The sequence below is a fragment of the Polypterus senegalus genome, chromosome 2 (assembly GCF_016835505.1).
Source record: "Polypterus senegalus isolate Bchr_013 chromosome 2, ASM1683550v1, whole genome shotgun sequence".
Taxonomy (NCBI): domain Eukaryota; kingdom Metazoa; phylum Chordata; class Cladistia; order Polypteriformes; family Polypteridae; genus Polypterus; species Polypterus senegalus.
The window spans coordinates 73,767,723-74,056,080 of record NC_053155.1 but is presented as its reverse complement, the minus strand read 5'-3'; the positions used below and the strand labels follow the sequence as shown (position 1 = coordinate 74,056,080).

At 39.2% G+C, this 288,358-nt stretch overlaps 3 protein-coding genes across 4 annotated transcripts in view; 2 read left to right on the top strand and 1 right to left on the bottom strand.

The window, feature by feature from the left end:
* Positions 1-86,256: 86,256 nt before the first annotated feature.
* Positions 86,257-255,874, top strand: LOC120523042 (neuronal PAS domain-containing protein 2-like). Of its 2 annotated transcripts, none has more exons than XM_039743983.1 (20): positions 86,257-86,306; positions 95,155-95,303; positions 98,065-98,156; positions 121,326-121,415; positions 127,442-127,562; positions 142,098-142,211; positions 164,841-164,959; positions 168,401-168,483; positions 174,504-174,610; positions 188,398-188,545; positions 191,043-191,124; positions 214,778-214,916; positions 218,040-218,146; positions 221,905-221,994; positions 231,530-231,664; positions 236,412-236,624; positions 237,311-237,480; positions 242,078-242,173; positions 249,998-250,181; positions 253,043-255,874. In XM_039743983.1, the coding sequence occupies exons 1-20, from the start codon at positions 86,275-86,277 to the stop codon at positions 253,214-253,216; spliced, it is 2,445 nt and encodes an 814-aa protein (XP_039599917.1). In that variant the 5' UTR covers positions 86,257-86,274; the 3' UTR covers positions 253,217-255,874. The 2 variants fall into 2 exon arrangements, with proteins under 2 accessions (XP_039599917.1, XP_039599915.1); XM_039743981.1 differs by having other exon boundaries at positions 214,775-214,916.
* An 11,264-nt stretch (positions 255,875-267,138) lies between these two features.
* Positions 267,139-279,173, top strand: rpl31 (ribosomal protein L31). The gene is made up of 5 exons (XM_039743980.1): positions 267,139-267,230; positions 267,713-267,819; positions 268,152-268,277; positions 278,080-278,192; positions 279,107-279,173. The coding sequence occupies exons 2-5, from the start codon at positions 267,713-267,715 to the stop codon at positions 279,136-279,138; spliced, it is 378 nt and encodes a 125-aa protein (XP_039599914.1). The 5' UTR covers positions 267,139-267,230; the 3' UTR covers positions 279,139-279,173.
* Positions 279,174-279,942: 769 nt separating this feature from the next.
* Positions 279,943-288,358, bottom strand: part of LOC120523040 (TBC1 domain family member 8) — a 156,041-nt gene continuing 147,625 nt past the window's right edge. Inside the window, exons 17-20 of the mRNA XM_039743979.1 lie at positions 286,674-286,739; positions 283,224-283,313; positions 282,495-282,592; positions 279,943-280,697 (exon numbers count right to left, since the gene is read on the bottom strand). Of these exons, the coding sequence (XP_039599913.1) occupies positions 280,257-280,697; positions 282,495-282,592; positions 283,224-283,313; positions 286,674-286,739 (695 nt within the window). The 3' untranslated portion in view covers positions 279,943-280,256. The remainder of the gene's footprint in view (positions 280,698-282,494; positions 282,593-283,223; positions 283,314-286,673; positions 286,740-288,358) is intronic.

The following is a 288,358-nucleotide window of genomic DNA, read 5'->3' as shown; positions in this document are numbered from 1 at the left end:
TTCAATGACAGTATCTAATCATAAATAGCGCACTAATCCGCTAGATGCATGTGTATGTGTGTCAGGAAAGATGCCACACATGCACATCCTGCTTTAGCTACTCCATTTAGTAAAGTTATGAATAACTGTGTTTTGAGGCAAAGACACGTTTCAAACTTTCACTGGCAACTGACGGTGCTCATACATTAGTTTTAAGTGACTAATCACTAAGCCGAAGTACTTTCGTCCTTTAAGTTTATCTAAGGTTTATGTAATCTGACTCTTTTTCATCTAAGGTAACTAGATGAAAGCATTAGTTGCAGGATGTTTCCTCTGAGTTGTCTTTATCATAGTCGAAGTTGTTTTAACTGAGATTGAGTTCACATTGGAGATGGGGAGTCTGTATCGTTCCCCCCCTCTTTGAATTAGACCCTGACTTGCTTGCTCGCAGCTCCACTGTGCAATGGACACACAGGCTGAAAAAGAACAACAGCACTGCTTCTGTGTCCAGAGGTGGTGTCATGGCAGTACAGCACAGAGCTGTGTATGCTTTACAGAGTGCTGTGGTATTACACAACAGTTGAGAAGGTGAAGAGTGGAAGCAAAGCTTAACAGGATCACTTCGGTAGCATTGAACAGGATTACAAATGAGCAGACCCCTACATTATTAGATTTTACATTCTCTTATTGAATTTCCAGCTGCTTTCTGTTTAACTTTGGTTTTATTTATACTTGTTTTATTGAGCTTTGTTTATTAGATGCTTGGTATTTTTATTGTTCTTAAGTCTTTAGACACATTGTTTACTATGGAAACTGCAATAAAAAGCATAAACCGAAAGAATCATGTTAGAAATGTCTGGAAAATATGTATTTTGTCTCTTATGCAAAACTAGTAAATAAGTTACTGTGGATTCAGCTTCCACCTCTGTGGCCTTTTTGTCAGCGGGGTTTCTTTTCCCAGTTTATGAACTGAGAAGAATGAAGGAATTCAGAAACATGAAAACACATCCATTAACAGTAATTTTATTAACAACAGCAGTCTTCCCGAGCTCAGTAGAAGCTGTGTCCCAAGGCTTACTCATCTGATCTTGATCCTGTTTTATTTATTACTCTTCTAATTTCATTTTCCTAGGATGTGAGGAATTTAGTGTGGTTACTCGAGGGTGGGCACTTTCATTAACCAGCGTCCTTCTGCATTTAGCATTTGTTTAGTTTACTTTGATGGTGAGTTGCTCATAACTGTAGGAAATACCTTTCATTGTGACACTCCATAATAGGAAGATCATGAAGAACGTAAAACACCTACAAAGACTGCCTGTTTATTGACACACAAACAAAGGAAGGATATACAGGAGGAAGAACACAAAGTAAAATTTAAAACAGAAGAAAACAAAATCCATGTTGTCGTCCTGCTCCTGCATCAGTGAGTATTAAACCTATGTCTACTCAGTGAAGTGGCTAACCTACTTGCCCTTCTCAAATGTACCATTATAAAAAAGGTTCTTCCTCAGCTACTCATTTTCGACCCTTGTCTCGCCCTCCTGCTGGTTATGCTTTCACCCCCAAACTCTCCTCTTTATTCCAGGCTTTGCCTCTGGATGTGAGGCAGCTTGAAACCTCATTTTGGGGTTGACCCTGCACTGTTAAGAGGAGGAAAATAGCAGCTAAGAGTGTGAGGGTAAACAAAGAGGAGAGGTTAGGAGCACGCACTGATACAGTACATGAGAAACCAACTCAGGATCCCAGAGTAGGTCCCGAGTGCAGCCATGTCATTCTCCTCTTGTGAACTTCCTTCTTGCCCAGTTCCTCTGCATATCTAATTCCAACTCCTTTTTTGCCCTGGTTATAATATATATGGAGATGTATAAACGTTTCAGGTTTCAATATCTAATTGAGAAGTCATGTTTTTGAAAAGGGTTTCTTTAAGAACAATGTTACCAGTTTATCAGTTTAACAATTATTAAATAATATGTGGAAAACTAATGTGCATTGGCACAACTGTTCATCTAACGCAGCACATTTATTTCGTATTGCCAGTGAGTTTTGCTTACAGTTGTATGTGACAGACATTTCTGGAAATAATCATGCAAATCAGTTGTGTTGCCAAGCAAGGCTGCACTTTGCTTTTTCTGGGCTGTAATTTAGAAAATCACGTTCCGTGCACCAGGGGATCTTTTACCAGGTGGAAAAACAATTTATAGCCAAACAACGCCGACTCTGGTATAGTCCCAGCCTGTATAACTTGAAAAAGGGTGCATATGCCTGCAGATAGAGGCTTTTGTGAAATTAAGTGAGGGAGACATTTTAGGTATGAATGATATGTTTGGTGATATAAGAGAAAGATTAAGCCATTGGGAAGTCAAAAAAAGTGATACCCTCTTTTTGATTATTGTTTAGTACATATGTAGAGTATGGAACACATCAGAGCTGTGACAGAAGTCGTACCGTATGTAGCTCTCAGGAAACAAAGTGAGAATGCGCTGGCACTAAGCAAGGAAACAGTTATAAAATAAGAATGCAGAAGTGAACTAAAAGCATGTTTGCTCTTTAAAAGTAATTATAATTTGTTGTGGCAAGGGATCTTACAGCTATTCTAGTAATATGATAGCTTGAAAAGGAAGGACTTCAGCTTCGATGCATTTACTTCTTTCTCTTTTACATTTTTCTGTAAACCTGTAGATGGCAGTAATCATGTATTTGTTAAACCGAGTGACCTATTTTTTAAGCCCCCTGAAAACTCTTAATGACTCTGAGTTAATATTCTGTGTCAGCACATCTAATGGAAAATAAAATGCCCCAGTTTTTAATTCTGAGAATCGCAAACAGTATTTAATGTTTTTCATGACTTCTTTTTTTAGAAGGAAACAGAATGAAACTTGGTGTCAATCAGAGTGGTAGAAGTTTTATTCTTTCCCAAGAGATTAAGAGGCCATTATTTCTTCCTGCATTAATAGAAAGAGAGGAATGGATTGCAGATGTCTTTTATACGGCAGATGTGCTTGTATATCTATATTGAAAGTGAAGTTGATCTGTATTTTCTTATGCCATGGGCTGTAATCATTCACTTCAGGGTTGAAAACAGTATTACCCTTTTTTCATTAAAAAATAATTGCAGCAGAATCATTACCAAGTAGCAAGATTAAGTTGATAGAGAGGGGGGAGTAATAAATGCATCATGGTATGTGATACAAAAATGGAGTGAGAGAACACAAGTCACTAGATTTGGTTGATTTATTGTCTAAGCCACTTAACTAGGTCAGGGTCACAGGGTGACAGTGACTAATAATCAATTGATGTAGGGGATCCAATCCATCCAAGGGCCAATTTAGACTCACCAGTTAGCCTAACAAGCACATGTTTGGGATGTGCAGGGAAAACCGGCATTCAGAACCCTCCATGTATACATACAAAGAATGAGCAGGCTGCACAGAGCCAGTGACCCCACTACTGTGAGACTGTGCCATCCAAGTGACTGGATTGGGTAATCAAAAAGAAAAATTGAATAAATAATTAAATGGGAGGGCGGGTCTATGGAGGAAATACTGTGGCGTTACAGTGCAAAACATGGTTAGTTGTGCTAATTCCCAGCTCCAGAAGACTGCCCCTGAATCCCAGTGTTGTCCCTGCCTGCATGAAGCTTTCATGTTCTCCCCATCGCCGTTTGAGCTTTGATCTTTGTACTCTTGGCTGTATGTCTGTAAGTACGCCTTTTTAAGGACAGGCACCCTAGAGAGGTGGATCAACAAAATGGTACTTAAATGTTAGTCGACTGATGATTACAGAATTTTCATCTAGTTTGGCTGTAACTAGTGATATTTGTACTAGAAAAGGGATTACACAGTAAGTAGGGTGGGGGAACAAAGGTTTCATGGAGGAACATTAATGAGAAAATACGTAATATACACAGCTGCAGATAAAGAAAAAATGGCAATGTAAAGCCAGTAAAAAGAACAAAGTAGTATGGCTGTAGCAAAGGGCAGAATATCAAAGCAGTAGCAATAACTGCATTCTGGGTAAGCTGTAGAGGTCAGATAGCAGTTGAAGAGAACTCTACCTGTAAAATTAAAGTTACTTTAGAGCCCGAAGATGTTGAGTGCTAATGTTGCTAATAAATGTTCAGTTTATGTAAATTTTGTGGAAATGGAAGCAACAGGACTGGAGACGTGAAGAGGTATGTTGAGTTAAGTAAACAGAGAGACCTCAATGGCTGCTAAACATTTTCAAATAGTAGGCAAAGACAAGAGGGTGATTTTGTAAAGAGCCTGTACTGAAAACCCTTCATATGAGGGTAAGCAGAAGGCACATGTAAGATATCAAAATTTGAGACAATGAATTTAGTTGCTGTTTGTTTATCTATATGCAGATGGCTGAGAAAAGAATGGAAATTTAGGCTAAATATGATGATTTAAAGAGGTAAATGAGAGATATGGACTTGAGTGTCAGATACGAGAGTACTTGAGGAATGAATGTAAATGGAGAAGCGATACCACACCAGTAACTGAGGCATGTCTGCAGAGGTCAAAAAATGTAAACCTTATTTTACGTTAAAAACGTAAACCTTACAGTACAGATTACAGTAAGTTATATTCATGTCTACCTAATGATCTAAGACATAAAAACTGTTTATTCTGATAAGAAGGAACAAAGGAGGGAGTAGTACTTATCACCTTTCAATGACAGGCCAACTAGAGAGTAGAGGCTAGCCTAGGAAGAGAGAGGCTTAAAGAGAGTCCGTGTAAAAATAAAGAGAAGGCAGGTCACAAAATTCACAGAGAAACCGATAAAGGAGGTAGAAGATGGAAAGGCAGAAAGAACAGAAGTAGTAAAGGCTCTGGGGCACAGATGAAGAATGATTATGACAGGACATCGGAGAGAAGGAAAGGCAATCAACTAAACAATGGAGGAATGCAGTTGGACAAGTAGAGAATCGATGAACAAAGAGCAAGAAAAAGTTAACTGACATATAAAATGTAATCTGCTTGATTTCCTATGCTTAGGTTCCAGTTGAATGAAAAGAGATGAGATTGGTGATTCACTTGGAATGAATTTGTATAATATAATTAATGTGAAGAAACAAAGTAGGAAGAGTGAGTGGAGTAGTAAACATTATCTTTAAGTCTCAGAGTTTCACCGGTATAGTATCAATGTAGTAGTGGTCTGTTAAGATTAAATAGTCAGGTTCCAATATATGCATAAACCGGAGGTTAAAGTAATGTCAGCATCATTAATGAGCTTTTAGTGTAGTTAACAGAGACTCCCACCCACCCATTTTCTAAGCCCAACTTTCAAAGCTAACGGCTTCTTTCTCTTTTTCCAATTACTGCAGTTTTCTTTGAACTTACATTCAAAATTATAATTTGTGACAAAGCAAGTTTTGCTATTGTAACCAATGTTTACACTCATATTTGTGGAATCAATGGGTAACATAATAATTATTTGGTCAGTTTGGTGCTGCAGCGGACTCTTCAACACATACTTATTACAGTGTCAGCCATTGACGCTGAATTAGAAAAAGCCAAATGATCCATACAAACCAAGACAATAAAATTCTCATATTGTATGTCTTTTTTAGACGAGGAAGAACACAGTACAACACACAGGAGCCCTCAGAATCACGTAAACCTGTGTTTACATTACATGGGATCAGTACAAACACACTACTGGAACCATGAGTCAGTTGCAGAACATCAAGAGTGCAAACTTTAGGAGACTACTGAGCTTCTACATGTAAAAATGTTGTCACTGATCCCAATACAAAGACACTATACAAATGAAACTATAGAGTTTGAGGTGCTATTCTGTCGATACTGATGAACATTTCAGGGGTTTAAAATGAAGTGAAATTAAACTAAATCTAACGAGATTTGATCAACTGTAAGGAGATTTTGTTCAAAGTCAGCACCATAAGAATGTCTTAACTTTAAAAATGCAGTAAAGCCACAGATTTCAAACTTTACAACATTATAAAGACACAAAGCCCAGTTTACAAGATGCTTCTCCATAAACAAAAGCCACACAGATGTGACATGTTAGACCTACAAATCTCATGAGATGGATCCACCATTGATTTTGAGGATCTGAAATGCACTGGTTTACCTGACACACCATGCATCAAAAGGTCAATGAATCCTTAAATAACTACCACAAGTGTTAATTATGATGTGGTGATCTGCCAGTGCTGATTTGAGAATATTTAAGTTGGTTTAATTATTATTTTTTTTTTTGCAGAATAATCCAATGTTTAGGCCAAATGTGTACATCAGAGTCTCAGTTTAGTTCTTGTCTTACCTGAAATGTATAATGAAGACCTTTAAGCTCATTCAAATCAAAAGGTTCTTCAGTTAGCCCTCCGTGGTTCAAAGGCTGCATTTGAAGATGTTTGTAAAAAAGTTTTACTAACTAGTATTATTTATGTCATTGAATTTAAGGGAAATCATAAAATACTTGATGCACCCAAGCTTGAAATCTCTTCACATCAGTCCTGCAGAATGTCCGGAATAAGACCATCCTACAAAATCAGGTTACCATTTCATATGCAAGTGTTGTGTGTGTTTACACAAAATTGGAGCGATTTTAGTTTTATTCACATCTGATACATTGTACATTGTGCACAAATGCAAAAAACAGCTTAAAGCACATAATCATTCAGATAAAGTTTGGCCTGAATGGCCTCTGCTGGTTTGTGAAATGTCACTTAACACAGTTTGCATGAAAGTGTGCATAGGTCTATAATATGCAAATTATCTGTGCTTATAAAACACTGAAAAAGAGTAAAAAAATGGAGAAAATCAATGTTTCTATGATAAATGTCAGTTATCAAGCTGGTTTAGGGCAATACACTGGCACCATTCAATTTAGTTTTCAAAGTATAGGAGCATCGGGAATTTCCTCTGCAAAATCAGTGCGAGCAACATTATTATTATTATTATAATTATTATTAATCTGTTCTTTACATGCATGCTTTACTCCTTGGATCAAATGTTTGATCTTAGAAATCGTTTTTTATTATATGGAAGCAAAGTTAGTGCCAATCAAACATGTTTGATGCATACATGTTTATTTTACATTTCATATGTGAACAATTGCCTGAAGTTCATTTTAACCCAATAATCAAAGAATCACTTTAAAAAAATGAATAAATGGTCAGTAGCCAGGGCTTTTGTTCATAGATAATACCATTTTAACAACTCTTTTATAGTATAAATTTATCTATCTGCTTTCAGAACCTTTTTTATTATATAAATGTTAAACTGTGGGAAATCACAAATTACCTCATAAACAAAGGGAGAGCCAAGCCTGGATGGTTTGCAATTCCATCCCAAGATACTCCACACAGACATCCCAACTTATTTGTTCAAAGCCAATTTTGGGCTGTTGACCAAACACTGTGCAAGGAACTAGCATGTCCAAAACTCTGGCGTGAATGAGTCAAAGTCAATTGTAAGTGAGTGTATTAGTGCTATGTTGAAATACACACATTTGGTTGGATTGGCTGAAACATAATGTTCCAGAGGTGTTCTATTGGATTTAGGTTAGCTGAGCGTGGGGGACAGTCAATGGTATCAATTCCTTCTTCCTCCAGGAACTGCCTGCATACTCTCGCCACATGAGGCCAGGCATTATCGTGTACCAGGAGGAACCCAGGACCTACTACACCAGCATAGGGTCTGACAATGGGTGCAAGAATTTCATCCTGACACCTAATGGGCAGTCAAGGTGCCGTTGTCTAGCCTGTAGAGGTCTATGCGTCCCTCAATGAATATGCCTCCCCAGACCATCACTGACCCACCACCAAACCGGTCATGCTGAATGATGTTACAGGCAGCATAACGTTTTCCACGGCTTCTCCAGACCCTTTCACGTCTGTCACATGTACTCAGGGTGAACCTGCTCTCAGGGTGAAAAGCACAGGGCGCCAGTGGTGGAGCTGCCAATTCTGGTATTCTATGGCAAATGCCAATCGACCTCCATGGTTCTGGGCAGTGATCACAGGGTCCACTGAAGGATGTCAGGCCATCAGGACACCCTCATGAAGTCTGTTTTTTCGTTGTTTGGGCTCTGGCAGTGCTCATCCTGTTCCTCCTTAGCCCAAAGGAGCAGGTACTGGTCCTGCTGATGGGTTAAGGACCTTCTACGGCCCTGTCCAGCTCTCCTAGAGTAACTGCCTGTCTCCTGGAATCTCCTCCATACCCTTGAGACTGTGCTGGGAGACACAGCAAAGCTTCTGGCAATGGCAGTATATTGATGTTCCTTCCTGGAGAAGTTGGACTACCTGTGCAACCTCTGTAGGGTCCAGGTATTGCCTCATGCTACCAGTAGTGACACTGACTGTAGCCAAATGCAAAACTAGAGAAAAAAACAGTCAGAGAAGATGAGGAGGGAAAAATGTCAGTGGCCTCCACCTGTTAAACCATTCCTGTTTTGGGGGTTGTCTCATTTTTTGCCCCTCTAGTGCATCTGTTGTTAATTTCATTAACACCACAGCAGCTGAAACTGATTAACAACCCCCTCTGCTACTTAACTGACCAGATCAATAGCCCAGATGTTTCATTGACTTGAAGCTATACTCTGATTCAAAAAAGGTTCCTTTAATTTTTTGAGCAGTTTAATAAATAAAATTTTATTTAATTTAATTAAATAATAACACAAACAACTGAAAAAGTAAGTACTAAAATAGTTAAGTATGTAAACCAAATAGAACAAAATAACAAAACAACTTAGATTACTACCAGTCTTTATGACATAAACAGCAAAACAAAAAAATGAAGAGTCTGAAAAAATACAGAGAACAAAAAGCATCTATAGCTAAGAACATTGGGAAAGAATGAAGTCTCCAAGCTGACATACAACAATGCATACAGGGCATCTGGAGTAAAGCAAGTCAAATAAAATGCACAGGATGGGTCCACTGACTTCGAGTTTTGTTTAAAACAGTTGAGAAGAAATCTTTTATTAGAGATGACATACTTCAAAAGTTCAAAACCAAGCCAACAAGTTTCAAGAGCACAAGGCACTCTTCAAGGCAATAAACATATTTTTCTAACAGAATAAAACTGGAAAAAATAAGTATATGTATATCATATGATGGGGGAAAGAAGAATGAAAAAAGAGAATGGAATTTGGGAGCAAAATACCTAAGTATAAGGGGTTAACATCACAACTAGAGTTATTTTGTATATATGATGATTATTGTAAAGGTGAAAAATCCACCTTAATAAAAGAATGAATGCCTGTGAGTCTGTCCATTTGCTGCACCTCTAACATTCCAAAACAGAGTGCATTGTAAACATTTTTACTAATAAAATTCATTGTATGTGTCATTCCAACAGATGGTGCATCATAAACATTAACATTGCTTTTATAAATTCCATACCAAGTAGCATATAGCAGAGACAAATGCAGTGCATGGTGCCCTGCAAATGTTAATGCTGGGGTCTGCGTTGATTACTTGTACTTTATCTCATCTCAGAAGAGTAGCACTGCTAGTACTAATTGAAATAAAAAGAGGGTGAAAATGGAAGGAGCTAGAGGGGCTAATTTTATTGTTTAAAGTCAAACTATAGTTGAGCAGGTGGAAATACTGTAATATAAAGTCATGCTACTGGACTAATAAAGTGAGAAATGCTAAATTAGTTAAAACAATATGAACTGGAAAAAAATGTGGATAACACAGAAACAAGGATAAACCTGAATGAATATGATTATAGAGGGCTCAGCTTTTTATTGACAATAGTATTATAGTCTGAAGACTGGGGTGAATGAAGAATAGAGAATATACTAAAAAAACAGATAAAAGTATTACTAATTTAAGCATCTGCACACATACAGTAATTGTTTTGATATGTACTGTAGGTAAACCGATCACTGCAATCTACTGTATGTTACCTTTGCTTTTGATACGTATTTTTCCAAAGGTTCCTGGAACTGCTTGTGAAATGTTTATGGCTTGTGTGATACCTGCTCTGTGTGGAACCTGTGCCACCCCTTCAGATGAAAAGACAGTAATAAGTGCTTATTTCTTACAGCGCCTCTTTTAAACACTCGCTTTAGTTGTATGTTTTGTTTTGTGGAATGCTTGTTCTTTATGCTCGAAATGCAATAATAAACACGCTAGACCATAGACAAAGAGCAAGCAGTATCAATAATATTCAAAATGAATTCAAAACTTTGACCTGCAATGAAGTGATGAATATCAAAGAAGCTGAAGGATACAAGCATCCTCTATAGCATAAAACACTGTCTAGAAAACTCCAGTAAAAGTATCAAAAGCAGCAACAGGAAAGTAGCACTGGAGTAATTACCTGCTGTACTGGCAGATTGCTTAGGTTTGATGTGACTAACGTAACCTCTTCTTCAGAGTTCTTGAAATACAAAAACACAAGGCACCAGATGGTTGCCATTATTACACTTCTTAGTGGTTTCTGATATTAGAGGGAAAGTAAACTTGTGTAGTCAGTCAGTCAACATCAGAAATGAAAGATCCTATAAGTTAGTGGTGGTCTAGTTTATTGGCTGGACCATCACCTAGTAATCAGGGGCCTCATGTATAAACAAAAATTGTGCGTACAAAAGTTTCCACGTTCAAATCACGATGTATAAAACCTAAACTTGACATAAAGCCATGCACATTTTCAGGGTAGCTCCAACTCTGGCGTATGTAAGTTCTCCTTTCGGTTTTGCAGGCTGGCAGCGCCCAAAAGCGTGAAAGCAGTGCTACTGTTCCAGTGTGGTTTCCCTTTCTTTTTTAGATCCATATCCCTGATGCGGCTTTATAAATACACTGAAATTAACTGCTGTGAACATTGCCCCGGACACAGGCAGGCAGACACACTCATGTCACCAAACACACATTTATTTTACATCTCTTTACAAAGTCAATGCTCACCAGCCCCAATACCCCTCAGTCCAGACCAACACAATGCCTTCTCTCTCTTTGTTTCTTCAGGCCGCCTCCTGCCTACTCCAGACCTTGTCCTATCTTCCACCCAACTCTTGTCCCTTCTGCAGGGAGGCGGCCCCTTTAAATAAGCACCCAGATGTGCTCCAGGTGTGTTCCCGGCAATCTCCCACCGACACGCCCCAGTGTGGCGGAAGTGCCGGCTGTCTCCCCGGAAGCACTCCGGGTGTCCCCATTTTCTCTTCCCCCCAGCACTTCCTGGTGTGGCGGAAGTGCTGAGGTTTAGGGTCTTCCTGGTATTGGGGTCCCCCGGGCGGTAACCCCGGGTCCCTACAGGGTCGAGCTTCCCAGCTCTTTACCCGAGACCTCCAGGGCGGTCGCCCCCTCAAGGTCTGGAGGAGGCACAAGCCCTCCTCCTTTCTTCTCAGGTGTCCCGGCTGGGTACCACCTCCATCCGGGTATGACACTGCATACTGGTTATTAGTTTAATGCATCTGATTGTAATTAACCTGTAACAATATAATGGTCCACAGAATGGTCAGACTATTCTAAATACCATAGATGCTTTAACGTTACTACTCTCACTGCACCTTTTTCTTCTTTCAGCTGCTCCCGTTAGGGGTTGCCACAGCGGATCATCTTTTTCCATATCACTCTCACTGCACCACTCGGAGTATTTATATCCCTGTATCTGAGTGTGAATCACAGCTGTACAGCAGCTGATCGGAAAGAGAATTATTGGGATACAGCATCAAGCACACGCTGCCTCAGCCATGCTGTCTATTGAACTTCTCTCATACGGCAAACACTTTAGAGCCTTTTCTCGCGGTTCAGAAACTTTTTCATCCCAAGAACTCTAAACGCACTCAATTAGTCCATCAAGTGCTCCTTGTAGAACTGTTTGTACTTATTATTACAATTACCTCACTGTAAACTTGCAATACAGTTATAATATTGCACAACCTGAGCCACTTTATAAAGCGCATATTTACATATGATGACGATATCATCTTTAAGATGAAATGCAGCAATGTTTATTATATTATACAGATAAAACTTTAACTTCATTTAAATAATCTATATTGTTAATAATTAAACATATGAGGACATGGTGCCGCAGCGCTAGCGAGGAGATGGCGCTCTGTTCACGGATTGTTCCTGCGTCACGCTGTATTCTTGCTGGGACTGGCGCGACACTGGAAGGATAGATGGATAGAATAATTAAACATGTACTATAAAGTATTTCAATGTTCCTTAAAAGTTTTGAAGAATCAGCCTTCTAAGCTTACAGTTGGCTTAACGTCTATTACAGAGCTGATTGTGTGGCGATTGGTTACTTGGAGAAAGAAAAGGAAGGACAGGAATTGTGGGTTAGTACGTATGAAAGAGACAGTACTGCTGCAATAAATTATTTTATCGAAGGTCGCGAATGGTGCAGCAGGCATCTTGCGTGAGACATGAACAATCACTGCGCCACTGTGTTTCCATGTTTAATAACATGCTTTAACTCATATCATCATGAAAATGATATCACGTATACATCTCAGTATTTTAATTATTCAGAGAGCTGTAATATCACGAATGTAATGGATTCTGTGTCCTGTCGGAGGAAGAGAAAGCGTGTTTAAGAAGCACGTAGTGATTCACACACATAGAGCACAAAGAAGAACACATACAAAACAAAACATTTAACGTACTATTTTAGTTCCGATGGGATTTGAGAAACTAGTAAATTAAACATTTTTATGATGAAGTTTATGATGTTCTACTTTAATGACAAAATAAACTACGTGATTAAAGTGGAAATTTAGAGATCAAGGTTGACATTTCGTGCTTTTTCCCACCGTGTGCCTATGTTTTTCTCTGTACCCTAATAAGCTTTCATTTGACGCTCAGATGGTGGATCTTTTCATGTCGACTTTCAGGCACTGTGTGACTTTGTGAACTTGAGCTTTCGAGTTTCTCCGAAACTCTATGTCACTCGATCAGCTTCCTTTTGTTGTTTATACCACTGTTTAAACCAACAAATACTGTGTTTTTCCTTGTCTCCACTTGGTATTTGCTGAAATTCTTCTATTTCCCCCCGTGCTTTTGCCATTCCCTTTTCACAGAACGCTGAGCTTAAGGGATATTTATATTGATTTGCATATACAAAGAGGCATAATTCTGGAAGGAGCTGGGGTGGGGCAGCAGATGCGTGCACGTGCGTTACTTTTCACGCTGAACGTGGAAGTTGGCATTCGCGCAGATTTATGTATCTGGATTTTTTTGTGCGTAAGCACATTTCCGCTTTTGTTCATACGCCATGTTATAGTGTGAATTCTACGCACGCCGTTATGCATGAGGCCCCAGGTGATTTTCAACAATTTATTAGAAAGATTTGATTAATACTTTAGTATTTATTTTTTCACTTTCTCAAACAATTTCAAACACACAACCAATGGCACCATCACAAATAAATACACATAAAGAGACTAGGACCTGATAGGCCTCTGAAAGTATTGTGTACTGCTGAAGGGAGCCCCAGCTCAAAACACGAATTCTTTAGATCATTGTTCAAAGGATGAAACTACAGCAGTCGTGTCAAACTCAAATGCTTGGATCCTCCCAGTGGTTTCAGGTTTTTGTTCCAGCCACTTTCTTAATTACTGCTGCTAATGGAGCAGACTTCTTTTCCCTTTTAAATAACTTCTTTAGTTATGATTCAGAACCTTCAATTATTTCTTTTTTTCCTTAAGCAGTAACCTTACAATAATGACAAGCAAGACAAGCCAACGGATGACCAGCTAACTCAGGAGCCCGGAACTCATTATGTTGAGGGCCAACATTTTTGCTCACCCAGTTTCTTAAAGAGAGATCAAGGCTTTCTTTTAATGAAGCATGTCATTTAATTCTGTGGCTTCTTAGTGTTCTCATTGTACCTCAGCAAATGCTGAAATCTGTTGGTTTTCCTTTTTTTCCCTCAGATTATCATCAAAACAGGTATTGTATGATAGACACATAGGTGTACATGGAATCAAGATAGCTGGAAAGTGTCAAGGAGACCTGATAGCCACTGTGGTCCATACCTGAGCTAGCAAATATTAAAAAAAATATAAATAAAACTAATGTCTGTGAAACAAAATGGTAATCTGAGGAATGTCAAAACAGAGCTGTATGGCTCAGCACCCATCTGCCTCTACCATGATTTCCTAAGTATTGCTGACAATCCTTAATGGAAGACAGGCTTAGCAACCGAGTACATGTAAGCTCTAAACAAGACACAGAGGCACAAAGCCAAACTGGAGCTCCTAGGCATCAGGACAATGATTAAATTATTGTTTTTGTGGACAGCTCAATAGCACACTAGTTAGTTCTGCTACTTCATGGATCTAAAGTGATTTTTTTGTGAGTGTGTTTGTGAGCCTTATGATGGCCTAGCCTGGCCTGCCTGTCTTGTGCTTAGTGCTACCATATAGCAAGGTCACCCTCGCAACTCTGAATTGGATTAACTCTTTCTGAGAATGTTCCATTTTTATGTGTGACATTCTCCTTGTTTGCTTGACTGCCAATTAACTTTTGTTCTTTAGAATTTCAGTGACCTTTTAAGTTTTGTATATTCAGTATTCACATGAGATACAAAACCAATTGCTCATTGCTACAAATTCCAGCAGATCTTGAACTGGTCTTTAAAAATAAACCGACGAAATCTAATAAAATAAAAATTACAAGCAGTATAAAAAAATCAATAAAAAAGTCTCTTGTGACTCCTAGCTACTGTATCTTCTGAAGCAATTTGGCATAAACCAACCTCTAGCTTTGTGTTATCATATGTATTGTACATGTCAGCCTTCTAAGGCAAACATGATGAAAAAATATATTTTTACTATAAAGTATGCGATAAATTAAGGGAAAAAAGTAAAAAAACATGTGCATTGAGCGTCTCTGAAGATTTGTGCTATTATCCTGAGCTGTATTGTTTTGCTGCTTTCAACCATATTCTTTTTTGCCTTTGCAAAGAAACTCTGTGCCATGATCTGTAAAAATATTTACAGATTGATTAGTTTATAGCGGTCAACACTGTGTCTTAGATTTTGAGCTTTGGTGCAACAATCGATACTGCATATAGACCAGCACTCCTTATCATCTTTACTTCACTTTGAGATATAAATGGCTGCAGGGAGGGAAGTGTGAGCAGGATTTCAGTATCTGTTGTACTTCTCTGTACCACCCTTGTTCATCTCCTGCTCAAGCTTTATAATGCACTGGTGAGGCCTCATCTGGAGTACTGTGTGCAGTTTTGGTCTTCAGGCTACGAAAAGGACATAGCAGTGCTAGAAAAGGTCCAGAGAAGAGCGACTAGGCTGATTCATGAGCTACAGGGAATCATTTATGAAGAAAGACTAAAAGAGCTGAGACTTCTCAGGTTAAGCAAAAGAAGATTAAAAGGGGGCATGATTGAAGTGTTTAAAATTATGAAGGGAATTAGTATAGTGGATTGAGAATGTTATTTTAAAATAAGTTCAACAAGAACATGGAGACACAGTTGGAAACTTGGTAAGGATACATTTCACACAAACTTCATGGTTCTCTGTGTAAAGGAAAACTTCCTAGACACTTGGAATAAGCTCCTGAGTAGTGTGGCAGACAGTAGGACTTTAGGGACTTTCAAAACTAGAATGTTATGTTATTTTAGAAACATTTAGTGGATAGGACTGGTGAGCTTTGTTTGGTTGCATGGCCTGTTCTCATCTAGATTGCTGTAATGTTCTAATCTGTATTGATTTTTGCTAACTTTTTTACATGCAGGCAATTTTTTAATCTTTTTCGATACTGATAATACATTCATCTGTCAGGTCAGTCTTCATTTCACGTAATGACACATGCTCTATCACAAGAAGCTTGGCTGGAATGGTGCTTCCGTGGACCTTTGGTTATCTGAAAGGTGAACCGCCGGCGCAGAGTGTGTGTGTGCCTTGGGAACGTGCGTGCTTCACGCTGTTGTGTGTGTGTGTGTGTGCCTCGCGTTGCTGTGCTGGGTTGTCACAGAAACATTTTCCCAGCTCTCTGCCTTGCAATATGGGATCCTGCCGACTATCCTGGTTGACATTCTTTGATCAGGGTCTTCCTTCTCCATTGGGCAAGTGGGAATATATTTCCATGGTGGTGGAATTGGAAACATATTGTAGCAACCCGGCAGTCCGCGCTGGCGGAGTGACGCCTTGTGGGTAAATTATGTAAAATAGTTGTGGGGAATTTATGGGAAATTTATGTGAAAGTTATTGTGTGTGTAAAGATTAACTAAGTTCGTAATTGTCTTTCCTGTTGTAAATGTTATATGTGTTTGTGCGCAGCCCGGTGGGTTGGGATATCGCCGTCCGGGGTTGTAAAAATGTAAATAGATACCGCCGTTAAGAAATGTCGTTTTGTTGTTGACCTTGACAGTGGTTAAGCGGATGAATTTGAGCTTTGCTTTCTGGCTATCTGTGAATAAAGAGATACAACAGGACAGAGCTGTTATTCATTGCTAAGATTTCATCTAAGCAATTAATGCCGAGACACTCGGAGTCGTGCGGTGTATGGGACACGAGTGCTCGCTACTCAAGAAGCTGGGTACAGCTGCGTGCTGCCGAGACGCTCGTGAGTCGTGCGGTGTATGGGACACGGCTCGTGCTTAAAGAGCTGGGTACAGCTGCGTGCCTAATGCTGGCAATCCGCTAGCCGACAGCTTGGAAGAGGTGCACGGCGAAATCGGCTTGAAAATCTTCAAGACTCGACCACGGGTCGCTACATTGGTGTCAGAAGTGGGAGACCAGGCTGTTTAGAAGACGCCGTCATGGAACAGAGTCTTGAAGAAGTAGAGCGTGCCATCTTAGAGAACAGCGTTACGTTAAAGCGCCTGATCAGCGGAGCTGTGCGGAGAAAAGAGGCAGACCGACCTGATGGTGCCAGTGTTCCCCGGACAGTGTTGCGATCGTCCAAGCACGGCCAGAGTGGGTCGTCGGCAGCCACCGCGATACCCCAGGTTACCAGTCGGCCGGTCCTCTTCTCTCGGTCACCTGCTAAGCTGCGGCGATACAACGGATTGACGCCCTTAGAGCCCTACCTTGCACAAGTGGACCTGGCGCGATACACAATGAGTGGAACCGAAGAAGCTGCGACACACTTGGCCCTTGCCTTGGAGGGTCCCACTACAGGTACTCATTGATCTGACATCAGAAGAGTGTCGTGATCTTCAGGCTCTCACAGCTGCTCTCACCAGTCGCTTTGGACAAAGAACTTCAGCAGAATGCAACAGAGACAAGCTGACTAGCCGACGTCGGCATGAGGGTGAGAGTATAGGAGCCTTTGCCGCTGGCGTCAGGGTATTGACACGAAAAGGTTATCCTACCTTCGACAACAGTGAGGGAAGAACTCGGACTTCATGCTTTCCTGCGGGGCCTCACACCAGAACGTCTTCGCCAGCATGTCTGTCTATCATCACCTTGAGATTTGAGCGAGGCAATGAGAGAGGCTGAGCGGTCGAAGACATACTACAGGCGGAGTCACCGGCAAAGCGAACACCACGACCGAGTCGATTAACCAGAGCCGTTGAGCGAAGGGTGGAAGGGGACCTGTCTGAGGTAATGGAGGTCACCCGCGCCCAATCAACATCCACCCCCCGACAGAGACAACGAGTGGACTGCTGTTTTCGATGTGGAGAGCCAGGACACTTTGCCAGGGATTGCCCCGCCCCAAGTCCGTTACCTCGTACAGCATCACCGCAGGGAAGCGACATCGGGTGAGGCCGTGAGGGGCCCTCGCTCCGTTTTCAGCACCCCTCAACAAAGACTGCTTCAAAGTTGGGCTGTGGATTTTCCACTGGACTATACCTGGACTGCACTATTGATGGATGGCCATGCAGTGCCTTAGTGGACACGGGGTCCACTATTTGTTTGCTGAGAAAAGGAGTGTTACCGAAACAGCTGGTCTTCTTCCGAGGGCTGGACCCCACAAATAGCGAACTACGCGGTTACGGGTGAGCGGACAGTAATGCCGGAAAGAAACTGTTATCTGTGATGGTAGGGACGAGCCAGACCAACCACGAATTCTGGCTTGCAGATATAAAAGATCCGTGCATTATCGGGTTGGACTTGTTGGCCCACTGGGGAGCATGTGTTGATGTCTCTAGGGCCGTCCTTTGCTTAAGTAATGAGACTGTGCCGCTCCAAGCGGGCGGAACCGTCCTGGAAGGGCTGCTGGCTTGGATTTGCCTGAATCCTGCGGCTCACCGCTCCCGATCGTTGCTCAGGAGATGCAGAGGCTCAAGGGGATCCTCAGGAGAATGTTGCAGCTCAGACCAGTGCTTCCCAGCGGTCTTCCTCACGCGACCACCCATCAGCTGAGACCGTCGCGCTGTAGAGGAATTGGGCCGTCGAAGTGGGGAACATCTGAAGCGACACAGCAGGAGCAACTTCAGCAACTTTTGAGAGACTATGTGGACGTTTTGCGGCTCGAGAGGAGGACTGTACTAGAACGAATTTAGTGAAACATCACATAGACACTGGCAATGCCGCTCCCATTCGTTTGCGCCCCCACCGATTGCCTCTTGCGAAGCGTCAAGCTGCCGAGGAAATGATTTGTGAGATGGCAGCCAACGGCGTCATTGAGCCTTCGGACAGCCCCTGGGCTGCACCAATGGTCATGGTACGGAAGAAAACGGGGGTTGGCCCTGTGTGGACTTCGAAGGTTAAGCGAAGTCACTCGAAAAGACTCGTACCCACTGCCACGCATCGATGATGCACTGGATTATGTGACTGGATCCTGCTGGTTCAGCACCTTGGACTTGCGCAGTGGGTATTGGCAAGTGGAACTAGCACCAGAGGACCGACACAAAACCGCATTCACCATAGGGCAAGGGTTGTGGCAATTCAAAGTGATGCCGTTTGGGCTGTGTAACGCACCGGCCACTTTTGAAAGACTGATGGAGAGGGTGCTGAAAGACATTCCCCGAACCCGGTGTGTGGTCTATCTGGACGATTTGTTAATCCATGCCAGAGACTTTGATCAGGCTATCCACAACTTACGGGAAGTCTTGACGCCATTCAGTAGCGCCGGGTTGCGGTTGAACCCGCAAAATGTAACCTCCTCTCCCAACAGACTCAGTTTCTGGGACATGTGGTTAGCGAGTGGAGTGGCTACCGACCCAACAAAGGTGACTGCCGTGAGCAACTGGCCCCACCAGCCAACGTCACCGAGCTGCGGAGCTTTCTGGGCTTAGCCTCATACTACGAAGATTCGTGAAAAACTTTGCAACTATTGCTAACCCCTTGCACCAGCTAACGAGTAAGGGCCAACAGTTCGAGTGGACGGAGGACTGCGCCGATGCCTTCCAACAACTCAAAGCTGCTCTTACCAGTGCACCTGTCCTGGCATACCCTGACCCCAACCAACCCTTTATTTTGGACACGGACGCCAGTAATGTGGGGTCGGCGCAGTACTCTCCCAAAGGGGAGACCGGAGAAAGAGTGGTGGCCTACTATAGTTGCAGCCTCAGTCGGCGGAGAAAAACTACTGTGTTACCCGGCGGGAACTATTGGCAGTGATCTTGGCAGTGCGACACTTCAAGCCTTACCTTTTGGGCACTAAGTTCACGATTCAACTGACCATGCTAGCCTTACATGGCTGTTAAACTTCCGGCAACCTGAGGGCCAGGTGGCAAGGTGGATAGAAATACTTCAGGAGTATGATTTCGAGGTGCAACACCGACCAGGGCGGCAGCATGCAAATGCTGATGCCCTCTCCAGGCGACCATGCGTCCTCGACGACTGTCGGTATTGCCGGGCAAGAGGAAAGGGGTATGGGACCATCATCATCAGCAGCGGACTAGAAGAACGGATGGAGCAGAGGAACCATTCACCATCGACCAGTTAAGGCAACTACAAGCAGACGACCAAGTGCTGAAGGAGGTAAGGGGCTGGCTGGAGACCCAGGAATGCCCGATTGGCAAACCGTATCTTCCCAAGGGCGGAACTCAAGTTGTTACATTCTCAGTGGGGCAGCCTGGAGTTGCACGATGGTGTGATCTACCGAAGATGGCAGGCACCAAGAGGGGGTACTGACCATTTGCAACTTCTGGTTCCCATGGCTTTACGCTGCGGTCCTCCGTTGGGTTCATGGAGCAGCTGGATCTGGGCACTTTGGAAATGCAAAGACAGTGCGTCGGCTGCGGCAGCGATTCTATTGGCCCGGATGTCGACAAGATGCGGAGATGCACGTCCACTGCTGTGACACGTTTGCACGGCGCAGAAAGGACCTGGTCAACGCTCTCACGCGCCACTACAACAGTATCTCGTCGGGGCTCCCATGGAGAGGATTGGGGTAGATGTGCTGGGTCCTTTCCCTACCACAGAGGCCGGAAATCGTTTTGTTTTAGTGGCGATGGACTATTTTACCAAATGGCGGAGGCATACGCCATTCAGATCAAAGTGCCTCCACAGCCGCTCAAAACTGCTGGACGAAATGTTCACTCGATTGGGTGCGAATGAACTGCACAGCGACCAGGGGCGGAACTTTGAGAGCCGGTTGTTTAAAGAGGTGTGTCAGCGGATGGGGTGAAGAAGACCGGACCACCCCTTCACCCAAAGCGATGGACTGGTAGAACGGTTTAACCGCACCTTGGCCGCCCAACTTGCGATCCTCACTAGTCAACACCAGAGAGACTGGGATCAACATTTGCCTCTGGTCTTGTGGGCGTATAGGACGGCTGTTCAGGAATCGAGTCAGTGCACACCGGCGGGGCTGATGTTCGGAAGGGAGATGCGCACGCCGGTGGACTTGGTGTTTGGCTCACCCCCTGAGCCTGAGCTTGCTGGCGGTCCGAAACGGACTATCTCCGGCGATTGAAAGAGCGACTGGACACTGTACACCAACTGGCCAGAGAGGCCCTAGAGGGAGCTGGAGCCCGCCAGAAGCGGGCATATGACACTCGGGCGCATGGTCCAACCCTGAAGCAAGGGGACAAAGTGTGGGTGTTTTGCCCCAGAGGAAGCGGGGTTGTCCCCAAAACTGACGCACCATTGGCAGGGACCTGGAGAAATTTTGGATGCAATTTGGACGTGGTTTTCCGAGTCCGAATGCCTGGACGGGGCAGACGGGTGGTGCTGCATAAAGACCGTTTGGCACCATACCACCCATTGGCCCCAGCACCAGAAAGACTTGAGAACCAAAGCAACTCTCCAACATCCACCCTCGGTGCGAGACAGAACCTTGACAGTCTCAGGACTGAGCCTGGCACGGGTGATGAAGAGTCAGGCAGGCCCAAGCGTGTCCGCCGGCCAGGACATTTATCAGACTTTGTTTGTGAAAATTAGGGTTGTGGGGACACTAACCCTCTTGGGGGGGGGCTGTGTAGCAACCCGGCAGTCCGCGCTGGCGGAGTGACGCCTTGTGGGTAAATTATGTAAAATAGTTGTGGGGAATTTATGGGAAATTTATGTGAAAGTTATTGTGTGTAAAGATTAACTAAGTTCGTAATTGTCTTTCCTGTTGTAAATGTTATATGTGTTTGTGCGCAGCCCGGTGGGGTGGGTTGGGATATCGCTTGTAAAAATGTAAATAGATACCGCCGTTAAGAAATGTCGTTTTGTTGTTGACCTTGACAGTGGTTAAGCGGATGAATTTGAGCTTTGCTTTCTGGCTATCTGTGAATAAAGAGATACAACAGGACAGAGCTGTTATTCATTGCTAAGATTTCATCTAAGCAATTAATGCCGAGACACTCGGAGTCGTGCGGTGTATGGGACACGAGTGCTCGCTACTCAAGAAGCTGGGTACAGCTGCGTGCTGCCGAGACGCTCGTAGTCGTGCGGTGTATGGGACACGAGCGCTCGTACTTAAAGAGCTGGGTACAGCTGCGTGCCTAATGCTGGCAATCCGCTAGCCGACAGCTTGGAAGAGGTGCACGGCGAAATCGGCTTGAAAATCTTCAAGACTCGACCACGGGTCGCTACAATATGAAGAATGTGAGATTGTAATTTACATATATTTATTAGTAGACAATTTCATAAAAAGTAACTTGTACTGTTAAAGTGTATAAAGACAAAACACCAAGGCATCACAGTATTACTTTTTAATGGACATTGGCATGTGGGGCATATATTTTTACATGTAATCTTTATGTTTAATAGGGCATCACCCTTCCAGTCTAAAGACATGAGCTCAGGTGGATCAGTCTTGAGTGAGTGAGTGTGAGAGCATTCATTGAAATCAAGTCAAGAGCTGAATCCTACCCTCATTCCTGGAGGGAAATACTTTGGCTTCCTTTGTCCTTTCTTAGGGAAGGTCTTTTAAGTAGATGCAAGGTAAGATACAAGTTATAGCAACTTTTAAAGAAATGAAGTTCACTTCACAAGTGAAGCAACTAGTGCAAAACAACAAATAAATTAAAAAGGAATGATCAAACAGTTAACATGTAGAATTTTGAGGAGTCTAGAGCTAAACTTACCACTTGGTTAGGAAGTCATAAAATGGGGCAATAGATAAGGCGAGAAGAATGTACTTTCAGAGTAAAAGTGACTTTTACCCGGCTTCAATCCTATCATCTATACTCATGATTCAGTTGTGTTATTTTCGTGAATTGTCATCTAATTTAAGATTTATCTATTTAATATCTATTTAATCATTTAATTCTAAGATTTATCTGATTTCTATAGAATGTACAATGTGCATACAGGGATCGACTTTGCAGTCTCACAAGGATCTGGGTTGCACGTTGTTCCAAAGGCTTACATTTATTGGGCATTCACTAGGGTGCTTGGATTTCTAGCACATTCAAATAAAATGCTTAATAGTTTAATGACAAATGTAACTCAGCTCATCGTGAGTGGATGTCGTTTTATGCTCTCAAATACACTGTTTTCCTTACCTTGGTGCCTGCCTAATGCCCAGATGATGGTGGAACAGACTCTAGCTAATTGCAGCAGTGTTTTCTGAAAGAAAATTCAGAAAATTCAAGAGATGGAGGAATATGAAATATACTGTATGCTTCCTACTTCAGTGTCAACTTGGGAGTATTCACCTTTAGTATAACCTTTTTATCTTATTTACTCCTCTGGTATCTATCTATCTATCTATCTATCTATCTATCTATCTATCTGTCTGTCTGTCTGTCTGTCTGTCTGTCTGTCTGTCTATTTATCTAGATCACTGTTACTTGATTAAATGTCATATATTTTTGCACAATGGGGAAGGTGGGAATATTCAGTAGGAACCCAACCTGTTTTCTAGTGAAAGTTTATAGTGTCTTGTAGTTTCTATTCATTGACACATTTTAACATGTAGCTTGGAAGACTGTCTTAGACTTTTCCAGAAAGTATTACTTCAAATTATGATGGATGTTAGCTAGTAATTACAACTCACCTTAATCTGAGCATTCATTTATTCAATATCATGTCACTAATTAATAGTTAGAATTACACTGCTGTAAAGGCTGGGGCTCTTCAGAAAATAAACTAAATACGGAACACCTTCAGATGTGTTTCCGTGCCTCACTGGAAGCCAGTGTGAAGCTGAGGCCGCTCTCCATGGTATTGAGCTATAGGTAACAAACAGAACCCGTGTCTTAATGAGCGCTCTCTTATTGGCCCATTGTGAATTGGGCCCGTTGCATATTGTATAAATTAAACAACTCACTTTGCTAGGGATGATGTTGACATTAAAAAAAAGTTCTTTTGACCCTCTGTTTTTCAGTCTTGCTCTCTCCAGAGAAAGGCCCTTAATCCTTTTAGTCCAAAAGTGCTTTGATCTCGCGCAGACTGATGCACATTAATTGGTTTTATTTTACCGGGGATGTTGAAATACTGTGATTATGCTGGCTTTTGTCTGCAGTTTATAATCTAACCTGGCTGCAGCTTTCATGTCAACAAAATGCATATTACTGGTAATTTTATTGACTTAGGCTTTGTGATGGTTTAGTATTATATGTTAAAAACAAATAAATCAGTTTCACAATATTAGCAGAAAATACAAAGAAGATGTACAATCTAGTACAATAGATCAAACTAAAATATTCTGCTGTTTTGCTGTCAAAATTGTAATTACCTCCAGAATGTGGCTATATTAATGTGTGAAATTGGGAAAGGAAAATGCATTACTCTGGACAACAATATGAGTATTAGCTACTGAAATGTTTTCACTTCCAGTTTTTCATGAGCTCTGTATTAATGCACAGGCAGTGCATCCAAGCGTTTCTTTCATATTACCACGGGCATCTAAGTAGGTCAGATGCTTTTTTTCACCAAAGGGGACGGTACTTCAGCATCCAGATTTCCTTCCTGCGCCCATCAGGTCTGGCATAGAGAGCCAGTTAAAAGCAGCAGCAGCATGAGGATAAGTAGGCGGCTTCGCTCAATTAAAGCAACAGGAGTAAAAGGCAGCAAGAAGAAGCCACATAGTCTGATGCTGTTAGTTTTTTTTCATATTAGAATATATTTTCACCTTCCTCCTCACAGGATATGGAAGTGTGATGTCTGATGTAAAAAGTGCAGTGTTTTATATAGACATTTTGCTGGTCTTCACATAACACAAATATTTGTTCTTGTTACAACGCACTACTATAGGTCATCATTCAAAAAGATTATTCAGATTTGTGCTTCAGATTGAAAACAGTCTTAGATCGGCTCTGACTAAGTGGAGTGCAACATGCTTACCTCAGTGTCAGCGCAGAGCTGAATTAAGAGTAAAGCAAAACTAATACATGCAGAGTGTACATTAATTGGTTTTCCTCTTTGAGAAACTGTGCTCAACAATGCAGGGTCACATGAACAACATCATCAGACACTAGGCAGGAACCCCTCCTAAATGGGATGGCAGACCATTGCAAGATATGCTCACACCTAAAGTCCCTGTCACTAACACTTTAAGTTCCTTGGTATTGTGTTCACAAAATTAGAACAGAAGTGCTGACAATATGGGGGACGAGCAACAAGGTTGAGTAGAAGTTCAAGTTTAAACAAGCCATTTGCCCCGATTTGTAAATCCACTTTAGAATCTTAAGGAGCCTCATCTTTTCCTTATTAAAAAATAACAAGGATTATGTATGCATCCTGGCATTTTCTTATTTGAATCTTTTTAGGAAAAATAAATTGTTTTTCATTTAAATTTGGCACATTAGGAGATCATATTAAAATTGTAAAAAGGTCTAATAAGATTTTTATTGATGTCAGTTGAAAAGGAAATACAGGTATGGCCACTAGCAGCACTATCAGATAGACAGATAGATAGATAGAACCTTATTTGTCCTGAGGCTTTTTTTACAGAAGCTCTATAAATATATAAATAAATACATAAATAGATAGATAAACAAATATATATATATATTGTGGAGGTTAGAGGGCGCTGTTGCCCTGTGAAACCCAACAGACAGATGCTCTGGACCCAAGTTTAAAAGCACTAAGAAGAATTTTAATTATTTTCTTATCAATAGTGCCTCCAAAGCACCACATCCACCAAATACACAATAAATCAATAATAAATCAATACAATTCTCTCCTTCTCTCCTCCCAGCAGCTCTGTTACACTCCCTCCCAACTTTAGCTCTCTTGCTGGGTCTCTTCCAGTCCTTTTTATAGTTCATGACCTGGAAGTGCTTCTGTCCTTCCGTCCATGTGATTCATCAGCACTTCCGGGTCAGATGGAGAATTGTATTTTCTTCAGCCCGGAAGTACTTCTGTCCTTCCGTCCCCATGACTTGGGAGTACGTCCGGGCTATATGGGAAGCAGAAACCCCTGTGTCTCCCTGCAGCATCACCTGGCGGCACCCACGGTACCCAGCAAGGCTGAGAAGCCGAACTCCATCTCCCATAGTGCCCTGCAAGAATCCGAGGCACCACTATGCTGCAGAGATGTCACCATCTAGTGTCCTGGGTATATTTTATATATATATTTTATATATATGTTTTATATATATACACAGTACGGTCTGAACCCACACTAGAAATACTTAAAAGGAATAAAACAGAAAACTTCTGACTTGGTTGTCACAGTCAGTGAGGCATTATGCAGAAGTATTGCTATTGGCATAAAGGAGCCCCAGTCGAGTTTGTTAACACACTTCTGCTGAATGATTTATTGGCTGAAAGTCCTCAGTGTTGGCATGTCAGAGAGTGCATGTGCAGCATTGTTCATAATGACGCTCAGTTCTGTTTTAATTCTCCCCAGAGTGCTTCCTATAACTGAGTTTGCTTGTTAATTCACAGAATTGTAGCAGATCCAAAGGATGTTGCTTCCCACATTAAAGAAACGCAGTCTCCTTAGGAAGAAAAGCCTGTGATGTCCTTTATTTCATAACTCCTCTGTGTTGCGAGACCAGTTCAACCCATCACCGATGAACACAGGGCTTTACAAAGGCCTAGATCAGGGGGCTCCCAAAGTCAGTCCTGGGGTGCCACTTTGGCTGCAAGTGTTAATTTCAGCCATTCACAAATCACTCACTCTTATGTCTACTTGATCAAATTGTGTGAGAAGCTGGCCTTTCTTCTTCTCTTATGTCACATTTAAAAAAGTGCTCTAGTATGATATTTACATTTAAAATTAGTTCAAAAACCTATATTTTCTTATAGCTTTAAATGTTTAACTTTCTTTACCGTTTTATTTTTAAGTCATGTTTGTTTCTGAGGAATTTACTTTCTTAGTTGTATCCAGTACACTGTACTGACCATTAGTGATGAGCTGTACATACAACAGGTACAAATGATGTTGAATGGTGCAAGGTAGGTGCTATTTTGGTGTCATGTTTTAGAGTTATAGAAGAAAAGTAAAAAATGAGGAGAAGGATATCCAGTATAGTAAATAGCCTTGTTGTGGATATTCAGGGTTCATCTTTGTTTGCCAGCTGTTTTCGTATTTTAGGTGACAACTAGAGCTAGTTAACAGAATGACACAACATGCTTAGAAGCTTTTCAGGGGGCTACGGCAGCAAGAAACCCTCCATGCATCACAGTTGTAGGGCTAGTTTCTGAATCAAAGATTTCAAGGGCCAAGGTGATCTAACCAGTATGTGAACTGATTGTGATGACAGCGCGCAAAGAGACATTCACAGGGAAAGCTCAGAGGAGAGTTCACCCTGAATCCAGAATTACTCAGACCAAGTATATCTGTGTGTAAAAATTAATTTCCTTATGTATGTGTATTGGCATATAATGTATATTTGTGCGGGTGTGTATATATTTTTAAATATATGTATGTGTGTGTGTGTGTGTGTGTGAGTACGTAAGTAAAACGTGTCCACCATCACTTTGGTAGAGAGGATTATAATGGTAATAAGCAGATAAGTGACAACTGCAGTACTGTTACTTTCTCCAACATCAGGTTCCAGCCCATCAGTTTTCCAAACCCACTTATCCAGAGCAGCAGGGAAGCTGGAGCCTATCCCATCAAGCTTCATGGACAAGGCAGTTACAAGGAATGGTGCCAGTCCATCACTGGGTGCATACACACTTCAGGGACCAATTTAGCATCGCTGATACTGTATACCTAACCTACAGTAAATGTTTTTTGACTCACATTTCATGCAGGGAGCACTTGGGACTTGAGCCCTGGTCTCCTTTCTGTGAGGCAGCAGAGCTACCAAATCACCAATGCGTCACCCAGGATCACTCAATCCTTAACTCACTTAGATGCCATCAAGCTGTGCTTCACTGTGACACAGTGTTGTCCATCCTCCTGTTATACAGTATTTATGTTCACACCACTAACTTCTTAGTATTTCATTTTCCTAATCTACACGTCTGAACAGCTTATGATTTACAAAGCAGTTTTTCTCATTTACTCTGTCGTTTTATTTTTAGCCATACATAATGTTCTTTTAGAAACATGGCCAATGCATTATGGCTAATTGTCTGTTTTTTTTTCAAATAGCTCTTTATTCTTATGGGTACATTACTACTTAACTGATTAAAGAACACCAGGCCATGACTTGAGTACAGCAAAATGAACAAAATGTCACTGCAAAGCAAAGAAAAAAAAAGATTTAGTGTGCTGCTGTTCATCTGGGAGAGCAGGTCTGACTACAGATAGATTCACTCATCTGCATACAGTAAGGCGCTTCTTTTGTTTAAATTCTAGGTTTTGTTCTATAAATAGGAGAAGAAAACAGGGCTCTTCAGGTTTGTTATGTTACCCTGAGCTACCAAATAAAATTGGCCATTTAAACTGGCTCTTAAAAAAAAGAGAAGTGAGAATATCAGCCTTGCTGGAAATGGAGTATATATATTTGTAGTGTTCATTCATTCTGAAGGTGAGTGTGTGACATAACCGAGGCCCTAAGAGTGATGGCATAAGAAATGTCTCCTTTGATAGTTTGAGAAAAGTCAGAAAAAGCTCACATATAACATGGATTACGTGCACATTATAAAGAGTAAAGAAAACACTATTATTTGGTAATATTATGCTACTTACTGTATCTGAAATTGGCACAAGTTCTACATTATGTTCATGCTGTTTTGTTGTGTACAGTGTATAGTGTCTGTAATGGGCAAGACGATGGGGAGCCAGAGTGTCTTCTAGTAGCAGTGAGAGCCAGACATGAGCCAGCACTTGATGGAATGATAATCTGTCATTCAGAGAGTTAAATCATTCACTTTCACTTAAAATATGCCACTTTACACTAATGGTGTGGCTTGGGGATAGTAAGAGGAAACTGGAGCCCTTGTATAAAGTACTCGTAAACAGCAGGGAGAACATGCAGACTCAATGCAGAACAGTTTTCTAATTTTACTGAATCACATATCATACACTTAAATTTGGCTCTGTGTGTGTGTTATCAATGTGTGAGTGGAGTTAGTAATGTGAGGAGTTCCTCTGAAGACAATCTCAAAGTGAGGATTCTGAAGTAGCTGAGGAACAGGCCCTCAAATTTGAATCAGGTCAGTGTATTATTAAGTTCTAAAAACTGTTTCAAAACCCCCGACAAGTGGAAGGGTCACTGTAAACAATTGGCTTATAGTCACAAAAACACAAATCCAAAGAGAGTGGTCAAAAAAAGAACACAGAGGTCAAAAATCCAGTAATACAATCTAAAACACATCAGTAATCAAAGAGAACTCACCAACACCCAGTGCATACGGTGTACTGCAAGAAACGGTGTGCTCCTTCAGCCTTAATGGGGCTAATGGCAGTCCCTCGACAGGCATGTACAAATAACAAACATCAATAACAATATTAACTTAAACAAAATAAGCAAACTTGAGCAATAAAGACCAAAAGATGAATTTTGAACAAAAGCCATCGGAGGAACCTTGGCTAAAACATTACAGTGGGACTCACTAAGTTCTTTATGGATTGGCCTACTCTCACACACCCTAAATGTAACACACTTATTCAGAAAGATAAACACACACATACATACATTATATTGACTTAAAACACTAATTATGAGAGATGTCCGTGTTACCAACCTCAGGGCTAGGGGAACCTGGGCCAGGTACAAGCCACTGTTGCTACAGGGTGTAGCCACAGCAATATGGTGTAAAGCATAAAAGAAACAGACGGCAGTCCCGAGTCTCAGACCATACTTCTGTTTTTTTTTTATTCTCCTTTTCCCAGAAATATATATATACTTCAATTTCTGCATAGATCAGCATGGCAATCAGTGAAAACAATGGTGCAAGCCAATTTCCTCTGCATAACAAATAGTGTAAACACATTTACTTTGAGTCCTTGATTAGAAACCAATTTTTCAAGGAAGCAGACAGTTCTGTATTCCCACATTGTATGTAGATGAGATACTAAATCAAAGCAGTCTGACTATTCGAAGCAGGTGACTCTTTAGCAAGACAGGTAAATATTTATGTCCTGTAGATAGCCATCAGGAATAACCTGTAGCAGAATTTTCCAGAAATTCTGCCTTTTCTTTAAAACACTGGTTTATAGCCCATTACACTTGCTCAGCCTAGCAATCCTCATTACTCCACATACTGTATGGACTCAGTGGTTTTGGCTTTAATGATCTATCCAGATGTTACCAATATGACCTAGACATTAAAGACTGATAAACCTCAGTTAATGCTACTTACCCAAACAGTGCACTCCTCTTTTTCACACTGCTCACTATTGGTGGCATCCCTCTTCAGCCGCTAGCCCTATTGAAAACACGTAGTGTGAACGCTGGCCCCGGCACAGACAGACGGACATCATATTTTTACCACACACCATTTATTTACAATACTATTTACAAAGTTTGTGCTCACGTGCACCCCCAGTGCCTTCTCGCACCGATTTCCCCAAAGTCCAGGCCCACAGTCCTTTGTGCCTTCCTGGCCGCCTCCAGTCCTTCCTTCCGTTCAGTCCACTTCCTCCCGACTTCCACCAATGACTGGAGGGAGGCGGCCCCTTATATAACGCCCCCGGATGAGCCCCAGGTGTTTCCGGCATCTGCTCTCTAGCCACGCCCCAGCGTGGCGGAAGTGTCGGCTGCCTTCCTGGCAGCTCTCCGGGCGCCACACAAAGTCTTCCCCCCGGCACTTCCTGGTGTGGCGGAAGTGCCGGGCTCCCGGGATAATTAGGCACAGGGGTGCCGCCTGGCGGTGGCCACGGGTCCCTACAGGGCTGGGCTTCCATGCTCTGTACCTGAGGCCCCCTGCCTAACCAGGACGGACGCCCCCACTCTGTCTGGAGGAGGCACTCGCCCTCCTCTGGCCCTCCAAGGCGTCCCGGCCGGGCTCCAGCCCCAGCCGAGGACCGCACGGGATAAACCGGCATCTGGGCGCCGCCTGGCGGTGACCACGGGCCCCTACAGGGTAGGGCTTCCATGCCCTCGACCCGTGGCTCCCAACAGAACCAGGACGGACGACTCCTCGCGGTGTGGAGGAGGCACGAGCCCTCCTCTTGTCCTCCTGGGCGTCCCGGCCGGGGACCACAGTAGTAATAAACCCACACTGGGTGACCTGTATTTACTTTATTAATTAATGTCCCTCAAGATGTGTGGACAAAGTATACAAATTTAAAAGTATAGCAATATTTATTAAAATATACATGAAATAAATGATAGAAATATAAATGAATAGCAATGTCTGGATATAAAGCCGCAATAAAAATACACCCTTATTTCAAAGTCAAAAGGCTTGAACACTAATTTTCATAAGGATATACAAGCTAAAGAGTAGCACTAGGGAGAAGGCTTGCCTTTCTCGCAGCTTACCTTGATTCAGAAGTCAGGCTGATGCATGGATGGTGTCTATATGTCCAACTGAGATACACTGAGATAAAATGATAAAATCAGCCGCTCCACCTCATCCCTGTAGGCAGACTCATCCCCCCAGAGATGAGCCCTTCTACTGTGGTATTGTCAGCGAACTTAAAAATGGTGTTACTGTGGTGGGCAGGAATGCAATCGTGGGTGTAGAGGGTATAGAGCAGGGGGCTCAGCACACAGCCCTGTGGGGAGCCAGTGCTGAGGCTGATGGGTGTGGAGAAGTAAGGGCCCACTCTAACCCTCTGAGTGCGATCACTCAGGAAGTCCTTGATCCAAAGGCAGGTGTAGTGTGTAAGTCCTAAGTCTGACAGTTTGGTCACCAGTCTGTGGGTTAAGATGGTATTAAAGACAGAGCTGAAGTCTATGAAGAGCAGCTCCCCTGCTGCTCCAGATGGGACAGAACAGCATGGAGAACAGTGGCCACAGGATCCTCTGTAGACCTGCTTGCTCTGTAGGAAAACTGGTGTGGATCAAGCATGAGAGGAATGAATGACATGAATGACATGCTTCTCGAAGCACTTCATAACCACAGGGGTCAGTGCAATTGGCCTGTAGTCATTAAGACTGGTGATGGTCTGTTTCTTGGCCAGTGGCACTATGACAGAGGATTTCAGGCAGGATGGCACAGTGGACTGAGACAGAGACTGGTTGAATATCCTGGTGAAGACCCCAGCCAGTTGGTCTGCACATTCTTTCAGCACGCATCCTGAGATGCTGTCAGGTCCAGCCCGCAGCATGCGTCTCACCTTGTGCTCCCCCACTGTGAAGATGGGGCTGTTGTTGGTTTCTGGATGGGATCTGGCTGTCTCTGGTGGATCCACTTCAAACTGGGCAAAGTAGTGGTTCAGTTCCTCAGCCAGCGATAAATCACCTCCCAGAGCACTAGGACTGGTCCTGTAGTTGGTCATATGCTGGACACCCATCCACACTTGCCTGCCATTGTTGCTGTCCAGGTGTTCCTCTATCTTTCTTTTATAGTCTGACTTGGCCTTTCAGATGCCCCTCTTTAGGCTGGCATGGGCTGTGCTGTAGAGGACCTTGTCACCAGACCTGAAGGCAGTGTTCCTCTCTTTCAGCAGCTTCTCTGGTCATCCAGGGCTTCTGATTGGGGTAGACCTGGATACGTTTATCCACTGTGACAATGGCTGTGCAGTTCTTAATATAACACAATACGCTGTAACTAAATACTTCAAGGTCTGGGTGTTCAAACGTGTCCCAGTTGGTCCTACTGAAACAGCTGCTGAGAGGCTCCATCTGGCCAAGTTTTAACTGAGTGGGATGTATGCCAGGATTAAAAACAGAGACGTGTGGTCAGAGTGGCCCAGGTGTGGTAGCTGTGTAGCTCTGTAGCCCTGTTTAATGTTTGTGTAGACTTTGTCCAATGTGTTAGCTCCTCTGGTGGCACACTTGATGTGCTGATTGAATTTAGGGAGCACAGGTTTGGAATCCACATGGTTAAAGTCCCCAGCAATGATATACACAACATCAGGGTGCTTGGTGAGCTGACTGCTAATACTGCGGTGTAAAAGTTTGATAACCGAGTTTACATTAGCGTCCAGTGCTGTGTAAACAGCAGTAATCATGACCACAGTAAACTGTCTAGGGAGATATATGGGTCTGCATCTAACAGTCACATACTCCAGGTTCGGGGAGCAGTGACTGTCTACAGACACTGTATTTGTACACCAGTTGTTATTTACATACACACACAGCCCCCCTCCTCTGCTCTGGTCCTATCATGGCGCTGTGCAGTGTAGCCTGTTGGCTGGATAGCAGAGTCCGAGATCCATGAGTGAAGCCAGGATTCCGGAATCAATAAAACGCAACTGTTCTTTATGATGTTATTTGTTGCCACCTGTAGCCTCAGTTCATCAATTTTGTTGATGAAAGATCTGGCATTGGTGAGGAAAACAGTAATAAGGAAGGTATTCAAATTTGGTCATGGTTTCACCCTTGATTTTGTAACAGATTTGCTGGCTGTAGGTGTCTCTGAACAGTTTGATAACTTTTAGAATAATGTCTGCCTCTGAATAATAATGTGGATAGAATGATTCAAAAATAAATAATTCAACCTGAATTACCCTGGCACAGTTCAGAGCAATGACAGTTCCAGAAGTCCGATGATTTTGAGCAAAATTGGTCCAGCAAATTCTGCACTGTAAAGGCAATGATTTAGCATTTTTCCACACATCTGTGCTCTAATTGCAGCATGACTGGAAAGGAAAAAAATACGTTTACAACAGGATAGTAATCTTCTTTCAATCCCCATAATAAAATATTGGCCTGAATTATTTTACTGATAAAACACAGATTTATATAGGTGAAGTCCTATATTGGACAGATTATTCTTTTAACTTAGTAAGACAACAAAGCTACACAATGATTAAATAACCACTGCTCATATTAGAGAGAATGTAGATTTATTGAGCATACAGTTGAGTGATTGAGGATGGTGAAATCAACAGAGCCAGTCCTCACTGCAACCTCAAGATATGAAATCCTGTAAATTCCACTTTGTGGAATTGTGAAGAATGAGCACATATCTCACCGTGCTGCCTGTTAACTGAATAGCTCTGCTTGCACTTCTAAATGAGAAAAGAAACAATTATTTTGTTGCCAAGAATGAGTGAAGCACCAAGCATCGGTACAATGGCCTCTAGTTTATTTTGTGTAACCTGATTTCAGTTTTACTCATTCATACCTTGCACATTCCCTGAGCACAGGCCTAATTGGCAACAGAAGAAAATAAACACGGCCAAGAGTGAACAACCATGCGGAACATTTGCTGATTCGTACCTCACTTAATGGCAAATTGCAGAAATCAAACCAGTGTGCTCTGTCATTTTTAAGTGAAGACTTACACAACTCCTGATGTTTGGACTCACACTATAATCTAGTCATTAATTTTCTTGAGTTGATAAAGAATTACTCCAGGAACTCCAGTATCCTACCATATTTCAGTTATGTTCAAGAGCACACTTAAAGAAAATAAAATATGTACAGAATATTATATACAACTAGTTATGTTACCTGCCGAAGACAGGTAATAGAATAAATGTTCAAATATTTGATATCTGTTGCCTTACGTCTACCTACAGCGTTCCTCCTATGCTTTTCTTCAGTATCCTCGTGTGTCTGCATTTCCTTAAAGCCTTCTTCACAGAGCAAGGCTATAAGCTCACTTCCATTTTGCTTTCTGACTATCACCAATGGTAGACAGGACCCCATTACCCACAGTGAAAACATCATTTATGTTGTTTCAAATACTTCTTGTCTTTGAAGCTGACTGTCAGCGTTCCTCCTACACCATTCTTTGGTATCATTGTTTGTCTCAATCTCTCTTGCCTGGTGTTTACTGTCTCAGTCGTGTTCATGTAAAGCCCGCTACTCAGACTTTGTCATTCTGAGGTGCCTTGCTTGCCACCTATCCACTTTTTGACTACCACCAGTGGTAGACAGGCCCTCATTACCCTCTGATAATATTATTTGTATTGTTGTGGATATGTCCTATCTTTATAGGAGTATCTCAACGTTTCTTCTGTATTTTCTGTGTGTCTCAACCTCTCTTGCTTGATGATTACTATCTTGATTGTGTTCCAATAAAGCCTGTTTTTCAGGCTCTGTCATTTTGAGGCTTCTGTCTGCCTTCTGTTCACTTTTTTACTAACACCAGTGTTAGATGGGTCCCCATTTCCTTATGTGAAAACATTATCAATATTGATCAACTAAGTCCCATTTTTGAAGCTGACTATCAGTGTTCCTACTACAACTTTATTTGGTATCCTTATGTATCTCAGTCTTTCTTTGGTGGTGTGTAATGTCTCGATCATGTTCCCACAAAGCATATTTCTCAGACACTAACATTTCAAGACACCTCTCTCATCTCATGTCCACTTTTTGACTATCACCAATGTTAGACAGGCCCGAATTACCTGCTGGGAAAAGAACAATCCATATTTTTGATAATACGTCCCATCTTTGAACGTGACTTAGGTTATGCCTTTAGTATTTATGGACCCATCATCACTCTATTCATTATTTGCTTTGTTGTTGATGAACTGCTTTATTTTAACTCACTGTTTTAAATTTTCACAATCAGGAATTGAACTTCACACCCCTAATGTATCATGGCATCATCTTTACCACTAAATCCGAACTGACTAATCAAACCAAAGTCAAACTGACCAGTCAGATTGCTTTGATTGACTGGACCTACACACACAGACCCATACGAAGAGCAGAATTGTATTATATAATAGATAATATAATCTGTGAAAGAACAAGTCTCAGTACTCTTAAAGAAGGTTTGGGGCAGCGACCTGTATATTGTTCCTAGCTGCAAAGGATTAAATTTGACACAGTGATGTTGCTTGTTTGAGTTCCCACACTGAACTAAACTAGTTAGCCAAGCTGGAGGATTTACATTCTGTAACCCGGAAGTGATGTCAGTCTGGGTGCCGGAACAGGAAGTGACATTGGTCTGGGTGCCGGAACAGGAAGTGATGTCAGTCTGGGTGCCGGAACAGGAAGTGACGTCAGGTCAGGCAGGTTTTCCCGTATTTGATCTGCAGAAATAACAGACAAAGGTTTAGAGCACCCTGACTTCCCCTGGCCTGGCGGGTAATCACCTCCACTTGGTCCGTTCAGCTCGCTCCTAGTCGCACGTGTGTGACGCGGCCCCCCTCTCAGCCCAGACCCATCGGGTCGTGAGGTCGTGGCACCAGGAAAGGGCATCAGCATTGGCCTGCAACAGACCTCGACGATAAACGACCAAAAAGGTTGTAGGTCCAAAAACTACCTTGTGACTCGTGGATTCAAATCCCTGTGTAACGCCATCCATTGTAATGGTGCATGGTCAGTCACCAGGGTGAATTTCCGACCCAGGAGGTAGTACCTCAGCTGTGTAATCGCCCATTTAATCGCCAAAGCCTCCTGCTCCACTGCTGCATTCCTGGTCTCTCGGTCCAACAGTTTCCGACTCCGGTACATAACGGGGTGTTCCACTCCATCGATACTTTGGCTCAGCACGGCACCAAGACCTGTGTCCGAAGCATCCGTCTGGAGAATGAAAGGCAAAGTAAAATTAGGTGCCTTCAAAATAGGAGCTGACGTAAGGGCCTGCTTAAGGTCACTAAATGCAGCGTCAGTATTATCATCCCAGACCACGTGGTTAGGTTTCCCCTTCTTTGTCAGATTTGTCAAGGGCTTTGCTCTCTCGGAAAACCGGGGTACAAACCGGCAATAGTAACCCACTAAAGCGCATCACTTTTTCCACATTTTGTTATGTTACAGCCTTATTCCAAAATGGATTAAATTCATTTTTTTCCTCAGAATTCTACACACAACACCCCATAATGACAACATGAGAAATGTTTACTTGAGATTTATTAAAAATAAAAAAATTGAGAAAGCACATGTACATAAGTATTCACAGCCTTTGCCATGAAGCTCAAAATTGAGCTCAGGTGCATCTTGTTTCCTCTGATCATCCTTGAGATGTTTCTGCAGCTTAATTGGAGTCCACCTGTGGTAAATTCAGTTGATTGAACATGATTTGGAAAGGAACACACCTGTCTCTATAAGGTCCCACAGTTGACAGTTCATGTCAGAGCACAAACCAAGCATTAAGTCAAAGGAATTGTCTGTAGACCTCCGAGACATGATTGTCTCGAGGCACAAATCTGGGGAAGGTTACAGAAAAATTTCTGCTGCTTTAAAGGTTCCAATGAGCACAGTGGTCTCCATCATTCGTAAGTGGAAGAAGTTTGAAACCACCAGGACTCTTCCTAGAGTTGGCCGGCCATCTAAACTGAGCGATCGGTGGAGAAGGGCCTTAGTCAGAGAGGTGACCAAGAGCCCGATGGTCACTCTGTCAGAGCTCCAGAGATGCTCTGTGGAGAGAGAAGAACCTTCTAGAAGGACAACCATCTCTGCAGCAATCCACCAATCAGGCCCGTATGGTAGAGTGGCCAGAAGGAAGCCACTCCTTAGTAAAAGGCACATGGCAGCCCGCCTGGAGTTTGCCAAAAGGCACCTGAAGGACTCTCAGACCATGAGAAACAAAAGTCTCTGTCTGATGAGACAAAGATTGAACTCTTTGGTGTGAATGCCAGGCGTCACATTTGGAGGAAACCAGGCACCGCTCATCACCAGGCCAATACCATGCCTACAGTGAAGCATGGTGGTGGCAGCATCATGCTGTGGGGATGTTTTTCAGCGGCAGGAACTGGGAGACTAGTCAGGATAAAGGGAAAGACGTCTGCAGCAATGTACAGAGACATCCTGGATGAAAACCTACTCCAGAGCACTCTTTTCCTCAGACTGGGGCGACGGTTCATCTTTCAGCAGGACAATGACCCTAAGCACACAGCCAAGATATCAAAGGAGTGGCTTCAGGACAACTCTGTGAATGTCCTTGAGTGGCCCAGCCACAGCCCAGACTTGAATCCGATTGAACATCTCTGGAGAGATCTTAAAATGGCTGTGCACCGACGCTTCCCATCCAACCTGATGGAGCTTGAGAGGTGCTGCAAAGAGGAATGGGCGAAACTGGCCAAGGATAGGTGTGCCAAGCTTGTGGCATCATATTCAAAAAGACTTGAGGCTGTAATTGCTGCCAAAGGTGCATCGACAAAGTATTGAGCAAAGGCTGTGAATACTTATGTACATGTGATTTCTCTGTTTTTTTATTTTTAATAAATTTGCAAAAACCTCAAGTAAACTTTTTTCACGTTGTCATTATGGGGTGTTGTGTGTAGAATTCTGAGGAAAAAAATTAATTTAATCCATTTTGTAATAAGGCTGTAACATAACAAAATGTGGAAAAAGTGATGTGCTGTGAATACTTTCCGGATGCACTGTAGATAGATGCTACATTCACTGTGTTGCCCAGTCGACATGATACAGTCCATCCGCCAAATTGCTAATGGCAAAAGTGCCATTTAAACTAATACAGGTAGACGTGGAAACCAGGTTTTCTGATGAAACAACAATAACGTTTAAAACAGTATCGTTTACATACAACAAATTTTGTCGAATCGTTTAAATGCAATTATTTATATCCATTTACACACTAATAATGGCACTTATTAAACAATAATAATATTAATTATTATTATTGTTAAATAATTCCTCCCATATAAGTAACATTTCTCGGACTGGCTTCTTCCATCTCCGCAACATTTCTAGACTTCGTCCTGTTCTTACGCAACACAGTCCTGAAGTATTGGTTAATGCCCTAGTCACCTCATGTATAGATTACTGTAATGCTATTCTGTCTGGCACAAAAACTTATCCATCGCTACAAACTTCTTCAAAATTCTGCTGTCAGGATAATAACCTGCTGTTCTAAATCCATGAACATATTACACCTATTCTCTCTCAACTTCACTGGTTCCCTGTTCACTACTGAATACAATACAAAATACCGCTGTCATCAGTCTTGCTCCCCTCTACCTCACTGATCTCCTACAGACTTACACTGCCTCTCGCTCACTCAGATCATGTAATTTGAGAGTATTCAGTCTGGCAATATGGTGCAGCCTTAGTTTGTGGAAGACAGACACAACTAAAGACATGAGCATAAAATGATGGTTGTCAATTTCAAACTGTGTTTCCTCAATGTACTCCTTGAGAAAAAACACATCATCTGAACCAATCAAAGCCCGAACAAACTGATTGATCAAAGATACACTGACAGCTTGCACTAATGTCGACTGTGGATAACAAGCTCATCTACTTTGACCACCTTGAATGTACCCTCAGAAGGAATCATCAAACCTCCTTTGTTTTTTAATGTGAGCAAGAGGTAGCTTTGATCATATGATGCCAGAACAGCATCTGTTACCAAACTAGCATGGCACACATCACAGAACAGCTTTCTCAAAATCCCATCTAAGGGCTACGTCCTACTGCTTCCTGAGGTGGATTTCTTTGGGAAACCTTCAAAATTTGAGAAATGTTAACAGCTAATAACAATCTACATAGTTAGTGACTAAATATGTTTAGCCAAAACGTTGTTTCGAGGCTAACTTGAGCACATAAATGCATAGCTTTGCTAACTTAGCCTGGCGTAGCTAAAGTTAAGATTATAAAATGGGATTTTCTAATGGCCAAATATAACCAAAACAATTGTTCAGCCTTACCTATGAAATGTAATCCCCCGGGATCTGGTTTAGAGCGTACAGCGGTTTGTACAATCCCAAGCAGCACATGCGTGAGACATCTTTATCCATTACTTCACTCCACAGTAGTGCCACTCGCAATATCGCGGCGACATTGACGTACGATGCTGCTGGTCATGTGCTGTCTAGTAATTCTATGTCTATGGTCTTCCAAACCTAAGATGAGGAAATAAGGGGTGATGAAAAATAATAAAAAAAGTCACACCATAATGACTATGACATCTGAATGGTGAGGGTGTCTCCAGATCCTGCCTCCATCACACTGAAACCAAAGTTTTACTAAGAAGTATTCTGCCATAAAAAAAATGTTGGGCCAGATTTTTAATAAGGGAAAATCAAGAAATGAAACGTAGTCTAAATGATCTATCATCAAGCCGAATTAAAGAAATACAGACAATAAAGTCAAAAGAAATCACTAATTTGTAAGCAAAATATCAAGAAACAAAATGCACAAAGCACTAGAGGTTTTTATCCTGAACTTGGATAACCAGGAAGTCTTTGAGCTGACCTCTAACATGCCTAGAAATGGTACACACACTAAACACAAAATGGTGGCACCAACAAAAAACAAAATGGCATCACTGAAAGATGTTAAAATATTTTAAATGTAATTGAATTAAATGGTTTACAACAAAATGTTATCAAAATAAGTTTCAGCAATCTTCAAAACTCTTACATGAACTACATTGTTCAAGAAAAAATGAAAAACAAAGCTGGATGGTTGCAATCATGAAATAAACTGCAGAGGATATGTCAAAAACTAAATCTATTAGCAGGCAGGTGTCAGAAATTAAATTTAAAAACATGAACCAGATGAACAAAACTAAGGAGGTAAACAAGAATTTCTAAGTCATAGAAAATTTCTAGATGTTCTAACACTACCTTGTTTTATATCTTCCTGCGTAGCTCTGACAAAGATGTTGATTATTTTAAAGTTAATTCAAAAAAATAAATGCCAGAAGCTGTGTGCCACCATCTTATATAGGTGGGTTCAGATGACAAAATATGTCACATGATCTGAAATGAGAAAAGAAAGCCATATATAGACTGTCTCATAATGGTAACCATCCAAAATATTATGCACAAAATGGCATTACCATAGTGATACAAATATAAATGACAGCAAAAACAAAATAAACTGAAAACTGGATGACAAAAATCCATATACTTCACAATTGTCATCTAGCTGTAAGTCTGTAAGTAATTGAAAAAGGACCTGGAGACAAAAGGCTTGAGCAAAAGAATTGTCAAAAGGTCAGGGAAAAGGTTGTTAATGGGAATTGAAAAATCAATCAATCAATCAATCAATCAACATTTATTTATATAGCACATATTCATACAAAAAAATGTAGCTCAAAGTTCTTTACAAAATGAAGAGAAAAATAGAAGACACAATAAAAAATAAACATAAGTCAACATTACTTAACATAGAATAAGAGTAAGGTCCGATGGCCAGGGTGGACAGAAAAAACAAAAAAAAACTCCAAAAGCTGGAGAAATAAAATAAAATGTAGGGGTTTCAGACCACAAGAACGCCCAGTCCCCTCTGGGCAATCTACCTAACATAAATGAAACAGTCCTCTTTGTATTTAGGGTTCTCATGGAAGGACCTGATGATGATGGTCACGTAGACTTCTGGCTTTCAGTCCATTAATGTTGGAGCATCATGATGCTTTGAGTAGGTGGTGGTGGCGCAGGCCGCCACCACAAAGAAACCGCAAAAAGAAACGGAAGAGAGAGTTGGGGTCAGTACGGATTTTAGAGCCACTATGAATAGTTATTATGATGAATTGAACATACAGAGTATCAGGATTAAATTAAAGTGAAGTTATGAGAAGGCCATGTTAAAGTAATGTGTTTTCAGCAGTGTTTTAAAGTGCTCTACTGTATTTGCCTGGCGAATTCCTATTGGCAGGCTATTCCAGATTTTAGGTGCATAACAGCAGAAGGCCGCCTCACCGCTTCTTTTAAGTTTAGCTTTTGGAATTATAAGGAGACACTCATTTGAAGATCTAATAGTTACGATTTGGAATATAATGTGTCAGGCATTCTGATATATAAGATGGAGCGAGATTATTTAAGGCTTTATAAACCATAAGCAGTATTTTAAAGTCAATCCTGAATGACACAGGCAACCAGTGTAGTGACAATAGTGAAAATAGTGCATCAAGCCTAATTTAAAAGAAATAAAGTGAAAACCAAAATAACATTCAAAAGACTCAGAAGGCAAAAAGTCAAAAAAAGTATGGTCAGATGTTTGTTTGTTTAGAAATCCATGAAGCTATATGCTAAAGCCAACTTATACAGGAAAAAGGAAATGATGCCTTGATGATGAGGTCACTGTGTCACCTGAGGTGCAATAGCACTAGCAACAAAATGTCAGTGTCCATGGAAAAAAAATTACAAATTGCTGGTTCTCATGGATTTAAAAAAGGTGTACAGAAAATAGTAAATATTAATCAAAATGAACATAATGGTATTAACAAAGAATAAAAATAATCTGGAAAAATCCCCTGGCTTCCTGGCTGGGGTTCATATTCTTGGGTTATGTCCTTTGTGTTCACTTTTGAGTCTTTGATTTTTTTTTAATAGTTCATTTTATTATTTTCTGTATTTTCTATGCCTGTGGTGGTCCCCCAAATCACTGCAAGGAACTGGCCTGTAGTTCCTTGCGGTTCATTCAAATGTGCTTGGGAGTGGCGACTACTTGTGCCTTGTTCTTTACTTGTGCTTTATGTCTTTCTAGATTTTTGACCTCTTTGCCCTGTTTTTTGACTTGGATGGATTATTATGTTAGGACTTGTGTGCCTTGGAGTACCTTTGCCTTTTCAGGCATTTCTTTTTGCCTTTTGGGCTCCACAGAGTTTCTTGTTGTTTCAAAAGAGTTTCGGCAAGCAATTGGGAGCATTGACACTTGCTGGTGGTGAATTCATTGTAAAAAAATAGTTCCCAGATTCTACAAAGGTTTCATTGTAAAATGTCAGAAACAGACCAATTGCTCATCAGCTCTTTATGAATTTCTTTATATAAGAGTAATCTGTATGATCAGTTACAGAACCTTTTCAAAGGTAACTGCCAGGATTTACCAAAGTTGTCTGAAAAAGATGGGCAGCTGATGGGCACACTGAGTTAAGGGTATTCAATAGCAGAAAACAGATATACAGTGGAACCTCGGGTCACGACCGTAATTCATTCTAAAACTCTGGTCGCAACCCGATTTGGTCATGAACCAAAGTAATTTCCCCCATTCCCCCATATGTAAATACAATTAATCTGTTCCGGACCGTATGAGCTGTATGTAAATATATATTTTTTTAAAGATTTTAAGCACAAAAATAGTTAATTATACCATAGAATGCACCGTGTAATAGTAAACTAAATGTAAAAATATTGAATAACACTGAGAAAACCTTGGACAGAGAAAACTAACATTGCAAGAGTTCATGCTACAGCCTTACGCACCGCTCGCTGTAAACACTTTTGTTTAATGAATTTTAAGCACAGGGAAAAAAATGAACATTCGAAAAATCTGTAATTTATACAAAAACTAACCATAAACATCCAAGAAAACTAACCTTGCATGAGTCGAGTTCTGGCATAAAGGAAGTGAGGAGGAACTGAGTGGAGAGGAGATGACAGTTTTGAGGTAGAGTCCCTCTGCGCAATGCACGTCTGACCGAGAACAATGTACTATGGAGAGACTGAACACGTGCGTAAATCACCGGTGCGTACGAACCGGAAGTGAAACGAAGTAGAGCACAAAGAGTTCACAGCGAATGCACAGGGATAAACTGAACACGTGCGGAAATCATCGGTGCATACAAACCGGAAGAGAAACTGGCTTGTTCGTCACCCGAGTGTGTAGTCGTGAACAGATGCAAAAGTTTGGCAAACTTTTTGGTCGTAACCCGATTTGTACGTGTTGTGAGACGTTTGTGACCCGAAGTTCCACTGTAGTTGGAAAAAGTCAGGGGAACGGTTCAAGAGCAGGCCAGTGAATGAAAAAAAGCATGGCAATACAGAAAAGGGCAATGTTATGATTGTTGTTTTTTATCATTTTTTTGCGCCTTTTGTAGTTTGTTTTTTGGAATTCTACACTAAAAATGTAAGTTTTTGACCTCAAGGAATTTGATTCTGTGAGTTTTGCATTGTCTGTTGAATTAGTAATTTTCCTAGGATTCCCCAGGAATGCACGACATGTGATGTCAACAGTACAACCACATAAAGGGTCATCACAGGCATTTCTTCCTTATGCGAGTTTGGATCGTATTAACCTTTGGTGTACAATTTCCTTTAAGGACTCTTTTAATGATTTTCGATTTTTAACATTTTCTCGTTAGTTGAAAGAATAGTTTGTCTCACTGGTTATGACCCCCAAACATTTTTTTGACCTTGCTTAATATCCAGACCCCTTCAATTAAAAATTTTCACTGACTACTGTGTAATCAGAATCGACAAGGGCAAAGCTAAAGGAAGCATGCAAACGTCAAGGACATATTAAGAAAGGGCCAGAAAAGTCATGGATTTCAGAACAAGAAAATATTAGGTTATGGACATGAAATATTGTCTCAACATGTAACTGAAAATAGACGAGTCCTCCATGCTGAATCTCATTGCTTCACAGCTCAGCAGTTTGCCTGTAAAAATATTTTAAACAGAGCAAAAAAGAAGGATCACATTGAAGTGGCTCTCTACGTCTGATGTAAAAGAAAACCTGAAAGAAAGAATTGGGATCTTGGACATAGGTAACTACTACCTAAAATGATTTACTTTAGGCCCAGTCAAACTAAATTTCTCATTCTAGTGTTTAGGTGTCTAATGTTTTTGTAATGGGTGGCACGGTGGTGCAGTGGGTAGCGCTGCTGCCTCGCAGTTAGGATACCCGGGTTCGCTTCCTGGGTCATCCCTGCATGGAGTTTGCATGTTCTCCCCGTGTCTGTGTGGGTTTCCTCCGGGTGCTCCGGTTTCCTCCAACAGTCCAAAGACATGCAGATTAGGTGCATTGGTGATCCTAAATTGTCCTTGGTGTGTGTGTGCGTGCCCTGCGGTGGGCTGGCGCCCTGCCCGGGTTTTGTTTCCTGCCTTGCAACCTGTGTTGGCTGGGATTGGCTCCAGCAGACCCCTGTGACCCTGTAGTTAGGATATAGCAGGTTGGACAATAGATGGATGAATGTTTTTGTAATGTAAATGTACTGCCAAAAGTAATTTTCTTGCTTTTTTGAATTGCGATTACCCAGTTGAAGGGATTTGGGCAAGTAGTGAGGATGCCTCTTGGGAGCCTCCCTGGGAATGTGTATCAGTGACTAGGAGGTGACCCAGTAAATGCTAGTATAATTACAGTTCTCTATTGGACTAGAAGTGCCTAAGAATTCCCCAGAAGGAGATGGGAGACTGTTGCCGGGGTTATAAATTCAGTCAGTTATCACAGTCAGGGAAAGTGGGCAGAAAGTGAAATGAGATTGACCGCCTGTTCAACAGCACATAAAACAGGGAATGGTTCCAAACAAGAAAACCTAATTTGCCAAGCAATTGTCATCCCAAGATGATTGTGAATAGTACCTGTTTTAGTAGCAGATGCCCCCTGTTCCCTATCATTATTGCTTGACTCTAAGAAAAAGTGTGATTTATGGAGCATTTATGAAAAACCTCTTTGAACCAAATTTAAGTAAAATGTGTATAAATGTGACAGATAGGCATTTGCTCAAAATATAGTCTCCGAACGTGGAAGATCTGTATCATATGAGAGAGGGTGCTTAAATAAAAAAAACAAAAAACTACAATTTAAAAAAATGCTCAGAAGTAATTTTTATGTGCACAAGAAATAGGTGAAAGGTATTTGACAAAGAAAGACAATTTAGAGCAGTAGAGTGTTGTGTAAAACCGCCGGTCCCTCGATGGACTAACTACACTGTTTTTTAATATTTTGATTGATCTGTTCTGGTAGATTTTGTTTCCCCAGTGAAGTTTATCCTGTAGTTCACATCACTTGAGTTATGGTTACACTGTGTTTCTATTAACTGTAGCCACAGCACAGAACCCAAGTGCTATGGAACAAAATTGATTTGCAGTGGGATTCAGTAGCCACAAAGCCTTCCAACCTGCCTTGATCCACTGTTAAAGAAAAATGAAAAAAATGGGAGCAGTTCATGCATCAAAATGATATTTTAGGTAGTTTGGATTTTCCCTGGATTACATACTAGTGTTTATACTCTGAACCAACAAAACACAAGTTGGAGGACAAGATCAGCAAATTCTCATTACTCCTTAAATACCAACTTCAGGAGCTCTTTATTGTTTCTTCCACAACTCCACAATATTCAGTGCTGAGGTGATAACAGCTGCTGTGAAGTATGAAATATGAATAAGCTTTTTAATATGTTGTCTGGGAAGCTATGTACCTGTTTCCCCTCATCTAAAACAATCTATCCATCTCTTTCTCAACCCAAAACTATAGAATGGAGCATGTACAAGCCTTGGGAATAGTGATCAATGTAGAAATTTACTGTATTAAATTAAGTTTGTTAGTATACTTTTTTCCAAAACTTTTGTATTTTACATATAGTATTTTGCATATTGAATTTAATAGTAACTGATGCTGCAAAACTATTTGTTTTTCTGCTGGGCTGGTTTCCGTACGAGGTTTGTTTGGTCTCCCTGTGTGTATATGGTTTTCTACTAGTCAATGTCAATTTGTCGGTCCCATATCATTGTGGTTGAGGCCACGACTGGTTCCTGCCTTTGGCCTCATACTATGGAGAAGTGTTCCAGATCTCTAAGACATTGACAGTGTACTTGGAAATTACTTGTAATAGTTGGATGAATTTTGTTGTAGTACAGTGCATGAACCTGCAGTCTATTACACTACAGCTAAAAAGATTTCATTCGTAGACAATGGTGCTCAACTTTGTCTTACTCCTGCATTCCCTGGCTGTCCCTGGCATGTTGTCTCTTCCAGTTCAAACTAGTTTTCTTGCTTGCTTTGTTTTTCATGCCTAGAATTCTTAACAAAGTTATCTTCAATCCATTTTCCCAAGTGAATATAGTGGTGGTAATTTTTCAAACTGGATTGACCAGGCCATTCATCCCAAAGCAGCAGTAAGTTCCTGTGGGATTCTCAGACAGTCCCAGTTACACTGAGAGACATAATCTCTCAACTGTCTTGGTTCTGCCTCTGGGTATTCTACCAGTGGCCTGGGGGTGGTACTTCCTCTATAGGAAATACCCAGGGGCATCTACAGTACATGTCCAAACCACTTTAACAGGCTCCTCTTGATAGATAGATAGATAGATAGATAGATAGATAGATCCAGATAAGCAGTGGCTCTTCTAAGAGGTTGAGGTCCTCACAGATACTACACTATGAATACACAACCCCAAGAAGAATCTCACTCAAATCGTAAATGACAATAGAAGTTTAGACTGACTGATAAATCTGAGGCTTTGTCTGAAGACTTCGCTCCCTCATTACCACCCAGTGGCCCAGTCCTAACATTTGCAGAGCTACCACAACTGCACTGATTCATTGGACATCCAGTGATCTTCCCTACCCTCCTTTACAAACAAGATCCAAAAGTTTTTGTGTTCATTAGTGATTGGTGGCTCATGATGTCATCATTAAAGCGGCAGAAGTTACTACACCTAAAACTAATGTTATAGTTGTAGAAATAAGAAACTTACGGCTTTCTTCTTTGATGTTACAAAAGAACATGTGGCAGTTTGAGAGAAGTCTAGGTTCCTTATGCTTTTTTCTTTCAAGTCCTTCAGCATGAAGAAACCTGTGAATAAAATTTCTTTATTTGGAGCCTTCATGTCATTGCGGAGATTAACCACTTAATTTGGAAACACCTCTGTACGTGCCAAAAGACTGCTTAGTCCTCATTGGGCAGTCTACTTAATAAAAAGTTTTTACGTTGCTCTTTGTCAATTGTTTTTAGAGGATCCAACACAGTGAGTCTCATGAGAGGTTGGGGTATCCGCTTTCATTCAAACATCACAGGCGGCTGCAGAGGAGTTTAATCAGGCAGTGGTGGCGCAGAATTTTACCACAAAAGAACCAGGAAAGAAAACAGAGATTAAAGATTAATAAAGATTGCAGATTTATTGAAGAGTATGATAATTCTTCACATGTTTAATTTATTAAGAAGTAGAACGGAAATGTAGCTTTGAAAAGACAAATTTAAAAGTTGGTTTTTAGGAGGTTTTTTTTTAAATGATCAGTGGTATTATACTGGCATACCTTTATTGGGAAAGTACTGGAAGAGACTGATGAAACCATAGGAAAACGTTATTGCCACAAAAAGTGGTTCTACAAGGTACTAAATAAATAAAGAAGCACATTTAATTTTGACACATAAAGTAGCTGCTGTGTGTTGCTTTATTTTTTCATATAAATCATCACACAATAAAATATGTTTTGTTAGTTGCACTGATTTAGATTTGTCTGATTTTAGGACTTGAATTGGGATAGATGTTTGGAGTTGATATATTAAAACCATTCAATTATTATTCCACATGTCTGTATGCTCAGCAAATTAAATTCCACAATTTCATAAAAGGTGGAATATACCCGAGCGACAGAAATGCTGTGATCCCTTACATCCTCAAAAACCTTTACGCCTGTAAATCTTTACACTCTGGGGTCCTTGGTGGTTTTCTGTTTAACAGCTTGCACAATTATTTCTTCTTAAAAATGTTTGAAGCACATTTCTTGCAGTCAACATCTAATTCATTTGACAGTTTTATTTGGAAATGTTAGTGATCCATAAAATGGATATTATAAGCACAGCACCAACATTCTTTATCAGTTTTTTTTTTAATCTATTTCCAGTCGAAATCCAATAAAGGTGTCTCAGTAGAATACAGGCTGATCCAAGCAGCATTAGATGAAAATCAATCTTTTCCTGAATGAGACATTTAAAAAAGAAAAGAAGGTATATTGTTTCCACAGGCCTCTATCTCACCGGATTAAGATTTCTGTCTAGTCCACTGAAGGTACTTACTTTTTATAGCTTCAGTACCACTGAGTTTTTCCTGTCACCTTAATAGTAGTCTTGTAAATTCATAATGCAACTTTCTTCAGGAAACTCCTTTGCAAGGCACTTTACACAGGCAAACATGGTGGATTACAGGGTAGTTAGAGTACGAATGAAATGCCAGGATTGATATGAACGGGAGGTAGGGAAAACATGCGGCCATCAACTAAGAACTTCTTTTGCAGATCACATGTCCTCTTCCATCCATCCATTTTCCAACCCACTGAATCCGAATACAGGGTCACGGAGCCAATCCCAGCCAACACAGGGCACAAGGCAGGAACCAATCCTGGGCAGGGTGCCAACCCACCGCAGGACACACACAAACACCAAGCACACGCTAGGGCCAATGTAGAATCGCCAATCCACCTAACCTGCATGTCTTTGGATTGTGGGAGGAAACCCACACAGACACGGGGAGAACATGAACAGGAAGCGAACCCGGGTCTCCTAACTGCGAGGCAGCAGCGCTACCACTGCGCCACCGTGCCGCCCTACATGTCCTCTTGCCAGTGAATTTTGTGTTCAAAAGTGGATGCTCAGTTCTTTAGGATAAAAATGTCAGCAGCAACAATTGAGCTGCCCTCAGCCAACAGTTCACCACACCGCTTCTCCATGCAGTATAAGAATATCCAACCTGGCAGGAAAGTGAAAAACATCTAAATATAAGGTGACCAGATTGCCTTGGAATCATTATGGCGTGGGAAGGGAAGATTAGTGCTTATTTGGGTTTCCGGTGGGGTGGCAATGCTCGAATGTTTTGGCTTGTAATGATTTATGTATATAATTACATTTTATACATTCAAAATCTATGCTATGTTGCTGGCATTAGAGAGTACACCTATAGTGTTCACCTACATTAGCACAGCTCACTAATATATCAAAGCCACAGAGTCATTATGAGATTCACTTAAAGCCACTTAAGTCACATAGGCAAAGGAATATGCACATTAAATTTGCTGATGACACCACCATCATAGGCCTACAATGACAACACAGCTTACAGAGAAAAGGTACACCTGCTGACTTAGTGGTGCCAGACTACCAATCTCACCCTTCATGTCAGCAAAACCAAAGAGCTGATCAAAGATTTCAGAAAGCAGAAGGCAGACACATCTACTGTCACGCTTGGGTCACAGATTTGTACAGAAACACAGGAGGTTGTAGAGACAGGAACTTTACTCAAACACTGCAAACAAACATGTCTCTTTTTCAAAAGTTTTAAGTGCTCTTTGACAAGACGGAGATGACAGTTCCGTCTCACAATTAAAAGACTGCAAACATATCCTTCTCTTCAAAGGAGTGTGCGACAGGAGCAATGAAGGTCAGAGAGAGAGAAAGGCAAACTTTCAATCGAAAATTGACAGGAGCCGTTCGGACTTTTAAGTCTGCGAAGTACCGCGTGGATCGCGAGATAGATCAGCCACAAGTAATCCCAGCAAGCAAGGCAGTAATGTGAAGGAAGTCTTTCAGCGTCTTTTTTAACCTGTAGGGGTGCGATCAGCCCCCCAGCTCACACTACATTGAAGAGGAGGGTTAGTAGTGTTAAAGAAATGTGCTTCAATCAATCAATCAACATTTATTTATATCGCACATATTCATAAAAAAAAATGTAGCTCAAAGTGCTTTACAGCTTGGACCCAGAACATGCAATTAGTATTCAGATTTATTTATTGAAGGTTCATTGTCTAGATTTCTGGACTCTGCTTTGTAAGTCAATGCCAAAGTTGGTGCCTCTTGATATGGGGAAGGATTACTTCAGCGTTTCTTAGATGTGAAAAAACGACATCTATGTATCTTCTTTTCTAAAAACAATTCAGTAAAGCAGAGCAACATTATTGGATAGAGATAATTAGCTATTAAGTATGCCTTGGAAGAGTGATAATATTGGCTTGAAGGGTTTTATATATTTAAAAACTGCTGAGACATTAAATACTCAATAGGCTAGATGAGCTCTAGTTTTCAACAAATTCAATTCTTAGTTGTCATGTACAATAAAATATTAATGCTAATGTTTTATTGTGACAATATACAGTATTGACAAAATAGTTACTGAAAATCCAGAACTAATTATGCCACAGTAAGTTTTGTTGTAAATCTAGAAAGTATCCATCCATCCATTATCCAACCTGCTATATCCTAACTACAGGGTCACGGGGGTCTGCTGGAGCCAATCCCAGCGAGCACAGGGCGCAAGGCAGGAAACAAACCCTGGGCAGGGCGCCAGCCCACCGCAATGTACTGTATGTTCAGGACACAGTTCATGACATTGTATTATTGTAGGGTCAAATATTGCAGGTCATCCTTGAGACCAAGAAAGTGCTTTGTAGGGCATTTCAGTGTCCATTAATGGAACAAGATATTAATAGTTCCAGTTTGTTTATTTGTTGTTTTTATTGGTTTTGTTTATGTTTTGTCTTAACTGTTGTATTTGTTCTGTATTTGCTGTTCAGCGCTCTGTGACCTTTTGTCTGTGAAGGGTGCTATATAAATAAACTACTACTACTACTATTAATTATATAAAAGGCATTGAAAAAATGTAATGTTTCTCAGTCTGGTCTGCTAAAACCTACAGCATTAGCTAATAGGTCTTGGGAAAATAATATATCTGTTATAATCTGGCATTTGTTTTTATTTTTTTTTAACTAATCCTTGGTCACAAAAACTTTTTTAAATAAAGTTTTAGGAGTTTTGGTGATCAAAGAATATATATGTTTTGTTTATTTCTTGATATGATGTATTTTTAACATTGTTAAAATTAAACCACATTCTCCTGTAAGGCTGTGTTGTTTTCCTTGTGAGCACCACCACTTACAGTAAAACAGTTGTGTTGATGGTTGCTGGGCCATTGCTAGGCAGGATGGTTTGGAACGTGTGACATGTGACATCATTACCATGCCAGTATAAAGGTCAGTGTTGTACACTTCCTTGTTGACCAAGTTTCTGGATACAACCCAATAACCCAGCATTAGTTTTCTGTGCATTACAAGTGATCTCTGGTTATGAGCTCTTTTCTGTCCTTATTGACTTCATCCTTTCGCTTGTGTTCATTGGCTCAGTTTGCATGCATTTCCTTGTTTTTTTACTTTCTTCCTATGTCTCCTGTGACAGATTAAGGCTGTATCGCTCCCTTGAACCCCTGTCCAAGACTCCAGGCACCAGGTAAAAGTCCAAATGATGACTTTATATAAATGCCACAGTGCACAAAACACCCTCTCCTCCACTATAATCATAAACCAAACAATAATAAATACAATAAATCAATCCTCGAACTCCCAGACGCGTTGCCACCCTTCCACCCAGCTCAGCTCGCCATCTGGGAGCTCCCACAGCCCTTTTATTTTTCCTGACCCGGGTCAGGTACGAGTCCTTCTTCTCACCCCGGAAGCACATCGCTCTTCCTTTGACGCACTTCCGGGTTATAGGGCACAAATGAGTCTTCGGTCCTCCCTGCAGCTCCCTCTTGCGGCCTCTGTGGTATCCAGCAGGGTCGTGTATAAAAACTACATAGTCCATGATGGCCCCTTGGTCTTCGGGGCACCTCCATACTGCAGGGAGGGCTCCATCTGGCGGCCTGGGGGTATTGTTCGGGATAACAAGCCGGCCAAATACCACACTTCTAAATACAATGTTTAGTTTCACATGCTCAATTTCTCCAAGTTTCGACCCTGATTGCTTTACACATCTTCCCTTCTCCTGATTCCATTCTTTAGACTGCTTCCATTTACTGTAGCCAGTAATGGTTTTTATCACATAACTTCCATCTTCACATGTATATACAGTTAATCTAGTACAGTAGTTGAGCATGGCATTCGAATGCAGCACATTTCATTCCATTGAAGTAATCATCCACTGCTAGCAAGTTGGCTAATACCTTCATTAAGGAAATATTTAGACAATTTATTTGCTGTTTCTGTTATGCAAATCAAGGAGGTGTATTTCTTTCCCAATTCTTGTGGAAGTTTTGTTTCAAATTTAGTATATAGGTTAACCTTTCTTCTAGATATTACCCAGAAGCTAATGGACAAGCTGAGCAAGTAACCAAGATTTAGAGAAGCATGTGTTTCAGACTACTGAAAATCAACTACCTGTTGAAGACCATGTCTTCTGTTGATATACAGATAATGCACATCATCATTGTAAGAAATACATGGATTATTGAGTTGCTCAAATGGTGCTTGCCGTTAGGTTAGTTGGTCCATTTAAGATTATAAAACATATTGATCTTATAAACTTATCAGACTTATAAACTGATTTTGCCATCCCACAATAAGATTTACCCAAAGGTGCATGTCTCTCATTTAAAACCAGTTTTCACTTTTGTTTATTCCTTTCCACCTTCACATCTTCTCCTGTTTTAATTGACAAGGAACAAGAATATGGAATCCAAAAGATCTTGCATTCTTATAGACCAGGTCAGAGAATCCACTATCTGGTCCATTGGCAAAGGTATCTTGCAAAAGATGTTCATCCAAACTCCCGATTTTGGTTGTTTTGTTGACCTTGGATGACCTTGATCAGGGCCCTGTTGATTAATGACAGGAAGTCCCCACCCCAACCACCGGTTGTTTGTTGACCTTTAGCCCAGCCATCTGTTTTCCCCAGGAAACTGTCAAGGGCAATTTGATGGATGCCCCCACCCTCCTTGAACATGCCTTATGGAATCTCGGGCTGTGGTCTTTGGGGAATCGGTGGCACTTCCGCATCATAAACGGCCTGAGCCGCTGATGACCTTTAACCTCGGAGCAAAACAGAATGCGTCTGTTTAATCAAATCTACCAGTTACAACGGAATCTATTAATCAAATTCGGATAACCCTTAACTTTGTGACCGGATCAAAATCAAAGGTGAAAAGGTCTTGCGGAGATACGTACAGATGTTTAAACAAATCTATTAACCAAATTCCTGACTTTTTAGCGCCCGAAAGTGGTGCCTATTATACGGATGTCCGATTAAAATGATTGGGGCACATTCCAAAACACCCAGCTTTTGGGTCTATAAAAGTGTTCATTAATAGTGAAAGAGGACACCGAATCTCGCCGGAAACATCAAGGATCACGGTATGGCATATTTTTGATTATTATATGTGCCAAACAAAGTATGTTTTAGAAAACGGATGGATGAACCCTTATATTTTATTCTTACTATGAATAATTTCCAAGTTTATTCTCAAGTGCGTGCTGCGCGCGCGAGGTGTAGACGCATGAGCGCGATAATATAAGATGTAGCAGAGACGATTAATGTACAAATTCATAGGACTGAAGCAAACAATATTAGCTTTTTCATACCGAAAAGGGCTTTACAATCAAGTAGTTTTGTCTCGGCGTCTGAAAATTCAAACAGAGCCTCTTCTCTGAGAATACTCAGGCATGGTTTAAAAGCGCAGGCCGGTTGTGTATCAGCGCTGGCGTAGTATCTATTCTGAACTACGTACAGAAGGGTCCCGTTTGTGAAATGCGTACTCTTTCGAATCGGGCTTACTGTAGCAGGGGAATGTCTGCACCAGGGTCCGCATGTTTTAAAAGTCTGGGATATCGGCAACCGGTTGGAGACAGCCTCCAATGATGAACGGGATCCAGGAGCATATATCGAAGTCGAATGCTTAATAGACATAAGGCAGCTGTGTTTTCATTCATTTCGCTAAATGAAAAGTAATTATTTTAATACGGAATAGTAGCCCCACAAAGGCCGGGTGATTTTAGACGTGCGAGTAATATAATTAAGTTATTTTAAAAGTAATCCCACACTGCACAAGAGACAGATTCCACGTGTTTTTAGGATTTGCTGCGGTCAGTGATGATTTTAATTTTTCCTTAGCTCATTTCTATAACATAGGAGCCTTTTGACAAAGGAAAACTCTGTAAATACACTTGTGCATTAAAACGGAGATTTAAGAAAGCAGGTTTCTACCTTAAGACAGATTACTCACCTTAACCCAGTTTTGTACGTGCATGTAAAAGCACTCACTGTTGTTACACTAGCACAAAATTGATATTTTCTGTCTACTCAAAAACTAAAATTATTTCTATTAACACAGGTGATAACTGGAAAGCATTTTCACTATTTTTAATTAAAAGTTAAACAGAAAAGCTCAATTATGATTTTTGTTTTGTCATGCTAGGGTCCTAGGGTGACACTTGTGCCCTTTATACTCTCTTATGTAGACCTTAACACATATTCTTACCAAAATAGTTCATCACTTCCCAATTCCTGTAACTTCAGGTAATTAGACAGAGTGAGCTCCATAACAGGCAAGAGAAAAGTATTATAGGTCAGATACACAGAGCCATAAAACAAAAGCACTGAACGCCACACAACCTGGTATTGCTAGATGTATTTTGTTACCTGGATTTTTAGTAGTCATAAAATGACCAGTTGCTTTAACATGAAAATAAAACATCTTTAGAAAATAAAGCATCTAAAAGCATCTTTGTAAAGGACCGATTTTAAAACATAAGAAAAATCCTTGTTTCCAAAAGAGTTCTGCCCATTTTTCCAGCAGTTTTCTTGACTGATCTCATTTTAAATGATAATAGCCAGTATAAAGTCCGAAAGGAACTGGGTAGGAACTGGAGACATCTGATATCTTCTAGCATATCTTTTTTTGAACAGAGTTTTCATAACAGTTTTAATCGAGCCCTTAACGCTTTTTTTGAAAGTAGACCACTATTACCAATATGTCCTTTTTATTAATGATATACCATAGATGCATATTTTATTATAATTACTTAACTTTTATCAACTTTTATCTAACTCAATATTTATTTTTCTAGTATCAGAATGTAGTTCAAGTTATTTTGTTTTCGGTTCAATAGATGTATTTTTCATATTTGATTCTTTGTTTTTCACATCTTTGCCCCTTTTGTTACATTGTTAACTTGCGTTGCTATGGATTCAGTACACATGCAAGTAAATGTCTGTGAATGCTTATTTAGTCATGGTCCATCTCTAAAAGCATTTTAGTTAGCATCTGCACTTTCATTTTCAAAGGCAAGATTCCTCAGCAGAAGACGACAAGCTTCTGAAGCCATTTTGATTAGATTTGTAGATCTTTTTTTTTGGCTTTGATCTTTTTGATCTTTGATCTTTGCTCATAAAAGACTTTGCCTAATGCTCATCTCTTTGGTTTTGTGTGTTTCCTTAAATGACCTGGTCTGTATGAATTCTCCTTCAGTACCCACATGTATATCATTAATTCTATTTTCTTTTTTCAGTCGCACACAATCACAGACGTCCTGCACTGACGTGAGGCTAGTTCTTTGTGAAGGAACATGCACAGTTCAATTGGCCTAATGAGAGATTTGTCAGTTGTAAAATACAGGACAAATACAGATTTCTTTTATATAAATCAAGATGCCTACATTGTGGCTGATATAAAAGACTATCCTGGAAATTAGGGGACATCTTGCCACTTTGAAGCTAAACTCCCAGCCTCTCTTCTTGTTTTCCTAGCTGGTAATGAAAGAGCTGTCTTCAATATCAGGAATAGCAAGTGAGGCTCTACAGTTGCCCTCACTCACATTACACCTAATCCCTTTTGGGACCACCATAGCTAACAGGTAAAAGAAAAAATAGGAGCCGATATTCACCCGTTCTTTAGCTTATAGATTCTTCTCAGTGTTGCATCCATTTTGAAAGCTACATTTGTAAAATGTATTCTTTTCCACAGTATTTAATTGTCTTTGTTTACCTTGGAAATGTTACTTTTATGCAGGCAGCTTTGAGTAAGGTGAAATAACTGCTAACCTGCAAACAGAAGAGCAGTACAGCAGAAAGGCAGATACATAAAGTGCACTCCAAGCTCGCTGATCGCACGCATGTGAGACTCTGAGCTTTTAATAGACCTGCTTACTATGACATCTCCTCCTGCCTCTGGTTTGTACACCCAAGATCGTGGCATCTGCTGATTCAAAGCAGGTTACTTATGAACTCCCACATGAGATGATTATATAAGCCCAAGCACAAGAGTCACATCACTGCTATGGAAAAATGTTGTTCAACTGACCTACTTTTCTGTTTGCCAGCAGCAGGCTAATCCTGTCTAACATTGTGCCGTGGGATGGAATGACTGAGATCTTCATGTTGCGCGGGCGGATGACAGCTTTTCTGCTGGGTGTAGGACCCACCTTTAAGAGATTAGCTGAACGAACGAATGAATGAAAGAAAGGTCGCTATGTGATCCTTCTCTTTGTTTAAGAGATGAAAAGCTGAGGCATTTGACAAAAGTTCAGTCCCTTTATAATTCATTCAGTACACTGTGTAGCTTTATTTTTTTTGAAAGAAGTTACACCATTATTAATGGTTCTCAGGGTGGGGGGATTGCTAACCCTATATATGGAACTTTTTTCACTATATGCTTACAGGCCAGACATGAAATTAGAGATTTGAGGAAAATCTAAAGAATTTTACACTTTTGTAGAAGTATAGCGTGGTAAAACATAATTCCACAGTCGCTGGCTGACATCTGCAGGTGACAATTTGGCAGTCGTTCCCTGAATCTCTTTCCACTTGCGTGATTTGGGTGATCTCCTGTTGCACGCATGCAGAGATGTTGTTATGATGTATTTCGGCAATAAGCTTCTGACTTTTCTCTCAAGACTTGCTACTTTTTATTTTTGTACAGAACTTTGATTCGGCATTGGGAATTATGTGTAGTAGTATCCTTTTGTTTTTTCCTATTATTTAATTTAATTTTTCATGATAAGTAAAATATTTTGCCTCAGTGCAATATGACCTTGTCCTGGAGTGTAAAATTGTCTTATTTTGAGATTACAGACTGCTTATATCAAGTTTTAATTTTGCTCAAATTTATAGGACTCTTAAAGCAGTTTGGCTATGGTGGCAATTAACATTAAAAGCATCCTTTCTTGTACATTCCTCCTGTACTGTATAAGTAATTTATAACTTGAATGCATCAGTTTATAACTTAATGATAGAGGGAACAGAAAACAGTATGAATACCTCTTTGTCTGCCTAAGATCTATATGTGTGTGCATCTGTGTGTATGTTAACCTTAAACTATGGGAGTGGACCAACCTAGTAAATGGACTTGATAAGTCTCACAAATCCCACGATAATACAGACATGATATACACTTAATACAGGTATCAGTGAACGTGATATTTACTGATTTAATTATACAACAATTATACATTGTGAAAACCAGGGGTGCTCCAACTGCCCCAGCCTCAACACAGACAGGCAGTGACACAAGTTCAGCACAGCACACGTTTATTTCCATATGGGAACCACATCTCCCTCTTTTCTCTCAACAGCATAGTACACCAAGCACCAAATATATAGTCTTGTCATCTTCCTTTCTTCTCCATATGTCGTTCCACCTCCACCCCTCCTCTGGCAAGCTTCGTCCTCTTCCACCCGACTCTGGCTCCCTGAATGGAGTGAGGTGGCTCTTTTTAAGCAGGTCCCTGTAGTGTTCCAGGTGGCTCATTAATCAGACCTGGAATCGCCTCCAGGTGTGGTGAAAGCCAAAGTAGGGCTCTGCACCTCCCCCTGGCGGCCCCCACGGAACCCAACAGGGCTGTGCCAAACTCCAATTCCCACCACACCCTGTGAGAATCCATGGTGTCACAGCTGCCCAGGGGGGCTGCCCTATAGCATCTCTAGGAAGGTAGTGCCTTGCAGATGCTCTCTCCCCAGGTCCTTTCATTCAGCTGGCGTCCCAGCCGAGTAATGGCCGTGGCCACCCTACCACAACTTGCAGAGGTTGAAGGTCAAATTCACTTTTATTATTACATGTATATGGCCCAGTAGTGAGTCCTGCTGCCTCACAGCTAACAGGACTCACGTTTATCTCATGGCCCAGTGGCTGCATGTGTGGAGCTTTCACACCGGCAGTGTGGCGAACTGGCTAATAAACTGGACTTCAAACTACAAGGTTTCTGCCAATGACCCTGAGCAAATTGTTTAACCATCCATTGTGACTACTGCTTCTACCATGTGTCTAGGTATAGTGTTTAATGTGAATATACAATATAAGATTAAGAGGTCAATTAACGCTTACAGTACTGAACTAACATGTTAAACTGTACATATGGAAAAATTCTCTGCATCTGTTAATTTTGCAGTGATGATTTTGTTGTGTTGTTTGTTGGTTTGTTTTCATGTCCATGTGGGCTTTCTTCCAGTTTAATTCAGTCCCTGTGAGCTGAATGGTGACTATAAATTGGCACAGAACAGTATAGGGACTGGTATGCTGTCAAGGGTTTGTTCCTATATTCTACCCAGTGCTACCAGTGTAAGCTCTGGCCAGGCCCACACCTAGGAAATTCTGGGCCCCAGGCAGCTGACAGAATTCGGGCCCCTTTCGTGTTTCAAATATGTGCGTATATTTAAAAAAAAAAAAAACTCGAAAAAGGGCGGGCCCCTATCTAGCTCGGGCCCCTGACAAGTGCCATGGTTGTCCCCCCCAGGTGTGGGCCTGCTCTGGCACCCTCTAATGGACAAGGTAGCTTTAGAAAATTAATGGATGGATTACACATGCATTGCTGTTTATTATGACAGCTCAGTAATGAGAATGACAATGCAACAGAAGCTTGGTTATGTAACCCGTCATCAATGGGCATACTGGCATGCCAGTGTAACGGTAGGAAAGGTATCAAGCATGGCGACTGGTTAACTTGGTGGCACTCAAATTGACCCTCAACTAGTGGCCTTCAGTTTGTGTATTTATTTGCCCTATTAGAGGGTGATATTACCTTGGTGCGGCAAAACATTCCAAAGTAGGAAATTAGCTGTGTGGTCAACTGTGTAAGACTTTAGACTTAAAATCACAGGATTTCAGACTCAGTCCCCAACAATGTCTCGATGTTCATCTTCAGATGTTCTTCACTTTTGAAGGTTGCAGTTTAAAATGAAACATGTTGATTAGATTTCATCAGAAGACGTATTTTTCCTGAAGAAGATTCATGTGTAGTGAGCAATGTGCAAAAAAATCCAAAAAGAACTAGCACTGAAACAATGAGGAAAGTGTGAAGTATTGCATAAAATGACATATTTTATATTTTATTATTTATGCCTGTCCTAGCAAACACACTGTTACATAGTTCTATATATTTTAAACTCTAACTGATGGGCGGATACATACCAAGATAAGATTTTAAAGAATGATCTGATATAAAAATGATGGAAGTTACTAATAACACAGTAATGTTTAATAACAAATGGAGAGAGCTATAAGTCTTAAACACTCACTATTTTAAAACATCACATTTAGGTTACATAATTTAAGAACTAATTTGTATGTGGTACCTTATTCCCCACTGGAGGTCTACATAATCTTATTTGTCAGAACTTTAAAGACCTTTCCAAATTCTTTAACTATTCATGTCTTCCTCCAATTTTCTTTTTTCACTCCTCAGTGTAGGCAGATATAGCTGCACAAAACAATCATGTTTTGTGTCAGTGTTATAAAAGGTGTCCAGAAAAGGTTATAAATACAAGGATAATAGGAATAAAAATAGAACTATTCAGGAGCACACCCCCATTTGACCCCTTGATATAAGAAATTGAGACAATTAAGTTAACCAATTGTGAAGAACACTTCTACCATTTGCTGTTGTCTGATAGATTATTCATTGAAGGTCTTTTGGATAATAAAGATGACTGATTTCCTTAAACTTGCAGCCAACTGCAAGCTAAATGTATTCATGTAGTAAGAGTGCCAAATACATAAATGATTTTAATATGCTGATTGCACAAGCTACTAAAATAATCCATCCATTCATCCATTTTCTAACCTGCTTATCTACTTCAAAGCTACCTGAAGCCTATTCTAAGTGTATTAGGTGCAATGTCAGCAACATCTCCAGATAAGGTGTTAGATCGCCTCAGGGTGTTCAAACCAAGAATCAATGATACAGTTTTAAATCTTCATGATGTAAAATCATTTAGGCAAGATATTTGCCTTTTGGGACCTCACAGTGGTGCAATGGTACCATTCAAGTCCATGGTTCCCATGTTTCCATCCCTCCAGATGCTATGGTTTAAACCCAGAGTCACACAGGGAATGCACAGGAAGAGACTGAACATGTGCCGTGTGGCCCGCGCATGCACACTTCACCAGAAGACACACACGGACACCTGGACGCACACAGGTGTTTTATTAAAGAGGATAAGTCGTGCTCAGCTAAAAATGTCACTTTTCATCATTTTCTTCCTAATTGTTATGACTTCCCAAATCAACAGAAAAGAAGATTTTTTTTGGATTGAATTTGTAAAATTATCCAATGGATTGGCAATGAATTCTGAAAGTGGACTTGGAAGAGGATAACAATGAGAGGTGTTATAAACACAAAAGCAAACAGCAGAGTTATTTGTTCCAGTATTTTGGCTGTCGATTGCATGCAGGGTGACTTTGTCAGCAAGAGAAGGAAGAGGATTCAGCACGTTAGAATGGATGGATACACCATGAGAAACAAAGATCAGGCACACTCTACTTTGGAATACCATCACATCTGTCCTGAGACAACTGCCACTCTCCATACAATAATGTCTAGAAAATGCCTCTAAATATCTTTAGTAAGTGGCCTTGAATAATGATGGTAATTTTAGAGGACTCAATAAAACCCAGACTTGGTGAGTACCTGGCTCTTTAAATTTGTGTTGGACTACAGAGATGTTGTGACACCAGGTATGCCAGATAGCAGAATGGACAGACAGCTGCCCAGATGTGTGCTTTCGTTATATAAAGGGCTGCAATGGCAGTGTCCTTTGAGTTAAGAATTGGGAAATAGAGGATAATATTCCAATACGAGGGCTAAATTATAGCGAGAAGTAAGAGAGAGTTTTGAAAACAATATGTGCAAGGGAAGAAGATTGAGGAAAGATTGGGAAAAGCAAAGCAGCTACTCTATCTTTTAGAAGGAAATTAAAGAGAAAGTGAAAGGTGTTCTCAATACTGTGGAGTCGGCACACAAAACCTTTTACTCTGACTCCTCAATTTATCATACCTCCTAATCGTACTTGTCTATTTGTAATTAGACTCATGTATTTAAAATGTTGATCAAAAGCACACAACATACAAGATATAAGGCATTTTATCACTGCCAGTGGAATCATCAGGCTATCTTTTTCCATCCTGCACTGTTAATGTTTGGGTTTAAAGGCTATAGCGATGCAATTGTGGCTTTTAGTGAGATCAGCTATGTTATATGGGTTGGAGACGGTGGCACACTGACCAGAAAGCAGGAGGTGGCAGAGTTAAAGATGCTAAGATTTGCATTGGGTGTGACGAGGATGGATAGGATTAGAAATGAGTACATTAGGGGGTCAGCTCAAGTTGGACGGTTGGGAGACAAAGTCAGAGAGGCGAGATTGCGTTGGTTTGGACATGTGCAGAGGAGAGATGCTGGGTATATTGGGAGAAGGACGCTAAGCTTCCAGGGAAGAAGAAAAGAGGAAGGCCTAAGTGAAGGTTTATGGATGTGGTGAGGGAGGACATGCAGGTGATGGGTGTAACAGAACAAGATGCCGAGGACAGAAAGATATGGAAGAAGATGATCTGCTCTGGCAACCCCTAACGGGAGCAGCCGAAAGAAAAAGAAGAAGATTAAAGAAGCTAGATTTGAGTAACAAACATAAGACTAAAAAGGGTTATGTTTTTATTAAAAGGCTGGAAGAAAAAAAAGTTTAATTGATTAATAGTATATGTGAAATTGGAAATTTGAACACATTATATTACAATTTATATGTAGTTGGACTTTACTCACTCCGAGTCTGACTCCAGTAACCCAATAATTGCTTCTAACTCTGACTCCAGGGCCTTAGGTGATGTGTTATGGTGTATTATGTATTCTTTTTTATGCTGCCTTAATATGATAAAAATATAAAAGTGTATGCAGTTACTGAAAATACTGATGTCTTAGATAATTTCAGGGCTAAGTCCCCCAGAGCTGAGGGTATTAGATTTACAGGGCCGTTATTGTCACATGTACACAGTACTGTGGAATTCTTATTTGTATGTTCAAATCAGCATGTAGCATGTTGCCTTTTCTGGTGACATGATTAATGAGTATAACTACCTTACTTGAAAGGTCTGCATTATCTCAATAACTAAAAACATATTTACCATCATGTGCAGCAATGTGGTACAAAGTAACAACTCACTGCAGTCTAATTACATGTCTCAGTAACAAAGCAGTGTGACATCATCAGGACCAGGTAATTGGCCTGCAGGAGAAAAAGAGAACGGGTTAGTGCACTCTGCCACCCCCTGGTCCAGAAAGGAATTACCCTCATTTGAGCCCTCTGACTGCCTCCCATGAGCATGTGTGTGACAGCAGGTATCTGCGTATAAGTTAGTTAACTGAATCTTTACCTGTTAGTGAATGTGAGTTAGTCAGTGTCACAATGCAAATGCCACACGGTGTATTGTCACATACTGTACCTTTTTGCTAGAGTAAAGAGCATAGAGATTGGCGAGACAGGCATATTGATTGTTCTACCCTACTTAATCAGTAGCTGCATTGTTTACTGACTGCTTCACCAGCAGTAATTTTACCATTTACCGACTCCATTTTTACAAGAGTTCAAGTGGTTAAATCTATTTTATTTTAAACCATTAAGATTCTGTTATAGTTAAGAATGCTTTTTATGAACTAGCGGTCTCTGCTATTTGGGGCACATGTTTGAAATAGCTCAGAGCCTATCTAAGTTTTGTTGTTTACTTGTTTATGTTAACGTTTATTTGTTATTTCCTCCTTATTAAAATGCTGAAAGGACAGTTTGGTGTCATCCTTGAATTACTATTAATACGTATTTGTATGGGTTTACAGAGTGACATAAAAGATAAGTATTATCTTTATTAATAATGAGTAAAGTAATCCCTTTACAATTTGTGAGAAGTGGATTTCTTTCTTTGAGTAACTACCCCAACACTGAAGGCCATATACTGTATATCACCTTATTTCTGCATTGGCAGCATGATGGCTGTCTTGATTCTCTGTGTTATTTTTTAATCAGCTCTTTATATTATTATGTCACATTCACTTATTTTTCTTGTCATTTTTTTGACATGTGATGCCATTTTGAAATTTTATGGTCAGTGCCATTTTGTCCCTCTTTCATTCCAGGTGACACCATGTTGTTGTCCTACCATTGCTACTGCAGCTGCCAATCTCATGACTTCCATAATTCATTTGCAATCTCTATGAATGTTTGCATAACAAATTTTTACATAATCTTTACTGATGCTCTTTCTGCGAAGAGTGCACTTTAAGGACCCCCACAATAACAAATGTAATGCACACGCATTCACTTTGTCAGGGCAATTTAACACTTCAGTGGATTCCTGCACAACGTGGAGTCTGTGGAAATGAGAAGCCTGACAGACTGGCAAAGAAGGGGATGGTCAGCTGGACTAGGCAAGTACAGGGATATCATATGATAAGGAAAAGGTCATCATCAAGAAACCTGGTGCAAAAGAAATGGTGACAGCAGCCCCCAAATTTTGACCGGAATGACACCTAGAACTGTCTGAACAGAGCCAATCAGGTGATCCTGTTCAGACTCAGAATTGGAAACAATGGAATGTGTGCCCACATACACAGTAAATTGAGAGATGGCCAGACAGTCCTTATGACACTGAACATTGCACAGTAAACACCTCCACTAATACTTTTCAAACCAGGATTCTCTCAGATCAGTCACCTGATCTGACCAGACAACCCTCAGGACATAATTCTTTGGTGACCCAGGAGAGCTATGGAGAACAGCTGCATTTGTGTGGGCAACTGACATGGACATCTATTAATCAATGAAAAAAAAGAAGAATCCATCCTTTAGGCTTAGCCATATATATCTTTATACAGGATGGGGTTCTTAGCTCCATATCCAGCTCCAACCCCTCAACCTGGGGGATCAGGTTACCCATTTTAATTTGGAGCATCACCAAAGACATTTCCAGCAAGTGTGGCCCTAGTGATAGCTATGTACAGCTCCTTGGGTCAGCTGCCAACACAAGCCCACCACTCCGTCAAAGTACAAGTACCTTTGGTGGGGTTAGAGAAGAAAGAGAGAGAAGAATAGGCATGTATCCTGCTGGAAGCCAAGGCCCTCTGTGGGCTGTAGCGTCATGGAATAAGCAAGTGAGCACAGGATGCACCAGCTTTTAGATATAAACCAAAAAATTTGTAGAACAGATGTGTGTTCTTTTGTTTAGTGCAAGGATTGATTAGGCCTTTTTTGCTCCTGTTTTGATGATGACTTAGTCTTGTGCTTTGGCTTTATTTATTGGTGTATTTGTACTTTTGTTATGAGCAACGCCTGCCTTTTTGAGGCTCTTTTTGATTCAACCCCAATTTGTGGCATTATCTCCAAGTTTCTTTACTATTCTTTTGGCTTTTCCTTTATCCTGTTTTCTGGTCCATTTTTCTAAGTGTTCTTTTTAGAACAATCCTCCTTTTTTAATAGTGGCAATATAATGGCACAGTGGGCAGGCTTGGTGCCTCACAGTGCATGTTATTGTAGGCTTCCATTGAGGACTTGAGTTAATTGCAGAAGATCAATGAGTGAGGATGAGTCTGTGCACACATTGGGTTCCACACTATCTGAAGCTGCTTCCAGCCCCGGGCCCATTTGCTTATTAGGCTGACTTTCCACAGGTCTCTTTTGGCTAAAGCAGGTTCAGAAAATGGATTGGTACATTACACTGAAGTCAAACAAGTTTTCAAAATTAAATAGTAGTACTTACTGAAAATGGCATTCTGGTTTCTTCCCACATCCCAATCTGAGTAAACCTATTGTTTTCATTCTAACTCACTAGCCACTAGGCCACACTTTCTTGCAGTAGATATTATGGATGAGAATGCTGCCCTCATTGCTAATTTGACTCTGAACATAGGGGACAAGAAAACCTCTGGCATAAATGTAATATTTGGTATTTATCTATTATTTAAAAGCAATATAACTAGGTTTTAGGTCGCCTGTCCTCCAAGCAGTACCTTGAGGCATTTCAAAAGCAGTACATCTGTGCCTCAATGTCCACCACTACTGTATAGACATCTCATTGCAGCTTTCCATATTATTCCAAGAAGATGAAAATGTTATCTATTACTATGTTGTGTTTTCAGTACTGAAGAACTTTCATTTTCCTCTTGAATAATCTTAACAATACATTTTTTTCAGAATGGAAACAATCCTATAGTTCGAAGTATAAAGGATATTTGTTTTCATTTTATTACTACTGTATATGTAGAAACCTTTCTGAGGGAGCTGATGTGTGTGTAATCCAGACCCTGGATGTACAGAAGCTAATGTATTTTATTTATTTAAAATTTGAAGATGGAGTGGCAATGGGCAAATAGATAGATCTTGGTGTGTATATCTGACAAATCCCTGTGCTGTTGTTTGATTTTATTCCATTTTCTTGCATGTCATGGTCCATTTTTGTAACAAACCGTATAGTTTTACTGGCTTGTAGTTGTAAATGAATCAGCTAACATCTTCAGAGCTCCTGGGTTTATCCCCATATATTGATAGTATGTGGAGTGTACACTATATCCACAATCTTTGTAGTGTGACCAGGCGCAGGAATGACAGTTCCACAAACGGGAAAGTTTGGGGTACCAACAGTGTTGCCCCATTTAACGTCCAATAATATAACCAAAATAAACGCTTTTTGGCGTACGTGTCCCACAAGTAATAGGGCTGAAAAAATAAATCTCAGCAATCATCTGGTTAGCTACAATTTGTTGAGATGTTCCATCCAGTGGGTAGCTCTTGTAAAAATGATGCTTCCTTCTGGGAAGCTTGGGCTTTTATGGTGAGTGAACCGGAAGGGACGGACTCAGTTGCCCTCATGGGGCTGTTTCTCAGTGCTGTGGTGAGAGAAAGAGATGACAATGTTAGTGGTAGCAGCACCTCTTGTCCCACCAGGTTATTACATATTTCAACATAGCCTGTAAGGAGACCCTCTAACGCGCATGCATAATAGTAGCATATTCCAAGAGTTTTTATCATCCATTCAAGGTGCTGTATCATGTTAATTTCTTTCCTCTTGGCTAGGCTTTAATTTCTTTTATGTGTTTTACTCTAGTGTTCAGTTTACTCCTCCCAACTTGTTATTGTTTCATTTTCATATTTGCCTTCTCTCATATCTGCCCTATATATTTTAGAAATATATTGTATGTGTGTAAATGTTTAAGTGGGTTTCTTGAGGAAACTCAGTTGTCCAAAACCACTTTAATGACACATTATTAGGCAAAATGGAAGCTCTATATTGATGTCATGTGAGTGTGTGTCCTTCCAAGGATAACCCAGGCTACCGATTCATCTTAGTCACAAATTATGTTTCTCCTCACTGTAGCATGGATTTATTTATCCTACTAATGAGGACTATTTTGAATAAGCTCACATTTTATCAAATACCTGGGATACATTAGGTGGTGCAGTGGACCACCAATGACTCCCTGCTCCAGTCCTGGGTTTTAAAACTCTGCTCAGTCACTGTTTGTGTGGAGTTTGCACAGTCTCCTCATGTCTGTGTTAGCTTTCCTTACATTCTCCAAAGATGTGAGGTTGGTGTAGAAAAAGTGAGAATTTATCATGGTTATTTCATTATGAGTTTTGTCTTTAGCGGTGCTGGTAATTAACTAAATAATTTGGCAAGGCACCTACTATGATTTCCGTACCTTTCTCTGTTGTAGGAGGCTGGTCTTTGGCCATTAAACTTATGTCATGGTAACTGAAGCTCACTTGTTTTAAGAAACATAAAGATTATAGAAATATGATAACTGCATATATATCGACATATGAGACTGGATGCCAGACTAATGAGACAGACAAACACATACACAGAATAAGCTGGCTGTTTACTTCTGTTCTGCTAATCAGTTTTACAATACCAAGTTTTTAAAGATGGTGCCTGATGTTGGGTGGAGTTGTTGCTGTTGTTAATCCAGGAACAAGTGGAGGATTCTTCAGGAGTTGGAGTGCACTCTTTCTCAGTGTGCTTTTCTCTTTGCTGTGTCGTCATAAGTAAAAGCATTGCTGTATCTGACAAAAGAGTTTAGATGCTGAGGTTGCCTACTTGATATAATGGCTGCTTCTCAGTCTTCTTAGACTGGTCTCAGTCACTAGCACAGTGCTTTGTTTGGCAGAGCTGATCTCAGCCTTCAGGCCTATAAAGAGAAGAGATCGTCAACTTTCAGATTCCTAATGGGGGAGCAGCTTATGAGCTTTTAAGTTTAAGAGAGAAAGTGTTAAAGAGTGTAAGAGGTCATTTTAGGGAGTGTCCAAGAGAGCTCCCCAGAAAGAAGAGTTCAGCTGGCTTTTGAAGAATAGCATAATCATCTCTCATGATTGGATTAAAGTCACTTCCATTTACAAAATCAGTGTCTGCTCACTGACATGTTACTTTGCCCATCACAGTTATCACTCCTTGAATTTGAGCTCTTTGTTTGGACTTCATGTCCATTTGGCACCTTCTGTTCTGAATGGGACTGCAGAGACTTCAGTTCTACTCTGATTTACACCATTGTTATCTAAGTACAGGGCAGAGACTGATATGAACTGCAGTTTAGCCACATGCAAGTAGGGGTTTTATACGACTGAAAGTCTGTATCCCTTTTAAATATGCTATCTTAACAAGCCTTATGTTCCACTAAAGCTTAGCAGAATAGGCAGTGCCCACTTTGTCCTGTATTGGGTGGATTGCTGCCTTTAAATCAGTCCAACGTGGCTGAGTGCACTGGACTGGTAACCTGAGATAGCGTCTGTCACACTGACTTAAGAACATTACAGAACTAATGGAAAGGATGCTTTATAGGCACAGTGTAGGATGCTGCTCAATTTACCATTCATATACTGTAGATGGGCAAAAGGGCCAAGTAAACTCACAAAACATATCTAATTTCCTAATCCTTGAGCATAAAGAGAAAGTCATTATTAAGTAAATTCTGAAAAATGCCAATGTAATGAGATTTATATAACATAAAGATTGATTATTGTATATGGAGTGACTAGTTATGGGGTATCCTGATTGTTACACACTAAGCATTGCTCAATTTGTACCCTTGTGCATGAGTACAGTTGCCCCATGTGTCTTCTTCCATTTGAAATTTGTAAATCTAGTTTGATTAAAACACCTTCTAAAAATATTATCTAAATGCAAATATATTCACAAATCATAAATGAAATACAGAACCATTCTGGGACAACATTCCATGATCAGTAATTTATTAACACACTTACTAACATCCATTATCAAGTGTGAGAGTATGCAGAACTTGTTCAGAGTGGTTGCTAAATGTTTAAAAAAAAAAAAGAAGGCATTGATGCCTGGGATTAATTAGCCAGTGAACACCACCCCACACAAAGCCCCACACTCAATACTTGCCTTCAGATGAAATGAAAAGCTAGAAATCAGTGCCCATCCTACTGGATCCTTTTTCTATTTCATTGGAGATGCCACCATCAGCTTTCCTCTTCCTCAGTACACGGAGAATGCAACACCAACAACGGTACTAGTTAACTAAAACATGGGGGCATTTTATGGAAAAATAACTCAGGGAAAGTAAAGTGCCACAATCACCAGTCCCCTTACCCCTATAATGCTACCTGTCAAGGCCACCTCGAATTTCATTCGCCTCCTGTTGAGCATTCGCATGCTTCTAGTCTTGGCTACAACTCCCAGCACTTGAGGAAAGCAGACTTTATGGGGATGAGAGGTATCTAGAAAACATCAAATAGGAAAGCAAAAACTCAGCAACTGTAAATGACAGTTTGTGTCACTTCCAAAAAAGAATAAAACAAAAAGACTATATAATCGACCAAAATAGAAATATAGGAATATTATTGAAAAATTTAAACTGAAAAGATCATGGTACAAGAAAATAAAAAAAAGCCAAATAATCTAGATGTAGAAGAATACCAGAAGTCACCAGAAGAGATCAAAAAAAGCATTCAAAATGTCAAAAGAGTAACCAAATAAAGACTGTCAGAGAAGCCATAATGAAGAGCAAGCAATTTGTTCAGTACTGCTCCAGTAAAAAGGCAATAAAAGAGAAATTAAAAAATCTAAAGGACATGAATGGAAAAATCATTGAAAATGAGAAGGAAATAGCAGATGAACTGAACAATTACTTGACCCAATATATATAAAGGAAGAAACAAGTACAATACCTCATGCAGAAGTGAAAACAAACTCTGAGTTTATAGATTTTAAAATAAAAGACTTAAAAATGCTTCAAGCCCTCAATACAATAAAAACCTTGGACCTGATGGGATCTTACCAACTGTATTGAGACAAATAAAAGATGTCATCTATAAACCTTATTAGGCATATTTCAGATGTCACTTCAGAAAGGAGAAGTACCTGAGGGCTGGAAAGTTGCAAATGTGACTCCAGTCTTTAAGAAGGGGAGACACAATGGATACTAGTAATTTCAGACAAATTAGTCTTATGTCTGTGCCATTCAAAATTATGGAAACTATAATAAGAAATAAATTAGAAAATTACCTAACTGAAAATAATATTCTAAATAACAGACAATATGAATTTATAAGAGTAAGGTCCTGCCAAGCCAATCTTTTAGATGTTTTTGAAAAAGCAACCAGAATAGTTGACAAAACAAAGCATACAACATAATTTTCCTAGACGTTCAAAAAGCATTTGATACAGTTGCACCCCAACTGGAACTAGAAGCCGTAGGCATCAGAGGTATCCAAAAAAACTGGATCTCTAGTTGGTTAACTGGCTCTCAACAAAGAATAAAGATCAGGGGAGAATGCTTCACATGAAGCAAGGTCATCAGTGGAGTCCCTAAGGGACCGTTACTTTTCCTGATTTATATTAACGACATTAACTCTGGTATAATTATTAAACTTGTCAAATTCACTGATGACACTAAAATTGGAGGGATGACAGACACTGAGGAGGCAGCAAAAATAGTGTAAAAAAACCTGGGGCATCATGCATAACGCCGTATGTAGAATTCGCACTATAACATGATGTAAGCACAAAAGATGAAATGTGCTTATGCACTGAAAAATCCAGATGCAGGAATCTGTGCATACTCAAACTTCCGCGTTCTTCCGCTCCATAAATCCCAGTCAGCGTGAAAAGTAATGCTCGTGCATGCGCGTGCTGTCCCGCCCAAACTCCTCCCAGATTTATGCCTCTTTGAATATGCAAATCAATATAAATAGCCCTTAAGCTCAGTGTTCTGTGAAAAGAAAATGGGAAAAGCACGGGGGAAAATAGAAGAATTTCAGCGAATACCAAGTGGAGGCAAATGAAAAACATATTATTTGTTGATTTAAACAGTGGAATAAACAACAAAAGGAAGTTGATCGAGTGAGAGAGTGTCGGAGAAACTCAAAAGCTCAAGTTCACAAAGTCACACAGTACCAAAATAAAAAAGAAGTCACATATCAAAGTCGCCGTGAAAAGGCGAGTTGTAGCCCACCGTCTGAGCTTATTAGGGTACAGACAAAAAAATAGGCACACAGTGGGAAAAAAGCACGAAATGTCAACTTTAATCTCGAAATTTCCACTTTAATCACGTAGTTAATTTTGTCATTAAAGTAGAACATCATAAACTTCATCTTAAATTCATTTAATTTACTAGTTTCTCAAATCCCTTCGTAACTAAAGTAGCATGTTAAATGCTTTGTTTTGTATTTGATCTTCAATGTGCTCTACGTGCTTTCGTTCTTTCTCTTTCTTCGACAGGACACAGAATCCATTACATTCGTGATATTACAGCTCTCTGAATAATTACAATACTGAGATGTATACGTGATATCTTTTTCTTGATGATTGGAATGAAACCATGTTATTAAACATGAGAACACGATGGCACAGTGATTGTTCATGTCTCACACAAGGTGCTGTTGCGCCATGCGCGACCTTCGATGAAATAATTTATTGTAGCAGTACTGTCTCTTTCAAACATACTAACCTCCAATTCCTGTCCTTACTTTTCTTTCCCCAGATACCCAATCGCCACACAATCAGCTCTGTAATAGATGTTAAGCCATCTGTAAGCTTACAACGACGATTCTTCAAAACTTTTAAGGAACATTGAAATATCTTCGTAGTACGTGTTTAATTATTCTATCCATCTATCCTTCCAGTGTCGCGCCAGCCTCAGCAAATATACAGCACGAGGCAGGAACAACACATGAACCTGCTAGAGCTGCGGCACCGTGTCCTCACATGTTTAATTATTAACAATACAGATTTTTTAAATGAAGTTAAAGTTTTATAATTTAACCAACATATTTTGCTGCATTTTATCTTAAAAATGATATCGTCATCATATGTAAATACGCGCTTTATAAAGTGGCGCAGGTTGTGTAATATTATAACTGTAGTGCAAGTTTACAGTGGGGTAATTGTACTTATCAGTACAAAGAGTTCTACAAGGAGCAATTGATTGAGTGCGTTTATAAATCTTGGGATGAAACTGTTTCTGAACTGCAAGGTCCATACAGGAAAGGCTTTGAAACGTTTTGCCGTAGCTTTGGCAGCATGTGCTTGATGCTGTTTACCGATAATTCTATTTCCGATCAGCTGCTGCTGTGATTCACCACTCAGATACAGTGATATAAATACTCTGAGTGGTGCAGTGAGGGTAATATGGAAAAAGATGATCCGCTATGGCAACCTTTAAAGTGAGCAGCTGAAAGAAGAAAAAGAAGAAGAAGAAGATGGTGCAGTGAGAGTAACAACGCCAAAGCAGTTATGGTATTTCGAATAATATGGCTATTCCCTGGACCATTACATTGTTACAGGTAATCTACAATCAGATGCATTACACTAATAAACAATATGCGGTTAGTTTCAGTGCATTTATAAAGCCGCGTCAGAAATGTGGTTCTAAGAAATAAAGGGCAACCACACAGGAACAGTAGCACTGCTTTGACGCTGGGTGCCGCCAGTCTGCAAAACCGAGTGGAGAACTTGCGTACGACAAGGTATGAGGTACCTGATTTGAACGTGGAAACATTCTTATGCAAAATTTCTGTGCTTACGCACCATTTATGCATGAGGTCCGTGGACACCTTCAGAACTAGGCAAACACCTGGAAAATACAGATTAATGTAGAAAAGTGCTACACATGGCCAAAAAGAACATCAATTATAAATACAACATGAGAGACACTATCATACAGGAAGAAACCTCTGAAAAGAATTTAGGGGTATATGTTTATACAACATTTTCATTGACTAAGCAATGCACAGAAGCAATTAAAAAGGCAAATAAAATGTTAGGTTATATCTGAAGAACAGTTGAATTTAAGTCAAGGGACATTATGCTTAAACTATGTAATGTGCTAGTAAGGCCTGATCTGGAGTTTTGTATGCAGTTCTGGTCACCACGATACAAGAAAGACAAAGCAGCACTTGAATCAGTGCAGAGAAGAGCAACCAAATGTATTCCAGGACTTAAGGACATGTCCTACTCTGACAAACTCAGAAAATTAAACCTGTTTAGTGTCGAGCAGAGAAGACTACATTAGGGCCTAATTCAGGTTTTAAAATACTCAAAGGCATTGATAAAGTAGATCCAGCAATGTTCTTTCAGTTTAAGGGTGAATCATGTACTTAAGGACATCAGTAGAAATTAAGGGGAAGTGCATTTAAAGCTGAAGCCAGGAAACATTTCTTTATGCAAAGAGTTGTGGGACTCTGGAACAAACTACTGAGACATGTAGTTGAAGCAGAAAACGACAACTTTTAAGAAAAATCTGTATGAGATACTGGGACAGTTTAGCTAAACAAACAGGCTTGATGGGCTTAATGGTCTCCTATCATTTGTCAAATTTCTTACGTTCTTATGCATTTTTCAAAATATCATCATTGACCCATGGACTAACATCCCAAACAGGGTTGTTCCCTACCTTGTGGCTAATGCTGCTGAGACCATATAATCCTCAATTGGATTAAGCAGGTTTGATGATTATTGTAAGGATGGACCACTGTCTCACATAATTTGAAAATAAAATTAAATTAAATTTCTCAGTTCCTTTTTCATTAGATATAACAAAAATAAAAAAATGCAACTTGTGCCCATCATACTTCTGGGGAGTGGGATATGTATTTTGGAAATCAAAGTTACACTTGTGGCCTCATTTTTCTATCTAGTAGCTGTTTTAATCTTACCAGATTCAGTTGGTGACCCATAAAACAAATTTAACCCCTGAGAGAGTGAGGCCAGATTCAAAGATTTCAATCTTAGAGCCAGAATTGATTTTGTAACAAGGCTTTTAGTCTTAGGAAGCAGTAACAAGATTGAAGACTCACAGAAGATGCAATACTCCCTTGCAGCTACCCTTGGTGGCACCCAGGATGTCCCACAAGATTGCAATTCCCACTGTGCCCTGTAGATATCAGTATGGGAGGTCCCCCAGTGGGATGCCACCATGTGAACCTGGGGAACACATAATCCTGGTCAGCAGTCACCTTCTGTCCTACTCTGGTTGTCACTGAGGAACCATCCTCTATCCAGGTTTGAGATGCCAGTCCGTTTTTATCCTTCCCTCCTGACCTCCTCGCTGGTAGGTAACCATTCTCCATCTGGACTGGAATGCCAGTTTAACCTGTATGTCACTCACAATATTTATTATAATAGTAATAATAATATATTATTATACAAATATTACTATTATAATAAACAAACAACAACCCCTCCAAACACAATTAAGAACTTCTGATTTGGATGATGAAGAGCTGCTGCTCTAAATAACTGACAGTGAGATGGTGAGACCTGACCAGATGTGCCACAGGTTTGCATATAAAGGCATTAAAATTGGAGTACAGCAGGTAATATTTACATTTTTTTTTACATCTATATTTGCCTGGTTGAAAATACCTGTGTTCAGAATGACTCATCTTTAGGCCGGGTTTATACTTCACGCAACGTGACGCATGCTCCAGCGGACGCTCCTGCTACACAAGAGTTTTACTGTTTATACTTGCGTGCGTACTTTATGGAAATTGGGAGGAATCCACCAGGTGGCAGTGTGAGATATTATCACGGTGAGAACAGGTTTGGCTTCACTGTGTTGTGAATTGCCTGGAATGGCCATTAAATTCTGATGACACCTTACCGCAATATCTCTGAAAAGAATTTTTAATGATTAAATCCATCAGTCCAGGGATGTGTCCATTTCCGCAAGCATTTGGCACAGGGCTGAAGCAATCCCTGGATAGGCATCAGCTCATCGCAAGGTGAATACAAGCACTCACATACATTAGCATCATTTTAGTGTCACCAAATCTGCATATCTTTGGAAGGGAACCCAGAAGGAAAACATGCAAATTCCAGGCAGAGAATACCAGCGATGTGACTCCCGACGAGACAGCAGTGCCACCTCTCTGCCACCTTGTCACCCCCATGTGTGTAATTATTAACAGTGTTCATTATTTAAATGAAATTAACGATTTATCTGTAAAATGTAACATACTTTACATACATACATACTTTAATGCATTTCATCATTAAAGTGATATCTATACTAATAAAAGGCAAAGCCCTGACTGACTGACTCACTCACTCACTCACTCATCACTAATTCTCCAACTTCCCATGTAGGTAGAAGGCTGAAATTTGGCAGGCTCATTCCTTACAGGTTACTTACAAAAGTTAAGCAGGTTTCATTTCGAAATTCTACGCATAAGGGTCATAATGGTCGACAATGTCCGCCATGTTAAACTTTCTTATTTATGGCCCCATCTTCACGAAATTTGGTAGGCGGCTTCCCTGCGCTAACCGAAACCGATGTACGTACTTATTTTGGTGGTATGACACCACTGTCGGCCGCCATATTGAACTTTCCAACGGTCTTTGTTACCTATGGGCCCATCTTCAAGAAATTTGGTATGCGGGTTCCCAACGTTAACTGAATCCTACTTATGTACTGTGATAAAGGCACTATATAGCGCCCGACCCGGCACAGACTACGCAGAGGCACGTGTTCACACTCAAAGGGCTTTTTATTTTCTTCAGCCGTGGGCACACGCCTTCCCCGTGTCCCACAGGCCCAACACAGTCTAAAGCACAAAATAACCTACACAACCAAACGCTTCCTGGCACCACCACTCCTCCCAGGCAACCTCATCCTCTTCCTCCCAATTCTGGCCTTGATTGCTGGGAGGCAGGCCCTTTTATACCCCACCCGGAAGTGTTCCAGGTGCCTGACCAGCTGGTCTTAATTGCAGCTCCGGGTGGGGCTGATAAACCGTCCAGCGTGGTGGCTGGTTTTCCGCAGCACCCCCTAGCGGCCACCCCATCTCCCAACCGGGCTGCTGTGGTGGACTCCATGTCCCATTGAGCCACGGGGAAGATTGAGGAGGGATCCACGGCCACGGAGGCTGCCCCCAAGTGCCCCGGGGAAGGTACTGCAATGTCCATGATGGCTCCCCCGGGACGTATGCAGCAGAGGCGTCCCGGCCGGGCATGGGACCCGGCTGTCTGTCACAGTACATATATACATCCATAGCCTGCAGCTCGGTCGCCGTGTGAGGCGGCGTTGGGTCCCCCATCCCCACGCCTCCCACGTTGTTGGCTGCCTGCCTATATAAGGCCGTCTGTCGCTCCCGTCTCTTCATTCCCTTCCTTGCTTCGCCATGGTATTCACGTCTCCCTGCTCATAACTGCAGCCTTTTTATTTAATCCACGGCTTCTCCGCTGTTTTATTGTTCATTTATTACGATTATAGTTATTGTATAGGTATTTTAGACTTACTTTACATTGTTCAGGTACCCATTTCCTTTATCGTTCCAACTGTACTACCATTAACATGTCTATCAAGGTGATCACCATCGATCAAAGAACTGTCACTTACCGAGTGGTTTCCATGCCTGGAGATGGCGCCTGCCTTTTCCATTCTTTGTTACATATTGCACGGCCATATCAGGCTCACTCTTGATATCTGGAGAAACTTTGTGTCTTATGTATTGAATGACTGGGACAGGTTCAAGGTGTGGACTGATGATGGTACAGGAGATAATTATACCATACAGGAGCACTAGAAGAGTGAAATGCTTAAGCCCTTCACCTATTGTTCTGCATGTAAGTTGATGGCTGCTATTGAATTGTTCGGTTGTTGCTTTCAAGTGTACTGAAATGGCCAAATATTTTACACCTTTGGACAACCGCCAATGCCTCTTAAACATCTTAGATTCACAGGTGACGATTTCAGTAGTGGACACTATGATGTTTTTTTGAATGTTTCAACTCTCAAAAGCTGGATGTGAAGTTATCGATGAAACTGGTTGTGTGCTTACAACGCTTGACAGATGCCGAATGTCACTTCAGCACAACAAGTCCTGCAAATACTAACATAATTGAAACAAACCATGAAACTCGAACCGATTATGACAGCAGCAATCCAAGCTGTGAGATTTAAGGCAAGATTGCTTTTTCACATGGCCAACTGTACGTTGCATGCTCAATAGTAAGCTCAGCGCACAGCTTGGTCATGTTACAACCGGAGGGCCGAACTGACAACGTGGCATACAAAGAGATCCTTAAATAATTATTGGTATATTTTCCCTCAGTTTAAAAAGGTTTACTTGTGTTCTTAATAAAAATTTTAAGGCAGTACTTCACCGCTGCGAAGCGCGGGTATTTTGCTAGTCAAGTATAAATCTAAGGATTCTAAATGTGCAGAGAGTTGGAATATCATACATTTAATGTGCTCAGTGTGGCGATCTATTGCTATTTGCTGCTGCTGTCAGGTGAGGAGGAAGCCCCAGAAAAAAAGACGGCACAAAAGATGGTATGTGAGACTTTTAAAATGTATCTCAGTACGATCAGGAATATGCAACGCTTGAATATAAAAGCACCATGAATGTATTTGTATGTCGGCATTTTACTTCACCACATCGAACCATTCATCAAACATTAAAGCGTGCACATCAATCTCGTAGGATCCGCAAAAACCGGCTTTATGTCACATGTAGATAGTAACCAGAGACTCTGACATCACATTCCAACTTTTAGCACACATGATTGTCTAGGAACATCAGTTCGTTATGCAAGTGTTAACAAAGGGAGTTGTTGGGTTGGGTTGGGTTGAATACATAGCAAGACAACCTTTCTAGGGAATGCTGGGTGTTGTTACCAGCAACAAATGAAGAAAAATGACAAATACTGTATGACAAGTCATTCACATTAAGTAAAGAATTGATAACTTTAGAAATTTGAAGTTAATTATGTGCATTACAATAACAGAGGCATCCTCAATAAAATGCAAACACTAGCTTGGTCCCTTAGGAAGAGTCATTCCTATTTGCTACCAGAAGGTCCAAAAACAAAGAGGACACTACCCTGTGACAGAGCTTGTTGTGTGATAGTCCCTTTCAGAAGTGTTGGAAAAGCAAGCCATCTTCAGGGAATACAGTGCCTGACTAAAGGACAAAGACACATACGTGAGAAGTACGGAGGTATGGGAAGTTGAACTTTGTGGGTATACAGTACATGGCTATTCAGGCTGACTGCTCCATTTCTCTTATTAGGTACACTATTTACTGCTGTGTAGTGATACCAGATTTTATCTGTCTTTGAGTGGTTCATGTGTTTCTCTGCACCTCATGTGTAAGTGAATATAATAAAAATGACGGAATAATACTGTATATCTGTCCAATTTTATTTTTGTTGCATAATTCAGGGGTTCCTTAGTGGTGGTCAGTGAACAGTATTGGTTAGCCATTTTTGCGATTCATTTTGATAAATTAGTAAATACTTTATTTTTTACATTTAAGATAAACAGCTGGTGGTCCCAAGTACAATTTGACCCCTTCATGCTTATCACACCAGCTTTAAGGTTGTCTGGATGTAAACCTAAATTTCTGCTTTAGGACATTTTTAAGTGCTGTGATGGCATCTCACTAGGATTCTGATTAATGTATGCAGAATTGCTGGTTTTCATTTTTATCTTTAATTTTCTGTTTAATCTTTTAATCAGGTATTTACTCACCCAGGCTGAAGAGTAATACAATTGAAGATAACACCAAACAAATACACAAAAATAAGTCATCTTCTCACAAATGTGGTCCTGTTTAGATGTAAGGTATCTCTGTTTACCATGTGAGACATCTTTATTCACCACACAATACCGGAAGCGATAGGTGAAGTCGGGGTAACTAACGATTTCAATATTTTCTAGGACCCCAAGCTTTTTACAGCACGGGAGTACACAGTTAATATAAAATATAAATAAACAATTAGAAAAAAATCAGCACACAATGGCCATAGAGCTCTTGACCTGGCTATAACCTTGTATTCTTCTAGGAGGGAACCTGATTATAGCCCATCAGGAGGGTACTTCTAAGGTAAACCTGAAATAATATGCAGTCAGGTTTCAGAACCCTGGCTGCCAATCTATACTGCCTCTAGGTGATCGCATTTTAACTAATATTCCCAACATTCTCAATAAAGGCACCAGATGTCCAGTAGTATTACCTTTTAGGCCCACAATGAACCTTGTACTGTCATCACTTTGATAGGAATAATTTAGACCTGTACCCTTTGCTCATCCTCCTTGCCTGTGGAAATACATTTCTCTATGTCATTGTATTTTAAAACAACATGCTCTAACTAAAAATTTGCTAATTTTATCTATTTTAGACTATCTATGTTAGGGGAAAATATCACTTAGCTTGACTTGTAATGCTGATTTAACTTCTTGAACCAAACAGATGAGAAGGCTGCATATTGACATCATTGAACAAATGTCTGTCATACAACAGGAACATGGACAGGATTCTTGTCTGCGGGTTAGATTTTCTCTCTGACTTGCCTTTGAGTGAATAGGTTCAAAGATTGGATGGTCCTGTGACTTCCAAAGAAAACATCACTCCAGTGTTAAACCATGGAGATAGATGAACACTTCAGTAATGAGCAAGCTGGTTATGTTAGATGGCGTTATTCCATTATTTTATTCAAATATTGTTTAAACAATTAGTCCATCGAAAGAATCAATTTCATATGTATCTCTTCTTTCTTCCTTTTATTCTCTTTAACCAGAATATTCTAGCAAGTTCTTGGTTTTATGAAAGACCTTGCATCTGGCCTGTAGCTTGAGTGTTGTTTGCCTTTGTGGCCAGCGGCTGGGGGTGGTACCAAGCTGGGACGCCCAGGAGGACCGGAGGAGGGCTTGTGCCTCCTCCAGACCACGAGGGGGCGACCACCCTGGTTGTGTTGGGGGCCACGGGTAGAGGGCTTGGAAGCCCAACCCTGTAGGGGCCCGTGGTCACCGCCAGGGGTCGCCCCAATGCCTTGGGAGCCCTGGACCTCAGCACTTCCACCACACCAGGAAGTGCTGGGGAAGAGAAGCAGGGACACCCGGAGTGCTTCCGGGAGTACAGCCGGCACTTCCGCCACACTGGGGCGTGTCGGCGGGAGATTGCCGGGAAGCACCTGGAGCACATCCGGGTGTGGCTAAAGGGGGCCGCCTCCCTTCATTCGAAGCTGGAGTCGGGTAAGGAGAGGACGAAGCAGGAGAAGCTAGAGTGGAGGCGACCAGAAGAAAGGCAGAGTGTGTGAGAGGCCTGGACTTTGGGGAACTTGTGGTGGTTTGTGTGCACTCGAACTTGTATATACTGTGTAAATAAATGTGTGGTGGTATTTTACAACATGTCTGCCTGTCTGTGTCCAGGGCTCGTTCACACCTTTTAATTATCCATTTCAAAATGGCCTTAATTAAAAGTTTACATATTGTATTACAAGAAAGAAACTTTTAATTAATGTGGAAAAATGCAAGCTAAAGCTGTATGTAAATATGTGGAGTAAATATAGTAAAAAAAAAAAAAAGATCACATTTGTATGACCATTGTAGCGTGTGGCCGGGGCCCTACTCTAGGAGGACTGGGGGAGCAAATGGGGCCAGAGAGTTACCTCCCTCAGGACGCTAGATGGCAAACCCCCTGGGTTGCAGCAGTGCTTCGGACTCCCTCAGGGCTTCATGGGAGTTTGGTGCAGCCCTGTTAGGATCTGCAGGCACCACCAGGGGCTGCTGTAGCAGGTGCTGCCGGAAAGGAGTCATCAAGCACCTGGAGCACTTCCAGGTGCCTTATAAAAGGAGCCAGGAGCCACTAAGAGTCAGGAGGAGGAGCGATGAAGCTTGACCCGAGGAGTGGAGGAGAAAGGAGATCAAGAGAAGAAAGAGAACTGTTTGGGTGTTGTGCTTGTGCTGGACTGTGTTGAGCATATGTGAATGGGGAAGGTGTTGCCCACAAGATATAAAAGAAAATAAAAAAAACAGTGTGTGCCTTGAACTTGTGTCTCACACTTGTCTGTGTTGGGTTCAGGTGGCAGTGCCAGGCTGGGTGGTCCACACCATTTAAAGCATAAATCACAATGGCATACTGGTTATATTTAATTTATATTTGCCTTGTGTACACAGGCTTCTCTTGTCAAAGTGAATTGGGCTGACATGTGAAGAGAGGTTGTGGCAGCTTATGACTGTAACAGTTAGGAGTTGAACAAGATCCCAGAAGGTCCCACCAACAGGGCTCCATTTAGATTACAGCCTCTCTTGGCCCTTCTCCAGCACCTTTTCTCTGAGGTCTTCATCCTTTATGAGCTCCTGTACTTATGCCATTTCAGAGGTTCTCAAGCTCAGTCCTGGGGGCACCAGGTCATTGTGGGTATTTGTTCCATTCAGTTTCATAATCAGGGAGTAATTTTCTCTCCAAATCACCCCATTTAATTAAATAGTCCCCCCCACAAGCCCCCGTTCTCATCTTTTACGCTTAAGTTTGCAGGGCTGCCTCAAGGGTACATTGCTGCTCTAGGCAGTGTTGGTGGCAATCACCCAAAAAGAGACACCCAAAAAAAAAGTCTCCCTTTTAGATCTGAAAAGTTGGATCCATAACTAAAATCAACAAAGGAGGAGGGGAGGTATGGTGCACTAGGGTTGTCCATATGCATCTCCACAATCAGTGGGGCTCAAGAATGAGCCATAGCACCCCAAGGTGCCTAAATGGTCTATGCCTAGAGTGAACAGAAATGTCATTCTTACATCTGTAAGACACAGAGAAATATATAGTTTTGCTAAAGCTTTAAATGCTTACCACCTTTTTGTTGTTTTCCTATAAATTTGACTTTTTTCCTGTATACCAGTAATGACAATTAACAACAAGCAGAATTTACAACCAGTTAAGCAACACTGAATGCTAAAAGACTGCAACTACTCCAGCATCAGACCCCCAATATGCTCATTAGTAATTAATGGATTTAATAAACAGAACACCAGGAGAAGAAAAATGAAAGTCATGATGGGGATGAAAATCTTAAAAGCCATGTTAAAAAATTCTAACTAATCCCCATATAAAATACATGAATTTTTGGGACATTCTAAAAGAAATTGACCAAAATGTTTTGAAATGTTGACATTGACACCAAAACATAAAAACTTGGAAATAGCAGCACAACTACGTTTGAACAGCACTGGGCTAGTTAATCAATGCTATTAGAGGATGTCCAACTGCCATACTTAATGTTTAATTTTAAAAGTCACTATTTCTCGTGAAGAAATATTTGCTTTCTTCGTCATGGTACTTTCAAATGCCTTGACCTCATACTACCTAATCTTTTTTATAATGCCGTGTGATAATGGAATGTGCAAAATCTAATAACATTTTATCCGAAACTTTATGGTTTAAGCATAAGAAATGTTACAGGCTCTACAAATGCATATTCAATAATATGATATGCGAAGGATGGTCCCTATCACCATTGCTTTTTGCAGTGGTCATTGGACATCACTTTTGAAATGTGTCAGACATATTGGGGATTACCAGAGAAGAGCTTGAACAGAAAATATCACTATATGCAGAAGATATGGTACTGTATATATCAGGCCCATAAAATACTGTACCAGCAGTTCAGAATTTCAAAAAATATCTGGACTCTAAATACATTTTAATGAAAGTGTGCTTTTTCCATTGAAGTCTCTAGCGTGCAGTATTAGATTGGACACCTTCCCATTTATTTTAGCAGATCAGCTTAAATACCTAGGGGTAAACAACATAAGTTAATATGAAGATCTTCTTCAACAGAATTTTGCTATCTGCAAGGAAAACATTAAACAAGATGTGAACAGATGGTCTATCCTCCATCTCATATTAGTAGGGAGAATCAAAACTGTCAAGATGAACATCCTTCCCAGGCTTCTTTTTCTATTTCAGAGCATCCCCATATACATTAACAAATATTTTTGTCAGAAATTAGATTCAATTATAACCTAATTTATTTGGAATTTGAAACATCCATGCATACAAAGGGTAACTTTACAATGACCTAAAGCAGAACGTGGGATGGCACTACCTAACTTTCATTTTTATTATGGGTGGCAAATATATAAGCTATAAAGACCTGGACATTGACACAAATCGATGAATATACACAAGCCTGGTCTGCAATAGAAGTAAAATCTTGCTGTACTTCTTTATATATTCTGCTTTGTGCCCAGTAAATACAACTTATTGTCAATACACTAATAATTCAATTGTCCATCAATCACTCACAATATGGAACCAATGCAGGAATCACTTTAAGACAGAGAAGCTTTTATCTGTTGCATCTTTACATGACAACCACCTCTTTCTACCCTCTCAAACATACACATTATTTAATGTTAGGAAAATGTCTTGGATTAAAACACTTAGAGATCTAATTAGTCAAATCTTTGAATAAGCATTTATATTGGGCAAAAGGACATTCTCCATTCTTTGTTGTTTTTAAAGATTTACTCCTGCTGTTGGTTCGCCTCGGACGGAGGTTGAATTCTAGTTTGTTAAATTTAACATGAATTTATGGAATATTGTTTTCTTCAAATAAAATCATTGAAATAATAATTAAAAATATAAAGTGATATGTTGTATTACTCAGAGTAATGCTTTGTGATGAGATGTATAGATATGTTTTAAGCCATGAAAGACATGCAGATATTCAGCTACAACAAAGAAAATAGTGGCCATGTTTAAATGATCAGTCTGTACTTATGTATCGATTTTGTTGAAGTGCTGCAACAACAACGGAACAACGAAGGCCATTTTTTATAGAGGGAAACAGGAAAGCCCTCTGTGACTGAACTGCTGTTGATGGCTGATCCTCCAGTAATGCGTCTTTTAGACTAGTACACCATTATATCTTGCTTTTACCATCCATCTCCAAAAGAAATGATACAAGTCTCTGGGTCCAAAACTTTAAAAAAATGCTAAGCAGCCTTCCCCATTTAACCCCCTAAGATGTCTGCATATTTTCAGCTTTTGGTGAATCTTTTTCTTTTAAAGTCATAGCGAAAACAGCTAACATAGTCCTGCGCCTGCTGTGTCTAGACAGCACCATGTGAAGCCTTGAGATAAAAGAAGACATTTATCCCTCCAAAGCTCGACCCCATCATACTGACAGTCAATGCTCGGCACAGATTCCTATTAGTTTCCCAAGCTCACGCTGTCTCCTAATGCCAAGCCAATTTGGCTTCTTTGTGGGGGAGAAAACAGAACAATTGTCGCACTTTATCTTAAAACTGACTTTTACTATGGCTTAATTTGAAAATGTGTTTATTTTCTAAAGTACCTCCTCCTGTCAAAGCACAAAAATAACATAAATTCATTGAGTGAATGTGGAAAATATGATGAATTTGTGCTTAAAGCAGCCTGCTGTATGAGTCAGCCAGTCGCTTCCTGGTGCCACACCCAATGCCAGACATCTGTGTATAAAGGGGATCCATTTTTCTCTTGAATTTCAGAGTCTGCATTCAGTAGGACATCTTTTTAACGCTGGTGACCTCAAAGTGAAGCTCATGTGCATATCTCCTGGCATAGATCCTTCTTGGCATGTGCTCTGCGACAGCTTTGATGATTTAGCAAAAACTCATTAAGGCAGCCATGGCTTGCCTGGAGCTCTGATGGCTTGACCAAACACTGTTTCAAATTCTAAAGCTGACCTACTGTGGGATCGACTCTTCATTCATTTGTTGAGCCTTAAGGAATAATTACATATGCTGGAAAATGTGTTATAGGTGCATGGCAACCGATTTTGTATAAATGTACATGTTATGAATTGATGTGGATCATCTGGCATTAATTGTTAACATGTTTTTTTCAATGAATTCTCAGTAATATGATTTACATTTACAATTCTGTGCATTTCTAAATGCTCAGGAGAGTGAAGCCTGCAAAATCTGTAAGGTTCTAGATGATATTAAAGTATACTTATAGGACCAGGGTTGCTATATTTCCAAAATTATAGACCAGGACTGCCACCATTTTGAGCAACCAAAAAGAAGATGTTAAGGAACTAAGAAAAGCAAAAAAACAGATAGTTTTAATTAAATTCTAATTATACGTAGATATTTAAACATGTATAATCTACAAGAAACATACAATGACACGAGAACACAACATACACAAACATGTACGATTCAAACACTCGGATTCAGCTGACATTTACAAATTTTATCCATAAAAGGTGGTACGCCAGTCTGTCTACAAAAATTTACCAAGCCTCTTTAACTAGACATTCATTTTCAAAATTGAATTAAGATTTTTTTCTACATGCTATACAATGTTTGTTTTCACAAACATTCGGGATTTGTCTGTTGAACTCGGGACAGTCCTACTGAAATCAGGACGTCTGGTAACCCTGCCTTAGACAATGAACAGCAAGAAAAATAGCAGATAGAATTTTCAAAAACGACACCTAGCGTGCCCACTTAAGTAATATGCTGGTACGCAGAATACTTCTGGTGTGCAAGTCATCTGTCACCCACTTACAGTTAAGTAATTTCATGGGCCTCACACACTTCTTACAGTGGGTCTCTTCCATATACCATAATAAAAAGTACAAAAGAAGACTTATTACCAATGTGTTTCTTAACAATTGCTCCCACCTCTGTTTTTCAAAGTATGTGGTCAAATGTCAAGAAAATATTTTTTTTTCACCATGTGGACAGGTGATATACCGGTTCACCGGTTCTTTCTACACATGGTTAGCTGAAAGTGATTCCTTCTAAAAATATTTAAGAAGGTCTGATCAAATGATAATCTAATGGAGGAAGCCTGCAGCTGTATGGTGGATATTCCAAGGTCTCAGAGCTTAGCAGAAGTTTGTAGGAAGAGCCTGGGTAACAGTATGGTGATGAGCATTGAGTCTATGATGGTATCCAATTTACTGAGAAGAGAATGCTCAGATGTTCTTCTTGTGAATGAAAACCTTCCTCATGGTGGGTGTTGTTTTTTTAGTAGCACCAGATATTGGACATCTAAAAATAAAAGACAAAATTGGCTGCAGAGAAAGGAAGATTTTGTGGTTATAGGTGGTTGTTAATTCGGCAAGAGTGCAATATGTAAAACTTAAATAAAATTTTAAAAACATGGTGTATACAGTACTTTGCACTGGAAAAATAAGACGATGACAAAATTAGAGGCCTCAGTGGTTAATGCTGCCCAGTCCCTGCTCTGTCCCGGAGTGCCAATAGTCACTCACTCATTCTACCTGGTGTGCTCAGAGGTGCTATTGACGCTCTTTTTTGCCATTAGCCATTGGTTTGAATAATGCTTCCTCTCATCATGCCTGTTTTCACCCTTGCCGGTTATGACAGACCCACTGGCATGCATTACATGTGTGCTTGGCATATTGTGTGTCTAGTCCTGGTTCTTTAAGTGATGTAATCGTGGAAACTGTTCTTCTCTGTGAGTGGATGATGTGTTTCTCTGCTGGAGCAACTGAATGTCCTGTCAGGGATCCATAAAGTATCTATCTATCTATCTATCTATCTATCTATCTATCTATCTATCTATCTATCTATCTATCTATCTATCTGTCTGTCTGTCTGTCTGTCTGTCTGTCTGTCTGTCTGTCTGTCTGTCTGTCCGTCTGTTTGTATGTCCGTCCGTCTGTTGGACATATCCATCCACCTGTCTGTCTGCTTGTAAAAGATTTTACATGATATTTATATTCTTTTTTTTTTAAGAAGCAGCAGCACTGAAGATCTGATGGATGAAGATGAGAAGGACAAGGCAAAGAGGTGGGATTATTTTTAATTGGAATAACTCAAAATGAAAGCAAAAGTACAGAGAGTCAGGCATGAGTATAATATTTCTATCGAAAATAAAGCATATATTAAAATTTACAAATGTCAGTCAAGATCTACTGTATATTACACAGAGCTAGCTATATTTCATAACTTTTTGTGTGGTAATTTACTTACTTTTTGAAGTATTCCATCCACTCAAACTCCATCACAGCATGCTCTCAGTCTCAATCTTAGTTGGTCAGTTCTGGAGTCACCAATCAAACCAATAAGTTCTTCTATGAGAACAAACTGGCATACCCCAAAAATCCAGACAGGACAGAAGGAGAAGAAGCAAAAGGACACAGAAATTGTCCAGTTTAGGAGCTGAGCATAGGAGCTGTGACTTAGTAGTGCTAAGCACTGTGGCAACCATCTGTGTGTATAATGTGGCCTATAACAGTCCATGAACCCAGAATAAGGCCTAAAGGAGCAAAATATATTTGTTGCAATTAAATGGTAGATACACGTACAGCATAACTACATGCTTGAAATGTCCCTCCTCTATGCTTTTTTATCACCTGGCCAGATGACTTAAAAGTGATTGTTGGAAACGGTATAGCAACTCAAATTCAATTTGGCTGGGAATTTTTTAAAAAGCAGTCTGGGTGTCTATTTCAACTGTGTGGCTCTGTGAATGCCTCAATTTTGGATGCTCCAGTGTCTTCAATTGTATAACTCAGCATTTAACTGAAGTGACCCTGCTGTTATTGTCACTTAACATGTTATCTTTCATATTTCTTATGTAAAAAGCAAAATATACAAAGTCTTTATTACAACATTTATGATGTTAAAACAGGCCCCAGCACAAAAGAGTGCAACTTCAATAACACTAAGGGCATCATGTAACAACTAATCAGCATGTTGGAGTTGTGTGCTTACTGTATATAAACAGAAGGTGCAGAAAAAGTTTGCCCGTCCTGTACTGCTGACCTTTCTGGGTTAAACCAGCACTGTTAGCTGCATATGAAAATGTAATTATTTGTGAGTACATGTTATAATTTTTATTATTATTTTTAGTAAGTAGACAGCTTCATTCATTAAGTGGCTTTAATAAAGGATCAAAATGAGTACAGTATGTTTGAATGCTTTGTAAAGCAGCGGCAGGTTATCAGCTTATGAGAAGCATTTAGGAGTCATAGTGGACTCCAAGCTATCAACTTCCAAACAGTGTTCAGAAGCCATTAAGAAGGCTAACAGAATGTTAGGTTATATAGCACGATCTGTGGAGTACAAGTCCAAGGAGGTTTTGCTCAACCTTTATAATGCACTGGTGAGGCCTCATCTTGAGTACTGTGTGCAGTTTTGGTCTCCAGGCTACAAAAAGGACATAGCAGCACTAGAAAAGGTCCAGAGAAGAGCGACTAGGCTGATTCCAGGGCTACAGGGATTGAATGATGAGGAAAGATTAAAAGAGCTGAGCCTTTACAGTTTAACCAAAAGAAGATTAAGAGGTGACATGATTGAAGTGTTTAAAATTATGAAGGGAATTAGTACAGTGGATCGAGACTTGTATTTTAAAATGAGTTCAGAAGAACACAAGAACACAGTTGGATACTTGTTAAGTGTAGATTTCACAAAAACATTAGGAAGTTTTTCTTTACTCAAAGAACCATAGACACTTGGAATAAGCTACCAAGTAGTGTGGTAGACAGTAAGACGTTAGGGACTTTCAAAATGAGACTTGATGTTATTTTAGAAGAATTAATTGAATAGGAACAGATACAGTATGTTGGGCTGAATGGCCTGTTCTTATCTAGATTGTTTTAATGTTCTAAAATATTCTAATCAGGCAGCTGAGAAATACAACAGGCTTAGCACTGCTGGTGACAAACTAACAAAAGCCCAGTTAGACAAGGTTAGATATGGTGGAAAGGTAACGCAACTCCTTGGCTCTTTGTAAAGAGATGGGTCTTCAAGAACCAGCAGGAAACCAGCGATTTGGAAGCAGCTGAATGTTTTTGACTGTTCAGTCTTGTTCTATTTTAGAGAAAAATGGCAAAATGAAAAGGGACCAGTAGATAAAACGTGGTCAAAACACTGTACAAAAGCCAGGAAATCAGTACATCAAGCCAAAAACACTAAACAAAGTTGTAGTTTAAGAAGAAAAATAAGCAAGTTGTAAGCCTTTGCCAATCTAGAAAGTACACTATGGATTTGAACTGAGTTGTATTCAACATCTTAAACAACCAAAGTGCTTAACTCTGACATTTTACTGTTGTGACAGTGATATTATGCATTGTGCACTTCCAGTTATTCTCAGATGTCAATGCATGGCAAAGCTGAATAAACCACATAATGGGTGACACTCATAAAATTCAAAATGGTGCAGTGACAGCATGTAAAAATAACTTAACATGTTTAAATGATTTTGGACATTTACACAAGTAACAAAAATGGATTATACCTTCTCCAAAACCACAAGTGGATCAAAAATACATAAAATGAAATCACAATAAACCTAGATACAGTAAATTAAAAGAAAATCAGATCCTTACAGATTATAATCGTATTTCAAAGCTAAACATTTAGCTTGCATATGCAGTGGCTGATTTATATATGAGTGACATGGGTAGCCCCCAAGGGTAGCATCTTGCCACTAATGAGCAAGTCAATCCATTGAGGCTGCCGTTTATGAAAGTTAAGGGACATGCGCTCTGGATACCAAGGGACAGGTGGTCTATAAAGTCTGCAGTATGTACACAAAGGAGTGCCATTTATGTTTGCAATAGAAGGACACTGAGGCAGTAGGTTGTTGAAGCTTAGTACTTACTACCCGCCTTGGATACCATGGGGCACCGATCACATAAGGCTCCAAATGGGCTTTGACTGGCACAGTGCACAAGTAACCTTTTTTATTCACCAAATGTAAGATTTTCACCACAGGCTACATGTCAGTTGTAAATTTTCTATAAGTGCATATTGTGATTGTTTAAAATAATATACTGAAGGCTTTTACTGTTATGGATAGTTGCAATTAAAATTGCGTATTCTACATCTAATAGATCTGTGCTGGGGTCGCTGTTCCTTTATTTATACTAATAAAAGGTAAAGCCCTCACTGACTGACTGACTGACTCACTCACTCACTCATCACTAATTCTCCATCTTCCTGTGTAGGTAGAAGGCTGAAATTTGGCAGGCTCATTCCTTACAGCTTACTTACAAAAGTTAGGCAGGTTTCATTTCGAAATTCTACACGTAACGGTCATAACTGGAACCTACTTACATACATATATGCGGCCATAGCATGCAGCTCAGTCGCCATGTGAGGTGGAGTTGCATCCCTCATCGTCACGCCTCCCACGTAATTGAGTGTCTGCCCATATAAGGCTGCCCGTCAGCAGCTATCCAATAGACACTCTGCCGCTAAATATTTGCGGGTGAAGGACTGTGCTTATGCAAACGAAGATGAGATGGTCAGGGATAGACTAGTGTTTGGCACAAACTCAGTGAAAGTGCGAGAGAAACTTTAAAGTGCCGGGTCTTAGCTAAAATTAAATAAAGCCGTGGACATCACAAGATCACACGAGATACCACAAGCACAGCTGAGAACCTTCGATGCATGTACTCCGAGCGGCTCACGTGAACTGACTTTGCAGGACTGGGAAAGGTAAACCCGTGCATGCAGTGTGTGATGTCTCAGATAAAGAGGAAGACAAGCTGCTTATTGATGCAGTAGGACAGGAACAACCCTCTGAATCTGAACAAGCCTTTGTACACATATCAATAGGAAAGCAAGGTGTAAAGCTTAAGTTTAAATTACATTCATAGACACGTTGCCGCTAAATATTCGCAGGCAAATCCACAACCTAATACTGGGAATGCCTGTTAAACATCTTAGATTCACGAGTACCGATTTGGGTGTTGATCACTTCGATGAATGAAACCTGTTATCTTTACAACGGTTGACAATGAAGATGAGATGGTCAGGGATAGACTAGACAAACACGGAATGTAACTTGAACACAACACATCCTCCAAATACGAACCTGATTGGAACAAATAATGATAATCAAATCCTTGATGACAGCAACACTCATAACAGTCTCGAAACAATTACATTGACAATCATGTTACGTTATTTTTAAAATGTTTCCTTTTCTTTTTCATAACTTCTTTAACACACTACTTCTCCGTTGCGAAGCACGGGTATTTTGCTAGTTGTACATAAATGATCTGGAAAATTAAAAGGCTGGTTAAGTTTAAAATTGATACCAAACTATTTAGAATGGTAGGTAATTTAGAATCAGGTAAATCGTTACAGGCGGAGTTGGACAGCATACAGCCTTGGGAGCATTTGTGGCAGATGAAATTTAATGTAAGTAAGTGTTAACTATGTTGGAAATAAAAATGTTACATTTGAATACACAAAACTGAAAATGATGTAAGAGTTATTGTGGACTCATCGAGTCCACAGCCACAGGATGTTAGCTTATATAACCTGATGTGTAGAGTACAGTCAAAGAAGGTTATGCTTAAGTTATATAACACACTGTTGAGGCCTCGCCTGAAGGACTGTGTATAGTACACCTTTGTTCTCCATATTACAAGAAAGACACAGCAGTGCTAGAGAAAGTCTAGAGGGGAGCGACTAGGCTGATTCTAAGAGGTATGAACTATAAGGTGAGATTGGAGGAGTTGAACCTTTTCAGAATAAGCAAAAAGACTTGACTGAGTGTTTCAAATTACAAAGGCAATTAGTACAGTGGGTCCAAACTATTACTTTAAAATACATTCTTAAACAAAAACATGGGGACAGAGAGGGTAACTTATTAACAACCAATTTTACAGTAATGTTAGAAAGATTTTCCTTCCACACAGATTTGTGGACATGGTATAATTTACAAATGAGTGTGGTAGAGAGTAGGACTTTAGGAACCCTCAAAACTCGACTTAATGTTATTTTGAAGAAATCAAGTGAATAGGATTGGCAAGCTTGTTGGGCTGAATAGCCTGTTTTTGCAAAAATTGTTGTATAGACAATGAGTCAATACATTCTTTGACGATGTGTGTGCTGGGAAATGGAGTAATGACTGTCTTAAATCAGTTATATTTACTTGTAAGATACTAATTTTCATTTATTTTTCTATGTTTCATGGCCTGCTTTTACTTTGTACTACTTTTAGGACACTCATTGCCTCCTCATAACCAGCACTAGTAAAAAAACAGACAAAAAGAGTGAATCAATATTTACCATTTCTGGAGAGGAGGTTGTGAAGCTTGATGTGAAATGGTAGTTAATGTGTGTTTTTTTTTTACCAAACATGAATCTGACATGAATGCTTATATTTCATTGTCTTCTTAATAAATGTTTTCATTTTGGATTGTATGTGCATGTGTATGGTGAATGAACACCTGCACTACAAAAAACATCTATTGTCGTATTGTCTGCCTTGCTGTCATTAAGCATCCATTCCTCCATCTATTTTTGTATGTGATTTTCAAGTGCATGATTCATAGGGTGCCAAAGCTGACCCCCCACTGTAAGCAGCACTAGGCAGACAGGAGAACCTCACTAACAATGGAAGAACACGCAAGCGTGTAATTATGTCTTCTCAATAGATATTTTTAAATTTATACTCATAGTAAATAGAGGATGCATTAAAAATCTTAATTTTCATTAACAATGCATTATCAAAATATTCTACAGTACATGCAGAAACACATGCAAGTGGTTATTTAGCACAGTTTTTCCCAACCTCAGTTCTGTGATCCCCCCGTGGCTGCAGATTTTTGTTCCAACTAGATTCCTAATCAGTGACAACACCTGATAGCACTGATTTCATTTAATTAGCTCGTATTATTTTTCATTTATTCTACATTCAGAAAAGCACAGCAGCATGGTTTTTACATTTATAAGACATTTAGAAATACTTCTGCTTTTGTTATAGATTTAAATGCTTAACTCTCTTTTGTTGATTTCATTATATTTTGCCCTTTCTCTGTTCAGTTTTTCCCCATCGTTGTATCTTATTAATGAGAATTAAAAATGAGCAGAGCAGTCACGCTAGCAAACAACACTGAATAACCAAAGGCTGCAACTACTTGTAGTGGACCCTTGACTTACGAACTCAATTTGTTCGTGAGGGCTGGTTGTAACTCAAGTTGGTTGTAAGTCAAGACTATTTTTCCCATAAGAAATAATGGAAATACCCATAATGCACTTTTAACCTCCCACAGCAACACTTACTTAACCTTTTCATAATAAAAAAGGGTTGTATAATGCGCATAATTTACCAAAACACCAATAATTTTTCTAATGTACTAACCAAAAACTTATAAAAAGTGCCTAGCTACCAGAAACAACAATTTCATACTGCACTCGCCATTTAATTTGACATTTTTGGGCTTCAGGAAGGGAGGAGGAGGAGAATGAAACGGAAGGTGGTTATTGTTTAGAAGGAGCCTCCTTATGCAAATCTTTTCTTTGTAAAATTGTCAAGATGGTGGATTTCGACATGCTGTACATATTAGCGAGATCAGTCACGAACACCACTCTCATATTTCCGCACAATTTCCTTCTTCGTTTCGATTGTGATCGCTGTTTCTCAAGTTAATAATGACAGTAGTCGAGCACTCAGTTCAAAGCTGGCTGTGTTGTGAACTGCTGTAATAATACACTCCAAAGCAAGCCAGTGCTGACTCAGCCTGATGACATCATCATCATGTGCCGCGCCAGCCCACTACCTAACATCCCTTAACAATCACTTTCTTTACCTTCGTTACCTTCTCTTCCTTCCTTAGCAATTATGCGTCTTGCTTGCCATGGTCTTAATGAATTATGTTACATCCACAAACACATGTATCTGGGTTCCAACTGACGCTTACGAACGCTCTCGGCTGTTTGTTTACAATCGCACAAGCGGATACACGTGACCGCATTCGGGTCATAACGGAAGATGTTGGACGTAAATCAAAACAAAAATTTTGCTCGTAAATCAAGTTGTTCGCATGTCAGGCCGGTCATATGTCAAGAGTCAACAACAACAACAACATTTATTTATATAGCACATTTTCATACAAACAGTAGCTCAAAGTGCTTTACATATTAAAGAATAGAAAAATGAAAGACATAATTATAAAAAATAAATCAACATTAACATCGAATAAGAGTAAGGTTCAATGGCCAGGGGACAGAAAAACAAAAACTCCAGACGGCTGGAGAAAAAATAAAATCTGTAGGGATTCCAGACCATGATACCGCCCAGTCCCCTCTGGGCATTCTACCTAACATAAATGAAACAGTCCTCTTTGGATTTAGGGTTCTCACGGAAGGGCTTGATGATGATGATGGTCACGTAGACTTCTTCCTTTTAATCCGTCCATCATTGTTGGAGCATCATGAAGCTTTGAGTAGGTGGAGGTGGCGCAGGCCACCACCACAAAGAAACCGGAAAAAGAAACAGAAAAGAGAGTAGGGGTCAGTACCGATTTTAGAGCCACCATGAATAGTTGTTATGATGAATTGAACATACAGAGTATCAGGATTAAGTTAAATTACGATTAAAATGAAGTTATAAAAAGGCCATGTTAAAGTAATGTGTTTTCAGCAGTGTTGAGTCGACTGTATATATTTACCAAACTTAGTTTTCTAATTTCTATATTGTTCCCAAAACACAGAACTTGGGAAATGACACTTAATAATAATAATAATAATAATAATAATAATAATACATTTTATTTATACAAGGCGCCTTTCAGAGAACTCAAGGACACCGAACAAACAATAAATAAACAAATAAATAAATACAAAACACAATTTTAAACAACTTAAAACATCAGAAAATGTAAAAGTTAAAACCAAACAAAACCACTATAATTAGGAGGAAGAAGAAAAAGCCATTTTAAACAAATGTGTTTTAAGTTTACATTTGAAAGATGAATATGATTTAATATTTCGGAGATCCGCAGGTAATGAGTTCCAGTGCTTGGGAGCAGAACGGCTGAAAGCTCTGCTCCCCATGGTGGTTAGACGGGAGGGAGGAACGGTCAGATGGGTGGAGGAAGAGAATCTAAGGTTATGGGATGGAATGGCAACATGTAGAAGGTCAGACAGATATGGAGGTGCGAGGTTATGGATGGTTTTAAAAGTTAGTAGCAGAATCTTAAAATCAATACGAAACTTGATCGGGAGCCAATGAAGCTGCTGCAAGACCGGAGTAATATGGTGAAAAGATGGGATTCCAGTGATGATACGTGCTGCAGAATTCTGGACTAACTGAAGCTTGTGAAGAGATTTATTAGGGAGACCAAAGAGGAGTGAATTGCAGTAGTCCAGCCGAGAAGTGACAAGACTATGAACAAGAATGGCAGTAGTATGAGGAGTGAGGGAGGGACGAATGCGATTAATATTACGTAAGTGGAATTAAGCAGACCGGGTGATGTTATTAATGTGACATTGGAAAAATAGAGTACTGTCGAGGATCACTTAATTAGCCCAGGAGTTCAATTAAAAACAGAAGCTGGTTGGAACAAAAACCTGCAGCCACAGTGGGGCCACAGGACTGGGTTGGGAAACACTGATTTAGCAAATAGTCAGCTTACACATATAAAGAGTTGCGCTATACACACTCATTTCAAGCTGATATCCAGCAACAGCCGATTGTGATGCGTATGGAAGTACACATTCATGCAGAAGAGAAACAGATTTAAGAGGATAGATGTTATTAGAAAGTAAGTAACTTTCAGTTTGGTTCAAGCAGTAAACAATTATCAGAAACATTCTTAGATTTTAGTGGCTAGATAGCAGTTTGCCAGTTGATTGTTCTAAATATGTATATTCTTTTAAAAATACATTCTAGGGCTTCACGCAACAAGTCAGAGAAGAAGCGGAGAGACCAGTTTAATGTACTCATCAAAGAGCTCAGTACCATGCTTCCGGGAAACACTCGGAAAATGGACAAGACCACCGTGCTGGAGCGGACCATTGACTTCTTACAGAAACACAGTGGTAACTCTTTAATGTCTTTTTAAAAAGCTGTCTAAAGAGGAACTTTGTTGATCATGCATTATAAAAAATGACAGATTTCTTGCTTCTTAACATCTTTCCTTGTGTACTGTAGAAGAACAATAGCAGGTCAGATATTGTTGTGAAATCTCCTGCCAGATGCCATTCTTTTTGTAAATTTTTATAGAATTGTATTTAACCATTTTCTTTGCTTGCTTTTATGAGAACGTGTTATGTAAACATGCAATCTATAAAGAAATTTATTAATTTACTTACCTTATTTGTGTAGACGTGCCAGGAGTTGCAAACATATCAATAGTGACAAAAAAGTGAGTTGCAAAAGTTCTAATTCATCATTCTTGGATTAGCTGCTGTGTTGTGCTTTTATTGAATATTGATGTTTTAGCTAATGATTCATTTTTATTCTTTTACTGGACAATACAGCCTTTCAGTTAATTCAGAACCATGTAACAGGAGTTGCCAGCATTTCTTTCTTCAAACCACCAAAAGCATTGATGTAAAGTATTCTTTGATTTTTCCTTTTACATTACAGTGTCTCTCACTCTTAACAATGCTGGTAAACTCAGGCCCTCTCACTTCAATGTGGTACACTTCTAAAATATTCTAAAACAGTATTGTTGGTGGACTGGAGCCCATTTTGGCAGCATGGGCACAAGACAAGAACCAACCACAGATGGAGCATCTTGGGGATTAGTCTTGCACACACACACTCACTTTCAGCAGGGCCGATTTGGAATCACCAAATAACATTATGTGCACGGCAATGGCGATGTGGAAGGAATAATGAAATACCAAGAGAACTGCCTACATTGGCGTGGGGAGAGTGTTCAGAGAACATGTACACAAGCATGCATGAGTGGGCCCTGTGATAGACGGGCTGCCTTTCCACGCTCAAGTCTGACTCAGGGAAGAAAAAAAAAACCATGGAAATGCAGCCCATCCATGACAGGGCCCACTCATGGTCACTCACGCACATAACCACAGTTACGCTTACTGATATTGTAATGGTGCTTAGTGCTGCTGGCTCATGGATTCTGCATCCAGTGTTGAAATCATCCACCCGGTTGTTGTACACATGGAGTCTGAATTCTCTCCCTGTATTAGTGTGGGCTTTTCCCTCAATACAGTTTTTTTTTCTTTGCTTTTTCTTCCCAAATCACAAAGACTTACACGTTACGTGAATAAGTTACTCTAAATCAGCTCTATATGAATATGTCAGAGATTAAGCTCTGCCATAGACTGTCACCCTGGTTAGGGTTTGTTCCTGCCTATACCTGATCCTGTTGGGATAGGCCATGGCTCCCCACAACCCTAATTCTGTTATTCTAATTGCATTACCTGTTGAAGACAAGTAATATAACAATTGTAAAAATATTTTCAGTTTTTTGCCATTCATGTACCTTCTGCACCTTTACTCACATGTGTCTGAACCTTTCTTGACTGACATTCCCTCTGTCAAGCGCATTTCTGTAAAGCCTGCTTCTCAGGCACTCATTATATCTGAGGCGCCTTGCTCACCTCCTACTTTCAGTATTTGAAGGTGACTCTCAGCATGCCTCATATGCCTTTATTCCAGCTCAGGTAGCTTACTCACTCACACCTCCTTTTTTAATCAACTTACCAAAGCCAAACTGACCAATCACAGCAAAGTCAAACTGGGGAATAGGACACACAGATCTTACCATTATATTATATTATATTATATTATATTATATTATATTATATTATATTATATTATATTATATTATATTAGGAGGTTACCTCCTAATATCTCTTTGTTCGCCGACCCCGCTAGCCTGCGCTACGCTCCTCTCACTTCATGTCTCAGCTGCTCATGTTGTGAAGAGGGGGGCTGAACACACCCCAAGGAGACGCGGTCGCTCCTCCGAAACCCCCTCATAAATGGTGATACAATGGGAAACAAATACAGTTTTTTTTGCTGGCTTGCTGCCGTGCCATGTGATCTGCATCTCTCACACTGCTTCGAACATTTAAAAGCCTGTACAGCAGCTGTCCTACTCTTTTTCTTTAATTTCTGGCCCCGGGTGTGATTAAATGTCTTGGCACAAAGTCTCATCTCGCGGGACGTGAGTTCTTGATATTTTATAGTTCATAATTTAATAATGGAATAAGAATCTGAAAATCTAACAACATCACATTAATGTTTGATAAATTCTGAAAAGAATGATACCAAACATATATATGTAGGTTTTAAAATAAACCCGATTTAAAAAGTGATATAAAAACGTCACATAAAATTGTTGTTCAAAATCATTGCACTTTTAGGCTTAGGATTTTATATATAGAGAGTAAATTATAGAAGATACTAGAATGCAGTTTTAGAAATGAAAAAATACCACTGACATTCCTGCCTGGTTATTGCCATCAAGTCACCAAAATATGTCAAAATAAGGCGACACTTCAGTACAGAATAGTCATAGAAAATGAAGACAGGTTTAAGAGATGTCATGCTATTACTTCTGAGTAAAAGAAAGAAGCTTAGGTGAATCACAGTGAATTGTATTCTGCTGTATCTTTCAGATATCTATAGTTTGCTTTCTGATTCTTTCATAATGTTTTAGTTTTTTACTTTGCCTGTTAATAGCTAAGATGCTGAGACTCTTCAAAAGCTTTTCCTAGTGCATGTTGATTCGATCAAGGGGTTTATCTAATGCACATAGTCCTTTTAATGAGCAGTCGAGCAGTGCCAATAAATGTTGATTTTTTTTTCTGCTTTGTAAAGATGTATCATCCCATACAGAAGCTATTGACGTTAAGCAGGACTGGAAGCCTTCCTTTCTTGGAAATGAGGAGTTTACTCAGCTTATGTTGGAGGTATAAGATTTTTTTCACTGTAAACTTTGGTCATATTTGTTAAATGACTTAGTCTATCAAAGTTTTGTTTCCAATGCATCCACTAGTCATTCATACTACGAACCTCATGTGCTATTGTCCATAAATTTTCACACCCACTTATCCAATTTAGGTTTACAGGGGCCTGGAGTGAATCTTTGAAGGATATTCTCTTAATCTTCATTTATTAAACCCTAACATGTTAGTTTGGATTCTCACAAGTTAATGTAAAAATCGCCATCGTAAGTGGAAACCCAAGTCTTATGTTGTGTATTTATGAAAGCAGAGTACAAATTGTTTTTAATCTGCAGTTAAATGAGAGAAAGAACGATCATTTACAGTATGACGAGTTATCCACTCTGTTTTTTTTAGCCCACTTAATCCAATGGACGCTGGGATGCTAGCAGCATCTGACATAAGGAGGAAATCAATGGTGGATAGATGCCAGATGCATATTCATGCTCATGTCTACATTTATTTATATTTTTTGTAAACAAGTAAATATTTTATATTATTTATTTGTATATGTATTCATAGCCAACTAATTTAGAGATGCACTTTACCTTACAGGTACAACAAAAAATGAAAACACATACCTGGAGATAAAAAACAAGGTAAAAGTGCAAAATGTGCACACTTTTATCAAGACTCAAACCTTTACTCAGGCACACTTCATGACATTTTGTGACTGAAAATCAAAACTGGGCATCAAATCATAACCTTAAGATCACCAGGAAATTTTATATTAAACACCATCTGAACATGTGTTACATCAGTACTGTGAACTTAGGTACTTCAGTCATTTGATTTTTGCAGAAGAGTTTTACTGAAATGTGCTTCAGGTGAGGTGCTTAAAAGGCACCTGATGTTTGGCTCAGCACGGGTTTTGTAGGTGGGACTGAACACATGTCTGCTGTGAAGTTGAAGATGGTGTAAATTGATGATTTTCATTCACGTAATAGTACTTCTGAGCTCTGGGTAAACAACTTTTCGCAGCCTAAATTAGTTGCAGTGTAGCAAGACTGATGTTATGGTCAAAGAATGATCACTAATGCATTTTTTTTATTTAACAGTGAGTTATGCCATTTTTCAAATGTCTCCATTGCATAGTGACACCATTTAACAGTTCAAACTAATGCTGACCAAAATGTTATCAGTATGCCAATACACACCCTTTCATGTCCACAAAGATTGCTACCATCACAGCTAAGTTGCCTTCAGCCTCCTGTTTTTCATATACCCTGACCTGGCCTGTCCTGAAGTCCCCAAGGCTTCTTTCCATAATGTTGTACTTATTGAACTCTCTGTGTCCAAATGATTAATTTTTCCACATCTAATATCTGAAACTGGCTTCATACCAGTCGAGTGCTGGTTGGGACTTGCTTCCTCCTTTTCCACCCGTTTTCATCACTTTCTTCTGTCTTTTGCTGTTTGCTTTCCTCCATGCTGTGTGAGTGGGTGTGTGTGTGTTTACTGGCTGCTCCTTCAACTTCATATTTTCCTTTTATTTATAAAAATTACATCAGGATAAAACTTTAAACAAAACTATGCTAACACACACCTCTGGCAATAGAGCTGCAGCAGCAATGAGGTTGGCACTATAAACAGATTTGTAACTGTGAGAAGCGGTGTGAAGATGGATAACACCAACATTGATTTAAATATGAGTCCTCCTGTAAGAGGTGCCACAAAAAGATAAGCTGTACATGAAAATTCCAGTGAGCACTGGTTTAAATATGGCGTCATGGAAGAGAAGGGTGGCAAGTTTTATTCTCCCAGTTCGCTAGAATGAAAATACTGTAAAGGCAGATAAGAAAGCAGCTTAAAATTAAAAATGGGAGCTTAGTGTTTAAAGTGTAAGATTGGGCTCAGGGTGCATGAAACCTTGAGGCCTCCAGAGGGCAAACTGTCCCGACGGTTTTCAGGAATTTTATAGAACGAGTCTTAATCCTAGACTTGTGTATAAATGTCCGCCATTTGCTCACTGATTGTGCCCAAAGTCTGGGAAAGTGAGAAGGACTGCAGTTTGCTTAAATTTTGGGGTAGGCAAATGGTTGAAACCCACTAAATAATTAGAATGATCAGAATGTACAGTCTACGATATCTAATAAGGTAGCAGCCGTCCATTTTTGAAACCATTCAATCCACAGCGTCTTTGGGTGGAAAGGTTCCTATCGAGTATGCTTCCTTTATTAAAGTTTGTCTTTATTCATTGTGAATATCAAACAATTTAGTTGTTTTCTACCATTTTCTGTCCTCAGTTGGAAAATCCTCAGCACTCTTGTAAAACAATTATTAATTTTAATACCAGACTCCAGTATTAATAATTCTTGCCCTTGCTTATCCATTATTTTCTGAATTTTTTGGAATTTCATTTCCTTATGAATGGAACACAGCATAAATGTGAGGGAAGCTTGGAACATACATATGAAGAATGTGGAATCACTTGTTTATACACAGTTATCCCTTGTGATTGAAGCAGGATAAGGGCACAGAACCCTACAAAATCAAAAATCTGCAAATACGCTGTGGAAACCGGGGTGCTCCAGCTGCCCCAACACAGACAGACAGAGACATGAGTTTGCCACACAACACATGTTAATTCACGTGGAAAGCGCTTTTGTTGCTCCCCACAGCAGCACAAGACAAATAAACAGCACCAAAGCTCCGTTCTTTTCTTCTCTCTTTCTCAGCCTTCACTCCTTTCCCAGCATTCTTCATCCACCTCCTCCCAACTTTGGCCCCCTGAGTAGTGGTGATTGGCTTCTTTTATAGAACACCTGGAAAGACTTCAGGTGTCCAACGAGGTTCCAGCAGCACTTCTGGGTGTGGCGGAAGTGCTGCTAAATAGGGCTCAGCAAAGGTCTAGGTGCCCCCTGGTTGTGGCAGGGTTGGGCTTGCATGGTCCAAACCTGTGGCCCCACTGCAACCCAGTGGAATGGCTGCCCTCTAGCATTCAGGGGGAGATAGTGTCTGGAATAAGCTCTCTCCCCCGGTCCTTCCATGATCGAGGCATCCTGGCCGGGTAAGGGCCCTGGCAGTCAGCTACAATGCACTAAATTAGATTCAAAAAGCTGTGAACAATGCAGGACAGAACTATCACTATGCAAGCAAATCACTTGTGTGACGCTGGCTGCAAAGAAAAAGATCTGTGGTCTCCCCCAGACAAAATGTGTACTTCAGCAGTTCTTTAGTGAACTGTAACTTTTTACAAAATTTTTGCATATGCTGATGATAGTGGTGTGAACAGCCTTCTGAAAGTTTTGTCCTACCAAGATGGCGATGTATGTGTAGATTTTTAGAAATTGGTAATGGTCTCAGAAGAAGACGTTTTCCAATTCAGATGAAATCACATGAACAAGTAGGCTATAGGACAAGGAATAAATTCTGAGAAAACTGTAATCTGCTGATGGGTGTAATTGTAATGTAGTTGCACAGTGAAGCACACTTTTTATGATCCACATTTAAAGCTTGCGTCCTTGTCTATCACCTAGCAACTCTCGTTGCTACTAACAAATCTGCTTAATGACATGGTACTCCTGGGGTTGATGGAATTTGGAGTCCATTTAAGTGTTGCTGCTACAGTGTTGTCTGTGGTTTTCCACAATAGATCTCAAAACTCTCCAAATTGTTTAGATTTCATTATTGATGGTAAACCTGTCAATAGGCAGATCCATGAATCATAACCTCACAAATTGCAAGAGTCGACCTGTAATCTATATATATAGTTCACTAAGGGGACGCAAGACACTGAGCGCAAGCAAGACACTGAGGGCACGCAAGACAGTGAGCGCAAGCAAGGCAGAGCCCCACCTGCCAACTCTAAGACTATGGGATACGCTCGACAGAGCCCCGCCCTCCAACTCTAACCCTCCTACCACATCATGGGATACGCATGACAAAGCCATGCACACCAACTGTAACCGTCCTCCTGTGTGCAGCATCGCTCTCGAGGCATGTGCACTGCTTGCTCATGTGCCCGCACGCAGCAACTCACCAAACACAGCCTCAGTTGCTTTCATCTGTGCAAAAGTCCACATGCACCTCAGAACCACGTTCACTTTACACCGCACGCAAACCAGAGAGCCACGATCGCCAACTCACAGAGCCCTGCCCGCCAACTGTAACTAAGGGCAAGCAAGACAGAGAGCGCACGTAAGACAGAGAGCACCCGCCCACCAACTCTAAGACCATGGGATACACACACATTTAGTGTATAAATGGATATAAATAATTGCATGTAAACGATTCGCCAAAATCTGTTGTATGTAAATGATACTGTTTAAAACGTTATTGCTTTTTCATCCGAAAACCCGGTTTCCACATCTACCTGTATTAGTTTAAATGACACTTTTACCACTCGCAATAGGGCGGACGCGCTGACTTATCGTGTCGACTGGGCAACACAGTGAATGCGGCGTCTATCTATATACACTCACCTAAAGGATTATTAGGAACACCATACTAATATGGTGTTTGACCCCCTTTCGCCTTCAGAACTGCCTTAATTCTACGTGGCATTGATTCAACAAGGTGCTGAAAGCATTCTTTAGAAATGTTGGCCCATATTGATAGGATAGCATCTTGCAGTTGATGGAGATTTGTGGGATGCACATCCAGGGCACGAAGCTCCCGTTCCACCACATTCCAAAGATGCTCTATTGGGTTGAGATCTGGTGACTGTGGGGGCCATTTTAGTACAGTGAACTCATTGTCATGTTCAAGAAACCAATTTGAAATGATTCGAGCTTTGTGACATGGTGCATTATCCTGTTGGAAGTAGCCATGAAGGGATGGACATGGTCAGAAGCAATGCTCAGGTAGCCTGTGGCATTTAAACGATGCCCAATTGGCACTAAGGGGCCTAAAGTGTGCCAAGAAAACATCCCCCACACCATTACACCACCACCACCAGCCTGCACAGTGGTAACAAGGCATGATGGATCCATGTTCTCATTCTGTTTACGCCAAATTCTGACTCTACCGTTTGAATGTCTCAACAGAAATCGAGACTCATCAGACCAGGCAACATTTTTCCAGTCTTCAACTGTCCAATTTTGGTGAGCTTGTGCAAATTGTAGCCTCTTTTTCCTATTTGTAGTGGAGATGAGTGGTACCCGGTGGGGTCTTCTGCTGTTGTAGCCCATCTGCCTCAAGGTTGTGCGTGTTGTGGCTTCACAAATGCTTTGCTGCATACCTCGGTTGTAACGAGTGGTTATTTCAGTCAAAGTTGCTCTTCTTCTGACCTCTAGCATCAACAAGGCATTTTCGCCCACAGGACTGCCGCATACTGGATGTTTTTCCCTTTTCACACCATTCTTTGTAAACCCTAGAAATGGTTGTGCGTGAAAATCCCAGTAACTGAGCAGATTGTGAAATACTCAGACCGGCCTGTCTGGCACCAACAACCATGCCACGCTCAAAATTGCTAAAATCACCTTTCTTTCCCATTCTGACATTCAGTTTGGAGTTCAGGAGATTGTCTTGACCAGGACCACACCCCTAAATGCATTGAAGCAACTGCCATGTGATTGGTTGATTAGATAATTGCATTAATGAGAAATAGAAAAGGTGTTCCTAATAATCCTTTAGGCGAGTGTATGTCTGTTTTTTTCCATAGCCTGCTACAGGAAGGTACTCTCTCCACCATTGGCATTGGTTTCGCTCCTTGCTATTTTCGTTATACTCCGACGGTGGTTTCCTAAGCCTTTGTTATACTGAATTCCTTTCTCACCGTTTTCCGTTCCTATTCTTACACTGCCGTATGCTACGGCGGGCTTCGGCTAGTAAGATATAAATTAACTTAGAAAAGCTTAAAGACCAGATCAATGTCTAGTAGATTCCTAGAGGAACTTATTTTACAACTTATTTCTTTTAGAACTTTCAGCAGCTTGTAATAATGTCTCTTCTCCATCCAATGTATCAACTTTAGAAAAAACAGTTATTAAAAACTTATATTAAAAACTTCTTATTTTGTTGTCACGAGGATGTGTAAACCATGCCATCTCTGTATGTGGTATTGTGGGCATCAGTGAGATGCAGGCGAGACAGGGACTTTATTCTCTTTTTGATTTTAAACGTTTCCTAATAAAATGAATTAACCAATAATTAAAAAAAACATTGATTAGTAATTGAAAAATGTCTACAAGATACTTTCAAAAGTTTTGCAGATTAATTACTTTGGTTTTAGAAAAAACAAATTGTATTTTATAAATGTGAATATTTGTGTAAAGGCCAGAGAAAAATATTGGCCCACATCAACCTTGTTATTTGATGCACCTGCCACTATATGGGCTTTCAAGTACATCATGTTGAAGTCTATTTCTACAGTATGGGTCTTATTTTTTTCTTCTATATTAGAAGGTTAACTACAACAAATAATTTCAAAGTACCACCTTCAAAACTACTTATTACAACTAATGGAAGGCTGTTAGAATCCTGCACATTGTTTGTCACTGTCTTCACATTCACTTCTTATTCTCTGTTAAATTTTGCCAGTGCTCGGGCATTGTCTGTGTGAAGGTTGTGCATTCCCTCTGAGAATGAGGAGGTTGCATTAATTGGTTTAGAGTTGCCAAATTGGCCCCGATGCTACTGTGCGCGCGCGTGTGTGTGTGTGTTTGTCTTTCTGCAATGGACCAGTCAGTTCCTGCCTTATGTGCCAGGATTTGCTGTATTGAATTAAGCAAATTTGAGATTAAATGTATGAATGAATTAATTTGCCATTAGAAGCTTGCAAATGCACTAAGAGTACAATGAGTGCAGTAGGTGGATTGACTACAGTGCTTTTGAAAAAGGTTGTTGGGAGTAGTAAGGGGGTGGCACAGTGGGTAGCGCTGCTGCCTCACAGTTAGGAGACCCGGGTTCGCTTCCCGGGTCCTCCCTGCATGGAGTTTGCATGTTCTCTCCATGTTTGCGTGGGTTTCCTCCCAGAGTCCAAAGACATGCAGGTTAGGTTAGGTGCATTGGCAATTCTAAATTGTCCCTAGTGGGTGTGGGTGTGTGTGTCCTGCGATGGGCTGGCGCTCTGCCCAGGGTTTGTTTCCTGCCTTGCGCCCTGCCCTGTGTTGGCTGGGATTGGCTTCAGCTGACCCCTGTGAGCCTGTGGTTAGGATATAGTGGGTTGGATAATGGATGGATGGAGTTGTAAGGTTACAGAGATAGCATAAGGTAGAGGAAGAGGCTCTTTGTGCACTGGACTTTAAGTGGGGCTCTGCAATCATCACTGCAGTTTTTTGTTTTTTTTTGTATTTTGTTTTTGCACCCCCACAGGTATTTTTGTTAAACGAACTGCATGGGAACCTGAGTGGGCACCAGAATAAGATGATTGTGGCTAGTTTTATTTTCCCAGGGCATTAGAAGGCACCCAGGGTTCCCAATTAGAAAATACAGTGGTGAGGTAGCCCAAAATTAATAAGAAACACTTTGTTGTTTTAAATATAAAAGAAGGTTCTGGGGTTCAGAAATCCCAGCGGCCTTCAAGAGAACAAATTGGCTTAATGTTCCCCTAGAATTTCTGATTGTGAGTTATGCTGTTGTACATTTATGGTCTGCTGAGGTGCAAAGTCTCTAGATTTGTTTTAAACACTAGTAGGAAGAGCTCAGTCTGAAGCACCATTTGTGTAGTGAACCCTGTTATGACAGTTATAAAGCACAAGCAATAAGCTACTGTACCTTACTGAAACAGTGCCCAACCAAATGATTTCTTCTTCTTAGTATTTGTCCATTTTACACTTCAGTTTAATGCGAAACTCTAACAGTTGATGCATTCACCGCTTTCTAAGTACTTTCACTGTCAATGTTGTCATGAGCCGTATTTGTTAAACTTACTGATGACTAGAGAGGAGCAAACCCCACTGGATTCGCTTCTCTTCAACTTTGGGAAAATCATGGCAATGTTTGTTAACTCTGTGAAATGCATTTAAGTTAACGAGGAAGCAGAAACTGAACTAGTTATGAGTGGATTATATTGGTGCCATCATTTTTTGAAATGTTTGCTAACTATGATGGACCAATTATAATGTTCAAAACTGTGACCTGAGTTGTGAGACAACAGTGCTAACCCCTGCACTGTACACTGTGTCTCCCCAAGATAAAATTATCATCTCTCTCGAACCAAAAAGTTCAGTTTGTTTGTTTTTTTTCCCCTAATACCTTTGCTCGTTCACTGCCGCTACTGCCAAATAATCACAACACTGAAGCACGATGGATTCTTCGCTCCTTCTTTGTTCATTATCAACTACACAGTACTTTGGGTAATACTATTAAAGATGTAGGCTTAGCATTACACATAAGGCTCTTACAAGTCCATACACAAAGGCATTACCTTTAAGACACAAATACATTGACACATTCCCGGCTTCCCCCTGTGTGTGCATTTTGTGTTTAAATGTACAAGTTTTCTGCAAATTTTTCACATACTACTTGGATCAGCATTACAGTGCTAGGGGGTCTGCCCCATCCAGCATTGGCTGCTACAGCTCCTTGATGTCTTGTTGGCCTCAAAAGCAGTCATGAGGCGCTGTGAAAAAATGTTTGTTTATGCTGGCCGCACAGCAGATTTCCAGGAAATTATTTGGCAAACAAAGTCCCCATCAAACACAGTATACTGTATACAGTATTTATTCTGAAAAATGCTTTGGTGAATTTCACTAACTGATGACTTAATAGTATAAGGAAAAAAAAACTTAATTGTAACTGTACTAAAACCAAACTGAACATTAGCTGTTGAAAAACATTTTCAACTGATCCTGAAACACATTGTAAAATTACCAGTTTTATTATATTACCAATGTTAGATAAAATACTGTAAGACGCTAGGGGTTGCTGTTGCTCCTTTAACCCCAACAGACACAGGACACAGGTTAAAAGCACTAAGAAGTCTTTTAATATTTTTCTTCTTTAAATAGTGCCTCTCTAGCACCACAGCCACCAATAAACAGGGACATAATCAACAGAATACACAATACTCTCTCTATAAATCTCTCCTCTACATCTCTCAGCAAGCTTCGTCCACCTCCATCTCTGGCTCTCTTGCTGGGTCTTCAGCAGTCCTTTATATAGTGCCCGACCCGGAAGTGCTTCTGTACTTCTTCCCATGTGACTGGTTCAGATGGAGAACTCAAGTCCTTTTGTCAGCCCAGAAGTACTTCGGGGCTCCCATCCATGTGATTCATTAGTTCTGCCAGGCTATAGGGAAAGTATGACTCCCCAGGTCCTTCAACTGCTTCCCCTGACGGCACCCAACAGGGCTGAGAAACCAAACTCCAAGTCCCAGGATGCCCTGCAGGAATCCGGGGCACCACTATACTCCAGGGGAGGAGCTGCCATCTAGCATCTTGGGGGAGGCAGAGTCCAAAAGTTGTTGCCTTCCCTCATTCTTTCATTTTTGGGGCACCCTAGCTGCCAGCCGTCTATCACAATACATTGTGACAGTTTATAAGTGCTTGTCTCTGTTTCAGTCTCCACTATCTACGGATGTACTCAGCATTTGAGATTATTGAGTCCCTTAAGTGTCAGCTATACAAATAAACGTCAATTATTGAATCTTTAGAACACCACACATATTTATACTGCTGCACTCCGTACAAGGAACCTTCCCAAGTGGCATGGCCTAGCAGCTCAGAAGAAACATGGAAACAACTGGACGTATAAGTCACAGTGCAAATAAAGAAATGAATGCAAAATCAAATACAAATAGTCATTTTAAAATGCAAGTTTTTTTATTTATCAAGCAAAAATGTTTTTTTTGGTGACACAAATCCAAATCCATGCATTTTTTTGACTACAATAACCCCTTTGTCAGGGATTCATCTGGCTGTGTTAAGGTTAAATTCATCTTTTTTTTTTTTTTTACAATGTTTATGTTTTATTTCTACATCAGCTGCTAATACAAATACAAACTAAACTTTGTGACAGGTGCACCCCCAAATTAGGTTGGGTTCATGCAGGCTGTTATCACTGTCTTAATCTGAATTTAAACCAGTTTACCTTCAGGTGTAATTTTGTTAAAATATCTTTCCCGCACTGCAGGAGCTTATTTCTGCATGGCCATCTGGTCCTATCAGTGGCTAAATGATGAAAGAAAGCAAAAAATGTCCCTGCCTGTTCCAGACAGCTTGTCATTCACTGAGGCTACACATCAGTTGGGCTGTGAGAAGAGAACACGATCTGCTAGGACACCCACTGAACTATTGATTTTTTTTTCAGAAGCTGAAGATCTAATTAAAACATTTTACTTTTTGTGAAGGGAGAGACAGTTACAGGAAATGTGAAGGGCAAATTACCAAATGACTAATTCGATAGCTTTTATTTTTCATTATTTAAAGTATAGATGCTGTACAGGGGCAAAGTAGTTAGTGGTGCCACCTCACCTCTTCAGATGATTGGTTTTGAATCCTGGCATTGTCACTTTCTGCATGAAATCGACATGTTTTCCCCATGCTTGTGTAGATTTTTCTACAGGTAATATGATTTTTTTGTCATAAAAACGTATGTGTGATTGTCCCAGTGTGTATGTGCAATGAACTGGAATACCTTGTATGTGTTGACTGAGGGAACATTTCCACCAGAATTGTACAGAGTATATACACAGTAGATAACAGTAGATATAAAATTAGGAGTGCTGAAATGTGCCTCGGGTCATGAAACCTTTTACTAGACAACAGAGAGCAGCAGTACTTTTCCCAATACTCAATAATAATAATAATAATGATTAATAATAATACATTTTATTTATATAGCACCTTTCCTATGCTCAATGTGCTTCACAGAACTCCAAAATGAACAACAGGGAATATACAATATTGGATATAAAAATAATACACTAAATAAAGAAAAATAAAGGAAATCCAAAGCTTTAAATTATAGTAAGAGGCAAAAAAAAAACCTGAGTAAAAATATAAGATGTATAAAATACTATAAGAAAACCCTGAGCAAATAGCATAAGTTGTGATACAAATGCAAAACATCCAGCGCACCTGAACAAAGAGGGTGAACTGAAAGAAGGGTCAGAATGTCAGGGTAAGTTAAATGTCAAGTGGATTTTAAGTTGTTTGTTTGGCATTGGGCATTAATGATTATGCAGTTTAAAAATATCTTACATTTCCTTAAGGCCTGCATATATCACTAGCTCACTGTTTCCCCATTAATCTGTAAGTTGGGGGCTGAAGCCAGTGCCAGAGTCATTGGGCGCAAGACAGGAACCAACATTGGGCAGAGTGGCACACTCAATGCAACCCTCACCAGTCATTTAATCTAACTTAACCTACACATATTTGGGCTGTGAGAGGAAAAACCCAAATACTGGGAGAAAGACCTGCAGCCACACAGTGATGAAAGCACATTGATTTTACCCAGGAAGTGATAAAACCACAATTCAGTTGCTGGAGCTGTGAGGCAAGCAGCACCACTCTTAATTAAGGCATCCTTGAGGCAAGCAGTATATGCAAGAATTGAAAACCTCCAGACTAAAAATGTGGCTATAGATATGAAAGGCAATGGAAAACATACCAAATGAAATCGTATGTTCACCATCACCCACACGTCTCTGCCTCCTCCTCCATTATGTTGCAGACATCTTTGGCATCATTTAGCCATCTTTCCGTTTCATCCCTGTCATTGTATCATCAGATTCTCCTCTGAAAATTCTTTTCACTCTTTTGTCATCTGTCATTTTTTCATGCATCTAATCAACTTTAGCATATTATTCTTCATTACAGTTATCAAAGAAGGCTGCAGGTTGAATTTCTGTACTTACTTATACAGTATATGTAAAAAATGAATAAAGTGGGTTCAGTGAAGGGATGAATGGATGACACATTTTTTTTCCTTAGAATTTTACCTTTGTAACTGCTCATTAGATTTTCACCGTTTTTCCACTTGCAGTACAGGGTTAAGCAGAATTCATTGCAGGGGGTCTCAATTGTTTATCTCACTTTAAGCTTTAGTTTCCTTGACAACAAAAACAATTCCATGGCGTTCTTCTTTTTTATGTCTGGTGATTTTGCTTTATTTAATGTTAGTGGTAAAGTAAGGCTTTTAAATTGATCAACTCATTGAAAACCACATTCAGATGTAAAAATAAAAGGCCTGTCACTTGAAGGGGCCAGAAGTGTATTGTTTTTTTCCTCACTAAAACTAGTTCCAGTTCTTCTTGTCTCATTTTCTGTATTCCTTTTCATCTTTTAAATATTTGAATTGTTGGCTTTGGAGGGTAAATTGACTTAACAGATACTGACAACCCTCATGCCTAAAAAGACCGCAGTAAAGAACAAAAAAAAGAGTTAGGGAGAGTATTTTATTAAATGTCACAAAATATTCAAGGAAGACTGATGGCAAGGAGTGTATACAGCACAAAAGAAAAAGCAATCTGTCGCCGTCTGGGCTTTTCCTCTATTAATCCTCTACCTGAGTATCAATTCTCCTACATCAGTACGAGTGTAATTTTTAAATATCGGGGTAACTTACTTATTTTATTCCAGTCATGGGTTAATGCTATGGCCTTGGTCAGCATATATTAGCAAGGAGGGAAAAGCAGGGGGAAGCTAACTTCACATCAAACATGACATGATGAAATGCAGTCTTTAATCTTTTGAACACCTATAAAAATAAGCCAGGTATTTAAGAATTTTTAACCAGATGTTCTAGAGCCCTAGGCAGTCAATGCTTTAAAAATAAATGTGACTGTTAGAGGTGATAAGATCTGATCAGTAGAGTTCAAAGAAATGGAAAATGTTATGTATCAGCTGTTCATCTTCCTGTATGAGAAAAAGCCCAAAACAAAGAAGTTAAAATGGATCCTAGTAATCATAGATCAGTAAGTTGTACCTTTATACCATGTTAAAATATTGTAACCCATTGTCAGAATTAGACAAGAAGGCTACTTACATTAAAACAAAATTCTGAAAGACACCCACATGGGTTTCGAAGACAGTGATAGTAATCATCCCATTTTATCACTGGTCTCCAGTGATCAATCAATCGATCAATCAACATTTATTTATATAGCACATTTTCATACAAAAAAATGTAGCTCAAAGTGCTTTACAAAATGAATAGAAAATAGAAGACACAATAAAAAATAAACATAAGTCAACATTAATTAACATAGAATAAGTAAGGTCCGATGGCCAGGGTGGACAGAAAAAACAAAACAAAAAAAAAACTCCAAACGCTGGAGAAAAAAAAAAAATCTGTAGGGGTTCCAGACCAAGAGACCACCCAGTCCCCTCTGGGCAATCTACCTAACATAAATCAAACAGTCCTCTTTGTATTTAGGGTTTTCATGGAAGGACTTGATGATGATGGTCACGTAGACTTCACGTAGAACATACAGAGTATCTGGATTAAGTTAAAGTGAAGTTATAAAAAGGCCATGTTAAAGAATCACAATGCCTCCTCTTCCTCCTCCTGTAAGCTTCATTAACCTACTGTATTCATTTCAGTGGCGTAGCGTGGGTGTCAGCAGCCTGGGGCGGAGGAAAATTTTGCAGCCCCCTTATTTAGGTATTTCAATTTAAAAGGCTAAAATATACAGTAATTCTTTGCCGCCCCCTAAAAGTGCCGCCCCCACTACGCTACGCCACTGATTCATTTATACACTTTCAAGTCCACTTACTCTAGTTGAGGGTCAAGGGAGCTGAATGCTGTCGAGACAGTTCCAGGCACTAGTCAGTTACCAACCCAGGATGGTGTGCTCAGGCAATACACTAAACTTAACAAGGGCTAGAAAGTCTGTTCTTTGTGATTGGAATGTTGATTTAGGTCAAGTGATCAAGACAGCAGCACAAAAGTTGGTAAGTAACCTACTGGCATTGTGCTAGTTTTGCAGTCCTAGAGTTCTGTGTGTCTGTTAGTGACTTAAATCAAGGCTTGAAAGAGATATGGTAGACACAGGAGGGCTGAAATAACATGTTAAAGAAACTGTGTGAGTGTTAGAAAAAAAGCAATCAAATAGTTAAACATTGGCCGTGCAAATGAAATGCAGAGTGCCCAGTTGGCATCTGTCCACTCGGAGCTGTTCTATTTATGTTAATTTGATATTTAATTGATAATAAATAGGGAGGACAAGTGCAAGACCTTGTTATTTTTTTTATGTTTTTTTGAGCCTTTGTGCAAAATTTTCTTCCCAATCTGTTACTACAGGAGACTTTAACCCCTCTATTAGGCTTATTTCAGGCTGAGCTCCACAAACACTTCTCAGGCCTTTGTGTGGCTACAGAAACCCCAGGATATAATTGCACCTCATTATTTCCCTGTAACCCCAGATTTTCAAGTTGTCCAAAATGGCTGGGTCAGTAGGGCCAGCTGCACATTCTCTTATAAAAGCAACTCCGGGAACTTGAAATCAGCTTCTGCTTGTCATCTTTTCTCTTCTGTCTCCATTGCTGACTGTCTCAGCAGTGGGCCAGGCCCCTCTAGAAACTTCTAGGCTTCAGTTGTCCTCCATGAGTGTTTACCTTTCCTCTCATGGTGTGGTGATCCTGCTTGTTTCACTTCCTAGATACTTATAATAAGCTGATGTTGCAAATTCAAAGCTGGTAATCAAGTAGTAGCTTGTGTCAGTTTAAAATTATGGCCTACATCTTATAACAAACAGTAAAGATAAGTCTTTTCTGAAGACTTTTAGCCTTGTCATTTCCTGAAATGCCTTTGGCTGTCATGGCAAAGACCTTCATTTAGCAGATGGGAAACATAAACTGGCATTATAGAGGATGGACCATAGTCATGTTACTAGATGTAACATTTCTTTCTTTCTCTTCATTTAGTTTCCTCATTTTATTCCCCATGGTTTGTCCATGCTCACAGCTTGTGCCCCACACGAAGGTAAACAGAACATATATGCACATTAGTGTTGATTGATACTAAACTTTTGACCAGCTTTTAGTCCACAGTACCAGTACCAAAAAGCTTCTGAAGTGAATAACAAGTAACTCCAAACCCCTACAACTGCAACCTTCCTTGTGCAGTGCACAATTGCTCGTCTCCTTGGTGCACTGCAGTACACACTGTTTATCTCTTAATAGCTGTGATGTCCAAATCATGTCAAAGGGATAAGGGGTGGTCCCTCATGAAGTCCAGATCGCTTCAAAGAAATAAGGGTGATGGGGTTTCCCGTGAAGTTCTGATCGTGTCGTGAGTGAGTGCCAAGGGAATGGGTGGCAGTAATTGAAAGCTAACATTTACTTCTGGTAATTTAAATCCATTTTCATATTTGGGTTTTTCTTTATTTTTCCAGTACTGGTATTGTATGATATATATGTATATGTACTAGCCATGTTACATATATTATACTTATATAATATATTATATAATATATTATATATATAGGGTATCTCTTGCAGTACATGTACCTTCAGTGTTCCTTGTATGACCTTTCTTGTCTGGTATTCCTGTAGACTCTGTCATTTTGAGGTGCCTTACTCACCTCTTGTCTGCTTTTTGACTACCACCATTTGTAGATGGGCCACCATATCCTGCTCTTTGAAGGTGACTCTGATTGTGCCTTCAATGCCATTTTTAAACTCTCTTGACGTTTGATCTTGTCAATTTAAGATGACAAATTAGACCAAAGTCGAACTGACCATTCAGATTGCTTGGAAGTACTAGACTCACAGTCACACACACACACACGGACTGCATTAGAGTAGATGTATTGTATACATAAATGTTCAATTTCAAACAAACTCTAGATGTCATTACCCTCAATATGACTTTGTGGCATTTATGGACTTGCCTAAAGTTTGTTAAAACTGTCAATTACGTCTCTTTCTGTTCTCTTAGATTTTCTTTAATTTTGCTGGATTTCTTGGACATTGAAACAAATGGTGGTATAGACAGATAGAACTTGATCTATTCCCAGGAGGAAATTTGGCTTTTTACAGAAGCTCTTTAAATAAAAAAAAATACACAGATAGATAAGTAAATAAATAAATACTTAAATATACACACATGCTTTGGTCTGAACACACACCAGAATGACTTTGAAGCAAGAAAATTTAAAAGAAAAAAAACTTCTGACTTGGCTATCACAGTCCCAGTGAGGCATTATGCAGGTATATTGCTGTTGGTATGAAGGAGACCCCGTAGCGTTTCTTGACACACTTTTGCTGACTAATTCATTGGCTGAAAGTCCTCATTGGTAGTGTTTATGAGAGAGGATGTGCTTCATTGTTCATAATGGTACTCAGTTTTCTTTTAATTCTCTCTGTTGCTACTACCTCCAGGGCTTCCAGAGGGTGTCCCATAACTAAGCCTGCCCTTTTATTTAGCTTGTTAATTCGGTAAGCCTCACTTAAAGTGATGTTACCGGCCCAGCACACCATAAGGCGGAAAATCAAACTAGCCATCACAAAGTTATAGAAAATGTGAAGGATGCCACTTCCTCCATTAAAGGAACACAGTCCCCCAGGAAAAAGAGACTGCTCTGCCATCTTGTATAGTTCCTATGTGTTCCGAAACAAGACCAACCTGCCATTAATGTGGGCCCCAAAGTACTTGTATTAGTGCACCACCTCAACATCAACTCCTTGAATAGTGATCTGCCCTAGAGATAAGTTACCTTTATTGTCATTGCATGACACATACAATGAGATTCCGGTACACTTCCTGAAACTATGCTCAAAACTATGCTTAAAAAAAAAACCCCACACACATCTAATATCAAATATTCTTACATATACATCTCACGCATTGCACAATTGTCAACATATGCCAAAAAAATAAGCTTTTTTATAACATTGTGCAAGTTATGATAATAACTAAATAATAATGATTGATATGATATTTCACAATTATTTCCATAATGTGTGTGATTTCATTACAGAATTTAGTGTAGTAATCACTTTGGAGTAGAAACTGCTCATCAGTCTTGTGGTCTGCGCTGTAATGGACCTGTATGTCTTCCCTGAGGGGAGAAGCTCAAACAGTTTGTGTGCTGGGTGATGGAAGTCCTTTATGATGCAGGATGTCTTCTGCAGACATCGAGAGGTGTAGGTGCCCAAGGTAGGCAAAGGTGTGTTGGTGATTTTCTCTGCTGTGTTCATGATTCTCTGCAGAGCCTTTCTGTCAGCTGCTGAGCTATTGCCATACCATATAAGTATCCTAGGACATTATCAATGGACCAAAGACAGAAAAAAACAGAAGCTTTTGTGATAGATCAGCCTTCCTGAGATTTCTCAGGAAGTAAAGTTGCTGTTGTCTTATTTATAACAAGTCTTTGTTTTTATTGTCCATGTGAGATCTTCTGAGATATAGTTACACATGAACCTAAAACTAGAGATTCTCTCCACTCTGTCACTTTTTATATACAGTGGGTGATGGTCATCCTGCTTCTTCCTGAAATCACTGATCAGTTCTTTAGTTTTTTTGATGTTAAGTATCAAGTTATTTTCAATGCACTAGTCTGTTATTCTTTGTACCTTCTTCTTGCAGATAGACTCATGATCAGCCCCACTATTGTATCATCTACAAATGTAGTAATAGCATTGGTGTTGTGAGCTGGTGTGCAGTCATATGTATACAGATAGTAAAGGAAAGGGCTCAGCACACAGCATTGTGGTGCTCCTATGCTGAATGACAAAGTGGGTCTGTGGTAGGGGCCCATCCTGACTGACTGTGGCCGGTTTGTTAAACAGTCCTATACCCACAGGGAGATGTTATGCTGGAGGCCTAGGTCAGACATCTTGGAAAATAGTCTGCTGCCTATGATGGCATTAGAAGCTCTTTGAGGCAGCAAAAGTCAATAACTATTTCCTTGGTTTTATTGATTTTATGATGCAGAAAATTCTCTTTGCACCAAGAAATAAACTTTACCACTGGAAAGCGTACAACATAGCATATGGACAAAACTGGAAAAGTGAGTATGCATAAAAAAAATACAGATGCATAAAACTGTATGTACGCCAAGTTCCACGCACGTCCTCCTTATAAATCCCAATTAATGTGACTTTTAACCCACGTTCATGTGCCTACAACCCCACCCCAACTCCTCCCAGAATGTCACATATTTGAATATGCAAATGAATATAAATATCCCCTTCAGTTCAGTGCTGTGTTAAAAGACAATGGCAAAAGCAAATAAAAAAAGAATAATTTCAATGAATGCACAATGGAGGCAAGGAAAAACATACTTTTTGTTGGCTTAAGCAGTGGTATAAGCAACAAAAGGAAGTTATGGAGTGAAACAGTGTGGCGGAGACACTTGAAGGTTCAAGTTCAGAAAGTCGCACAGTGCCTGAAATAAAAAAGAAGTGGTCAGATATCAGAGTCGACATGAAAAGGTGACTCGCAGCCAACTGTCTGTTTATTCTGTTTCAGACAATATTACAAAAGCTGATCCCATGTCGGGGATGCGACTGCAGGCGGTAATGGTGCTGCTGTGCCTAGTACATATTCAGATGCTGCAGCTGCACACATACGTCTGCCTCAGAAACTGCTGAGGCGACCATCTGGCTGTGTGCTGACGGACACTGTTCTGGAGTTACAAAATGCAATAGTGGATGCTATAAGAGATGTGGCCAATGAACTAAGGAATATAAGGGCTGTACTATGTGATACTGACCACAAATTAAATGAATTGGTTAAAAAATAAATGCTGCATCTGATTACCTGTATTTACATTCTGGCTAATTACATTCAAATGAAGTTTTAACGCTGTCCGGTTTGGCTGATGATTTTGTGGGTCAGGGTCAGGTTCATCATGTCGCATCTCTTCAGGTATGGCAAGCCACAATTTTGTGCCACATCATGCAGCACGCTACATGTTTACACAATGAGACACACTTTCTGTGGACTACAGAGCAGCACATTAATAGAGTGGAAATGCTTTCTATTTACATAAGCAAATTAATCTCATGAAAGCGCCTTTATAGTGTAGCGTCAGCACAAAACGGCACAACGGATAGATTCTCTTATTTTTACTTGGCTATTTGAGGTGACTCGCTAACTGCCTGCCCTTTTGTCGCACTAGTTGGAAAAACCACCTGCAACTGTGTGGAGTTATAATGTCAATTCATTCTTTTGGTGATTCATCCCTGGCTGTTGTAACTTGTCCAGTGCCGTTGCAATAGCAATATGCATACAGTTGACCACTCTGATTAGATTTGGAAAACTGGACATTGCTGCAAATTGCGCTTTGATGTTTCCCAGTTCAACCACAGTGTAAGGATATCTTAGATATCTTATATATCTGGATGACAAGCAGATAATACCATCCTATACAGCTGGCATGGAGCTACTCAGTGATGTTTGTGAAATACCCGATCGGTCAGCAAGTTCACATTGAAAAGCGTATGCACCTTTTATACACGAGACGCCGGTGTTAGGTTTGTAGTACTAACCGTACAGAGTAAAGAGAGCACCAATTAAGTGTTTTTGTGAAGTAATGCATAGCATACAGCTGTTTATAGTAACCCAGCACTGCAGTATTTCTCTTGCTTGTACAGAAGGGTGCCAGCTGTTGCAGCCAAATCCACAGCAGCTGGTTTCGCCACCAGTCTTAAAAAAAATGCTTCTATGTTAACTCCTCTCTTAACTCCTATGGTGTTTTTAACAAAATACATTCTCTTACAAAAATTAATACATGCAAAATGTATTTTTTTAAATATATTGCTACCAATAATAATGTATTTTAAAATGTTAAAATATAATCAAAGGCTAAATATGTTACAATTTCTTGGCATATACTGATATATTTTAAAATATGGAAATGAATACTGTTTTTGTATATTGAGATATATTTAAAAGTGTAAAAATATGTTTTATAGTATATTTTGAAATATTCTGAAAATATGCTGTAAGACCCATTTTACAAAATATATTACAACTAGCAGAATACCCGCGCTTTGCAGCGGAGAAGTAGTGTTTTAAAGAAGTAATGAAAAAGAAAAGGAAAAATTTTAAAAATAATGTAGCATGATTGTTAATGTAATTGTTTTGTCATTGATATGAGTGTTGTTCTCATATCTATCTATATATATATATATATATATATATATATATATATATATATATATATATATATATATATATATATATATATATATATATAAAAATACCTGCGCTTGGCAGCGGAGAAGTAAAAAGAAAAGGAAACATTTTAATAATAACGTAACATGATTGACAATGTATTTGTCATGAGTGTTGCTGGCATATATATATATATACAGTATACATATATACACACACACATATACTATGGGGTGCCAAAGAGGCAAATACATTGATTTTATGAATATATAAAGTCAAAACTTGAATATCCAAAGTCATTCCCGAATATATAAAGTCAAAACTTGAATATATAAAGTCAGCGCTGGAATATATAAAGTCAAAACTTGAATATATAAAGTCAGCGTCGGTATATATAAAGTCATTCCTGGTTATATAAAGTCAACATCGGAGTATATAAACTCACTCCTGAATATATAAAGTGAAAGTCAAAATCTATTGATTGAAACGACTCTGAACTGAACTAAGTTAACTAAAACATATTCAGAAAAATAAATTAAAAAAACACTGTTCGGTTAATGTTTTGAAAATGATGCATGTGCCCTGCCCAGGATTGGTTCCTGCCTTGCGCCCAGTGTTGGCTGGGATTGGCTCCAGCAGATCCCCATGACCCTGTGGTCCGATTCAACGGGTTGGGAAACGGATGGATATTCCAGCGCTGACTTTGTATATTCAGAAATATTCCAACGCCATCTTTATATACTCAGGTTTTGACTTTATATATTTGGGAAAGACTTTATATATTCAAGTTTTGACTTTATATATTCAGAAACAAGTTTTGACTTTATAGATACCAACGCTGACTTTATATAATCAAGTTTTGACTTTATATATTTGGGAATGACTTTATATAGTTAAATTTAGTCATCATTGCATAACTTTTTCTTTACCATAGAAATTTAAAGACTAAATTCAACTTCCATTCCTAACAAAGATATTTCTGGTGACTAAATAGAACCTACTTATATCCAGATTCGAGCTATTGAGCTGTCGCCTGCCTGCCTGAATAAGTCACCCTCTCTTCGCTCTTACTTTTTTACCGTTCATTTAATCATGGCTAGTGGCGGAAAAATTATAAAATGGAAGGAGGATTACACTGAGTATGGCTTTACCAAAACAATTATTGATGGCGAATCGATTATTCATAAAGCTTCAATTGGTGATGTGTTTTTCTGTGTTAACCTCATATTTTTTCATACTTCTTCTCAAACCAAGGGGGTGCGAGGGTAAAATGAATCGGGAAGCGCTGATCAATGTAATCGGTGTACCAGGAAATCATGCATTGAGAGAAGTTCCCCTTTGCTTGGAATGCAAAGTGTGATTAAATGCATGATTTTTTAACGCATTATGGAGCACATGCATCGAAGCTTCTCAGCTGTGCTTGTGCTAAGAAAAGGAAACATTTTAAAAATAACGTAACTAGATTGTCAATGTAACCTTTTGTAAGAAGTGCCTGGAGGATTCAGTGTGGAGAAACTGTAGAGACTGCGTGTGTATTAACTTGTGGATTTTTCTGTGAGTATTTGGTGGCAGCGTCACAAACTCGCTTCCGTATTACACTGCGTTAGCTGCGGAGCTCAGCTCAGAGCGAAATGAGGTGAATGGGAGAGGAGATGATGACGTGACTCCTCCACCCGCTTTAACTGTCAATCCCCCACAAACAAAGTCTCTTGGAATTTGCATAAGCACAGCCCTTCAACTGCAATTTTAACTTAGTTACAAAGTGATCAAAACTCTCGTTTATATCCTGCGTCCTCTCATTAAACTTGTATCCCGCATTACCCGTGGGCATGACAAACGCCAGCGGCAGCCTGTCAATGAATTTAATTTAAACTTTAGGTTTACACCGTGCTTTGTTTCCGAAGTAGCAGCACTCATGAATATGGTTGTATATGTCACTCACTCGCTTCTTATTGTTTCGCTGCCTTCTCAATTATATAATGCATGTTTTCTTCAGCGCTTTTTGAAGCTCTTCCTGGTTATCTACGCACTGCGTTGACAGTCAGTTCACGTGATTACGTGGGAGGCGTGATGATGTCACATGAAACTCTGCCCCCCACGACTTTCAAGCGCAACTCCATTACAGTAAATGGAGAAAAATAGCTTCCAGTTATGACCATTACGCCTAGAATTTCGAAATGAAACCTGCCCAGCTTTTGTAAGGAAGCTGTAATGAATGAGCCTGCCAAATTTCAGCCTTATACTTACACAGGAACTTGGAGAATTGGTGATGAGCCAGTGAGTGAGTGAGTGAGTGAGTGAGTCAGTCAGTCAGTCAGTCAGTGAGGGCTTTGCCTTTTATTAGTATAGATAGTTTTTAAAAATATAAATTATAGTGAATATAGTATAAAATGCACAGTATTTTAGAGTATATAGATATTTCAGTGTATTTTAATGTATATTTGTCATTTTTGCATATTGGAGTATATTTTATAAATATATTAACCTGGCACTGAAGGTGTCCTCCAGTAGGTCCAGTATCTCCTACTGAGGACTACCCCAGACCACGGAACACATTCTGAACCCAGTATAAACCTGGGACACGCAAGTCATAAGGCTGTATAACCTGCAGTGTTTTGTCATCAGTACAGTACTTGGTCTGTAAACTGAAATTCAAAGTGAGCAACTTCAGATAATGTGTACATAAAGCGCTTTCTTAACTCATAAACATTCTTCACAGCTTATTATTGTGTACTTTAATTTACTGCACGAGAATCTGCAACTTTCCACTAACAGAAAATTTGCTTAAGAACAGATACTGTAATATTCCAGGCCAATTTATAGTTACAGTTGTTCACCTGGCATTACGATTATTCATCCCTAGAACACAAATATTGAACACATACATGTTTAACCAACTGCAAGCAGTGTAACTTTGTTTTTTGTCAGAAACCAGTAAATATTTCAGCATGGAATATATTGTAGCCTACATATGCTATGCTGACACTTCTACTTAGTTGAAAAACTTATAATGAGCTTCAGGCCATGTTTAACTTTTTTTCTGGGAATGAAAAAGTGGCACTGTTTTTATCATCATAAAAAGAAAAAGTATTACATTGACAGAAATAGAATAAATTTTCCAAGGTAAAAATTAAAGTGATATAAATTTAAAATTAAATTCTGTTTCTGTTTTATATATTGCAGGCACTGGATGGATTCATCATCGCTGTGAATACAGATGGAAATATTATATATGTCTCTGACAGCATCACACCTCTCTTGGGACACTTACCAGTAAGCAGCAGAATCTCTTCTTAGCAGCTTCAGAGATTTCTTGCGTTAAATGTTAATATTCTAGATAATACTGAAAATTTCGGAAATGTCAATGCAGAACAGGTGGAATTAAAAACAGGTTCTATTTCATTTTTGCCTATTTTCATTACAGTATACTACTGCAATTCAATTTAACATATTTTGAGAAAGCCGCAAATGTCACGGAATAGTTGTCTTCCACACATATTTAAATTACAATCATGGTTTGAAGAGACTTTCCAGGAGATGCATTGCACAAATGTAGACATTGCATAACGTCAAACAAGTAACACAGTTTTAGCAGATTTCATGACATCTTCTCAGTGGTCTTGCAATGCTGATTTTGCTGTTTACAAAATTAGAGTTTTACTGGCGAAAGGGCAATTATCCACAATCCACTATTGTGACCAGTAGGCATTCCACAGAACTTTCTTAGCCTAGTAAAGCCCTTTAAAACTCAAATCAGCCATTAATCTGTTTTTTTTTCTTAACCTTTCACAATGTCAACAGTTTGTTATACACAGGAAATAGTATCATAAAGAAATAGACCAGTGTGAACAGAGTACAGAGCTTATTCTGACTGTTATTACAAAGAGACTTGGACAGCATGCAGGCTTGGGCAGATTTGTGGCAGTTGAAATTTAGTGTAAGTAAATGTAAAATAATATACATAGGAAGTAAAAATGGTAGGTTTGAATGCTTAATGGGAGTTCCGAAAATCAAAGGTACACCTTATGAGATGTATTTAGGAGTCTTAGTGGACTCAACACTATCAACTTCCCGACAGTGTTCAGAAGCCATTAAGGCCGGAGTTATACTTCACGTGACGCGATGCATGCTGCTGCGGATGCTCCTGCTACGCAAGCGTTGTAGTGTTCATACTTGTGGGCATACTTTACATAAATCTGGAGGAATCCTGCAGGTGGCAGTGCAAGATATTATCACGGTGAGAATATGTTCGGTTTCTCTGTGTTGTGAATTGCCTAGAACACTCATTAAATTCTGATGACACCTTACCGCAATATCTGTGAAAAGGATGTTTATTGATTAAATCCATCAATCCAGGGATGTATGTGTCCATTCCAGCAAGCATTGGGCACGAGTTAAAAACAGTCCCTTGACAAGGCCTCAGCTCATCGCAAGGTGAATACAAGCACTCACATACACTAGCGTCATTTTAGCGGCACCAAATCCCCAAATCTGCATATCTTTGGAAGTAAACAGGAGCACAGTGTGGAATACAAGCAGGAAATACCAGCAACATAACTCCCTGCGAGACAGCAGTGCTATCGCTCCACCACCGTGACACCCCCATGTGTGTAATTATTCCCCCATGTGTGTTTTTATTAACAGTATTCATTATTTAAACGAAATTATATGTAAAATGTAACATACTTTAATGCATTTCATCATGAAAGTGATATTAAGTATAAATCTAAAGATTCTAAATGTGCAGAGAGTTAGAATATCATACATTTAATTTGTTCTGTGTGGTGATCTATTGCTGCTTTCTGCTGCTGTCAGGTCCAAGAAGCTCAGAGCGATTAAAAACTGGGATGACGTTTACGATGGTCTGCTTTAATTATAAAGTAAACTACGAGGTTAAAGTGGACATTTCGAGATTAAAACCGAAATTTCCACTTTAATCACAAAATACACGTTTTCACCGTGTCCTTTATTTTTTTCTCAGTGGCTCAAATATAATGCTATACATAATGTTGCTGTTGTTAAGTGGTCTCACATACCATCTTTTGTGCCGTCTATTTATTTAGTTATTTTTTTTTTGCAACTTCACATCGGCAACATAATGTATAGCGCTGTATTTGAGCCACAAATGGTATGTGAGACTTTTAAAATGTATCGTGTCATTACGATCGGGAATATGCGACGCTTGAATATAAAAGCACCACGAATGCATCTGTATGTCGGCATTTTGCTTCACCACTTTGAACCATTCATCAAACAGCAAAGCGCGCACATCAATCCCCGAAGGATCTCCATAGAGGCTTGCTGTCACATGTAGATAGTAAACAGAGACTCTGACGTCACGTTCCGATTTTTAGCACACTGCGCCCCGAACTTTTGCTGGTACTGCAACTCGCGCACACGTCGCGTTAATTTCTGAGGACCCGCTCAGAGGACGAGTGAAATGAACGCTGGGAACGCGTGGCAGCCATGATGCGGGCGCGTACACGTTCTGAGCGTGAAGTATAAATCGGCCTTTGAAAGTCAAACAGAATGTTAGGTTATATAACACCCTGACGTGGAGAGTACAAGTCCAAGGAGGATATGCTCAAGTTTTATAATGCACTGGTGAGGCCTCATCTGGAGTACTGTGTGCAGTTTTGGTCTCCAGGATACAAAAAGGACATAGCTGCACTAGAAAAGGTCCAGAGAAGAGCGACTAGGCTGATTCTTGGGCTAAAGGGGATGAATTATGAGAAAAGATTCAAAGAGCTGAGCCTTTTCAGTTTAAGCAAAAGAAGATTAAGAGGTGACATGATTGAAATGTTTAAAATTATGAAAGAAATTAGTCCAGGGTATTGAGAATGTTATTTTAAAATGAGTTCATCAGGAAAACAGGGACACAGTTGGAAACTTGTTAATGGTAAATTTCATACAAGCATTAGGAAGTTTTTCTTTACACAGAGAACCACAAACACTTGGAATAAGCTACCAAGTAGTGTGGTAGACAGTAAAACTTTAGAAACTTTGAAAACTTGACTTGTTTTTTTAGAAGAATTAAGTAGATAGGACTGGTGAGCTTTGTTGGGCTGCATTGCCTGTTCTCGTCTAGAACGTTCTAATGTTCTAATGTTTTTGAAAGTAGAGTTATTGTTATGCAAAGTTTTTATTTTATTGTATATTTCATTTAGGATGAATAAAAGAAATGTGATTAGGGTTTTGGTGTGCGATCATAGTTGGGTTTTCTTTTGACCCCACACCTGCCTTTTTCATCTACTGGTCCAAAAAATAACATTTTATATTTAGTGAAGTGATTTATTTTCCATTTGTACAAATAGGTGGGATTTTTATTGACTTCATAACACATGTTCAAATGTACGCATGACTTAAAAATGACTGAGTGTCAAAGGCTAGTTTGAAGGACAGTTTTACCATTTCACTATGCCCTCTACAACGTAGCAGTATACGGGGGAGTAAGTAGAAATATCAGTAGCAGTATTAATATTGTCACATGCGCAACGTACTGGAGAATTCTTACTTGAAGGACTGGTCAACAGGCAACACATCACCATTCTGTGGCATCCTGATAAACAAGAATGCACCAAAATGCTATGTCAGACAACATAAAATAGTGACTTTGTTGACATAAATAGATTCTTTTCTTCCATCTAAGTGTTATTTTTACATTCATAAAATAATAAGTACTGTAATTTTTTGGTTGATATTGATTCCATTCATCATTTTCTTACATTGTCAACACCATGTCAACAGATTTCTGTTGTTCCCGGAGCAACATACCAGTTACTTCAGCACATGCATGTGCATTTTGAAAAAGCAACATTCTGCATTTGACCTTGCAAACAACTGATGTCTAAATATGAGTATGGGTACCTTACACTGGACTGGCTTCTCACATTTTTTTCCTGGTTGAACTCAGGGGATCATTTTGTTGTTTTTGTTCTTACCTTTCAAGCTTCTGTGGTATCTCGAATTCAGGACTGTGTAGTCACCAAAGCTCAATATCAGCCAGTATGTGTGTATGTTATGTGATCTAGCAGATAGACACTGGGAAATAACCTTCAAGGTTGCTGGTTCAATTGAACACTTGACTCCCTATGTGTCACTTAACCTACCTGCAGTCCAGCTGTCAAACCTACATGTAAAAATAGCACTGTATTTCCATAATTATAAGGCAGCTTGGGATGGTGTTTCTTGTAGAAAGGTGTTTCGTGATTGTTGTATTTTTGTCATTTGTTTTATGGATATGATGTTGCTAACTTCTGGTAGTGATTACAAGCATTATTTCAAAAGCTGTGTTTAATCTGAAAGCGCTGATTTGGCAGACCATAACTTGACAATCTTGAGCTTGAACATGCAACACGTAAGCTTTTGTTAGTTAACACATACTCTATCTTGTGGCTAGAATTCACTCGTTACTTATCTTAGTTTAGACTTTAGTCTGCCCAATTTCAAGTCTTTCTTTTTGGAATGTCAAAGTTGCATAATTTGGTTAGAAACGTGGTGAAAAAGGTGCTTCAACATTATACTGAAAAGGCCCAGGGGCTGATTGAGTTCATTAAGAGTATAACTTTATTTCCAGATCACTAGTATTGGCAATGGCTACACACATACAGGAAATGTTGTGTAATGGACACTGCTTAGCAACATTCCCAGAGTTCCCTTTGTTAAAATTTGGCTGACAAACAGGCCCATTCTCTGTCTGCACATAGATGTAAATTGTATCCTCTGTAATATCATACCAGTATGTGATAATTGATGGCTTTTAATTGATACTTCTGTTTGGTGTTGTGGACACTTTTTCTCTAGTGTCATTTCTTGTGACTGAAGACAGAGAGATATAATTAAAGTTAGTAAAAAATATTTTATTAATACACACCAGGCAAAGGTAAGAATGACAGAGAAGCACAGTCCTAGGACACCTGCCCTTCATCTGCGCCCAGGTGTCGGTGTCCTAAATCTTTTATAATGCTAAGCGCAAAATTTGACCTTATGACTTTAGTTGCACAAGAATTTCAAGACATTACATCTTTACAATAATTTTGTTTGGATCAGTAGTTACACAATTTTAAAGGTCATCAGTTGGGCACTTGTAACTTCTTGTTCGTTACAGAAAACAGAAGCTGCACTTGTCGCAAGACAGACTTCTCGTGGCCCTTGTCACACACACCAGATTTGATCAATAACTGATTTTTATTTTTCCACAGTGTCAAATAGAGTAAAACTATGAATCATGGTGATTTTTTCCTGTGTCTGCTAGTAAGAATTCTATTTCAATTGTACTCTTCTTTTCCTGTTGTTTTCATAGTGCATTTACTTGTGTGGACTGAAGAATCATAGTTTTTCATATTTAATATTAAGAAATGTGTCAAGATCAAGATACTCCAGGCTGTTGAAAATGGGTGGTTTATTATAATATTTATTCATTTATTATTTGGTTGTCCCATCTATTGTTCTGTTTCATGTGAGCAGTTAATTTACTGGTGTCTGTTATAATTACATGCTGAGTTATTCCTAATTGATTTCACTTAAACGCTGGCACGTCCTTGATAGCACCTATAGTTGCATTACCGTATCTTGTTTGTTAGAGGTAATGTTCTTAAAACAATATATCACTCATTTTATTATTTTATATCTTAATAGTCATTAAAGAGTATTACAGTATATGTAGATCAAGATCAACTAACAGTAAATTAAGAAAGAAAATTTTAGAAAACTAATGTTGTTACAGAACATAGTAAGAGATACAGCATTCTGGACCAAACCTACCATGTGCTTAGCTGTCAGGCTCGTCATCTCAAATTTACATTAACATTTATTTGTTTACCAGATACTTTTATCCAAAGCAACTTACAAAACCAAATACCTTTGGTTTAATCAGCAAATTAAAGGGCACTGGATGTAACATAGAAAAGAAAATAAAGGGAAAGAGATTTATTTCCTGTGAATGTGTTTCGTGTATTACCTTCTGGGCTCATTGGATGCATGACCCAGTCTGTTGTCTGCTGAATACTTCAAGTTGGACTAATTTTTTTATTTTTACTTTCTTTTCACCATTACAACTACCAGAAACTTCAACTGTGGAGGCAATATAACTTTTAAGTTATTTTTAATTTATTCATAGAGATCTTATATTTTATCTATCTATCTATCTATCTATCTATCTATCTATCTATCTATCTATCTATCTATCATCTTTTTTTATATTGTAACTCTCCTACTTCTTGTAAAACACTTTGAGTTACATTTTGTGTATGAAAATATGCTATATAAATAAATGTTGCTGTTCTTCTTCTACCTTCCAGTGTGATGTCATGGATCAGAATTTATTAAATTTTCTTCCGGAGCAAGAACATTCAGAGATTTACAAGCTCCTGTCCTCCCACTTGTTGGAGAAGGACTCGGTCTCTCCAGATCATTCAAATGGTATGTTTCTTGCAACTTTCTTGTTTGCTCTTATTTAAAACCTTTTCTTTTAATATCCTTGCCATAAACCATTCCTTTTATAGAAGGTATTGTTGTGTGGTCTTTTCATTTAAAAGAACTGAAATATTTTATAATAAAAGTTGAAGGGAAAAAGTTGTTGGGACTCAAATAGGAGAGATAAAAAAATTCCCCTATTCACCCATTCTGAAGCAGTGCATTTTAACAGCTGAGATTTCTGTCCAGCTGGCACCAGCTGACAAGTTTCTTTCAGAGGTTTCTCAGAAGTGAGCACTGCCACCAATGAATACCAGTTTTTATTTCTTTTGGCATCATTATATCAGCAAGAGGTTCATCTGAGGTTATAATTGTTACCAGTAACGGCGCACTGCACAATAACGTGCAGTGAATAAACTTGACTTGAGCATTCCTAGTTTCATACTCTTTCTCAGTCTTTGTTTAGCATTCATTTGCTCAGAGGTTGATGCACTTGCTGCTTCCTGAGCAGCTCTTCTTTTCTCCACCTTATCGGCTCACTTCTTCCCTTCTTTCGTCGGCATCTTTTCACGTTAAAACTGATTAAGTCAGTGTTTGTCTTGCAATTACGTAGTATGTTTTCCTTAATTTTTCACTTAAGCTGGCACCTAAGTCTTCAACCTGCCTCAAGAATGATTTAAGATATGAAGAGGTAGGGGAAGTGATGGCGAAGGTGGTAGGAAATGAGAACGGCGTCTGTACGCATGCCCCGCATGGCCGCCCTACTGCCGAGAGTTGATTGTACAATAAAATGAAATAAAAATAAAAAGAGGAATCACCTTGGAGGTCAATCATTACCCCGAAAGCGGATAGTAGACATCACTTAGTATATGTGTACCCAATTTCAGGTCAATAGTTCAAACGTTTTGCGAACTACAGGTGATTTAAAATCCTGGACAGACAAATGAACAGCCATAAGAAATTAAATAAGAAAATTGTCTTAACTACTGGGATCATCTGTAAAAATCCAGACAGAGGACCTAATTTAGTTGCATGTCAGCGATTTTAAGCTCTTTACTGATCACTAGTCAGATGTAGTGTAGGTCAAACATGGTAATACAAAAGTTCAATAGTGACCCTTTATGGGGGTGTGCTACATTTGTTGTCAGTAGCAAAACTAGAATCAGCAACAGAATTGTCCTATTCAGAAGAATGCTCAAAAAAGTTTTTTCTCACAAGTCTTTACTTTATATTTCTGCATTATTTAATGTGTATAGCCATCTATTATAATAGCAGACCCCATGAAAACTACAAACACAGAATGACAGCACCCATACAAATACATACACAAAATAGCGTAATCCCACAAAATGGCAATAAAATTACTTTATCTAAATTGCAATTAAAGTACTAAATAAATTATCCAATAAAAAGTATAATTACTTGCACAGTTCTACCAGTTGCATTATGGTGTTGCTGTATTTAGCAATGCGGAGGATTCTGCAGATTTAATCTGCTGTAAATACATGTGTATTATGAACCTTCTTTAATGTTTTTCATATGAAACAAATCTGCAGGTATTTCATTAGTATTTAATATTTTGTCCTACTGTAACTTAAGTTTTTTTTCCAAAGAAGAAAATAGGTTTGAAGCCACACTTTAAATGGCTTATGTGACTTATCTGACCAGGCTCCTGTCAATCATGGAGAATCCACTGCATCCACTGAGCAGTATCATCTCCAGACAGAGGAGCAGCTTCTGCGACAGACTGCTGTCACTGTCCTGCTCCACTGACAGACTGAGGAGATCATTCTGCCCCCACACTATGCGACTCTTCAGTTCCACCCGGAGAGTAAAGGTTAACATTATACAAGATTATATAGACTGTTACACCTGCCTCGCACTCTCCACCTTGGACTTTTTAACTTGCACTCCGCTTTTATTGCTCTTTAATTAATATTGTTCTTTATCAGTATGCTGCTGCTGGAGTATGTGAATTTCCCCTTGGGATTAATAAAGTATCTTTCTATCTATCTATCTATTGTGGAGGATTGCCGGCTTCTTACTCCGGCCCTCACCCCCAGGCCACCAGGAGGAGCTCTCCTGACAGCATGATCGTGCCCTGAGTTCCAGCAGGGCTGTGTATAAACACTACATAGTCCATGATACCTTGGGGGCCACCGGGAGTCACTGTAGGGGGGCTCGTGGGCTCTTATGTGCCCTATAACCCGGGAGTACGTCACGGTCACGTGACAGGAAGGAACAACGAGCTCCCGGGTTGAAGAAAAGGACTGTTTACCCTGACCCGGAAGGAATAAGGAACTGTGGACTGATTGGGCAGGAGCACCTCTGGGTCTGGGTGTATAAAAGGACTGTGGGAAAGCCTGAGACTGAGCTGAGCTGGGAGGTAGAGGGGCAAAGTGTCTGGGCGAGGAGGAGAGAGTATTATTGTTGTGTTAATTTAGTTTATGAGTAGTGTGAAGGGTGCTTTGTGCACATTATTGGTATTTAATAAAGAAGTCTTGGACTTTTATCCGGTGTCTAGACTGGTACCTGAGGGTTCAAGAGGTGGACAAGAGCGTTATCTGCGACACTATCTATCTATCTATCTATCTATCTATCTATCTATCTATCTATCTATCTATCTATCTATCTATCTATCTATCTATCTATCTATCTATCTATCTATCTTATCTCATTTTTGGTTTCATGGGAAGAGACTTCAATTGAAACATTATGTAACAGCTTCTCTTAAGGTCACAAATTGCTGATCTTAAGAAAGAACCCTTCAATATTGGTGAGGTTTTTCTACACAACCCTCAGAGATGCTAAGATACTTTCCTCAAGACAAAATTAAAGAGCAGGGATTTAATCACTAAAATATGACTTTCTTCTAATATGGAATCAAATTAAAAAAGAAATGTAGAGTTAATATAATCCAGAGATTGAGAGCAGTGAAATAGTTATATATTAAGATGTTAAGGAATGTTTTGGAAGATGAAGCAGCAAACCAAGAAAATAATAACAGTTATGACAATATGAGATTAATAGTTACAAAGAAAATGGGAAATGGAAAAAACAGCTTGAGAGGTATTTTGGTAATAATTCAGCAATCAACTCTGAAATTACTTTTTCATTTCACTTTAAATTTTCATTCCTTTAGAAATAAAGATTAAATAAATCTCAAAAAAGTAATTTAATATAGCAAAAGTAATCTTAGGTATCTATTTTACTTTTGTGTTTCACATTATTGCATGGCTCAAAGTGTTAAATAGACCCACCAAGCACAAAAGGTATCATTTGGTAGATAATAACAAACAGAATTAAAATGTAACAAGTAATTCTTTAGCTCTTTTCAAAAGTTTAGTCAGAACAGGCAAAAGCAGAATAAATCTTTGGAATTACACCAATTCATGAGGAAACAAACAATGTTAGCATTGTTTGAATTAAATGTCCAACAGACACAAACTGTGTGGTCATCTCAATTCTAATTCGGAATTCTAATCTCATAGAGACTAAAGGGTCCATGTAGGTATCCTAAACTAGAGCTGTGATCTTGTAGCAGTGTTAGATGATGGAGTCTCGGATTAGATCTCTTGATTCTCCGTTCTGTATCTGCTGCTAATGTATGTTCCATAACTACGTTAAATCATTTAGACAAAGTTTATAGTGATGTCAAAGGGACCAGGTAAAGAATAAAACTGTAGTTAAAGTGATTATGATGAGAGTTGTGGTATCACAATGCTAAGCTGGACACACCAGGCCATGCTATCCTAAAAAAATCTTTCAACACCTCCTTGAGGAAGTCCCACATGTACCCAGCAGGTTTACCTTTGGTGGCGTGTGCCTTGTACACGTCCTGATGGAGGTGATCAGGGAGCATCGTAACTATATGTCTAAACTATCTCATTTGGCTCCTCTCAATCCAGAGAAGCAATTCTGTTGCAACTGTATGCTTGTGCATTGCTAACCTCATCCATGGAGCATGAACCCAGCAACTGTACACAGGAACTTCATTTTAGCCACTTGTACTTCTCATTCTTTCAGTCAATATCCAGAGGTGTTGATCATCGGTGAGGCTGGAGATATACACTGATTAGTAAATCTAAACTTCTTCTAAAGTCTTCAATACCACAGTACAACGTTTGCAGAATTGCTGCCACTGCACCAATTTGTTTCTCAATCTCACAATCATCTCTACTCCCACAAGTGAATGCAATTACATCTATCTATCTATCTATCTATCTATCTATCTATCTATCTATCTATCTATCTATCTATCTATCTATCTATCTATCTATCTACTGAATTTAGATATGAAAAATATCACTCAGAATTCACAAAAATCTACTTATCATCATTATCTCAGGGAGCAGATGTCTTGCTGTTGTGATTTCTCATTGTCCTTGACCTACGGGGGTCCGTCACTTAAAGATGGTCATAAAACACTCTTTGGTGTTTCATTTTTTCTGCTAAATTTGCACAAAATAAATATCCTACAACTCTAAAATGTATTTCTAAGTAGTTTACCAATAATGTAAAATTTCCTTGTGTTTTCTTACCTTGAAAAATGTAAATAAGTGGTTGGAAAAAAAGTACTTTTCAGTTTATTTACTGTATTTGAATTTTTCATAATTTGTGAGACTCAAAGCCTTTATACTGAAGCACAGCAGTCTTTAGTTTAGTGTGGTGAATAGAATGGTAAAGTCTGTATGCCGCACCTTCAATCCCAAGTCACTTAGTAGCAGAAGGTTGTATAAAAAGATGCACACACAATGGAGATAGTGTTATTTTCGTTAACAGTTCATAGCTCTTATTTTTTGTTTTAATCTACTGTTGACACCATATTGAATGTTGAGCCACTTGATCGCTATCTGCGTCCCTCTGTGGGATATTCCCAAGTGAAGAATGCTAACATACAATAAATTTAAAATGCAACCCTTGATTATGAGCAGGTAGAGGATTTTTCTTTTTTCTATCATGCAGGGCTTATTAAGGATGAACTTGTAAGGAGCTTGTCAGCGGGATGCAAACAAATACAATCACAACATGTGTATTAGCTCAATAAATATTTACCTTGAAGCCACCATGTATGTCCCTATCATGATTATACTCCTTAAGATACCAAATGGTTGCACAAAGGAAAAAAATGAAAAACTGCACAGATGAAACAGGCTGTGACCTAAAGATAGCCCATTTTATTTGGCATAGTCAGCAATGCAGTAGGAGATAAAACTAAAAATAGCAAATTGGCAGCACAGTGCTGTAGCTGTTTAAATATAGTGCAGGTATAAAAGTGTTCCTGTAATAAGAATAAAGAGGGTGAGGTGCTATTTATTCAGCAACAAAGAAAATGAAAGCACAATGCTGTAGATTAGCAATCAGTCTGTAATTTTTGTAGAAAGTTTACACTAAATTATTATGGTAAACCTCTTCATCGCCTCAACTGAATGTCTGATTTACAGTTCCACACAGTGCTAGTCACATCTCTGCATATAATCCATTAATGTCAGTGTAAAACACTCTCATTTCTTAAGGGGTCAGTTAGTCATTGTAGGTGATCAGAGAGTCCACAATAAAGAGTAAGGGTACCTCCCTGGTGACAGTGTATAACCGTAGAGTGAGAGAGTAAAAATTTGCGCATGCAGAAAAAGAGGTCTGAAGTCTAAATGTGCAACTATCCATCCAAAAGTCAGGACTTATAAAAGAAATCTTTATGTGAAAGCTTGTATATGCAACATTTTGGAGAAAATGGGAAATTATAATACCCTTGGTCAAGTAGGCAAATGCAGTGAATCCAGCTAAATGATATTCATATCACTATTATTATAATGTGGATTTACGTGACATACATAATAAACTTCAAAGGTGTTAGATACAGTATGATGTAGAAACTCTATTTTAGTTTCTTTTTCAGAGGGCCAATTCTGCGTATTTGTGCATTGTGCAGCTGGCAGAGCTCGCTGCATTCACTGCAGCAATAACATGCTGCCATTCAATTTATTTTCGCTTGTTACACCCACGCTTAGGCCACCAAATACAGGTTCTTTGCCTGCCTCTACTTTGGAGACGAGAACTCCAATCTCACAGTCTTCAGAATTTTTCCCTCTCTTCTCTTGTCTCCATTCTCTCACCTTACAGGTAAATCTTTTCATGTTATATACATACAGTGTATATCTACTGTATATATAAAATCCTAAGCCTAAAAGTGCAACGATTTTGTGCAATGATTTAATGTCACATTTTTTGTCACGCTTTAAATCAAGCTTATTTTAAAACCTACATATATATGTTTGGTATCATTCTTTTCAGAATTTATCAAATTTTAATGTGATGTTGTTAGATTTTCAGATTCTTATTCTGTTTTTAAAATATAAACTAATATATCAAGAAAGTCATGGTTTTTAATTTCAATAAATCATTATTATTTCAATAATGTATTTTAATAATTTAATTCAATAAATTACATTAGTTTTGATCGAGTAAACTTTCTTTCACAGGAACAAACTATTAAAAAAAAGTATCTATTCATAACACCAATGTTTGTATTTAGGTAATTTAGTTAGCTGAAGGTCGAGTTATGATGACCCATTGCATATCACTTTAGTTTTCACGTGATTTTTCATTTTTTTTAAAAAGTTTTTTTATCTATAAGAATGTCAGCTAAAACAAATGGATCGTTTATTTAGTCTCTTATAAATACTCATCGAGCATAATGGACCTCAGTTTAACAGTAATACTCCAATCGGTAAGAGAATATTTTATTCATTTCATGATTTTTACTCCGTTAAATAATGATTAATTTTTCTTTTGCATATTTATAGAATTTCATGACTTTAACTCCAATAAATAATAATTTTTCTTTTGTACATTTACATATTTTATTAATATTCTGGCCACAACTGGGGGTTGGATGCCAAAGGCTCCAGGGGGCTTGGCCCTTCCTAATGTGTGTATATATATATATAGATATACTGTAGATAGATATCGCTGTATATATGATTAGCATATTATGTATTCATGTGTTGTTGGACAGACAGTAAATCTGAGCCGTCCAGTCGGAAATATCACGTGAGCTCAATGAACTCAGAATTACAACTCGGACTATTTGCATATAAGACAAAGCTACCCGAATTGTCTGAAGTGTAATGTAACACTGACCATTCACCTTAGTCAATTGTTTAAAATTAGATATGCAACCTGGCTTGTCTGAAATGCCATTTTTTTGTTTGAATAGCATTTGGAGCAAAGTGACACACATTTAAAAAATGTATTTTCACCTTTATTTCCAGAAAAAATGCATTTCATCATTGGTTGCACGTGAGCACAACAATAGATGGTTGTTTCAGAGAGGCAACACGACAGGGTTGTAAGGCCTGTCATGTATGGCAGTACATTTACAAGATGATTATGATTTATAAAGGGTAAATATTCATACACCAGGTTTTATAAATTAGTTTTTTTTGGTGTATGAATTTTCCTGTTTTTTGGTGTACATGTACTTTCATGCTCAAATCCACACAAAGTTTTATAATTTAGAACACCAGTCCTTTAATCTCCTTCATGTTGTCTGCTAGTCCCATTCTGAAAAAAATTTTACAATTTTATTGTTTTATGATTGGATAGATTGTGACCGTGATAATACAAATATTGATCCTGTGTATACTGCAGGTTAAAACAAACAGTCAAAATAAGCAAAAAGTTTAGTTGAATTACTGTGATTGCTCACTGAGAGATCAGTTACAAGGAGAACCACTTAGCAGTGTGGCCAAACTGGACCAAATTAGTGGATGTTTCCTACTAATAATATGTGTGTCCTGTTGTGATAATTGTTATTTATAGCGTATAGTAAACATGGCAGCATTAGACATTCAATGTGCTAGTCTGATGTGACTGGTACTTGAGCTTTTGTGAAGGTCAGGAGCTTTTTATTTTTTTCTCAGGTATGTTTGCACTTGTATATTGCTTCTGGATAGCTTCTAATTTGTTTAAGATATCATTTTCATGTGCACATTTAAATCTACAGTGCAGCAACTCACCTGCTGTATGTCATCTGATTAAGTGGTGACTGTCAAGCTTTGGAAAACAACTGGAAACAGTTGCTGAATCTGAACATTAGTTACAGTATATATTTTGTCCCCTTTTTATTTCCAAGGATTTAATTGCCATGGCCTAAGCTCAACTACACATCTGCAGTCACTGTTGTGGTGCTGGAGGATTGTTAATGAACAATTGTTGTCAATTATCTTTCCTTAAATATATTTTTATTATTCAAATTACAAAAACAAAAGTATTAAAGTAAGTTAACAAATAGTAAAAGTTATCTTTGCTTTTGTGGTTCTAATAGCGTGTAAACTATTAACATAATTCTGTAATACTAACATAAATACTTTAAGAGAAGTAGCACATAGCATTTATGGATATAAAACTTCCCATACATAATCAGCAAAATATAATAACAGTATATTCTGTGTCAGCTTCTATTATATTTTTGTAATACAGAAAAAAAGGATGGAATAAATTAGACCTTAATTCATCAGATATCATTTTTAAAGTCAAATGTATAATAAACTTATTAGTACATAAAAACAACCCTTATGAAAACAAAATATATATGCAAAATGAACAATTTTTGTCAATTTCCTTTCCTTAAATATATATGCAATATATATTTTGTTTCTACTAATTTAAATATATTTAAAAATCTATATATATAATTCACTAAGGGCACGCAAGACAGAGAGCCACGCCCGCCAACTCACAGAGCCCCGCCCACCAACTGTAAGACCATGGGATACGCACAACAGAGCCCCGCCCGCCAACTCTAACTCTCCTGCCGCGTCCACCCTTGCTCTCGAGGCATGCATACTGCCTGCTCATGTGCCCGCACGGAACACCTCACCAAACACAGCCTCAGTCGCTTTCGTCCCTGCTACAGTCCGTAAGAACCTCAGAGCCACGTTGACTTTTCATTGTTCTTTTTGATACCGGCTGCTTTTCTATATATATAATCGACCAAGTCGCCCGACTATGGGGAACGCACGACAGAGCCCCGTCTGCCCACTCTAACCCTCCTCTCGTGTCATGGGAAACGCACGATAGAGCCCCGCCCACCATCTCTAATCCTCCTTTGCGTCCACCGTCGCTCTCGAGGCTAAAGAGAAGGCTAGATCAAACGGCAATAATTAGCAAACAAACAAAGATAACTGGCAGTAACAGTGCAAAATTCACAATTGGTATGCCAGTTTGAAAAGATAAGTTTTGAGGGTAGTTTTAAAATGTGTTATTGAATTGAGCTGAAGTATATGAGAGAGAAGAGAATTCCTGAGATGAGGAGCACTATGAGAGACGCTCGAGCTCCCATAGCACAGAGTTTGATGTGTGGTACAGAAAGTCGAGCTGCAAATGAGGATCTGAGTGAGTGAGAGGAGTGTCAGTCTGTAGGATATCAGTGAGGTTGTGGAGAGCTTTAAATGTTAAGAGCGGTATTTAGTATTGTATTCTGTAGTTAACATGGAGCCAGTGAAGTTGAGAGAGAATAGGTGTAGTATGTTCAGTGGATTTAGAACAGCAGGTTATTATCCTGGCAGCAGAAATTTGAAGAAATTGTAAGTGCTGGATAAGTTTTTGTGGGATGCCAGATAGAATAGCATTACAGTAATCTATACGTGAGGTGACTCGGGCATTAACCAATACTTCAGTACTGTGTTGTGTAAGAACAGGATAAAGTCAAGAAATGTTTTGGAGATGGAAGAAAGCAGTCCGAGAAATGTTATTTATATGGGAGGAATTATTTAATGATAATAATAATAATAATAATAATAATTATTATTATTATTGTTATTATCATTATTTAATAATTTCCATTATTAGTGTATAAATGGATATAAATAATTGCATGTAAACGATTCGCCAAAATCTGTTGTATGTAAACGATACTGTTTAAAACGTTACTGTTTTTTTTATCAGAAAACCCGGTTTCCACATCTACATGTATTAGTTCAAATGGCACTTTTACCACTCGCAATAGGGCGGACGCGCTGAATTATCGTGTCGACTGGGCAACACAGTGAATGCGGTGTCTATCTATATATGTCTATGTTTTCCATAGCCTGCTACAGGAAGGTACTCTCTCGACCATTGGCATTGGTTTCACTCCTTGCTATTTTTGTTATACTGCGACAGTGGTTTCCTAAGCATTTGTTATACTGAATTCCTTTCTCACCGTTTTCGGTTCCTATTCTTACACCGCCATATGATACGGCGGGCTTCGGCTAGTATATTATACTTTCTGTGGTGGGCTGCCTTGCACCCTGTATGGGCTAGGATTGGCTGCAGCAGACCCCCGTGACCTTTTAGTTAGGATGTAGCGGGTTGGATAATGGATGGCTGGATATTATACTTTGGGTATATTAAACTATCTTGTAATATACTGAAATATTTTAAAAAATGCAAATTATTGCAGTTTTTTGTGTATTGCAAAATACCATGCCATTTTCTAAGCCCTGATCAGGGTTGTGAGAGGCTGAAGCCTAACCCTATAAGCATAGGGGGCAAGGCAGGTTCAATCCATGGACAGGGTGCCAGTCCATCACAGGGTGAGCACACCCACCACGCACCCACTAAGGCCAGTTTACCGTCACGGGTCCATCTAACCTGCATGTCTTTGGACTGTGGGAGGAAACCCATGCGGACACAAGGAGGACATGCAAACTCCATTCAGAGAGTTTGTGAATGTGAACCCTGGTCTCCACACTTCAAGGCAGCAGTGCCAACACTAAAACATACAAATTATATTTACTAATATATTTTAAGACACTATCTATAAATTATTGTAACATTTTAGATGTATTAAAATATATTTTAAATTTTCCCCAAAATAATATTTGTAATATACTATAATATATTTTAAAATATATATTACAATATGACACATTTTAAAATATGTATATAATTGGCATTCTTATAAATATTCAAAATGTGATTAAATATCTAGTCATGGCATTGTAAATCTCATTTCAATAGATATTTCCTTGCTGAAGCTTACATCGAAGTGTGTGGTGGACCAAACCACATTATGACACAGCACATAGCATAAGTGCAGCACCAATCAACTGCAACGTTGGGTCGTCAGGCGCCCTACTCATTGTGTTAACTGAAGTTAAAAGTGGCTGATTTCAAATATTTTATTTTATTCTAAAACTTAAATGTAAACATATTTGATTTTTGATATCTCTTACCCTATGTGTACCATCAGCGTTCACGTTTCTTTTTGTGTGTCCAATCTTGTCTTGCCGGGCACTCCCTGTCTCAGGTATATTCCCACAAATCCTGTTACTTTGAGGCAACTTGCTTGCCTTCTGTCTGCTTTTTGGTTATGACCAATGGTAGACGGGGCTCATTACCTGCTGTAAAAACATCATTTGGTTTCTTGTGAATACTACCCGCCTTTGAAGGTGACTCTCAGTGTGCCTCCTACGACTTGACTCCTCCTCGTGTGCCTCAACCACTCTTGCCCAGCATTTCCTTTGTAAATTGTGTCACCAAAGCCAATCTGGCCAATCAGATTGCTCGAAAGGGACTATACACATACACACATACACACACACAGAAACAGTAGAGCTGTTTTATAGCAGATACATAGACTTGTTATTTCATGTCTAGCTACATTTACAGCATTCTCCACCATGTCAAGAAATATTAACTGATTCAATTTTTTAAAGTTGTATGCACTTTTTAAATCATAAAAAATCCATATTTATTCCAACATTTGATTGCATTTATTTATCTTAATTATTTTGATTTAATTTTGTGCCAAATCAGGACAGGCTTGCTTGTACAAATCAAGGTGCTCAAGTAATGTATTCTCAAAATGAAATAAAAAACATTAGTTGTTCTTCTCATCTAATTTTAGTATGTACATAGAGAAAAGGAAAAAAATAAAGGTTTGTGAAAAGTGGAGAAAATAAACACAACATTGTTTCATTATGGTAAGAACCATCTACTTGTTCCTTTGTATGCATACTGATGCTGCTATGCATGCTGATGCAGCCAGCACTTTACTTATAGTGAATGACAGAAATAGAGTTATAGGTTTCGCGTCTCTGCCGTTCGCGTTGTGAAGAGGGGTGCTGAATGCAACCGAAGGAGATGCGATTGCTCCTCTGACACCCCCTCTTAAACGGTGATACAATGGGAAACACATACCGTTTTTTTTTTACCTCCTCTTTGCTCGATCAGCTGCTGCTTGCTGCTGCTGCTGTGCCGCGTGATCTGCCTTTCGTGCAGCGCACTTCTGTCATATCACCTATGCCCATATATTTGATCTCTTTTCACTTTTACCTTTTCATCAATATCGCATTGAATTTTGACTCTGCGTTTGGAATTACATCGTGACAATGCAACGTATAACTGTCTGTGAATAAAAATCGTTTCTTTCTCTGCACAAGAAATGTGTCTGACATAACCACGCAGGACTTTTCCAAATCTGTTTGCATAAGCTCTTGTCTCGCGGGACTTCCGGTCCCAGACGTGGTTACATCGCTTGACACAAAGACTCGTCTTGCGGGATGTGAAAGTGTCTCTGAGACAATCACGTCTCATCTTCTTCCAAGATTTTTTCTAGAATAGAGAGATAAACCAACTAAGTGAACGATCTGGTAGAACCAGGTGTCTGGAGTCAAAAATATATTGTTATATTACGGGTGTATACCTGCATATAACACTATATTTTAAATATAAAAATATTAAAATATATTTAAACTAAATATATTTTACATTAAATTGAAATTTATGGAATATAACTCCAAAGATGTTTTTTGAGATAATGGGTTATATTGATTTTATTGTAAGATATCATTTGGATACTGAAAGATGCCAGTTAAACTATTTAGAATTCTTATTTTTTCTGATAATTACATATAAACATATTTGTTCAACCCATAAACATGTTATCTGGAACAATGAAGACATTCCATTTAAATATAAATATGTATGTTCAAAAATCATTATAACATTGGCAATGAAAAAGTCCATCTTTATAACTCTTCATAATTTTGTTGATATGGCTTTGCAGTCCCTGAACCTTAACACATGTGCCAGAGTTCACTGGACACTTGGGAACGTTACCAGACACATTTGTTTGTTTAGAGTGCTAACTGAACTCACTGCATGATACCACAACAGTTACTGTCTATTCCAAAAACTCAAGTAAATAGTTGCATTAGAACACTAAAATTGCATTTACACTAGTATGTGACCTCAATTGCCTGTTTTTTCAAGTTAAGCAGGCATCCAAATACTGTTCTGCAGATTTGCTTATCTTATTGTGTTAAGCCATTGTCCACATGCCTCAAGCCTTTCCTGCTGCCTATTTGTGTTCAGACAAGCATGTAATCTGTGATTAGTAGATAATAAATACATTACTGGTGTCGCATAAGACAGATGAATAAGAGGAACAATTTAAAACAGGTTTTTAACCTCTGAAACACATTAAATCTCCAAGAAACAAAGCAGACAGCCATGGCTCTCGGGTTTTCATTTTCCTATTTAGTAATTTTGTCTAGGCTAATGTGTTTGATTGATAGTAACTCTTTTATGTTACTTCTGCAATGGGTTAGCTGTACAGTTAGAAAGAAAACAGTTTACAGGTTTGTATTGAAGTGTGGTGGCAGTCTTAACAATATTAACACCAGAGAAAAAACTGCAGAATTAAATTACAGTTTTTTATAATAAATATCAAATGGAGAGGCCATAACCTCCAAAAAAGCTTTGTCAAATGCAATACTTTAATAATTATTTTAATTTATTAAAGAAATATACAAAATTCAAGAGACATATTTAAAAAAAACAAATTCAAAGTAGAAAACAAAAGAAAAGAAAGCAGTAAAAGAAGAAAGGGTCCATGAAACTGCAACACAATAAACTACTGAACCAAGTAGGCCAATAAACTAATATTCAGAATCCTATAAGCCAGAACTAAAGTCAAAAGGCAGAATTATCCAAACCACTAAATTGTCAAAAGATTGCAAACAGGGTAGGAGAACAAAAAGGAGCCGAAGAATACAAATAACAAATCAAACCAATGCCACAGTGAAGTGGCGGTGGCAGCGGGTGCCTTAAACAACCCTCTCTGCTAACTGCAGACTCCGAGGCCCGCAACATCTGAAAGCTGTAGTTTGATAAGTGGCCTGTGCCTGTAAACAAAAAGCACAATAAATGGTGAAGTTTATTGAGTTGTTAAAGTTACTGAGGGTGAACTTTTGAGAAAGTAAAACAAAACACAAAATACGCCTGCAAAGGAGTCAAAGAAAAGGGAGAAAGTAAAAACATAAAAAAGGGGACGACAGAACAAAAAAATTAACAGTTCCTTGTATGGTACAGTAGAGATGAATGCCAATGATGTGTCTTGATTTTTTACTTAGTTTATATAATAATCCTCTTGGAATGCAAAACATGGCACCAGTACAGCCACCCCTCTCCTCCATTTGTGAATATCTAAAAATTGAAAAGGGTATCCCAAGTTGCCAGTAATACAATTGGTTTTTGTTTTTGTTTCTATAGCTGAGAATGGATTAGAGTTCTGTTGTCATCTCCTGCTAGGAAATGTAAACCCAAAGGAACCACCAACGTATGAATACATAAAATTTGTAGGAAATTTCTGCTCTTACAACAATGGTAAGTGTCATTGTTATTTTTTTTCTCTATAAAAAAAATCAAATAAACAATTTTTATTTAGTTATTAAATTCTAAACACTATAACAAGTTGCCAGTCCTCCCTACTGATTCCTTTCCAGTTTTGAGGGGATACAGCGCACAGAACAAAGAGCGATTTCAGCTAAACTGCCAGTACCTTGCAGGGAGTACACAGGGCAACAAACACTGCTTTTTGTGTCTGTAAGAATTACTTATGGGTGCTTTGATTACAACCTACCTGAAGAAGGAGCGTGAGTTGCAAGCTTGAAAGCTTACATAGTGTAAACTGTTCATTTAGCCAATAAAAGTATTATTTTGCTTGACTTCTCATTGCATTCATATGCTATTAAGGGCGCTTTGAAATCACTGCTTGTTCAGCACCTGCTGGTTCACTGGTATTAGAAAACTCCACACGTGATATGCTGTTTGACTTGTCTTGATGTCTAATTATACAAACATTGAGCTTTTTAGCCCTCTAGCCCCAAAAAATACAAATTTTAGGCCAATTTTTTCATGTTTTGTTCAGGAAATTATACCCTTATAATAAATTGTAAAGCGAAGATGATGAGAAAGACACGAGTTTGTAAATGTCACATTAAGTGATCCCAGGGGTTCATCCCCCAATGGGATACGAGTGCTCAAAGTTACTCCTTTCCACAATACTTTGAAATAATGAGGATGGACAATATAGGCGTGTGGAGTGTCATTTACTGCTATTTCAAGTTTGCTGATCATAAAAGTGATCATTTTTTTAATATGTGATTATTTCCCAGTGGTCCTAGCCTTCTAAAAGCCAATAACAGTAGGTTACATTTTTTAAACATAAACATTTGACATTAGTTTTGTCTAATTCAAGGTCAATGATTGTGAATGTGATGTTGTTTTTGATTTTTGATCCTTTAGTAAAGATGTAGCTCAAAAGGTGAAAAAGTGCAGATTTCCATTACAATCAGAATATTTAGACTTTAAACATTTAAATTGAAATCATTTATATTAAAGCTTACATTTTAATATTGCATATATTTCACACAACTATTCTTGTTAATTATGTACTTCTACCTCATGAAGTAGATCATTACATTTCTCATGAACACCCTGAATTAGGGCAGCTTACGCTAATTCAGACTCTTTTCTGTCCTTGAAGAATATTCATTTAAGTTTAGTTTATGTGAAAGAAAAACTTGATTACGCTGTGGGAAATAAAAAATAAAAGTTACATAGGTGATGTTTTAGCTGTTTGAATACAAACTCAAATCACACATTACTTGTTCAAATACTCCTTCTGTACATCTGAACTGAATTGGACTGAAGTTTTGACACCTGAGAAAAGGAACAGTGCATTCTGGGTTACACTTAGGTAGGACATGTACAAATTAGTCTGATGCGGTAGTTTAAGTGCTGCAAAAAATCCCTGTAAACATCCTGAGCTTTTGTATTTATCATTCTTACAGGGAGAGTGATGTACTGCTTCCTATGGTATAAATATAGCTAATAAATCTGCAAAGAGGCAGCACTGATCTTAACTTAGATATTGTGACTAATTTATCAAACTAAGCATGACATCAATATTTTGTTTGACTCCATATCTTTCAGAAGACTTTAGTCCCATATTGTACAATCTACATGGATGTCTGCTTAACTCTTTAGCCCACATTTCCTGTAAGCATGTGACAAACCTAGAGCTATGTACTGTAATAGCATGTAATAATGTGTCAATGTGTACCATAATGCACCATGGATTGTGAATACCATTTAAATTGTTTTCCTGTACAGTCAGCATTAGCCATTTTATCTCACAGTCTACAGCATGGATAATTGATATTAAAGAGATGAACATTAGAAGCGTACATGTTCTTGAAAACACTGAGTGGCAATTGAGGGTTTCTTGGAAATGTTTATAGACTTATTTTTAACCGGGAGAATGGGAGCAGTCTCAGGTTTCACAGGAAAGCATTTTGAAAATGGCTGCTGTCACTCTTTCAAAATGAAGTTAAAATCCTTTCTGAAGCCAGTCCTGCTTATATTGTTGTAAACCTCTTTGTTCAGTGTTCAGGTGACAAGGGATTACTATAAAATGTCATTTTTTAAATTCTCCACACTCGATAAGTGCATGCAGATCCAACTTAAAATCACCAATGGAAGCCCTCTGAAAGGAACCAAGCGCTCTTTAAGCTCACCCAACTACAAGTTTGCCTTTTTAGTTTTCTTCTTCTAAAGTTTTTCTCACTTTCATGTGGGGTCACTACATTCCTGTCTGTTCTTTTACTTCCTTGCTTGACACCCCGTCAGCAAATGTCAGCAAGCAGGTAGCAAACAGACTTAAATGTGTTGAAAGGAGTATGGAACCCCAAAATCACAACTTAAATCTCCCAGGATTTTGATTACTTTTATTGATTAGTAAAATTCTTTTGAGACATCTTTCTCTTTGTCTGCACGTGCAGTACTTTATTTACAGGGAGAAATGCACAATTTCTGTGAAAAGTACAGGGCAGATCATTTAAAACACCTTTTAGTGATGATTGTAGTTTTGTCACGTGTACAGAATGCAGTGAAGTTCTGACTTGTGTGTCTGGCCAACATACATAAATCAGAACTACTGCTGCCTCTGCTGATTAGTTTCCTCAGCCTTTGAAGAGTGCTGTATAAAATAATGATTGACACAACTAGGGCATCCATTCCCGGCCTCCCGATTACCAGGGGCCCAGGATTCCCGGACATTTTTCATTTCCGCATTCCTGGGAATGAAGCTGCTGTAATTCCCGGGAAAATGGGAATGGCCAAGCTTGCATATATAGCGTGTAAAAGTGTAAAAATCAATCAAGAAATAACAGAGTTATAGTTGAAAATAATTAAGGTGGCACCATTGCTGCAGCTTACACTTGAATAGACAACAGCTTTGAACAGCAATTTGAAATTGCAATGCGTCAGTCTGTTGCATCCGCATTATCTGTGCCAAGAAACTTGCCATCACAGAATGATGACAAGAGACTGGATGCATCAGTGAAAGCTGAAATGGCGGTGTTTCAGAGCAACGGCAAGCACAGGCGTTGTTTAGAACAAGTGTATCTGTATCTGATGATTTTGCCGCCTTCTTCAGTGGAGGCAGAGCGTGCTTTCTCAGCGGCTACCGTACTTCAGCACGAAGTTGCGCTCTTTCCTGGATGACCGCACACTGGACACGTTAATAATAATAATAATAAATTACATTTATATAGCGCAGTGGTTCTCAGCCTGTGGGGCGGGCCCCCCTAGGGGGGCGCGAAGATGTGAAAAATAAATATAGAATTAGATGAATGTCGATAAAAGTTAAGTAGGTATAATAAAATATGCATCTATGATATATCATTAATTAAAAAAGAACAAATTGGTATTAGTGGGCACCTTTCAAAAAAACATTAGTGGGGCGCGATTAAAACTGTTATGAAAACTCGGGTTGCAAATACTTAAAGGTTGAGAAATGCTGATATTGCGCTTTCCTCGGTATTCCAAGCGCTATCCATACTGGGAGGAACCAGGAAGCGAACCCACAATCTCCTTACTGCAAGGAAGCAGCACTACCAGAGCTTTCTACGCTCTTATTACCACAACTAAAGATACATGTACTTACATGACAGCATGAAGTGCTTGTAGATAAGGTTAGTCTTTTATTTGTGTCAACATATTGCAGTAGTTTTATTAAAAATAAGTGTCGGTCGTTCTAAAACCATTCACATGTGAGATGCCCATGCACTGTGTCATGCCCGGGATTCCCGGGAATGAAATGTGGGATTCCCGAATTCCCGGGAATGGATAAACCCATCTGGGAATTGATTCCCTAGACACAATGTTATCTGAAATCGAGCTTTTTGAAGCCATGGGAAAACTACTAACCCCTCATTACAACAAGGATACGCTTGCCGTATCTGAGAAAAAATGTGTGCCAAACCTAAAATGCACAGTAAATTAGCAGTGTACGGCTTTATTAAAATGGCAGCAAGAAAAGTCATTTGCTAAACAATTCAAATCACCCGCCATTTTCATTATTATTTCTGTATAGTTTACACAAGTTGTCACAGTTTATAGTTGAGGTTTATATATGCTGCTAAAATTCAGTGGTGTTTTTGGTGTAAACCCTTGGCATAAACCTCTCTAGTGTAAACTTTAACTTACAGTAGCTAGCTAATAATGTCCGTGTCCATTATGACTAACGAAATATACAGGTTTGGACACCTTTCACATCACCAGAAAATCAATCAACAGTGGGATGCTGTTGTCTGGTCTGTCTCAATTGGTATTAGATCAATTGTGATGCTCCCTTACTGTATATCGTTATCATCTGACAGAGTACAACCATATAGATTTAATTGCTAATTAAACTAAGAACCTCCAAATCAATCATTGCTCAAGAAAATCTGTTGGTTATGAGCCGCCTAAAGTGAAATGGAAACACCTGAAATTTAGAATCAGATAGCTTCGAGGTGAAAAAGAAGAAGCCATGGTTCTATTCACGCCAATCAAGACCACACTAAAAATTCTACGATTTCATTTTTTGTGACATGAACAGTGCACAGATGTTGTATCATGGAATGGTTTTGAGGTGACCCTATCCTAACTTTGTTATACAGACCCACAAATATGTCCTCCAATCTTTGTTCTCTTATCCCAACACTCACCTGGCCTGGAAGACACAGCTCACAGCTACTACACATTTGTCCTTGGGACTGTGGATCCATTCTACACCCAGAACTGGCTGCTACTGTGTTCCACTTTCCCTATTAGAGGACATCTTATTCATTTACAACTCCTTATTCACTTGCATTCCAGGCTGCAAGACAGAGCAAGTACTAAATAGCAGGTAATAAACTTTTATTTAGTCTTTATAGTCTTTAACATTCTTAAATATTCCTAATGTGCCAAAATGCAGAAGCAAATTAAAAGGTAAATCACCATGAAACCTGGAATATCAGAGGAGCTGTCATAGATGATACTGGCTGACACAGCTGATGTTTGTGGCGTTCAATCTCTTAAGGTTACAGTATATTACTGCATCTTCTTGGTGACTATGTTCTACCAGGTTCTCCTCTCTTCAATTCAATGTATACTTCCACTTTGAACTGATGACTTTTTAAAGCTAGCCCCTCTCTGTCCAAAGTCATTTTGACGGACCATATTAGCACACACTCAGGAAGTATGCGTCTTTGAACATAACCAGTGGTTTGAGGGTTTCACATTTTTAATGCATGTGGAAAGTGCGCAAAATGAACGCTTTACCATTTATGGTTTTGACCTTTCATCCTGCCAGAGTGCCCTTTTTACAATGGTAAGATTCATTTTGGCTCCTTTAGCCTTTGGTCTGCTGTCTCTCCTAACACTTCCTCTTTCTATAATAATAATAGTAATAATAATTCTTTGCATTTATATATAGTGCTTTTCTCACTACTCAAAGGGTTAAAACTTACTACTTTTATGGAGGTCAGATGTTCAAGTACAAGAAAAATGCACTTACAGTTTAAGCATACAGTTTTAAATATCATCAAATACTATCTTCCTTAATACTTTAAAGCACAAAAAATATAATAAAAATATCCTCTATAGTGAACTGGCATGTCTCACTAGTCATTAGCAAAACAGTACCAAAGACATTATTAGTTAGGTATATTAATGCTGAAGGTAAAGGAAACTGTCCACATAAGGAAAACTGTGGTATGGCCTCACCAGGATTTTCCTGCCAAAAGTAACACTGGAAATACAGTAGAGTCTTTACAGTCGACAGGAAACATAGCATTGAAGAATAAAAAACAGCATGAGGAATCAGCTTACACTCTTGCTTTATACAATATTTTGCTTTAGAATTATTTATTCATTATTTCTATCATCATCTTGTTACCGTCTCACAAATCCAGGCTACAAATATAAAGTAGATGTGTCCTAAAATGGGCCCTGCAGTGGACTGTCTCTCAAACCAGAGCCAGTTCCTGCTGTGCGCCTTATGCCACTAACATAAGCTGAATTTAATGGGTAGGACAATATTATGTTATAATCATTTTATTTACCAAATTTGTTCTGTTGTAATGAATCATGCTTTGATTGCTTTTCTATGGTCTGAATAGTTCTAGTCAAAGCTGAACTAAAACTGGTGTTACCAGCTGTCTGCTTTGTCCTAAAATTGGGTGCTGTCTTGTTTCCTAGATTGTGCCATAAATAATTCTCAGATGTTGTTGTTGAAAAGAGCTTTTAGCAAACAGCTGGGAAAGCTCCAACTAGGTCACACGATGAGAACATTTTTCACAGTTTCTCAGAATGCTGAACAAGCAAGCAATTGGTGCCTAGAGTCTAAGAATAATTTAAGTGGGCTTTCTCCGTTAAGTCATACAAGCTTGGGTGGGTAATAGGAAATGACCCACAATCCAAACATGCAAATAGGTTTACAGCAGGGGTGTTGAACTCCAGGCCTGGATGGCCGCAGTGGCTACAGGTTTTCATCCTAACCCTTTTCCTAATCAGTGAACAGTTTTCACTGCTAATTAACTCCTTTTTCCTTCATTTTAATAGCCTTGTTTTTAAGGATTCAGTCTTCTGAATGTATTCCTTTCTTCATTAAATGACAGCCAAACAGAAATAAGATGTGAAACAAGCCAACAGATGACCAGCTAAATTAGGATTTCAAACTCCAACCAATTTCACTCCAACCAGTTTCTTAATGAGAAGCTTCTTCTTGCTGTTAATTAAATCCATTATTGAATTCCATGGCTTGTTGCTGCTCTCTTTCTGCCACAGCAGACATTTCCAAAACTGTTGATTTTCTGTTTTTCCTAAGAACACTGTCAAAATGTTTTGGTGACCTGAGAGATCAATCTTACTGAGACCAACACCTTTCTTTATTTTCAGATATTATGTGATGGGCACAGGCTAGCTGGTCATGTGGTGGCTTGTTTTGTGTCTCATTATTGTTTGGCTACTAATTAAGGAAAAAAGGACAACTAAGGGGCCTGAGTCAAGTTAATTAAAACTAAGAAAATAGAAGTTAATTAGCAGCCAAAGCTGGTCACTAATGAAGACAATGGTTAGAATGAAAAGCTGCAGCCATTGCAGCCCTCCAGGACAGGAGTTCGACACCCGTGGTTTAGAGGCAAAATTTCATACAATGCAGCAGGTTTAGCAACACAGGTTTAGAGCAGAAGGTGCAGGCAGTTATAATGGACAACAAGTGTGGACCCAAAACTCACAGTAGAGCTACAGAATAAGAAGACTTTTGTTTCTGGTGAAGCCAGCTGTGAGTCAGTCAAGACTTCCATCAAATTAATAGAAAGCTGACGAGACTGGCAGAAGTATTAATATGTGTAGTTAAGTGCTGACCACATTTCATGTGTTCTGCAAAGTCTCCACTCCATAGGCTACCCAGCATTTGGCCTTGTTGTCCACAAAGCAATTCTGCTTTTCCACTTGGCAGATTGAATTTCTGCTGTCATTTGTAAAATGTTCCACATTCTAAAGTTCTTTTAGTTTGATTTATGTAAAAAGTCCTTTAGTGCAGTTTATTCTGTGGATGCCAGCAAGTACTGTATGAAATTAGTAAAACATACAGCTAAAAGTAGATGAAAGTTAGTAAAACACCAATGCTACTGTTTTATCTTGGTAGAGTAATATATATATTGCTCTACTTTCCCCTATTGTATTAATAATATGCAGCCTTAGAATGCCTAATCTCACAGACCTTACCACTGTTTATAAGATATTATTTTATATAACTTATCCCCACCTTCCCTTCTATATCTATAATCTCAGGCAATTAGATGTAGTAAAAAGACAAGCAGGAGTTAAGTTACACATAAAATAATGTATTGTTGATAATATTCATAAATAATAACAAAATGCAAAGTACATTTGAATATTGGCAACCATACAACCTGATAAAATGGTGATGTGTAATTCAGGTAGCACACAGACTTGTAGTTACTTAATGTCTCTAGCTAAGGCATCATTGGTGCTCAGCTTTTAGCCACCTGTCTGTTCAAAATGGCTGAAGCTGTGCTCTTCATTGTGTTGTCTCAGTTCGTGGTGTGATGGTCTTCATCAGTTGTTAACAAGAGAAAGATAATTCTACATCATCACAGGTTAGCAAGAGATGCTTCTTTTTCAGTTGTTGGTTAGTAAGAGAGAATGTGGTTGAGCAAGCAAATTTATAGGTTTTCTGTCCAACCCCTACAGCCAATCCAGACAGCCATATCTCTGACCTATGGGAGAAATAGTTCATCTTAACACGTGCAACCCCCCTAGACCATATGTTAAGCTAACCTGGCTTTGTGTTGGGGATGAGAGAAAGACTTTAGCAAAGAAACACTCGCCAAACTGGTTGAAGACCCATCCCCAAATCCTGTCATAAAATTACAAAGAGACAGTTGTAATGGGCAAACACGAATGCCTCTCACCAAAGTAACACTAAATTACATTGCTTCATGTAAATTACAAATAAAGACATACAAAACATTTATCAAGTTATATGCAAAATCTTACATCACAACAGCTACTAATACACCTCACTATGATGCAGTAGGTAAAAGGCAAAGTTGCAAGATTTGTTCAGGAGCCAAGGTGACATGTTTTTAGGGATATTACTACTCTTGATGTAGGGCAATAGTTGGTTAAATTGTCAGAATTTGTTGCTCGCTTTCATTCACGTAAGACCTCAGCCCTTTATTTTCCCAACACATTTCCCACAGAGCCTACAGCTGTCCCTGAGGCTGGCACTAATCCTAGATGCATCTTTTTTTCTTTCACAGAAATCAATAAAACACATGGAACCAAAATGTAAGGATTCTTTCTATATGATAACATGATCTTAAATAGGGTATGATTTTTGCCTCCGATTCAACACCATGTCAGAATGACTTCTTGACGCTCCTCCTGTGTTGTAGTGAACTTATCTTTACTGGGTGTGCTCAAGCTGTTTTCTTTCATTTGTGAAACCCAAATACAGTATATATACTGCAAATAAAATAGAATATCTGTCTGTATGTTCCCTGTTCAATCATATACCCTTTGACTGATCTGAACCAAATTTTGCAAAGTTGCTCTTTAGAACAAGATCGACTGGCATGGAAGTCAAAATTTTGACCCTGTAGATCCTAGTGTTTTTTTTTTTTGTTTCCTGTGTGTGTCACTGTTTGCATAGCAGTGCTACCTGCTGGCTCATAGCAAGTGAAAAATTCAAAGAGACTGAGCCCAGACTTGCAGGCAAAATGTCTAGAGCTTAACATCACATACCTGGACAGTGGCACGTGCTTCTTCCATCTACAGGAATATAAAAAGGAGTACTGTGCACTTTTGCAGGGTGTCTTAGGTAAGGCTTGATTGAGATCGAAAGTGCAGCACAACACAAAGGAGAATTAAAGGGCTTTGCTGGCTTTTCTAAATAATTTAATCACTACAAAATGTCCACCTTGAACTAAGAGGACGAGTCAGACTTGACAGCATTCTTGGTGTGACAGACAGGGGCACCACTGAGACTCAGACTGATGGCAAAGTGCAAGTACACGGCCAGCGGTTCAAAATAAAATAAATGTTATTATTCACAAACACCTTTTTCATGTTCTTTCTTCTAAAAGTACTCACATGCATAATTACCTGGATGAGGCTGCGTGGCTTCTGTTATGCCAGACCCGGGAGTATCTCGCGCGCCACATGATTACACCTTGGAAGCACTTCCAGGTCAGACGGAAGCTCATTAAAGTTTGTGAGACTTCTCCCCACAGTGTCTAGAGACACCCATATACCCCTATAGGGCTTTTCATCAGGACTACAATTCCCGAGGTGCCTTGAGAGTGTACAAATTGAAGCTCTTCCCGAAGGATGCTGCCACCTGGCGTTCTGGGGGACTACATGGCCCCAAGGGACAATCCTTTCCTGTCCTTCTATTATATCTTTCCAGCAAGGAAAACTATCCAAAACTACCCTGGCGAGAATGTTTTGCCACTCTTCTCCTTCCTTTATGGCCTCCCATCTGGGTAAGGAACTACCCTCCCTACTGGTCGAAATGCCAATTTGTCCACCATGGGACCTATAATGGTTACAACTCTACAAAGAGTTACCACAATTCTGGAATCCAGTTGGACCTGAAAACAGCACATCTTCAAAATTGTGCGTTCTGCTTCTATCTACTATAACATTAAAAGGAACATCTTATTCTTTTGCAGAGGGATTTTGGATGAGGCTTGATCATGAGTGTAAGGTCAGCACAACACAAAAGACAATCAAAGGGTTGTAGTTTAACCTCTGCCTTCTCCATAATTTAACAACTACAACAATAAAAACATTTATTTGCATAGCACATGTTCATACAAATGGTGAAGCTCAAAGTCCATCCATTCATTAACCAACCCGCTATATCCTAACTACTATCCTAATCCTTTTGAACAAAAATATAAATGCTAAATTTTATAAAAGCAAACAGCTGTTTTTATGTTGGTTTCCCATTACAACCCCACCATCGTTTCCAATGAATCACTGACATGGAATGCAGCCTTCACACTGAGTAGAGCCAATACACCAAATTCTTTACTGTTTTGGCATGATAACGTAGTTTTGGTTTAGCACACTATCATTTACGGCCCCCACCCATTTCAACCCTGTTTGGGTCTAAATTTTAAGTTGTATCCACAATAATATGCATGCAAAATGTCATAATATTCTACTACAACCATGTTGGAGTGATGCATTTTTTGTGCCCCCCTTATTACAATCCCCCTTCCCCAATGACATTTTTGAAATGCTATTTAGCTTGAATTTTAAGCTGGTTCAGATCTGTTAAACATGCACAATTTCATTAAGATCAGTTGAACTGTTATGGAATAACTGCTCTCCCCAATTACATTTTTCAAGTGCCATATATCCTATATTTTAAATTGGAGCAACGGCAATGAAAGTCAGTTCAGTTGTTCTTGTGTGACTTGCAAACAAACAAACAGACTGAGGGTTGAAATGAGGTAATTATTGTCAAAAATAGATAAATAACATCAAACAAAGCTGACATTATTCAAAACACATTCAGGGGATATTGTGATTTTATTTATATAGAACACAAGAATAGCAGAATCAGAACATCTTGTCAAAAAGCACAAAAGCACAGATGCCAGGTATTGGTCTTATTTTTTTCTCAAGACTGTCACAGATATGTCACCACCCTCCTGAGTGCGTAAAGACAAAAATAAAAAAGAAACAAATGCTGCCTACCTTTTTAGTAAGAATTTAACAAGCGTCACAAGAACGACAAAGAGTCATTGGAAAGGTCTGGGGCAGCCACCTGTATAATATTTCCTGGCTGCAAAATTGATTAATCAGAACAGACATGTTCACACAGCTGAGTCCAAAACAGAACTGAGTTGCTGCCTTAAAATGGCGACCTAGGAAGTGATGTCATCAGGGCCGGAACCAGAAGTGGCGTCGTCGGCAGCACCGGAACCAGAATTGACAGAAGTGTCATTGGCAGCGCCATAATCGGGCAGGATTTTCCATGAATGGTCTGTAAGGAATTGAGAGAGAGAATTAGTGCACTCTGAAACCAACTGGTCAGGCATAGGAATTACCATTATTCAGGCCCTTTAGTTGTCTCCTAATCGCACATGTGTGACACAAGCTATCTGCAAGCAGAATGAAATTCATCTTTCCATGATAAGAAGGTCAATTTACTAATAGAGAAAAGTCATCATTGTTCCAAATCCCAAAGAAACTGCATTTTTTTTTGAAGTTCTCACCATATGATGCTCTAAGAAGCTTCAGTGTTACATTCATGGATCTACATGTCTGTCTGATTTTGGTAAATGCCCACAAGATAAAATGAGAATGTCTTTTACAGAAGCACAGACAACACGAAATGCCTTCTGTTCAAGACTAAAGCATGTCAAAAGATGGTTCTGTGGACAAACTTAATTTTATACAAAAAGTAAATGCTACCTTGACAAGAAAAAAGCATTCTAGCTATCAGCATGATTTTTAAAAGTTGTAGTGATGGCTTGCTTACATTCTGTTACGTCCGGATATGGATGTGTAATATTTAAATTTCAAGTAATGGCAGGGTACGTAGAGACCCAAGATATGACACCCTCTGTATGACTGTTAAAGCTGAACAGAAAATAACATAACTGGACATTTTAACCTCAGTATGACCTCAGACATCACAGAGATCATCAGTTCATCCATCTATCCATCCATCTCAGCCCTGCTTAATCCAGTTCAGTGCAGTGGGAAATCACAGAGATTACTGGGTCAGAGATCCCCCAAGTGATTTGAGGAATTGACTATCTCTTATGATAAACATTTCATTTCAAGTTATTACTTATTGCTTATTTCTGGGTAGCTGTTTAAATTCCTTTGCTACCTAATTTTTTTTTAAATTCCCATTTTTGAACAATGCAATGGATGTATGATGTATGTGTGTCTTCCTGGACAAGATTTTAATGTTTAGCATTATAATACTGGTGTTTTAAGTGTCAGTGGTTAGGAATGAGCCTATGTAGAGTCACAAGTACCAAAGAAACATATAATGTGGCCCACATGCTGCACCAAAGACAAAGTCTACCCCTGGGGCTCTTTCCTTATGTTAAAGAAGTGCAGTAGCTCATTCAGAATCTTAATAATATGACTAGGGCTGGGTAATCCTGTTCATCATTATTACTAGTAGTTCAATGGCCATTTTCCAGGGTTGCCCATGTAAGTCATGGGGCGCCCCAGATCTTTTTCTTCCACTCTGTGTGGCCCTCTGCATTCTTTGGAGTGAGACACATTCTTTTTTTATGTCATCTGAAGTCTCCCACAACCGCATCATCCTCATCCTCCCTCTTGGCCCCATCCTTTTCACCACCATCTTGGTGGACTTGTTCACCCAATCATCCTCTGCCTTTTACTTCACATGCCCAAACCACCATAGTCTGTTTCTCCTGAGCACAACACCCATCGCCTTCAAACCCAGCCTTTCTCTTAACTTAGCATTCATCATCCTTGCACTGTTGCAACATTCCAGACATCCCTCTGTTCTTCACAGATTTTCTTTATTTTCTGCTTTCACAGCCCATATCTCACTCCCTCAGAGCACACTGCTCCTCACACAGCATTCATAAACTTTACCCTTCAATTTCAGAGAGAAGTCAGAATGGGGGACAGCTGTCTTCCATCCACCCCTCACCCTGGCTATCATTGTTGTGTCCTCACACACATCTGTACTCGCCATGTCACCTTAGTAGCCGAATGTTCTTACCTCCTCCAAAACAGCTCCATGGCTGATTTGTACATTAACACTACATCAGCATTCTGCAATGTCTCACATTCTTTCTTCAAACAAAGGTCATACTCACCATCTGCAGACTAGCCTTCTCACTACCATATTTGTATGCACCCACTTCAGACAAACAATGCCTTGGATTGAGTTTCTTCCCACACTTTTACAACACATGCTGTATGCCTGTGCACCCACCTCTAACTCCTTGAGTTTTTCCGAGGCCTTTTGCTTTCAAACTAGCTTTCAATTTCAATTTCTTCTCCTTCAGTTCTGCTTCACTTTTACCCATCTACACAAGATTATCTACGTATAAGAGCTCCCATGTATTTCACACATCTCTCTGTTGTGTGCTCATACAGCCGCCCTAACCTGACACAGACAGGCAGGACACAGGTTTCTCCACACAGCACACCTTTATTTACAGGTGGGGATTTCTTCGTTCCCCACAACAGCACAATGTTCACAACACCTAAGCACCAATAACGTACACAGTCCTTGTCCTCTCTTTGTCATTAGCCTCCACTTTACCTCCTCCCGTCTCTGACTCCCCAAATGGAGTGAGGCGGCTCCTTTTAAGCTGGTCCTGGGAGTGTTCCAGGTGGCTCATTAGTCGGACCTGGAATCACTCCCAGGTGTGGTCAGAGCCCAGTGTTGGGTTCTGTAGCTCCCCCTGGCAGCCCCCATGGAACCTAACAAGGCTGTGCCAAACTCCCACTCCCAGGATACCCTGCTGGCATCCATGGTGCCACAGCCTCCCAGGAGAGCTGCCCTCTAGGTATTCCCCTGCCGATGCTCTCTCCCTGGTTCTTCCATACAGTTGGTGTCCCAGGTAGGTAATGGCCGTGGCTGCCTGTCACACTCTTTAGCTCCACACATCACTAATAATGATTACTATTATTGACAAACAATTATTTTGTAAGACAGCAGTAATTTTTACATTATACAATAAATATTGGTTTATTTGTACTAGAACAAAAATTTTCAGTTAAAGAGAATTCACAAGCTGCATGACTTAAATTAATTTAAATACTAATATAAATAAACAAAATTCAGAACAATGCTTGTTCATATGCCCACATCTGCCCTTTAGTAGTGTTTAACCTAATTGTATCACAAGGAAATGACAATGAAAGGACTCTCTGGGTGGCACAATGTAATGCAGCGGGATCTGAACCTCATGTCTGGGAGTTGTCCATGTGGAGTCTGAACGTCCTCTGCGTGTCTGTATGGATTTTCCTCTTTGTGGGTATATTAGGGCTTGATCTGGCCTGTTAAATTCTGGGGTGACCTCTTTGACTCTATGGACTAAGCACAAAATAATATTACTACATCTTCAGCAACAAGTTGACATTTGTGGTTCTGCAGATTCAATAAAATGTAAAGAGGTTTTCTTTAGCGCTGCTGTCATGCCAAGGGATACATTGCCCTCTGTGCAGATCTAAAAGACAGAAGCACTAAAGCTGGGCAAAGACTTTCTGTGTTAGAGGAACCAGCACTTATAAAGACTTTTATTACTGCGAGTTACAAGACTTGCATGGTGACAAATGTGATAAGGTGGTACTACCTAAAAAAACAGCCATGATTCTGTAGTGGAAATCACTGCATGGGTTTAGGACCACTCCCAAAAAGCATCATCTGATCTGTGAACACAGTGTGTCGCTACATCCACAAATACAAGGTAAACTCTACCATGCAAAGAAGAAACCTCGTATATAAACTTGATCCAGAAACACCACTGTGTTCTCTGGGCCCAACTTCATTTAGGCAAAGTGGAAAACTGTCCTGTGGTCTGAAGAATTAAAATTGAAATTCTTTATTGGAAATCATAGACCCCCTGTCCTCTGGACTACAACAACATTTATTTATATAGCACATTTTCATACAAAAAATGTAGCTCAAAGTGCTTTACAAAATGAAGAATAGAAAAATAGAAGACAATAAAAAATAAACATAAGTCAACATTAATTAACATAGAATAAGTAAAGTCCGATGGCCAGGGTCGACAGAAAAACAAAAAAAAAAAAACTCCAGAGGCTGGAGAAAAAAAATAAAATCTGTAGGGATTCCAGACCAAGAGACCACCCAGTCCCCTCTGGGCAATCTACCTAACATAAGTCAAACAGTCCTCTTTGTATTTAGGGTTTTCATGGAAGGACCTGATGATGATGATCACGTAGACTTCTGGCTTTCAGTCCATCAATGTTGGTGCATCATGATGCTTTGAGTAGGTGGTGGTGGCGCAGGCCGCCACCACAAAGAAACCGGAAAAAGAAACAGAAGAGAGAGTAGGGGTCAGTACGGATTTTAGAGCCACTATGAATAGTTATTGTGATGAATTGAACATGCCGAGTATCAGGATTAAGTTAAAGTGAAGTTAGGAGAAAGCCAAAGAGGAGAGGGACCATCGGGCTTGTTATCAGCGCACAGTTCCACAGCCAGCATCCGTGATGATACGAGAGTGCACGAGTGCACAAAATCAAACTAACTTTGTCACTTCTTCAGAACTACTTAAACTGTAAGCTTTTTGGCAAGAAAATAATGATATTTTTTCAATAAGCTGAAGCACTACACTGTCACTTCTGTTCTGTTACTATCCATCCATCCATCCATCACTTATCCAACCCGCTATTTCCTAACTACAGGGTCACGGGGGTCCGCTGGAGCCAATCCGAGCCAACACAGGGCGCAAGGCAGGAAACAAACCCCGGGCAGGGCGCGCATATACACACACACACACACACACACACACATTAAGCACATTTTAGGATCGCCAATGCACCAAACCTACATGTCTTTGGACTGTGGGAGGAAACCAGAGCAGACACGGGGAAACATGCAAACTCCACGCAGGGAGGACCAGGGAAGCGAACCCGGGTCTCCTAACTGCAAGGCAGCAGCGCTACCCACTGCGTGTTACTATCCAGTGTGAAATATTAGCTCTTAAGTCGTTTGCCAGGGCATTTTCTATGAACAGGTTTGTGCAACACTGAAATGGAGGAGTGAAAGTAGCAATATAAGGAGGGCCAAAAAAGTTCCACTATTTAAAAATATTTCAGTTTTTTCAGTTTTATAATTCCAGTGCATTGTTTGTAAGATACAGCTCACTGTTTTAGGTGCCATGTACCAGCACAGAAGCTAGTGAGAATGCAGACATGCTTCTGTCATACAAGCACCTTTCTCTAGTTTAGTGAGAAGCTGCGTGTTCGCATGGCAGCAAAAAAGAGTGTTGCCAACACTGAAAAGGCTCTCATAATCATAAATCGATTAAAACAACAGGTAAACTTTAGTTTAGGTACTGCAAAAATGCTTTGATTACTCATTTACTCAAGACCTTAACAAAGTCTTTTTTGGATCTTCCTAACACTTATAAAACATCAGTAGATCGGTTATTCTCCTCAGTGCCAAGTGGCATATTGACTTGATGGTGAAACTACAGTACTTGCTAATATAAAGAATTCACAGGTCTTATCCTAATTATGTAATATCAAGAGAAATGTGACTCCATTAAGTCACCTCAGCCACCACTCCAGAGTGAAGTTCTGTTAGCAGGTCATATTGCTGAGATGAATAAACATTTTACTGCTGCCTTGTAAGTGGTATGAAAATCAAAACCCATGTTTGTTAAAGACTTGTTACATAAGAGTATATGAGAAATAAATACATTTTTTCTGTAATTAAACAAAAGTGTAACAAAATAACAAAAGGAAAAGCAGTTGTATAGACAGTTATTATTCATTGTCACTGTTAAGATGGGAAACCATCTTGTGTTTGCTTGCTGCGATATTCATCTAAAAGTTTTAACATTCAATAAGCTCTGGTTTAAGGCATCACTCTTGTACGGCTGTGAAAGGACAAATTAAGATGACATTCTTAAACACAGAAGTGACAAGTGAGCATATGCAGGGACACTCCGTGTGTTCAACTTATAATAGCGTGTTCATAACATAAAGTTTAGTTAATGAAAGGTGATATTATGCTATGGTTTGCTGTGCTCTTGGACAAAAATTTAGAATCTGGACTTGGAGGCCTTCTGTGCTGCCTTGTGTCCATGCAAATGTTATCCAGGCACTGGCACTTCTTCGTTTCTCATCCTAGCACATTCTGTTATACCCAAATGAGATAAAAGGAGGATGGAATGGAATGATGACAACCAAAAATGTCATGCCTGGAGTGAAGAGATTGTATTTTGAATGCAGAAAATATGTCATGGAAAGAAAATAAGAAGAACAAGGTTTGACAGAAGTAAGAACTGTAGGACTTGGGGTGGAGTGCAGCCAACTGATTCCTTTGAGGATATGCCAATAGATTCTGATTAACTGAGCTCATAGCAAAAACACGACATAAAGTGTTTACAAACTACTGTTCATTGAAAGTGTCTTCTAGGTAAGCATAAAAATATTACTTTAAACACATTAGTCAACACTTTGGTTATTGTTACAAGTTAAACTTATCTCTATCTCTTCCAAATTTAATAAAACAGGAAATAAAATTTACAACAAGACCTGCCTGTGGAAGATAAGCAATAAAATCATACCTGTTGGCCAACTGTGTATTTATTATCTGGTGCGTAAGGTAATGTGTTCTTAATCTAACACGTACAGAAGGAAGGCTGAGGAGTGCGTTTTGTGTGCTGTACTGAATGTCATCCTATACGTTGTTATGGTGACAGCACAGTGGCAGCTTGTTGTCTTGGTGACAGAACTGTTGGAAAGTCATTATGGTGTTTAGAAATGAAGAGAGGGTCACATTTTTCATTTTCCAGGTTATCTTCAATCATATAATATAGCACCAGTGTTATTGACTGTTTTTGGCAAGTGTTGAGATATTCAAGGTACAAATGTAACCTAATTTTGGTTAAGAGAGTAGTCTTTAATTTGCAAGGTAACTAAGGAAGCAATGGTGAACCAAGACCCCCGAGCCACGTTTAATCCTTCTATATTCTCTTGTAGAGCTGACCAGACACATTACCAGTAAACCTGCGTTATTAATCTTACAGTAAACTGACTACCTTTGCAGTTTTCAATTTTCTTCTGAATCAGTCCTGACATGGTGGGCTCTCTCATTTCTCCGTGCCTGCTTGACAACTAGGAGACCCTGGTAGCGCAGTGTAGCTAATTTTTTTGTTTCAATACAATACAATACAATACAATTTAATTTATTTTTTGTATAGCCCAAAATCACACAAGAAGTGCCGCAATGGGCTTTAACAGGCCCTGCCTCCTGACAGCCCCCCAGCCTTGACTCTCTATGAAGACAAGGAAAAACTCAGAAAAAAAAACCCTTGTAGGGCAAAAATGGAAGAAACCTTGGGAAAAGCAGTTCAAAGATAGACCCCTTTCCAGACAGGTTGGGCGTGCAGTGGGTGTCAAAAAGAACAACAACAACAACAACATTTATTTATATAGCACATTTTCATACAAACAGTAGCTCAAAGTGCTTTACATAATAAAGAATAGAAAAATAAAAGACAATAAGAAAACAAAATAAATCAACATTAATTAACATCGAATAAGAGTAAGGTCCAATGGCCAGGGGGGACAGAAAAAAAAAACTCCAGACGGCTGGAGAAAAAAATAAAATCTGTAGGGATTGCAGACCATGAGACCACCCAGTCCCCTCTGGGCATTCTACCTAACATAAATGCAACAGTCCTCTTTGGATTTAGGGTTCTCACGGAAGGGGGTCAATACAATACAATACAATACACAGAACAGAACAAATCCTCAATACAGTATAAAAATAAAAAATTTACAAGTACGGAGCAGAATTTAACAGTATATGATATTACATAATATGACTTGGAGTATGATCCCTTAAATATTAATTTATCTCATATTATTGGTTGCCTGTTATAACTTTGTCAGGTGTCTTCTTATTCTGGAAGATCAGACATTTCTTCTGCTATGTCAATACTCTAACTAGCATCCTTCTAAATTTTAATTCTACCAAACTGTTCAGATGATGGGTGGCACGGTGGCGCAGTGGTAGTGCTGCTGCCTCGCAGTTAGGAGACCCGGGTTCACGTCCTGGGTCCTCCCTGCGTGGAGTTTGCATGTTCTCCTCGTGTCTGTGAGGGTTTCCTCCATGCGGGGGGTTGGCACCCTGCCTGGGATTGGTTCCTGTGTTGGCTGGCATTGGCTCCAGCAGACCCCTGTGTTTGGATTCAGCGGGTCGGAAAATGGATGTTCAGATGATTGCTGACCATCTTGTATTTTTTTCTATTACTGTTAGGGTGAAGTGCACAAATATAACCAGAATAAAAACTTCAGTGTTTTTCAGTGTGCTGTAAGAAGTAACTGGATGAGAAACTGTAACTGTTAATATTATGCCTTTACTATGTTTCCGTTTTTTGTACATTTTGTAATTTGCCTTTGCTCCCTGAGTTGTTATCTGTTTTCCATTTTGTAGTGTTTATATTTTCTGCCAGGTCCCTTTTACCCCTAGCATTCAATTAGAGCCTTCATGTTACCTGTAGAGCCCTATTTAAAGCTTTAGTCTAACTACGATGTTCCTTGTTGTGGCTTTAGCTACTGTAGCTTAGCTGTGCTTACCAGTTCCCTTTTGTGCTTTCTTGAACTTGAACTTGAATTTTATCTCCAGGCAACATAGTTGCTAGGAGTTTCTCTTGCAGTTACAAACATACACATAACAAGGTAAATACAATTAAACAACAACATTTACAATACATGTCATCTCAACATTGTATAGGCTGAGCATCCTTAATCTGAAATGCTTGGGACCAGAAGTATTTTGGATTTAGGATATTTTCAGATTGTGGGATATTTGCATATTATGGGGAAATAGTAGGGAAATGCAGTGAATCCTGCTAAATGACAACTCACAAGTATAATAATTCACATCACCGAGTCCTTACTATGTGCATTGACATGACATTACATCTCAAAAGCAATGAATATGATGTACAGACTCTATTGTATTTCCCTTTTAAGAGGGCCAGTGCTACATATTTTTCACTAAAGAACATTTTTCGATTTCCGTCAGTTTTTTTGGTTACTTGTTCTCAGAGACTTGGCAGACAGGTCAGGAATATCTCAGCCAAGCTTCACTCTATCATAGCCACTGTGCTGGGAGCCACTAACTGATTGACAAAATGTTACATTCAGTTTTCGTATTGTGTGAGTGTACATACCTTAAACACAACTTGTTTTTGCCAACATAAAAAGGCAATTTGCCGTACTGTTCTCTTTTCTTAATGTAATCATGATAGTTGACAGAACTCGTATCGCAATAAGGATGCCTGGTGAGAATGAAGCTGCTTTTATTAACTGTAAGCAGTGACATTCCATGAACACACAAGTTGTCTGTGATGTCAATTACTTTTGAGGTGCGTTCATGTATGCCAATTTATGAAGGTCAATTTTTTAAAAATATGAGTATGTCAAGTTTTATAAATTAGATTTTGTTTTTGGTGTACGCATATTTTCCTGCTTGAATCTAAATAAAGTTTTATAAACAAGACTCCTGCTGTGGAATTTTCCCAATAGTGTCTAGCTGCAGACCTCCAGAGCTCCACTGCACTGGGGAGGATGTCACTTTACATTATCCGTCAGTGATGTTACATATACACCCAATTACATTACCTGAATCGCACTTGTGGCATGCTGTGTTTTTTTTATGGTTGCTGCACAGAACTTTTGAACTGCCATGAAGGTATTATTGTTTCACTCCACCCTCATCCCTACCATGCAGCACATTGAAACTGCTGTGCAGCATCTGCTCCATGTTGCGACACTTCACAGGGGTCTTTCCCCTCCCCGATAGTTGATTAAGTAATGATTCTTTGTGTCATTCGCTGCTTCATGACGTCCCCCTTGGTTGTCAATAATTTGTCGTAGCTTTGAGGATCTCGATGTTTCACAGGGGACCACATACCCAAACCCCCACTCAATGAATAAATCCATTTGGAATATGCACGTGTTGTTCACATTCACTCAGCGGTAACAAAAAAAAAAAAATTAGAAACAACATAAGTGGTGTCACATTGCCAGTCAAAAACCTTTGAATTTTGGAGCATTTTGGATTTTGGAATTTCTGTTTCATTTTTGTTGCTCTTTGCAGTTCGTTGGTCTTTTTGATATTTTGAATTTCTTCTTTTTGGCTTTTGACCCGTTGCCTTTGTTCTTGGTTTGTTTGTGTATTTTGTTGACCTAATTTGGTTATTACTGGATTGCCTTTTTTGCTTATTAGCATTTAATTTTACATTTTGCATTCTTTGATTGACCTGCCATGGCCCACCATAAGGGTAGTTAATGAATTGAACCAGGACATGAAGAACAAAATGTAAACAGAAGACTAGCCAAGGTCCAAACCATAAATATTCTGAAAGAATCAAAATAAATGAATATAGGAATATAGCTTCTTGTAGTGTATCCTTTGATGCCGAGTGAATATCGTGTATAGCGTCTTTATGTAGTTTAGTAGGGCATTACTTAAGCAAAAAGCCAAAACTGGAACACATTACAAGTCCTTATTTCTTACACACCATTCTGTTAACTTAGTTCTAGATAGACGTCAAATTCCATCTGAATTGACCCTCAGCAAACTCAGGTTGGCACTTTCTCACTCTTGGGAGTCCAATAGCTTAATAAGAAAATTGATTACAGTTGGAGTGGTTCAGTTGGATGTCTGTTGCAAATGAAACTTAACCAACTTCCATCTGGGCCTCCATGTTTTTCCTGAAGAGTTCATTTTAAAGCTAACAGGTGGTTTTAATGCCACTAATTCCCTCCATAATCTTAAACACTTAACCTCTTTACCTCCATTTGCTTAAACTAAAAGCGTTCTTTCCTCACAGCTCTGACCCTCCTTGGATCACACCATAACAAGGGGTTAGCTCGGTCACTTCAAGGATATTGAGGGGAACTACTTAGCAAGAAGTACAGAGGGAAAAAGGTGATGTCTAAACATACAAATTCCTTATACACATAATCCTTGTCCAAAGAGCGTGTGTCACATAAGCATTCCTACAAGAATTAGAACTAAGGGCCTGCCCACAAATATTAGCTCCTCTGAGCAAAGGCAAACAATGACACCACAATCAGAAACAGACAAAACAATTACTGAAGATAATTTGTACACCAGTCATATGCAGCAGTTCCTTACAGATTCAGCAGGCAGCCTCCACTGCCCCTCAGCTTACCGTCATGCCCCTGTGTGTTTTTAGTTAACATGTTCACTTCATTAAGGTTTTTATTGCTCTTGTGGGGTTTTGGATTATGTATTCTTTTTGACTCTGTAATTATTTTGTAAAATATTTTTACCCAGTGTCTTTTAAAACTATTTAAACTGCTTTACGATTTTCTCTAAAATTTACTAATTTATATAATATATATTTTTTGCAGTGCCTAGTTCCTCTTCCAATGGCTTTGATGGGGCTATACAGAGGACATTCAAATCAGATATCGGTGAGCAAGTCTGCTATGTGGCTACTGTTCGACTAGCAACACCTCAGTTTATAAAGGTATGTTGTCTTCCTTCTTTTACTTAGCTTGTTCGTTTCTATATGAGACAAGAAAGTGGTGGATTTATACAGATAAAACATCAATGATGTGGAGCAGCTCAGAGCAAGCTGTTATAAGACCGTGGGTGTTCTCAGGAATGGAAATGCACCCCTCAAGTCACATAATGAATTTAGACATGCCTTTATTTCAATTGTTTCAATTTCACTAATTTATATTTATGTCTTAAGGTGGTGAAATGACATTAGGAAGGTCTTGAATATATACCGTACATTTTATATGTGTCTGAAATAAATCATACTCATTGTACAGTTTTAGTGAAGTGCAGTTTACTTACGGGATCAGCCCATTGTGGTTGTTGCGGTTGAATGAGCTACTGCAAGTTCCATAGATAAATGTTGGGGTGCCAACCCGGTCATCCCTTTTAATTTAGTTCAAAAATAATAAAAAATTGGGCTGTTATGCACACCAATACAGTGGAAGGAGCTCTGTCTTGCAGTGCAGTCTGTTTCAAAATGAACGACTCCTTCTGGCAGCTGCGGGTTTTAAATGTGGGAGACCTGAAGGGACAGAGTCAATTGCCCTTACTGTGCTGTGGAGGGAATGAAAAAGGTTAATGTGAGTGCCCCCTCTCAACGAGGAATGGGGGGGTGATCTATAGACGCACATGTGTGACATGTTGGTGGCATGTACAGTAATTTGTATTTACAAATCTGTTTGGTTCTTTATTAATCTCAAATGTTTCCCTATTTTTCCACTCCTCAATGCAATAAGCAATCCTGTTTGCTTCTGAATTCTTCTGTCTCTGCTGTGTTCTCACCTCATAATCATTACTGGTAGCTATGTATGCGGTCACATCGATTTCTTTCTTTCTTTCTTTCTTTCTTTCTTTCTTTCTTTCTTTTTCAACAGAGCTAATCCCATCTCCATTATATTGCAACCATACAGATGGGTGGTGCAGTGGTAGCGCTGCTTGTCGCGCAGTAAGGAGTTCACATCCTGAATCCCCCATGCAGTTTGCATGTTCTCTGCATGACTGTGTGGGTTTGCTTTGGTTTCCTCCCACAGTCCAGAGATATGCAGGTTAGGTGCATTGGGTTGTGTGTTTGCTCTGCGGTGGTCTCGCCCTATCCAGGGTTTTTACATATGTTGTTGCACCCTATGCTAGCTCTGATTGGCTCCAGTACTCTCAGTGACCCTGTTCAGAACTAAGTGGGTTAGAAAATGACCAACTGACTTACACATGGACACTTAAGTATCGCAGCCACAAAAATAAAGGTGTTGCAGTGTTTCTCCTCCATTTCACCTTTTCTAAACCTCACAGAGCAGTGTTGACAATGGTGTAGTACTTGGTATTATGAAAGGTTAAGATGGAGAATCATTAGGTGTCAGATAAGTCTATTAAACTGCACATCACTAATACATGTCAATACATCTCAACTAAATACACTAAGATTCCAAACTAACATAAACAGTACATACACAAACCAACTTAATTAAACTGTAACAGGATAAAATATAAGAAATGCCAACAGAATGAATTTTTTAGAATTTTTTAACCATGTTTGTATATTCTCACAATGTGAAAAGATAAAAATATTTATAACCAAGAAACTCCAATTTTGTAAATCTTTTAATGTGATCCCATTGAAATACAGTAATAGGGAGCATTTATCACAACTCAGTGCATTGAGACAGAGAAACAGTAGGACTGGCGCTTAGCAGAAGCGTAGCCTTCAGCAGGCCCAGCTTCTTAGTGTTACTCTTTTACTCTTACTCTTGTAACAGCTAAAGTATTGCTGGCTACTTACATTCAGTTTACTTGGAGGGGGCCCACTGTAGATGCCATCCATGCTCACCACTGCCGTAAGCTGACAGTGGAGCTGATCAAGCCCAACTCAGGACTGAAGCTCCAAAATCCCATCCTACCTCTAGCAAGCCAAATATGTGCCTGCTGAAAGAAGGATATGAGTACCCATAAATGCACCCCAACTGAGAACCTGCAACACATGCTTTCCCAATGATTGGTTCCTACATAACATTACCTACATATTACATAAAAGTAGTGTAACAATTTTGGGAGAATACAAAAAAAAAAACAAAAAAAGGACAAATATAACATGGAAAACTAGATTAACCTTGTTACACTTTCTTTTATTAACTTTCTGATGTGTTTTCATCTTTTTTTTTCTGGTTAACTATGACGTCATTTGTTGTATACGCTCAACCTGATTGTATGGAATGCTACTTTCTTCATTCTATAAGTTTAGCTTGATTGTACAGAACATTATTTTCTTCAAATAAAGGTTAAAAAAATTTTAAAAAATTCCAATAATGAACCATGCAATCCTTCCCCCCTCGATACCTAAAACACATCATACTGAGGAGCAGAACGACACACATATTAAATAGCAAGTCTATGTCCCATTAACTATTGACATGGTGGACGTTAGGCACAGCACCCACTGTCCCTCAGTACCCTGGACTTTCATTAGTGCCCCATGAGTCACTTCCCCCTATTGAGGGGAGGCCCACACTGCCAGTGCACATGCCACTTGGTCTTCCTACATCCTGATGCCTCTCCTGCACTAGGGAAACACTGTTGTGGTTAACAGTCCCTACTAGACCCCCCTTTTTACACCAGTCTTAGAATATTGAGTTTTGGTACCAAGGTGTCATTTGATTAGCCTTAAAAGAATGGAAAAGGCTTTAGACCAGAAAAATAAAGGCTTAAACGAAAGAGTAGTCAAAACTGCAGGTATGTGTTAAAAACAGTAAAAGGCTAGCAAACAAATCCAAAACATGAGCTGGAGGTCACATTATCATATATTTGGCAGACACCTTTACCCAAAGTGACTTGAAATATCAGAACACTTTGCAGTTGTCTATATACGGGCCTTCAAGGGTGAGTGTCAGCCTGGTATGCAGAGTTCTAAGATGATAACCCCAGAAGTTGAGGTGGTTTTACAGAGAAGTGAGGCCTGGCTGGGGTATAAAAACCTACTCTGTTTATCTTGTGGTCAGGAGGTGAGTTTGGTCAAAGGGCTGAACTTGTGGGAGGTACATAGAGAGGCCATACGTATGAAGAAAGAGTAACGAGAATGCTGAGTTGAGAAGTGAAACAGCCAGCCCACCTAACAGACAGTGGCTTCATGGGTTTTCTTTTGCCTTTTGATAATTCTGTACTTTGTGTTGTTGTTGTTATTAGGATTCATTCCTGTCCTAGTGCCCTGAACATCCCATTTTACACATTTTTTGCTTCCTTGGCATTCATTGTAGTTACATGTTGGATTGAGAGTGTACATTTGTGTGTCTTGTGTGTGTGAGTGAGCATGTATGTGTGTGTATGTGTGTGCATGTATGGGTGCCTCAGGTGGGAACTGAAACAGCAGCACTGAAGTTTTAAGATCCAATGCTTCATCTATTTTTTTTTCAATATGTAGGAAATGTGTATAGTAGAAGAGCCCTATGAAGAATTCACTTCAAGACACAGTCTGGAGTGGAAATTTTTATTTCTTGATCACAGGTGCGTATTAGATATATTATAATATTGACCAATGCCAGTGGTATCATAAATAAGCTCAGATTTTTCATGTAAGGAGAACAGAATTTTCAAGATAAGATAGTTAAACTCACTAATCATGTTGCTAGAGAATTGCAGCACGTTACAAGTATGGCAATGCCCTTAACTTGTGAAACTACTGACCTTTTAAACCTGCAAATCTATTATCATGCTATTTCTCTCTATTATAAAAAAAATCCTGGCACGAGACGTGACTTTTTCAGAGAGACACTTTAAAGGCCCACGAGACAAGACTTTGTGCCAAGAGATATTACTACGTCCGGGGCCGGAAATAAAAGACAAAAAGTAGATGACAAAGTAGAATTTCGAAAAGAATTCAAAAACATTGCCGTGATACACATGCAGAGCAGGTTGGAGATAATGGAAGTACGAAAATTCTAAAGTTTCAAAAAAAATTACTTTAAAGATCACATTAGTGCAAACAAACGGAAATTATTACTTGGTGAAATAACGGAAGAGCTAAAAGATATCAAATATATTGTTCGGATTTAAACTATAGGTCAGAGACTTGTAGATCGTCTAATTTGTGTTGCCATCAGGGAAAAATAGTGTTTCTTTCCAATGAAGAGGTGTATCCATGAGAATTAAAAGATGTGTTGTTTGGTGAAACTGAAATCCACATACATGAGTGGCAGAGGTCCCCTAGTCTTCCAAATGATTAACTTGGAGGATTATTCTCTAATATAAGTTTAGTTAAAAGTTCACTAGAGACAGTTTTTCTTTAAAAAAGCATGACGTCAAAATAAAGCTGGCTAGAAATGATCAACCAGTAATCATTCAATATGATATTTAATTATTTCAATGTTTTCCTTGAATATGCAACACTAGAAGATGACACCTAACTAGTATACTAAATGCCCTTTATGTACATCCAGCAGATGTTGCTCATATCACATACATTAATACCACAGACAGTTTGATCACTCATCATTTTGAAATGTGCGGTTTGCCATCTGCATTTAAACTTATTTAAACTTCCAACAAAAGTTCATTCACAGGACTTAAGTGTAGGCAGTGGAAAACAATAGCCTGGTGTACCACTACATAGTACTGACCGAGAAAACCAAGACACACTCAGGAGAACGCAAGGTGGATACCCTTAAACCAGTGTGAGTTATGAAGAAAAAGGTTAAACAAAACATAAATTAAGAAATAGTGAACATTCTAGTGCAAAGCAGATCTTAACCATACTGGAAATGCTTGGAGACTGATCAGCTTAAAATGTCCATCAAACCTGTAGGGCAAGTGTCTCCTTAAATGTCAGCTCAGCTATCAAAAGGAACCCATGAGATTTATTGTTGCTAGGTGATAGAGCACAGCCAACAGTCAAAGACCATCAATAAACATGTCAGTTCTGTGCCAAGAAAATGATCAAAATCATCTTAAGATTATTATTTTTGGTATGAAAATAACATTGTTTTCTGTACCTTAAAATTAAGCATGAAATATATGAGGAAACATTTTTACAGTTAGTGCGAATACTAACAATGTATAGATTAGCGTAATGTAAGTTCATGAACACTGCAAGCAGTTCAGTAAGACAGTCACCTTGGTTATGTGAACAATTGCCAGAAAGCAGTGGGTTATGTCAGCCAGTTGTATTTAAAATACATCAGCTTTTATGGTTTTGAAGACTGCTAGCTGAACTTCCTGTCCAAGACGAGTTGAAATTGAAGTAATCAAAGTCGACTTCACCGTTAACGTTGCAGTGCTCCATATGATGCATGTATCTCTGATATATACCATTTTGTATGGATTTGTAAGAGTAATGTTAGTAGTTGTGATAAGCCATCTGTCAGAAGACAAATGCAACTCATTGTATTACTAAAAATGTTTGTTATGTGCCATCTTTTGGAATGACAGAGACATGGTAACTGGTCGGACACACAGACACTTATTCTGTTATTAAGGTGGATATGTCTGCTTAATGTTGGGGAAATTATCATTACTGTTGGCTAGGAATTCTTTTTTACTGATTAATTTTCTTTTTCACTCTTCATCCGCTTTTTAGGTTAAATGTGCGAGAAAGGTGTAATAAACCTCTTAATCAATATATTGATTATATTGGGGTCAAACTGAAGAATTAAGGTCAGCGCTGTGAGAAGTTTGCGGTGCTTAAGTCCCTGGAATGTCTCCAGCGTGTAATTTGTATGCCCCCCTTGTATTTACAGTACAAGGCTTTCCTCTGGAGACTGAATTATCCTCCAACAGTTTAAAGGCGTGCATGCATGTTCATTGGTTATTCTAAATTGTCACGTTATGTTTATATAAGTGTGGTTGTATTTTTGATGTCATGTTTCTGGTATGCGTGGATGGAAACAGGCAGACAAGAAAGCAATTCAAGGATCAAGAGACAGACATGACAAGAATCATAGTCTATAAACACGCTAGGGTCAAAACCGAAAGTGACGCTAAACCTAGTAAGTAAAGCCCAATACATAAACTGAAATCATAGTTGATGAAAATGGAAAGCTGAATCATTTAACCTTTTAACATGAACAACATCTTGAAACACTGCTTAAAAATGTTGTAGAATGTTATCTGCAGTCTCAGATGCTGCACAATACATGGCGCTGGTTAAGAAATTGTCACACTTGTTGTGTCACAAGCAAGACTTCCATGCACTGTGCCAGCTACTAGCAGAACATAACCATGAGAGCAATACTGCAAAATAGTAGCAGCTACAGAAAAACTAAATGGCAACTTGGTAAACACAAAATATACTGTAATACAAAATAAAAGACCAAAAAAGAAAGAAAATAGTCACCCCAATGGATTCCCTGACATTCAGAACCAACAGTGATCCATAATTTAGTTCACAAAATATTTATTAAAAGCAGAAAAAAATGTTATGATGTATGCCAAATCACTGAAGTTCCTTTGATGACCTGCTTGGCCTCTCGACTAGGACAGGCCTTAAAACTCTTACTGCACTGACAAAGGTATAAACAGTTACAGAATATTGATCAATAAATAAATTGACAGAAGATAAGCTCAGTGGACACAAAAGTCAGCATGTGGAGTTTTTCTAGTTCATGAAATCACATAATGACTGAAAATTAGACATTTTACACACAAAAGCAGGCCATACTATCCATCGGCCTTGTTAAGCAATGTATAAATTGTTTAAATATCTTCAGTATGTTTTTCTAAGTGGCGTCAAGGTTCAACTGTAGATTTCTGTCACAAATCCCAGTGGTGTCCTGGCGTTTCACGTTTAGCTGAAAGAACTTTATTGATGCCTTTTTCTATTCTGTACACATGCATTAGGCCCCATGTAGCCTTCTCTTTTTAAGGCTAAGGAGATTCTGCTTCCTCAGCCTGTTAGAATAAAAAGTGCTGCTCAGTCTGGAGAGGCAATTTTTTTACTCCTCATTCAACAACTCCTTGGGTGTTGTTTGGTTTTTTTGTACTATGGACAATAGAATAGCAGGCATGACAACTGTTGGATCCTGGCCACACAATCCTGCTAATGCCAATTATATTTTGCTACTGACAGACTAGCCAGTTCTGTTATTGAGGGATTATGATACTTGTTTTCTTTTAACCTATTTGAAGATTATTTAAACATGGCAAAGGCCACCCGCTGCCTATCCCTCAGTGTGAAGGAGCTTCCCCATTGAGACACTCCTCTATATTTGTGAATCAGACTGCCAGAGCTGGCACTTCTAGTGTACTGTATACCCACTTGTACATACACTGCTGTTAGGTCTCCCTAGTTCATATACCGTGAGCAGGAAGTGACAACAGACAAGAGTCTCTATTGTCTAAACACTCAATATACCAGATAATGAGGCATACACTTTATACTCACATCACAGTTGTTGCTGGTTTCTTAAGAGCCCATGCAACGATTCAGCAAGTTGTTATCAGACGCAGCAACAGCCCTTCAGCTTCCCCTCCTGCTCTCGAAGTCTTGGCTGGACGATCAGATTGACAGAAGCTTCTGGTGGAGACAGAATTATACTTGCATCTCACTTTCTTTCTCTCCCTCTCTCTTTGTGCAGAGCTGAATCAAATGTCTTTGCAAAGGATGCTGGTGTATTGCTTTATTAAATAGGCTCAGAACAAATGCACCTAAATACAAAAATTGTTAAGAACTATTTTAATTAGACATGGTCATAAACAGAATGTTTGGGGTATTTTATAATAAGCATTTTGAGGCAATTTCTCATTAGCTGATTGTGTTTTGACATGTGCGTCCTACTGGACAATCAAATGTGAAATGATGATTAAAATAAGTGGAGAACTGGCAAAGCTGCTTCCACTCTATGACGGGTGTACTTCATCTTGTGCTAGTACTCTTGTATAGTACTTTTGGTTTTAGGTTAGATAAACTTTATTAATCCTATGGGGAAATTCAGATGCAGACAGCAGCAGAAGCATAAAAAAACAAGTATACCGACTGTGACCACACAAGGGTGCCAGAGAGCCTCAGAACCACAGAACTAGTTATACACCACATGTTAATAGAATAAAATACTGGATTTTTATTCTCCTTCCAGGCACTTTTCCCCAATCCTCTCTCCACAACAAGCAACAAGTATACAATAAATATTCAATAATCCACAATTCATCCTCCTTCTCTACCTCCGTTGAGTTTTACCTGCTGCCTCCCAACTCTGACTCCTCCATGTGTGGCAGTGGGCTTCCTTTTATGCCGGACCCAGGAATGCATCTAGTGACATTCTGTCTCCTCTAGGAAGCACTTCCAGGCCATAGCCAAAGTAGGGAGGTCCTCCCCCAACAGCACCCTCTACTGATCCCAAGGGACCCTTTACAGGGCTGCACGCCCAGACTCCATTTCCCTAACACCCCTGCAGGTGTCCCAACTGGGTTCTCATATGAGGACCACTGCCACCTAGCGCAAGGGGGATGGAACCACTTCCAAGTTCTAGCTTCCACTGATCCATCCATTATTTTATACCGACTGGGCACAGAGCTGTCTTTCCACCCTGCCAGCCAATCCATCCATTGTTCCTCTTGGGCCTTCCGTCCAGTTAATGTTGTGTCCTTTAATCCAGCCAGGATGCCCACCCTCCTCCTACAAGACTCACAAGACAAATAATGCAGCCAATCAATTATCAATCAATAAATACATAAAAATAAATATAAATATTTTGTTGTATTATTGCATGAAGTGTTATTCAGTTCAATTTAACTTACATTTTATTAGTTTTCTGGCAGAATTTTTAAAGCCAGACCAATAATAACATAATAAAGTCAGCAACTAAATATGTTCTCATGTATAATGGATAATAAAATAATATAGTAACGGAAATGCTCCAGAAACCTAGAAACATGCGAGCAGCACCAGACAGAAAAAAATTGGACATACTCTGAAAAGTAAATATTTTCCTAAATAAAACATTGCATCAGGCATGTCATGAAAAATTGGAGAAAAATGATTCTGACAACTATGTTGAGTTTGCTATAAAAATGTAAAAATATGTTACATTTTGAGGCGAATTTGCCGTCTTTATAATTTTTGCACAACACTGCCATCTGCTGTGAGATAATAGGTCTGTGCCCCACTTCACATTAACACTGCAACGCCAAAATGTCAACAGTAATACAAATATTTCTTCTGACATTTCAGCTAATGAAAATGGCCTCCAGCTTTCTCTGTTCCTCTCTTCATAGCATTTATTCAATTGCTCATTACTGTATATTTTTCTTTTAATGAAATCCATGTAGGAATTATAATATAGATGACCCAGTGACCATTTTTAACAAGCCTGAGAGAGTAGAAGGACTGCTGTGAACCAGATGGTCAACTTTGCTAAGTTTAACTAAATTTAATTTTAAATTTAAATATGTAGGAAGCAGATAAAGCAGAGTGGCATTTTTGCAAGAAGTTCAATTAGAACTCAGATTGTTGTAATTAAAACATACGGCCACAGTCTGAGAAGTCAGTTTTTAAAGGCTTGTTGCCAAGTGACATGTTTCTTACTGGTCCACAGGGCTCCACCAATAATAGGATATCTGCCTTTTGAAGTCCTTGGTACCTCTGGGTATGATTATTACCATGTGGATGACCTGGAGCAGCTGGCGAGATGCCATGAACACCGTACGTATGGCTTTTTGAAATGTTAGTGAATATGCTGCTGTCTTAATTTATTTTTCCTATGGAGAGGTGAATATCTGATTTCATTTTTTAAATAAGTAAACTAATTTTCTGTTGTGCATTTTATATTATTTGCAGTTGAGGGAGTTCCATGCCCCTTGTGTCCTTGGTATGGTAGAGCCAGGGGGCTTGTGAGCCTAAATGATTTTAGAGCAATGTTGTCTGAAGATATGGGCTCCTGATAGACAGGCCGGTCTAACATGAGGAGTAATTCAAATAATTCATTTGTTTTTCTCATAATATTTCCTAAAATATAGGATAACTATAAAGATAACTTTGCTTAGAACTGCCACTGGGGCTCACTTCTGCAAAAAAGCCTTTCAGTGAGGTTTGTCATGGAGTACCCAGTGGCCAGGTTACACACAATGTCCAGTCGAGCTCAAGGTGAAGAAGCTGCTGGTAGTTGTCATGCGGGTTCACCACCTACAAGGCAAAGGATGAGGATCAGATGCAGTGCCAGTCAGATGGCAGTCAAGAGTGGGACAGATCAAGGCCTATTAGATCTTGACAATGGATACTGGCTGTATAGAGCGAATTCTGTTGAATCTACTGGGCTATTTGACTTAGGATGAAAACTACTGGCTAAATATGATTGAACACCCTTCTACTCACAGTTGTGCATCTTGAAGTATTGTTCATCTCCCAATCAAGGGCAACCTGTTTTCTACTTTTGAGTTGCCCCACGAGAGTGATACAAGACAGGTGCTACACTCTAACTAGCATACACTTGGAGTTTGTTCCAGTATAGGAGAGGGGCACCTCAGAATGACTAAGAATTAAAGAGAGGAAACCTTGACTGTTTTTGCATATATACCAAAAAAATCTCAGAGTATTCTGTCTTTGCAGATACTTTGGATTTTGTGGACAAATGACGGCCATCCATTAACTTGTAGTCATCCTGGTAGACTTTGACACTCTTGTGGGAAATGACAAGGAGGAGTTTGAGGAGTGTGATTGGGATGAACAGTCTGTTTGAGCTGATTCTGAGCAATAAATTGTTATAAGATATCTCCGTTAGACATGGATTATCTATAATGAGCACTGTGCTTTCTCATAAGTGTACCTGATACCATAGAACCTTAGGCCAAATAAAATCAAGTTTGTATGCAGTTGTGTCATCTAATCTAAGGCTGCATGTTCCAGACACTCAAATAATCTGATCACTACATGTTGGTGAGCTATCTCAGGTGGATTACATACATACTGGATAGACCTTAAGGACCTATACAGTTAGGGAGGTACACTAGGAATGTCAAGTTAGTTCTCCTCCAACCTTAGAAAGAGGATCTTGAGAGTACTCATTGGTGGACACCACTAGTAATAGAAGTTGTCAAGTTGGAGAAAGAATTATGAACCGGTCAAAAAGGCAGCAGCAGTAGCAGTGGCCAAGATAAAAGCTGATACAGTATGTCTGGGGAGTTTGCAGAATCACTTTCTGAAAGTCTTAAAAAGTTTCAGACAAATTTTTTGGTAATGAAGGAAGTTTATTCAGGACATTTCTCACGCTCTATGCGGCTGGCTTGGAGAAACGTTGATCTTAACTAGGGATATTGTTGAGCAATAAACTGAAGAACCTGGTGGAGAGGCAGTCCAAGAAGTACTGGCTGCTGTTCAGTCCATCATTGTGGTTGAGGTGGCTGTAAAGATTAAAAAGTTTCACAGGGTAAACAGTGCTGAATTAACCTAATTAGATGCCCCTTATCTTCACTTTTTGTTAAACAACTTGAAAGTGGGGAAATAAATCATGTAATGGGATTAAAAAATCAAGCCAATAACAGTGATATCAAAAATGAAAATGAAATACAGAAATTGTTCATCCCAAACCTAAATAAGACAAATCGATTTCTACTGTACAAGCTACATATAGACCCACGTTTTGAAGATACTCACAGGAGAAAGAACATGACAGCTTGCTGTAGAGAACAAATAAATACCATATAACTGATATTAGGAACTTGTCTCCAATTGACCGGTTAGGCCAGTCCTTCTCAAAATGTAACATGAAGGTCATAATTGGCTTTTCACCTCATCAAGATTCTAAAACACTTGTTCAATCAACCGACCTCCATATTTCAGAAAATCAGCTTGATCTTTGTGCTTTTTTACTTTCTTTTCTGATAAGTGTTTGCTCTTTGCCTTATGTTTATTATCATCTATTTGAGCAAATCATTACAATCTATCATTTAAAGATGACACATAATTGTTCTCTTGATTAGTTTTTTTTAACAATGAGCCACTTCTCTACCTTGATTACTGAGTATATATAAAAGGATTGTTGGAAGAATGAGTGACATCATAATTTAAGGAAACTAAAGTCTGTAATGAGTGTAACCCAGGTATCTACAAGCTGGCAGAATCTAATTCTTAAAGTAACAACAAAAAACTCTTAGCAGTTACATGCAGGTATCTCCTGAAATTTCCCTCAGGCTCACCACTGCAGGAATCATCAAATTAGACTACAAATTGCATTTTTTTTAATGAAAGTGAATAAAACCTAACAGTAACTCTTTTACAACCAAACTAGTACTAGAATTCGCCAAGTGAATCTTATCCACAGAGTGACATCGAACCTGCAGATCATCGGCACATTTATACTGGAAGATATTCTGACACCATTAACATTGGTTATCACAAAATGGCGTTGCAGTAAATAAAAAAAATATGATGATAAAATAATTTAATATAGACTAAGCTTACAAAATAAAATTAGAAATGAGAACTACACATAAAAACACAAAGGGGAAAAGGGAAATTATTGAAATAAACTAACCCATTAAAAAAATGTTAAATAAGCTTATAGAGTGTCAGTACAAGGTCATGGGGAGAGAGGGATGAGATCTGACTGGAAATGCTGAAAGCACTGGATATTGTGGATACTATTTGTACATCAAAGGTGATGATAAAGCATCAGGACTAGTAGAGCAGGGTGTTGGTCTCCACTTTTAGAAAGGGGAAGGGCAGTGTAAACTAAATAAGAAAGCCTATGCTGGGATACTGTGAAGAAATTCCAGAAGAGAGAAACTAGGCTGATGTCAAGACTAAGAATTATGAATTATCAAAAGAGACTGAAGGAGTTTAGTGTTTCCAGTTTAAGCAAATAGAGACTGTGATATGTCATGATCGACGGGTTTTAAATTTATGAATAGAACCTGTTATTTTAAAATAATGTTTACAGCAAGATCATGGGGACATAGTAGTATGATTTTTGAACAAGTGTTAGAAAGTTTATTCTGCACATAAGATGCACAAACACATGGAACAAATTACCAAGCAGTGTGGTGAAGAGTAGGATTTTCGGGACCTTCAAATCTCGGACAATTTGATGAATAGGATGGACAAGCCCGTTGGGCCAATTGGCCTGTTCTGAACACAATTGTTCTAATATTCTAATGCATGGTTCATCCTGGACAAGATTCAGTGGGCCCACCTTTTTGCCCTTGCACTGATATTTGTGTGGTTGAAACAATTTGCTAGTCCAGTCATCAGGGTTTTAAAAGCTTATGAATATGTATCCTGGAATATCTTGTGGAAGGAGCTACAAGGGTATGCGTCCAAGGGTGTGTCTTTTCTTCTATCATGCTCATGATTTTTATGGACAGGGTATCAAGACACAGCTATGATTTTAAGAGTATTCAGACTGGGAGCCAAAAGGTTGGATCTGTGCAGTTTACAGATGATGGTGTGCACTTGGCCTGTTATCTGACACCCTCTGGAACTGTTCACAGCTGAGTCCATGTGGAGAAGTTCCAGCTCTCGGGATCATGTTCTTATTTCAGGGTAGAAGAGATTCTGAAATCTACAAATCAGTGCAGCAGCAGCATTGTTGAGGATGTTGTACTGGGTCAAGGTGGTGAAGCAGGATCTAAAACTTTAGATGATGCTTTTGATTTAGCAAAATTGGTCAAAATCTCAGAAGTAGTGGTGAAAAGAGTGAAATAGTTAGGACAAATGACCAACTAGTATTGGCAGACAAGGAAAGAAAGCCGCAAAGTCAAATTAGAATGCAGGAAATATACTTAATAAATGTGAATAAACAAATAAGGCAATATTATAATCAACTTAAAGGATAAAGATTCTTCACAAACGTGGAATATATATGGATTTGCCACATGAAACTGTGTTCTAAAGTTAGGCACTTTCTAGAAATTAAAAAAAAAAAAAAACTTTCCCGTTCTGGCACTTTACAATGGAGGGTTATGGGGCATGGAGGAAAAGCTTAAAAATTTACCAAATTTTTCAAGTCAAGACAGTTAAATTTATAGAAAGGGATTAACTTTAGAACACAATTTTGCATGTCAAATACAAATATACCATGTTTCTGAAAAAATAACATTGACATTCTATGGAGAGAAACAGTAGGGCGACGAGACGTGATCTTCACGTTAAGATCATGGAAGACACTTAAAAGACCCGCGAGACTAGAGAGATTGGCCACAGAGCATCTTGTGGGGACCTTAAACATTAGACTTTGTGCCCAGAGATTGACCCAGGACCGTCTCGCGATGACGTAGAACATGAGATTCTTGCAAGACACATCCTACTTACAAATAAATAAGAGCAAGGGCAGCCAGCTACACACTCAGTCATGTTTTGGCTTTGAGCACACACAGATTTAGGGCTCTCAGCGCATATAACGTGTATAACGACAATACGTTATAATTGAAATGTAGAAGACAAAGTGAAGAAGAAAGCAGCGCAGAGAAAAGAGACTCAAAAGTGTTACAGAGAAGAAAAAAAAAAAAAGAATAATCTAGTTGCAAATTCAGAAAATAAGGAAAGTAATTATCAGCCTAGAACAAATGGAATTGAAAAAAAAGCACGTCCAATCAGGACGTTGGCGCTATACACATGCAGAGCACGTTAGAGATTATGAAAGCAGTGGAATTTGAAAGGCTAAAGAAAATACACATGTGGAGAAAGTAAAAGAATATGAAAGTAGGAAAATTAAAAAGTATAAAAAAGAAAGTAAAGATCGCAGGAGCGCAAACAATCGGAAATTATTACTCAAAAAAGGGAAAATAATCACCACGGACCAGGTGTTATTGAAACAAAAGCAGGATAAAGCGAGGTCAGAAATAAAAGGCAGAGTAGAAAACAAAGTAAAACGTCATTAAAAGGTTAAAAAACCAGGGGGCCAAACACAAACCTGCAGAGCAGGTTAGAAACAATGAAAACTGGAATTCAAAAGACTCAAAAAAATGTAGGCATGATACACATGCAGAGCAAGATACAGAATATGAAAGCAGAAAAAAATGAAAGTGTCAAAAAAAATGAAAGTAAACATCGCATTGGCGCAAAGAAAGAGAAATTATTACTTGGAGAGATAACGAAAAGGCGAATAGAGATTGAATATATGGACATAGGTGATATGTCAGAAGTATGTAAATATTGTAAGGCTTTGAAGTTTAAGTCAAGAGAATTTCAAAAACGGAGATTACCTCACATACATTTATTGGATACTTTGCAAAAAAATTATTAACTGCTAATGATGCAGATTGTTTTGTCTGTGCTGAAATTCCAAACAGAGAAACCTATCCTGAATTATGGTACAAAGTCATTAAACACATGTCTCACTGACCTCACTCATTAAAAAGATTCAGCACGTTGGGACTTGAAAGATTCAAAATGTTATTTATACAGAAAAAAAAAAATCTTAAAAGTGTGTATCCGGAAAAACAAAAAAGGGGGTTGGCGAGCGAACCAAAAAAAAAAAATAGTAGTGTAAAATGATACAAAGACCACAGATAAAAAGTTGGGGTACCACCTTGGTAACCCTGCGTAATTTTAAAAAATTTTATGGAAATAAACATGCAATTAGTTACGGAGATGTCTTTGCAGACAGGGGTCCAAAAGAGAATTGAAGCAGGTAGGTAGGTTTCTGGGTTATGAAACAAGATAAGAATTAAATACAGGATTCCTCTAATATAAAGGCAAATAATCACAGTGTGTAAAGAAGAGATTAAACATTAATAATCCAAATGTATAGCCATGGGACATTAAAATGGAAGGCGCATGAAATTCATTTTAAAGGTCCAAGAATATCAGCATATTGTAAACGATAATGCCATGGTAATGAGGAAATTCTCAGGAAAGCGAAGGATCCTCTTCATTAGGGCTTTATCATTATGAAACAAACTGACCATTAAAGAAAATGTGTGTAATGAACATTGGTTTTTTGAGGAGATGCATTCTGTACATCTAAGAAGCAGCCAATGTCGTGCTACTCCTGGTGTTTTCAATTAAAACCCTGTTGTTGAATTGAGCAGGTTTAAAATCAGTTAACTAGTTTACCAAGGGACAGACAAGAAGTCCATTTTAATGAAAATGTAGCATTGTAATTTTCGTTCCAGCTCCTTTGACTTGAGGTGAACAGTGTGTAATGCTGGAAAAGAGTAATACTTCAATCCTGGGACCAAAGGAGCTTCATAGACAAACAATGAAAGAAAAAAAAATAGGCAGAGGATAGAAAATTCTTATGAGTGTGCCTTGAAAAAGAGCACTTTATTAAGTGTTGTACACTGGCATAATCTGTGAAATCCCATCCTACTAGTTTGAATAAATGATATGCAAAGTAGTTAAGAGGCAGCTGGGTTTGCTTTGTTATTTGAAAAACATTTCAGCACTCATCAGTTTAACTGAATAATGGGAAATATCCTGACATTTGAACCCCTAAAGTGACACATGAGTCGGTGTAAAACCACCAGGGTAAAGATGTTATAGTGGCATTCTTAGTACCTGATAGGTCAGAACCCCATGACTGAAATTATTGTTCTGTGTCTGCATTTAATCTTCCATCTTAGAAATATCCAAATGTGTATTGTATTTTTTGGGATATTTATAAAATGTGGACCACTGTCTCAGTTTTCAGCATTCTTTTGATAACTTGATTTACAGTTTATACTTTGTTTAACTCACAAGGGGGCAAGGCACTAATGTCCATAAAACCTAGTTATGATTGCAAAGTTTTGTCTTCATTTGTCTGCTTCCTTTAATTGATGCCACCTTTTTAATGTTTGCTTGTAAAGTCTTGAGATTTTATTAAGAATTTGTACTAAAAGTAGCCTCCAAAAGCACTTTATTCAAGATTACTAGGTGATTGCCTTCTTCAGCTCTACCCATTCTTTTTTACTCACTGTCACTTTCTAATCCATTCATATCTAACAGGGTATGTTCAGATCTTACAACGAAGTATTTATACAACAACTCACTCTGATGGTCTTTAGAAAAAGTGAATAAGAGATAATCGATTAATGTTGCTCACTTCAGTGAATGTCATTCTTTCAAATTAGTCAGATTTACAGGGCAGTCAACTTATCCACACATTAATCTGCCTTAGTGTTCTTTTATATCCCATAGAATAAACAAATATAAACAAATGATATATTTCATTTTGTAGTTCTTCCTTAATGTATCTCATCAAAGGGTATGACAGAATAAAGGCCATAGACATCCACAATGCAATGCTAATAAATGTATGCAATCTTACATAAGACGTTTGCTTATTTTTTTCACAATCATGGCATGCAATAATTTGCCCTGGAAATGTAAATTGTTAAATGAAGGATTATTTAAAAATTAAAATAAAAAAAATGCCCTAGTGGCTTACAATGGCTGTCAGTCACCAGGATAAAAGTGAAATAATAGACTTTAAACTTAATGAACACTCCATAAAACTCTCAAAGTATATCTGAGGGGACAAATCATTTAATATTTTGCATAAAGATTAATTGCAAATTAGACGGACATCAGAACTAATTAATGACATGTCTAAGACTGACCAAGAATATGCAAATTCTCCTTGTGATAAGCTGTTCAAAAATAGGCTGCCATTACAAACAGAATTTAATCTTTTGGCCACAAGAGACACAGAGCAGCTAATTTTTAAATCACATCTGTTATGGCTTTATGGATTTGACAAAGGAACAAACTTAAAACTAACTTCACGTAACAAAATGTACTGATTGAAAATTGACTTGAATAATAAACAAGAAACCAAGAACAGAAACAATCCAATTACTACAGAAGACCTAGATATTGTACTAAAAGAAGAACTAACCTTTTAAAATGAAGTTATATGCAAGTAATACCTAACTATTATGTATAACCCCAAAACTACTAGCACTAAAAAAATCAATAAATTCAACATTAACAAACGGGTTATGTTTCCTCAAAGTACCCAAAACAACCCAAAATTATGAAGAATTACAAAAAAAAGTATAATTAACCAAACTTGGAGTAAGAAAAGAAGGTACAAGCAAAGAGAAGGAAAACATTTTTGTTTTCAGCTAAGTTACCTACTTTGCTTAAAGGTATGTTAGGCTGCACAAAGAATAGTCAAGTTAGTCTGGTTTGACCTAGTTGATCCTTTAAGAATTGTATGCCTACATGCAAGGTTGTTGTCTTAGGGGGGTTTATCCCAAGGATATTTCAGTTTCTGTAATCAATTTAAGAACAATTCTGCATACCTTAATCTTCACTTATCCACAGCTGTGATCTCTGTTAGAAAGCCAGTGGCGTAACCGAGCTAAGCACATGACACGCAGCCCTATCTTCTAATCTGCTATACAAAACCATTCCCTTTCTAATTCCAAGTAATTTTTTTTTCAGTCATTTTTGTATTGTTGAAGCTAAATCTTGGAGCAAAAGACGCACCAAAAGGTTTTCACCTGAAATGAAGGCTATTAGGAATCATAGGACAGGCAAACAGAGTACATAGCTTTATTGCAATAAAACAATAACACAGACTCAACCAAATTCGGCCAAATCGAGCTGAACCCCAAACAGTCCAAAAATCACAGTTTATATAATAATTTCTTATCATCTTGACCTTGCTCAAAACAGCTCATTCGCTGTTCCCTTCTGATTCCCTCCTGCACCTGGCTAGCTGTTTTCTCAAGTTTTCATGGGAACCATTATTATCTCCTGACTTCCTTCTGCAGCTGGCCACTGGTATTTTTACTGTCTATATTTCATCTTTATTTTCTCTGCTTCGCTTATTTTTGGTTGGCCTTGGGCGGGCAGATGTTCCCTCTTCCATTCTTGAGCTTTCTCTATCTTATCATTTCCCCTTCCTTGGCCTTTATATTGGTGGCCAGAGCTAAGCTTAAATTTAAAAGAAATATGGCATTTGCTTTTATTTAACCATTTGCTTGGCAGGCCAGCCTTGCACTAAGGTTAATGCTTATAAATTTTTCTATATTTATTTATGCTAATAATGTACATGAATATACTCATCTTGACCTCGTTTGTAACAATGCCTTTGCTGTCTATTCTGACTCTCTGTTCCAGCTAGCTTCTCATGTGCCTTCCATGACCATTTTTCTGTATTTCGTCATTGGTATCATTCCTTGCTTTCTGGTCTTCAAACAACAAGGGTTCTTATTTCCCCTTTTTTGTCCTTGGGTAGTTTCTGTACGTCATTCTCTTTCTGTTCTATCCTTCCAAGTTTCCCAATATTGGTAATTTTGCATTGATTTTAACTAAAAAATGCAATATGACTAATGTCATTATTAAATTTAAATTGTTTGCTTGACATATCTTATTTGCTTGACATGTTTAATTTATGCTAAATCTAATGCTTCAGAAGCTGTTAATTGCTTTTATGCTAATACATAGATTTTTATGTTTCATAGTATACAGTCAGCTTTATGATGGCAATGATATCTTCATTTAAAAGCCAGTGATTGAGGTGCTTAATCCTCTTTTACTGTAGGATTCAGGGACTGAGTCGCAAAATCAAGAAATAGTACACTTGTGTTTATATGCCATCTGCTTTGACTGTCAGGAAATTTCAGTGCTACTAAATGTTGTATGTTACTTCTGGATTTAATTAAAAATGATTAGGTTAATAGATCTGGAAGAACAATAGCAAACAGTTCAAATGACTTTAGTAAAATGACTTATCTGCATTTCATTTTCCAGCCTATTTCATTTTATGTGATTCTATGCACCCTTTACCAATTAAGGTCTGCACAATAAATGATGTGATGTCCTATTAAAATTAAAAAGAATTAAACCACATAAATAAATACAGGTAATGGTTTCTAAAGCAGTGTTATATTAGGCATCATGGTGGCCAAATGGTAAACACTGCTGGCGCACAGCTCCAGGAGTCTGGGCTCAAACCCACTCCAGCGACTTGACCATGTGGAGTTTACACACTCTTCTCTTTTTCGCATTTCCCAGATAATGCAGTTTTCCTTCCTCCTCACAAGAGGTGCATTTTAGGATACTGTTGTGATCTTGGGGTTCCTTAGTACAATAAGTTTCAAAATGTCCACTAGTGGGGAGAAAACGGTGAAAACCCTGGCTAGTAATGAAAAGGACAAATGTTGAATCTCTATAAATAAAGTGATGTAAGATTACAAAAATGGCAGATGTAAAGAAGTCCTAATACTCAAATCCCAAGAACAGTCAAGCACAGGGCACAGAGGTCAATAACACAGAACATCAATGATAAAAAAGCAATAAACACCAGAGAACTCACCAGAAGTACTCCCTGGTTTGGGTTGAAAAGCAGCCGCACTCCCTCAACAAGGGTGTCAGAGTCGGGAGGAGATGGACAAGGCTTGCTTGGAGGAGAGTGGAGGAGGAAGGAAAGAAAAAGAATTGAGACTGCAGTTTACCAGGTGATAAAAATCTGTTAAAGGTGTTCTATTTAATAAAAGTATCTTTGTTTGAACCCGTGACTATGTGGTTTGGTTGAGTCTGGGTAGTTGGGGTACTGCTACGCCCGCCCACTGGTCACATTATGTGTATCAAAGCAGTTAAAAATGTTTACTTGTTACTATTTTTATCTTGTATGATTTTTTTTTTTATTTCTTGCTTATGTTCTTTTGATGTTATTGTGTTACTTAACATTTTGTGTCTATGGATGCTTTAATGTTACATTAGACATTAGAATAATTGTGACAGGCCGTCCAGTCCAGCAAAGCTCACCAGTCCTATTCAGTGAGTTCTGAAGGTCCTTAAAGTACTACTCTCTAATACACTACTTGGTAATTTATTCCATGTTTTGTGGTTCTCTACGTGAAGAATAAAACATTTGTGACCAAAGCCTTTATGTACCTGATTTGTAAAAATTAAATGGTGCAGCATTCTTGACTAAGATTTCTGATTTTACCGAGCAGTTAGGCAAATTGACTGATGCTTTCTTGTCTTATGGTTGCCATTTTGGTTTTGTGTTCAATCTCCACCGCCCAAGCATGTAATAGAACTAAACTACTAACAATATGCTGTTTTTATGGAAAGCTGTTCTTGTTGATCACATGCTTAAATGTGGTATGCTGGTGTAGTGGTCAATGTAGGGGGCAGGGGCATATTGAATCTGTCAAAAATAATAAAGTTATACAAGTGCTTAGAGGCTGCTTTCACTCTGGGAAATCAAAGGGCTAAATGGTCTATTCTGTAGTCTGCTTTGAGACATCAAATGCAACAGATGTGCTTAGTTTTACTGCCATGAATCTCTAAGAAATAAGCTTAGCCAGTGAGCAATTAAAGACATTAAAACCTCCATGTATATGTGTACCATATCCGCAATTTTAATTAGAAGGAAGACAGCCACTTTACCCTTTGACAGCAGAATAATAGCATTTTCTCAGTTTCAGATGTTGATCAACTGATGCTACTAAAGTTTTCAGCCAGCAAATTGTCATGCCAAGCCTGGACCCCGAGATAGGATCAAGAAGAAAAAAATATATATATATGTAGATGTTTAGGATTGTATGCTTCTAGATTTTATGTGCCAAATAGAATCATTTAGGCACAGAGAATTGGTTATTTAAAAAAGGCAGCATTTAGTGATAGATTATTGATCATTGCCATCTTGGGATTTTTCTGTATTGTTCACCAAGGAGCAATATAGACTGTACCTAGAGAAAAAAGATCAGATGTTTCTAGTGTGGAAATGACACACACAGGCAGACACAGAACGTCTTAAAACACACGCATTTTATTGCAACCCCTATTTACAAACCCAACCCCCAGTGCAGTAATCACCAACACACAGTCCTTTAGACTTCCTTCTTCTTCTTCTTCTTCTTCTTCTTCTTCTTCCTCTCTCTATCGCCTCCAACTCCTCCCCGGCAAGCTCTGTCCACTTTCACCAGACTCTGGCTCTCTTGCTGGAGTGAGGCGGCCTCTTTTATACCTCCCCCGAATGTGCTCCAGGTGCTTCCCGCTCTTCTTCCAGCAGCACTTCCTGGTGTGGTGGAAGAGCTACCCTTGCACCCGGAAGCACTCCAGGTGTACCTGGAATCTTCTTCCGGCAGCACTTCCTGGTGTGGCGGAAGTGCTGCCTTCCAGGGCTCCATAAGTATCCAGGTGCCCCCTGGCAGTGACTACGGACCCCAGCTGGGATGAGCTTCCAAGCTCTGCTCCCGTGGCCCCCACACAGACCAGGACGGCTGCCCTTTCGTGGCCCGGGGACGGTATTGCTCATCTCCCAGACTCACCAGGTCATCTGGCTGGGCAGGATCCCCAGCCATCCGCCACACTAGAAATAAAAGCATTTCTAAAAAAAGTCACACTATTAGCTAAGATCCGAGTTAACGAGGTTTGGCATAGATAACAAAATACCAGAGCATTAAAACTGTCAGCTGTTAAGAAATATCTCCTTATAAATCTTTCATAATCAAACACTGCATTAAAAAAGAAATCACAAGGTGGAATTAAGTAAATGTGAGAAATGCAATTGTTAATTTCAGCCAATATCTCTTTCGTGGTTTACATGTGTTTTTTTTGTTTCATTTTTTTTGCCCTTTAAACATTATTTTATGTTTTGTGTTATTGATTTTTTTTTTGCATTTCATTTATTGAGTATTGTATTGTGTTTTAATTATCTTCAGGTTTATGTTGTTAACATTCTCTGCCCCTTCTCCTGTATAAGGAGCCTAAGCAGGCATATCTAAGAAATCTAAGAATCAATGAAAAGTACAAATCATAAAGCAGGAATCAAAGACAATGCCAAAGCTGAAGAGTAACTTGCTGGAGCCACCTAATGCCTCCGCTGCGGACCTCATCCCAGCAAGTTACTCTGCAGCTTTGGCATTGTCTTTGAGCAGGACTTTATGATTTGTGCTTTTCATTGATTCTTAGATTTCTCAGATTTGTCTCCTGCATTTATTTTAGATTACTGATTACTTGCTTGTGTGTTTATTTTTAGGTTTTATTAGTTAGCCAAAATGAATTTAGCTTTTTTTATTCTGGCCTTTCTTTTCTTGTTTAAATTTAGCAATTAATTTAATAAATCTTTAAATATAAAATAACTTTTTTGTTTGTTCGTCCTTGGAGCAGGGTTTTTTTACGTTTTTTCCTGCCTCCTTTTCTGGACATACTGAATTTTAATGGGCTTTGACCCACTTCCAGGCCTGTGCAGCACCCACCATTTGAGTTTGGCACTAGACTGTCTGAGGTGGTGAGGCCTGCTCCTTTGTTGTAGAAATTCACTCTGTTTTTGATATTTCTGAGTGGTAGAATCATAACAGCAATAAAGCCATTTGGAAATGTACACATGAGGGCAGAGACAGGTTTGTGGTCATAAAACAAGGCAGAAATAACTTTAAATAGTGCATTTGATACATTTTTAGTTGAGCATTTCATATCAATCAGTGCCAAATGACAAGTGGCACTGAAAGCAAATCTTAATTTAATTAAGGACAGTGTTTTAAAGATGGAAATGAGATCAAGGCTCAAAAAACATCTCTTGGTATGTATCTGTTTTATTTCAACAGTGATGCAGTTTGGCAAAGGCAGGTCATGTTGCTACAGGTTTCTCACCAAAGGACAGCAGTGGATCTGGCTGCAGACACATTACTACATCACCTACCATCAGTGGAATTCCAAACCCGAGTTCATCGTTTGCACACACACGGTTGTAAGGTAAGTCAGTGAGCCCCAAAATTGCAATATTTCGTCCCTATTAATGTAAAGCTGTCTTCTACCTCTGTACATTTTTGCACTATTATTTCAATCTAATTTTATGTTTGTTCAATTTGTTTTTCTTATAGTTGCTTATTTTTATCATTGACATATTGACATTATCGCATCAACATTTTATAGTAATAGTGTTTTCTTAAAGGTGGTGCCATTTTTCAACACGGTCCTCCTCATGTTGTTTGTGGAGTCGGCTCCCTTAAGTACTCCCGTATATCCAATATTGTGGCACATGTTGTGATTACTTTCCACTTTAAAAGATGGTGGCTTCTGTCCCCTTAATGTCCTAACTTTGGATTGTTAAAAAACATAATATCTGTCACAAACTCTAGTTCAGTCAGTCAGTCAGTCAGTCCTTTTCTACACACACACACACACACACACACACTAACCACACACTAAGGATCTAGGACCATAGGTTAGTTACTGTAGGAAAAGGCTTTTTATACCAGGCAGGAACTCCACTTTGAATTGTCACTAAAAATTCTGCATAACATTTTGGTTTTGACTGTCAGTTTTCAGCTGTTTTTTTTGGTTTTAATCTTGGTCTGTTTTTTAGACAACATTTCTAAATGCATAATTGTGTTTCTGGTGATTTTAATCCAATGATTTGTTGTTCTTTTCTTTATGGTCCTTAACAAAAGGTTGAAGAAAATCAAAAAATAAGCAACTTAAAGATGAAAAAAGAGTTTTCAGAGTCAATTTAACAATCTTACCATATTATTCCTGCAGCTAGTAACAGAAATTAAAATAATTAGTAAGAACTGAAAAATGTAACTCAGCTTTCTGCTCAAGCAAGTGCTCCTTACTCAGACCCTTATATACCCATCCTAAGAAGATTCTAATACTTGTAGAAGATTTTTAAATCAATTTGCAATAATATTTGATCAGCAACCAAATTCCTCTATTAATTAGGCAGACCTTTAGAATGGGCCATTGCCCTTTTGAGTCAAATCATCCTAACTACTCCAATTTAAAAGAATTTATAAGAAGGTTTAATGCATTGATTGCTGCTGAGAAAGAGGAGAGGTGGAGATTAACTTTCTTTTAATGGTCAGACTGGGCGACAGATCAACTGAGATTGTAGACAGATAAATCGGTGATTACGTCATCATCAAACACATGCATTAATGAGTCCCAAACCCAGAGTTATTAATGAACTTATAATAAAAAGAACAGCTCATTGCAACTCTGTATAGATTACAAACAACGGAAGTTTACTATTAACATCTCCATGGGGCAACACCATATACTGTAGCTTAGCTAATGCACCTGCAGTATTCCAATCCTTTGTTAACAATACTTTTCTAGATATTCTGTGAGGCATTGTAGTAATACATATTTACAGCATATTAATGTCATTGCCAAATTTAGAAAAAAAATCAAATGCAAGGTGTGATCAAAAATATGGTGAATGTTTAAATTAACAAAAAAAAGAATTACAGTAAAAGACTCATTGCCTTTAATCCCCCTCAAAATACTCCCCCTTTGCTTCGAACACACTTATTCCATCGTTCTTGCCACTTTCTGAAGCAGTTTGGAAGTCCTCTTTTGTGAGTGTCTTTAGTTACGCAGTCGTGGCTGCCTTGAAGTCCTGCTTGTCAATCAAGATCCAATATCAAGGTGATGATTATTGTGTTTTTTGACCTTGATGGAATTGTGCGAGCTGAGTTTGTACCCAGGAACACTACGGTGAACTCTGAATATTATAAGGGCTTATTAGAGCGTTTTGTCATTTTTGCCAGCTATTATGGGGGATTCATAGAATAATTTAGTTTAATAATTGCTTAATGATTTCTCCAACAAAAAAAAAATCATTTCAAAAGTTCACATGGAAATCAGAAGCTCAAGAGGCATTTCAGCAGCTAAAGGAGTTGTAGCTACTGCTCCAATCATATGACACCTGATATAGATGTGTCTTGTTAGAAAATGGGAGCAACTTTGCAAACATTCTCAGATACTGGAAAGTTTCATCCTTAAGCTTTCTTTTCTAACAAATTAATACCAACTGAGCAAAACTACAATGTTGGGAATGGGAAACTATTAGCCATAAAACCTAACTTTGGAAAAGTGGTGACATTGGCATGACTGGCATCAGGAAATCGGAAATTCAAAGCCAAAACCTACTTCTGATAAAAAAATCTTGGAAAACTTTGGTAAATGAACATAAGTTCATTCTGCCATTTAAAACATTCTGCCATTTAGAAAGTAGCAGATGGCTCACAGATATGTTGCTGATGGCTATTCTCTGTGTAAAATGCTACCAGCGTTAACGGGTAAGCGAAATGTCATATGTGTCAGAGGCAAACCTGGAAGAGTACTTTATTTAATATCTGAAGGATCCTGAAGTCTGCTTGATATAAATGTGCCTGGTGAGACTGTTGTTCAGGTCTGATATCTTTTTTTTTTTTGAGATCTCTTACCCCTTATCCTTTTCTCACAGCTATGCAGGTGTTCGAGCAGAGCGAAGACAGGAACTTGGTCTTGAAGACAGCCCTCCTGAAGCTGTGTCTTCTGCATTAAAGGTAATGTAAGAGTAAACAGAGAGCGTCAGTCCTTGGAAGGCAATGCATATGAGAAATGTGTGAAGATAAGACAGTTAAGTTCTGCTTGCCATTTGCATCTGGGATACTAAAATGTCCTTCATCCTGGCTCAACGTTCCTCTGTTGACTCATCCTAACCACTTTGTATATCAGGTCACCAGATAACAATGGCACAATAGTGTCCATTCTAATATGTTGCACCTTTCATTGTAATAACCAATTTAAGGAACCTTATTTAAACAGTACAATATAGGGCTGATAGGAGTTTTTCTTATTTTAAAAGTTACTCAAATTATATAAAGCCTGGGGTATTCATTCTATCATTCAGCCTTATCAGATCATACTTAGCAAATATTTAATAATTACGTAACAACGTGTGTCCTGACTTTTCTTGAAGGTCTTTGTGGAACTGCTTCTGCTGTGCAGCTTTAAGTTAAGGTGAATATAACTCTTTCTAAATAAGCTTATAATTACAGCTAAAAATTGGTGTGCCACAACATTAGCACATACAGCTGTACATGTCTAAAGTGCAAACATTCCTCCAACTCGTGCTATTGTGAACAGATATAAATGCCACTTGCTCAGTTGGCCATTGTTTTACACACCTCCATTATGACATTTGCAGAGCATTTTTCTCACAAGGTTACCAGTACTGCAAAGCACAAACGTCAAGTTCATTTATAGCAACTGGCATACAGTATGAACTCACTTGCTTTGTTCCAGACTTAGCTAAATTACAGGCAATTAAAATCATGCACACCATACCTTCTCTACAATAGCTGAGAAACAGAATATAAATAGTATTTGATTAGGGTTGCTTAACAAGAATATAAATTAGGTTACTTATTGAACTTCCTTTTTTAATTTTTTTTGTTGATTTTAATTTGAAGCAAGTAATAATCCATACAGTCAAGTCAAACTTAACAAATCAAAATTCAACCCCCAACCAAAAGAAAGAGAGAAGAGCCAACAACCAGAGCAAAACTTTAAGAAGGAAGAGTATCCTTATCCCAGATAATGAAGCTTATTCTAAAATGTTATTGATTAGTTTCTGCCATATTTTTGTAAAAAAGTTTTGAACAGATCCTCTAAGTAAGAATTAGATTTTTTACCAACTTTAAATAGTATAGAACATAAAATTACCCACTGATGTAAAAGAGATGTAGTGGGATTCTTCCAATTGAGCAAGATAAGTCTGCGTACTAGTAGTGAGGTACATGCAATTACAGTTTGTTTGTCCTTCTCCACTTTAGGTACATCTGGGAGTACACTGAACACAGCTGTTAAAGGTGTTAGGAGTGATTGTGACATCAAGGCCGTCCAATAGGCATTCAAAGATTTTTGTCCAAACTGATGTTAATTTGGTGCATTCCCAAAACATACAGTATAGCCCAGTGAGGCTGGAGCTAGATTGCAACATTCACAGGCTGAATCTTGGCCTGGATACATTTTGAACAATTCTAAACATGATAAATGTGCTTGATAAAAGATTTTAAGTTGCATGAATGAATGCTTTGCACGTACGGAGCTAGAGTGTATTCTATACATGGCTACCTTCCACTCCTTTTCTGAAATATTAAGTGAAAGATCTTTTCCCCACCATACCCTGGGATCTTTGAATGGAATGGACTTTAAAATGTTTTTATATATTGTAGAGATGCTATCTGAGGCTTCGAGACTAATCAGTGTTTCTTCTGGAATAGAAATACAGTAGGTAGGAGGTGCAGAAAATTACGCAGGTTCCGTTTAACAAAGATTCTAATTTGGAAAGTAGAGGAAAATTGTGTTGATGAGAAATTAAATTTAAAGCTTAATTGTTTGTAGGATGCAAAGATATTATCTATGTACAAATCTCAGACATTTTGCAAACATTATCATATCCTAGGTTTACATTGTTTGGACTGTACTTTCATAAGATATCTCAATTTTAACCTTTTCTACACCACTGCTGGAGAGTTTATTTTGTGCTCTGTCTCTTGGTATGTTAGTGAACTGAGACTTTGTGAAATGTGGTCTAGCCTCACTTGGGAAAGCAAAATGGGGGGTGGGGGAAAAAGAATGCAATGTTATTTCTTATTATCCTTTCTACCCCAATACCTGTAAGTGCCAACATAACAATAGGCTCCATAGCCATAACACCAGGCATTCATATGAAATCTAGGTCAAAGCTCTCATATGTAAAAATGTACTGTCTTAACTTAAGACTACAAAATATCAACAAAAGTTCAGAAGCAATGTCCCAATGACCAAACAGTGAGCTGGAATGTCAAAGGTCTCAATCATGAATTAAAGAGAAAAAATACTGAACATCCTTTAAACACATTTGGGAAGCCCACAGCCTTAGTGCCTTCACAATTTACTTTCGAGGCACAGTAGGGCTGAATTATTACAAAGACTTAATATATTGCATATGCAACCAAAGAGTCTGTTTTATCTTTGTAACACATTGCTTATCTGCATGTTTGCATTAATGCTGTATATCTTTGAGAGAGCACATGTGAATTAACGTAGTACCAAGTGAAGAAGTGAGGAAAATCACAACCCTCCACAGTTCATAGTAAAAACTCATATTAGTTCTGATTAGTGCTAGTGATGCCCATATAGGGTGGTTTGTGTTTTTTTTCTTTTAGGTTAGGTCACTACATTAATTACTATTACCTGTTTTTCTTTTTTCACGTATATGCCTCTCTCTAATTTCTTAAGAGTAGCTCAAACATACTTCCTTTAAGAAACAAAATTCTATAAATTATTGATAAACACAAATGTTTAGAAGTAGGACATATGAAAAAACATCACCAGTAACTTGATCAATAAATCAGAAGAAAAAAACTTAATCTCCATTTAAATTTTGTTGAGTTTCCTCCGAAGGAAAATAGGCGTGAGGCCTCCAAAAGCCGCTGCTCAAGTGGGCCAGAATCTTCAGTGATCTGTCCAGCTGGGCCGCAACCTAACCCAGTTAGGCCCCTAAAGTTACCTGCTTGCTTCAGCTAGAGCAGACAAAACAAGTTCAAATATCATCTGAAATATAACAAAAGCCCCACAAGAGGAGGGATGACTATAAACTCTCGGCATGTGGTAAAATGAGAAACAAATAATCTTTATGAATCAAAGTTTTATCAACAAAAATAGCATGTTACAAAGAAAGGCTCAAAATAGCAAGAAGAGGTACAATGGAGTTGTGTAAAAGGCAATAAAAGGCAATCCACATCAAGCCAGTCCCAATAAGATATCTGTTTTGATGCAGGTAGTTCTTCATCACAGAATCCTCAAAGGCCTCTACAGCTGGCGCACCCAGTGGGGGCACACTTGTTTCGGCCAATTTCTGCTGGCTTCATGGGGTGCAGCCCCTCAAAAATGGAAACCTGACCACAACAACTAATAAGTTCCAAACTTTTAGCAAATGCCCCCTTCAGAGAAAGGGTCACCATAAACCAGGGCTATTCAATTACAAATTCAGTTTGGTCAGATTTTCAAACCAAGAAAATTTTGCTGGGCCCGACATTTTCATTGGCCAGTAAGCAGCAGGTAATGAGAAAATTTAAACCAACACAAATGAATAATTTGAAAAACAAATAATTTTTATTATTTTTCAGTTAGTCAGTCATTTTCCAAACTGCTTTATCCTAACACCGGGTCACGGGGGTCTGCTGGAGCCAATCCCAGCCAGCGCAAGGCAGGAACAAATCCCAGGCAGGGTGCCAGCCCACCTCAGGACACACACACACACCAAGCACAATTTAAGATCGCCATTGCACCTAACCTGCATGTCTTTGGACTGTGGGAGGAAACTGGAGCACTTGGACGAAACCCACGCAGACACGGGGAGAACATGCAAACTCCACGCAGGGAGGACCCGGGAAGCAAACCAGGGTCTCCTTACTGCGAGGCAGCAGCGCTACCACTGTGCCACCGTGCTGCCCTTTATGCTTTGTTTCCCTTTTAAATTTGGTCACATCTGATACCAGCATATCAAAAATTGCATAAAAAAATGATAATAAAGCTGTAACTGAACAGAATCTGAGGTAGTAGCAATGCTTTTTTTTTCCACTTTTGAAATAATCATAATCAATAAGCTTATCCAACCCAGGCACATCTCAAAATGCGTAAAAACGAAATAGTGCACAGTATTAGCACTAAAATCTGTTTCCCTTTTTGAAATGAAATAAACATTTTGCTCACATCTGACCCAGGCACATCACAAAGTTCATTTAACAGAATAAAAAAGAACTATCTATGCTATCAAAGCTATCAGTGCACAAACCAATAGCAAGCGATGACAGTAACTAACACACACGAATATGTCTGCTGCACACTGAGGGAACGTAGGCTTGTTTTAATCACCATGTGTGATACACATGTTGTGTTTGGATTAAATTTAAGGTACTGTGAAGGTATATACAGGCCAAGAGTCCTAGCGCTAAATGTTTTGTTTATTTGGTGAAAAAACATAACATTTAAAATTTTTAATTGACAGATCATCAAGTATAATAATAATACTTCTTTACCTTTATGGTACTTTATTCACTACTTAAAACGCTTTGCAAACTCCACGCAACAAGACACGGAATGTAAACCTGTGATCTTATTATTGTGAGGCAGTGCCACTTCCGTTACTCCATCTGCATAGGTGGACTGTGCTGCATAATATTGTGCTTAAAAATTACAAACACGGAATTTCTGAAGTCAAAGAATATTAATCGCAGGTTAATAATGAGTTCTGCATTCTACAAAAAAGTTGTTATGTAGTCTCATAAAGCAATCAATGCTTAATTTGATTGAGTTTTAAAAAAGATTTCAAACTTTTGCGTGTTTTCATCAAATGCAGCATTCTAATTTGTTCTTTGCTTTGTCATGACTCGTAACAGCCATGAAGCCACAGGATTGAAGCATGTGAGGAACAACCAATCATATAAAGAGAAGTACAAGGAACATTGCTTGTCAGTAAAGAGGCTGTCATTGGAATAACAATTAGATTCATTTATGAAAACCCAAGTTTGCATGCATTTGATGAAGTTAGAATACAACTAAGACTCAGCATACAGCAACTAAGACCAACTGTCGTGGCTGAGGTGCCTGTACAACATACCAGTGCGAACCGTCACAAAAAAAAAATCACTGTATCATTGACGACTACCACCACTTCTATATGCAGAAGAGTTCAAAGTTTAGTTTTTATTTAACAGACATGTGCAGTCTACTGGAGTAGAAGACAGCTCCCTGTGTCACTGTCTCTTGGTCTGTCACACTGTAATAATATGCAGCACGTCACACATCACAGTTTGCAGTTGATACCAAGATAGGTGGATTGGCAGATAATTTGAAATCTGTTAAAGCATTACAGAAGGACTTGGACAGCATATAGGCTTGAGCAGATTTGTGGCAGATGAAACTTATTGTCAGTAAATGTAAAGTATTACATGTAGGAAATAAAAATGTTAGATTTGAATACACAATGGGCGGTCTAAAAATCAAGAGTACACCTTATGAGAAGGATTTAGGCATCATAGTGGACTCTAAGCTATCAACTTCCAGACAGTGTTCAGAAGCCATTAAGAAGGCTAACAGAATGGTAGGTTATTTAGCACAATAATAATAATTAATTCTTTGCAATTATATAGCACTTTTCTCACTACTCAAAGCGCTCAGCAATTGCAGGTTAAGGGCCTTGTGTGAAGTACAAGTTCAAGGAGGTTATGCTCAACCTTTATAATGCACTGGTGAGGCCTCTTCTGGAATACTGTGTGCAGTTTTGGCCTACAGGCTACAAAAAGGACATAGTAGCGCTAGAAAAGGTCCAGAGAAGAGCGACTAGGCTGATTCCAGGACTACATGGGTTGAATGATGAGGGAAGATTAAAAGAGCTGAGCCTTTACAGTTTAAGCAAAAGAAGATTAAGAGGTGACATGATTGAAGTGTTTAAAATTATGAAGGTAATCAGTACAGTGGATTGAGATGGTGACTTTAAAATGAGTTCATCAAGAACACGGAGACACAGTTGGAAACTTGTTATGGGTAAATTTTGCACAAACATTAGGATGTTTTTTGTTACACAGAGAACTGCAAACACTTGGAATAAGCTACCAAGTAGAGTGGTAGACAGTAAGACTTTAGGGACATTCAAAACTCGACTTGATGTTTTTTTAGAAGAATTAAGTGAATTAAATGGATAGGACTGGTGATCTTCGTTGAGCTGAATGGCCTGTTCTCATCTAAGTTATTCTAAAGTTCTAATGTCACACTGACCACTTTGGTTAGTTAAACTGTAAACAAACTGTAAAGAGAAGAAAATGACATTTTAATAATAATAATAATAATAATAATACATTTTATTTAATAGATATCTTTCTTAACACTCCAAACGACCTTTTAAAAAAATTAAACAACAGTACTAGATATAAAAACAAAGAGAATGATAAAATCAGATAACAATAAAAATAAAAGTAGTGACAAACATAAAAGGTAACAGGCTATAACAATTCTAAAATCAAAGTTGATATGCCACTTTAAAAAGATATGCTTTGATGGTAGTTTTGAATTATATTATTGAGTCCAGTTGATGGGTATGAGAGGGAGAGAATTCCAGAGTTGAGGAGCACTATGAGAGGACGCTCGAGCTCCCATAGCACTGAGTCTGATGTGTGGTACAACAACAAGTCGAGCTGCAGATGAGGATCTAAAGGGGCGAGAAGAAGCGACTGTAGAAGATCAGTGAGGTAGGGAGGAGTGAGGTTGTGGAGAGCTTTAAATGTTAAGAGCAGTATTTTGTATTGTATTTGGTAGTAAATAGGGAGCCAGTGAAGTTGAGAGACAATAGTTGTAATATGTTCAGTGGATTTTGAACAGGTTATTATCCTAGCAGCAGAGTTTTGTATGTGTTGTGTAAGTGATGGATACGTTTTTTGGAGATGCCAGATAGAATGGCTTTGCAGTAATCTATACATGTAGTGACTAAAGCATTGATCGATACTTCAGTACTGTGTTGTGTAAGAGCAGGATGGAGTCTAGAAATGTTTCAGAGATAAAAAAGACAGTCTGAGAAACATTATTTATGTCCGATGAAAAAGGGAGGGTACTGTCTAGAACAGGGGTGGGCAATGTCGGTCTTGAAGAGCCGCACTGGCTGCAAGTTTTTGTTCCATCCCAGTTTCTTAATGACAAGTCAGTTACTGCTGATGAAGCTCTTATTGCTTAAGTGACACTTAGTGGTCTCGCTTGTTAAGGTTCCCCACCCTTAATTGCTTATTTCAATCTTAAACAGCTGCATTCAGTGTTTTAATGGCTCCTTATTAGCAATAAGATGGAAATGACAAAGCAGTCAGCAGTTCACCATCTTGCTTGTTTCCATTTACATCTGTGTGTGTTCATCATGCACTGTTTGATTTATTGAAACACTTAATAGAAAAATGTGACAGACTGAAAATTATCCGTTTTAGGCTTCAAATTATTTTATCCTTGGAAAGGAAAAAAGCTACGATATAAGAACCTTACATTGCAGACTAACAAGCCATAAAATTAAATAAGGTCTGCGATTAGAAAGGATTGGTTTATAATTAAACAATTGGGTTGGAATGAAAACCTGCAGCCACTGCGGCCCTCCAGGACTGACATTGTGTGCCCTGGTCTAGAATGACGCCCTTAACGTCATACGGCTCTTAACCTGGGAGGAAATGTTCGTGATAGTGTTCTTAATTAAAATGGAAGAACTGTTAACCTTGAGTGTAGATTTAGAAACAATGAGGAGCAGCTTGTTTTATTTCTATTTAGCTGGAATAAATTATGAGCCATCCATGATTTTATGTCTTTGAGACATGTAGTGAGAATATTTAGATGGAAAACAGAGGTAGCTTTACTGGATAAATAAAGCTGTATGTTGTCATCATAACAGTGAAATTGGATGACATGATGTTGAAAGATATTGCCTATTAGGAAGATGTAGATGAGAAAGAGAAGTGGCCCCAAAACAGAGCCCTGTAGAATTCCCTGTGTAACTACTGCATTCTCTGACTTTCTGACTGCCTCCCTCCCTTAAAAAACAATTAAATGTTTACCTGATGCCCACATTACTGCTTCCTGCTCATAGTAATACTTACAGTATAACTCCAAATAACATTTGCTTTCTTTTTTACAGTAACGTTTATGATATATATTATTTTTCCTAGGAATCATAAGTAAACGTTTAGTATTTAGTATTGATGCAGTTTTGTTTTCTTAAGGGCCACAGACCCACTTTTGTTCTGGGCTTCCAATGGTGCACTTAAAGGGGTCTACTGATGTATTCCAGGTCAGATTTTTGTGGGACTCAAAGAGTAACTTTGTTTTCTTAGATTAAGTTAGTCTGCTGATAGATTATTGGTCTGATGGCCTTTTGTTGCCTTACCTCTGCCTCGTGCACCTCAGTTCCTTTCAAGGAGGTTTGGACTTGTTCTTTGTAGCTCCCAAACCAACCTGTCTTCTGTTTCCAAGTCCAAGTACTTCACCTTCACTGACCATTTACTTTACGGCTGTGTCTTCAGCAGAATGAATTGTTTATGGCTAGTATCTTTAAAAATAAATCACAGATCTTTTATAGTGCCTTATTCTCTGGAGGAATAACTTTGTCTATGAAGGCTTTCACAGGTCATTGTTCAGTCACTCTTCTTGCTCATCAATGTTATATTTTTGAATTGTATGTCTTCTTGTGTGCTGCTTGTTCCAGTTGCCAGGGTAATCTTTCCCATTGTTCCCATTTCCTGGTATGGGCATCAATATGTGTTTGATCATTTTTAAACCAAATCTTCATAAATACTAATAAAGAATAGCACTGAACAAAGAGAAACTTCAACGCTTTTTTTGCAATTAGCAAGACCAAAACCACCTCCTCTCCCATTTTTCTAATTGATCATTAATAAGACACTCCACAATTTACTTGGACAGCTCTCTAAATTAAACTGTTCATTTTTCATGAATAACAAATGCTTATATTAGTGACCTTCATGATGCTGTCTAGAGGAGATTAAATCTTGCAACTGGGAGACAAGTGAGTAATGGAAGGGCAAATCCGTGATTACAGATTACTGTCTGTGAGACGTGACTTAATTATAATTAATAAACACTGAAAGAGTCAATAAATGGTTACTGGACCTAAAGACTGGTCTGAAGAAAAACTTTACACTGTGAAGGACTCTCCATACTCTTGGATGGAGTTTGATGAATAAAGGATGTAATAGAAGAGTGTTTGCAGTTCCAGTTTCTTTGGAGACATTTTACAGTGTTTTAAACCAAAAAAAACCCCACCAGAACACTTGGAAAAGCAGAATGAAAATCAAGATGAAAATATTGATAACAAATAAAAACAAAATCTAAATCTATATATTACTGCATGTTTTAATAAAAATTGACCAAACTCAGTTTTGTAATTTCTACATTGACCCCAAAATACAAAAACTAAAAATAACAGCTCATTTAATTATGCTAGGAGTCCACATAAAAACAGATGTAGGTTGGAACAAAAACCTGCAGCCACAAGTGGATCCCCAGGACTGAATTTGAGAACCTCTGGGCTAGAACATACAGTATTTTACATTTTATGTTGTGTATTTACTCATTGTGAAGTACAGGGGATGCTATAGAGTCATCTTCAAACTCAAACATTAAACCTTAATGCTTTCCTGGCGAAGTCAATCTGCTGTGTGTAGTGGAGGTTCATTCACCTCCCAGATCGAATATTACAACATAGCACTCACGTCCTACTTCTCACACCTTTTTCCTGCTCTCAAATTCTGGTTTCACTTTTTCCTATAAGCTACACTCCTGTCAAGCTAACATACCAACTCCTCGTTTCAAGAGTATTAACCAGAAGGGGCTTTTAAGTCCTCCCGACGGGGTTCACTTCTGTAGGGTTTCCCTTCATCACATTAAGTTTCACAAATGACTTCTTAAACTCCTTGGGCTGTCTTCCCCAAGAGGCTCTGTTTGTTTTTACAGCTCGGCTTTAAAAAGCCAGTTAGCCCACAAGAATCCTGTCCCTAAAAACACAGAGCAGGTCAGCGGGCATAGTGCACCACTGGTTATTATTGTACTGCCATCTTTAGGGCATTTCTGACTAATTAACTGCCTCTAATGTCCTTCTCTTTATGTCCTTGGAGACATTTCAAACCCAGGGATATTCTCTTTATTTTCTTACCATGGCTCCATGCATTATGTTTGCTATAATTTGTATTCTTCTTATTGCCGGGGTCTTTTCCTGCAGTGCCCACTGTATCTTTAGGCTCGACTGGGCACTACTCTGCAGTGTATAAATTAATTATTTTGGCAGGTTTCTGAATTCTTTTGTCATTTTTTCCTTTTTCTCCTTTAAATCAGTAGTTCAAGACATAAAGGGTTTCTTTTTACTTGATCCGTCATATCTGAAATAGTATCTGATTCATAATTTGAAGTAGTGTTTTGTGCCGGGGCCGCCTCTTTGCTCTCATCATGCATTATTATCCCGTTGTCCTGATCCCTATCAAAAATGTTTTGGTTTTGATAAGTTGTTGATTTTCTATGAAGATGCCATCAATGGAGTGTGTATAAAATGTTTGCTTTGTTCATTTAAAAAAGAGACAATAATCTTGTGATTCAAGCATAATAATTATCAAGAAATAAGAATGCTGGCGATGCAATATAAAGTTTCTTTGAAAATGTAGTTAAACCCCCACTGGGAAACAAATTATTTCTCTTGAGTGCAATGTAATACTCAGAAATTATACATAATTATAAAGAACAAAGGGTGGCACATTACAGTAGTTAGCTCTGCTGCCTTACAGCTGTGGGAGACTGGGTTTGAATCTCAGACTGGTATTGGTCTGTTTGCATGGATTTTCCTGTAGATACTGTGTTTTTTCCCCAAATCCCAAACATTAGTTAGATTTGTTGACTCCTTATTGGTCCTGTGTCAGTGAGTATAGGTGTGTGCTCGAGTGAGCCCTGTGGTGGACTGGTACCCATACAAGTCTGGCTCCTGCCCTACACCAGATGCTGCTAGCCCCCCATTACCCTAAAATGTATTAGGAGGGTTTGAAATGGATAGGAAAACACAGAAAAAGCAATATATATGTCACCAATAAAACATGCACATGTGTGAGCTCTTAACAAAAATGGTACAAATCTATGAAGCAGGGCATTTTGCCCTTGAGACTAAGGTGCTAAATGTTAAGCCTTGAGTTTCTGGCTCAGCCATGAAGAAGCCACTTCAACTTTCAGAGCTCCAACTCAAGAAATATTGAAATGTTGGTGGTGTACCTATTGAATGTCACTTTTAAGTTACTTTGTATGAAAACGTTAATATGTAAATGGAGTTTGTATGCTATTTACAGTGCACAAAGAAATAATAAATAGTACAAAATTACTTTACAAAAAAAGGCTACAGAAAGCAACAGCATGTCAGCTATAGTGCATTATAGTGTTTAGTTATCACTTGGTATAGCCTTTATCTTGGTGTGCTTAACAACAAATTGGAATTTAGAATTTTATTCACTCCGCAAACCTCAAGCTGATCAGTGCTCTCTGATACATTGAAAGATCTCTACATTCATAATGGGAACACTACTTATTCTTTCAAATCACAAAAAAAATTATTATTTAAACGAGATCGTTTCTCTAGTTAATCAACAACGGGGTGCACATAACCACACTGCCATGCTATTTGTGCCAGCCTTACCCAGAGGAAATGCCGCAAATTTGAAACTTTTCAAAAATAGCTTTTTACTAAACAAGTAAAAAATAAACACTAGGAATAATCACAGGGAGGCCACAAACAGAAAACAAACCCAAATGTTGTCTGACCATTGTGGCAAGCGGCTAGGAGCGGTACCCAGCCAGGACGCGCAGAAGGACCATTACGTCTCCTCCGGACCACGAGGGGGCAGTTGCCCAGGTTGGTATGGGGACCACAGGAACAGAGTATGGAAGCTCAACCCTATAGGGGCCCGTGGACACCGCCAGGGGGCACCCAGATGCCTGAAAAGCCCTGGACGTCAGCACTTCCGCCACACCTGGAGGTGCTGGGGGAAGGATTACCAGGGACACCCGGAGTGCTTCTGGGTGCGGAAGTGCCGGCGGAAGTTCATCGGGAGGCACCCGGAGCACGTCCAGGTGAACATAAAAGGGGCTGCCTCCCTCCATTCGATAGCTGGAGTCAGGTGGAAGAGGATGAAGCCTGGAGGAGAGGGGAGGAGAGGAGAGGAGAGCAGTGGAGTAGAGGCGGTCAGGAAGAGAAAAAGGCATTGTGATAGAGGCCTGGACTTAAGGGTGATTGGTGCAGGAGCACTGGGTTGTGTGCAGGACTCTTGTAAATAGGAGTTATGTATAATAAACGTGTGTTTGGGTGTAAACCATCGATGTCTGCCTGTGGCCGGGCTGTTTCCCACAGCATCAAATTCAGTTTGAATTCTGTTTATTCTTATGTAGCGTATCTCATACTTTGTCACCAATAGTGGGCATTGCAAACATCTCAAACATCAGACACAACTTCACAGACTCAAATCCTGGGTGCAAATACAAGGTTTATTAATAATAATTACCTTTACAGATGCTTCTTAGCAGATATAAACATACTTCCAATACCTTCTTCTAGTCCTTCACGCCTTCCAGGTGAGCTTTGTCATCTTCCACCTGACTTGAATGAGGTTGAGCGGCTTCTTTTATCTTGGACCCAGGAGTACTTCTGTTACTAGGGCATAGCCTGTTGGAAGCACTTCTGGGTCAGCTGGAATCTCCACAAAGTAGGGATCTTTAATCCTGGCAGCTTCCCCGGTGGCCCCCACAGAATCCACCAGGGCTGCCCCATACGACTACAGGTCCCAGCGTAGCCTGCAGTTATCCTTGTGGGAATCCTATCTTGGGAGCCTGTAGTCCTGACAGGTTAGCTCCCCCTGTCCTTCTATCATACTGGCCTCTGGGCCCGGTGAGGAGCTTCAGTCCATTCCTTCCAGGATCCCAGTATATTCATTCTAAGGTTGCCACCTTCTGACAGCCTCCTGGCAAAGGTAGGGAACAACTAGTCAGGTAATGAATCATGCACCACTCCAGTCAGTATGCCAGTCATTGCCTGCCATTCATTACAGTGTTTTAAACAAAAATTTTAAAATACAGTATGACCTAACACACACATATCTAGGCGTGATGGACAGCGCCAATGGGCTGGTGTCTCTTCCAGGATGGGTACTGGTCTATTACCTGGCCAGGAAGCCAGAATGAAGAAAAGACAGGACAATTCTCATCTTTGCCAGGAAGTTGGCAGAAGATGCCAACAAAATGAAGAGTGTGTTTGTGTCCCAGCTGGTTTGGAGCAGGAATCTTAACCTGTCTGGAAGGCCAAGGGAATGCTGGGAACTGTGGCACTGTGGTGCAGCTTTGTTCCTCAACAATGAGGATCGTGAGAGCCGGATTACCCACGGGGAATCGCGTCACATAGTCATAGTGTTATAACTGATGCTCCCTCACAATGCAAGCAATATGCCTCATTCAGGACTCTGTGACCAACCACACATTCGACACAAAGTCAAACCAGCAACACCCAGGTTTTTCTCCGAAGAGAAACAGTACAGCAGCAGTCCAGTCTTCACCTCTGGTCACTGGATAACATTCTTGTCTTGCAACCATATAGCAAAACAGGAAGCACCAGGACCCTAAAGAATTGGACCTTCGTCCTTTTGCAGAGCTATTGGGAGCGGCACACACACCTTGTAAGCGACCTCATGACCCACCATTCTCTCCCAACTTGGCTACTGACTTAGAAGGAGTCACCAGAAGCATAAATGTCACTACCGAGGTAAATAAACCTCTCAAAGCAGTTGACAGTCTATCCACAGACAGACACACAAGTGGTCATTAAAGGCCTTGACCTTGGTTTTTAACCAGGACATTTGCAAGCCCAGATACTCAGACTCCTCGCTCAGTCTCTCGAGAGCCCTAATCAGATCCTCCATTGACTCTGCAAAGATCACAGCATCATTTGCAATGTCAAGATCAGTGAACTTTACTTCACTAACAGAAGCCCAACAGCCACTGGACCCCATGACCCTACTCAACACCCAGTTCATGCAAGAACTGAACATAGTAGGAGCAAGAACACACCCCTGATGCACAGAGGTTCTGCCTCCACTCTGCATAGCACTCACAGTACCAGTGTACAGGCCGGCAATGACATTCAGAAACTTCAGGGGGATCCCACGAAATCTCAGGATGTCCCAAAAGGCAGCTCAATCAACTGAGTCAAATGCTTTACAAAAATCGACAAAAGCTGCAAAGAAACTCTGACGATATAAACGTTTCTGCTTGATGAGAACCCTCAATGCCAGGATGCGGTCAATGGTAGACACCAGACTCCTCTTGGAGCTGTTAGGTGAGCAAGTGATCGTGTATCCTACTGTGGATGACCGTAGCAAGGACCCTCCTACCCAGCACCGAGAGCAGTGTTATCCCACTGTAGTTGGCACAATCCATGTGATCACCCTTCCCATTCTGGATAGGGACGACAAGTCCCATTTCCAGTAAGTTGGGATGATGACAGTCTCCCAAATTGAAGCAAAAATTGCTTGCAATGCCAGGAGGACACCCTCACCACCAGCCTTGTGAAGTTCACTCTGGATACCACAGATCCCCGCAGCCTTCCCTACCTTCAGCTGGTTCATCACCTGTGCAATCTCAGTGAGACTGGGTGGTTGACATCTAATTGGAGGGTCAGTCTCAAGAACCGTGGACCCAGAGATATCCAATGTCCTAGCTGGAGGATCAGCTTTAAACAGCTGCTCAAAAGTAGCAGGCCCAGCGGGTCACAACTGCATTGTCATCTGTAAGGACCATTTCATTGCTTGTCCTCACTGCGACTTTCCAAGAAACAGATTCAAATGTGCATAACGCTTTGATTCCTCTGTAAGCAAGATGTGGGTCACTAGACCATAGAAGGTGTGTCACTTTCTCACAGATCCCGCTAACAAATTCCTCTTTATTTGCCCTCAGAACCCTCATAGCTGTCCTTCTCAGTTGCCGGTACAAAACAGAGCTACCATCAAGCTATGCACTGTGACTCCTCTTGATGATATCCAGGGTGCCTAATAGACCTAAGCTGGATCTTCAGAGTAGCAATAACAATTATGTGGTCAGAATTCAAACTGGGCACTTCTGTAGAAACTGCACTTCTTTAAGAGCCTCCAGCATCTGCCTACGAGGATGTGATTGATCTCCTTCACCGCACCACCAGCATTGAAGTACCAAGTCCAATGATGCAGCTCAGGGTGCTGGAACCACGATCCAGTGATCTGCAGCCCCTGACCTTTTGCAAAGTCAAGGAGTATTGAGCCACTTTTACCATGGTTGCCAGACCCATGTGAACCAACACAATCTTCATAGCCAGCCCTGTCAGTGTCAGTGGTTGCATTAAAGTCACCCATGGCCAGAGGAGTGTCACTTTGCAGGTACCCACCAACCACGGAGCAAAGTTGCGAATAGAATGAGCATACACTGAGACAACAGATAAGACACCCAGAGAGTGTCATAATCTGAGTCTCATAATACACTCATTGAAAGAAGTGACATCGGACACCATTGGAAGGAGCCGACCCATCATAGCAACAGCTACTCCCTGAGTTTCACAGCCATAAGTGTGACCAGAACAATAAAAGCTGTTCCCACCTACAGAAATATGGCCAGTCCCAGGTCTGCGTACCTCAGAAAGTGCCAACACCGAAATGCAGAGTTTACAAAGCTCCTCTGACAGCAGAGGAAGATGGTCATCATCCCAGTGAGATGTATGTACAGCTTACTACAAAAGGCAAAAACATTGCTGGAACTTATACCTCATCAAAGTCCTGCAAAACAAGCAAAGTCACAGTTCTGGCTGTTCTCGCCCTTTGGGGTATTCCACAGTTTCATACACTGTGTGTTGAAAGGCACTGTTGGCTAGTCAGTAGTAGTCTATTAAAATATGCTGGCTTGGTATTGTCTCAGTAACTGTGACAGTAACTTGGCTAAAGTAACAGTGGCAACAAATGCCATAGCATGAAGTAAAATGGAATAACAAAGGGTCAGCAAAAGTTAGTAACAATTAAGAAGCTTGTGGTCTTAGGGAAAACAACAAAGAAACATATTGGAAATAGGAATAGCGTAAGCAGCTGTTCTGATAGAGGAACACAAAAATAAAATGTTTACCCTTGATATGTATATGCTGACACTAATGGGGCATCATTTACTTAAGCAGTTAGATCTTTCAACAAACTGAAAACCACAACTTGTCTTATTTATCCTTGAAATGTTTAGATGAGCAGCATAGTGGCATAGTGGTTAGTATTACTGCCTCAGGTATGAATGCTGCACCCACAGTTAATACAAGTTTGTTTTTTTATCTCCAAGTGGCTAATTATGCATGCATAGGGCAAGCGGCTCATTCTGTTATACTGATGTGGAAGATCCATCTGCACATTTAGTGACAAGCAGAGATAACTCATTATGTATGCTGTATATGTTTCATAAAAATAACATTTTGAGAACCTGCATTATTTACTTATCTGTTCTACCAGCTTTATTTACCCAAGGAGTGGTCCCATCCAATATTGACTATTACAGCTCTGGGGGATGTCATGGTGGCCTTGCAAAGGATTATGGGGCAAAAAGTTCTCCTAAACTTGCTGAATTATTTGATGAACAGGGGCTTATGTGAATGCAGCAAATTCGCTGTGAATAACACTTTGGTGAAATTCACTGAACAACACTAATTATAATATATTGTGTCTATTTTGTACAATTCTTTATTAAAACTGTTTTAAACAGAACATAAACATAATATTAAAGTGATGTGTTTAGGGCCCATTGTATAATCAACAAATTAGTCACATAAAATTGAACCTTATAAAAATATTCTAATTTGTTAACAATTACTTCCAGTTAAACTTTAGTATACACTTTTTTATGGCTCATTTTTTATGCCAGGCATATATCCTTCACTGATTCTTTTGAGTTCCAAATGAGTTATTAACCACAAATGATTCACACTATTCTTATTCGATTCTCAAATTGAATCATTACCTGAGAGCATGTCACACAATTCATTGAGTCATTACCCCATAATGAGTCACTCATTGAATTTTAATGATCAAAATTGTTTAATTTATGCATTTTCACTGTTGTGGTTTTAGCACTGCAGTCAGCCCCAGATCCTATTCTTTGAATCAAACAAATAAATCAATTGATTCACTTACAATACAATGAAACAATCAAATCCATAACGTGAACCAAAATGCCCATCATTGTTTCTTAGAAGCCACTGCAGGATCCTTAACACTAACATCAGAATACAGAAATTAAAACTTATTTATTACTTTTATGATTTATATAAATAGTATTTTATAGGGGATTAAAGATAATGACTGAAAATATTTAGACGAGTGAGCCAGTGGCAGCTCCTTAGAGCATTTTCTTCTCAAAACTAACATCAGAATATTGCTACTGCCCACTAGTGGTTGCCATTGCTCCCATTGAACATAATCTCAGGCAACACTGTGTCTGCGAGGCATCTCAGGTAGAGACGGGCACCTAGGATATGTACTGACTCGACATTCTCTTCATTCTTCTGTTTTCAATAATCTTACTATATACTATTTACCTTAGTGTATTACTGTAACAAGTAAACCATCTACACAAAAAATATTTTTATTTTTTAAAATAAGGACAACACTAGTGACATCGCACAAACCACCACTTTAACAAAAGCACTCACAGATACATTCATCAAAATACACTCATCTTTCATTATTCAATTCTAATGCATTTCTAAAAATGGATCAAAAAAGAAATATTAGATGTTAAAAAATGGTTTCCCATTATTTTAAATGAGTTAAATAATAATATATTCTCAGCCCAATTATAAACCCCCAATCACTTTACCAAAAGATTACTAAAACCACTCATAAACACCTATTTAACCAGGGCAGGTGGAGCCTATCCCAGCATGCATTGGGTGCAAGTCAAAAACAACCCCGGGTCAGGGTGCCAGACCATGGCAAGGTGAACACACACACACACACACACACACACACACACACACACCAGTTTTGCAATTCCATTTCACCTAACCTGCATGTCTTTGGACTGTGGGAGGAAACTGTTGCTTCCGAAGGAAACCCACAAGCACACGGGACGGGATGGGGGGGATGGGGGTTGCAAACTCCACACAGGGATCACCCAGGACACAAACCCCGGTCAGCTACCTAATTAAGAAACTATTATGCACACTGGCCTACATTTGGGATACAAGAACAGATCTTCACTGCATTTTTGCGTGGGGCAAAGCTCGTCTTCCAGGAACACAAGCATGGCTGATTCGTCACACAGCAAACTGCAGTTTATGTAAATTAAAATTGAACTGTGCCATCACTTGCTTTTTTCCACTTTTGTTGGAGTTGTTTTTCAAGACTGCACAGATGTTTAGTGGTAAATGCAGCCACTACAGAAGCCCGCCTTTGAGAGGTGAAGAAAGACACAAAACGGCAGCTGGAGGCTAAGTGGATATAGCGCACCATGACTTTTTTTTTTAGAAGTACGTCACGTGAAATGTGTTTTATAGTGTCGAAACGGTCCAGATACCGAAGTTGTAATCAAATAATCCATGTGCCATTATAGTGAAAAATCGGATACAGAAAAGTGAGATCAAGAGGGTTTAGTGTAGTGCAAAAGACTTTAATGTCAAAATGCTAGCCAAGACTGTAAGTGATTTAATAAACAAGACAGTGAGCAGATGATAGCTAAGTGTGATGGCTCTGACAGGGTCTTAATGGATTTACGCTTTAGCTTAGAAGACTGGAGTGAATCCAGAGCAGGCAGATAGCATCCGATAATTTTATGAGATGTGCTGCTTCTTTTCCTTGACATATGACACAATGTTGGAGAAGGACAAACACTTTTAGTAACAGACCTCTATAAGGTCATTAGAAGACATTGCTCGCTTTGTTATTCATTCTAAGAAACTGATAAGCCTTCTTGACAATTGTGATGACCTCCCAGGTTAGAGTTTTGGCAACAGTGGTGTCGTGGGAGTGGAAGGCCTTTTTGCACTTGTTGCTTTCCTTGTTATTATAAAATTGTACTACCCTCCTAAATTCTAATGTTCATCAAATTCCCATTAAAAATATTTAAAGAAACTGCATAAGAACAAATATTTGGCAATCACAAAAAGGTTATAGCATGTATTTAGAAATTACCAAAGCAATTCAGGCCTTCATCCAAACTCACAGCAATAGTTCCATCTGATGCAATGAAAATATCTCAAAGCATTCCGAAAATTATCTGCTAAAATAAACCTCTCATCTACTATCTGGATAATAGTTGGGCCTTGGACCTCATATTGAAAATCACAGCATGTTTCTAAGAGTGAATTTCATCTTTGCACTTAGATGGCCTTTATAGAACACTAGCAGACTGCTGTTCAAGGGTCACATGTTGCTAGCGTTCGTATTAATAGAAAAGAAAACATGACAGGGTACGGTAGAAGGCTATGGTGAACGGGTCAGATAAAATATCATGTGAGAAGCTTTTCAGACAAATTGACACTGACTCACTTAACATTCATACGCATTGCTATTGCTTCTCACAATCACAAACAATCCCAATTATCTAATTATTCATGATAATAGTGATATTAAAAAAGTAAGAGTGTTTGAAATGGAATAGGGCATTGACACACATTCTTTCTTGTTGATGAAACACAAAAACATGTTTGTGTTTAATTAAGCAACAGGGTATACATGGAATCTCCTCACTAATTTATATTCAGAAGATATGCACAAATGTCAGGAAACAAATGGCAGACAAGCAATACAAATATAGTAGTGACAGGTTTTATATTGTCACAACAGGCAGTGGGTTTCTGAACAGAAGGGGTGAGGTGGTAGTAAGGAGCAGCAGAAATTCAAGTCAGCTCTGTTCAATTTATTCTTATTAAATGTACTTTCACATAACAATAATTGCAAATAGACTATGTTTAAAAAGCATGCCACATAAACACAAAATAAAGAGTTATAAAATGAAACATCATTAAATACAGTATATGCCAAGAAGTATAAATATCTAAACATATATTCAGTGTTTATTTATGAACTGCAGATTCTTGTTGTCCTCAGTCAACCACAGTCTCACGTGGATCATTTTGTAGGCCAACAACAATATTCTCAAATGAAAACAAAGTGCGTGAAAATATGTCCTTTATTTGAGATAATATAGTACATTCACTCCATGGCAGACCAAGTGCCAAACATGAGTACTGGGAAAAGGAAAAAAACAGATTCCATAGATAGTAGCTGGCCTAAGGCAGGGAGTGAGACCTGAGCTGCTGTCCAGGTCCGAGTGCTTCAGGATAGAAATGGGTGACCTTTGGTTCTTGCTCAAGTCCAGTTCTGCTAGGTATAGATATGGGGTACTAGGCCCTTAGTGTGTAGAGTTACTGGGCATCCCAAGTCTACTTACGATGGGCCTTGAACCTTGACAGTAATTTCGAGGATCAAGAGTGAGTGAGTGACTCTTAATTGAGAGCTTATGACAGTGGCAGCAAAAAAATGGAGGTGCTGTCTGTCTTATTAAGTAATCAAACCTTGGGTGTTTCTGGTGGCAAACCACTATCATGAGTGACTTAATTTGTCTTTTTTACACTATTTTGTAGGTCCTTCTATCATCACCATTTTGAGAGCTGTCATTGCTGTCACTTGGGATGTGGTGACTTAAGTTCATGGCCTATGGGTAATGGGTGTGAGGGATAAAAGTTCAGCTAGTGATTCCTTTCGTTATCTGATCTGCGGGTACAAACTTCCTACATTTTGAGGGAAAAAAAACTAAAATCTTTTGTTGTGCTTCTCACGAGTTTTGTTTGTCGTCTGACCTCTTTGTATTTTTGGCTTCAATTCTTATCACTTTAGGTTTTGGTAGCTAAGGTTATTTTTATTTGTTTTGGTTTCATTTTTATGTGCCACTCCTGGTTTAGCTCAGTAAATAAATCACCTGTCTGTTTCTCGGAAGGACATCCACAGCTTGTTTACATACAATGGTGGACAGAAAAAGAAGAGCCGTGTGGTCATGTGCAATAGCTGACAGGAAAAGCACAGCGATGTCACGGACATGGGGCAAGGCTAGCAGGAAAAGAGCAGACTTGTGGGCTTGTCTATGACATAATGCCATGGCCACAAACAACAATGTGAACAGCATTGCACAGGCCTCACAGATCGTCCACAGGCTAACACTCCGATTATTAAAGAAACCACATGCCACGAAAAAGAACAAGAGCTGTGAAACGGATGAGACATTACACTGACGATGAACGAGAAACAAGGATGACAGGACATTGCAGCACATACCAAAGTGAGAGGTCAGCCTGATGGACACCTCAATTATACGAATGTGTGGTGACAGACACAGTGACGTGACAGACAGAATAGTGGCACAAGTCTGAAGGTCCACGTGTTTCATAGTATGACTATAATAGAAATAATTTGAAGAATTTGAATAAAAAAAACAGCAAGATTTAAAGCTCTGAAATAAGCTGGCATGCTTAGAGGTAGACACAATTCAAGTTCAATTTTTGTTAATGTAGGCAGTTTAAGAAACAAACTCTTCACGGGTTCTGGTATATATATTCATATATACTTCTCTATTTCTCTCTCCGCATATATATACATTCATAATTGTGGCCACCGGGGGGTGCACCCTGTCCCTAAACCTGACACAGGCAGACGCCAGGCACAAGTTCAAGCACAACACACGTTTATTTAAGTTGGGGAGAACACTTCCCAAATCATTTCTGAGCACATCGTACAAAGCATAAGAGTACAACACTTTCTTCTTTTCTTTCCTCTGTTTCTGACTTCCTCTTCTGCCTCCACTCCTTTGGCAAGCTTCATTCTCTTCCTCCTGACACTGGCTTCCCGCATGAAGGCTGGCGGCTTCTTTTATGCTGCCCCTAGAATCACTCCTGGGTGTGGTGAGAGCCCAACTAAGTAGAGCTCTGCAGCTCCCCCTGGCAGCTCCCACAGAACCAAACAAGGCTGTGCCAGACTCCAAATCCCATGCAAGTGCCGCTGCAACCCAGGGGTGTTGCCATCTAGCACTCTGGGAGAGGCAGTGCCTGGTGTACATCTGCCCTGGGTCTTTCCATTACAACTGCTTTCTGGCTGGGAAAGGGCCCCGGCCAACCATCACATAATATACAGTGTATATATACATATTACAGTGTGTGTGTATACACTGTAAGGTTTCTAAACTCATTTGGGACTCCCCACAACAGGATAACATGCCAAAAACCATCCCGAAAAAAGATCGCCACGGCTATGAAAGGCAGCTTATCAGTTGCTGGGGCATCTGCAGGCTCCAAACACAAAGTGGGTCGCAGCTAAAGCAGATCCGAGTCGATCGGGGTCGCGGTATAAGCGCTTGCCATTGATGGGTGATGCAAGGAACATTAGAAATGCAGGGAACAGGATTACTTGGCCACTAATCTGGCCACAACCCTGCCTGATTGCTGTGTCTGGGCATAGGAGAGTGGCAGATTCCACTACAATAAATAAGTGTGCCGTTCCTGTTTCAAGCTGAATAAAGCTGGTTTTGCTGAAGTACTGAGACTAAGCCTCGTGTTTTGGGGTGCAAAACAGGGACTCACACGCCACAATATATACATTTATATTGCAGTATGTGTATACAGCATATATAACATAAATATTCTTCATCAATAATACACATCTCTTGGGACTGCAGTATGTGATTGTACTGAATTTGTTATTGTTGTGACACTTAAGAAGGCGTTTTAGGAAGCAGAAACAGACAATAACCACTTCACACTAGCTGCTCTCATTATATGTGTGCTTAATGATAATTATAAGAAAAGGAATAAAATTGACATGTTTGGACTGGTCTACTTCTGAAATATGCAAAAAGCTTTTGTTTCAGCTGTTAATCAGAATGTGTGTCCACCTTTCTGAGACCATTGCTGACAAACTCCACACTGACGGACCCCCAGTAGTTCAAGTGCTCTGAGGCAGCAACACTACCTGTGAACTGCTGGAGCCTACTTTTGTGATTTTGTTCTTCATTTTTGTCAGATGTCCTAATAATACAACAGAAGGACAGACTGAATGTTTAATGATGTTATTCTAACCTTAGGGGAGAACTGCTAATACTAACCACATGAAAATACTTCATTTATGCAATTTTCAGACAATATTTGAATTTGCATAATTCCAAAAGGCTTATTACAGAAAGGAAAGAGTTACAGAAATAATGACATAGGTACAGTATACTCAAGTGTCACATATCAAGCCACTTGTTATTATTGGTAGTTGAGTGTCAAAATGGAAAAAAAACCTACAAAGGCTACGATACTGCTGGCTTTAAATGAAGCACCATAATAAAGCAGAACTATGTTGATGTGAAAAATGAGAAGTCGCAAAGAAAATCCACCAAGGGCCATTCAAAGCAGCTTGAACTACATCTCCTCTGGTAACTGGCAACATTTTATAAAACAGAAATTAAACATCTGGTTTAAAAATGTGATGTTTTCAACATTTATTAATGTTACAGAGCATTAAATCCTGAAATGAATGAATAAACTCCAACTTTACCTTTGTGTCATTTTCTTTTTAGCAGCATGAGCCCAGCTTAAATGCTCAGCAGCCCTTTGGCACAATGGACTTGGCCTCTTCAATGCTCAGTCGAAGCCGGACGTCATCCGTCTCTTCTCAGACATCCCGTAAATCCTCACTGACGCCTCTCTCTGAAACAGCCTGTAAGTAGCGGTGCTGCAAAATAAATGCACATTTTTTCTTATTTCAGAATCCTGACACTTGGCAAACTAAAATGAATTGTTAGCACCAAAATAACGGAAAAGTGAGTTTCCACTTATAGCAGCTCTGTGATTAGACTGAAATACAGGCAGCCTTTAGTAATTCATACTGGAGAAAAAAAAACAGGCAGGAATTTTGTCATACTTGGGGAAAAGGCTTTGACATGGATTAAACTGAAATTAGGGTAAGCATGCAAAGATGAAAACACAAGAAGGTGATAAGGCAGAGAAAAAGAGCAAGACAGACTAATGGAGCCATGACTGTATATTAGGAGCCTGCTTAGATTAAATATACATATTAGTGGACTGCAAAAGATCTGCATGCAAGTGATGGTGCCAAGTGATTGTGAGGCAGAAGGCACTGCTAAGGACATAAGCAACAGAAGGTATATGTGCACCTCGCTTTCTACATGTGAGATAATAATACATTATAAGAGATCAAGTAGAGGGATTTGAAATGAAATTTCTTTAGATTTATTGTGGTGAAGCATGTCCAGGGTCAGTGGCATGACTAGTGGACCAGAGCAGGTGCAAGATTTTGGTTTGTAAAGGGTGCAGTTGAGACTTCAGGAGTGTAGGTGTGTGCAAGAGTAACAAGCAGTGTCAGTCAAAGTCCATATGGAGCTCTAAGCAGGGGTCAACCTCAGTGTCTGGAGCACATGCTCATCATCTTACCTAAACGATGCCCCTTGGTGCCTGGAGCGCTCTGGCAGTAAGTACTATGAGACATCCAGCAGTTCACCCTCAGTGTCTCTTAACTTACCTAAACACCTGTTGGACAACAGTGCCCTAGGTGGCCGTCTATGTCACCTAATGGGTTGTCCGGCACTGATGACAAGAGGTCGTGGAGCACTTAATGGATTAAGTTTTTCCCCTACATGAGACTAGACAACTCAGCCATTCCTCATTAGTCCTCTGTGGATCATTTAGTGCACGTACACTCACAGGAGTTTAAAATGATTGAGAAGGAAAGAAAACAGAAGAAACTGAGAAGACAGAGACAGAGAGAGGTCAGTGCAGGTGGAAGGAGGCGAGTGGTCAGGGAATCCCCATGGAGGAGCGTAGGCAGAGGCATTTCAGGGCAGATCAGCCCTGCTAATTTGTGGAGCAGAGATGAATGAGGGCTTCATGGGTCCTGCAGGGCTGATGGATAGTACCACGATGAGGCAGTCAGGCTTGGAGTGGAAGGTGTTTGAGACTTGATCTGTAATGTGGACTGCAGTTGCTAGTGTCCCAGCGCTGCTGAGCAGGCTTGATGGGTGAGCAGAGTGAGACGAGAGAGAAAGAGCACCGGGAATGTGATGAAAGGAAGCCGATTCTGACTGCAACTTTATCCTTATCTTTATCTGTTTATTACTGTGCAAAGCACTGTTTTTACAAATTCTTTTTTTTGAGGACTTTTTGCATTGCACTTCTTAAACACTGCCATTGAGTGAATAAAAGCACTATGCACTTTGCACTGATAGCTCTTGTTGTGGTCCTAGTCTATCCTCAGTTATGGCAATCATTGTCCCAGGAGACAGAAGATGCCCATGGCTTTGGGCACAAGGGACAAACCATTTATTATTTTACTTATTTTTGACATTTATACAATTTACATAGGCTAGAAAATTCCTACTATGATTTTATCATTTATAGCCATTTTTTCCATTACATGGCTATGTAGAGAATGTGTCAACATGAACTTGTACAAAGCCAACACCGGCCCTGTGTGAGATGTCATTGCATGCTGTTGCTCAAATACTGTATGCAACGTTTCACTCTACAACTGAAATTGCATGCTGTGCTATGTGGATTTTGCACTTTACTGTCTATAACAGGGGTGGGCAGAGTCGTTCCTGGTGGGCCGCAGTGGCTGCAGGTTTTTGTTCCAACCCAGTTGGTTAATACGAAGCACTTATTGCTCAAGTAACACTTGTGCTTCATTTTAGTGGACTCACTCATTAGGACTTTGAACCATTATGGTTTATTTTAGTCTTAAACAGTTGCTTTCTTGTTTTTAATAGCTCCTTATTAACAATAAGAATCAAATGACAAAAGAAACCAGCAGTTCTCCATTCAGCTTGTGTGCATTTAATGTGCACTGTTTGGTTTAATTAAATACTTGGAAGGAAAGTGAAGAGAAAAAAGTGAAGGACTGAGAATTACACATCCGGTTTTAGACTTCGTATCGTTTGGATGATATCCTTAGAAAAGAAAAAAAATCTAGGATATGAGAATGATTTGACATGGCAGAGTTAAAGAACTAGCAAGCCATGAAATTAAATTATTGGCAAGGATTGTCTTTTCCAATTTAGGTTGGAGCAAAAACCTGTGGCCACTGCGGCCCTCCGGGACTGAATCTGTCCACCCCTGGTCTATACAGTGTGTGTAGCCGGGCTGTCTTTGCTAATGTAGTGTACTCTTCATAGTGCCTCCCCATGAAAAGGAACATGTAAAATAATATTTGATCAGCCACTGGGATTGCAAACTTGAAAGCAGACAGTGCAGTATCATCCATATGTTTTCCAAACCCCCAATTTCCCAACCAGCCTATCCTAACAGGAAAAGTCAACAAATGATGGACATCAGTATTCATGCCCAGCCAACACAAGCTTACATCAGCATGATTTAAGGTCTGATATTTGTGGAAACAAACCAATGAGTCTAAAGGAAATTGGCACAAGCTGGTAACTGAGCCCGGCTCCAAGTGCCATGAAGCGGCTACCTGCTACGCCATCATGCTTCTCCAAAAACAGAAGTTATTATGGTAAAATGCTGTGTAATAATATGCAGTGTGTCTTAGAATTGTTTTGTTAGGGTGGTCCACTGTTTTACCTGTGTTAAAGCAAACATCCCAAAATGCTTATTCTGAAGCATAAGATTGCCAGTTTATATTCCTAAGTGAATTGGTTAACTTGTCAGTGTTCCAAGCATACCTAACACACGTGAGTGCTTGTATTGTATACCTGGGCAGGTCAAGTGCTTTAAGATGGTGGGTTCTTTAGAGAAGCACTGTACTAAAAAGGTTGGCTGGATTCTCAGCATCATAACATGCACTTATTCATTTTCTGTTGCCCAATGCAGCAACACCTTCCAGACTGATGGCCGAGTCCAGCACTCCTTCTATTCCAAGTGTGGTTTTGGGGCAGCAGGATCTGTCGGCTCAGAGACTACAAGCAGGCACCAGCCAGGTGAGCTTTCAGTTCTCTTTTACTGCCTCAGATCATCTCAGTTGAAAGCAAGGCAATTTACTCCTGCACTTTCTGTACCCATTTAACATTAACACAGACTTGCACAAGAATGGTCGTAGATCAAGGTGATGACAGAGAAAAACACATGGAGTATGGCCATGGTTGTATTCTGTTCATGTTGTTTGACTTTGACTTTCTAAAAGAATATTTGTGTATGAAAAATTTCAACTTAAAGAAATTGGGAGGCCAAAGTGAAGTTCCTTTGTAGGGTTCTGATGCTCACCCTCCATGATAGCTCAGGAGTGCAGATCAGCATTACTGCATATGTAGGACCACTACTACTGCAGATAGGAAGGAGTTAGATGAGGTGGTTTGGGCATGCATTAAGGACGCCCCTGGGCACTTCCTCAGGAGATGTATTGTGGAAAACTCAGGTGTACATCTAGGACATCCTGGAGGAATCAGCTGACCTAGGAGTGTCTCGGAATTTCCTGGGATGAGTTGGAAAGTGTTGCTGGGGATAGGGTGCCCTGGTCAGTGAAGCTCAGGGTGTTGCTACCAAGATTCTCATTAAGGCAAAAAGAGTGAAAATAAATGGATGCAAAAATAATGAGGGTGATATTTAATAAAAGCTAGGTGATAAGGGATCTAGGGCTGAATGGCCATGAAAACCTTCTCCATGTCCAACCAACATGCAGCATGTCGCTGTGATGAAAATTACCACTATGTCACCCTAAAACATTTACAGACTGAAAGAGAAACATTCAGACTGTAAAGCAGTGCTTCACAAAGAGTAAAATGTCTGGCAATGCTACAATATTATTATTAAAATTAAACAATTATTTTGCATGTTACTGTGGTGGACTGGTGTCGCATCCTGGGTTGGTTCATTCTGTCTGACCGATGCTGCTGAGATTATGACCCAAAACTGGTTTGAAAATGGTGGAATGGATTTATTTTATTATATACTAGCCGTCCCGTGTGGCTTCGCCCGCGTAGTAGTGAAACAGGACAAATTTTAAAAATCAATAAACAAACATCGCTTGCTAAGATGTCACGGATTAGTGCGAATAAATCACTCCTGCAAGCAAACTATGATTCTTAGCGTGACGAGAGAAGTCGCAAAATCAATCAGAATGTTCAAGCAAATGATAGAAAAAAAACCAATCTAAATCTGTTAAGTAGTTCTCTCGTGAAAAGGAGGCAGACAGACAAACAGACGTTGGATTTTTATATACTGTATACTGTATATATATATATATATATATACTCACCTAAAGGATTATTAGGAACACCTCTTCAATTTCTCATTAATGCAATTATCTAATCAACCAATCACATGGCAGTTGCTTCAATGCATTTAGGGGTGTGGCCCTGGTCAAGACAATCTCCTGAACTCCAAACTGAATGTCAAAATGGGAAAGAAAGGTGATTTAAGCAATTTTGAGCGTGGTATGGTTGTTGGTGCCAGACAGGCCGGTCTGAGTATTTCACAATCTGCTCAGTTACTGGGATTTTCACGCACAACCATTTCTAGGGTTTACAAAGAATGGTGTGAAAAGGGAAAAACATCCAGTATGCGGCAGTCCTGTGGCCGAAAATGCCTTGTTGATGCTAGAGGTCAGAGGAGAATGGGCCGACTGATTCAAGCTGATAGAAGAGCAACTTTGACTGAAATAACCACTCATTACAACCGAGGTATGCAGCAAAGCATTTGTGAAGCCACAACACGCACAACCTTGAGGCGGATGGGCTACAGCAGCAGAAGACCCCACTGGGTACCACTCATCTCCACTACAAATAGGAAAAAGAGGCTACAATTTGCACGAGCTCACCAAAATTGTCAGTTGAAGACTGGAAAAATGTTGCCTGGTCTGATGAGTCTCGATTTCCGTTGAGACATTCAAATGGTAGAGTCAGAATTTGGCATAAACAGAATGAGAACATGGATCCATCATGCCTTGTTACCACTGTGCAGGCTGGTGGTGGTGGTGTAATGGTGTGGGGGATGTTTTCTTGGCACACTTTAGGCCCCTTAGTGCCAATTGGGCATTGTTTAAATGCCACGGGCTACCTGAGCATTGTTTCTGACCATGTCCATCCCTTCATGACCACCATGTTCCCATCCTCTGATGGCTACTTCCAGCAGGTTAATGCACCATGTCACAAAGCTCGAATCATTTCAAATTGGTTTCTTGAACATGACAATGAGTTCACTGTACTAAAATGGCCCCCACAGTCACCAGATCTCAACCCAATAGAGCATCTTTGGGATGTGGTGGAACGGGAGCTTCGTCCCCTGGATGTGCATCCCACAAATCTCCATCAACTGCAAGATGCTATCCTATCAATATGGGCCAACATTTCTAAAGAATGCTTTCAGCACCTTGTTGAATCAATACCACGTAGAATTAAGGCAGTTCTGAAGGCAAAAGGGGGTCAAACACCGTATTAGTATGGTGTTCTTAATAATCCTTTAGGTGAGTGTGTATATATATATATATATATATATATATATATATATATATTTATATATATTGTGGCACCTGGCCGGGACTCCTAGGAGGACCAGAGGAGGGCTTGTACCTCCTTCAGACCGCGAGGGGGCGTCCGTCCTGGTTACACTGGTGGCCTCGGGTAGAGGGCATGGAAGCCCAGCCCTGTAGGGGCCTGTGGCCACCGCCAGGCGGCGCCCCGCTGCCTGAACAGCCCTGGAGCCCACCACTTCTGCCACACCAGGAAGTGCTGGGGGGAAGACGACTGGGGACACCCGGACGGCTTCTGGGTGCGCAGCCGGCATTTCTGCCACACAAGGGCGTGTCTGCGGAGGAGTGCCGGGAAGCAGCTGGAGCCCATCCGGGTTCCCATAAAAGGGTCCGCCTCCCAGCAGTCGTGGTGAGAGTCGGGAGGAAGGAAGACGGAGCTAGAGCGAGGACGGGAGGCGGCCAGGAGAAAGGCAAAAAAGACTGGAAGAGTGTGGCCTAGACATTGGGGAATCGGTGCTGGAGGCACTGGGGTGTGTGAGTGCACTTAATTGAAAACTGTAAATATTGTAAATAAACGGTGTGTGGTGAAACTATGATGTCCGTCTGTCTGTGTCCGGGCCAGCGTTCACAATATATATATAAATAGAGAGAGAGAGAGAGATTACAACTAAGGGATAGGCTCCAGTGCCCAGTACTGTATAGTGGAATAAACAGTTATTAAAAATGAAGGAATCCATATAAGTAAGTATTGATATAACATTCGTAATCAATATTTATATGCTTATAAAATGAGAATTTGTTTTTTTTGTACTGACCTTTTTCACTGAGTTGACATTGTTTATGACAGCTAGTTCTCAGCTTACCTACTTGGGTAAATAAAATACTGTAAATAAAACTATGAATTGAATTTATACTCACATAAAATTATCTTTGGATTAAACTTCCAAAAGATTTTTTTTTCCACATATTATTTTAATCTGGTTTGGATACTCATTACTTTAAGTGGATTGTTGAAATTTGATATTTATGCTTAGTTCATACAGAACATGCACCAAGTCGCTGCAGAGAGCTTTCTGTACATTTGTAAAAATACTGTCCATAAAAGAGTGCTGTGTAACACTGCAGAAAATTGTACACGTATATTTTGTGTTGTTCACTCTGCATTGTATAACTTTGTAATTTACTTAAAGTACTGTATATGAAAGTATTCATGGTTTCCAAAACCACCCAGTCTTCATTCATAGATGAATGTAACAGTTTTTATTTTGATAGGTAACTGTAGCAGCACCAGCATTAGACCTGATTGCCCAGCAGTTGGTGAGTCAACAGCCTATACCAAGTCAGCCCATGCAGATCGCACAGGTAAGGACCATGAAAGGGTAACCAATGTGGCCATTAATTCCTAAATGCCAGTGGGAGTCAGGTGGTTTAGGATTGTGCACCTGCATAAAGAGAAAGGATTAACCGAGTGAGGCAAACAGCAGTGTGCTGTGAGTTGTGTGACTCTGTTGTTTTGCCACCTGTCTCACTAACTTTTGTGTCATTTTATGAGGGGAATAAGTAAATGTGAGCCTAATATGCTTAGGTCAGCATGGATGGAGAGGAGGATGGCTGTTATGGAGCATTTCATCTATTCTTTTCACACTGCTCTCGCTTTTGGTTCGAGTAAAACATTTGCACCACAGCCTTTGTTGGATGTATCTTGGATCTTTTGTCTGCATGTGTCTGTGCCTCCAGATGTGGTTGCCTCCTTGACACAATACATACTCAGCTTGGTTACATTAGTTTGCTACTGAAAATGAATTAGGTCTTCTATTTTTATTTATATTATATTAAGTGCTTGTTTTAGGCCTTAGGTATACATCACACCCTTTAGTAAAATATTTCTATTGGAATCCCAATGGTACCATCTACTGCTACACCAAATACAGAAGGCTGCACAGGTTACTGAGTTTCCTACAGAGAATTCAGAATAGAATTTGTGTTTTCTGTAAGCATATGTGTAGCCCCAATTGCATCCCACATCCATAAACTGTTAACTTCATTCATCCTTCTGCTTTGAGACTGAATGTTCACCCTGTATCTGTGTGGGGTCCATCCAGATACAGGCTGATTGACAACATCCAACTGGCCTAGTATGAGTGAGACGTATAAGATGTGCTGCTGTCTTACCCACATTTTTTCGAGCTTGCTTATAATGTTCTTGCCTCCTATATTAGAAAAAAATAAGAATTAAGCCATGGATGGACAGATGGGACTTTGCTCCTTATATTGCCATTACTTAGTTTTGTTTTGCCTAGTTGACTAGTCATTCTTACCCATTAGGGAAAGTGTCTTTTTCTTTTGTCTTTTCACCAGGAAACCACTAACTTAGGTACTTCAGCCCCCTTTCTGAAATATAATATCTGCCCCCACAGAGAGAGATGTGGGTCCAAACCCAGGATGGAACAAGTCTGTTTGCCAGATGATAGCAAAGGTTTTCTCCAAGCTTCCTCTGCATTAAGCAATTCTCTACTCTTCTTGTTATTACCCTAAGGTGACTTTAAATTGTCCCAACATCAATCTGACTTAGTCTCATTTGACCAATCACTGAGGATAAAACGTGATTTCTTTTTCATGATGCAAGGATGTAGGAGATGGAAAGAGGATACAGAAGAATATTAAAATAAAGAGGACTTTAAAATTTTGAGACCTAATGACACTCCATTAGGATCCTTGCACAGATAAGGTGGCTATTCACTCACCATGAAACATTCATTAGTGTTTAGGTTTCCATGTTCTACAAAATGCCACAGTTAAGCTTTGACTTTGTTGCTAGGAATGTTGAAAATGAGAGGATTCTGGAGTTTGATGATGTGATGGAAATCTTTGTACATAACAGCATGTTTAAGAAGAGGAAAAAAGTAGGTGACATACAAATCTGATAGTATAAGGAGGACGATAGACTACTTGTTGGTGAGAAGCATTGATGGGGCACAGTGAAAAATGTGAAAGTGATCTCTGGAGAAGGTTGTGTATCACAACGTTGCTTGGTTGCAAGAGATTTCTTAGTCAGAGGCTGGAAGAAAAGTAAGTGGAAGAATGTCCCAATAATGAAGGCCTGGATGTCAAAGAAGGAGAGTGAGAGAAATAAATGTAATGAAACATTGGTAATAAAAGTAAATAAAGTTTTTGAACCATCAGTTGTGATGGGCAAGTGGGAAACAATGAATAAAGTCTGGTTAAAAACAACAGAACTCGACTTTGGTTGGACAGAGGGACACTCTCAAGGAAAAATGGTAGGGGGATGCTGAGGTAGAAAAGAGGAGATGCTATAGAAGAGGTTGAGAACAAAAAGAGATGATGACTGGGAATCCATAAGGGAGCAAAGTAAAATGATTAAAAAGCAGTTGCAATAATATAAGAAGATAGAGATGTGGGTTTACAAGTGAGCTGCAGAATGAAAACAGAAAGAGAAGCAAGTTCAGGATGGCAAAGTAGAGGGTAAAAGAAAGACAGCATGTCATAGGTGTGACCTGCATGAAATATGCTGAAGGGTGTATTGTGATTGATAGCAATGGGATACTTGGAAAAAGTACATGGAGAATTTACTGAATGAGGAGCACAAATGAAATAGGGACTGAGCTGTTAGTTTATGAAAAAAGAGGTCACAAAAGTGCTTAAAATGAAGAAAGAAGAAAGGCAAAACAACAGGCCCAGCTGGAGTGATGTTGGAAATGTTGAAGGCAGAGAAAAGTCTGAATGGAGCTGAATGGTTAACACAACAGTGGGACATGATTGAGTATGAATGGAGCATTCCTGAAATATGGAAAAGATGTGATCACTAGAGTGGGGTCACATGAAACGATCAAGCTTTTGGAGCTGGGAATGATGGTGGCTGACGGAGTGCCAGAGAAAAGAATGAGGGTTCAACTAAAACCTAATAAATTCCATGCCTGGAAAGAAAACAACAGATGTATGAAAAGCATCAGTTGACGGAAAATAGGCTCCATTATTCATTTGTAGAGCGGGAGAAGGCATTTGACAGGGTGCTACGAGAGGTAGTGAAGTAGGCATTGAGAAAATTAGGTGTGGATGAATAGTGTGTGCAGGAAGGGTTGGTAAAAGGTTTAAGCTGAAGATGAGACTACACCAAGGATCCATTCTGAGCCCTTTGTTTTTCATGATTATGGTGGAGGTGCTGAGCAGATATGTGTATGAAGGATTGCCATGGGACCTCTTGTATGGTGACAAACCTTTTGATGGAAAAAAGTGAAGTGGAATTGAATGGAAAATATTGAAATAGAAAGAAATTAAGAACCTCAAGGTAAGCCCATGGTAATGCTTAGAGGAAAGGAGAAAGAAGGTGTAGAAGAAGTGTGTGTAGAGTGGTGAGTCTATGTGATAAATATGTTGGGAAAAACTTTAATCAAACGCACAGGTTGTTGGAAGTGCTTGCACGAGCGATGCAGTGGTGCAAAGGGTAATCTGTAAGCAGCAAGTGCAATCTTTGTAGAAAATGTGAGGTGCAACATGCTGATGTAGTTAAGTGTCAATTTAGATATCACACCGTGGAAAGCTTGTTCCACTTACCATAGCACCTCAGAGCTACAACAATGACAAAATAGCATCAAAATCACAAATCATTCATGACACAAGTAATAATTGTATATGTAGCTTGTATTAAAGACTTTTAAAGCATGTATATCCACCAACAGACTCAACATAAACGTTGTCAGAGACGTATGTAGCAGTCAGGTGAGGTTCTCTCAGTTCCTCTCCAGATGTTGTTTGAGTGTGCAGAATTTAGGACATGGATGGTTACAGAGGGCAGCAATTCAAAAGTTCCAGGATTGAGCAAATAAGCAACTGTGGTACTCCAGCATGTCCACAATCCACCTATGATGGGGTCTCAACATTCTGGAGTATGGCAGCACTTCTTGTAACTTTAGGATAATATTGTTTTGATACAATAAACCACTTAGTGTCTAACTAGACGTTTTGACACACTTTTTTCTAGAATTGTCTGTAAAACAAAAAATTTTCTCAGTCTTTCCTCAGCAGAGCCCAAGTAATGTTTTCTAGTGAGTTTATACAGCATAGGAAAAGAAAACAAATGCAAGCAGTGCATAACAAAAAGGAAAAGCAAGCATTATAACATAATGATAATAATAATTATTCTAATCATAAATGGAATATACAGTATACTAGCCATCCCCCGCGGCTCCGCCCGTGTAGTAGTGAAACAGGACAAACTTTAAAAATCAATAAACAAAAAGGTATCGCTAGCTAAGTGGAGGTAAGGTACACTCCAAAACGTAGAGGTACACTGACTCAAATGGAGGCTGACGCGTGAGTGAGGAGGACCCTGCCTGGCTCCCTACTCCTGACGTCACGCTTCCCCCTCCCCTCGGCCCATAGCCTCTGTCTCAGAATAGTGCGAATATATTGATCCTATAAGCAAACTATGATTCATAGCCCAATGAGAGTAATCGCAAAATCAACCGGAATGTTCAAGCAAATTATAGCAAAAAACCTGATTTTAATCCGTTAAGTAATTTTTTTGTTCGCTAGCTAAGCGGAGGTAAGGTGTACACCCTGAGGCCGGCACGTGAGTGAGGAGGTGACCCACCCCCCAACCCCCCTCCTCCTGTTTGCAGCGTCTCTCTCGAAATCGTGCAAATAAATCATTACTGCAAGCGAATCATGATTCTTAGCACGGTGAGAGAAGTTGCAAAATCAACCAGAATGTTCAAGCAAATCATAGAAAAAAACCTGATCTAAATACATTAAGTAGTTCTCTTGTGAAAAGCAGACAGACAGACAGACAGACAGACAGACGTTGGATTTTATATAGAGAGAGATATAATGCAATAATATCTTGTACTGAAAATCCTGAATCCTTATTGCTACCCACATAAGGTGACATGTTGACTGCAGATGGAGGTGCAGGCACAGCAGTGATAATAGCCAGAGTGAAAGGTGCATAGAAGAAATCCTGAGAGCTGTTCCCCATTCTGACTTCTCAAGGAGGCTGTCTTGAATTGAATCATAAAATGTATGAATGCTATGTGAGGAGTAGTGTGCTCTGAGGGAATGAGACATGGCCATTGAAAGCAGAACATAAAGCAAAACTACAAAGAACAGAGATGAGAATGATCAGATGGATTTGTGGAATGTCACAGAGTGAGAGGAAGATGAAGGCTGAATTAACAGATAGACTAAGTTTGGAAGAGATGGGTGTTGTGCTGAGGAGAAATGGACTAAGGAGGTTTGGGCATGTGGAGCAAAAGACAGATGATGATTGGGTGAAGAGGTGCACCAAGAATTGTGGAGGTGGGAATAAAAAAAGGGAGGAAGGCCAAAGAAGATATAGTTGGAGATGTTGTCAGATAATACGAAAAACATGGGCCTTACCAAAAATGATGCCCAGGATCTCAGAGAGTGGAGAAAAAACGATATAAGGAGTAACCAGCTAACCTGGACAAAGCAGAAAACTGGCAGTTAAACTTATGATAATGATGGTTGAATTGAAGATGAGGGTTCACAAGTCATGTTGCACTGCTATCTGGTGGCATTTATCTATATTATCTCTAGTTCAAGGGTCTCCAACATGTCGCTCTTTCCAAGTAGCTCCCCAAATGGTTAATGAATCCTACATAAATTTGAAAACTTGATTAGTGAAATTAGGTGTGGGCGATCTTTCCAAAAAATCATATCACAATCCTTTTAACACAAAATCACTATTCACAATCTGAATTGCAACCTATCTTTTCAATGTGGCATACACTTAAGAGAATATCTGGACTCAAACTCATCAAGACCTAAGTAACACTTTATTTTAAATATCACACAAAGTTGAATTCAATTGTTCTCTTGTTCGCTAGCTAAGCGAAGTTAAGGAACACACCCCGAAGCTGGCGAGTGAGTGAAGAAGGCCCCTCTCCTCGGTCCATTGCGTGTCTCTGGGATTCACACAAATAAATTGGTACTGCAAGCAGACTATGATTCTTAGCTTGATTAAGGAAGCCGCAAAATAAACCGGAATGTTCAAGCAAATTATTCCCCGATCTAAATCTTTTAAGTAGTTCTCTCGTTTGCTAGCTAAGCGGAGGTAAGGTACACAACCTGAGGCTGCAGTGTGAGTGAGCGTCCCCTCTGCCCACTGTATCGTACTCGGATTCGTGCAAATAAATCGGTACCACAAGCACACTAAATTATAGAAAGAAACCCGATCTAAATCTGTTAAGCGGACAGACACACAGACAGACACATTGGATTTTATATATTATATATTAGTAAACCTTCAAAATAATGTGCAGTTAAAGTCTCAACAGCATTCTCAGCATTTCTGGAGCTTAGTAGAGCCAAATAACTACAAGGATCTTCACCAAGCAGCTCTGAAAATGTCTGCTTTGTTAGGGTCTACATACCTCTGTGAGTCTGACATGAATGTCATGAAATCAAAGTTCAGAACAAAACTGACAGACGAACATTGAAATGACTCCATAAGAGTGAACCTCAGTGGCTCCACTCCACCATACACCTCAGTGCTAGTCATCTGACTAACTAAAAAACACATCCCACGTGCAACTGGACCTGTGAATAAAGTGGTACAGTGACATGGAACACAATGACAAATGAATAAGTCATATCTGTGTATTTGGAATTGCATTGTTTTGTTTTGACAGCATACAAGTTTTAATTCAATAGTGTGAGATACACTAGACAATGCATACTGACATACAAAATGCACTTGCAGGTGAACTACATATTTTTTGTGATGTTTTAATGCAAAATGTGAGTTGTGGACACCGACATTCTGTAGATGTTCAGGCAAAACAAACTTATTCAGTTTGTTTGGGTTGAAATAAGCTATGAGAATAAACATTTGAAAACATGAGTATCTCTCTGCAATTTTCATTTTGTAAAAGTAGCTCTCAGGGGAAAAAAGGTTGGAGACCCCTGCTCTAGTTAGTCAGTCATTTTCTTAACCACATAGTGCTGCACATGGTCATGGGGGGTTTGGAGGCTCACCCAGCTAGCATAGGGCACAAGGCAGCAATACACCCTGGTCAGGGCGCCAGTCCATCACAGGACAAACACACACATGCAGTCACCATTGCAAAAACATCCTAGAAACAGCAATCCAGACAAAAGGTTTGGCAGAATACTGAAACCAGTAAAAGGACAGGAGCATAACTCTACTTGACGTCAGACATGTATGACACACAAACCCCTACTAACAGATTTGTCAGCCGTGCAGCAAATCCATATAGGCACATGAAGTTCCAGTTTCAGAGACAGTAACAAGCTGAAAAGAGTCAACAGTACAGTTTAATTTATAGAAGATAACAGGACATTTTAAGATGAAAAATTAAATAAATAGTAACAGCAAGAATGAAATGGTTACTCTTAATTCACCTAATGCTATAATCTTCAAAGGTTTCAGTGAGCTCAGACTTGCTAGTTTACACTGACACTAGTGAGCAAGATAGCAGCTAACTGTGGGAGTCTGTCCGTTTGTCAGTTAGCTAGCAGTCAGCTATTTCATTTATATGTCACCTGCGGCTACAGTCCACGAGCCCCTTTCGAATATCAGCCAAACAGGCTTTAGGAGGTCTCTCTGGGACATATACTTTGAGTCTTCCTTTTATTTTTACCTATAATTACCTGAAACATTCTGAAAGGATTTTATTATGTGACAGAATTGACACCAGGTAGGTGCAGTTAATGAGTTCACAGCAAATTCATGTCAGTAAACTCCAATGACTGCCTTTACAAGTGAGCTCCACACTTCATGGCGACATCTAACTGTGGCAGTGTAGTCATCAATGTGAAGATAGCTGCATGCCTTAGTAATGATGGATGGATGCAGGATACTGACATTTATGGGTGGACAGATCTTTGGTATTTTTTTGTACACATTGAAGCAAATCCTCGATCTTTTCACTATTTTCTTTAATGAGTAAAATGTACTCAGAATAAACCAGTATTATAACTTTATGGCTAAGGCAATGATTTTATAAAGGACATGTCTGTCAGTTGCCATCATTGACTGATGATGTGACCCTGAGCAAATTCGTTAACCTGTCAGCACTCCATATAAGTGTACTAATGAAGAAATGATGTTACTGTGGTCTTAGGGAAAAGTGTTAGCTGAATGAATCATTTTAAATCTTTGATTTTTGTATCTCTAATAATTAACAATACTTCAAAGCTCTAACATGGGGCATTCTCAGTATTAGTAATTGTTAGTGTTGATCGGTGAAATATGCCAAAGTGTTTTTCACAATGAAATTGCTGGATTTGCCAAAATGTTCTCTAAAATTTCACCATGCAGCCAACTTAGCCAAACCTTTTCTGCTCAGCCCCCCATGATGCTTTGCAAGGCCAGTGTGACAGTACAGAGCTGTTGGATGGGGGTGTCACTACTCGATCTGCATAACCTACCAGTTTCCCATTGCACATGCGCAGAACTGTGTAATGTAAGCATACTCCACCTCACGCTTTACGCCACGGTCCGATCTACTTTGTGCATGTTTGAATAATTTATGGTGTATAGACGCATTTGTGTGATGTCACTACCCGATTAGTAATCAGGTACTGGATTTGTATCTAGTGTTTAAAAATAAAAAAGAAGAAAGAAACAACTTGCATTATTTTCATTCAAGGGGTACATTAGCTGACCATAATGAGACTTTGATGAAAATACTTTGATTTTCAACATTATTGTGCGCTGTGTCTTCATTTCTGCATTAGGCATGTTATGCGCCACACTAATGTGGCACAGATTGGGTAGTGACAGGGGCAGCCTCCCAAGAATATAACACTGTTCCCCAAGCTTCAGAGGCTCTGTGGTTGTCAGTTAGTTGTAGTGATAGGAACTCGGGAGATGCAGAAAGAGGTAGTGTTGTGGACTCGAGTATTATTAAATCTCAGAGAGGCACTGCCGCCTCACCGCTCAGGTCACATTTCTGTCCACAATAATCAGTCCAGCAAAGTTGGCAGATGCTTCCCTAGCACTCAATGACACTTAAAAGACCACTGCACCATTATAATCCACTTCAAACTAGTTAATTTCTCTTTTCCCATTGACTTCAATGCCTTTCATTGATTTTGGCGAAGTTCCCGTACCCTTCTACAAATTGACCAAACCAAACCAAATTCAGTGGGGTTCAATAATCTCTACTAATTATTAATACTGTATACTATTATTAGGACAATAAATCTGTCCATACATCAATTTCCTGGACACAATTGTAGAGTTGTGGGCAGCTATAGCCAATCCAGGCAGCATCGGCCACAAAGCAGGATCCAGCTCTTTCCACTGGAATGAACCTGACAGCTGAGGAAAGAAGCCCAGGTCCTCAGAGCAATCTTACATGAAAATGGAGAGAGCCTGCAAACTTCCACAAAAGACACCCAAGCCAAGAACAGAGGAAAAGGTGCAGCAATGCTGTTAGGTGCCACCCACATTAGGGACATAGCCTTGCATAGACAGAGGTATATTCCTTAAACTGGAAAATTCAGTTAATATCTCAAAATCTTGAGCAAATGTACGCACATGGTGTGGCAGGCAGTATGGCCTAGTGGCTTTGACATCGACACTCCTAGAATGCTGGACCAGCCAGGCCAGTCGCTTAATCTGCCTGTCCGACAATTGTACAAATTAGATTACAACTTTTGCAAAGCATCTTGGGATAGTGCTCATTAGAGGAAGGCATTTAACACAATAAAGTTGTTTTTTTTTTTTTAATTTAGAAAATTCATGGCATTGTTCAAACTTATCTGTGCACAACTCTGCACAAATCAACACTAAATCCAAGAGCAGCCTACTGCTTTGTTTTAAGTGTTCTATCCTGTCACAATTTAAACTTTGAAAGACATGATTTTAAAAATCTCTTTCCTTTTCTAGTTTGGTATGATCCAAGGTATCAAAGAACAGCTTGAACAAAGAACTCGCATCCTACAGGCCAACATCCGATGGCAACAAGATGAGCTGAATAAAATTCAGGAGCAGCTTTGTATCATCAATGACTCTAATATACAGGTGGGAAGCATGCTGGGCAGGCAGACATCTTCTGGGTTTACATGGAGGAGTGTTTACAGAAAAGTTCAAAAGTTGTTTCTAGTTAATTTGGGGTACTTGTGTACTAAATGGACTGCACTATTATCGTCACGCAAATCGGTGGAGCTGCCGCCCCAGTTGCTTAATTTTTGGACCTTAAATTATTAGTCTGATCTACCCCAACCACAAATACTAACCTTAAAGTTAGTGGGGGTGGAGCATAGTTGCCTAAAGGTCCTTAATGTTAATGTCCCCTTCAGGTGCCTAATCTTAAAAACGAAAATCCAATTTGCATCACGATAATAGAAAAGGGTACTAGCCATCTGTGCCGTCCGTTTAGTACACAGGTGCCTAATTTGGAATCAGTTCATGAGGAATGGGAGCACTGAGACCCCAAGGCATAGTTACATACATGACAAGGGGTCTGTGATAACTGAGCTGCCTGTGTAAGGTTACTAATGTGCCCATTTGAGGAGAGCCAGGGCACTCACTTTTAAAACGATAGTGAAAATGGTACATGAAGTTAGTATGGGAGTCTTCAACTCCAGTTCTCAGGCTCTGCTGTGGTTGCAGGTTTCTACCCTTTTGTGAATTAGGGACTAGTTTTTGCTGCTAATTAGCCTCTTTTCACTCCATTTTAGTTGACTTGTTTTTTTTTCATAATCAGTCCTCTGAATTGCTTCTGTTTTTCTTTAAACCGCACCTAAACAGAAATAAGGTGTGAAGTAAAACAGATGCTGGCCAACAAAGTCGAGGTCTCACACTAAAAACCAATTCTACTCAAACCAGTTCCCTAATTAGAAGATGATTCAAGTTAAATAAACCAGTTATTTAATTCTATGGTTTCTTGGTGCTCTCATTATCATCACAGCAGACATTTCCAAAACTGTTAATTTGCATTTTTTTTATGAACACCGTCAAAATGTTTTGCACAGCCAAGCAGATCAACAGAACTTTACCTTCACCCTCTACCTTTTCAGATATTGCATGATAGACAATGTATGTCATTAATGTTTGGCTGCTAATTAAGGAAAATGAAATTATTAAGGGGTCTGTGTTTTAATTAGCAAGTTAATTAAATTTAAATCAAAAGAATTAATTAGCAGCAAATACTGGTCATTAATTAAGAAAAGGGTTAAAATTGAAACCTGCAGCCACAATAGCTCTCCAGGACCCTGAATTAGTATAACATCAGAGCCATTTTCACGAGAACATTTGGCCCAAGAAGCTTGTCCTTCGTGTTTGCCTAGATCGTCCAAAATAACATCAAGTCAAGACTGAAAGGTCCTCAAAATCCTACTTTCTACCACACTACTTGGTAATTTATTCAATGTGCCTGTGTGAAGAAAAACTTTGCAACATTTGTGCAAAAGTGGACAAACTGGGTTTATTGTTTGTCAATTATTTAAATACCAGTAACGGCGCACTGCATGGAATACGCTTGACTTGAGCATTCCTAGTTTTCATCCTCTTTCTTTCTCTGTACGTTTACCATTCGTTTGCTCAGAGGTTCATGCGGTTCCTGCTTCCTGAGCAGCACTTGTTTTTTCCACCCTAATGGCCCACTTCTTCTCTTCTTTCGTCGGCATCTTTTAACGTTAAAACTGATTCAGTCAGTGTTTGTGTTGTAACTACTTAATACTTTTTCACCTAAACTGGCACTTAAGTCTTTAATCTGCCACAAGAATGATTTAAGACATGAAGAGGTAGGGGAAGTGACGGTGAAGGTGGTAGGGATGAGAACGGAGCCTGTACACATGTGCCACACGGCTGCCCTGCTGCCCGCTGCCGAGAGTTGATTCTAGAATAAAATAAAATAAAAATAAAAAGAGGAATAACCTCGGAGGTCAGTCATCACCCCGAAGCAGATAGTAGAAGTCACATAGTATATATGTACCAAATTCCAGGTCAATAGTTCAAACGGTTTGTGAGCTACAGGTGATTTAAAATCCTGGACAGACAAACAGACAGCCACGGTAGCGTATTATATAAGAAGATGAGATTTAATTATGTGAAGGCCAGCATTCTGTTTCTTGCTAGATTTAAGAGACAGTTATTCCTAGACTGTCCTTTAAGTTTTAATATACAAGTCCCCTCCAAACAGAAGTATTTACAATCCAGATTTTTTTGAATTATTATTTATTTATGTTTTTTCACAAAAGAATTATTATAAGAAAGAAGACTTTTACTGTTAAGCAATAAAATATAGTGTCTGTTTATAGTTTGTTTTTTTTTGCAGTGAGAAATGTATATGTTTAGTTCCAGCTTTAAAGGGTTTTTTTAAGGTTTTGGTGCACTGATATCACAATGTAATAATTTATTTTTACTTACAGCATGGCATAACAGTGGCACAGTGGTTGGTATTACTGCTGCCACACCACTCCAGCACACTGAATAAAAATCTTGACCCAGTTACCGTCTGTGTAAAAGCTGCATGTTCTTCCCATGTCTGAATGGCTTTTCCTGTCAGGCTAGTTGGCAGTTCTAAGCTGGCAGAGTGTGGGTACACATGAGTGTTCCCTGAGATGAACTGGCTTAGTACTGCAGGGATACACTTTGACCCCAGCAACCCTAAAATTGCATTAAGCGGATTCAATGAATGTCTCGTTAATCCTGCACATTATTACAAAGTGCTTTATAGAGCCAATATTTATTCTAGCACTAAAACTAAGCTAGACTTGAATGTTTAAGTACAGTGCATCCGGAAAGTATTCACAGCGCATCACTTTTCCACATTTTGTTATGTTACAGCCTTATTCTAAAATGGATTAAATTCATTTTTTTCTCAGAATTCTACACACAACACCCCATAATGACAACGTGAAAAAAGTTTACTTGAGGTTTTTGCAAATTTATTAAAAAAAAAAAATTGAGAAAGCACAAGTACATAAGTATTCACATCCTTTGCCATGAAGCTCAAAATTGATCTCAGGTGCATCCTGTTTCCCCTGATCATCCTTGAGATGTTTATTTGGAGTCCACCTGTGGTAAATTCAGTTGATTGGACATGATTTGGAAAGGCACACACCTGTCTGTCTATATAAGGTCCCACAGCTGACAATTCATGTCAGAGCACAAACCAAGCATGAAGTCAAAGGAATTGTCTGTAGACCTCTGAGATAGGATTGTCTCGAGGCACAAATCTGGGGAAGGTTACAGAAAAATTGCTGCTGCTTTGAAGGTCCCAATGAGCACAGTGGCCTCCGTCATCTGTAAGTGGATGAAGTTCAAAACCACCAGGACTCTTCCTAGAGCTGGCCGGCCATCTAAACTGAGTGATCGGGGGAGAAGGGCCTTAGTCAGGGAGGTGACCAAGAACCCGATGGTCACTCTGTCAGAGCTCCAGAGGTCCTCTGTGGAGAGAGGAGAACCTTCCAGAAGGACAACCATCTCTGCAGCAATCCACCAATCGGGCCTGTATGGTAGAGTGGCCAGATGGAAGCCACTCCTTAGTAAAAGGCACATGGCAGCCCACCTGGAGTTTGCCAAAAGGCACCTGAAGGACTCTCAGACCATGAGAAACAAAATTCTCTGGTCTGATGAGACAAAGATTGAACTCTTTGGTATGAATGCCAGGCGTCACGTTTGGAGGAAACCAGGCACCGCTCATCACCAGGCCAATACCATCCCTACAGTGAAACATGGTGGTGGTAGCATCATGCTGTGGGGATGTTTTACAGCAACAGGAACTGGGAGACTAGTCAGGATAAAGGGAAAGATGACTGCAGCAATGTACACAGACATCCTGGATGAAAACCTGCTCCAGAGCGCTCTTGACCTCAGGCTGGGGCGACGGGTCATCTTTCAGCAGGACAACGACCCTAAGCACACAGCCAAGATATCAAAGGAGTGACTTCAGGACAACTCTGTGAATGTCCTTGAGTGGCCCAGCCAGTGCTCAGACTTGAATCCGATTGAACATCTCTGGAGAGATCTTAAAATGGCCGTGCACCGACGCTTCCCATCCAACCTGATGGAGCTTGAGAGGTGCTGCAAAGAGGAATGGGCGAAACTGGCCAAGGATAGGTGTGCCAAGCTTGTGGCATCATATTCAAAAAGATTTGAGGCTGTAATTGCTGCCAAAGGTGCATCAACAAAGTATTGAGCAAAGGCTGTGAATACTTATGTACATGTGATTTCTCAGTTTTTTTATTTTTAATAAATTTGCAAAACCTCAAGTAAACTTTTTTCACATTGTCATTATGGGGTGTTGTGTATAGAATTCTGAGGAAAAAAATGAATTTAATCCATTTTTGAATAAGGCTGTAACATAAGAAAATTTGGAAAAAGTGATGTGCTGTGAATACTTTCCGTATGCACTGTATCTGTTTGGTAGAAGAAAGTTGCTGTTTCAGTCTGCACCGGTGACTCAGGTTGTCAGAAGTGCTGATCTCCTAACCTGATGTCATATCTATGGAAACAGGTGCACTGTGGGTCTGCCTGTGTGAAGCACCTATGGATGAGGTTCGGTATAAAAAGACATTTTATGAAAGTAAGGTTGTTTGTTTAATTTACATACAGTTTACAGTTGCATTACTAGGGATTTTATATAGATGTTTGGATATAGTTCTTTTGGGCTTCTATCGCGTTCTGTATAGTAATGACTACAACAGCAGACCTAAAGACCTCTGAAGTGTGAGTCTGACCGAGACACACATTTCACACCAACACATAAGAGACTGTAAAGCAGTGCTAACATGCAGTTTTGTTTTTCTTTTCCCTTCCCAAGATGTTCCTGCAGCCGGCAGCGAGTTTCAGCAGCATCCAGCAGCAGCCGCAGCTCACCCCCCAACAGCAGTCGCAGCCAAGGACAGGGCTTGTTGCTCTACAGGTTCATGGCCCATCACCGCTGCAGGGTCAGATGGCACCATCGCAGATAACAAGCCAGCACCTATCATCATCACAGCAAGGCCTGAGGGAGCCCACTGTCATAGCCAACCAAGTATTTGAAACATTTGTCTTCTGTATTTTGAGCATTTCCATCAAGTTCATTTACAGTCTCTGCTTGACCTTAAATATAAAAACCACAAGTTCAAGGTTGCAATAAGGATTTCAGTGGACGTAGTGTATGCTATTTTGGTCTTTAAGTTAAAAGAATCAACCATATCTACAAGAACCTTAATAAAAGGGAACAGCCATACTTAACAAATTAGACACCCAGCAAAGTTTTGTCATTTATTTATGTTCTCTTAATGTATGCATCTTGACATTCATGCTGGAAGATATTTTATTAACATATAACAACTAACTTTTTTCACTGATCAATTAACTAAGAGCTGTCCCTGATAATTTGTCCATCTCTGCCTTTTACATTCCCAACTTTTTCACAAACTGTTAGTTATGAAACCTCCGCTTCCAAATGATTCTAAAAATCTCTGGCCCTAATTTTCAATGAGAAGTGTTCTGTCTGAATAAAATTGCTCATCTCAGTTCTTAAAACCTTTTTCTTCATATCCTTCTGGAGCCTAAATTTCTTCACATGCATGGGTAGAAAAAAATAAATCAAGACTTTTTAAAATTATAGTTATGTCTTTATATTTAAAACAGCTATAAGAAAATACATTTTCTTTACATGAGAATGGCAGATATACATTATTTATTTTCTGCCTGTCTTTTTCATTTCTTAAGACACAAAACCCTGTACGGAGTGCAAGCCAGTCTTCGGGCAGCTTAACCCCTCACTACAGCAATCCCATGATGCTTTCCCAGCCTTCAGCAGCTACTCCACCAATTCCAGTATCTCGAGATAACAATCAGTGTCATCTGGCACCTGACTTCACTCATGACCGACAACTAAGGTAACAATGCATGAAATGTCTTTTAACTGTAGTTAATATGTCAAGACTTTGGTAAATGTGTTGTCTCTTTAATGATGGATAGATGGATAGATAGATAGATAGATAGATAGATTTTTATTTGTTTCCGGGGGAAATTTTGCTTTTTACAGAAGTGCTTTAAATAAATAAATACATAAATAGGTAGATAAATAAATACATACCGGCATATACACACACCATGGTGTGAACATGTGTGACTTTTCTACCAATACACTTTGACATGATGTAATTTTACAATTGACGCTAATTTTCTAGTATAACAGCTGTCAGTTCTTCTTGTAACTTTTTCAGCACAGACATGACTGTTACCTATTTTTCTGCCACTGGCAAAGCACCAATAAAGTAAACAAAGAATAAATCCCTAGATGTTTATCTTTGTCAGACCTTATAGTAAGTTATCCTTTTACATACACGTATTGTGGCTTGAGTATGCCAAACAACATCAGATAATAATAGTTTCTCATCACATTCCCATTCATAAGGGTTTTGGTCAAACTAATTTTCTACAGCCAAGTGTTCACGTGATATAATTCTCTGTCAACAATGTACCAAAAACATACCAAAGACCTAAAAACTCCAAAAAGGCCTAAGACCTAAAAAGGTGGCCTCATCCCCAGAAGATTCAAAACCATCAGAGAGGCAATGGGGTTAGGCCTGCTGGGGATCAGAACTGGTGTTGTGCTGAGATGTCGCCCGCTGCACGGCAGCACTCGGGTCCCAGTTTGAGGCGGCCCATCCTGGTCTTGTTTCTCCAGCATGATGATCATCTTCCTCTGCTGTCAGAGGAGCTTCATAAACTTTGCATTTCAGTGGTGGCAGTCTCTGAGGCGAGGAGACCTGTAACTGGCCAGATCTGTGTACGTGGGTACACCTTTTATTGGTTTGTTCACTCTGATGGCTGTAATGCTTAGGGAGTAGGTGTTGCTGTGGCGGATCGGCTCCTTCTGATGGTGTCCAATGTCACTCCTTCAATGAGGGTATTATGAGACTTAGATTAAGGCATTCTCTGGATGCCTTGACTATTGTCTCAGTGTATGTTCTGAAAGCAGAGAGCGATATCTTCCTGGGGGAGACATTTTATTCGCAACTTCATTTGGTGGTTGATGGGTGCCCATGAGGTGACACTCCTCTGCATGTGACCACTGGCACTGAAAGGGCTGGTTATAAGGGTTATGTCGGTCCCCATGGGTCTGGCGACCTTGGCAAAAATATCTCAATGTTCCTTGACTTGTTCTATGTTCTATCGCTCTGAGCCGCATCATTGGACTTGGTACTCCACTACTGGTGGTGCGCTGAAGGAGATCGATCACATCTCAGTGAGCAGATGCTGGACTCACCTACAGAAGTGCAGGTTCTACAGAAGTGCCCAGTTTGAATTCTGACCATAGACTTGTTGTTGCTACTCTGCAGATCCAGCTTAGGTCCAGTAGGCTACCACCTACGAGGAGAATGAGGCTGGACCTGGCCAGACTCCAAGATCAGGCTGTTTCTAATGAGTTTGCATGCAGTTTGTATGAGGAACTTATAGACTTGGGTGTGACTTGCTGATTGTAATGTGATGTGGGAGAACTTCTGCAACAAGACCTTGAAGGCTGCTGAGGGCTGTGTTGCCAGTGTTCCCAGAAGGAGGTGTTTCATCTCGAAGGGCACCCTGGATATCATCAAGAGGAGTCACAGCACACGGCTTGATGGCAACTACTATCTGTACCGGGAACTTAGAAGGACGGCTGGTATGGTTCGGAGGGCAGATAAGGAGGAGTTTGTTAGAGAAATCTGTGAGCATGTAACACAACATCAATGGTCTAGTGACCCACATCCTGATTACAGAGGAATCAAAACATTACGCACATCCAAATCTGTTCCACAGTCAGGGTGAGTGATAGAACGGTTCCTACGGATGCCAGTGCAATTGTGACCCTGCAATTGTGACTTCAAGCAGCTGTTTAAAGCTGATCCTCCGGCTAGGACATTGGATATCTCTGGGTCCATGGTTCTGGAGCCTGATCCTCCAATTAGGTGTGATCCACCCAGTCTCACTGAGATTGCACAGGTGGTGAACCAGCTGAGGGTAGGGAAGGCTACAGGGATCTGTGGTAACTAGGGTGAACTTCTCCAGGCTGGTGGTAAGGCTGTCCTCTTTGTATTGCAAACAATCTTTTCTTTGATTTGGGAGATGGGCCTCATCTCAACTGACAGGAAAATGAGACGTCGTTCTTATCTGGAAAGGGAAAGGTGGTTGCCTGGATTGCGGCAACTACAGTGAAATAACACTGCTCTCAGTGCGGGGTAAAGTGCTTGCTAGAGTCATCCTCAATAGGATCTGTGATCACTTGCTCACCTACCAGTGAACAGAGCAGTCTGATTTTACGCCTAAGAAGTCTACCATCAACTGCATCCTGGCACTGAGGGTTCTCATGTGAATATCATCTGAGTTTCTTTGCAGCTTTTGTGAATTTTTGTAAAACGTTCAGCTCAGTTGATCAAGCTGCCCTTTGGGATTCTGAGATTTCACAGGAACCCCCCAAAGTTGTTAAATGTCATTGCCAGCCTGTACAGTGGTACTGTGAGTGCTGTGCAGAGTGGATGCAGAACCTCTGTGTTTTTCCCCAGTTGATTCTGGGGTTCATCAACGGTGTGTTCTTGCTTCTCTTTTCAATGTTTGCATGGCTTAGGTGTTGGGCAGGGTCAAGGGTCTAGCACCTGTGGGGCATTTGTTGGTGAAAAAAGATTAATTGATTTTGACTTTGCTGACGATGCTGTGACCTTTGAATAGTCAATGGAGTCCCTGATCGTGGCTCTTGAGAGACTTAGCAAAGAGTCTTGAGTGTCTGGGCTTGCGAGTGTCCAGGATAAAAACCAAGATCCAGGCCTTTAATGACCCCTTAGGCACAGCCATCAGCAGTGTGTCTGTCTGCAGAGAGAGTGTTGACCTTGTTGAGTGGATTACGTACCTTGGCAGTGACATTCATGCCTCTGGTGACTCTTCTTATAAAGTCAGTAGACCAATTGGGAGAAAAGGGGGGTCATGTGGATGAAGATTCAAGTCTTTAGAGTCCTGGTGCTTCTTGTCTTGCTATATGTTTGCGAGACGTGGACGCTATCCAGTAACCTGAGACAAAGACTGGACTCCTTTGGTACTGTGTCTCTTCAGAGAATCCTTGGGTACTGCTGGGTTGACTTTGAGTTGAATTAGCAATTGCTCATGGAGTCCCAAATGAGGCACATTACCTGCATTGTGAGGGAATGTCAGTTACGGCACTACAGCCATGTGGTGTGATTCCCAAAGGTTGTTCTGGCTTACAGGATCCTCATTGTTGAGGACACGAGCAGCTGGGCCAGGCCAAGGGGATGACCACATAACACTTGGCTGCGGCCGATTAATGATTATTTCTGGGGGGTGGGACTGGACCACATGTCTGCCTTGTGGGTTGCCAACCAGCATCCCTAGATGTTTCATCATCTGGTAGGTGTGGTAACATGCTGTACCAGTGCATGCTTTTCAACCTGACTTGATCTGATCTGCATCTGTGGAGTCACTTCCTTGGCCATGGACACCGCTGTAGAGATTTGGGGTCCCTTCAACCAGTCACACATTCTGTCACAATTTCAATGTGGGATTTAAAGCGTCTGGAAACGATAGCTGATCCCTTCTGCCTAATTTCTATAGTCCGGAGTAGAGTTCCAGTAACAAACTCCCAGTCACTCACCAGAGGCTTGGAAATACATGACTGGCACCACTGCAGTCCTTATGAGTCACTTCCTTTATCCTTGTTCTCCTAGCTAATTCTCTTCTACTGTGCCACCTATAGACTGATAAGTTACTACCCCTTTTGGCATCTACTTCTAGATGAAAGCCCATTTCTTACTGTATGATTCTTTTCCTCCTGTGCTAAAGCCCAGTTTCAGGTCAAAGTGAAAGAACACATTTAAACTACATAGTAACCCATCATTCACCCTAACTCTTTAGTTGAGCATCCTGGCATAACCCCGTTACCAAAGTGCAGTTAACTGAAGTGTGGATTAAAGAAGAATTCAGTATTGCAGGAAATGGTGACACAGTCAGTACATAAATCAAATAAGCATGAGTAATAACATAAAAGAGAAACCAAGACTGTATTAAAAAAATCAAAATGTGACATTGGTAACAATATCGACAAAATGACAATACAAAGATGTAGTCAAAATACCAAAGCAGCAGTTCAAAAATGAAAACACAAGAAGGTAAAAAAGTGGCCGAAGTCAGTGGCAGTGAGCTGGGAGATTTTTAAAAGCCTGCTTAAATACCAAGGTTCATATGACAAAGGGCCAATTGCTATTGCAGTTTAAGAGCTGAGGCAAAACCTGTGGTCAAGGCAAGCTGTCGTTTATAAAGTCATTTGGAAATACTTCCTTTACTCATCTGATTTTTTCGGGTTTTGTACTTTGTGTACATTAAGACTCGTACCTGAACTGTTTTTCTTTCTGTTTTTCTCTGCCTTAAAATGTTTGTAGGTATATCATGTGATGTGCATAGTTTAAATGTAGACTCTATAAGAAGGTGCTTCTGTTCATCTTGCAGAATGCTTCTCAGCCAGCCCATTCAGCCCATGATGCCCGGTTCATGCACAGCAAGGCAACAGTTCCAGGACCTGGGACTAGCAGGCCAAGCAGCAAAGTAAGTTAGGAAAAACATGTATCATGTTAGAGCAGATGTTCATCAACTTTAATTAGTACATTGCTTAGAGTTTGAGTCTTTAATGTCTTGAAAACATTGGAAGAATGCAGTTATATAAATGTAAACAGAGCCCTGTTCTTATTAACTGGTCAATTTCTATGTTCAAGAAGTGTTTATTTTATTACAAAGGTTGCAATAAAGTGTCAGAATTAAATAATTTCTCATTAGAACCAATGATGTACAGTAGGTTGAGTGAAGGATGTGTGTTTCACTTTCCAGTCGTGATGCCAGAAGAATGAAGTGATCTTTGCAATTTATGGCAATGTTCATAAATCAGCGAAAGCCAATGTTAAATACTTTTAACTTTTGCTGCTGTGATCCAGATGTGGTGATAAGACTTATTGTCAACAAATAACCCAAACATGTTTTTTGCAATAAACAAAATAATTGAATTTATTTATATCGTAAGGATAATAGAAGATGGATGTATGCCTCATTTAATAATGGTGCTGGCAAAGCAAAATAAGCAGGCGCACAATGGTGCTAAATTTTAACAAACATTGTAGGCTGCAGTGCCTTCCTAGCAGTCAGTTCATTTGGGGTAGAGTTCTGTCCTGCAGTCAACCCAATTCCAAAATGAGACACTACCATCCGGGAGCACCTTGGTTTTATACATCACCTGGACAGAAGCAGTGGAGTCAGTTTCCGTCATTGGGCGGCTTCTCTGAGCTGTGGATGGAGAAGGAACTCCCTTGGATGAGCCCGTAAGGGGACCTTCTGAAACACATACAGGTGCCGGTCATAAAATTAGAATATCATGACAAAGTTGATTTATTTCAGTAATTCCATTCAAAAAGTGAAATTTGTATATTAGATTCATTCATTACACACAGACTGATGTATTTCACATGTTTATTTCTTTTAATTTTGATGATTATAACTGACAACTAATAAAAGTCCCAAATTCAGTATCTCGGAAAATTAACAATATTGTGAAAAGGTTCAATATTGAAGACACCTGGTGCCACACTCTAATCAGCTAATTAACTCAAAACACCTGCAAAAGCCTTTAAATGGTCTCTCAGTCTAGTTCTGTGGGCTACACAATCATGGGGAAGACTGCTGACTTGACAGTTGTCCAAAAGACGACCATTGACACCTTGCACAAGGAGGGCAAGACACAAAAGGTCATTGCTAAAGAGGCTGGCTGTTCACAGAGCTCTGTGTCCAAGCACATTAATAGAGAGGCGAAGGGAAGGACAAGATGTGGTAGAAAAAGTGTACAAGCAATAGGGATAACCGCACCCTGGAGAGGATTGTGAAACAAAACCCATTCAAAACTGTGGGGGAGATTCACAAAGAGTGGACTGCAGCTGGAGTCAGTGCTTCAAGAACCACCACGCACAGATGTATGCAAGACATGGGTTTCAGCTGTCGCATTCCTTGTGTCAAGCCACTCTTGAACAAGAGACAGCGTCAGAAGCGCCTCGCCTGGGCTAAAGACAAAAGGACTGGACTGCTGCTGAGTGGTCCAAAGTTATGTTCTCTGATGAAAGTAAATTTTGCATTTCCTTTGGAAATCAAGGTCCCAGAGTCTGGAGGAAGAGAGGAGAGGCACAGAATCCATGTTGCTTGAGGTCCAGTGTAAAGTTTCCACAGTCAGTGATGGTTTGGGGTGCCATGTCATCTGCTGGTGTTGGTCCATTGTGTTTTCTGAGGTCCAAGGTCAACGCAGCCGCCTACCAGGAAGTTTTAGAGCACTTCATGCTTCCTGCTGCTGACGAACTTTATGGAGATGCAGATTTCATTTTCCAACAGGACCTGGCACCTGCACACAGTGCCAAAGCTACCAGTACCTGGTTTAAGGACCATGGTATCCCTGTTCTTGATTGGCCAGCAAACTCGCCTGACCTTGACCCCATAGAAAATCTATGGGGTATTGTGAATAGGAAGATGCAATACGCCAGACCCAACAATTCAGAAGAGCTGAACGCCACTATCAGAGCAACATGGGCTCTCATCACACCTGAGCAGTGCCACAGACTGATCGACTCCATGCCACGCCGCATTGCTGCAGTAATCCAGGCCAAAGGAGCCCCAACTAAATATTGAGTGCTGTACATGCTCATACTTTTCATGTTCATACCTTTCAGTTGGCCAACATTTCTAAAAATCCTTTTTGCATTGGTCTTAATTGATATTCTAACTTTCTGAGATACTGAATTTGGGACTTTCATTAGTTGTCAGTTATAATCATCAAAATTAAAAGAAATAAACATTTGAAATACATCAGTCTGTGTGTAATGAATGAATCTAATATACAAGTTTCACTTTTTGAATGGAATTACTGAAATAAATCAACTTTGTCATGATATTCTAATTTTATGACCGGCACCTGTATATGTGTGTATATCTATTACAGTGATCCCTCGCTATATTGCGCTTCGACTTTCGCGGCTTCACTCCATCGCGGATTTTAAATGTAAGCATATCTAAATATATATCACGGATTTTTCGCTAGTTCGCGGATTTCTGCGGACACTGGGTCTTTTAATTTATGGTACATACTTCCTCAGTTTGTTTGCCCAGTTGATTTCATACAATGGACGCTATTGGCGGATGGCTGAGAAGCTACCCAATCAGAGCACGTATTACCTATTAACTAAAACTCCTCAATGATATACGATATGCTTTCCGCGTGGTGCTTGATTGTTTGCTTTTCTCAGTCTCTCTCACTCTCTCTGCCTGACGGAGGGGGTGTGAGCAGAGAGGCTGTTTGCACAGAAGCTGTTTGCCTAGAGGATACCGACGCTCCTCTAAAAAATGCTGCTTTATCGCGGTGCTTCTGCATACTTAAAAACCCAAAAGCACGTATTGATTTTTTGATTGTTTGCTTTTCTCTCGCTCTCTCTCTCTCTGACATTCTCTGCTCCTGACACGCATTCCTTTGAAGAGAAGATATATTTCCATTCTTTTAATTGTGAGAAAGAACTGTCATCTCTGTCTTGTCTTTTCATCTATCGAGGAGGGATTACTGTATATAAAAAAACTTGGGACGAGACGAGGTCTGTTCAGAGAGAGAAGATGTGACCTTCTCAGAAAAACACTTTCACGTCCCGCGAGACTAGACTTTGTGCCAAGAGATTTAACCATACCTAGGGCCGGAAAAAGACGAAGATACAAATGCAGAGCAGGTTAGAGATAATGTAAGTAGAAAAATTCAAAAGTCTCAAAAAAATGATAGTAAAGATCTCATTAGCACAAACAAACTGAAAATATTACTCTGTGAAATAATGGAACAGCGAAAAGAGATCGAATAGTGTTTGAGGATGTCTGGGGGAGAAGTGAGACAAAGCAGTGAGACAAAAGGACAGATGCTGTATAGGCTTTTAAACATTTGAAGTGCCACACGAGATGCTGATCACGTGGCATGCCAGCAGCAGTAAGCCGGCAGCTGATCGAGCAAAGAGGAGGTAAAAAAAAAAAAAAAGTATTTGTTTTCCATTGTATCATCGTTTAAGAGGGGTTTCAGAGGAGTGACCGCAGCGCGTAGTGGGGCGGGGGGTTAGTGAGAAAAAGCAATGAGGGGGTAAAGCCCCCTAGTATGTATATATGTATATTTAAATACAGGGAGTGATATAAAAGATGGACATTAACAAACAACACAAACTCAAGTTATTACAGCTTAGTGGAACTTTTTCAGTCTTATAGAAAAGGCATATAGCTTACGTATTCTCTTTTGACTTTGGTAGATCTTTTCCCTACTATAGGAAAATGCACCTAAGTTTGAATTCTGGTCTTTCAATTCATGTGGTTGGATGGATAATGTCTTTAGCTAATTATTAAGCTTCTGTTGCCGCACCATGGCATTTCTTTTACTCCCTGCTAGTCCACACTGGTTTATCTTCCACCACAGAGTTTCTATGTGTGTGAGATGGTGCTCTGTAAAATTTTAAGAAATTTAGGAAGAAACTTATAACAGCTAGAACCTATACCTCACAAGGTCATAACCTTTCAGTTACAGTGAACTCAGTACCGTAATACAATAGCTGGCTTTATCCTACCTACTAAATTATAATTAGTAGTTCTCGGAATCAAAGCAGGTTTACTTATGTTTTGATGTAAGCGATCCTTTGTTCCTTTCCTGGTCATCTTTTTCAACACATGTGGAAGAGTCTTCAGTCCACTTTTCTCTCTGCATTCAGCAGTTTACCTCCTTGGTTGCACCTTCTGATTGTGAGCAGTGCAGCAGTTTCTGTTTGAGGTTCAAACGCACTGTCTTGGTCCTTTGTTGCTAGTGAATTCACTTATGCTGAGTAAGCTGGTGATCAGTCAGCTATCATTTTCAGCAAGACAATGCATCTAAGCAAGGTGTATACTAATGGCAACTGTCGTCCAACACGTTTTATGGACATTCTTCCATTTTTCCTGTCTAGTACCAGTTACCCTTTGGAGTGGAAGGGATTAATCTAGCCTTTGTCACGGCCATGTCCTATAAGCACTAGGTCTCTGCTATCATGGTTAAGTTATGGCTGGGTTTAAAGAGTGAGCTGATAGAAGAAGCAACATCTGGAGTGTCTGTGGTGGTTTTAAAGGAAGGAGCTATTGGTTTCTTAGATGCACATAAGACCATCCTTTTTGGTTGATTGTTGGAGAAAACTTTGTCCATCAGGGTTGCCAATTGTTGAATTATGGCTCTTTGTTCAAATTTGTGTATCCAAATGGTGCCTCTAAGAGATGTTTCTGTGATGTTACTTGGTCTGGGATCGATCATCTTATCAGATAAGGAGCAAAGACTGCATTCAGAAGAGGGGCCTCGTCATGGAAACTGGGACTTTTTAGCTAGCATTAAGGCTGTCTGGTGTAAGGTCAAAGACCTGTGTTCCAAGCATAGCAGAGAGGATCATTCCAGTCTGTCCTACACAGGTTTAAATCTGAAGTACAAGTACAAATAGAAATGCTGACATTATGTGTATGTCAAATAAGTCCAGACCTCAATAACAGAGAATAATTTACAATGGAAATTAAAGTAAAACTGTTTAACATACAAGGAAACCAACAATATCTGTTCACTCATTAATTGTTGAACTATAGCCAGTTCACAATTGAGCAGAGGAATACAAAAGCTCCAGTCAGCAGCCTCCCTGAAATAATTAAACCTCCGGAAGGTCCACGGTCACTTGTGAGAGTTCAGCCAACTAGACACCCAACCCATACTGGGCATTCTATTGTAGAGGCCATGCAATCTGATGAAAGAATGTTTCCATCGGAAGATTTCAAGACTCCTGTATCTCAGATGACAGAAAACAGTTTGGCAGTAGAGCAGTTGGACCAAATGCCACATCCAGAAACCAAGATGTGACAAAAGAAAAGAGGTTGGTTTTTACCCTTCACTTGAATGTTTCAATTGATGAAGCCTCAAAAAACAGATCTGGAAAAGCCTAATGAAAGCCTAATTCCCCAAGTGCAGCAGACTTGTGACAGAATATCTTGGTTCTGTCACAGCTCTGCACATACCCTTACTGTGAAGTGTTAACATCTTGGTAAGTTAATAGCAGAGTTTCTTGGATTGTCTTACATCCCACTGCACGTCAGTGTAGCTGAGTTGTGATGTAATCACTATGTTTGGCTAAAGTCGTGACCCTAGTGGCTGAATTTGGAACTTGCACTAGTCTGTCTGTACTGTACCTTGTGAATAAAGACTGCTGAAGATGTATTTGCTAGATGAGGAGTGATTATGGCATGAGATAGGAGGATGCAAACACACCTTAAGGTAATGTTACATTAGTGGCAGCATGAACTCTTAATTGTGGCTACAATATTTAAATATAAGAAAACTTTTATAAAAACAGGCTCTTCAGCCCCACATAGCCTTTTAATCCACATTCACCTTGCAAATATTATCAGGTCAGGATCTAAAGGTCTCCAGTGTACTAGTGAAACTTATTTCATATAATTGTGGTTCTCTTTGTGAGGAGAGTTTACAAAAATATTAACATTGTGATGATTGTCATGAAATGAATATTCACCAGGGAGTGAAGCTGCTGAAATTGTCATTGAAACTTGGTGCATGTATGTCCTTTTACTCTTAACAAACGTATTTCAGTTAAGGGTGGCACAAGTTTTGATGTGAAGTTGTTACACTTAATAAACATTGTGCCAGAAACTGGGGACCCATTGCATGTTCATTAGCACAAGCAAGTAAGAACTTCACTGTACTGTGAACGTGTAGCAATACTGACCCAATAAACCCAAGACTGTCAACATGATGTCATTTCATCTGGCATTTAAACGAATACATTATAACAACTGATGTCATTGAGATAGAAAGTGGGCTTGACTATGGCTGACGCTCATCTAAGAGTAACTGTCACACTGGGTGTCATTAGCATGACTGGAATATGAGGCTGTGTTTTCAGGTAAGGTAAACCAATGGACGTGTGTACTATAACACTGAACCAGGAGTAGATGTTCGAGGGTAGCATAAACAAGAATGTACTCAAGTTCTGAATTATCTGTTTAGTATAATGGAGATTCTCGGGGAGTACAATGATTTACTGGTCAGCTTTTATATTAAATAACATTATAAATTGTTTTGCATTATTTCCATTTGTGTTATTAGCTCACTCCATTATGAACTTTAAAAGGGTTTTCAGCATGAAGTGAGAAAACTGAAAATTCCCCGTTACTGATAAATGAAATGGAACTGTGAAAAGTAATTAAAAGTGAAAAGGACAACTTACCTTGGCACTTTTGTTTAGCTCACTATATAACCACAGTGACACTGGCTCATCACATCTAAATGTAGCAGCGAACAGTGCGGCACCAGATTACAATGCAATGCAAAAAAAGTGATGCCAAGTGGAGAATAGGGTCTGTTTTTTCTGGGATCAGAATGGGATTTCAGGAACCAGTTGTGATGGGTTTTTTTTCTATGCAGACTATTTACGGCATTTCTGAATATCATCAAATGTTTCTAAAAGGGTGCATGTCTTGTCTTTCAACTTGAACAGAATAGTGGGAATGGAGAGTTCAGATCTAAAGCAAGTCATTTAACAAGCTCCTGGCTGGACAGTTTAATCTGCATTACACCTTTCACTCATTTATGTCACTTCCTCAATGGACCTTCCAAAACATGTGGGAGTCATTTTTCAAAACAAAGATAAGTTTATTGAAAATTAGGAAATGATGGCATGTCTAAATTTGTGACAAAGCAGCAGATGGCAGTAGATGTCCTTTTGTTTGTAGAGCATCTCTGCCAGTATAAACAGTGGCACAATCTGTTGACAGTGAATTTTAATGTGGAGTCCAGCAATGATATCCCTGTGCTGCAGTTTTCTTGTGTTAGTAGCCCTCATCTTAACTGCATGTGGTGTAAACAATATGGATGACAGCAAAATGTGTTTTGTCTTTAATGTCAAACTTTGCTAAGAGAAAGAGAACTAATGACACAAGATACAGCACAATTTTGAAGAGCTTAATGGACCCATCTGCTGCAAGAAGGAAAGAAAGCAGTGATTTTGTGGGAGGAAAATTGTTGAGGTACTGGAAAGTTGTTGAGGTACTGGAAAATTGTTGAGCAGCAACAGAGAGATGACAAAATAAATCATAACTTTGAAGTGTTATGTCACCCCTGTGCTTTAAGGTAGAGTTGAGGAAAAGGCTCTGGTTTGGAGTTCTGCTATAAACAGAATGCACAGCCGCCAAAGTCATGGTGCCAGACTCCTATGTATTTTAATCAGCGGCCCAGTATTGAAGGCCATCTTTCTAAAATGGTGTTTATTTCATAGCATTCAAAGACCTTCTCCTGTTGTCTCTGTTCAGGTTTCTTCATAATCAGAGACTACACAGTGGAGGAACCCAGGCTTCCAGTAACAGTACCCCAGTTGTATCCACCACTGTACTGATTGGATCAGCAGTAATTCACCCTGGATTTGCAGCCACACAACCCACCCAACCTCAGCAAATCAAAACTATGCAGCTTCAGCCTCAACCACAGTACCTACAGGTACAGGTCATTTCAATGGTTACTAATTTAATGCGCAATGGATAATGAAATTTAAAGTTGAGTACAAGAAACTTAAGGTAGTTAGTCCTAGATGGATCTTCAAGAGGCTTTTGAAAATCAGTAAACATGAGGTCATTTGGATGGAGTTAGAGAGAAGACAGTCGGACAGTTAGCAGGCAGGCACAAGCAGAACCAAATCTTTATAGAAAAAAAGTATGGAGAGGCCAGAAACTGGAGGAGCATACTGGCCAAGAGAACAGTTTTAACTGGATTTAAACAGCAATGGCAAGCCAGCAGATTAGTTGTTTGTGTATAGCAAGAGACAGAATAAACTAATTCGGCAGCAGACAGTTGCACTTGTCCATTTTTGAGAAGACAACAGCCTAAAAACAAGCAGTGTCATGGCACAGGTATTGGTGAAAAGCCAGACTGCATGAATGTTGAGAAGAAACCCGACTTACTGCAGAAATAAATTGATTGAGGCTGGTGTTCCAGTCTGATTCGTATGGTGTATGCTGATACTTTATAAATATACATCTAACCATTCATTTTCTAAACCTTTCATTCAGTTCAGGGTTGCAGGACATCAGTGCTTTGCCTGACAGCATTGGGTGCAGCATGGACACAAATGACTAATGTGTCTTATTAATATTACATATATAGATTGGACAGCGGGACAAACTAAAATACAACAACTTAAGTTTTTTTTAAATGGAAAAAGCCTGAATTTGTGAGAACGAATCAGTGATCAGTACACATTTAATGTACAAGATGATGCTTCCCCAGCTAAACTATCAGTATATGCCGTACTGTATAGATCTGTATGGCCATTATTGTCACGTATAGCCATCTATACATTACAGACCCTGCTTTTCCATGGACAGCTGAAGCTGGCCCTGGTAGTAACAGATAAAAGTCATGAAGAAGCCCTGGTCGGGTACTACTTTACCACAGGATTCAATGACATACACATGCGCACGCGCCAAGACTAAGTTGGAGTTACTATTTAGAGCAGAGCCATTGCATTTTTTACAAAGGAGTCACACATTGAGGCATTATAGGAAACTAAACTGGCAGCCTTGGAATTGACATTTCAGCACCTTAGACAATGAAGAGGCACACCATGAGATACCAACTACAGCTACCAGCTGTTATTAGGGGGGCCTTCACTATGAGCAACACCCTCTGTTGGTTTTTGTTTAATAGACTTTTTCTTCTGAAATTTTTTTTAACATTCCCCTTGACAAGGCAGACACATTTATGGCCTTGACATTTTTTATGTATCAGTCCACTGGTAGTGGCTTCATCATTTTTTTTTCTAGATTCTCATTAGCTTGCTATGTCCAACTAAACTCATCTTTTTACATCACTGGTAGAGTTCTCTTCTGAATCTGTTTGTCTATATGAGCCAAGCTGTGACATATAGTCTTTTGGGAAATAAATTCCTTATAGTAATATTGAAAGATTCAGGTTGACGCACTTTGTGTCAAGCTAAGTCTGAGTTGTGAGCCAATGAGCTAACCACTGTCCCAAAATGTTCATATGGTTACAGCTGCATTGTACAACATGTCTTTAACACACTGCAACTTATAAAAATTCATTTTTGAGGTGAGTTGCTTTGCTCACTAACCTTCAGTATGTATGGTGTGTACATCGTAACATGACTAGCTCTGAAGTGCTTCTTGCAGCTAATCCTGCACTTACAAAGCATATCAGCCATTACACTTTCAGATGTGCAGCAGACAGGATACCAGATTTTCACAGAAAAAAATGAGCCCCAAACTTCTCAGACTCTGTAATACTCACAAAAGTTTGACATTACAGGATTTAAACCCCCGTTTTTTTCTTCAATCTTATTGTTCCGTGCAAACAGACAGCAGGATAAGGTGTCTCCCTTTTTAACATTATACCAGAGAAGAAGTGTTTATTTAAAGTAGCAAATTAACAAAATCGTATGCAATTTATACCTTTTCCTTTGAATTTTGAAATCCTGCCTTGTCTATTTCCTTACTTTGAATAACCCACATGCCAGAGACAACCAGTGACCTAGCCAAGTGAGCCAAATGGGAGCAGAAACCCAGTTTTTAGCAGGGGTACTGTACCTTGACTGGCTCACACATTAAACTCCACCACCATATTTAACCATTCCGGAATGCTCTTGAGATATCTTTTAATATTTTTGTTTCATTAAAATTAATTTCTGCCTGGGCTAATGGTTTAGATTAGTGATGGATATGTACTGTATGCGACAGTGGATCTTTAAATGTCTATGCTTGCTGAAAAGGGACAGCTTCGTCACCTCTCAACCAGCTTCTTTGTCCAAATTTAATGAAACGGTAAAAGCATTATTTCTGTTTGCCTCTTTAACAACCGCCATGCTGAGTTGGTTCCTGCTTTCTGCAACCATAACAGGCTCTGATCCTCCCTGACTGTGAACTGGATAACCAGGTCTGAGAATGTTACGTGTAGTATGTTACATCTTTAACAATTCAACTATTTATTGTAAATCATTGAAATTAAATGTGAAATAGTTGTACTCTGTGTTTATTTTTCATACCACCTTAAAAGCCTGCAATATGCAATTGTTTTTTGGAAATTGTTAGTAAAAGCACTTACACAGTACAATTTTAGAAATCTGTGTGGAATTGCTGACAACAAATAAAAAATATTCTTCTTTATATGTATTTTTTCCATTGAACATTGTACAGGTCATATTTAGTTTCAGAATATTAATGATTCATGTTAAGTTAAAATTGAAGATCATGTACATAAAGACTAAAGGGTTTATTTCTAAGATGTTTAAGCTCTGACCACTTTCTGGTTAGCCTGTTTGTCCTCACGTCTTGTCTTATCTCTTCCAGCAAATTCCTTCAAGCAGTACTCAACACAATGAACAATCGGACCCTCTGCACCTCCCTTCCACGTATCAGCAGCAGCCCCAAGGCACCTTAGGGTACCACCCTCAACAACAAAGGCAGACTACTGCACAGCAAGCCAGCAGTCTCTCAGAATCAAGCTTGCAAAAGCAGAGATAGGCGATTTCTGCCAAAGCGGACAATATATTTTTGACTGTGTGGACAGGGCCTTTCTTTTCACATTTGCGCACACACAAACACACAGAAAAAAATAACTTATTACTACTGTTTTATTAGACTCTTAAACACTGCACAAATTGAAAAAAAATCAGGGAGTTTTAACATTACAGGGCATATTTAACTGGCTTTTTAAATTTACTTTTAAATATAAATGCCTGTTGTAAAGCAGCATGGTTAGGACTGGGGATACTTTTGTTTTTGCACTACACAGCTCAGCACTTACTGATTTATTGATTTCATAGTTTTGAACCTACATAGTCATCTATGTAATGCATAGACTTCTTTACACTGAAGACTGAACAGTTATAGACACTATAATAACAATATTTATTAAAATAATAAAATAATCACTTTCCTCTAAACTGATTAATTTTGGGGCAAAGCATTTTCTTATGCAGGTTAACATATTCCTCCTTGCTTCTCAGGTTTATCTCAAAATAACTAAAATATATTGCTGTCCTATGGGAGACTGAGGTACTTTGATGCTGTTTATTTGGTTTCTTGGACAATCAAAATCAGTAACTCCATTTTCTTTCACAAAATAGTGTGCATGCTATAAAATTATTTTGTAAGCTACTTAAGTGTCTATCTAATACCATGTAGATTTCCAATAAGTGTAGGTAATACATTTATTACGTTTAAATTATTTGTACATTGTAAGAACCACCAGCAGGGGCAGTGGAGGGCTAGCCATTGCCATTAATATAATTTTTGGTCTTTTTTGAATAAATATTGGCTGTGGTACTTGAGGAGACACCCACTAGGCCAGATATTTGAGAGATGTCTTGTTCATTTCATGGGGACTAGTCAAGCATATGTTCCACACTCAGGGAATTCTAAACTGTTAAAAGGAAAGAAAGAACAGTTTGCTTGGAGTTGTGGAAGAGCATTGTTTCTGATAATAGTTTATATATTATTAGGCAAGTCTGTAGGCCTTGCACTAGTAGCCTGTAGTCATTCTTTATTGAACTGTAAAATTGTAAACATGTGCCTACATCCCCCAAGATTCACAGAATTTTAGCACAATAAGGGTAAGTGATTTGAGGAAAGGCTTAACTGTGGCAGAATGTGACCATTCAAGTCATCCAATAACTTAAACAAAAGTAAAACAGCATTGAACAATAAAAGGTTTTGAAATAATGTCATATCCAAATGTTCCCATCCTAACCTCTGGTCAGGTCACAAATCATGCACCCCTATACAGTCATTAATGGCTTCCTTTCTTAGTTACACACGGTCAAGATTTGCAGGTCATATGGTATCCGCTTTAAATTCTGAAATTTATAACACAACAAAAATGAATGAATTACAAATGGACACATTTGATTTTTAACATTACAATGTATAACATTTTCAGTTAAATTAATTTTTATTTAAAACTTTTTTTTATTTAAAACAGGGCATATTTATGCTATGGAGTGTGCCACTGTATCACTTTTCTTGCAGAATGGGTTTAAGTCCTGCCCAGTCGCTTTTTGGTGGAGTTTGCATTCTGACTGGTTGAATGTTTCTTTCTCTGGGTATTTCTGCCTCTCCCCCATCTCTCATTCATTTCCTTTTGATCCACAACTAAAAAATGGCCCTGTATAAGTAAGCATTGGTGTGTGCCTTGTAATGGACACTGGTGTCCAAACTTTAGATGTTTTCTGTCTTGCACCCTGCAGGTTCTAGCACCCTGTGAACCTGCCAAGGAACGAATTGGTTCAGAAGACACTGTAGGTAGATAGATCATTTACAACATGCACGTTTGATTTTACTTATTTTTTAGTTTGCCTACTTTTATTACGATAGCACAACTGTGCAGTGATAGCACAGCTGCCTAGGAATAAAGAAACCAGGGTACAAGTCCTTGATGCTCACTAAGAGGAGTTTGCATGTTCTCCCTTTGCATTTGTGGCTTCCCTCCAGTCCAAAGATATGAAGATAAGGAATATAGTGGCAATGCTAAAATGGCCTGTGTATGTGTGTTCACCCAGTGATAGACTTAGCACCCTGTTCAGGGACTGTCCCTGCCTTGCACCCAGTGCTTACTGGGATAGGCTCTAGTGTCCCCAGACTCTAATCCGAATAAGCAGGTTTAGAATATGGATGAATAAGCTATTAAGATTTTATATGCTGTTTTTTTTTCTTCAAAAATAATTTTGCTGATCCTGTCCAAATTATTAAAATGTTGTTTTTTATTTTACTTCAAAATTAATTTATAGAAATATGACATTAACATACATGTATCTACATACAGGTGGCACAGTGGTTAATACTGCTGGCTCACAGATCCAGCATCCTACATTTAAATCCCACAACTAGTTATTGCCTGCTGTATGTAGAGTATCTGCTTTCTCTTTGTGTCTGCATTGGTGCCAAAACCCAACAAACTCAAATGAATGAAGGAATTCATTTTTTCATTGGCAGGTTCAAATTGACCTCTGTGTGAATGGGCTCTACAGTATACTGGTGCCGGTTCAAGAAAGCTCTCTGCTATGCACCCAGTGCTGCAGGGACAGGCTCTTTTCCTTCACAACTCGGAAATGGACTAAGCGGGTTTCAGAATGTTACATGTATTGTTTTCATATACTGTATTGTACAGTTGTGCTTGAAAGTTTGTGAACCCTTTAGAATTTTCTATATTTCTGTACAAATATGACCTAAACCATCATCAGATTTTCACTCAAGTCCTAAAAAGATAGATAGGTAGATAAAGAGAAACCAGTTAAACAAATGAGACAAAAATATTATACTTGGTCATTTATTTATTGAGGAAAATGATCGAATATTACATATTTGTGAGTGACAAAAGTATATGAGCAGTTAAGTTTGAAGGTGAAATTCGAGTCTGGTGTTTTCAATCAATGGGATGACAATCAGGTGTGAGTGGGCCCCCTGTGTTATTTAAAGAACAGGAATCTATCAAAGTCTGCTCTTCACAACACAAGTTTGTGGAAGTGCATCATTGCATCAGGAGATTTCTGAGGACCTCAGAAAAAGAGTTGTTGATGTTCATCAGGCTGGAAAAGGTTACAAAACCATCTCTAAAGAGTTTGGACTCCACCAATCCACAGTCAGACAGATTGTGTACAAATGGAGGAAACTCAAGACCATTGTTACCATCCCCAGGAGTGGTCAACCAACAAAGATCACTCCAAGAGCAAGGCGTGTAATAGTCGGCGAGGTCACAAAGGACCTCAGGGTAACTTCTAAGCAACTGAAGGCCTCTCTCACATTGGCTAATGTTCATGTTCATGAGTCCACCATGAGGCAAACACTGAACAACAATGGTGTGCATGGCAGGGTTGCAAGAAGAAAGCCACTGCTCTCCCAAAAAAAAAACACTGCTGCTCGTTTGCAGTTTGCTAAAGATCATGTGGACAAACCAGAAGGTTATTGGAAGAATGTATTGTGGACGGATGAGACCAAAATAGAACTTTTTGGTTTAAATGAAAAGCGTCATGTTTGGAGTAAGCAAAACACCATGAACTGAATCTCAAGAGAAGGTGGGTCATGCAGCAAGACAACGACCCTAAGCACACAAGTCATTCTACCAAAGAATGGTTAAAGATGAATAAAGTTAATGTTTTGGAATGGCCAAGTCAAAGTCCTGACCTTAATCCAATCGAAATGTTGTGGAAGGACCTGAAGCGAGCAGTTAATGTGAGGAAACGCACCAACATCCCAGAGTTGAAGCTGTTCTGTACGGAGAAATTGGCCAAAATTCCTCCATGCCGATATGCATGAATGATGAAAAGTTACTGGAAAGTTTAGTTGCAGTTATTACTGCAAAGGGGTGGGTTTCGGTCACACCAGATACTGAAAACAAAGGTTCACATACTTTTGCCACTCACAAATATGTAATATTCAATCATTTTCCTTAATAAATAAATGACCAAGTATAATATTTTTGTTTCATTTGTTTAACTGGTTTCTCTTTATCTACTCTTAGGACTTGAGTGAAAATCTGATGATGTTTTAGGTCATATTTATGCAGAAATATAGAACATTCTAAAGGGTTCACAAACTTTCAAGCACAACTGGCCCATATGGGGTGTTGTGCAAAAAAAAATGTAGCTCCAATATGTAAATATACTCAACACTCTAGAAATGTAACTATAGGTAAATCATTATTTAAGGATAAAACTGACCAAAGAATGTTACCATGTTATTAGGAAAAGGGGCAACAATTAAAAACTCACTTACATTGCTTTATTGAAAGTAAGGTGACGTTATTATAATGATTTTTAGATGGATTTTGTTTAGTAATGGTTACTCTGTCAAAACAGAAATTCCAAAAAAAGTTGGTGTATCCTGGAAGATTGTGAATCATTTTTTAATTAATCTGCATACCATTTTGAAGAATGGCATACTCAACAATATTTTTTATTGTAGTTATGTCATCATTATCAAAAATCATTAAATGACAACCCAAGCATTTAATAAACTAAAAATGTACGCAAAAAGTTTTTTTGACTAAAATGACCGTAAATTAACTACCACCTGCCTAATACAACCTTTTATATTATTCAAAACTATGAAAACACATACAGTACATTTTATATACAATAATACATACCTGGAGTGACCTGTAAATAACACTGCAACCTATCCAGACCGTATTTAATCAAAGCTTGAAGTGGTTTCAAGTATTAGACAGTAATGGGCATGGCAGGAGCTGCCTTGATGTAACAGACATTGTTGATGAACAGAGTTCAAATAAATTACAGTGCTGCAGCAAAAATTACCCATTCAAAACATTTTAAAATCAAATGCTTGGGTTAAGTAAATTAATAATTTTTTATATTCAGTTTGTTATTGCCACATTCCAGTAACCAAGTAGTTATATGAAGCATTAACTACAGCAGTTCATCCAGTCAGTGCTTTGTGCTTGTGATGATTGTTTCCATCCCTGCTGCTTGCTAATGTTACATGTTCAGTTTACTTAACTGACCGCACACTGAATAAGCTGTGAAAATGAAAACCACGGCAAAAAAATATAAAAAATTATGACTTTCAAAAGCATATGAATTTATTTTGGCAGATTCCTTGTTGAGCAGAAATTCAGTCAAATAGGTGATTATAAATGGTAAGGATTGTGTTTCCAGTTCACAGCTAAAATCATGACCTGCCAGCTGTACAACATGTTGAGGAGTTACATTGGCTTGTCATCCCTTGTCGACTCAAATACAAACATGCCTCTGATGCGTGACCCCCTCATTCTGTACCATCCAAGAATATGGTCCTTTGGTTCACTTCTCACTAATGACATTATGACAGTGAGTTCCCTTTTTCTCATTACATTATCGATTGTACTTTGCAGTTTGCATGTTACAGATTATTTATATCAGCGGGCATGTGCAGTTTATTTTTTATGTTAAATTAAAATTAGAATGCGGTATGGTCCTTTGTGTTAGTGCTGTAATTCATCTCATCTTTCAATTGGATCTGCATTTGCTTCTACCTAAGCCACTGAAAATGCTACAGCTGTCAGTGACAAAAATCCCAATTACACTTTTGTTGTTATGGTGTCTTTTGTTGTGCAAGGAAAGAAGGTGATCTGCAGATCCACTCCAGAACTACGCTGCCAGTGATTAGGTCTTTCAGAACAGCTTCATCATTATGAAGTGTTTTATATTTGTGAAGCCCTTTTATTTTGTCTCATATGCTACCAGTGGGATAGTGGACTGTTCAATTCTGCGAATTTGCTTTGATTTGCTTTCACTTTGTAAACAGCATTTACAAAAACTAAAAATGATGATAGTTTTTAAAGCTAAAACGTACTTTAAACAGCCTTAACAATAATGGTTACTGGAGTAAAGTATAGTGATTGAGAATTCCTGAGCGCATACATGCCAGACATGGAAGCTCTGGTAGCTACCAAGCACTTACTATCAAAACATTTAAATGAACAGTAGAGGTATCCTAAGAAACATATAATTTCATAAACTGCTTACTGTTGGTGTCTCTCTCTCCCTATTTTGTCCTGAACAGTCCTATCGAAAATATGTTTCAGTCACTTTAATCTATGCATTTAATGTATTGCAAATGTACTATACAGAGCTCATGATATATTCTGTACTTATACTAATTTAAAAACATACGTGTCAGAAAATGTAAAAAAAAACAAACAAAAGTATTTATAAATGCCAGAATAGTGACTCCAAATCTTCATCAAAAGAATTACTTTTCATCCTTGTATAATAAACAGCATGTTTTTATGACCAGTCTGTCATTTTAATGAACTATACCAAAGATAAGTGTGAGCATTACAGAATTTCAAAAAAAACTGTTCTAACTTTTCCTGAAACCCGTTGTTGTTAGTTTGTTCTTAGTAATTTGAAAGTAGATCCATTAGTCGATTCCCTTAACCCAGTTCTTTTAAAGTACTGTACCTAAGAACAGAATTCTTCTTACTGACAACACACTGGTGAAGCTGATATTGAACGGTCTGCTTCTACTTGAACTATTTTGTTATTTTCATTTTGTATCTTCTCTTTGTCAAATGTATACAGTTTAATCATTACACGTCTTATAATTAGAATCAAGGCAACACTCAATGAACAACATCTTTATACTAAAAGATATAACAAAATATTTATCTTTAATAAAATTCTTATAAAATTAAATCACATATATTGATGTACGACAGAGTATATAGACTGAGTGCTAAAACTGACTTGCTAATTCAGCAATGTTAGGAAACTGCCAAAAAGAAAACCAGTAGTCTCAGAGGGACTGCCTTGACTAAAGCTTTGAAGAACATTTACTCAAGTGTATTTCTACTTTGGCTAATTAGAGGCTTAACTGTATATGATAAATGAAGTGTGGTGTTTATAATACGCAACAACACAGCATGTCTTAAGCTAGGCAGGTTACCAAGAAAACCCAAAAATGATAACTTTTGTATGTATTACTTAACGCCCTGTGTCTGTAGTGATAGCTGAGAAAAACTTTCAATTTAAAGTTTATAGGAAGAATGGTGATCACAAAATTTCTAATACAGTTTGACTCAATGGAGACGCATCTTGAACAACAACAGCAAACATCTAAATATCTGCAAAAAAACCTCAAATTACCGAAGTTGTATAATTCAAATATCAGGCATACAGTCATATGCTCACATCATTTCAATCATATGAATTTTGAACTAATATTGAGATTAACTACTATTGGAAAATGTTGTCATAAACTAGTGAGAAGCAAGTTCATATGACACTTAGCTTTTGAAATGAGGACTTGTCACTCCTTTGTGCATTGGCCTATAGTCATTTATTGGCTAACATGGCGTTTTACGTGATAGCAACATTACAGAGCTTGATCTGAGAGAGGTGTACAATTAAAGTTTAAGTGTTAAAGAATATGTGGGAAAACTTTTTTCAAGTGGAAATGATGCCTCATATTTTTGGATATCTGAGGTGCTTCAACAAGCAGAAGGTCAATTCATTGGTGCAGTTTCACAAACTGATAATGAAAAACCGAGAAATACTGTAGCTGTGGCTGTATGACCAATGATTAAGGTTAAAGGCATCTTCAATTCAAAAGAGTGATCCTCTTTAAAAGTGCTTATCTCCTGACCATGAAAAAAATATGTGTAGTTTATTTAGCAACATGTTATCCATATTTTGAGGGGAGTACTATGTTAACTACTTGGCAGAATGCTGGGAGGTTGCCACATTTCTAATATTCCTCCACAGCTTTCAAATTACATTAAATAAAAGCATATGGGTACCATTATTGGATACCATTACTGCCAATATAAAGTTAACAAGCATGCAGATAGGGGAATAACAGGTGAAAAATTTGCTAAGTTGGCTTAACTGGTAATATTAAAACCACAAAATTTAAATTATAAACAAATCTCATCTGCCATTTGGATTACAACTAGAAGGTTTTCTCATTAAAGCCAGGAAATTTTTTGTCAATACTAGCCCATTTTAACCTATCCAAATAAAACTTTGGTCTTGGACCTGCCAATGCTAGGATATTGAAAATGGAATTCAAAACAAAAGGATAGCTTAAACATTACAGAAAAAGCCTTGATTAATTTGTACTTTTTTCTGTAGTCCTTTGTATTTTCTACGCTATTCATTTAAGCTGTACACTACTTCTCAGCAAACAGATTGTAATATTTTAGGAAATTCACTCTTGTGGTTCTTAAGATTGGCCAACCATATGGATAGCTTAACTTCCCTCTATAATATAGTAGTTACCACGAAAAAGAATGAATGCATGTGATTAATTTTGACACATTGGGATAATTACATGCTCAAGCTAATTCATTCATCTTTGTTTATTCCAATCATTTAGCTGTTTTCTTCCTTGATTAACATGGGATCATGTTTAAAGATCCTTCAACTTTTAGATCTTGAGTTTAAAGTTAGCGGGGGAATTCTATTTCTCCAATCCTAGGCACAAATATCAAATGGGGAAACTACAATAACTGTTAAAACACTAGCATTTCTATTTATTTTTAATACATATAAAAACTCAGTAAATACTATTAGATGAATATTAAACAGAGAAAGTTATATTCTGCAGAGTTTACGGTTAATTTCTTTTTAAAAATGCACTTTTGCTTTTTTATATGTTTATTGATGTATTTGTAGAGAACTTGAGTTTATGTAAGTAAAAAAGTGAGGATGTTAAGTATTGTACAGTTGCTGTAACATATGACATTTATGTATAAAAAGAAATTGTATGGAATTATGTGGATATAATTTTGTATATGACAACACCAACTCATTTCACGTGTATCAAAAGGTTTTGTTTGTTTTTGTTTTTTTGTGAATGTGGACTTTTTGTAAAAAAAAAAAGAAAAAAGTAAGAAAAAGCGAAGAGAAGGATTTGTAATATTTCCTTTAGAGACAGTTTTATGTCTCATGCTTTATATCTTTGGCTTTGCATAAATCTATAAATCTATTAAACAACATTTTCATCTAAATCTTACAAATATCTGTGTGTTATTTCAGAAAAGAAAAGAATCTTTATGAACCTCCTATTTCATTCAATAAACAATGCACTCTTCACATTATTACACAAATCTAAGAAGTGAAGGATAAATATAAATGGAAACGCACAGAGTACAGGCTGAAGGTGTACAGATTCACAGAAGACGGCAAATCCTAAAGAAAAATAAAATATCTGTGAGCTCACCCTTACTCAAAATGACCAGCAGGCTTCTTACATTTCCTTCTACTGGTGGGGTATACAATGATGAAATATATTTTGGAAAGTATCTTATTCATTTCTGTCATGTAAAATGACACAGCCAGAGGCCTCATTTACAGTATCTCACAACAGTGAGTACTCCCCTCACATTTTTGTAAATAGTTTATTATATCTTTTCATGGGACAACACTGAAGATATGACACTTTGACACAATGTAAAGTAGTCAGTGTACAGCTTGTATAACACTGTAAATTTGCTGTCCCCTCAAAATAACTCAACACACAGCCATTAATGTCTAAACCGCTGGCAACAAAAGTGAGTACACTCCTATGTGTAAAATGTCCAAATTATGCCCAATTAGCCATTTTCCTCTGGTCACTGGAAGTTCAACATGGCACCTAATGGCAAAGAAATCTCTGAGGATATGAAAAAAAGAATTGTTGCTCTACATAAAGATGGCCTAGGCTATAAGAAGATTGCCAACACCCTGAAACTGAACTGCAGCACAGTGGCCAAGACCATACAGCGCTTTAACAGGATAGGTTCCACTCAGAACAGGCCTTGCCATGGTTGACCAAAGTAATTGAGTGCACGTGCTCAGCGTCATATCCAGAGGTTGTCTTTTGAAAATAGACTTATGAATGCTGCCAGCATTGCTGCAGAGGTTGAAGGGATGGGAGGTCAGCCTGTCAGTGCTCAGACCATACGGCGCACACTGCATCAAATTGGTCTGCATGGCTGTCGTCCCAGAAGGAAGCCTCTTCTAAAGATGATGCACAAGAAAGACCGCAAACAGTTTGCTGAAGACAAGCAGACTAAGGACATGGATTACTGGAACCATGTCCTGTGGTCTGAGGAGACCAAGATAAACTTAATTGGTTCAGATGGTGTCAGGCGTGTGTGGCAGCAGCCAGGTGAAGAGTACAAAGACAAGTGTGTCTTGCCTACAGTCAAGCATGGTGGTGGGAGTGTCATGGTTTGGGGCTGCATGAGTGCTGCCGGCATTGGGGAGCTACAGTTCATTGAGGGAACCATGAATACCAACATGTACTATGACATACTGAAGCAGAGCATGATCCCTTTGGAAACTGGGCGCAGGGCAGTATTCCAACATGATAACGACCCCAAACACACCTCCAAGAAGACCACTGCCTTGCTAAAGAAACTGAGGGTAAAGGTACTGGACTGGTCAAGCACGTCTCAGACCTAAACCCTATTGAACATATGTGGGGCATCCTCAAACAGAAAGTGGAGGAGTGGAAGGTCTCTAACATCCACCAGCGAGTCGAAGAGGATTCCAGTGGCAACCTGTGAAGTTCTAGTGAACTCCATGCCCAAGAGAGTTAAGGCAGTTCTGGAAAATAATGGTGGCCACACAAAATATTGACACTTTGTGCACAGCTTGGACATTTTCACTTAGAGGTGTACTCACTTTTGTTGCCGGCAGTTTAGACATTAATGGCAGTGTGTTGAGTTATTTTGAGAGGACAGCAGTTATACAAGCTGTACACTGACTACTTTACATTGTATCAAAGTGTCATATCTTCAGTGTTGTTTCATGAAAAGATGTAATAAAATATTTATAAAAATGTGAGGGGAGTACTCACTTTGGTCAGATACTGTATAAAACATTGCATGCATTCAAGCATGAAAATATGTGTGTTTAAAAAACAAGAAAATTCAAACAACAAAAAAATTATAAAATGTGGTATATGCACATTTATACACAATTACTGTTTATAAATCACAATCCTCTTGTAAATATGCATATGTGAATGTGCCTTAGACACTGCACTAAAACGTCCATATATTAAGCATGCTAATCAACCTCACAATCAAAATGCTGTAGAACTTCACTGGCTGGTAGAGTGTCCTCCCTAGACACTGGCATCCGCATTCAAGAGTATCTGGCTACGCTCTGCAACTGAGAGAGTGACATCATGCGGAGTATTGTAGCACCTCTATTCTGCATTCTGGCGGTCCAGGAAAGACACAAGGTGCCAGCGTCTGAGCAGGTAGCCACTATTACCTGGCACATGTAACAACATGATTTCTGTTACAATGAACAGTACAGGCCATATGAAAAAATGAGGGTTCAGTTATCTTACCATTAAGCCAGCCACCACGGTCAGTACCATGTCTGCCAAAGCTACTTTTACTCACAATTAATGAACCACAGTTTGATCCAGACCACGACGCTTGTCAGTCTCATCTGGGCATCACAGGTGACTGGAATGTCTCCATTAACAAAAGAGGCTTCATTCTTGCTTGGTGCCCTTATACGAGTGCAGTAAATTGCCCCGATTACGTTAAGAGAACCAGACACCAATGCAAATTGCCTTTTTATGGTGGCTAAAACATATGTTTAATATACAGTATACGCAGACCCTCCACATAAAAACTGAATGTAGCACCTTGCAACTTGGTTAATGGCTTTCAGCACAGCAGCATGATGGACCTGAAGCTTCACAGGAGATATTCCGGACCTGTCTGCTAATTCCCTTAGAAGTGACAACAAGTAGCCATTATAGACCGATGAAAAAAAATGAAAAAGTTATTCAGTGCAAATACACAGTATTAGTCCTCTTAAAATGGAACTAAAATACAGTCTTATTCATCACTTTTAAAGGTATAGTATGTTTGTCACTTCAACGCACATTATATAATGGCTTGTTGATATGAATTATAATGCATACGAGTCATCATTTAGCTAGTTTAGCTGCAGTTCCCTACTTGATCAAGGGTGTCTTCATTTCCCAATTTCTCTGAAATGTTGCATATGCATGGGTCAGCTTTGCCATAAATACTGTATATTCATGTTCCCCCATCAAATTGTCTTTTATAAATGCCAATGTTTGCTTAGGAGGTTGCATACATACATTTCGCGCCTCTTTTTGTGTATGCGCAAGCGTTCTAAAGGAGACCCCCCCAAGGTCCTCACTTGCACCTAAACAGAATCATGGCACTCCTGTGAAGTGATGATGCGGATGCGAGGCCAGGGCCCATAGCTGATTGAAATCACTGGACCAAAAGCTGAAGTGGTATCTAAAATAAACTTGAAAAAGCACTACAATGCACCAAATACACTTAACAAATGTAGGTGTACAGCAGTAACCATAATTACAGTATAACAACTATTTAAACATATAAAAAAGTATCATGCAGGGCTGGGATGTTCACTTTGTTAGGAGTACAATATACTAAATAATATGATTACGACTTAATTTTAAATGCCGAGGACTAGAAAACATTTCTTATCACTGGTGGTACACTACCCCAAGATAAAGAATGAATAAGAGAAAAACAACAAAAACATTTATTACTATAGCACATTTTCAAACACAAGATGTAGCTCAATGTGCTTTACAAGACATCAAAGAAATAGTTGCAAGAAAAGGAAAATAAGTCAATTTCAATTATCATAAATATCAAAAAATAAATTAATACAAACTTACATAAAATCGATACAGTATATAATTAGGATGGCAAAAACCTTATACTATATACAGTATAGTATTTTTTTAAAGATAAATCTGACAATAATATCACATAGGCGGGATCGACACAAAAAATAATTAAGGAAAAAAAAAACTCCACCTACTGAACCCAGACCAAATTTTTCTTTCCATCCCCCTCCAACTAATTAATCTGATTTGCTGCTAAAACTGGTTTTATTCAATCAACAAACACAATACGAAAATTATTGCAAGCACTAATATTAAAAATAATACACAAATGAATTTTTTGCAAGTTCAAATAATGACCTTTAATTACGTGAAACTGGACAACACTTTCCTAATAAAGACTATTGTAATGAGATCTCTGTTAAGTAAAAGAAAAGCCATACTTTTCTAAGTTAAAGTGGTCTACATGTATATGCGGGAAAGAGGTAAACAATAAGAGAATACGCTACGAACAAGTGCATTGAGAACAATATTCCTGGTATACGATTACAAGGATGCTCATTCCATCGTAATGTCTAAACTCACACATTTATGGCATTCGAATTTACGCCCACATTTACCTGGTCAGGAGAAGGGTTTTCTACTGTTACGTCTTGACTCCTGGAATGGAGTGAACTCCCAGTCTTGTTTGAATCCAATGTCAAGGTCTAAACGATTTCTGACCAATTCACTCCAATGACATTTGATGTCAACTATTGTGTCGTGAAAAAATATTTTATAAACAAATCAAAACACACTAATCAAATACACTATCATATTTAGATGTCGACGTCACATATAGTAAAATTAAAATGAATTCTGTTTGCATACTAGACACTTCTCACTACATATAAACAACCCAATCACAATATTCATAAAAGCAGCAATGGAGGTGTACAAATTGAGCTGCGTGTTAGGTGTAAATTATTACATACACATTTAATAAACACAAACATTATAAAATTCCGTCAGTAAATAAAACCAGCAAAAGAAAACACCATGAAAGCAAACAATTTGTTTCGTTAATGTACAGATGAAGAGGTACACAGTAAGGTTATGGTAAAGTACTTGCAACGCCACCATTTTTCAAACGTCGTCGTGTTTAATCATAATGCACAGTTCCCCATAAAAATTGTTTTTGATTTTCTAAAGTGTAAACAGAACGAAAACAGTGATAGCATAACGCCGCCGTTTCTTCCTACGCCAACATACGGATAATGACAGCTGCGTCACTCAAACCAGAAGTTTGCTATTTTACGCACGCGCGTCTACCTGACCCGGTAGTCGAAGCGCGCACTGCCTTTGGTGTCTGCCCACGACCCAGGAGTCCTTCCTTTCCGACATTTTCCCTGGGAGGGTGAGTGTTTGTGTGAATAGGCGCTCTGGAAAATCTGAATTAATCTGTCCTCTAACGCGACTTTGTCTTATATTTTGTTAGCTGATGCTTATCATACTTTTATTCCTCAAACAGAATAAGATGATATTTTTTATAGCTGGCCCTATTTTTCACTAAAAACAAGCGCCGCTAGTTCTGATGAAGCTGTAGTGCGCGTTAAGTGGTTTATGTGAGTTGAGGCGTGTGGCTGCAAGTTACTGACACTGACTATACTATATCAGTCAGTCGATAAATTAAATATTGCGAATATTCGCACGCGAGTCCTGAATATAAGGCTCGCTGCATAAATAGTTTAACGTGCTGAAGGTTTCGTTTAACTGGATAGCAGTTGAGTGCGGGATAGTAAGGGCCTGTACTGTAACATGGATGATGCAACTTTTTTTTTTAAATAATACTACAATGTTTTGCTTGTGAATTTTAACGCATTTCCTTTCGCTTTACAGATGGCTCCAACTAAGAAAGGTGGCGAGAAGAAAAAAGGCCGCTCCGCCATCAATGAGGTGGTAACGAGAGAGTACACAATCAACGTCCACAAGCGCATCCACGGAGTGTGAGTGTCATCTGGGATCGGTTGACAAGTAGATACTTCCTCTCCCAAACTTGTTTTTAGATTAGTGTTTGTTTGTTACATGAGTTAGAATGGTTAACTGCCTAATCAAATTAGCGTTAAAGTTTTGAACAAAAGTTCCAGGTATATTGTTTATCACACGTTTTGCAGAACGCATTTAGTTAAAGGTGACAAACTGGCTTGATTTATGGACTTTTGTACCTGACACTTTGATATGTTTAATCTAAGTTAACAAGTATCAAACGGTTTGTCATTGAAAATGTTCTGCCAGAGCTGCTGGAAAACGTCTTTAAATGTATATGTGTGTCTTACAGGGGCTTCAAGCGGCGTGCTCCTCGTGCACTTAAAGAAATTCGCAAGTTTGCGATGAAAGAGATGGGAACTCCTGACGTCCGCATTGATACTCGTCTGAATAAGGCTGTCTGGGCGAAGGGTATAAGGTATGTTCGCTAGTTTTATACGTTAATCGGGTAATGGGATTATCTGTAGGATGATTAGAAGACTGGGCACTTCCTGATAACTGATTTGAGGAGTATACTGAGCAATGTAGTCGATTGCGTTGGAAGCATAGTACTGTAAATCGATTTGTTAAACAGTGGTTATGTAAAAAGTGTATGGTACCGGTGTAATTTAAATATAATGCAGGGAGTGAATACTTTTAGCTCCCATTTGGGTTTTATACTGCTGTCAATGTTAAGTGAATATGTTGCAGTGTTTATGGGCCGAACTATTTGATAACGGTTTTGGAAAGTATATTGGCACCTCGGGGTATAGGAACACCTCTAAACTTGTTTTATTTTTCCACCAAGAAATAATCTTAATGCTGTTTTTTGGCAGTGAAAACGATAAACATTTTGAGAATATGAATTTAAAGTTATGTGATTAAATTTTGTAAAGGTAACAGTATGTACAGCCTGGAGGGTCTCAATATCCTGAAAATATTTGATGTGGTGTTCCAACGTTTTTTCCATGCCCCCTAGTACATTTTTCTGTTACTTTGTGTAGTTTTGACATCTTAATATCCTTTAATGTTTTGTAGTGAATATTAAACAAGCATGTTTATGTTTAATGCTATAGTGGGTTTATAGCTGTAATGGTCTTGCAAGTAAGGCAGTTGCATTGTAGATGGTCCACATACAGTAGTTGAGTGTGTTTTTATGCAAGTGACAGGTGTCGTGCTTCATTATGAACTCCATTTTTCATAGAAGCATGTATTTCGCCAAGAAAAGAAGAAACAAAGTAAGAGTATAGGCTTGTCAACTTGTGGGAGTTTTGTAATGCTGTCTTAATTTTATTTTGGAATGAATGTTTAGAACTGCCCTATTTTATCACCATGGTAAGCTACTGACAAGTTACTAATGTAACTTTTGGTTAGGTTTTACTGCAGAACAATGGAACATTATATTCCTTATCAAGACTTTTTATAGGTCTTATTTAGTCCCTTTATTTGTCAATTTCATTTTCTTACTCTTCTCTAACTTCTCAGCTTTCGTAGCTGCGAAGTGCAATGTGCATCCAGATGCATTTCTTGGCTGATATTTTAGTCAAACCTTCGTTCTTGAGCATTCTACCATTATTTACTGTAACTTCTTAGCGTGTGTGTACTTGTGTCTTGAAAAGGCAATAGGATATATGTGATTTATTAACATAATATCCAGGATGTTTGCATAAAATATGTAACCGTTACATTTCCATGCTGAAGTTTAACTAGAAACTGACAGACTTAAGAGTTGGCAAACATAAAGATCAATTAACCCTAACCCTAGCCAGACTTTCACAGCTATTAGAGGTGAGCTCCTGTTGAAAGCTGAAAACACTTGAAACATCATTGTTCTCTCCATTTCCATAGCTTTTTTTTTTTTTTTCGTTATGTTATGAAGCACTTACACAGAAAAGCATTTGCCATTACGTTTCACTGATTTGGATTGTCATTATGTCATGGTAGTTTAATGTATTTCTATAGATCTGGTGCACTTTTTAATTTGGAAATGAATTTTGCTGTAATAGTTTATTATAGTAACAACTGTCAACAGTCAGGAATTGGATTTGGATGGGGGTGACAGACCATCAGAATTTAAACACTTATATTAGGATAACCCTTTAATTCTGGTTGTAGTTGAAGGTGAAGCGGTTTAGTTCAGGTACAGAGCAATGCTAGCTGCTGAAGAGAGTAATTGTTAGGATGACTTCTTGGCCTCTTTAATACGTTCAGTCCAAGTTAACCATACTATAAGCATTCAGCTCTTGGTATAGCATGCATGTTTGAAAGAGGTTGAATTCTCAAAAGTTTAGAGGGCATAAAGGAGTTGATGAAATGTATTTTAGATAGACAGTTCTTCTTAGTATTTCAGTGCATCTTGTAAAATTTGTATGTGTTCTCACTTTGACCTTTCATTTAGGTTAAGTAATCTAGTTAAGATTACAATTGTCCCAATAGCAAGACTTTAAATTGTAGCAAAATGATTGGTCCACAGCAATGGAGGTTAATTACAGGGCAAGTAAGTAAAGCCATCTCCAACTTGACAGCCTTTCTGATCCGGCTTTTAAGATATCACCATGGGTTTTAAGGTTTATATTCACAAACATTTAAGAATATATTTAACTATATTTTTAGTCTTCGAACTTCAAACATCAATCATTGCCATTGTCCTGGATGTTATCACTATTCTTATTAACAGATTTTGGGTTCTTGTAATGTTTAGTTTCTTGATTTATATAGTGGTAAAAGATTTTAATATCTTGTTTTTTTCCAGCGCAAGACTGGTGGTTATTGGTTTCGGTATATAAACCTGACTTTGCCTGGGAAATTTCGTAAAATTATAGGACTCAGTTAGCATGCTATCAGTTAATTGGGTGTATGAGAAGTATTATGTAACTTAGTGCTTTTCTTTAAATGACATTTGGAGTTGTGGGCAGTGTGGTGTAGTGGTTAAGGTTTGGGACCTATATATTCATAGCCTGAGGTTGTGGGTTCAAATCCTGCTAAATGTGCCGTCTGTCTGTGCTCCAATTGGAAAAACAAAAGAAATGTAACCAGTCGAATATTGTAAATCGTCTTGGATAAAGGCATCAAGTGGGTTACAATTGAATACTTATATATTGAAATGTCCCTTCTTAGTGGACATCCACACCCTAGATATACCATCCTGTCAAATTTACAGCTTTTTTAACTAAACGGGAAATAGTGGTTTTGTTAACGAGTGAATGTATAATAAAGGGAGAGATTAGTACATGATCTAATCTTTACCATTGGTGATTTCAGTTCATATGTTTGTAGTGGTGCCATCAAACAATATTTGACTGGTTGTATAAACGGTATTCAAATTATCTTGATTTTTTTAAGGATACATATTTGGATGTCACTATGAGGTACATGGTGGTAGGGAAAAATGTGGTTATACTGTACTTTGTGCCATTTTATTAGCAACAGCCGGCCAGGACAGGATCAGAAAAACTCAAAAGTATCTACAGGTGCTTGCTTATGGCGAGCGAGTTTAGCAGAGCTTTTCTGCTTCTTTGCTTCCTGTTTGTTTATATCTGTTGTGAATTTCAGTATGAATTGATTCAAGTGCTCCAATCAGAATGGAGGTAAAGAGAGCACTTACCTGTAGTTAGCTGGACTGCTTGATTTTTATTATGGCAATGCTTAAATGTCTCATATTAAGCTTTCTTCACTGTAACATTGTGTGAACAAAAAACAAATCCGAACACATGATCTAAATATGTGGAGAGCTTTTATTCTATAGGAACCTTCAAATGATTGCTAACATTTGTGGTATGCAGTCCATTTAAATGAAAAAAGTCATGACTTTGGCAATATTTGCAGTATATTTTTTATCAGCAAGCATTTCATTATGCATTTACTAAAATTCATTACTTTATTCATTCTAACAAATAACATGCCTCAAGTACTGCTACACAGATCATCATAGCTATCTATATGTAGCACCGTAATGAGGGTGGAGATGCCTAATTTGCACTTCTTCTAGTGTATAAATTATTTTATTAGAGTACTCAACTGTGTTGTATTCCCTTATGCTTAAAAGTGCTTCATTAAATGGGAGACTAAAGATAAAAGCTATTCATATATGAACACAATACAACAGTTGGTGATCCAAGAATTAATGGTTCAAGTTAGACATTTCATAGTTTAATTTGCAGGTGGGAAAATATTTACCAAAGTTTCATTGGATTATCTGGAGATTTTTGCATGGCTTTGTCTTTCTCGCATATTTACCAGAGGGCACTTTTCAAACTTTAAGTGAAGAATGCATTTTTTTTAACATGACCAGTATGGCAATATTTCACACCGTACAGCTAATGCCAGTTGAAGGAACTCAGGGGACATGTTAGAAGACTTGTCCAAAGGGCATACAACACTACTACATTGCAAGTTTTTAACAAATCTCTTTTGTTCCATCTCTAAGGGTAAATATTTGGGATGAACCCTTTAAATAACAGTATATTCTATTATCCTAATATGGTACACAATGGGTATCTGAATTGATTATATGCATACTCACACAGGGTACAATTTTGAGAGGAGCAGGATATGTGACCATTCTCCCACTGTAAAGCAGGCAGGAAGGCAGCTAGATGACATGGTTTCTTAATGGAAACATGTTGCAGTTATGTTTCTCTTTGCATGTGTATTAAGTAATGTAGTCACAGGTTTAAAGTTTCCTCTAAATTCTCAAGAAAACAAACCATAAACTAAATAGTGCAATTTAAATAATATGAGATTTTTTTTAAACTTCTGAGTTTAAGATTATATATTCTTCTTTTTTTTATTTCTTAGGTGTAACTGTAGGTTCAATTTTACACATATATTTTCATTTTCTTATTTAATGTTAATTAATATTCTGAATAAAGCATTGTTTTGTTTTTTTTTTTCTTCTGAAACACCAACGAAACCAAGTTCCAAAGACTGATTACAATTTTAGTTATAACTTAAACCTAATACAGAAGGGAAAAAGAAAACTACAAACTATCAGTCTTTTGTGGATTGCTGTAAAAAGAAATGAAGTTTACTAACACACATTGTGTGTTACATTGATTATCTGTAGTAGTATGTGAGTAAACTGCTGCTTTGACTAATACTGGCAGGAAAGGTTCCACACACCTCCCAGCCCACTGAATTTAAGCAGGTTTGTGAATATTCTATCATTACCCGTGTTCCCCTGAAAAGAGTTTTTGTAACTGTTACAGCTTGTAGAAAGGTCCAGCAGAGAATCCTTCATTAAACCATTGCTGTCTGCATTAGATTTAATCTTATCACCCACACCAAATATAAATTGTTGGGCAAAAAGAAAAAATGCATTAACTTTTTTAGGGATTTTTTTTTGTTTTTCTCCCAGGGCTGAATATTTTTCCAAAAACTAACTTTTTTTAAAAGCAGAACACAAAGCAATGGTTTAATATGTCAAATCAACAAAAAATATTTTTGACAAATGTTATTGTCTTGTATGTTGTATGAGCCTGCATACTATATGATTTCACATACATGTTGCACAGCAAAGTCCTGCAAAGTATGATATTAGTCAAAGCAGCCAATTGCATGCATTGTCACATTGCAGTGCTTATAATGTGTGTTGCACTAATGCCTCCTTTTCAATTTTTTGTGTTGCTGCAGTTTCTCACATATATTTATTATTGTGTACTGTAGAGAGACAAGTCACCCGTTTGACATTGTGCCATGCCACTGCCACCAAGTTTTCTGCTCGCATGAAAACCGGATTGTCGCCTCTTCATCTTCAGCCTGTCTGGCTTCAATTGTGAAGGGTTGTGTCTCCTGCAGGGGTGTGGAAATCAAATTTATTTCTACTTGTCCACGGACAAGTAAACTTAGAAAATCCACTTGTCCGCCAGTTAAATTCACTTGCCCATAAATAACACGTGAAAAATATTTTATTTTTTCTGATCTCTTTTATTGATACCAAAACTGCCTTCCATTTTAAAACTGAAAAAAGTTCTTTCAGGGAGTAGTATTTTGCCACCTTGCTCTAGAACATTATATAAAAGATTCCCTTATTTTAACTAGCTAATAAACAATGCCTTCATTATAGCTACATTAGTTCTTTTTTCATATATTACAGTTACATAACGGAACACTGTCCTGATTCATTTTCTGCCATGTTCTTCAGCTTTTGTCTTGCAACATCTTCTCCCCCAAGAATCTTTACTATCTCGGACAGAATGGGCTGAATGCTGTTCATTTCTGCTTGAGCTGAACTGCATGGTTCCTGGACTGATGGTCCTGCAGAAATGGATGCTGATGACTTTTCAGGTTTTTTATGAATGATGTGCCTGTTGCCAGGTGACAGCCAGAATTCCACAGCTGGTTGTGAGTCAAACTCTTCTAAAGAAGTAGTATTAAACAGCCTAGCATAACGCTCAACCACCGAGCGTTCAGCTTTAGAAAATGCTTTTTCAGTTGAACCAACTTTTTTCTTACTTTTAGACTCGTGTCTCTATTTGACATACTAAACCCCCAGCTCCTATACTTTTTTTCTGCACATAACCAATCACCACACGATAAACGTCTTTGTGAAATTAAAACTAGTTATACGCTTAGACCTCTGAATGGTTGGCATGATTAAACATGTATAATGAAACATTTTTTTTAAGTTCTGAAAACTCTGAGGTCTAGGTTTATAACTAGTTTTAATTTCACAAAGACGTTTATCGTGTGGTGATTGGTTATATGGAGAAAGACAAAGGATAGTGACTGGGGGTTTAGTACGTAAGATAGACACAGCAAATATGCAATAAAGAAAGCCTGCTCAGAAAAGCATCCATTGAATTCTGTGTTCGTGTCTCCGACCGCCAGATCACGAACCCAACATTTACACAAAATTTCAGTTAAACCTGTGCGATACCCATTCAAATATCCAGTTTTTTGGAGCCTCGTCACACCTGCGATAAACTTCTCTACACTGAATGTAGACCTGAGGACACCTTAATACAAGGGAGCAGCACTACAGCCGCCACCCATGTCTAATACATGCTTTAATGCATTTCATCATGAAAAAGATAAAGTATTTATCTTAGTATTCTGAATGTTCATTGAGCAGGAATATCATGAAGTCAATGTGCGGCGATTGCTGCCGGCGCTTCCTCAGTGCAAGAGGAAGTCAGTTTAAGAAGTGCTTGGCGATTAACAACTGGGTTGGGGAACACTTAATATAAAGCATTTAATGTGCTACATTAATTTATGACGGTGTTTGAGAAAATCTAGTAAATGAAACATTCATTTTAAGATTAAATTTAGTTTGCGACATTCTACTGATGAACTACGAGAATAAAGTCAACATGTTTTTGTCTTCGCTGTCTCTGTATTTTTTTCACCGTGGCCTTAATACGCTCTCATAGGTTTTTCAGGGCCTGTTGTGCCAGTTTTAATCAAGAAATGATCCATTTCTCATCCGCGATGCTACTTGTTTCAGTTTCAGCAACACGCATATAGCGAGAACAACATGCTTACCACAGTGCATTATGAGTTGTGCAGGTAATTCCTAATGACATATTCGAAATTCCGCAAGATGGTACATTTCCAAAGAAGTAAATATTACCGATGTTGTCAGGAAAAAATAATCGCGTCTAAGTGAAGATTTTTATTGATATTTCATAACATTTGGAAACTGTTAGAATGTTTTCTTCTTTATTTTTAATAAACTGACAGCGCGAAACCAACTTGTTTGATATGAAAAATTAATCAAAAACGATCTATAGACAGCTTATCAAAATTGATGTCACGCAATAAATTTCTCAATATATCACAACCTACGCGAAATCGCAAATTACAGGAAAGATTAACTGCCTAATAAGCTTTATGTGGCGAAAACAATTGCATTGTAGGTGAAATGACCGAATTTTTATGTAGAAAAAATTAATTTTTATCAATAATATATAAAAGTTATCGATTATAATGAAAAATCATCAAATTACATCGTAATGTCGGCATGAAAAAAATGACCGCATCTCCAAGCGTGTAAATAGGGTAAAATACTTACGTAAGACCAGAAGAGTGATTCCCCTTTGAAAAATCAGCCGTCATTTTGTAAACAATATTGAATAACAATTTGAGACATGAAGAACATGCCTAAGTAGACTGTTTCCGTACGATGTACGTACCCAAATGTTTAAAATTTGAAAGTAGTGGTAAAAACGTGCCCTGCACAGCACATATAATTCTTTTTTTCTCCAGAAAACTACACTTGTCCGCGGACAACTGAAACCAGAAAAACACGTTTGTCCGACGGTCAATTTACCCGTGTCGGACGAGTCGGGCATTGGATTTCCACACCCCTGTCCTGTTCACCCTCACTGTGCCACAAGCTCCAGTTCCCCAGCTCTGTAGCTCCATGAACAATTCTGGTGATGTGTACATGGACATTTTTATACAACATGACCCAAATGTATATAGCCCTGAAGCAGCTCCAGCACAACCTGACTTGTCAAGGGACAGTTCTCGCTTTGAAAGAAATACTTTCCTGGATATGTAGTTACTTTCAGGCAGAAACCTGCGTTTGCTTCTGCCAGTACAAAATCCTTTATGCCATACTTTGTGGGCTTGTCTGGCATATACTGGTGAAAAAAGGTGTCCCTTGTAATTTATCATAGATTTATCCACAGATAAAATTGTTTATATGTTGGCACCACAATGTTAAGCAGGGGCTGAACTTTATACATGGGGGTTATAGCCTGGCTTACCCCTTGAGATTTGCTTCTGGTTATCACAGAAGTGAATAAAACTTTGCAGGAGCACATACATATCACGTTGCATAACCTGTCCAAAGCCACCAGGGGACAAAGTACGTTTGGACCAATGCTCCCTGATGTTATATCACCAGTCTAGTCCCATCTTTATTTGTAATGCCACAAAGCCCTTCATCTCATCTTTTGTTGTGGGTCTCCACTTTGAAAAACCAGAATGCGGTGCAAGCGCAGCGCACGATTCAAAAAATTGCTCTGCATACCTGTTTGTCTCGTCTGACAATACCTGAAAAGCAGCATCAGGAAAGAACAGCCTGAAGTAGCCCAGCGGCTGGTAATCTGTCGTGTCCAACAGTAAGCCATGCCGTCTTGTGAAGTCTGGTAGCCAGTTTGGCTCCCACAGATCAATGTCTGGGTATTCCTCCCACACGAACCTTGCTGTAAGAGAATGCAATCAGCTGGGGTGGCATCGGCTACTGTCTGATCAGCTGATGCCAGTCCCTCACTCTCTTGCTCGATCTCCTGATCACTTTCAACAAAATCTGATTCTGAAAAAATCAGTCCGTTTCGGCGATGATGCGCAAAACCTTGTCTGTTGAGTCTTTTCCGCACTCGCTTTGCTCCCTCGTGAGATGTCGATGCCATCTTGCCTTTGTTTACATTTCGTAACTCACGCAGGATTAGATGCTGAGTCCATGAGTCTAACATTCCTCCAAGCAGAGAGGGAATGCCTGTGACGTAACAGTGAGTTTTGTTGCCAATAACCGCTGATTATCGCCCTGTACCCCTGGGTGTTGTCAACATGTGCCCTCAACCCCTCCTGTCGACAAAAGTCAACATCCGCCCTAAAAGAGTTAAGACATGTATTTTTTATTGGTGGCTGAGTCAAGTAAGGAATAATGCAACCTTTGTGGTGTTTTCCCCATGTGACTTCATGTCCCACCGTGTTAAGCCCCCCTTGGGGAATCAAGCGCCATTATCAGAACTGTCCCTTTTGGTAAATCAACCACTGCCATCAGAGTGGGGGTGGATCAACCATAATCGTTGGAGCAGCAACCCAACTCACTACCGTTATAAACAATAGCAACTTGTGAGCTGCTTTTGGGTTATAACATTTGAGAAGCACTGGAGTAATAAACATTGACTTTAACAAGTGTTTAAAGCCTGTGATCAGGTGGCAGATCCTGTACATGTATCTTGTGAATGGAGGAAATGGTTGCAAGGCACATCAGTGATCAATAGTAACAACTTTCCAATGGTGCATGACAGCTATTACCCATCTTAGGCCTAAAGTCTTTTTACTTTGTAATGAGAGGGGAGTAAAAGCATGACTTGCCTTTGGTAGTGAACAAGCAATGTTTGATCTTTTGTATATGTTTACTGTACCACTTTCCTTGTTTTTCATTTGTTAAATGAAAGTAAAATGACACTGTTTTAGAGATTACTCTCCAGTGTTTTTCACATTACAGATTAGGATTTTTTTTTTTGCTGTGCAATCACTTGCTATCTTTTCAAATTTTGTTTCAGAAATGTTCCCTATCGCATTCGTGTACGCTTGTCCAGGAAACGAAATGAAGATGAAGACTCTCCTAACAAACTGTACACTCTGGTTACATATGTTCCAGTCACGACATTTAAAGGTTAGTTCCTTTTGAACAAAGCTGCAAACTGTTTCATACTAATGTGGTTTGTAAGCAGACATTGGGTATTGAAGAATGGTTGAATATTGATGCTTGTGTAAGTGTGTGTGGTTGTTTTTTTTTTTTTTTTGGCAGTAGGTTTTATCAATAATTTAGACATTTGTTGAAAGGTTGGATAGTTTGTCCATTAAAAGTAAGCAGAGATGGTTTGATGGAGAAGAGAGCTCTGCTAGGGTGCTGATGGTTAGGAATGGAAAGAGCTATAGCTTTTATGTAGTAATTGTTCTAGATTCTCCTGCTGAACTGGATTTGTAGGCAAATGCATTTAAACTGTGACAAAGAGGCAAGTTGAAGTTAGACATGTTTGAAAATGAGGCAAGGGTAGACTCTTTTTGGGTCTGACACCTTTTCAACCACTGTTTTTTTTCTTTTATTTTTATTAAGCACAGCCCTCTGCACCCTATTTTGTATTACTTTGGCATTGAAGGTAGTTAATGTCAAGTATCTTAAAAAGCTTTGCTGGTCAAGTAAGATATTACACCCAAATATAAAAAATAAATTGGCAATATCTTGGCTTTAGTGACATGAAGTCAGTCATTTTAGTTAATATCAGGATAAAAGATAAAAATTAAATTAAAAAGGGCAGTAGCTTTTTGTTTCTACTTTTGAAAATAATAAAATCACATGTAATGCACTTACCATCCTGTGATCCATCGCAGTAAATTTTGCTAGCTCTCCTCTGGTCTGACTGCAGCAGGCAGGAATAAAAGTGGACTGAATGCTTAGATTACTGGCATTTTGTACATTATGCCTTGAAGATAATACATTGGGTGTTGAATCACAGCTCCAGCAAAACTTGAAATGTTTAATCTTTTTTGTTAAAATGCATTAATTTTGTTTTTTGTTTGTTTCAGGTCTGCAGACAGTGAATGTTGATGAAAACTAAAATGCTGTTAAGTAAAATAAATGTATAAAATACAATTTGAATTCTGCTGTTATTTACATGAGCTGTGAGATGTGTATGGGGATAAAAAGGAAATCTGTGGAGTCTAACAAGTATGTGGGCATCAGAATGTAATGTGCTGCTTTCATAGCATTACAGCAGGGGTCATCGGGTGTCGCTTTGTGAATGAACACTCGGGGAGTGAGTAACTGTAAACTGAGTTGTGACTATAGAACCCGATCCCTTTAACAAGTTGTTTCAACTAGTTGATCAACGTTAGCCACAGGAGATGTTTGGCAGCATCAGGCACGCATTCATTCATTCGTAGGGTACCATTTCAAGTTTCCATTCCACCTAACCTGCACTTTAAAATGTGATTGGATCCTGTTGGGATGACCAGAGTAGTGGAATTGATGTGAGAGCACAAGAGGGTCTACTTGCTATATTTGTTTTTTCTTCAAACTAAAGCTCACAAAAGTTTAGCAACCAGCATGGTGTGGTTAGTGTGTGCCATAGCCCAGTCACTGTGCAGATTAACACAACCTATTTTGCAATACATTGTACCAAGTGCCATCAAGATAATCTATGCTAATGTGTGCTGCACTATCGCCAACTGTACTCTGCCCCGGTCAATGCATTGGATTGAAAGCTGGTCAGAATGGTGTAAAGTTGCAGAAAGCTGTATTTGTTTTATACTTTCAGTAGTATATTATGGTAAACCAAACTATCACCTGTAATTTGAGTAAAGGAGCAATCATATCAGTTGTGTAAAAAAAAAAAAAAAAATTTAATCAAAATACACAAATTTCACAAAACAATGTCAAAAGCACAATCAATGCACACTTGACATTTCACGACAGTGGACGGTAAGGCTACAATCAGGTATTTACAAGATCTGGTAAAGTTTCAATTTCCAGCATTGAAACAATAGTGGTCATTGGCAAGACAGGATGGACAAAAGATGACCATTAAAACAATGTTGACATTTTTCACAATACTTGGTAACAAGCACAAATATTTTCTGCAAATTTTAAATAAACAGTAACCTTCATTGTACATATTTTTAAGTAGGTCATCAGAAATGCAATTCATATTTAATTAGCTGCCTGAAGACTGCCATTCTACTTTATCAGCAGTATATTTATTCTCTCGTTATACTGGTTTAGTTTAGCATTTTCAATTTTGTTTTTCAAGTCCAGTGGTTTCTCAAAGAAATTAACAAGTGACTGTTCTGTGAGAAGAGAAGCCAAGATCTGCTCAAAGGTCACCGTCCATTCTGCCTCAGAAAGTGTGAGAGACTGGGAGTTTTTCCTGTCTGTGTTGTTCCGGTCAACAAATAAAGAGTCATCCTCTAAGAGGCTGGGGCCTACTGCCATGTCTCCGGACTCGCTGGTATCTGCGGACACCTCTGAGTAGCTGCCCAGGCTGCGAACTCGTTGGCCCACCTCTCCTATTTGAAGCAGCAGGGTGGTCACAGTGGCGATAGCTTGGCACAGGTCATTTTCATTGGGATCTTCATGAAACATGCTGTATAGCGTTTTGCAAAACTGAATAAATTCTCTCTGGTGGGCAGAAAAACAAAGTTAGCATTTGAAGTAAAATACTTAAAGGACACCTAGACATTAATACATTCACCATATTCCATTGATGATATGTATAGGATAAAATTAGTATTATTGACGGTATCTGTCAAGAATTGTATTTAAAAATTGCATTAAAGTGGTTTCTTTCTGTCCCTTACAGTTGTTACCAATAGAGCACAATGTGAAGTCAGATGCCTTAAACTTAGACTACAACCGCCACTAGTGAAAGCTCTCCAGGCATCCTGAGCACTGCCCTGCATTTACTTACATAATGGTCCTTGTGCTTTGGCTAGATGTCTTGTAAATGCTTAAAAATAAATTGCCCAATAATACAAACTCGGTTCTTCCAAAAACAAGTCCACCTCCTTGTCGATGCAAGCCAGAATAGACGGCTAAATAATATTAGAGAAAACATGCATGTTATAGGAGCTATGAGAAAGTGCCTGTGCTCTGAGGAAGAGGACATACAGCTACTGTTCTTATTTTCTAAAAGTTGACAGGAAGATCTTTCACTTGGTTAAATTTGAGTGAAACTGGAAACTGTTTTTGCTTGCTAGCTTATCTGGAACCCTCTTTGAAAGTTATTCTTGACTGCTTTTTTGTCAACTTCCCTTAGACTGATTTGGCTATTGGACCACATCTCCTAACAGCTCTTAAGGGGATACTACTGAAAAGCCATTTGATGTTGAGCTGGCTCAGACAGATGGAGTGCCGTCTAGACAAACCTGGAAGACCCAAAAGGGTAGTGACGATGTGGTAAAGTTTACTGGTTAAAAGATGATGAGTTGTACTCCCACCTCCAGGAGTGGAGACTCATGGGTGAGGGACAAGTAGCCTTAATGGACCCAGCTGAAGGCCTCACTAGTTTAAGGCAGTTGTCAGGAGCTGTGGTCAAAAGGTCATTGGTGCTATGTCCCAAGGGAAGTTCTAGCAAACCAATCAAAGACTTTACAAGGGTAAATTGAATGTCACCCAGTCTGTCCACAGCAAGGCTATGTAAATGACATCAACTGGAATATAGTTGAGCGGTGTAAGGAACACTTGGAGGATCTCCTAAACCAGGCTGCATAAGCTCTCCTCAGAGGAGGCTGTGCTAAAAGCATTTGTTTGTGGGGTTCAGCCAGTTGCAGTGGCTCCCACACTGGAAAAACCTCAGGGCGAGATGAGAATGACTGGAGATGTTGGAAGCCGGAGTTATGAGTATTTTACCCAATATGCTCCCTCAAGTTTGTGCAGAAGGTGGGGATAGTGCCTGAGCAATGTCATGCTATGATGAACCTTAGAACCTCCACTAAAATATTAAAAAGGAGGAGGGGTTCAAATTCGGAGAGGACACACCCTGGGAAAGCCCATGCTGAGGTTCTGGAAAAAAGAGAAGCTCAAAGGTGGGAGTGCTGTGGAACAGTTGACAAACTCTTGGTCCTTGCACAGATGTCTGGGGAATGCTCTACACCAGAATTCATTTGCATTTGAATGTAATGCAGTTGGGATGATGCAGTCCTCTTGTCTCAGCCTGAAATGAGGCTGCTGGCCAGGGATGCTGGGTTTAATGTATGTGACACAGAGGAGCTTAGAAATACGGGTGACAACCGAGTTAAACAGCTGCTTCTCCTGATGAAGAGGAGACAGCCGAGTGCCCTTTTTGCACAACTTGATGCAGATTGTCCAGTGTTTTTTTTTTAAATTACTAACTTAAAGCCAAGTATCTAAATGGATTCAAAGCAGATCAAGACAGGAGGAAATGGAAACACGTAACTTGCTTGACCAGTGCCTTACCTGCGTCATCATAGGTAATCCTTCCTCGCTCTTCTCCTGGTCTTTGGCCAAGTCTTTCAGCATTTGTTTCAGTTGCTCCTGATAGCTCTTAGTCTCACCTGACAAACACAGAAGGGAGCACAGCAACGAATTACTGCAAGAAAAGCAACTCAAGTAGCCTTTTATGTAAAATGCCCGATTACAGTAAAAATGCAGCCAACTAATAGAAAAGATTTCAGCACACGTTTATCGGCAGCTATACACTCCTATTCTTTACACATTCACCACCACAAGTTCTACTCATATTCTTGTGTGCTTTTCTTTGTATTTTTATGAAATTTCTGAAAAGTCTTAATGGAAAGTCTGGGCACTTCCAAGTAGGAAGTGAGAAGGAGTAACAAAATATGGGGAAGTAATTGTAAGAAATTTTGCATCAGTTGTTGGGAGAGCCTAACTATGGAACGTCTCTTCGGATTCATCCAACACTGAGAATCATTCTGCTGAGATGGACAATAAAAAGAAACCAATGGAGAACTCAGATTTGAAGAAGCGTCTTCCAAACCGAGCTTCATATCCTCAAGATCTGCAGCTCACAGGCTAGGCTCCTCCACCATGGCAGGCTCAGACTTCTAAGACCGGCAGAGAGGGAGACGCATGACATGGCTGGTATGAGCCGAGAGTGATCACGTCTTAGTGCTCAGGGAGATGGCCAGTAACTCAGAAATGGAGACACAAGAGGGCAGCACTTACCATTCGGCCGTCCTACATACAAGGGTCTGCTGGTAGATAGTAGGGGAGTCTTCAATGGAGAAAGACTGTCGCTGTCGTTTTCTGTGAGAGCTTAAAAAGAACATTGAAAACAAGTTAATGTTGCAATATGTGTCTTGGTTGTTTTATTTTTGCTAGGACAGTGGCGTAAACAATTCTTTCTTTGTAAATGACATCTCTCACAAATTAAAACACTAATTATATACAGTATACACACACACATTTATATATATATATATATATATATATATATATATATATATATATATATATATATATATATATATATATAAAAGTCAATGTGTGTATGTATGTATGTATGTATGTATGTTCCAGCATCACTTCTGAACAACTAGAGCGATTTGTATGAAACTCGGTACACACATTCCTCATTGGTTGACTAAAATACTGTAGGGTGAAATCATTCCTAACCCACTCCCTTCTGGGTAAGGTGGGGGGTGATCTTGCAGTCTTCTATGCATGTTATCATTCAGTTGACACTCGGAATGACCACCAGATGGCGAACTGGAGGTGACTGCCAGCATTCTTTATGTTTGTGCAGCACCGCGCCCCTGTTGCTTTTCAAATGAAATAGAGTTAGACGGTTCTGAGCGTCAACTGGATGATAACATACATATAAGACTGCAAGACAAGGACATTAGTGAGTCTTTATTGTTTGTTAATTTATTTTTAAAGTTGTTTTTTTTAATTATGTTTTTTCTCAAACAATTTAAAAAAAAAAAAAACAACAACTTTATTTTCCTCCCAGGCAACGCTGGATATTTCAGCTAGTTTGGTATAAAAGTGGGTGCCATTGCAAAACAAAACAAAAAGTAGAAACCAGAGGCCTACAAAGTCCTAGGCACCTTGAACTAAAATGCCAATATCTGAATAGCTGAATGCAGCTGTTCTACTGAGGTTTGATCAGGCCATTTTGAGAGTAGCTGACGTCTGGCTCTACATGGCAGGATGTGCTTTGGTTTATGATGTGGAACTGCAGTAAGACTGGGGACTTTCATCTTGAATCTTGTAATCTGGTGGTTCTTATCTTGGGCCCCATGGCTGCCGATCTGCATTCACGCATTTAACTGAGCACATTTAATCAGACAAGACATTCTCGGCTTGCAGTCTGTCAGATCAGGGACACCAAAATGTTTTCATTTTTTTAAATACATCAAGTGTATGGAATGATTAGTTCTTCCGATTTTTTTTTAAGCTACCAACCGTGTGATGTTTACAAAGGTAGGACTGATTTGTAAGGAGATGCTGTTCTTCTCTAACTACCTCCTCACATTAAGGAGAACAACGTTCAGGTCCCGGGTCCTCTCTGCATGGCGTTTGTATCTTCTTTCCATATCTGAGTAGGTTTCCTCCCACCATCCAAAGACAGGGAGGTTAGGTGAGCTGGCAATACTAAACTGGCCCACGTGTGTGTGTGTGTGTTCGCCCTGTGATGGACTGGCGTCCTGTCCACAGTTTTTCCTGCCTTGTGCCCTCTGCTAGCTGGGATTGGCTCCAGCAACCCTGGTGTGGATTAAGTAGGTTAGGAAATGACATGGCTTGACCTTCTTATTAGTTCCAGTGCCTGTTTCATGATGGTCTGGTGTGTCTCTGCGCAGGACAGAATGAAAGTAGAACTCAAAATACTGGTGTAATATTAGCTGTAGCCATAGAAAGGTAGATTTCTTAGAAAAACATGGTTTACAAAGGAGTACACAAACAACGTGCCATATTAATTAATCAAGCAGACAAACGGAAACAGCACTGAGGGACACTGCTGACCAGCCTTAGAGCCCTCTGTGGCAGTGGCCCAAGTGTCACCGGCCAGCTCTTGGCTGCAGTTAGAACTTCATTTCTGTCCAGGACAATCCTGTGCTTATATAGCAATGCCATGCGTAGTCCATACTCTGGAAGAATGGCTGACCCCTAACTGAATCTCATAACTCGAGAGGAGTGTAATATAAACAGATACATACAGTGCCTATAAAAGGTATTCAATTATTTTATGTTTTACATTTGTAATTAATTCATTTACATCACTTTGCAGAGTGTAGCACACCCACCCCTCAAGCTTATAGTTTGTGCGGAGTGCGTTACCAGATTTGCATACCAAGGAAGCCACTACACTTTTAAAATGAGGGACGGATAAAATCAGGCCAACACCTACCGAATCTCCACTCTGCCCTCCAAATAGTAACAGCACCCAGGAAAAAGCCCCTTAAGATTAAATACACCAAACACACAAATATATAAAATGATCCTTATTTGCTAGAATAACTATTTACAAATACAAAAAATACTAAACACACCCCACAAACAAACCCCCACACGACGATGATTACAGTCCTGAAAAAAAAGTTTTTACTGTAAGTGATTCTGGAATTGGAAACTAGGGTGAAATGATGGAAAGAAGTGCTGAATGCTCCTATTCAATAAACTGCTTCCCAGAATATGGATAGTGAAATTCTGTCCTACCACCGGAGTCCAGATGAATAGTCTTTGGAGGTGCGCTTCTTATCCAAGAGCATCGGACTGGATTGGGAGTTAAAGAAACCCACCGCCGTCCTTACATCTGGTGGCCAAGCACCAGCCTTCTCCGCTACGAATGTCCAGTAACTGAAAATGTTTAGGAGCTGCTGCGGATGACGTTGATTGGAAAATGACACAATCGAAAAGTCCCACCACATCCTTCTCTTCTGGTTTTATTGGTACAGTGCATACAAACCACAAGCCCCTCCACATCAGTGCAAACCTGTCTAAAGACCCCGACCCCAATTTACAAACAGAAACTGGTGCACCCAGTGTTGTGACTCACGTTTAACAAACACTCAACGGGACCGTCATGATGTTAACAATCAAATCCACAACCTCACAAAGCTAAAGAAATGATTCTGCACTTCAGGAGGGGACGGCTGAACCGCTCACCAGTTTGCATTGACGGGCACAGTGGGGGAGACAATGTGCATTGTGTTTCTATTGTCTGGCACTTGTGTGTCGTGTACTGTATATGGTGACCTGTACTGTGTTTCAAGTATCTGACTGGACAGACTGGGTGGCATTTCCTTTGTGCATTTGTACAAAAGGCATATAAAGAATCTTGAAAAAAAATCCAAATCAAATCCACTGTGATCCAATTTAAAATATGAAAACATCCAGGGGGTGAATACTTTTTACAGGCACTGCACTATTTAGAAGAAATGTCAAGATGGAAGTGATGAATGAATAGCCACATTTACAGTAATGGAGAATTCAACTACTAGAGCACTTCAAATGGGAGATGAGCCACATCTCAGTTAGAATATCTGGATTAGAAGGGAAACAAGCAAGAACAGAGACATGATGTTGGGGATGTGTAGTAGGACTCCCCTCCCAGTGATACATGCTCGCTGCAAACTTGATGTACCACCTAAAATACCATAAAAAGCGTCTTACCAGGTGGGATGTGCAGTTTGTACAATAAACGAATTTTGTCACTCATCTCGCCACAGTACATCGTATCTGTTAAAAGAAAGTGAAAGCAATTCGATCAGCTGTGTTTATATTAGAAAATGTGCTTCATTGGTGTTCAACCTGTAAGAACTGGTAAGCACATAATACTTTTAGGAAATCCATAACTGGAAATTGACAACAAAAAAATCAAAGTATGTATCCTCATAAAATGTGTATAAATGAATGCATAAGGAGGCAGCAGTGAAGTCCAATCATATTCAATACGCCTCTGTGCCTGCGTATATAACAGACTTTGCACCTCATAACCTGCTTATGCTTAGTTCCTTTCTACAATGTATTCTTGCTTTTTGTTTTGATTATTATGCTGTGCCAGTCTGTGAGAAATGTTTCTTAGGCTCTGCCAGGAGGAATGCTCAGAAAGTACTTTGTTTCCAAAGGTGAAGCTCCTAGTTAAACGCCGATTGGTTTATAATACCATAGCAATATTATTTTAAAATTATAAAAAGTGATACCAAACCCTGGCACTTGAAAAAAACCCGAATACTGCAAGACCTCGACACACTGGAGTGCGACAACTGCTGACTGGCTCAACGCTGGGACTTTAGAGTTGCAGCCATCTTTGATCTGAAGAAGACAAAGGCACTTCAGCCAACTGCTGCATTCATCTTGGCTGAGTTTGCAACAGGAGCCTGGCTGGCGCCCTGCCCGGGGTTTGTTTCCTGCCTTGCGCCCTGTGTTGGCTTGGATTGGCTCCAGCAGACCCCTGTGACCCTGTAGTTAGCATACAGCAGGTTGGTTGATGGATGGATGGATAATCTAAGTATTTGTGTCCCGATTGTTTTTCTTTTTTGTTTATTTTTCTTGTTATTGTGGTTATTTTAGCACTGGTGTGGCTTTGAGGCGGCACTGTAAGTGGAAGTACCTTTGCACAGTGCATTTCCCAACACTGAAGCTGGTCTGTTTGTGGAGCGCTCCCTGCTGGACATGGCACATTCATACACAACACAGTATCCTGTATCTTCAGAAGATAGCTTAGTTTTTTGATTGTGCATAGGACTGCTGAGACTTGTAATAATACAAAGTCTGGCCTCCCTCAACAATCTTTACATTCTGGCCATGTCAATGATTTCGTGGCACTGAAGTAAATCACCACATGCAAAGCTTAATATAAAAAGAAACGTCTGCTCCGAAAGTCTATGCAATTCTGGGCCCCCATACAGATCTGACACACGGCTGACCTCTTATGCTTCTTTCCAGTGTTTTATATGGGACTGTGCATACCAGGCTAGCGGAGAGCCCTAAGCCAAGGAGATGTGGAGGGTGAAGCTGGCATGAAAAGGCAGGAGAGCTTTGTTCCCATCAATACTGTTCTAACGAGAGTGAAGTGGGTAGACAGCTAATCAAATACAGTACCTGCCAGCTTTGCCAGTTCACATTTATCTACAGTATCACCTATGTGAGGGCAGCACTGTGGCACAGAGGGTAGCGCTGCAGCCTCGCAGTAAGGAGACCTGGGTTTGCTTCCCGGGTCCTCCCTGCGTGGAGTTTGCATGTTCTTCCCGTGTCTGCTCTGGTTTCCTCCCACAGTCCAAAGACATGCAGGTTGGGTGCATTGGCGATCCTAAATTGTGCTTGGTGTGTGTGTGCCCTGCGGTGTTCCTGCCTTG

Excerpts from the sequence above, each read along its gene's own strand:
- rpl31 (XM_039743980.1), top strand. The coding sequence starts at position 267,713 with ATGGCTCCAACTAAGAAAGGTGGCGAGAAGAAAAAAGGCCGCTCCGCC. Across the intron at positions 268,278-278,079 it reads GTCTGGGCGAAGGGTATAAG|AAATGTTCCCTATCGCATTC; the intron begins GTATGTTCGCTA and ends ATTTTGTTTCAG. Across the intron at positions 278,193-279,106 it reads TCCAGTCACGACATTTAAAG|GTCTGCAGACAGTGAATGTT; the intron begins GTTAGTTCCTTT and ends TGTTTGTTTCAG.
- LOC120523042 (XM_039743981.1), top strand. The coding sequence starts at position 86,275 with ATGGATGAAGATGAGAAGGACAAGGCAAAGAG. Across the intron at positions 95,304-98,064 it reads CTTCTTACAGAAACACAGTG|ATGTATCATCCCATACAGAA; the intron begins GTAACTCTTTAA and ends TGCTTTGTAAAG. Across the intron at positions 250,182-253,042 it reads CTCAACCACAGTACCTACAG|CAAATTCCTTCAAGCAGTAC; the intron begins GTACAGGTCATT and ends TATCTCTTCCAG.